At 36.5% G+C, this 288358-nt stretch overlaps 1 protein-coding gene across 1 annotated transcript; it reads right to left on the reverse strand.

Moving 5' to 3' along the window:
* Window positions 1-125636: 125636 nt before the first annotated feature.
* LOC145113762 (inositol-tetrakisphosphate 1-kinase 1-like) lies at window positions 125637-132094 on the reverse strand. The gene is made up of 3 exons (XM_079049820.1): window positions 131950-132094; window positions 131654-131782; window positions 125637-126085 (listed from the first exon to the last, which is right to left on the reverse strand). The coding sequence occupies exons 1-3, from the start codon at window positions 132092-132094 to the stop codon at window positions 125637-125639; spliced, it is 723 nt and encodes a 240-aa protein (XP_078905946.1).
* Window positions 132095-288358: the final 156264 nt, after the last annotated feature.

Below are 288358 nucleotides of genomic sequence, written 5' to 3' on the forward strand. Positions count from 1 at the left end.
TGTTTCTCTTAGCCCCCGCCTGTCTCTGGGCCTCGCTCGCTAAACATATACAAGCAAATAATATCACCCATAACGCATCAACTAGACATACTATACTGTATTTCTGTTCTAAGGCCTCGCCTATCTTGGGCCCCGCCACTGACCTGCTGTTAGTGAGGTAAGGGCCCCCGCCCACACTCACCTCTCTCCTATATCGGGCCTCGCCCTGCTCTACTACTAATGAGATACGGAACTCCGTCCGTCCTCTGCTAGTGGTGAGATACGAGACCTCGCCCACACTCACCTCCATACCAGGCATATACAAGTATCACACAGACAACAAGTATAATCTAACATACAACCATTCCTCGGGCTCCCGCCCGGTATCGGACCTTGGTCCGGAATTTCATACTAGCATACGGTGCCTAGGGCTAACCCCCGGGTCTTCCTACTCATAAACTACATGGGTCGGCATTGTGGCCTTAGACCCATTCACCCAGTGAGGAGACTCACCTTGCACTGAAGAAAGCCTGCTGATACTCCTCTGGATGGTAACTGGCAATTCCCGAACTGCTGATCCTTCGGCTCCCCGAGCTATTAATACCAAAACATCACTTAGTCCAATTCAATAATCCTCCATAGGATAGAATGACCATTCTACCCCTCCTAGTTCACTTGATACATATCCAAAGTCCACTACTATGATACACAAAGCCCAGTACTAGGTGAACTTCCCAAGCCCGCTAGTGGCCCACTAATGGCCCAATTTGCTACATTGGGCCCAACCCCTTTAATGGGCCTTATCTTAAGCCCATAACATATGTTTGGCCCGTAATAACTGACTCCTGATGGCCCACTATGACCTAAAGGCCCAAATTCCAAAGCACAGCCCACACCGAGGCCTAATGACGCAAAGCCCAAACTGGTAGAGTACGCGGGGCGTACCCCTATGTACGCTAAGCGTACTGGCTGGTGGCTTGTACGTCGTGCGTACCTCCTTGTACGCCCAGCGTACAGCCCTGTTAAGCCACTTTTCCATTAAGTTCTTAATACTATGTTCCAGAGGCTACAAACTCAGATCCAGGTCCTCTTCCACGTCTTAATCCATAAAGTTGCTTACTTGATGGCTTGCAACTCATCAAATAAGCCCAAACTCAAAATGTGACAACCTACTTCCATGAAAATGGTCCTATCTCTTGCATGGCTCCATTAAGACCATAAAGGTATCAACTTTCTTTTCTAGGGAGTCATTTAGCACCAAGGGTGGCAACCCTTGGCCTGGAAATCGGATTTAAGCTATAAAGCTTCCACCTTTGGACCAAAAACTAATCCATAACTAAACCACGCTAGATCTAAGCACCCTTAAGTAAATTTGTGAGCTTTATACCTCCAAAGAGTTCCAAAAGATGATGTTATCTCAGATCTATGAGCTCCAGCTTCCAAGGTTCCTCCTTTCCAATCTGCTTCTTTTCCTCTTCCAAGCTTACACCACCAAAATGAGCTTCTGGGAGTCAAAATTACCCAAGGATGGAGAGATGAGGCGTTCTAGGGTTTCTCTGGGGTTGAGGGATAGATAAGGAGGCTAGGGTTTGGGCCATTATGTTCCTTATATAGTGGTTAGCCCTAAAATTAGGGTTTCTAAACACTCGCGACCCTTTTCCCTTTATACGCTGGGCGTAACTCCGCTTACGCTGGGCGTACCCACGCGCCTTCCATTTTGCATGCATGATGCTTTTTGCCAACTTTTCCATTAAGGGACCATTAATGTCAATCACTTCAAAGTACTATAACTCCTTCATTCTAAGTGTGTTTCTGACGAACTTTATATCCATGAAAAGGTGGCGAGAAGCCCTACGCTTCTAGCGACACACCCTGGCCCGAAAACCTGTCGAATAACAACTCAAATCCCATAAAAGACCAAAACGCCCCTAGCCTTGCCCTCTGAAATCCATAAACGAATGCTTTTAGAACAGGGTGTTACAACTCTCCCCCACTTAAACTAGACTTTGTCCTCGAAGTCTGCTACGGCCAACTCTCCTGCACTCTGCTCACCACATTCCTTCCCGATGCATACATCACCTGCTGGGTCCGATCACTGAAGGACCACTTCTATTGACCTTCCGTCCGGTCTTTCTGCTAAATTAATCCTTAGAGATATAGTCCTTGAGAGCACTCTAATCACCAACAATCCTGAGGACACGGCTCTTTCCTAACCGACAATCCTCCCAGTACTCCCCGAGTACTTATGCTGAACATCCTAGGGGTTCACCCCTTTCTCCTTGCGCGCTCACTGGCCTTCCCAAGGCAACTTTCCATAAACAACAACCTCCTATATCTCTGTGAAGGATATATCCTTCGCTGAATCTACACCTCCAGCCACTCCCAGTGCTGGTTAATTCACTGATACCCACTGAATGCTTCCTCTTACTATATCCTGGTGCTGAAAACCCATCCCAGCAAATGGATCAGATAATCCTTCGAGTAAAAGATTCATCCCTACAACGGTTAGACTCATACGAGAGTTGTGCAACAGGGTCATACCCTTCCCTCTGAGGTTATTTAACCCTGCTGTGAGAGGCGTAGCACTCCTCGGTCAACTAGGTGCCCCACACCAAACTTCTCTTATGATTACTACCTCTGATTGAAGTTTCTGCTATCTCCTATCCGCCTTCCGGATAAACCGAGACCACCCTGGTCCCAACTAACCTGCCACTAACTGGGTTACCGGACTCCCACCGGTTATTGAACCCAAGCTCAATCACACAGTCGCTCCCAGCGACTTCCGAGCGAACTTCGGCTATCTAAAATTGTTCTATCTACCTTGCCACTCTAAGTCTATATGCTCTGGGATCCTCGATCCCCTATCCTGATCCTAAGGTATCTACCAGGTCCCACCTGCGCTGCCACCAACATACGAGCCTCGCCCACGGGTCTCACCCAACTATGTCTTGGAGCGGCCTCTTCCAAGGTCTCACCTCTCTAGGGCTATGCAGACCAACCTCATACTAAATCTCAACGAACTATCCTTTCCTGATTTCTATCATGCTGGCTAGGAGATACGGGCCTCGCCCAAACTCTGCTAACTAGGAGATACGGGCCCTCGCCCACACGCCTCTGACTTAGGAGATACGGGCCCTCGCCCATACTTCTCTAACTGGCTACTAACGAGTGTTGCGGATATCCCGCAGTCCTTCCACACTCTCCATGTTTTCTCCACTCCTGACTACTAATCCGAGAGCATCCCATGCCGGTTGTTCATACAATCTACATCCCGACTCACTCGAGTCCTGCTGGTGATCCTCTGACCTGGTTTCCCAACCCATCCACCAGCTAATGTGAACACATGAACTTAGCATTGAGAAGTTTCCCAAACTCCCAACTCATGCACTCTTTTACCCTCACAGCCCCTCGGGTTGCGTTCCTTTCCTCCTCAAAGGTCACGAACACATTCTGGTTTAGCATGCTTCTGCTCCTGAATACTTGGAGGGTTCTCCCCCACTTCGATTCAAATAACTCCTTACAGTTCACTTGCTTGGAAAGGATTCCCAATCCTTCCTATCATCCATTGACCAATCCACTGGTAATCCAACGCTTACTGCTGCTAGTGATCCAAGACTCAATAATACCAATCCGAACCACTATTGAAGATTAACATATCACTTCCTGAGATCCAATCATCCCTACTACAACAACCGCATCCCGAGAACCCGCTCTAAAAGGTAACCTCCCTGAGACACTACTCTAAATTTCCATGGTATGCAGATGGCATATAATTCGAACACAGAACAAAAATAAATCATAGCATACATTCACTTAAAAGAGATGCAGTGCCATAACAATATAATCATGAATAAAAGCTGATAGGAAAGGAAAAGATACACACCTGCAACGTCCGGTGCCGCTCGCGTCTCCACTGTAGACAGCTGGAAAGCCCTGCTCCTCACCGGAGGCCCCTCTGCTCGGCCTTAACGGCCATCAGTGCTCCTCAAAGTCGCAGGGGCAGGTGCTATCACCTGTCCAGCCGGAACCAAACCCAGACTACAATGGAAACAGATCAGGTCTGATCCCTGAGTGGTGGTAGCAGTATAATCCCTGCTAAAATGACCAGTCCGGCCGCACTTGAAACAGCCAGAATCACCACCACTACCACTCCTGCACGCACCCTCGTGCGTCCTGCCACACTTGCCACAACGACTGTGGCCCCGATAATCCCTCGATCTTGAATCTGACCCCGGGCCTCTTGCTCGATACCCCTGTCGTCTGCTCAGTCTCAGCCTTCCTTTTCCCAATGTGCTCCAGGAAAATCTCCCTCTCCCTGGATCGCACAATCATATCCTCCAGCGTCTTGCAGTTGGACCTGCTCACAAACTCCCTGATGTCACTCCTCAGCATCTCGTGATATCGGGCCTTCTTCATCTCCTCATCCGCGACATACTGTGGAACAAGAAGAGCCCTCTCCCTGAACTTGGCGGTGATCTCCGCCACTGTCTCTATAGTCTGTCTCAGATCCTGAAACTCTCATGCTAACTGTTGCACCTCAATCACTGGTGCAAACTCGACCCTGAACCTGGTCGAGAAATCACTCCATGTCACCGCGTCCAACGCGACATCATCCCCAATGGCATGACCAACCTCCTCCGACCAATCCCGTGCTTTGTCCTTCAGAAGACAGGAGGCAAGTCGGACCTTGTCCCCCTCGGGACATCGGCTCGTACGGAAAGCGTTGGCAACATCGGCCAACCACCTGCCGCTAGCGATGGGGTCCTTGGCCCCATGGTAATCCGGAAATCCACAACCTCTAAACTCTCGGAAAGTCAGCGAACGCGCCCCTATCATGGCCATTATCTCAATATGAAAAGCTCCCATTTTCTCATTCAAAAGCTCCAAAACATCCTCCTTGACCGAACCAAAGATCACAGGAGTCTGGTCTAGAATACTGCGTGAAACCTCAGCTGAAATAAACTCTCTCATGCGCTCCTCGAGCTGATCGGCTCCTGAACCTGAGCCTGATCCCTCTCCGGCGCCTGATCCGCCCACTGGTCTCTCACACAAAGTCACCATGCTGAAAACATGCCATAACAACCATCAGAATACACATCACTAACGAGGGATCACACACGCACTACTAGTTTCCTGGTTTTATCTCATCCCTTCTTCAATCGAGTACAGATCCTCTGCTTTCAGTAGTATGGGCCCCTACTACCTTCCACATCTATCCATACCTCCCTCAAGAGTTTCCTCGACTACACCAAGTCCCTTTCACTGCTACTCACACTACTCCCATGACTACTCTCATCCTAGGCTTGCCCTAGGGTAACCTCCAACCCGCACTCAGTCCTCAGCTACTGAAGGTATCTTCATAATGCCAATTAGCCACTAACTGAATACCATCACATTCGACGAGGCTCGGATAATCGTTCGAGTAAAGGACTCATCCCTACAACGGTTAGACTCAGACGAGAGCTGCACAGTAGGGCCAAATCCACCACTCTGAGTTTATTCAACCTTGATCATATGTGACATGACGTATTTGTTGGATAAGGTGTCTAAGTCCATAACTTTATTTGGGGTATATTTGACCCGACCCGGCATGGTCCATTTGGGTTGCACTTCACCCGAACTATTTGTATGGTTAAACCTTTGAGAATTGTATGTTTATGATTTGTTAATGTATTATAAATTATAATATATTAATATGAAATCATATTATTTAATTAGTATTGATCATAAATTAATTTAGAATTAATTTGGTGATCAAAAAGGTGACTAATTAAATATGGGCTCTTGTATTTATATAAGTGTGGGCTAATACTCATTTGGAATGGGCTTGGCATGCATGGGAGTCCATGGATAGTCCATAGAGCTTTTAACCCATGGATCCTTGGAAAGGAAGAGTCATGGGTATTAGGGTTTACATGGATGTAACCCTAATCCTCCACACTATATAAAGGAGCTTATGATGCTTGAAATGGACTAGTTGTGTGTGTGCAAGAAGGTGACCGATTTCTATAAGCTAACATACACTCTCTTAAGGTTTTTCCAAGGTTGTGGTGATTTGTGATTTCCATTTGAGCATCCACATTATTGGTGCTTGGCTCTCAAACTCCAAGGAATCAACTCACTAAAGAAAGGTATATAATTCTTCTAGCCATTATGTTTAATGTTCCACATGCCATGCTAGATAGGTTATGAACCTTGGAAAAACAAAGTTGCATGTATTCATAGTAAAACATAGATCAAAGGTTTCTAGGGTTACATGTACACCATAGGAGTGTTAGGATGCTCAAAACCCGTCAGTAGTATCAGAGCCTAGGATTGTTTTCTTGAATACTTGATGCAAACTGTGTGTAACACCGTAAATTTTTGCACAATTTTTTTTTCATTTTTAAATTCACATAAATGACATCAACACATTTCACAAAATCTCAATCTATCAATTATCAAAACACGTGTTCATAATTATTTGAATAAAATTCCAGGATCCTCGAAACACAACTCCATCTCGTGTGTACAATCAACCTGACGCCTTCCCGTGATCCTGAGAAGTACCTGAAACACATACCACATAACACGGTAAGCACGAAGCATAGTGAGTTCCCCAATATACCACACACATCCCATTAGCCTCTCATGGCTATACTCACAATAAGACCCTCCGGTCAATGTGTCTCAGTCTCTGTCCCACAACTCAGATGGACCCTCTGGTCCCTCAACTCGGTAACCTAATTAATCACGGTATACATATCACAACAACAATAAGCAGGATATCTCAACACACAACATATGCGCATAGAAAATGCATACTATCACACAACTCAGGTAAGCACATAAGATCAATATTTACACAGATTACTATAACAGCATAAGTCACAAAGACAGTATGCACGATAATACATATCACATTATAAACAAACAAGACCCTTCGGTCCATAATGTACTAAGACCCTCCGGTCTACAATGTACAGTGACCCTCCGGTCAATAATATACTAAGACCCTCCAGTCAATTGTGTAAATACGACCCTCCGGTCATCAATGAGAATAAGACCCTCCGGTCACACATAAATTACAACACAGGTAAGTATAGTGAGAAGACTAAGCTCGGATGGCGGATAGATCCTACAAATGTTGATGTTGTACTCCGGACTCTGGCCTCTAACACTGAGCCAAACCCACGATTAACCTCATTAGGATCTAAGACCATACCTTCACATATTAGGTCTAAATATGGTCCACCAACCCAGCCCGTAAATAACCCAAGCCAATTGGGCCCACCAAGGCCCCAATATCACATGGGTCCACAAAAGTCCTCTAATGGCCCAAATATGGCCCAATTTCCCAAATTGGGCCCAAACCCTCATATGGGCCTTACCCTAAAGCCCATCTAAAAATTCTAGTCCACATGATTGCTCTTGGTTAGTCCCTCAATAGCCCAATAAAAAGGCCCAACACAAGGCCCAAGCAAATTTAGGGTTTTCACATAAAATGACGATTAGGGTTAAGTGTTTCTCACTTAACCCATTAAGGACTTAACTCATTAAGTCCATTATTCCACTAAGCCATCGTACAATAGAATCGTTATGAGTTATAACTTCAGTCCACTGGTCCAAACGCGGGTCCCAATAGGCTCAAACTAACAAACCCAAAATTAGGGTTTTCTAGCCCAATAACGATCCAACTAGCCCAGATAAAGCATTTGGGCCGATTAGGGTTTACTATGCCAAGTACCACCCACTACCACCTCAGGTAGTGGTGGTCAGTGGCGGCTCACGGCGGCGGCCGCCACCTCATGGTGGTGGCGGTGGGTTTTCCGGCCACATAAACACACATACAACTTCCAAAACACCGAAAACAGTGGAAACACTCGAGCACACACCCATAAACACACCCACAACCACCTCCCACAGTGGCTGGTGGCAGTGGAGGGCGACAGAAAACAACATTGGGTGGCTGCCACCACCTCCTGGTGGTGGTGGCGGGTTCTTTTGATTTCCAGCCAAATAAACCAACATACATACACACAAATGCAATCTGAATCACACAAACACATCCACTCAGCCTCATAGTGCGGTATACGACGACTGATGGCCTAGAAGCGGCGACCTAAGCCCACCGGCGACCACAGCCGATGTTAACGACGTCGTATTCACTGCGTGAATGAAGATAGAGGAGGTGGGTGGCGTTAGACTTACCGGCAGCTTCCCATTCGCTCACACCCAACACAGCGACACATCAAGGCTCAACACTCGGTCTTGGTGGTTTGTTCGACTGCCCAATTACGTCGCCGACAGTAGGGGTTGTAGTGGCGGCGATCAACGGTGAGATAGCAAGCGGAATAAGGTGGCAGTCGGACTTGGCGAATCGAGCGGCGGAAGAGGAGTCTCACCTTGTTGGCGGCTGAAGAAAAGATACACTAGGGTTAGGTTACTCACCGTACATCTCTTGAAACGGGAAGGAAAGGAGCACCGGGTCTAAACTCGTGCTCATTCAAACATCCAACCATTCTTTACATATTTGGCCCCTACTCCACCAAAACTTCTCAATATAATCCCAATATTTACCATTCAACCCCTAAGCCTTCCGATCCTTTCAATTTAAGTGCAAAACTTACTCTTTTAACCCTCAAAATCCAAAATTATATCAATTAGCTCCCCAACACCAACACCCCGCTAAATATTATTTACTTTAGGATCACTATTCACATTAACCCTTATCTATTTATTTATTTAATACACGGGATGTTACACTGTTAAAAAATCGAAAAATTAAGCTGTCTGGACAGTGGAATCGCCGAGTCCATGGGGGGACAAGACGAGTCCAAGCACAAATTCATCCTACTCGTCGAGTAGGTTCTTGCACTCGACGAGTAGAAGGCTTTCACTGCAGTTTTTCGACTTTTGCTGCTGGAAATGGACTAGAAACATTACCCTAAATTGTTTTGATGTTTTAAAACCTATTTTAGATGGTGTAATGGTTATGCTAATCCATTTACAATGGCCTATATCAAAATTCCATGTTTTATATGTGTTCATATGATTATTTAAATTTTGATATGATATTCATGTTCTTATGAGTTCTTGTTAGATCATAGGAATTACTTGCTAAATTGTTTAATGATTAACTCTTGATCTATTATGTGTTTTAATGGAATCCATAATTTGTCCTCAAGTTATGGATTTCTAAAGGTCACTTTCTTTAATGTACATTTAAAACACATAAGTTACATAAAAATGAAGAGTCTTCACTTTTATGAACCATTAACTCATAAGTTATGAAATGAAAAGTTTTGAATAGTTTCCAAACTTGCCCTTTAGTTTTGGAATTTGTAAAGTTACACACATATTAAAATACTTTAATTCCGACCCTTAGGATTTTAAAAGTTAAAATTCAACCCTTATACTATTAGTTACTTTAGGAAAATGTGAAAATGGTGCTAACCCATGAAATTCACACTTTGTACCTTACCAAGTTGTTGGTGGAGCGTGTGTGGTTAACCGGTATACTAACATGGACTAGTAAGGATAACTAAGGGTGACTTAATGTTTATCATAGATCGGTGGAGCGCGTGTGGCTAACCGGCACATTGTTTAGGTGATAATATTAAGAGTACCAAGTGAATTTGCATAGTTATTCACACCTTATTTTGTGATCCTCGGCATCCCAGTCAAAAAACCTGAAGGGCACAATCCAGATTGAAACATGTCATTGAAAATTTCAATGAATCTCAAAAGAATCTAGGAATTTCAAAACCAATTAAACCTAATAAATTCATTTCGTTTTCATGGTGGAAATTGGTGAATCGTCATTCACCTACCTTCAAATATGTTATAGCTTAGATTACAGCATCCCTCTTCTAAGTTATAATATATTGTGTTGGGTCCTAGCCTTAATATTACATTTGGGTGTCTTATTAAGGACTCTATTTATCTAATCTAAACTTGTCTTTCTTCTTTTCTGATGTCTTCCAACAATGCTTCGGGTTCTAACCCTAACGGCTCCTTCTCTCTCATTAACCTTTGTGGGAGAGTCATCTTCGATGGTTCCAACTTTATGGATTGGATCCGGAACATCAGGATGGTCACTCGTTACGAGGACAAGGAATATTTCCTCGACAAGGAGCTTAAGGAACTCGATGAGACTACTACTACTCCCGAGGAGATCACTGAATACATGATACATGAGAGTGATGCCACCAAAGTGGCATGCATCATGATGGCCACGATGACAGCTGAGCTCCAAAAGTCCTATGAGAACTATTACCCTTTTGAGATGCACCAGGACTTTATGGAAATGTACCATCAGAGTGCTCGTCAAGAGCGGTATGACATAATCTCCTCCAAGATAACAACCCGAATGAAGGATGGTGAACCCATCACAGGCCACATGCAGAAAATGCAAAGGTATGTGGACCGTTTGCAGAAATTGAATGTGAACTTCCCTGAGGAGTTGGCAATTGACATCATTTTGCACTCCTTACCTTCGTGTTATGATCAATTCCGCATGACATACCACATGAACAAGGAGGAAGTTACACTCAGCAAGCTTTAAGGACTTCTGAAGACCACCGAAATTGGTCTTAAAGGTAATTCGGTCGTTACTACTCGTACTCCTACAGCTACCCCTGTTTTGGCTATCGGGCAAGGCAAAGGGAAGAAGAGGAAGACCCGTTCGAAGGGTACCAAAGGAAAGTCTCTTGATGGCTCCTCATCAAGTGGAACCAAAGTTGGTTCTGCTACTCCTTCTGCCATCCCTAAGGATGCTGATTGCTTCTACTGCCAGAATAAGGGGCACTGGAAGCGAAACTGCCCAAAGTACTTGCAGGATATCAAGGATGGGAAAGTGAAACCATCCCTTGCAGGTATTTACACTATATTGTCTAATAACTCATCATATTCTAACTCTTGGGTCCTTGATACAGGTTGTGGTATTCACATATGTTCTGATGTGCAGCGCCTAAGAAGAAGTGAGGATGTGGAGCATGGAAAGATAAACTTAATCATAGGGAATAGGAAGGTTTCATCTGTTACCAAGATTGGAGTTTATACTTTGTTGCTAGATAGTGGGTTAAAGTTAGATTTGAATAAATGTGTTTACTCGTCTGAAATGGCGAGGAATATTATTTCTTTTCATGGTTTGTACAAACAAGGGTTTACCTTTTCTTTTGATAATGAAGTTGGTAGTATTAATGCTTTCTTTAATAATGTTCTTTATTTTAAAGCATTACCTTGTGATGGTGTGTATGAAACTGTGTCGATTGTTGATAACCTAGGAAATAATGTGTTGTGTATTGATTCCTCTACTAGCTTGGATAAAGCATCATTGTGGCATTGTCGTCTTGGACATGTAACCAAGAAACGCATAGGCCAACTCCAAAAGGATGGAGTCTTGGAGTCGTTTGACCTAAAGTCAGATGATAGTTGTGAATCTTGTTTGCTTGGGAAAATAAAAAAAATCACCCTTCACTGGTACTTGTGAAAGGGGTGAGGGTTTGTTGGACCTTATACATACTGATGTATGTGGACCCTTCAAAACTGCCACAAGGGATGCTAATCGCTATTATCTGACTTTTACTGATGATTATAGTAGATATGGTTATGTCTACTTAATCAAGCATAAGTCAGAGACTTTTGAAAGGTTTAAAGAGTTTAAACAGGAAGTAGAAAATCAATTGGGCAGGAACATTAAGATGCTTCGATCCGATCGAGGTGGTGAGTATCTTAGTACAGAGTTCCTCGACTATCTTAAGGAGTGTGGGATTGTCTCACAATTGACAACTCCCAGGACACCACAGTTGAATGGTGTGGCTGAGAGGCGTAATCGGACCTTGTTGGACATGGTTCGCTCCATGATGAGTCGAGCTTCGCTACCAATCTCTTTTTGGGGGTATGCCTTAGAGACTGCCACCCATATCCTTAATCTAGTCCCTACAAAGAAGGTTGCCAAAACACCTCATGAGATGTGGACTGGGAAAGTTCCCAACTTGGACCACATCAAAATTTGGGGTTGCGAGGCTTTTTTGAGGCGCGAGACTCACGATAAGCTCGAACCTCGAAGTGAGAGCTATATTTTCATCGGATACCCACATAAATCCTTTGGTTACCTCTTCTATAGACCCAGTGAGAATGTGGTCTTTGTGGCAAGGAGAGGGGTCTTTCGTGAAAGAGAGTTCATAAGCCAAGGAAACAGTGGGAGGAAAATTGACCTTGAAGAACTTCAAGAGTCAAGTGGTGAAGGAACCTCAAACCCTAGCAATCAACCTGAGGAGGAAACTCCTGTTGATCCAACTGACGAGTCGGTAACTCTGAGGCGTTCCACGAGAGTAAGGAATGCACCTGAGCATTACTATGGTTTCCATATTACTGCGGATGGTGATACACTTATCAGTGATAGTACACTGGTAAATCTGGATGAACCTAACAGCTACACGGAAGCCATGGCAGGCCCTGAGGGTGCTAAATGGAAAGAGGCTATGGACAGCGAGATACAGTCCATGTATGATAATCAAGTTTGGAACTTGGTTGACAATGTACTAGGTCATAAGACAGTCGAGTGCAAATGTATATTCAAGAAGAAGACCGGCATGGATGGTAATGTACACACTTATAAGGCGCGACTGGTTGCAAAGGGCTTTTCTCAAACACCGAGAGTTGATTATGATGAGACCTTTTCACCGGTAGCAAAGATTAAGTCTATTAGGGTTATGTTAGACATTGTTGTGTTTCATGACTATGAAATATGGTAAATGGATGTCAAAACTCTTTCCTTAATGGGAAGTTGGCTGAGGATGTTTACATGAGTCAGCCAGAGGGTTTTGTAAGCACAGAGTACCCCAATAGAGTGTGTAAGCTTGAGAAATCCATCTATGGATTGAAACATGCACCTCGCAGATGGAATCTTTGTTTCGATGAGAAAGTCAAAGAGTTTGGCTTTTCAAGAAGTGAAGATGATTCTTGTGTATATGTCAGAGCTAGTGGGAGTATACTTAGCTTCTTGGTGCTGTATGTGGATGACATATTGCTCATAGGAAACGACATCCCAACCTTGTAGGAGGTGAAGTCCTGGCTTGGGAAGTGTTTTGCTATGAAGGACCTTGGAGAGGCTGCCTATATCCTAGGGATAAGGATATTAAGAGATAGGAGTAAAAGACTAATTGTACTTAGTCAGAGTTGTTGGGTTTTAAGCATTCTAACACTCCTATGGTGTACATGCAACCCTATAAACCTTGGATCTATGTTTTCTTTATTATACATGCAAATATTAACTATTCCAAGGTTTCATCCTAACTAGCATATTATGAAGCACCTATACTACAAAGTTCTAGTTAGATGACATACCTTTTGATGTAGCTTGATGTCTTCAAGCTTTAAGAGCTTAGCCCCAATAGTGTGGAAGCCTCAAATGGAATCACAAATCACCAAAACACCTTGGAAGAACTTGAGAGAATATGTATGCACACTAAAATCGGCCCACTCTTATTTTCACACACTTGTACCAATTTTGTGAGCCAAGGACTCCTTTATATATTATGGAGGATTAGGGTTACATCCATGTAAACCCTAATACCCATGACCTTTCATTTACATAGGATCCATGGGTTAAAAGCTCCATGGACCATCCATGAAAGCTTAGCCCAACCTAAATGAACTTGGCCCATTCCATATATATAAGAGTCCATATTTAATTAGTTCTTTTTGATCAATTAATTAATTCTAAATTAATTCTTGATCAATACTAATTAAATAATATGATTCCATATTAATATATTAGAACTTATAATATATTAATATAAATCATAAATATACTATTCTCAAAAGACTATCCATATAAATTGTGTCGGTGAAGTGCAACCCAAATGGACCATGCCAGGTCGGGTCAAGTACATACCAAATATAGTTATGGACATAGACATTAATCCAACAGTCTCCCACTTGGATAAGTCTAAAGCTATTATTGAGTATGACTTCAAAACCTAACTGGCAATCGTAGCTCTTAAAGCCGCTGTCGAACTCTGACCTTGCCGATGAACTCTGACCATTGTCAATGACTTTTCCATTAGATAAGGGATCATATATTCCTCCATTCTAGATATCATATGGACTGAGACATGGATTATCAATCATTCTCTCTGTCCATTTGTTGTTTCCCGATTTCCGATTTATGATGACTGACTGATTGAACAAATCAAATCAGTCCTGGCTTGGCCAAGCACTCACATGTGTCATCGCTAAATCATCGAGGGGCCCACAGATATCGCTTTTATCCCGAAGGTAAAAGGAATGGATAAACTTCGACTCATATGGCTTGTTCTACTACTTGTTGAATCATACACAAAGGCATGTTTTATAACATTGAGTTACCAATGCGTTTTCGTGCAATCAATGTATAACCAACTCATAGTAACAACTCATATATCTAGGTTTTAAGAATATAAGATATTATCGTCTCATGATCACTCGTGATAAAATCCATGAAGTGATTCAAATGAGCGTGGGTTGAATCCAATACTCAGAACTTATGAGCACTCATGAGTGTTGTAGCACCGCTTTGTCCAACATCTTAGACCTCTACAAGCCAACCCATGACAGTCTTGATTCATATCTACTTCCAACATATGACCGACTGTGGATAGTTTGAATAACTTAATCATTCAGGAAGAGCGACTTAGTTATTCTGGAAGTCAAAACATGCAAAGTGAAACACAAGAATAAATGAATCAATTATGGTATCAAACCCTATGAATATAAATAAACACTTTTATTTATCACCATACTGATTACTCATTATTCATTGTTTCGGTTTTATCAACTTTATACTTGAATTAAAAACACTAGTTGTCCCATGCTCCAAGCATGTACACTATGTTTTTCTTAAACAATAGCTTTGCCATACACCAAGTATGCACTCTATGTTTGTCTATGATCCTTACTTTGTGAAATAAACCGATTGAACATAATTTCAATGATTCTAATTTCACACTCCCAAATCCTTATCGAAAAATGTGAGAATTTCAAATTCCTATCATTTATCGAAATATGTTTAGATTTTAAACTTATATGCACTGACCCTCCTGTAATGAATATGTACAAAGTCACAAAGACTTGTCAACAGTCATTATAAGGTATTCCAATGGAGATCAACTCCATGGAAACTAAGTCTCATATTCAAAGTACATTGCTTTGGACATGCTTCTTGCATTAAGTTTTCTAATCTTACACAGATAACTTCCACCTATGGAGACAACTCCATATTCTCATTTTGACTATCACTTCTAAATAAGAGATGCCTCTTTTCATAATATGTCAATATGGTCCTTCCAAAATTAGCACTATACTTCCAACTGTCCCTGAGCAACCAATCTTTGGTAAACCTCAGATTGTCCTCGACAATTGCTTAATCATTTTAGTCATATCCAATTCTAGACCTTTTCCCTTCTTAATGCCTCTTGGCATTTGGAAAAATTTAGAAATGACAAATATTATAGCACATGCAATCGATCATGTACCCAAAGCAAATGGTACACGATTCATGATGTCTCACATAAAGACATGATTCTAGACCAGTCTTTTGCTACAATATTTTTATTTGCCATGTTTTCAAAATTTGACTATGAAGAGGGATGCCGTAATCATAATCGAATTTTGAGAACGCAATATATAGAATTTCCTTAAGTTGAACCAATCCAACATGAAATTCATATATATATTCTTGACTAAAGATGATTAAGGTCTCAATCTAAGCCTTTAGAACTGAAATGAAGTATATCCTCTCCCTTAATTATAGCAAAACAACTTTTTCAATCCCTGCAGCCTCACGAATTGAAACTTTTGTTTTCTATAATTAACATTGCTAACTTGCAACACTAACAATAATTATCATGCTCCCACTAACATGATGATTATTAGCATAACACTTATGCTCCCACTAGCTTTGACATGTACTCAGAAATCAGCTGGACTTCTAGAAATCAATACTTTATTGACTTTCTTACCAAAGTTCAGATTTCTGATACGAGATGCTTTGATAAAACTTTATCAAAATCATACACCTTTCCTTAGATAGCATGCATGTGTCTCTAAACAATTTCAGAACTATGAAAAGGGATGCCGTAATCATAGTCTCAATTATTTAGACCTTTTGCCATCTGCTTCAAATCTACTTGGTGGAAGTGTTTCCTCACCATCATTTTCATGAATCGGAGAGAAACCTTATGGCCCTTTGATTTTATGGTGTATGTGTTCTTATCCATGTGAATCGTCAAAACCATAGTCACAAGACAAGGATAATAACAAATCCAAACTCATATGGACTGAACTTATGCAATCTTAACTTCTTGCCACCTGGCAGTACATGGCCTGCCATGGCTTCCAAGTTGTTATGCAACCAATTGAGAACTTTCAGAACTCCTATGCAAAGCCAACTTTAATTGGAATGGGCACAGAATATGTCAACACGATAGGTTATAAACCTCAAGTCGTGTGCTAGTGAAGAACCTCAGGTTTTATTCTTGATTAGTTCTTGAAATTCTTTTTAGGATCTTTAAGACTCCCACTATCCTCTTGACATATAAGACTATCTTGCCAAATATTCAAGAGATAGTGCGGATTCTTTATCAAGACAAACACTTCACACAATTGGCCTTAGTTGGTCTTTGTTTTATCCAAAACATCACAACTTACCAATTTCAAATGTAAAAGAGTAGGACACTTTTACTCTTACATTTGACAAGTGTTTTAAACCTTTCTTTAAGATATGTCACTCAAGTTACAATCTTGGAGTATGACTCTAAGAATTGTTTTGGAACGAACTATGACTCATCTTCCTAATCTAACCATTTCAACTATTCATGATTCCTCTTCTTAGTCATAAGAATGCACTAATATGACCTTTAGAGGACTAATTGTGATATGATTTCTAAATCATTAAGATGATCACAAACATGATACTAAAGTACTCTCCCATCTTTTCAGATTTGAGAAACTTTTATCTTTCTGCCTAATTTGATTCTTCCCATTCGTTCTGCCATACATTGAGACTTTTCCAATGTTTCAGAATTATACTTAAACTTGTAAGTATAACCATATTTACTAAACTTTAGTAAATCAAATAGTCTTAACGAGCTTTGTGGTGGACATGACCAGTGCACAAGAATGTGTACTCGATCCCTTTAGTCCTTCACTTGACTCACACATCCATGTGGACAAGTAATTAGTCTTGATTTTCCAATGCTTGAATGTTCTCATTCATCATACTATTCAACTTGCATGATTCCAAGTTTCGGTCCAATTGAAACTTAGGCGATGAGGAACTTTCCTGATTTGGTAAATTTAGACACTACCACAAATGAAAGAATCAAATCCATTTTCCAATATTGCTGTCAGTGGAATCATATAAGCAACAATTTTCCACAAATGCCATTGTAAGGATACTTCAAATAAATAAAATTAAACAATTTTCTTTTATTTTAAAACTTTGCGGAAAAACTTATCCTTACAATCCACATGGAAAATTGTTGTTATCTATTCCTTAGCAATATATCATAACTTCTTAAGCAACTGCTCAAAATTCTGATGCGATCGAAATCCACCTTCGCGATCAGAATCAACATATACTTCCTTTAAGATTTCTCTATATTCTTTGATTCTTAAAACATCAACATGTGACCCAGTCACATCATGTAATGAGGATCTCAGAATAGAACTTAACAGAGTTAGATAATGGGCTCTACCTGATGTAGAGTCAAACTTATTGACTTTAACATCCTTAGGTAAATTTGGCAGCTTTGCAATCAACGCCCCTTCCTTTGGCAAAATAAACATATGGACCCTTTGGTAATGAGACTATCTCAGACTTAGCCTTTCTCTTTACCATTTGGTCAACCGGGTTGACTATGGCCAATCCCTTTCCATTGGGAAGAGAATGCTTTTTCTGGATTTCCAGTGTCACCATTGTCACTGTCCATAAAGTTTTTGGGAAGTTGATCTTCTAATCAAATTTGCTTTACTATCGTTCCAAATCATTGCTGATTCAGCAGCACCAAGCAAATAGATATGATCATTAAGGTTCATGTCATAGTCTGCTTCATAGTAGTCCCAAAGGAACTCACTATGTGACTTAGAAAGTGATTGAACATCCAACTTTCTCAAGACTTTGACACCCAACTCTCCCGGCTTGTCAATATGTGACTTCATCTCTAAGATGTGATCACACATAGACCTTTCTTGCCATTAGGGCTTGAGTGACCTTGAACTTGTGGGTTAGGGAGAGTAATTGGAGGAGGTGGAGGAAGAGAAGTATGACTTCCATGAGCCAAACTCGGGAAGTCATATTCATTAGGAAAGCTTGGTTTGGGAAGATCATTATTGTCTAAACCAGACATCACAATGGGAGAAATTCACGTAAAGTTGATTTAAGTCCTTAATATAACACCCAATATGATATATTAAGGCTAGGACCCAACAAACTATTTTATAACTTGGAAGAGGGATGTCGTAATCCAAGCTATAAAATATTTGAAGGTAGGTGAATGACGATTCACCAATTTCCACCAAGATAAATGAAATGTATTATTAGGTTTTAATTGGTTTTGAAACTCCTAGATTCTTTTGAGATTCATTGAACTTTTCAATGGCATGTTTCAATCTTGAGTGTGCCCTTCAAGTTTTGTGACTGGGATGCCGAGGATCACAAAACAAGGTGTGAAGTAACCATGCAAATATACTTGGTACCCTTAATATTTACCCCTCAATCGATGTACCGGTTAACCACACACGCTCCAACGATACTATGATAAACATTAAGTTACCCTTTGCCTACCTTGTTAAGTCTAGGTTAGTGTGTCGGTTAACCACACACGCTCCACTAACAGCTTAAACAAAGTGCAAAGTGTAATTTCATGGATTAGCACCTTATTCACATTTTCCTAAGTAACTAAGATTGGGAATTTATAAGTGTTTAGTTACTTAGTATTTATCATTATACTTATAATGAAGGGAGAATTATAGTCCTTGTCCTACCTGTTCGGCTAACGACCCTCCACCGGTCAAGGAAGCGGTGAGTGAGAGTGGACACCCATTAAACTGCCATTTTATAGGCAGTAACCTTATACCCCCCTTATAGACCGGCTTCGTGAATGAGGCCTACTAATGGTAAGACGACTTGCTCTTATACATATAATATATTAAACTTTTAATATTATAATAGTATAAGGGTGTATTTTAGACATTTAAAATACTTGGTGGTTTAATCTATTAATTAAACTAGACTTTTAATTTAATTAAACTCAAACCATATATTTATGGATTAATAATACTCTTTTAATTAAACGCTTTAATTAACTATTAATAAAGTCCATAAGAGTTAATTTGAACTATTCAACAAAACATCATAATTCCAATTATTAAACTCAAAATTAAAACCATTTAATTAATTGTTTAAGTTATGAACCCAAGAGTTTTAGAATTCAATTCTTTTTTTCATAAAAAACTTTTCTCAAATTCCAAAACTTGAGGGCAAGTTTTGTAATTCTTGAAAACCTTTGGATTCCATAACTTATGGAATTAATGGTGTTTTATGATGAAACTTTCCATGTTCCATAACTTAAGAACAAGTTATGGAATTCTTTAAAACATTAACACCAAATTTTGTAACTCCATAAAAACGTTGAATCAATTTTTTTTTTTAAAAAAAATAACTTTCATATCCATAACTTATGGAAGTTTCAAAAACCCTTAAGATCACAACTTTAAAAAAAACTTTTGAGCTCCAAAATTTTATGATAAAATATGTAACTCCTTAAAACATTTAAATCAAACTTTTAAAAGTAATAAAATAATCATATAATTTTATCTTTTACTAAATTTGACCTAATTCAACTCATATAACAAATGATTCAAATTTTACAAATAATTCGTTTTTCACAAAACAAGTAATTATCTTAAAATTTGACAAACGTCATGTTTTTTTTCCTTTTTTTTTCAACTTGAAAATAAAACATTTGCATCAATATAACAGAAAACAACCCATGGTTCTGATACCACTGTTGGGTTTTGAGCATTCTAACACTCCTATGGTGTACATGCAACCCTCTAAACCTTGGATCTATGTTTTCTCTATTATACATGCAAATATTAATTATTCCAAGGTTTCATCCTAACTAGCATATTATGAAGCACCTATACTACAAAGTTCTAGTTAGATGACATACCTTTTGATGTAGCTTGATGTCTTCAAGCTTTAAGAGCTTAGCCCCAATAGTGTGGAAGCCTCAAATGGAATCACAAATCACCAAAACACCTTGGAAGAACTTGAGAGAATATGTATGCACACTAAAATCGGCCCACTCTTATTTTCACACACTTGTGCCAATTTTGTGAGCCAAGGACCCCTTTATATATTATGGAGGATTAGGGTTACATCCATGTAAACCCTAATACCCATGACCTTTCATTTACATAGGATCCATGGGTTAAAAGCTCTATGGACCATCCATGAAAGCTTAGCCCAACCTAAATGAACTTGGCCCATTCCATATATATAAGAGTCCATATTTAATTAGTTCTTTTTTATCACTTAATTAATTCTAAATTAATTCTTGATCAATACTAATTAAATAATATGTTTCCATATTAATATATTAGAACTTATAATATATTAATATAAATCATAAATATACTATTCTCAAAAGACTATCCATATAAATTGTGCCGGTGAAGTGCAACCCAAATGGACCATGCTAGGTCGGGTCAAGTACATACCAAATATAGTTATGGACTTAGACATTAATCCAACAAGAGTACCTACTTGGATAAGGTGTTGAAAAGGTTCAACATGTAGAATTCCAAGAAAGGAGAATTACCGATCCAAAGCAATGCCAAATTGAGCAAGGCTCAGAGCCCTAGTACAGAGGCTGAGATAGCTGAGATCAGTCGGTTACCATATGCTTTCGCTGTTGGCTCGATCATGTATGCTATGACTTGTACCCGCCCTGATGTGGCCTTCGCTTTGAGCATGGTCAGCAGATATAAGGGAAACGCTGGCAAGGCTCACTGGACTGAGGTATAGAATATTCTCAAGTACCTGCGGAGGACTAAGGATTGGATCCTTACCCTTGGTGGGAGTGATGACTTAAGAGTAGTAGGGTATAGTGATGCTAGCTTTCAGACTAATAGGGATAATTTCCGCTCTCAGTCAGGCTGGGTCTTTACTCTAAATGGAAGGGCAATCACTTGGAAGAGTTCCAAGTAGGAGACGGTAGCTGATTCGACTTGTGAATCAGAGTACATAGCAACGAGTGAAGCGGAAAAGGAGGCGATATGGCTGAAAAACTTCATCGGAGAGCTTGGATTTATACCAGCTATTAAGGAGCCTATGGAGATTTTCTGTGACAGCAATAGTGCGGTTGCCTTAGCCAGGGAACCGAGAGATCATGGCAGATCCAGACACATTGACAGAAAATATCACTTCATAAGACATAAGATAGAAGAAGGACTCCTCGTAGCAAAGAGGGTATCATCAGAAGAGAATCCTGCAGATCCCCTCACGAAGGGACTGACGAGGGTTAGGCATTTACAGCATGCGAGGCGCATCGGGCTGAAGGATGATATTAGTTTTACAGATTAGATAGCTATTTCTGAAACTTGTAAAATGTAATCGACATTTGATGATGAATAAAAGGTGTGTTTATTTATGAGTAAGGTGTTACTGTCTTTTGTCAATTATTTACTATTGTTTCAGTTTTGCATGTTTTGACTTCCAAAATAAATTACTTTATTCAAACTTCCACAGTCAGTCATACGTCGGAAGTAGGTATGAATTAAGAATGTCATGAATTGGGCTTGTAGATGACTAAAGGTGTTTAGCCATAGCAATGGTTTCTACAACATTCATGAGTGCTCATAAGTTCTGAGTATTGGAATAAACCCATGCTCACTTGCATCACGTCATGGAATTTATCTCGAGTGATCGTGAGACGGTAATAGCATATAAGTCTTCAAACCTAGAGATATGAGTTGTTGCCTATGAGTTGGTTATGCATTGATTGCACGAAAACGCATCACTAACTCGATGTTATAGAATGTACCTTTGTGTATAATTCAACGAGTAGTAGAAACAAGTATATGAGTCGAAGTTTATATGTTCCTTCTAATCCTTGGAGGATTAGAAGCGATATCTGGGCCCCTCGATGATTTTGTTTTGACCTATGTACCGGGCCCGGTCAGAATCTAATTGATGTGTTAAATTTAGTTCTATGTCAAACAAACCGGAAATCCGGAAACAAACTGTTGGACAATAAGTACGACGTTGTTCCATGTATTTGTCCGGCTGATATCTTGAGAACAGAGGATTATATGATCACTTATCTAAAATGGCGCTTCATAGTTCAACAGAGTTTTAAGAGCTACGATTGTCGGTTGGTTCCTGAAGTAATATAGGCAAATATAGTTATTAGACTTATCCAAGTGGGAGACTGTTGGATAAGGTGTCTAAGTCCATAACTTTATTTGGGGTATACTTGACCCGACCCGGCATGGTCCATTTGGGTTGCACTTCACCCGAACTATTTGTATGGTTAAACATTTGAGAACTGTATGTTTATGATTTGTTAATATATTATAAGTTATAATATATTAATATGAAATCATATTATTTAATTAGTATTGATCATAAATTAATTTAGATTTAATTTGGTGATAAAAAAGGTGACTAATTAAATATGTGCTCTTGTATTTATATAAGTGTGAGCTAATACTCATTTGGAATGGGCTTGGCATGCATGGGAGTCCATGGATAGTCCATGGAGCTTTTAACCCATGGATCCTTGGAAAGGAAGAGTCATGGGTATTAGGGTTTACATGGATGTAACCCTAATCCTCAACACTATATAAAGGAGCTTATGATGCTTGAAATGGACTAGTTGTGTGTGTGCAAGAAGGTGACCGATTTCTATAAGCTAACATACACTCCCTTAAGGTTTTTCCAAGTTTGTGGTGATTTGTGATTTCCATTTGAGGCATCCACATTATTGGTGCTTGGCTCTCAAACTCCAAGGAATCAACTCACTAAAGAAAAGGTATGTAATTCTTCTAGCCATTATGTTTAATGTTCCCCATGCCATGCTAGATAGGTTATGAACCTTTGAAAAACAAAGTTGCATGTATTCATAGTAAAACATAGATCCAAGGTTTGTATGGTTGTATGTACACCATATGAGTGTTAGGATGCTCAAAACCCATCAGTATTCACCTAATGGCTAACTCCCATCACTCAGAGTCCCACAAAGCACAAAGCAAGTAGCATTCAGACAATAGAAAATCTAACCACATAATCCAATTATACTGCTCTATCCCCTACTCAGGAGTATGTACTAGCATGCAACACATAAAGCTCATGCACATATAACAGGCACATAAGGCATCCTCCTAGATCCTCAGTCCTAATCTAGCATGCAGTTCTAATAAATATAGCATAACATAAACTTGTATGGATAATTTGGGAGAACTTACTTGAGCTCGGTTGATTGCAAGCACCACACCCTTTTCTCTTTTTCCCAAAATTCTTATCTTTTCTCAAAGTTCCTTTTTCCTTATCCTTTTTCCAAAATTCTTATCTTTTTCTCAATGTTCCTTTTTATAAAACGATTTTCTTTGAAAATTTTCATACCAAGTCCTCAGTTTGAGTTCAGACACACCTGGGAGTGTATCCGAATCCCTCAAACCAAGGCTCTGAGACCAACTTGTAACATCCTAAAAATCAGGTCCAAAAGTTTTATTTAAAATCATTAGGTAAACCATAGTTATCCAAAACACATGTCATAGTATGTCAAACATCATATTAATGTATATGAAATTATCAGAGTAAAATATAACAGGCTGAATAAACAATGGTGTGTGCCATGCGATCACCCCGAGCTCTTCCCTCCGCTACCGGAAGTACCTGAAACCAAAACTGAAAACCGTAAGCACGAACCTTAGTGAGTTCCCCAACCTACCACATACCATATACATAACCAAATACTGGGCCCCCGCCCGCTACATCGGAACTAGCCCGGCATCGGACTCGCTCCGGCATCAGGCCCCGCCTGGCATCGAGCCTCGCTCGGTATATAGATCTGTTTCTCTTAGGTCCCGCCTGTCTCTGGGCCTCGCCCGCTAAACATATACAAGCAAATGATATCACCCATAACGCATCAACTAATCATACTATACTATATTTCTATTCTAAGGCCTCGCCTATCTTGGGCCCCGCCCACACTCACCTCTCTCCTATCTCGGGCCTCACCCCTGCTCTACTACTAACGTGATACGGAACTCCGTCCGTCCTCTGCTAATGGTGAGATACGAGACCTCGCCAACACTCACCTCCCTACCAGTCACATACATGTATCACACAGACAACAAGTATAATCTAACATACAACCATTCCTCGGGCTCCCGCCCGGTATCGGACCTTGGTCCGGAATATCATACTAGCATACGGTGCCTAGGGCTAACCCCCGGGTCTTCCTACTCATAAACTACATGGACCGGCATTGTGGCCTTAGACCCATTCACCCAGTGAGGAGACTCACCTTGCACTGAAGAAACGCTGCTGATACTCCTCTGGCTGCTAACTGGCAATTCCCGAACTGCTGATCCTTCGGCTCCCCGAGCTATTAATACCAAAACATCACTTAGTCCAATTCAATAATCCTCCATAGGGTAGAATGACCATTCTACCCCTCCTAGTTCACTTGATACATATCCAAAGTCCACTACCATGATACACAAAGCCCAATACTAGGTGAGCTTCCCAAGCCCGCTAGTGGCCCACTAATGGCCAAATTTGCTATATTGGGCCCAAACCCTTTAATGGGCCTTACCTTAAGCCCATAACATATGTTTGGCCCATAATAACTGACTCATGATGGCCCACTATGACCTAAAGGCCCAAAGTCCAAAGCACAGCCCACACCGAGGTCCAATGACGCAAAGCCCAAACTGGCAGAGTACGCGGGGCGTACCCCTATGTACGCTAAGCGTACTGGCTGGTGGCTTGTACGCCGTACGTACCTCCTTGTACGCCCAGCGTACAGCCCTGGTAACCCACTTTTCCATTAAGTGCTTAATACTCCGTTCCAGAGGCTACAAACTCAGATCCAGGTCCTCTTCCACGTCCTAATCCATAAAGTTGCTTACTTGATGGCTTGCAACTCATCAAATAAGCCCAAACTCAAAACGTGACAACCTACTTCCATGAAAATGGTCCTATCTCTTTCATGGCTCCATTAAGACCATCAAGGTATCAACTTTCTGTTCTAGGGAGTCATTTAGCACCAAAGGTGGCAACCCTTGTCCTGGAAATCAGATTTAACCTATAAAGCTTCCACCTTTGGACCAAAAAATAATCCATAACTAAACCACACTAGATCTAAGCACCCTTAAGTAAAGTTGTGAGCTTTATACGTCCAAAGAGTTCCAAAAGATGATGGTATCTCAGATCTATGAGCTCCAGCTTCCAAGGTTCCTCCTTGCCAATTGATATGGGCATATTTAGTCATATAATTCATGCATTATCTTAATGTTTTATGTTGTTTTTGTCTCATTTAATGAACCAAATATGCTTAGTTAGCTTAAATATTTCATTTTCAGCAACAAAGACATGCTCGAAAGGAAAAGGAAGCGGAATTGACGATTGGAAGGTTGGATCTTGGATTTTGAAGAAAGAAGGATGTTGTTGGACAGCTTGACCCCTCGTCAGTGTTTTGGCCATATCTCATGAACCGTAACTCCGATTGACGAGATTAAAAATGTTTAGAAAACTAGTCACAATTACGGACGACTTTTGTGTTTTGAGAAAATGCTGATTCCAAACGGAATCGACGAGTTGGGCCTCAACTCGAAGAGTCACGTCGAACTTTCGCGATTCTGGACGCTGACTTGCCGTGCACGGGTTTTAAGTGACATACTCGCCGAGTAGGTCACTGGACTCGACGAGTCACCTCTGTTTTGTGAAAATCTATATAAAGGGCATTCCTGCCCGATACCCTGGATATAGATTAACCCTTGGAGGCCAATTGTCAACTGAAGGTGCTGCTGGAGCGTGGGAAGCTAAGGAATCAACCCTACATTCAATTTTAAGGAGAATCAAGGCAAAATCAAGTTTACTCTTTACCTAATCTCTTGTTTGAACTATGTTTTTACCAATTGATTTCGTTTTTGAGCTTGTTTCTGCTGTAATCATGAGCTAAAACTCATACCTTCTGTTTAGGATAGATGATTTTGTGATTATGGTTTGATTTTGTGGTTGGATTAATTTAATTTGGTGAACTTTGTAGTATTAAGCTAGTTAAAGAACCTTATGCATTAACCATAACTATTTTCTGTTAATTATCAAGTAATTAAGCTGCATGAACGTCTCTTAATTGCTTACCTCATGTGATTTATGTGAAAACATAGTTATGTGCCTAGGATTAGCGAATGTGAAACTAGGATTAACTAGAAAGTGGGTAAATTAATGTGTGAGCTTGTGTGACAAACCATCAACAACAGGTTAATTGAATTAGTAATTTGATTAACTAATTACAAGTCTTATTTAACCCGAATCAATAAACTAGGAAACTCATTGGTTTAATCAACTAATCACTTCTTGAATTAATTTGTTTTTTTAAGGATTAGTAATAGCGAACGTGAACATAATCACACTAAACGGTAGCTAATGCCAATTAATCCATTGCACTTGTCATAAAATCAACCATACGAATAAATGCTTCAAACCGAAACAGAAGTCTCCTTAGTTATTAAATTTAGTTGATTTTTATTTGCTTAGCTCTTAGTCGCTTTGTTTAAGTTTTAGTTAATTGTTTAAGTTTCTAGTCTTGCAAAACTAGAGAAAACCCCTTTTCTATTACTTGTTTTATTTAGCTAATATTAACATCTATTTTAATTGTTTACCGTTCCCTGTGTTCGATACCCTACTTGCTTGAACTATATTATTAATCGATAGGTACACTGCCTTTCGTGTGTATATTTTGTGTCTAAGTTAGTAGGATTAAAACTAGTGCATTCCACACACATCAATGTTTTAGCGCCGTTGCTGGGGAACGGATCTAAATAGTTAATTTTATTTGCTAATTGTTATCATTTTTTTATTTTATTTATTGATTTTTTTATATATAGTTTAATTTTTATTTTTATTTATTATGTATTTTCCAAATCTCGATGCTCTTGATGCTTTTCTTGAGGAAGTAGTACAGAAAATTGAGAAAGAAGATGAGGAATATGACTCAGATGAGGATTTAATGAAATTTGGAAGATGATTAGATAACATCTTGCCCAACGCACAATAACAATATGAGTTACATGAGCTAGAGATAAAAGATGAAGAATTTAATCCAGAAAAAGATTTGGAGGAGCTCGAAAGTTTTCTAGCAGAGAGGTCAGACGAAGAACAAGAACAAGCTGAATTGCAGGAACCAAGCGATGGTTTGACCATTACCACGACATGGCCCCCTGTATTTCCAGTTTGTGTTTCGAAGCATGGGGTGACGATTCCAACTTTGGAGAAAGTTCTGAAGCGTGATCCATTTCTGATTAGTATCCAACCGGTCCCAACCCTTATTAAGATTCTTGGGTGTTATGACTTCAAGTGCGTTTGGCCAATTTTTGAAGTAAAGAGCCAAATTTTACAAATAGGTCCACCAAAGAAGATATTCAATGCAACGGATGGATTGCCATTGAGTTTATTGGAAGTTTATTAAGTTGAGAGTCCAGCTAAAGACTCACACAAAAAGAAGCACTTGCGGGAAGCAACCCGTCATTAGAGTTTGCTTTTCTTTTTCTTTCTAAACTTCTAGTATTTAAGGATAATTTAGGATTTTTATTTTGATTTTTTTTATTACTTGGTATTTGTTTTTGATCTTTTCAGTTTGAGTGTAAGGATGCATGCGGGAGTCTAGAGTCAAGGATAACCAAGGGAAAAATCGAGTCCAGGCGAGAGAGAAAACGAAGTTTTGAGTCTCATTACGAGTCCGATGATGAAGGAGGTTATTAAGAGCTCATTTACTGAAGAAAAAAATGGGGAAAGTATCAATTTAATATTCCCCACACACATCAGAATCGGACTTGGAGCAAAAACATATTTTTCCATACAACGATGGACTCGGCGAGTGCACTTACCTACTCGACGAGTCCCAGTATAAAAACTCGACTTCTGCCAATAGTACGCTACAATTCGGCGAGCAACCCTACAGACTCGACGAGTTGATCCTTATTTTGTCTCTCAAGCTGATGATTTGATTATATTTGATACGGCAATTGGCTACATTTTTTAAGAACATTTCCGAGCGTTTCCGAGAGTTTTTTCCGTCTACATTTGGAGCTATACCACACGAGATTTGACGCCCGAGATATGAATGAGCTGTTCCCATGCCAAAGTCAGCTGAAGTTGGAGATTGAAAAGAAGAATATCAACCTCGCAACTTCTATCCCAGGGGAGTTGGTTCTAATTCTCTCTTTACTTTTATGTTCTTTATCATGCATAACATGCAATGGGGACATTGCATAAATTATGTGTGGGGTAGGGGGTTGATTACATTAGTGACATTAGAATCCTAGGTATAAAATTTTAAAAAATTGAAATTTTTTTTGCTAGGGTTAATTTAGAAAATTATGGTAAAAGCAATTAGGGTTCATGCTAGTGTTTTGTTTGATGATTGCATGAAGACCCAAATGTTTAGTTGAGCCAATATACGTTCTAGTGCATTTGTGGCCTCCTTCATTCTAGTGAAATCATGGGACAAAAACATAACCTCGCTTAGTTTGAGCGATGCAATATGTTTAGCATCGTGTACCAGAAATGTATCCAGGAAAATTTTTATATTTAATCAATAAAGGTTGAAGTTGAGCACCCCTGCTTAAGCATGTAGGTTTTGAGTGAAAAAAAAGTGAGTTACATGTTAAAAAAAAAGAGAGAGAATTACAAGAAAAGTTTGAAGAATTTTGGAGCAATTAAAGTGAAGATCAAAAGATCAAAGTTCAAAAGTGGAAGATACCAAAAACCAAAATTTGGTGAAATCAAAGAAATCAAGATCAAATTATCAAAGAAGTGAAGAATTCCAATAGCTCCATAGTGGTATCGAAAAGTTGTAATTTTCTAGATTATGTATGCCTGGGTTGCTTGATCAAAAATACCATGACGTTAGGAAGTTTTCTGCAGATGGATTCGGAGGGATGCATAAAATAAGCGTTGTTCAAAAGAAGTGGGCGAGTGTTTATGAGGATTGTAAGTATTTAGAATTAGGGGGGTCCTTAAGAAAAAATCTAGACACAAATGCATGCGTTGCGGTCTTGGCATAATGGCTGGGTTCAATTGGGATTGTCTTATGTGATATTAGTGTGCTAAAATTCAGTTTTGCTTGGGGGCAAGCAAAAGTCAAGTGTGGGGTATTTTGATATGGGCATATTTAGTCATATAATTCACGCATTATCTTAATACTTTATGTTGTTTTTGTCTCATTTAATGAACCAAATGTACTTAATTAGCTTAAATATTTCATTTTCAGCAACAAAGACATGCTCGAAAGGAAAAGGAAGCGGAATTGACGATTGGAAGCTTGGATCTTGGATTTTGAAGAAAGAAGGATGTTGATGGACAGCTTGACCCCTCGTCAGTGTTTTGGCCATATCTCATGAACAGTAACTCCGATTGACGAGATTAAAAATGTTCTGAAAACTAGACACAATTTCGGACGACTTTCATATTTTGAGAAAATGCTGATTCCAAACGGACTCGACGATTTGGGCCTCAACTCGAAGAGTCACGTCGAACTTTCGCGATTATGGACGCTGACTTGCCGTGCACGGGTTTTAACTGACGGACTCGCCGAGTCGGTCACTGGACTCGACGAGTCACCTCTGTTTTGTGAAAATCTATATAAAGGGCATTCCTGCCCGATACCCTGGATATAGATTAACCCTTGGACGCTAATTGTCGACTGAAGGTGCTGCTGGAGCGTGGGAAGCTAAGGAATCAACCCTACATTCAATTTTAAGGAGAATCAAGGCAAAATCAAGTTTACTCTTTACCTAATCTCTTGTTTGAACTATGTTTTTACCAATTGATTTCGTTTTTGAGCTTGTTTCTACTGTAATCATGAGCTAAAACTCATACCTTCTGTTTAGGATAGATGATTTTGTGATTATGGTTTGATTTTGTGGTTGGATTAATTTAATTAGGTGAAATTTGTTTTATTAAGCTTGTTAAAGAACCTTATGCATTAACCATAACTATTTTCTATTAATTATCAAGTAATTAAGCTGCATGAACGTCTCTTAATTGCTTACCTCATGTGATTTATGTGAAAACATAGTTATGTGCCTAGGATTAGCGAATGTGAAACTAGGATTAACTAGAAAGTGGGTAAATTAATGTGTGAGCTTGTGTGACAAACCATCAAGAACAGGTTAATTGAATTAGTAATTTGATTAACTAATTACAAGTCTTATTTAACCCAAATCAATAAACTAGGAAACTCATTGGTTTAATCAACTGATCACTGCTTGAATTAATTTGTATTCTAAGGATTAGTAATAGCGAACGTGAACCTAACCACACTAATCGGTAGCTAATGCCAATTAATCCATTGCACATGTCATAAAATCAACCATAAGAATAAATGCTTCAAACCTAAACAGAAGTCTCCTTAGTTATTAAATTTAGTTGATTTTTATTTGCTTAGCTCTTAGTTCCTTAGTTTAAGTTTTAGTTCATTGTTTAAGTTTCTAGTCTTGCAAAACTAGAGAAAACCCTTTTTCTATTACTTGTTTTATTTAGATAATATTAGCATCTATTTTAATTGTTTACCGTTCCCTGTGTTCGATACCCTACTTGCTTGAACTATATTATTAATCGATAGGTACACTGCCTTTCGTGTGTATATTTTGTGTCTAAGTTAGTAGGATTAAAACTAGTGCATTCCACACAGATCAAGTTTTTGGCGCCGTTGTCGGGGAACGGATCTAAATAGTTAATTTTATTTGCTAATTGTTATCATTTTTTTATTTTATTTATTGATTTTTTTTATATATAGTTTAATTTTTATTTTTATTTATTATGTATTTTCCAAATCTCGATGCTCTTGATGCTTTTCTTGAGGAAGTAGTATAGAAAATTGAGAAAGAAGATGAGGAATATGACTCAGATGAGGATTTGATGAAATTTGGAAGATGATTAGATAACATCTTGCCCAACGCACAATAACAATATGAGTTACATGAGCTAGAGATAAAAGATGAAGAATTTAATCCAGAAAAAGATTTGGAGGAGCTCGAAAGTTTTCTAGCAGAGAGGTCAGACGAAGAACAAGAACAAGCTGAATTGCAGGAACCAAGCGATGGTTTGACCATTACCACGATATGGCCCCTTGTATTTCCAGTTTGTGTTTCGAAGCATGGGGTGACGATTCCAACTTTGGAGAAAGTTCTGAAGCGTGATCCATTTCTGATTAGTATCCAACCGGTCCCAACCCTTATTAAGATTCTTGGGTTTTATGACTTCAAGCGCGTTTGGCCAATTTTTGAAGTAAAGAGCCAAATTTTACAAATAGGTCCACCAAAGAAGATATTCAATGAAACGGATGGATTGGCATTGAGTTTATTGGAAGTTTATTAAGTTGAAAGTCCAGCTAAAGACTCGCACAAAAGGAAGCGCTTGCGGGAGGCAACCCGTCATTAGAGTTTGCTTTTCTTTTTCTTTCTAAACTTCTAGTATTTAAGGATAATTTAGGATTTTTATTTTGATGTTTTTTTTATTACGTGGTATTTGTTTTTGATCTTTTCAGTTTGAGTGTAAGGATGCATGTTGGAGTCTAGAGTCAAGGATAACCAAGGGAAAAATCGAGTCCAGACGAGAGAGAAAACGAAGTTTTGAGTCTAATTACGAGTCCGATCATGAAGGAGGTTATGAAGAGCTCATTTACTGAAGAAAAAATGGGGAAAGTATCAACATAATATTCCCCACACACATCAGAATCGGAGCTGGAGCAAAAACATTTTTTTCCATACAACGATGGACTCGGCGAGTGCACTTACCTACTCGACGAGTCCCAGTATAAAAACTCGACTTCTGCCAGTATTACACTACAACTCGGCGAGCCACCCTACAGACTCGACGAGTTGATCCTTATTTTGTCTCTCAAGCTGATGATTTGATAATATTTGATACGACAATTGGCTACATTTTTTAGGAACATTTCCGAGCGTTTCCGAGAGTTTTTTCCGTCTACATTTGGAGCTATACCACACGAGATTTGACGCCCGCGATATGGATGAGTTGTTCCCATGCCAAAGTCAGCTGACGTTGGAGATTAAAAAGAAGAATATCAACCTCACAACTTCTATCCCAGGGGAGTTTGTTCCAATTCTCTCTTTACTTTTATGTTCTTTATCACGCATAACATGCAATGGGGACATTGCATAAATTAAGTGTGGGGTAGGGTGTTGATTATATTAGTGACATTAGAATCCTAGGTATAAAATTTTAAAAAATTGAATTTTTTTTTGCTAGGGTTAATTTAGAAAATTATGGTAAAAGCAAATAGGGTTCATGCTAGTGTTATGTTTGATGATTGCATGAAGACCCAAGTGTTTAGTTGAGCCAATATACGTTCTAGTGCATTTGTGGCCTCCTTTATTCTAGTGAAATCATGGGACAAAAACATAACCTCGCTTAGTTTGACAAATGCAATATGTTTAGCATCGTGTACCACAAATGTATCCAGGAAAATTTTTATCTTTAATCAATAAAGATTGAAGTTGAGCGCCCCTGCTTAAGCATGTAGGTTTTGATTGAAAAAAAAGTGAGTTACATGTTAAAAAAAAGAGAGAGAATTACAAGAAAAGTTTGAAGAATTTTGAAGCAATTAAAGTGAAGATCAAAAAATCAAAGTACAAAAGTGGAAGATACCAAAAACCAAAAGTTGGTGAAATCAAAGAAATCAAGATCAAATTATCAAAGAAGTGAAGAATTCCAATAGCTCCATAGTGGTATCGAAAAGTTGTAATTTTCTAGATTACGTATGCTTGGGTTACTTGATCAAAAATACCTTGAGGTTAGGAAGTTTTCTGCGGATGGATTCGGAGGGATGCATAAAATGAGCGTTGTTCAAAAGAAGTGGGCGAGTGTTTATGAGGATTGTAAGTATTTAGAATTAGAGGAGGGGGGGTCCATAGGAAAAAATCTAGACACAAATGCATGCGTTGCGGTCTTGGCATAATGGCTGGGTTCAATTGGGATTGTCTTATTTTATATTGGTGTGCTAAAATTTAGTTTTGCTTGGGGGCAAGCAAAAGTCAAGTGTGGGGTATTTTGATATGGGCATATTTAGTCATATAATTCATGCATTATCTTAATACTTTATCTTGTTTTTGTCTCATTTAATGAACCAAATGTGCTTAATTAGCTTAAATATTTCATTTTCAGCAACAAAGACATGCTCGAAAGGAAAAGGAAGCGGAATTGACGACTGGAAGCTTGGATCTTGGATTTTGAAGAAAGAAGGATGTTGTTGGACAGCTTGACCCCTCGTCAGTGTTTTGGCCATATCTCATGAACCGTAACTCTGATTCACGAGATTCAAAATGTTCTGACAACTAGACACAATTTCGGACAACTTTCGTATTTTGAGAAAATGCTGATTCCAAACGGACTCGACGATTTGGGCCTCAACTCGACGAGTCACGTCTAACTTTCACGATTCTGGACGCTGACTTGCCGTGCACGGGTTTTAAGTGACGGACTCGCCGAGTCGGTCACTGGACTCGATGAGTCACCTCTGTTTTGTGAAAATCTATATAAAGGGGATTCCTACCCGATACCCTAGATATAGATTAACCCTTGGAGGCCAATTGTCGACTGAAGGTGCTGCTGGAGCGTGGGAAGCTAAGGAATCAACCCTACATTCAATTTTAAGGAGAATCAAGGCAAAATCAAGTTTACTCTTTGTGACATCCCCAAACTCACGGCCAGAAAAGACCGTTTTAATTTATGCTTTTAAAATAGTTTCATATTAAATCCATTTATTTAAAAGAGTTGCGGAATTTGTTCCCAAAACAAAATATGATAAAATAATGTTAATCAAAGCATTTCATCAAGAGATGCATTTTCATTATATAACAATATTCGGGATGTCATGTTCCGATAAACAGACCAAAAGCATAAACAACAAAAGATAGACCATACAACAGTTACATATAACAACTGGTCTAATATCAAAAGATCTTGATAAGTCATCCAACTTATGCTCTCGCGCCACTACCTGTAATAGAACAAAACTGAGTGGGTCAGGCTTGGGAGCCTGGTGAGCATATATGGTATTCAACCCACAATAAATAATTATATTTAATTTCACCAACCAACAATAACCCGATTACCCATTCCCGTTATCCTCACTTTACGTCCCTAAAACATCATCTATCTCAAGGGACCTAATCTAGGATTTTCATCGGGATGGACATTACTGCAAGGGGTTTCCTCAACAATAGATGTCCTAAAGGCAACCATGAGGGGGATAGAGTACACCGGTGAACACATCACAACACCTACAGGTTATGAGCCTGCTAGCGTTCCACTGGACTGTCTAGAAAGAGTCCATGGTCGTTATCCATACTCCGTTGAATAACTAGATCAACAACAACAACATCGAGGCCTCTCATCTGTTTATCACACATCAACTATCTACCCATGTTCTACCCAACATATTAGTAGATAAAAATATATATTTTTATACATAGTTTAAAACCTGTATAGCATTCTCATTCAATACATATTTCAAACAACAGATGAGACACATACACATAAAACGTATTTCATAGATAATAAATCATATCTATGAGATAGAAGAAAGTGAATATACATTCACACATATAACAACAAAATATACACATAACACGTATTTCGTATAAAATACTTCATAATTATGCGTTAGAAGAAAGTAACTACACACTCACTTGATCAGAAGATGATCGGACAGCACTACGGCTTTAAAAGTAGTATTCTTCGGTGAAACCGGGATCACTTCGCACACCAGGCTTCTCGCGGGCAGAGCTTCGTCTCGGAAACTCTTTTTTTCTCGGGATCTTCGGGCTTCGCGACTTGCTTCGGGTCTCGGGATGATACCGGGCTTCGGGGGTACTTCTTTGCACGTAAATCGAGGTAATATGGGTGAGAGAGAAGAGATTTGGCAACCACAAACGGCTGCCCCTTCAAATCTATTTATAGGGTTGTTTTCTCATTTTCCACGTCGTGGGCTTGGTCGTCACTGCATACGTCATCGTCCACTTGCTTTGTCAGGCTCCAGAAGGCGTCAGAAGCCATGCCACGTCGTGGCCACTGTTGCAACGTCGTGATCTCTGACAGTTTTGGGGTTTCGCGCCCCGAACTTCAGAAATTCATAACGTTCGCATACGAACTCCGTTTTCTATGTTCTTTATATCGACGCGTAGGTGAGATTATGCTCTACAACTCTCGTTTAGACTCCGTCGGCTAATTTTGAATTTAATTTTAATATATTATTAATATATTATTTTTAGTAGGCCGGGACAGGAAAACTCCGTTGGAAATCCATAACTTCTTCGTCTGACGTCCGTTTTCGTCTGTCTTTTTATCGTTGGACTACTACCGATGAGATCTTCAATTCTCATTTAGAAAGTTTTGGCTAAATATCAGTCGATCTCTATTTCGAGTATTCGGGCTGCATACCGCTAAGTCGAAACTTCGAAAAATCATAACTTCCTCATACGAAGTCAGATTTAGACGTTCTTTTTATGCACGCTCGCGGTTTAACGTATTCTACGACTTTCGTTTAGATTACGAAGTCTAGATGTCGCTCTATCTTAAATTCATATTTTACGTCATTTAGCGTCGTGCCGGTTCTGTCGCGAAACTTCGACAGGTCATAACTTCTTCGTTATAACTCAGATTTCGGCATTCTTTATATATTCGGAAACCTTGCCACGACCACTACCACATCCTTCATAGATATCGGGTTTATCTAACATTTCATTTTGACGCTTATTTTTATCCTTAATTCATTTAAGCTACATAATTAAGCAATTAAGCATAAAACACATAATACTCAAATAATACATTCTTATTATTTCAAAATGGGTTACAAAGGTTAACCTAGACTATTATATCAACATTAATGACAAGCCCAGAAACACAGGCGTTACAATTCTCTCCACCTTAGAATGATTATGTCCCCGGAATCACACATCAACAAACAAATGCGGGTAGCGACTCATCATGTCACTCTCCGTCTCCCAGGTGAGATTTGGCCCATTCGTGTGTTTACATTGGACAAGCACTAACTCGACCATCTTGCGTCACAACTTCTTAGTCTTTCGGTCAACGATTGCCTCTGGTTCTTCAATCAACCTTTTGTTCTCATCGATTCTCAACTCCGAAAGTGGAATCATGTCGGGAACTTCTCCCGTGAACTTCCTCAAATAACACACATGGAAAGTGTTATGAATTCCATTCAGTTCTTCGGGTAATTCAAGCTTGTAAGCTTGGTTCCCAATCCTCTGAAGAACTTTAAACGGTCTAATAAACCTTAGACTTAACTTTCCCCTTTTTCCAAATCTTATAAGTCCCTTCCACAGCGAGACTTTAAGCAAAACCGAATCTCCAACTTCAAAAGTCATCGGTCTTCGCTTGTTGTCAGCATAGCTCTTTTGACGATCCTGAGCTGCTAACCTTCTTTCCCTAATTATTTTCAACTTTTCAGCAGTTTGATGGACTATCTCCGGTCCCATAAACTGCTTTTCCCCAGCCTCAAGCCAACAAGACGGCGTACGACACTTCTGTCCGTACAAAGCTTGATAAGGTGCCATCTTAATGCTCGAGTGGAAACTATTATTGTAGGAAAATTCTACCAAAGCTAAATGTTCATCCCAATTACCTTGGAATTCCAGGGTACATGCTCTCAGCATATCTTCAAGTGTTTGTATCGTTCGTTCGCTCTGACCATCAGTCTGTGGATGGTAAGCTGTACTTAAACACAACTTGGTACCCAATTCCTCTTGTAGACTTTTCCAAAATCGTGAGGTGAAACGGCTGTCACAATCTGACACAATCGTTAATGGAACACCGTGAAGCCTCATAATTTCCTTCACGTAAGAATTCGCAAGCTTATCCATAGACCATTTCTCCTTGGCTACTATGAAATGCATACTCTTAGTGAATCGATCAACGACCACCCAAATCATGTCGTGACCATTCTTTGTTCTGGGTAGTTTAGTGACAAAATCCATAGCAATGTCTTCCCATTTACCCATAGGCACAGGTAAAGGTTCTAAACTCCCATATGGTTTCTGATGTTGTGTCTTGACTCTCGCACAAGTCACACACTCGGCCACATACTTTGCAATATCAAGCTTCATCGTCGGCCACCAGTAATAGGGTTTCAGGTCCCTATACATCTTAGTGCTGCCGGGATGAATTGAGTACATGGTTTTGTGAGCTTCTTCCATCATAATATCTTTGACTCCTCCTGTCTTAGGTATCCAAATCCGATCTTGGAACACCTTCAGTCCATGACTGTTTACACCGAACACTAACGTTTTGCCCAAACGTTCTCCTTTTCGGTCATTCTTCTCAGAAGCTTCCTCTTGAGCTTTCTTTATACTTTCCACTATTGTCGAGACAACTTCAATTCTCAACGCTCTTGACCTCTTCCTTTCAAGATTGACTTTCCGACTGAGAGCATCAGCAACAACATTTGCTTTACCAGGGTGGTAAAGTATCTCACAGTCGTAGTCCTTAAGTAATTCTAGCCAGCGTCGCTGCCTCATATTCAATTCCTTCTGACTAAAGAGATATTGGAGACTCTTATGATCAGTGAAAATTTTGCACTTCGTGCCATAGAGGTAATGCCTCCATATCTTTAGAGCGAAAACTACCGCTGCCAACTCCAAATCATGAGTGGGGTAGTTCTTTTCATGCTCTTTTAGCTGTCGAGATGCATACGTGATCACCTTATCTCTCTGGGTCAAAACACAACCCAATCCAACTCCATACGCATCGCTATAAACAGCGAAGTCTTCAACTCCATCGGGTAGAGATAAAATCGGTGCCTTACATAGCTTCTTCTTTAACAACTCGAATGCTTCTCTATGCTTATCACTCCAAGCATAAGCAGCTCCTTTGTGGGTCAAAGCTGTTAATGGACTAGCGATCGAAGAAAAGCCTTGGATAAACCTTCGGTAATATCCGGCTAATCCTAAAAAGCTTCGGATCTCCGTGGGACTTTTCGGTTGTTCCCACTTCATCACAGCTTCAGTTTTTGCTGGATCAACCATTATTCCTTCTTGGTTGACCACGTGACCCAAGAATTGGACTTCTCGAATCCAAAAATCACATTTAGAGAACTTAGCATACAGCTTCTCCTTCTTCAAGACTTCTAACACTTCTCGCAAGTGTCTGCCATGCTCCTCTTGGCTTTTCGAATAAATCAGAATGTCATCTATGAACACTATCACAGATTTATCAAGGAACGGATTACAAACCCTGTTCATTAAATCCATGAATGCTGTTGGAGCATTGGTTAGTCCAAACGACATAACCAAAAACTCGTAGTGTCCATATCGTGTTTGAATGCAGTCTTCTCTATATCCTGCTCTCTTACTTTCAGCTGATGATATCCTGACCTAAGATCGATCTTTGAAAAATAACTTGAACCTTGTAGTTGATCGAACAGGTCATCAATCCTCGGCAACGGATATCTATTCTTTATTGTTGCCTTGTTCAGATCTCTGTAATCGATGCACGTTCTCATACTTCCATCTTTCTTCTTCACAAATAACATCGGAGCTCCCCAGGGTGATGAACTAGGTCTAATGAAACCTTTGTCCAATAACTCCTGAAGTTGCATCATCAGCTCCTTCATCTCTGTCGGTGCTAATCGGTAAGGTGCCTTTGCTATTGGTGTCGTCCCTGGTAACAAGTCTATTCTAAACTCCACTTGTCTATCAGGTGGTAATCCCGGAAGATCTTCGGGAAATACTTCCGGATAATCACATACGACAGGAATGCTCCACATCTCCTTTTTCTCCTTCTTAGCATCGATCACGAATGCCAGATACGATGTACATCCTTTGGCCAAACACTTTCTGGTTTTCATTAGCGAAATGATTCCAGAATTTACTCTGCGTTTGTCCCCATACACCATAAATGACTCTTTCCCTGGCGGGTTTACTTTTACTATCTTCTTCTTGCATAAAATCTCGGCATCGTTGGCGCTAAGCCAATCCATTCCCAGCACGATGTCGAAACCGTTAAGTTCGATAGGCAATAATTCCTCGTGGAACTTATTCCCATTCAAATCAATTAAGACATTTTTCATACGATGGCTAACAGGTACAAACTTGCCACTAGCAACTTCGACTAATAAAGCGTTATCTAGTCTATCGGCAGGCAAAGCTAGTTTTCTACCAAATTCATGCGAAATAAAGGAGTAGTTGGCTCCAGAATCAAATAAAATTTGGGCAGGCAATTCGTTTACGAGAAAAGTACCTGAAGCGACATCAGCTTCATCTTTAGCAGCTTCCAGTGTCATCTGGAATGCTCTCGCCTTCGGCTTTGGCGGAATGTTGGGTCTTTCTGCCTCCTTCTTTTTCGGACAATCTCTCGAGATGTGCCCCTCCTCCCCACACCCATAACAAACTTTCTTGGTGAGGGTGCATTCATTGGCATAGTGCCCTGGCTTTCCACATTTGAAGCATGTGGCTTCCCCGTCACATTTTCCATGATGCTTCTTCTTACATTTGTTTCGCTTCGCCTCCTCCTCCTCTCGAACCAGATTTCGAGAATTTACTTTTCTTGTTGGACCCTGAAGGTCCATCGAACTTCCTTTTCTCACCAACCTCTATTCTTTCCAGACCCTTTTCCTTCTGCTGGGCCTCCACATTCTTAGCTGCTCGAACAGCTGTTTTCAGAGTGGTTGCCATCTTGACTGTCGGGCCAAAGTCGGCAGGCAGTCCATTAGCGAACCTCTCAATCTTGGAGAATTCCGTTGGCACTAGGTACGGAAATAACTTCATTTTCTCAGTGAATGCAGTAGCATAGTCGTCTATGCTCATTCTCCCCTTCTTCAAGTTTTGGAACTCATTGTTCAGATCAATCAGATCTATCTCTGAACAATATTGCACCCTTAATTGTTCCAAGAACTCCTCCCATGACATTTTCAGGGCTTCTCCTCGTGGCATAGTATCTACCAACAACTTCCACCAGCTCAAGACTCCGGTCTTCAGTTGTCTAACTGCAAAGACAGTCTTCTGTTTGTTGCTACAGTCGTAACTTTCAAACACCATCTCCATTTCGGAGATCCAGTCCATAATCTCAACAGGCTTTGGGCTTCCAGAAAGACTTGGTGGCTTGGCGCCCAAGAAATTCTTGTACATTCGCCCACCCTTGTTGTTTCCCCTTTCCGGGTCATTCCTTCATTCTTCTTGAGTCCCAACTTGACTCACAATGCGACTATTGTTCCCTTCCTCTGATCGCTCGGGAATCAGTTCGGGTTCCTCAATGGGTATGATAGGTTCGTCCCTATTTCCATGCAATATCTGTCGCATTTCTTCCCTTTGTTCGGCTAACATAGCCCGAATCATGGCTTGCACTCCAGCCATGGTGATTGGTTCTGGTGCAGCAGCTACAACAGGTGCTTGCTCAATCACTGGTGGTTGAGGCTGTTGATTCCTGTTTTCGTTCGCGTTTCCAACTCCGCTTCTTGTTCTTGCCATACTTGATCTATACACCGAATAAGGTGAATTTAGATCCTCATCCATGATAGATAATTAAATCATCCTTATCACTTCGAAACGTTTACATGCTAGTTCTAATACCGTCATCATACGCTTAGAATCCTAAACACATAAGGTCTCCAGATCCGGTTGGCAACAAACCATAGATCCGAACAATTAATATCATATATGGCAACCATATAACATTTAGCACATAAAAGCATTTTAGGCAACTTTCCTAAAATAAACTAGTGCTCGTGTCTTAAATACAACAGACACTCCTCTCACAATCTTTACTTAGCATTCTAAGTTTAAGTCTAGAAATCCTACAAATTCCTAGTTCGCTTAAACTAATGCTTTGATACCAACTGTGACATCCCCAAAATCACGGCCAGAAAAGACCGTTTTAATTTATGTTTTTAAAATAGTTTCAGAGTAAATCCATTGATTTAAAAGAGTTGCGGAATTTGTTCCCAAAAAAAATATGATAAAATAACGTTTATCAAAGCATTTCATCAAGAGATGCATTTTCATTATATAACAATATTCGGGATGTCATGTTCCGATAAACAGACCAAAAGCATAAACAACAAAAGATAGACCATACAACAGTTACATATAACAACTGGTCTAATATCAAAAGATCTTGATAAGTCATCCAACTTATGCTCTCGCGCCACTACCTGTAATATAGGGTATTCAACCCACAATAAATAATTATATTTAATTTCACCAACCAACAATAACCCGATTACCCATTCCCGTTATCCTCACTTTACGTCCCTAAAACAACATTTATCTCAAGGGACCTAATCTAGGATTTTCATCGGGACGGACATTACTGCAAGGGGTTTCCTCAACAATAGATGTCCTAAAGGCAACCATGAGGGGGATAGAGTACACCGGTGAACACATCGTTCACAACACCTACAGGTTATGAGCCTGCTAGCGTTCCACTGGACTGTCTAGAAAGAGTCTGTGGTCGTTATCCATACTCCGCTGAATAACTAGATCAACAACAACAACATCGAGGCCTCTCATCTGTTTATCACACATCAACTATCTACTCATGTTCTACCCAACATATTAGCAGATAAAAATATATATTTTTATACATAGTTTAAAACCTGTATACCATTCTCATTCAATACATATTTCAAACAACATATGAGACACATACACATAACACGTATTTCATAGATAATAAATCATATCTATAAGATAGAAGAAAGTGAATATACATTCACACATATAACAACAAAATATACACATACCACGTATTTCGTATAAAATACTACATAATTATGCGTTAGAAGAAAGTAACTACACACTCACTTGATCAGAAGATGATCGGACAGCACTACGGCTTTAAAAGTAGTATTCTTCGGTGAAACCGGGATCACTTCGCACACCGGGCTTCTCGCGGGCAGAGCTTCGGCTCGGAAACTCTTTTCTTCTCGGGATCTTCGGGCTTCGGGACTTGCTTCGGGTCTCGGGATGATATCGGGGCTTCGGGGGTACTTCTTTGCACGTAAATCGAGGTAATATGGGTGAGAGAGAAGAGATTTGGCAACCACAAACGGCTGCCCCTTCAAATCTATTTATAGGGTTGTTTTCTCATTTTCCACGTCGTGGGCACTTCTTCCACGTCGTGGGCTTGGTCGTCACTGCATGCGTCATCGTCCACTTGCTCTGTCAGGATCCAGAAGGCGTCAGAAGCCATGCCACGTTGTGGCCACTGTTGCCACGTCGTGGTCTCTGACAGTTTTGGGGTTTCGCGCCCCGAACTTCAGAAATTCATAACTTTCGCATACGAACTCCGTTTTCGACGTTCTTTATATCGACGCGTAGGTGAGATTATGATCTACAACTCTCGTTTAGACTCCGTTGGCTAATTTTGAATTTAATTTTAATATATTATTAATATATTATTTTTAGTAGGTCGGGACAGGAAAACTCCGTTAGAAATCCATAACTTCTTCGTCTGACGTCCGTTTTGGTCTGTCTTTTTATCGTTGGACTACTATCGATGAGATCTTCAATTCTAATTTAGAAAGTTTTGGCTAAATATCACTCGATCTCTATTTCGAGTATTCGGGCTGCATACCGCTAAGTCGAAACTTTCCAAAAATCATAACTTCCTCATACGAAGTCAGATTTAGACGTTCTTTTTATGCACGTTCGCGGTTTAACGTATTCTACTACTGTCGTTTAGATTACTAAGTCTAGATGTCGCTCTATATTAAATTCATATTTTACGTCATTCAGCGTCGTGTCGGTTCTGTCGCGAAACTTCGACAGGTCATAACTTCTTCGTTATAACTCGGATTTTGGCATTCTTTATATATTCGGAAACCTTGCCACGACCACTACCACATCCTTCACAGATATTGGGTTTATCTAACATTTCATTTTGACGCTTATTTTTATCCTTAATTCATTTAAGCCACATAATTAAGCAATTAAGCATAAAACACATAATACTCAAATAATACATTCTTATTATTTCAAAATGGGTTACAAAGGTTAACCTAGACTATTATATCAACATTAATGACAAGCCCAGAAACACAGGCGTTACACACTTTACCTAATCTCTTGTTTGAACTATGTTTTTACCAATTGATTTCGTTTTTGAGCTTGTTTCTGCTGTAATCATGAGCTAAAACTCATACCTTCTGTTTAGGATAGATGATTTTGTGATTATGGTTTGATTTTTTGGTTGGGTTAATTTAATTCGGTGAACTTTGTTTTATTAAGCTTTTTAAAGAACCTTATGCATTAACCATAACTATTTTTCTGTTAATTATCAAATAATTAAGCTGCATGAACATCTCTTAATTGCTTACCTCATGTTATTTATGTGAAAACATAGTTATGTGCCTAGGATTAGCGAATGTGAAACTAGGATTAACTAGAAAGTGGGTAAATTAATGTGTGAGCTTGTGTGACAAACCATCAACAACAGGTTAATTGAATTAGTAATTTGATTAACTAATTACAAGTCTTATTTAACCCGAATCAATAATCTAGGAAACTCATTGGTTTAATCAACTGATCACTGCTTGAATTAATTTGTTTTCTAAGGATTAGTAATAGCGAACGTGAACCTAATCACACTAAACGGTAGCTAATACCAATTAACCCATTGCACTTGTCATAAAATCAACCATAGGAATAAATGATTCAAACCTAAACAGAAGTCTCCTTAGTTATGAAATTTAGTTGATTTTTATTTGCTTAGCTCTTAGTTGCTTAGTTTAAGTTTTAGTTAATTGTTTAAGTTTCTAGTCTTGCAAAACTAGAGAAAACCCCCTTTCTATTACTTGTTTTATTTAGATAATATTAGCATTTATTTTAATTGTTTACCGTTCCCTGTGTTCGATACCCTACTTGCTTGAACTATATTATTAATCGATAGGTACACTGCCTTTCGTGTGTATATTTTCTGTCTAAGTTAGTAGGATTAAAACTAGTGCATTCCACACACATCAAGTTTTTGGCGCCGTTATCGCGGAACGGTTCTAAATAGTTAATTTTATTTGCTAATTGTTACCATTTGTTTATTTTATTTATTGATTTTTTTCTATATAGTTTAATTTTTATTTTTATTTATTATGTATTTTCCAAATCTCGATGCTCTTGATGCTTTTCTTGAGGAAGTAGTACAGGAAATTGAGAAAGAATATGAGGAATATGACTCCGACGAGGATTTGATGAAATTTTGAAGATGGTTAGATAACATCTTGCGCAACGCACAAGAACAATCTGAATTACATGAGCTAGAGTTAAAAGATGAAGAATTTAATCCAGAAAAATATTTGGAGGAGCTGGAAAGGTTGCTAGCAGAGAGGTTAGACGAAGAACAAGAACAAGCTTACGTTGGGTGTAACCCAGCTTATGTTGGGCGTACCCACGCGCCTTCCATTTTGCATGCATGATGCTTTTTGCCAACTTTTCCATTAAGGGGCCATTAATGTCAATCACTTCAAAGTACTATAACTCCTTGATTTTAAGTTCGTTTCCGAGGAACTTTATATCCACGAAAAGGTGGCGAGAAGCCCTACGCTTCTAGCGACACACCCTGGCCCGAAAACCTCTCGAATAACAACTTAAATCCCATAAAAGACCAAAACGCCCCTAGCCTTGGCCTCTGAAATCCATAAACGAATGCTTTTAGAACAGGGTGTTACAAAAAGCATGTAAAACAAGGGTCAATTATGAAAATAGTTGGTGAGTTCACAAGTTTACAAAATCAAGATTTGGTATAAAACTTTCCATAAATACAAGTACACTGCAATAATGAGAAACAAAGTTTATTGCTATAATAAATAACAAGCTTGTATGTACATGAGCAAACAATGAGTTCACAACCAAGCCTATGACTGATGCCCTATCAAGATCTATGCTTATCGTTCCATAGATTAATATGGTATCATGCACTCAAGCAATCGGGCAAGTGAGGAGTCGTCAATTCCTAATAGCGCTATTCATAATGACCATTGGCTCAAAGAGTTAATGGTTGGAGTAAAGTGGAAGGGACTTAAGACGATAAGGGCTCATGTTTTAACAATAACATACACATACACAACAAAATATAGCAATCAATTTTGATACAATTCAATATAAATACATCAATCATAATTAATTTGGACATGATTTTCCACCCCAAAACATAAAAACCGAAAATAGGGGGAGGTGTGAATACTCACAATGTTTCATGTAGCTATAAGTGGTGCCTCGGAATACACCAACGCCTTACTACCGGGATCCTACGACATCAAACACACTCTAGTGAGTTTCTATGTTGAAATCTAATGCTAACATACTAAATTCTACATATAGAGAAATGCCAAATTTTTGTTCTAATATTGGTTTTATATTAAATGGGTAACTATTTTTCTGAAATGGTGATATTTTATAACTCATGTGATTAAGATAATTTTAGATATTATTTTCCATATTTTGTAATATTAATTGAGGGTATTTCAACACATTTAAAGGTGTTTTCAAACTCCTAAAATCCAAAAATATTATCAAACAGTTTCCAAAATTCATCAAATTTTACATTTTCATTCCAAATACAGTAGAGGTCTTCCAGAAATTTTCCCTTGAATTTTTGATGTGTTTAACTATTTTTCCAAAATCTTAAGCCTTCATAACAATATTACTGCAATTAAATATAATTAAGATGGGAAAAATATAGAAATGGGTTTCTAAACAGTTATAACCCGATTTTATGATTTTTGTGCATTTATTCTAATAAAAATGGAGATAAATATAAAACAGTTTCCAAAATTGCCCAAACTTTTTGTAACACTGTGATTATATATGTAGAAGTTGGGAAAAATATAAAAGATATTTTTCAATTTGTTTTTTTATTTTTCTTTGTTTTTATTCTCTTGAATAAGCATTAATTGGTGAATAATTACCAAAATTTTTATAAACTTCATTTACAGTGAACATAATCCGAGAAAAATAATAATGGTGATTTTTATATATTATAATCCGATTCTGTGGATTTAAATGTATTTAATCTTAGAAAATAGAAGAAAAATAGTATACTGAATATAAAAATCATCCAAATTTTATTTAGAGTTAGCATATATTATAAGGTCTTCTGGTAAATGTTCATGAATTTTGGATGAGTAGAACTATTTTTTCCATTATTAGTCCACTATAAATACAAAAATCGGGGAAAAATAGGTATTCATTATGAAAGATTCTGAAACTGTTTTTATGATTAATCCACATGTGTAGGATCTGCGAAAAATAATAGATGGCCTTTTCACATTCCCTAAAGTGGTTTTATGATTTATTTGGATTAAACAAAAAAAAAATTCAAAACCATAGAAAACAGTAACAAAAATCAATGAGACTCACTGAGATGTCATAATTTACTTTATGCGTCATCCACAAATTTACCTAGGATTTATAGACCTAAGAAAGTATTTTAAATGATTTATGGCCTTGTTTTCTTGTAATAATTTTATTAAATTAAATAAATGATAAAAACTCTTGGAATTTTCCAGATCCTCATATCATCTTACTGGGAATTTGAGGAAATTTTATTTCGACCATAAAAGGATATCTAGATTTTTTAATGAATAAAACCATTTACATGCACTATTAACAATGTACTTTGATCATCAAGCTCTTTAACTTGATTTTCATCACATGCATCATGGTTTGTAGACCATGAATGAATATATTTTGTTCATACTGATGTTTTCAAATGAAAAACTTGAATGCATAAGGTAGATGAACCTTTAAAACTTGTAAAAATTCGTATTTTAGGGTTTGACATAGGTTTTGGTCCTTGGATTTCACCATTAAACAACATGCATGTTGTTTTTGGGTGAAACCGTACCACCATCATCATCAAACTCGAAATTTCATGGATATGTTCATTTATGCTCATAAAGAATGGTGTAGAAGAAGGAGAAGTGCAAGAAAAACCTTTAAAACAAGAAGGAAAGTGAAGGAAAATGAAGGATTTTCGTGATTACCTTGAAGGACAACCCTAGAAGATGATGATTTGAAGGTTGAGAGGTGTTCTTGGCTGGAGAATTTCGTGGCTTTGAGAGAGAGAAGAGAGTGTTTGAGTGTGGTAAAGAGAAGAGTGTGAGAGAGAGAGTGAAGAGAGGGACATGAAGTGTAAAAATGGACTTAATGATTGAAGTTTTAGGGAAAAGAGAGCATGGGAGAGAGTATGGACAAATTTTATGAGTATAAGAGAGGTCCTCTCTCTCCTAATTCACATTTATATAATTTCCCCTTAATTTTATAAAACCCCAATTTTTATAAAAAAGCTTCTTTATTTAATTCTTGATTTATTAAAAATATTTGTTTTTAACTAATAAATTATGATTAATGTTTGATAATTAAATTTTCATGTCTTTCATTATATCCCATAACTTATTTATCTAAATTTGATATAATGAGGTTCATAACAAATCTTATAGAGTTTTTAGGTTTTAAAGTTTATAAATTTGGATTTTTGGGCTCTTTAGGGCTTTTTGAACTTCGTTAGATATTTACCATCATAATGAAATGAAATTAGAAGATTTTAATTTATTTTTAAGGTTTTATACTCTTTTTCATTTGTAACAAATGTTTGGAGTTCGTTCTAATTCGGGTATTGGCATTTCCTACAGTAGGTAGACAACTTACTAGAATCGTAAGAGTCAAGTATATTAGTCCTAGATTTTTGTTGGATCCTAGTTTCTACAAGATTATGGCCAAATTTATACTACTAGGCCATAGCATGATGTGCATAGATGGTTTATGAAAAAAGATGCATGAGTCCGAGAATGTCCTGAATTTGACAGTTGTCACAGTACATCTGGGGTTTATCTACCCCGATTCAAGGGGATGTACTATCTTCTAACCCAAATACCTTCGATAGTGCCAAACACCTGGCCCAACGACTCATTGACCATGGAGTCCGCCATGACGTGGCAGTCCCTGTTCCCAAGCCAACAATGGGAGGGGACGATAAACGAAACTCGGGGAACAAGAGGAAGGAGCGACCGATACAAGAACCCCCGCAGGAGCAACAAGTGGTTACTGTATACGCCGCCACAACACCTGCCACTCCATCACCTGTAAGTCGATATGCTGGAACTCTCCCGAAGTATGGAAAGTGTAGCTACCACCACACTGGAGCATGCCGAGAAATGCAGTGCATGAACTGCCGTAGGAAGGGGCACACTACCCGTTTATGCCGGGCACCGGCACAACCGATCTCCCAAGTCCCTAGAGTTGAAGTAAGCCAGGCCTGCTATGGTTGTGGTGAGACTGGGTACTACAAGAGGGACTGCCCGATAACAAAGAACTCAGGCGCGGATGGACGAATTCTGATGATCACCACAGGAGAAACTACCCCGGAATCACCAGCGAGCAGCGGTACGTCTTCGAAATAAAACAATTACTTTAAAAATTTTAATTTATATTTCATATTAAGATTAAAAATTGGGGAAAATTTAAAAGTAATTATAAAAATTATTAACTCATCTAAATAAGTCACGACATTCATAAGAGAACTAAAGGTCCGTGCAGGTGAGCTATGATGGATTAGTATGTACATCAGGGTTGTGCATAGCTAAGATTATGCAGACTAAGAGTGAGTGATTTTGCCTTACTTCCTGGTCCTTGTCTGGTTGTGGATTTAGGGCAGAGTCACTCAGTCGACCGTCTTATTCATCTTAATTATACATAACTGGTATATGCCAAGCGATCATAGAGGCACCGAAGAGGATCATAATATAAAGTATCGACACTAGTTATCAAAGCACTTTCACTGTTAGTACTCGCTCATCGCGGTACAATTTGTGGCAGTGGTAATATCAAGGAGAAAACTGAAAGCACTAGGAAGTCTACACCGAATACATTATCGAGCACACTCGGGATACACCATCGTATAACAAACGTTTCTTTCAAATCGGCCTAATATTTGTTTCTGTAAAGAGTCAGTTGTTATCATTCATCATGGATTGGCGTGGTCCTCACCATACCAAGTTCAGGTGTTTCAAAAATCCAACGCCATAACCGACAAACGATACCCTCGTCAGTCGTAACGACAACCCAACCAAGATCTCGGTATTGTCTCTTGTCTTCTAAACCCCAAAGTACTCATGCGAGGAGTACCTTGCCATCCGAAACCTTGCCACTGTATACTCAGCAGACCTTCCCGAACTACCGCTCGTCCAACAGATCAAGTTCATGCACAGAGGCTAAGGACTAATACAGCCCACCTATCACTATTAAGTGTATACGCAAGTGTGGTATATAATTATGATTATGCAGATTTAGTATGTGTGTTTCCGCCCTATCTCCTATTCCTTGTTTGGTTGTGCACCTGGGGCAGAGTCGCACATCCGACCGTCTAACTAATCTTAATTATATACGACTTGTATACACGAGGTGATGATAGATGAACCAAGTATGAATCTTATGATGAGCATCAGGGCAAAATTTCCCAGGTCTACGAGTGGGTATTCTGCCATTCAAAGAAGCACAACCCCAGGAGTACTGCTAAGAAAGCTAATTTCGGGACAAAATTCCATCTAACGGGGGGATGATGTGACAACCCGTAAATTTCTATCTTGTAAGTCAATCCGATCAACCAAAAGTCAGACTTAATTTTATTGCCTTTTAGCCTTGTTAAGGTTCATTCTAATAAGTTCTAAGCCTAGTACACTTTAGGACTACGTATTTTGAAGTATTAGCTCGAGATGAGAAGGCTGCACCCGAACCAAAAAATCCAACACATGAGGTTCACGGCCGTGAACACTCTTCTAGACGTGAACCACCCTCCATATATAAGAGTTTGCTTCATTTTTCATCATTTCTCTAAGTTCCAGCCACAAACACTCCATTCTCTCTCAAGTATCATCCAAGAAAAGCTCTCATTTCACTCCCAAAACGTAAGCATCTCATCCCTTACTTGTTCATGCTTAGCAACCCCTTTGTTATAGCCTTGATTCATCACTCTTTGTCAACATCTTCAAGATCTTCAAGATCTTGAAGGGTTTACGGCCGTAAACCCTTCATAAGGGCCGTAAACCCTCGCAAGGCCGTGAACTCATATAGTTTGGCCATGAACTCCTTATGATCAATCACATGTGATTCTAACACTTCATTACAAGTGTTTCCTAGTTCCTAAGGTTGTTTCCCTTACGTGTTAGTTGTTTTAAACACTAATTATACACATATATGTATCAATATATGTCAATTAGGACTCGTTTGTGCCTCAGGACTTCATTCGTGGAACTTATCATCCTTACTCGAATCTTCAATTGAATCACCCACATAAGGTGAGTTCATACCCCTATAATCAATCTTTTAAATGGTTTTAAATGCTTTTAAGGGGGGGAATACAAGTAAAACACAAGAAATGTTGGATTTTAAAATATAAACTGCTTATTACGTCTTTGTACCAATAAACTGTATGTAGAACATGAAACTGTGAATAGAACATAGAAATAAGCTTATAAACTTTAATAAGTTTAACTTAAGGAAAAAAAGTATCTTTTTATAAACTTATGTAAAAAATATAAAAAGGGTTTTCCACATTATTACTTGTAAAGTCGCTAATCCAGCTTGTGAGACACGCCTTTGAGTACTCATATAAGTACTAGTGAAAGTCTACCCTTACGATCAGAGTCTCCTGGAGGGAGAGCATGAGTTTGTGTATAGATCTATATAGGATTGACAATCCTACACCTCACTGTTAGCTACAGTCAGACCAGCAGGTCTGCGGGTGACAAATGTCATATTCTTTTCGACGTCTACCATACATCGTGTTTAACCGGTCTAATTAGTATGGTCGTAAAACTCACAAATAGATAATAACGATATATTTACGTAGTAATAAACTTTTCATGAATAAATCCCAAAGGACACTAACTATGTGATTACCCAATCTATACTTTAGGGTTAGATATAACTGAAGTCTGATAGACAGTGGAATGTGTGTTTTCCACCTTACTTCATGTTGCTTGTTTGGTTGTGGGCTTAGGGCAGATTCACTCATTCAACTGTCTATTAGATCTCGGTTATATGCAACTCGTATGTATTAGGTAATCATAGGAGGGTAGTAGCGTCGTATCAGGTATCCAGAACAACCAAGTCTTTATTCAGTTTTACATATAACAAAACTATACATCATTGTAGTAAGTATAGGGAGTATACTTGTGCTTTTCAAACTTAGAACAACATGCACATCCAGTCGGTTTTTATAGAAAATATAGGATTTTCAATGGTAAACATCATTCTTTTTAAGGTAAACAGTTTTGATTGTACTTTCTAAAAACAGTAGCGTTTTACCAAAAACAACGTTTCACAATTGAGTTACTGAAACTAGAAACTTATTTATAAAAAGGGGTTTTATACTTCTTATTAAACCAGTATAACTTCATGGACCTTTAGTAGCTAATTCTATAATACCTTAGTTTATACATCAGGGTTATATATAATTAATATCCGACAGGCAATTGGATGTGTGTTTTCCGCCTTACTTCCTGTTCCTTGTTTGGTTGTGGGCTTAGGGCAGATTCACATAATTAACTGTCCGTTCGATATTAGATTATATATAGCTAGTATAAACTAAGTGATTATATAAGGAACTATTGTGGTTACCATTTTTACTAAAGGAAATATATGAATTTCTTAAAGAATGTTTTCACCTAATATAAAGAACTATTACAGTTAACTCCGTAAGTACTAACTAAATACGCCAGGGTTATATACAGTGAAGATCTAACAAACAATGGGATGTGTGACTTCCGCCTCATTTCCCGTTCCTTGTTTGGTTGTGGGCTTAGGGCAGATTCACACAATCGATTGTCTGTTTACTCTAAATTGTATATAACTTGTATCCATTTAGTACTCATAGAAGGAATTGTAGAGTCATTTTTACTTTTATTCAGCACATTAGAAAATATAGGATTTTCTAGAGGAACAAGCGAACTTTTCTAAAAGAACTTACAACTTACTTTTCATCACTTAAATACTTATGAACTCACCAGCTTAAATGTTGATCTACTCTTTCAAAATAACTTGTGTTCTCGGGAGACTAGTAGACAAGTGCGTGCACTGGGATTCAGAAGATGGAGTATAGTAGCTTAATGTCTTGTTTTGTTATTTACTTTTGGAGTTAATCTTTTGTGAATCACATACTTTGTAAACACTTTAATATTAATACAATGGTTGTTTGTTATTTTGATTACTATGATGCATGTGTTGTGATACTACATATGACGTCCTTCGCCCCCGAACGTTTCCGCCGTTCCGGTTTGGTGGTGTGACAAGTATCGAATCCTGTGCAACCTCCATTAACTATAAAGATGAGAAAAAGAGAGGATTTGATCGAAACCAATGTAAATGCTTACCTCGAGGCAAACGGTCTATGGCCTCCTTTGAACTTCAAAAATCAAGGATGTTGGTTCGTTATTTACTTACTGGGTTGAGGGAATATGGTTATTTAGAGAGAGAAATGGGAGGATTCCAATTTCAAAATATGTTCTGGTGTTTGAGGAAGAGAGAAAAGTGATCTGAAATTATGTGGCCTTAGATACATTGTACATATGAAGAGGATATATGACCGAACTTCATCCAGTTGCTCATGGGGGAGATGGCAGTTGCTCATGGAGGAGATGGTTTTGCAGGTTTCAACTATGGTTTATAGAGGTGTTGAAGGTAGTGGCAGGAGGTGGCGTTGATGGTGAAGGTGGGTATCTAAGGTTTAACTAAAGAAAAAGAGGATGAATGGTCAAGGCGTAGGTTTTTGTGAGAGGAGAGTGGTTGTGTGAGAGCATACAACGAAGAGGAGGAATTGTGGGTTTTCTAAAAAAAAGAGCAGCAAGGGTTTTTAAAGGAAGTGACGGAAATGCTAGATATATGGGAAGGTTGGCAAGATTCGAGATATTTTTCGGGATGAGGGGAAAGGTATACTTAAGCGATTGAAGGGGCTAGGTCAAACGATTGAAAGGGCTAGGTCAAACTATTATTTTCCTTTTACTTTTTCAAATCGTTAACCAAACAAGATTCAATGCATAAATCGATTGTAAATAGCATAAAAAAGGTTATACCTCTTAAAATTCATTCTTTGATCAAATTTGCATAATAAGAAAAGTATATATATATATATATATATATATATATATATATATATATATATATATATATATATATATATATATAGAGAGAGAGAGAGAGAGAGAGAGAGAAAGAAAGAAAGAAAAGTTAAATAGAGAACCATAATTATTGGTTCTCCAAAGAACCAATTTTTTTTCAAGTTTTAGAGATTATTGTTTATCGAAAGAAAAAACAAATAATTTCGAAATTAATAACTTCACATTGTAAATGCTAAAAAATAAATTATATATTTTTCGAGTTCACCATCTGAATTTTGACTCACACTGTGAATCTGCACAGATTCATACTGTGAATTTGATGATTTTTTTATCGAATTTGATATCATTGAAAAATGATAAAAAGTTATGAATTTCTATATTTTTATTTTTTTATATAAAAAAACAAGCTCTAAATGTTCAAAAAAAGATTGGTTCTTTGGTTCATTGGTCAATTATGGTTCTCTATAGAAATCACCATATATATATATATATATATATATATATATATATATATATATATATATATATATATATATATATATATATATATATATATATATATATAGAGTTAGGTTAATGTGAGACCACTATATTTTTGTGAGACGAGGAGATGCAATCCTAGCCACTTATTTTGTAGATAAAAAAAATTTAAATGCAAAATAATTGAAAATTTTCGAATTTTTTTTAAAATATTGTTTTCGTCACTCTTTTTATCCAAAAAAAATAATAAATAAAAAATAATTAAAAAAATAAAAAAAGTTATCGTTTTTTTAATATCTGTGAAATATTCTACTAGAATATTGGAATATTCTAGTAGAATATTACAATATCTTAGTATAACATTAAAATATTTTACATATCTGACAAATTTACTAGAATACTAGAATAATCTAACATTCTAAAAATCAGATTGGAATATTACAGTCTAATATTTTATTAGAATATTTCACGTATTTTTCAAAAAAAATGGTAATTTTTTTAGGTAGAGAAAATGACGAAAATAATAATTAAAAAAAGAATTTTTAGATTTTTCCTTTTACTTTGCATTTTAAAATTATTTTTAGATTGCGTCTCACGGTCTCACAAAATTAACATAGTCTGAAATGAACCTAAAGCTATATATATATATATATATATATATATATATATATATATATATATATATATATATATATATATATATATATATATATATAAACATGATCGGGTGAGGACTCTTTTTAAAATGATGACTCGTGACGACACCTTAAAAAAATTGAAAAAAAATATAAATCATAAAATCGAGCATAACACTACATCAGAGAGAAAAAAAAATTGGAAAAAAATGTGGATCATTAAAATTGAAGCATAGATCATTTTTGTGATCCATTATTCAATTTTTATGATCCATGATTAAATTTTAATGATGCAAATTTTTTTCTCCCAAATATAGTACTGTGCTCGATTATATGATTTTTGTTTTTTAAAGATTTTTTTCAATTTTTTTAAGGTGTCCTCACGAGTCCTTATCGAAAAGAGAGTACTCACCAACACAAAACATATATATATATATATATATATATATATATATATATATATATATATATATATATATATATATAACCACTAAAAGTTAAGAACCCTAAGAACGACTAATTTTAACTAATCAGATCCGGTTCTCATTTCTCACCAACACAAAACATAAAGTTCTACAGCCACTTTCTTTCTTCTATACTTCTCACCTTGGATACCACCACCGTCAGCCACCATCGGCCACCGTCGGTTATTATCCTGACCACCACCTCCTCCCTCCTAGTCGATGTCTCTCCCATATCACTTCATTTATGGTTGTTCAGCTCTAGTTCTTTCTCTCTGATTTGTATGAAAACCACCAGATCTGTTCAAATCTGGTCAACTATCACCACCACAAACCTCTGATGAGTTTCCTTCAAACTCCGGCGCATCAGATCTGTTACACGTCCACCGCCTCCGCCGGTGGCACACGACGAAACAACTCCAGACCTGATGTAAACTTGATGTGTTTCAGGTTAGATCTGCATCGTCCTCCTTTGGTCCTTACTATCTTCATCTTCATATGACGAGGATCATCGACCACATCAACTTTATTGATGACGAGGCTTTTAGATCTGAAGTGTTTAGGTCCAGATCTATGTTCTCCTGTGATAGATCTACGATCTCTGGTGGCAAATCTATGATTTTCACCTCTAGATCTACTATTTACGCCTTCAGATCTACGAGTTTCAGTGACATTGAGTGACCAGATCCAAAATCTTCATCAATCTCCACCGTCGTTGTTGCCTTGTTGTTTTAGTGAAACACTACTAACTCGTCTCCATCTCTTTCTCTCTGATCATCGGTGAAACACCAACATATCTATGCATCAGGTATGTTGATTTTTGTATTTTTTTTTTTTTTTGCTTTTGTTAAGCTGTGAATTTAAGGTTTTAATATCTCATTTCTAGTATACTTGTCTTAATATTAGTTTTAACTACTATTAAGTTGTGAATCTATGTTTGCTTTTTAATTTGTTATAATATTTTCATAAAATTGTTACTCACATTTTGTGCTTTAGTGTTATTACGTTGTGAATTGAACTTAAAATGTGTGTTATTATGTTAGTGTTTTCTAAAAAAATGTGTATTTAATTTTTTTTAATTGTGAATTTTGATATTTTAATGTTCCAGTTACTGTTTTATTTTATTAAAGTTAGTTTTGACAATTTTTAATAAGAAAATATAACTTTTAAGCTGTAAATGCATAATTTTATAAGTTTTAAGTTGTGAATCCAAGTTTCTTTTCTTATTTGTTATAATATTTTAATAGAATTATTGTTCATAATTTAGGTTTTTTGGTTGTTATGTTGTGAATTTTATTTAGAATATGTTATGTTTTCTCAAATAATGAGAATTTAGGGTTTTTTTAATTTTTTTTTAAGTTGTGATTTATGATGTTTAAATGTTTCACAAATTCTTTGGTTATATTAATGTAAGTTTTAACTATTATTAATAAGAAAATATACGTTTTATGTTGTGAATACATGACATTTTATTAATTTTAATATGGGAATACATGATTTTTTATAAGTTTTAAGTTGGTTTTTAAATCTATCATAATATATTTTTATAAAGCATATAAGGTGTTTGATTAAACTGTGAATAAGAGTAATGAAATGCTTTATTAAACTATGAACTTTTAAGGTGCACACAAGGTGTTTGATGAAAATATTTCGACAAATCATGTGAATACTATGAATGAGAGTCCTAAAATGTTTTATTAAACTGTGAATGAAATTATTGAAATGAGATCACCTTAAAAAAATTGAAAAAAATTCTATGAGGACTTATTTTAAAGTGACGACTAGTGAGGACACCTTAAAAAAAATTGAAAAAAATTCTAACCAAAATACAATTCATAAAATCGAGCATAGATGTACGTCCGGGAGAAAAAAAAAATTGGAAAAACAATTTGGATCATTAAAATTGAATCATGGATCATAATGATGCAAAATAAAAAATTAAAATTGAATAATGGATCAATTTTAGTGATGCAAAAAAAATTTCCAATTTTTTTTCTCCCGGACATAGATCTATGCTAGATTTTATGATTTATATTTTTTTTTAGATTTTTTTTTCATTTTTTTTAAGGTGTACTCACAAGTCCTCACTTTAAAATGATTCCTTACCCGATCTTGTTTCGATATATATATATATATATATATATATATATATATATATATATATATATATATATATATATATATATATATATATATATATACCCACAAGTCCTCACTAACCTCCGCCGTGCAAAGAATCACCAAAAGCTTGATCTGTCAGCTTCTCCACGACATCACTCGATTCTCCGACATGAATGCATCGGAATTCCTAAAGCATATCGGATTGAGATCTAGATCTCATCTCAGGTTCCCTGCCGAAGTTAGCGAGGCTCCGATCCTTCCGACGAACGTTTTCCTGTATGATTTCATTTGGAGAGGATATGGTGCAGTCACCAATGATGTTAAGAATCATGTACTCCGATTTAAACAATCAGTATCCTTCATCTGGAAATCTAGTAATATTTATTATTGTTAATGTTATCAATTTCCATGATTATCCAATTTTATGGATTTTTGTCCTACATACAGTACAGGGAATGTCCTCTTGACCTGAAAGAGGCGATTTGAAGTCTCTGTTTTGTTGCTCCAAGATCTGGAGATTTTATTGAGCTGATCCAACTGTAGATGACTTTTTTTGGTAAGTATGTCTGATCTTTTTGTTTTTTCCCTTTATTTAAGCCTTATATTCTGGATGTTTTGATGAATTACAATTTTGAAAGTTTTCTTATAATGATTTGAATGCCAAAAACAGTTGATAGGTCAGATTTCTTGATTTGATATCAAGAAATCTTAGTAATATACTTGTTAATCTTATTGAATATTGTACATACATACAGGGAATGTCATATGGACCTGAAATAGGTGATTTCTATCAAGAAATCTTAGTAATATACTTGTTAATTTGATTATTACCAGATAATCATTACATTTTTTTTATTGACAGATTCATCGGCTATTAGTCTAATAATTTAATTGATTGTTGCACTTCAGGTGCAGAAGTTTGTTGCCATGTCTGAAAATATGGTAACACAAGAATAAGTAAAAATAATAGGCTTAAAAAGGGATGAAATGTAGTTGATTTGGTTTTTTTGAATGATAGGATCCTGGAAATCCAGTGATGATTGTGTGTGATGAAAAGCTGAAGGAATTATTTGGTTGTGAGAGCATTTCAGCAATGGGAATACCAGAGTTGTTGGTTAGACACCATTTATTCGAGCAATAGTCTTGTCTTCTAAACTTACATGGACTGGTGTGTCACTTTATTCAGTAAAAAAAAGAATAAAGTTGATTTTGGAGGATGAATATGAAATGTAGTAGTAGTAGTAGTAAAAAAAAGAATAAAGTCTTGTCTTCTCATGTTTGTTTGTTTGTTTGTTTACAGATATTATGCAAACAGGAATTGAGGAATTGAGCATCTGACATATGATGTGAAGAAAGAAAGTAGTAGTAGTAGTAGTAAAAGTTTTTTAAGTTTGTTTTTACGGCTGTGTGGGTGTTGCTGACATGGTAATGGTAGTGTCTAGAATGACGTTGAAAATTGTTTTTATGTAAAACCAAACCCAACAAATGGTTTTCGTGTTGATGTTATGGTGATGTTTAGGTGTTGTTTACCTTTACCCTTTGTAAATGCCTAACCTTGGTTTGGACGCAACTCAAGAATGTAGTAGTCAAAATTTCCAAGTATGTTAATGATCTATTTACTAATGTTTCCACCATAATTAAAGGCGATCTTCAGGTAGGAGGCCTAATTTCTTAATATTGATTTCTATTAACAATCTGGCAGTTTGTTAATATGTATTTTGATTATTGAAATCATTCTATGAGAAAGTTTATTCAGGTTTCATCAACATTAGGACAAAAGCTTGTGAGGTGTTGCAGAGAGAAGATGGCCTAAATGAGATTGTATAGGTATGTTTGTGGTTTTATTATATTATATATGTTTTATTTGATGAGAATTATATGTGTATATGAATATTTGATGGTGGTAGTTTGGTGTTTGTAGCTGGTGGTTAAATAACATGTAATTCACATATGAATTACATGTGATTCACATGTAAATCACATGTAAATCACAAGTGAATCACATATGAATTATATGTGATTCACATGTAAATCACAAGTGTAATTTACATAAAAATCACATGTGATTTACATGTAAATCACAAGTGAATTACATGTGAATTCATATGTGAATAACATGTAAATATCATGTAATTTACATATGAATCACATGTGATTCACATATAAATCACAAGTGAATTACATGTGAATTCATATGTGAATTCACATATGAATTACATGTAATTCACATATATTTCACTTATAATTCACATATGATTCACATGTAAATCACAAATGTATTACATATGAAAAAATGTATTCACATGTAAATCAAATGCAATTCACATGTAAATCATGAGTAAATCACATGTAATTCAGATATGAATCACATGTAATTCATATATAAATCACATGATTTTTTGTGATTGTTTTTGAATTGATCAATTTTTTTTTAATTTTCTTGTAGATTTGGAAGAAATTGTGTTGAATATTGAAGAGGTGAAAAATTGTAAATTGAAGAAAATATGGAAATATTGATGTGAAGATATGAAATCACTTTGAAAATTTATAGCATTTTTTTGTTTTTTATATTTTATTTTGTATCGAATAAAATACTCATTCCTATTATGTATATGAAATATGAATAGATTCATTTGTACCTAAAATGTGATGTGCAAATTGAAGGATTTGTTTTTTTTTTTTTTTTTTTTGCAAATTAATATAATTTGTGTTAGTAAATTTGATGTAATATGTAAAAATATGGATGCATAAATATATGTTTTTTACCTAATAGAATGAGTAAAATATTTATTAATAAATGGATGTTTTTTACCTAAGATGACTCTTTTGCATTTGAGTTCCACTCAGGCATTGAGAAGTAACCAATGAGTACAGCTAGAAATTCAGTTGGCAATATGCATGAAACATTCTGAATACTAAAATCTAGTTCCATTCCATGATTCCTTTTTCTCACTCGAATGTTGATAACTAGAGAAAGATTTAGTACAGCATGGTCCCACAGAGAGTCTTGTAGAGTCTGAGGAAACCATTGTGATGAAAGGCCTAATTTCTTAATATTGATTTCTATTAACAATCTGGCAGTTTGTTAATATGTATTTTGATTATTGAAATCATTCTATGAGAAATTTGATTCAGGTTTCATCAACATTTGGACAAAAGCTTATGAGGTGTTGCAGAGAGAAGATGGCCTAAATGAGATTGTATATGTATGTTGGTGATTTTATTATATTAGATATGTTTTATTTGATGAGAATTATATATGTATATGAATATTTGATGGTGGTAGTTTGGTGTTTGTAGCTGGTGGTTAAATAACATGTAATTCACATATGAATTATATTTGATTCACATGTAAATCAAAAGTGAATCACATATGAATTATATGTGATTCACATGTAAATCACAAGTGTAATTTACATATGAATTACATGTGATTCACATGTAAATCACAAGTGAATTACATGTGAATTCATATGTGAATTACATGTAAATATCAAGTAATTTATATATGAATCACATGTGATTCACATGTAAATCACAAGTGAATTACATGTGAATTCATATGTGAATTCACATATGAATTACATGTAATTCACATATATTTCACTTGTAATTCACATATGATTCACATGTAAATCACAAATGTATTACATATGAAAAAATATATTCACATGTAAATCAAATGTAATTCACTTGTAAATCAACAGTAAATCATATGTAATTCAGATATGAATCACATGTAATTCAGATATAAATCACATGAAATTTTGTGAGTGTTTTTGAATTGATCAATTTTTTTAATATTGACTTCTATTAACAATCTGGCAGTTTGTTAATATGTATTTTGATTATAGAAATCATTCTATGAGAAATTTGATTAAGGTTTCATCAACATTAGGACAAAAGCTTGTGAGGTGTTGCAGAGAGAAGATGGCCTAAATGAGATTGTATAGGTATGTTGGTGGTTTTATTATATTATATATGTTTTATTTTATGAGAATTATATATGTGTATGAATATTTGATGGTGGTAATTTGGTGTTTATAACTGGTGGTTAAATAACATGTAATTCACATATGAATTACATGTGATTCACATGTAAATCACAAGTGAATCACATATGAGTTATAAGTGATTCACATGTAAATCACAAGTGTAATTTACATATGAATTACATGTGATTCACATGTAAATCACAAGTGAATTGCATGTGAATTCATATGTGCATTACATGTAAATATCATGTAATTTACATATAAATCACATGTGTTTTACATGTAAATCACAAGTGAATTACATGTGAATTCATATATGAATTACATGTAATTCACATATATTTCACTTGTAATTCACATATGATTCACATGTAAATGACAAATGTATTACATATGAAAAAATGTATTCACATGTAAATCAAATGTAATGCAAATGTAAATCATGAGTAAATCACATGTAATTCAGATATGATTCACATGTTATTCAGATATAAATCTCATGAATTTTTGTGAGTGTTTTTGAATTGATCATTTTTTTAATATTTATTTCTATTAACAATCTGGCAGTTTGTTAATATGTATTTTAATTATTGAAATCATTCTATGAGAAATTTGATTCAGGTTTCATCAACATTAGGACAAAAGCTTGTGAGGTGTTGCAGAGAGAAGATGGCCTAAACGAGATTGTATAGGTATGTTGGTGGTTTTATTATATTATATATGTTTTATTTGATGAGACATATATATATGTATATGAATATTTGATTGTGGTAGTTTGGAGTTTGTAGATGGTGGTTAAATAACATGTAATTCATATATGAATTACATGTGATTCACATGTAAATCACAAGTGAATCACATATGAATTATATGTGATTCACATGTAAATCACAAGTGTAATTTACATATGAATTACATGTAATTCACATGTAAATCACAAGTGAATAACATGTGAATTCATATGTGAATTACATGTAAATATCATGTGATTCACATGTAAATCACAAGTGAATCACATATGAATTATATGTGATTCACTTGTAAATCAAAAGTGAATCACATATGAATTATATGTGATTTACATGTAAATCACAAGTGTAACTTACATATGAACTACATGTGATTCACATGTAAATCACATGTTAATTACATGTGAATTCATATGTGAATTCACATATGAATTACATGTTATTCACATATATTTCACTTGTAATTCACATATAATTCACATGTAATTTACATATGAATTATATGTGATTCACATGTAAATCACAAGTGAATCACATATGAATTATATGTAATTCACATGTAAATCACAAGTGTAATTTACAAATGAATTACATGTGATTCACATGTAAATCACAAGTGAATTACATGTGAATTCAAATGTGAATTACATGTAAATATCATGTAATTTACTTATGAATCACATGTGATTCACATGTAAATCACAAGTGAATTAGATGTGAATTCATATGTGAATTCACATATGAATTACATGTAATTCACATATATTTTACTTGTAATTCACATATGATTCACATGTAATTTACTAACACAAATTACATCAAATTTAAGAAATTAGGCCTTTCATCACAATGGTTTCCTCAGACTCTACAAGACTCTCTGTGGGGCCCTGCTTTACTAAATCTTTCTATTAATGAATATTTTACTCATTCTATTAGGTAAAAAACACAATTAATGGAGATAACACAATTGTAGTTGTTGTAAAATATTCATTAATAAATGGATGTTTTTTACCGAAGATGTCGATAACACAATGTATATTACCAAAACTTGCATAATTTACCAAAAGTTGTTAAACATAGTCATTATAGTGTTTACAAAATAAAGGGATACTAATAATTTTGCCCAAAAAGCCCATATAATTAATTAAATCCTAATATTCTATTGGATAGCAAGAGGTTTGTTTTTAGACATTCCTATTCCTTTTTTCTATTACAGTTTTTTTTAACATGTTCTTAGTGATCCTTTCAGAAGTTTTTCTAGTTCTGATCATTTTAGAAGTTTTTCTAGATCTTCCTTCCACTGTGTCATGCACCTCCTCTGTGTCATCCACCTCCTCTTTGTTATCCACCACATTATCTTCCTTCTTTTGTTTTTCATCAATTCCTTCTTCTGACATATTCTAATATAGTAAAAAAATAGATGTTAGTTATGTGATTAGAATTTAAAATTTACTCTGAACTTTAAAAATATACCTTTGGAATTTCTTTTGATTTATGAAAGAAGTCATCAAATTCCTTAAGTTGTTCTTTGGTGATATTAAGAAACGAAATGATATCTTGCTCACTGTAATTTGATTGTCTCAAATCATTTAGACTTTTATGAAGTCTTTCTCCTTCAATGATCTGCTCGACCTGAACATATGCTTTTGGAAGATGTTGATTTTCCGAAGTTGTTTGAACTTTTTGAGGAATTTCCAAACTGTGAGGTTCTCCATCTATATTATAAAATTTGTGCTGCACTCCATCTTTTTTAACTAAATCAAATTCATAAAACACCTTTTCCCATTTCTTTAAATCTTCATTTTGCTGAAAATTTTCATTTGCTTCTTCAAATGTTGATATTAACTTACTTTTCTTCTTACAAAGACTTTCAAAAGTTTTTTTCAAAGTTGACAAATAATTATGTGTAAAATAAAAACATGTACATATATGTATATTATTTCACATCTGATTATGAAAACAAATACATATAAGTATTTATATTTTGCATTAATATTTATTTATATCTAACTATTTTTTAATAAATTTTTTATATATTTTTACCTCAATCTTTTTATCTATTGTAAATTGCAATCTTTCAAGAATTTTTCCTGTTCCAAACATTCCAACTTTCATTTTGCTAGTTTCTCGTTTTTTCATCTTAATAGAATCCCAATTTTTTATTGTTGAACGTAATCGTAAATCATTTTTTTCATCGAATTAAACATGGTGAACATATAATAGTTGCATAAAAAGAACATAGTCAAATTTGTATGTTATAGAAAAAATTTTAAAGAAAGAAATATTACTAGCAAGTACGTCGGTGGACCATAGAAGTACCCTTTATAATTGTGTGATACATATGACCTTGTGTTATTAATCAACGATTCAATTAAGTAAGAACACCAGTCAATTTTTGATAAATCTGTGGTTCTTGAAATCCTCTTTAATATATTCTCATTGATTTTACCTGCGGGTGTACTTTCAACTAGGGTGTTGCCAAACAGAACAATGAAATTTAGTTTGAAGTTGAAATCAGCCTCTTGTGATGATATAATTTCATTTGTGATATCATTCAATTTAAGTTTTCTGCTTTTTGAAATTGGGCTATCCATTTACTGTAACATTCATCTTCTGCAGATCGAAAACTAAGGTCTTCCACTTTTTGGTCACCCATTGGAATTCCAAGCATCGCATTCACACTTTGTCTGTCAACCTTAATTTCTCCATTTATAACTTCTAGTACCTTTTTCTTTATATCAAAGCTTTTAACAACAAAGAAACCAAGTGATGAAGGCAACTCATCAATTTCCAATTTCAATAAGCTTTTGAATCCCATTTCTTTAACACAATTCTTCTGCTCCAAACTAAGTTTCCTTATAATTTTAAGCAATGATTTTGGTGATGACCTGTTACGTATTGTTTTGAAATGCTTTTCTTTTTCAGCCAAAACTATCTTTCCATAACTTTTTTTCTCTTTTATTTTGGGTTGTTCTTTTTCAAAAAAAGAGTTTTGTTTATCAATATCACTTCTTTTCCTCTTTCCAACATTAGCATTCAAAGAACATGCAAAAAATATTATTTTTAATAATCAAATTAATAGTATATTTTTTAAATTAAAAACAAAGAAATTATTACACAAGTTATATAATAAAATTATTATACACATAGGATTGTATTTACTAAATTTCATTAACAAATTTTCATATAAGTACATATTCACATGTGATTAAATAAAAAGTATTAACTGTTATTTATTTACATTTTTTTACATAATTAGATAATACCTTATCAATGACATTTATATTTTTGCCAAATAAACAATGTTATTGTTGTAATAAACAAGATATCATTAACAGTATTTTAATTTTACATAATTAGATAATACGTTGTCAATGACATTTAGAGTTATTCAAAATTTTACTTTTTATAGGTCAAATATGTCAAATATATATTATCACAGATTCACAATCTATAATAAACAAAGAGCATTTCAACAAACAAAACATTCTATAGTATTACTACATGGAAAAGTTGATTATTTGACTTAATGTGTCAAATCCTATTCAAAAAAATTTCTTTTCTAAATGAAAAAAACTTATGACATGTTTCGTTTGTTGATTTTGGAGTTATAATTTGAACCAAATGCCCCTTTAAATCCTAAAAGTTAATTTTCTAACTCATGGAGATTAACCATTTGCTTTGGCTGTATAACCTGAAGCGATTGCAGATAATATGACCAATTCCAAAAACTTACTTGGGAAAGGTCTCATCTCCCATGTGTTTTATACTTGTGACAATTTTATCAAAATAACGGAATCGACTGTGTTATCTAAGATCGTAAGTGACCTAATTTAAAAATAGTTACATCATCTAATGTTAACTAAATAAAAGGCAAAATCTTTACAGATCACAGCAATGGCTTGTATTAGAACAAGTAATACTAATTAGGGGTATTACTTCCTGTTCAGAAAACCAAAAACATACACCAAAATTATGTATGAATGCTAAATTACCTTCCATATTTAGAGTATAACGTTTTGAAGAAATATCTTGTTGATCGATTTTCTTTGATCTTATGTAACCCTTTGAAGAATTATAGTGTTGATCGACCTTCTTCGAAGTTATACAATGCTTTGTAGAAGTACAGTGTTGATTGATTTTCTTCGAACTTTTATTTGAAAGAGACAAATCACTTGAATGTTGTTGTGAAGACATGATTTAGGTTGAATCCCTATCTTTTGAAATACGAAGGAAACCCTTTTTGTAATTAAGAATCCTAAATGAAAAAAGAAACGCTTTTATGTGATATGAAAAATCAGTTTCGTTTGCATTTACAGTATTAGCCCCTTGTTTTTTAAATTGTTTTAGATTTGTATTCAGTTTTTTCATTTAATTACAAAAATACCAACCTGCACTTCCATTTCATCTTTTAATATTATTAACATTTGGATATAAAATGATTTAATGCTAGAAATTGTATTTTATTTTTATTTTTTATTTATAGTTCATTATACATTTATTTGTCTTTATACTTATAATTTTGTATGATGTGTTAAGTATTAAGCAAATATATATGTAAAAATTATATAAATAAACATATTTTTAAAAATATATGTCTAATACATATAATTTATATAATGAAAACCATACTAGATGGTATTTGCTAATCAAACACCAATGTTATTTAACTAAATCCAATATGAATATTAAAATTAATGATATATTGTTAGATTTATTTACATAAATCAAAATGTTATTCATGGTTGTTTTTTTTGCGAAATCTCCATAAAAGTCCTAAAATTTTAGTCCAATTTATGAAAAAATCCCAAAGTAAATTTTGTTTACAGAAAAGCACAAAATACCGGTTAAAACTTCGAAAAAACCATTTTCGGCCGGTTTCACAGATTTTGCCGGTATTCTGTCCTTTTTCGTTAGTATAACCAAAATTTTGGGACTTTTCCAAAAATTACATAATAACCAAAATATTGGGACATTTTTGAAAATTACCATGAAATTAAAGGATATTATTATTAACAAATCATTTATAAACATAAAAAATATTTTTATTATAAAAAAAGGAAATACATTTGTTGCTAATTTCTAGGAATAAATTTGAAACATCCCAAAAATATAACCCAAAAATTTCGTTTTTTAAAACATTATCGAAACCATCAACCAACCAAAATCGTAAGAAAAATCATAATCATGTATCATAAAACATCATAGTATCTGTCTCAAATCGAAATCGAATCATGAGAGTGAACTCCCAGGCTGTGACTGTGGTGTGTGCCATGCGATCAACCCGAGCCCTTCCCTTTGCTAGTGGAAGTACCTGAAACCAAAACTGAAAACTGTAAACACAAAGCTTAGTGAGCTCCCCCATACTACCACATACCATACAATAACATGTAAAACACATACTGTATCGGACCGCAGCCCGGAATATCTTGGGCCTTGCCCACTGCATCGGACCACAGCCCGGAACTGACTAGGGCCTTGCCCCCTGCATCGGACCGCAGCCCGGAACTGACTAGGGCCTTGCCCCCTGCATCGGACCGCAGCCCGGAACTGACTAGAATAGCATAACATAATCACAACATTTAACATAAACACATATACTGCATACTGCATCGGACCGCAGTCCGGAACTCACAACACATACACATGCCTGAATCACAAAGACAACAAGCATACTGAACTACTTCTCGGGACCACCCCGGCATCGGACCGAAGTCCGGAAACATATAAACTGCTTTGGGCTAACCCCGGCATCGGACCGAAGTCCGGAACTACTAAATCTAAACGGGCCGACATTGTGGCCGTAGACCCGTTCCTACTTGAAGGAAACTCACCTCGTGAAGCTGACTGCTGGAATGCTAAGCGGGAAATATCTAACTGCTTCTCCGGTAACTCCCCGGCTACAATTCCCATAAAGACACTTAGTCAAACACTGTCACACCCTAAAACCGGAACGGCGGAAACGTTCGGGGGTGGAGGACGTCATGTACAGTATCACAACAAAGCATAGTAGTAAACAAGCAACAACATCATCCTTGCATTAATAATATAATTTAATACAAGCGTGTTCTGTGAAGTTTATAAGACACCAAAAATGTAAATCAAAACAAGAGATGAGTCTTGAACGAGCTCCATCTTCTCAAAACTTGGCCTCGATACCTGTCTACTGATGACCTGAGAATACAAGTTATTTTGAAAGAGTTTATCAGCTTTAAAGCTGATGAGTTCATAAGCATTTTAGTGTCATTGTTTGTATGAAAATGTTTGTAAGTGTTTGATGTATAAGTTTGTAAATGTTTGTAGTAAATGTTTGTATCTCCTAGAAAATCCTATATTTTCTACTAAACGTAGCCTTCTACCAAGGCATCAAATGTTCTGTATGTTTGTTTCTTGTAAGAGTGTGTATTTTCCCAAGTGTGGCTATCATTAACCAAAAATATAGTTTTACATTACCTTTTATGTGAAAAGATCACAATGTGAATGCAATGGGGAAATAATAAAGTACTGTAATGTTGTATTATAGTAACTACTGCTGTACCAACTACCTTAAACCAATTGTTATTTAAGGTATAATGTGATATGATTGTACCATACTATCAACTAAAAACACGACGATGAAAGACGTCGGAAGAAATGACATTTGGCACCTGTAGACTTGCAAGTCCCACTGTAGCGAGCAGCAAGGTGTAGGATAGTCAATCCAGTATAGATCTATACACAAATTCACGCTCTCCTTCTAGGAGACTCTGGATACAAATCGAGCCATGACAGGTGACGCCATGCCCCAAAACCGTGGCTCACATTTATGTTATAGTATTCTTGTATATGTATTGTATGTACTAGTGTAATGTATGTTCTCTCTGTCTAGTATGTAGTATGTTCTCTTTGTTTCTCATCATAGTATGTTCTCTTCTATAGTGTATAGTATGTATTGTTTCTCATAATAGTATGTTCTCTTAGTTTCTCATAATAGTATGTTATCTTAGTTTCTCATAATAGTATGTATTGACTCATGTATGAACTGATTCTTTGTATGATTCATTGTACTAGAAGTTATGAGTAGTATCTTCCTAAACTATACCTATTATAGTTTACTAGTAGAGTTGTTTGTATAATTGAGTGTATTGAACTGAGATAAAAGCTTTTATGTCTATACATATATACATAATATATAACTAAGGATCAAACGACACTCGGACAAACAACAGAGTACTCTAAGTCCACAACCAAACAAGGAACAGGAAATAAAGTGTGTTATCAGTCCTAAGTCCTTCCAACCTTACTTATATATTATACATGCATTAGACATGGTTTTGACAATATATTAGTTTAAAAGAGTTAAACGAAAAGGTTTGGCATGTAATGACAAGTTTGATAAAGAGTTTAACATGTAAAAGAGTTTGATAAACATTTTGAAGTAGTTTGTTTGATAAAACAGCTAAAAGTATAGTAAATCCATTGTTTGATACTTATTAATCACATGTGATTGATATAATAACTATAATGTTTCAACTTGTATCCCCCCCCATAAAAGCATTTAAAATCATTTAAAAGGATAGATTAAGGGGTATGAACTCACCTGTAGTGAGTGGTTCGGATGAACGAGTGGTATAGGATGCTAAGTGCCAAGTGAAGACTTGAGCACACACACGGATCCTATTTATCATATAATGATAATATAAGTATATAATTAGTGTCTATACAACTAATCATGAAAGGAAACACCCTAGGGCATAGGATACACTTAGATTTAAGTGCTACAATCACATGTGATTGCATACCAAGGGTGTATGGCCACCCTATAGAGTTTACGGTCCAAGTGTTCACGGTCCTTGGAGATTACGGTTCTTGGGTTCACGGTCCATTGAGTTCACGGTTCAAATGGTTTTACGGTCCCATGTGTTTATGGTCTTATGACCTTACGGTCATAAGGTTTACGGTCTAATGACCTTACGGTTATGGAGTTCACGGTCTAAGGAGATTCAACCGCAAACTCACCAAATCTTTCACAAATGATGGTTTTCAAGGGCTTCAATCAAAGGCATCGGATTCTAGGGACCATGCTTAGCCTTAGGAAGGGTTTAAGGCCTCTAATGCACCTTTCATTAGAGTTTACGGTCTAAGGAGATACACTTAGACCGTAAACACCTTATTCTTGGCTAATAATGATGTTTTCAAGGTGATTAACTAGTGATTTAATCATATATCAAGCTAAGGGTAGTGTACTTACTTATTAAAAGCTTGTAAGGGTGATTAGGATCCAAGAACACTAGTGTGTGTTCTTGGCGTTCTTGGTGAAATGAAGAACACTTGAAGATCTATCAAAATGAAGAGATTTCATGGATGAAATCATGCATAATCACTAGATAAAGAGATGTAACCACAAATCAAAGGAAAGAATTCTTACATTTTTGGAAGATCAAGATGAATATCTTATGATACTTGAGAGAGAATTCGATTTACTAGGCTTGTAAAGGAGAGAAATGATCAAAATGATCATGTATTATACATATATATGGAGTTTACGGTCACCATGACCGTAAGCTCTAAGCTTCCTGACCGTAAACTCCTTTTGAGGAGGTTTACAGTTTGCTAGATGGTTTGGAACATTAACTGATACATCCAAACACTGATTCTTTTGATGCACTAGTCTCAGAATACTCAGAATAGATCCTAAACAGTGCTAAAAGATAGCAACACCAGTCTAACTTAGATTGAAGTGAATGGTTTGTACAAGATAGAAATTTCAGGTTGTCACAAACACTGATTACTCATCTTAAGGTAAAGTGACTATTTTACCCTTGGCCAAAGTCCACATCCTGGTCAAAGTCAACTTTCAGTTGACCTGACTCGCCGAGTTGGGCCACCAACTCGCCGAGTCCATATCCTTTCTTTTATTCCTCAACTCGACTCTACTCGTAGAGTTTAGCAAAGAGAGTTCTCCTTCTATAATAACATCGAGTCATCCTTCATCTGACTCACCCAGTTGTATGAACAACTCGTCAAGTTTTCCTTCATCTGATGAACATGTCCAGTCTACGACTCGCCGAGTTGTATGAACAACTCGTCGAGTCTGTTCTTGTGGGTAAGAAGATTGCCTTGGACTCGGCGAGTGTGTTCTTACACTCGTCGAGTCCCATGGCTTCCAGGTTATGGCTATGTCTTAATACGTTGAGTCACTCCTCTGAACTTGACTAAGTCCCTGCTTTCGCTCAACTGGGCTTTTTTGAACCACAACAGATTGGGGACTTCAAGCCCCAGACTCGCCGAGTTCCAAGAACAACTCGGCGAGTAGCCTAATGTCCAAGTCTATAACTCGATTTCTGACGTACAACTCTCATCCAAAAGATAGATTTGGGCTTCTAAGGTCGTTCTATCACGTAAAGTTATGAACTTTACGTACATGCATGCATCAATGGAGCTTAAAAGGCCGAAAATGGATGTTTTAGCATGCATAGGATTCTCATGGCCCTAAGGATGGCACCTTTATGCCATGAGGACCCTTCAAGGTCCTAGATTTGAAGGTGACACAATTTGGGACGTCCAAATTTCAAGAGTCAAGCTTCTTAACCCAAAATAACCATAAGAAGATCTAGGAAATCACAAGTCAAGAGGGAAGTTTTATTACCAGAAAGTGAGGGGAAAGTGATGCTGAGTCTGGATCTGAACTCTTTTCTTGAAGTCTTCCCTCTTCCTCTTCTTCACCCAACTTCAACACAAAAGATTTCACAAGAAATGACACTCAAATACTCACAATACTCAAAGGTGGCGATTTAGGGTTTTCTAGGTATGGAAGGAGTGACAAGGGAGGCCAAAGGGGCTTTATGTTCCTTAAATAGGGGAACAAACCCTTGAAATTAGGGTTCTCATCAGACAGCGCCTACTCACCGAGTCGGTCTTCCGACTCGTCGAGTAGGTTACTTATTTCCCTGATCCGGATTCGATCTGACTCGATGAGTCGGACCATCAACTCGTCGAGTCCGAGAGTGAAATTATAAGATTGACATAAGTTAAAAGCATACCTGGAATCCGAGTGTTACAAAGTTGGTGGTCTAAGTACTTATCTATTGCTTCCTGACCACTCAAACTCTCTATGTTCTTTCTATGCATTGTTGTGGGTATGATGGTGACACACATCTATAAAATGTGAAAAGTGAACTGTAAATGATAATTTATATGGAAACAAGTGAAGGGTGATTATCTATTTAAATTGTCGTTCAAAGTTTACTTTTCACTCTCGATAGATGTGTGTAATTTTATGGTTGTCACCAGGTAATGTTTGGAGGTTAGGTGGTAGTTAGGTTAAATAACATAATGAAAGATCTATATGTTCGTGTAATGATATTTTCTAATAACATGTAATCATATTGCATCATGCCTAATAGCAAGTAGACACTTATTGATTGTGTATTAATAAATATCATCAACTCTTGTATTGGTCATGCCTAACAGAGTACTTCTCACTATGACACCCACAACGATACATAGGAAGAACACAGAGACTTTGAAGTGGTCAACAAACAATAGAGAAGTACATAGTCGACCATTCTATTCCTAAAAATTAGCAAAAAATGTATTTCCTTTGTTTATAATAAAAAATATTTTTTATGTTTATAAATGATTAGTTAATAATAATATCCATTAATTTCATAGTAATTTTCAAAAAAGTCCCAATATGTTGGTTATCGGGTAATTTTCAGAAAAGTCCTAATATTTTGAGCAAACTAACGAAAAAGGACAAAATACCGGCTAAATCTATGAAACCGGCCAAAAAGGGTTTTTTCGAAGTTTTAGCCGGTATTATGTGCTTTTCTGTAAACAAAAATTAGTTCGGGACTTTTTCATAAATTAGACTAAAATTTTAGGACTTTTTTGGAGATTTCCCTTTTTTTTATCATCAATCTTCAAGAATATGACCATGTGGTTTTCTTTTAAGAGAAGAATAACCGAAGGTATGTTTAAGTAATTTTTTTACAAAATAATTTTTAATTGGCTTAAAGGTTAATTTTGCATTGAGACCTTGTTTTATTATTATTATTATTATTATTTGAATAAAAATATTAAAGGTCAATTTTGTATTTATAATTCATTATAAATACAATTAAACATATTTTTATATAATCTATATTTTCTGTAAAATTGGTTTGTGAGTTTTGTTTCAAATCTAGTATTAGAGCATGTGTGATCTTGTTTGATAATGTATAAAGAGAGTTTCCTAGAAAATCCTATATGTCAAAATATTTGATGTTATCGTGGAAAAGTTGTCGTTATCCCAAAGTATCGTGAAAATTTCGAGTGTATTAGAATTTTCACTAACGGCCCGATTAACATAAGGTTTGTCACAAAAGGCCCAATTTAAATGAAATTGACACATAAAGCCCCATTTAAATAAGGAATTATCGTAAATGGTCCATTTGCATCAAAATAAGCGTTTTAGACCAAAATTTCAAAAAATGACATAAAATGCCCACTATTATCAAGAATGACTCTTTTGAACCAATAAAATCGATAATGACAATAAAGGGCCATTTATGTTAAAAATAACATTTTTAGCCCAATAAACCGTGAGTTGTCAAATAAGGCACATTTTTTAAGAAAAATGACACTTTTGGCCCATAAAACCGTGAATATTCAATAGAAGTCCATTTTTATGAAAAATGATACTTTTGGCCCATAAAATCGTGAATATTCAATAGAAGTCCATTTTTTTGAAAAATGACACTTTTGGCCCATAAAACTGTGCGTATCCCATAAAAGCCCACTTTTATCCTTATTTGTCAAATATGGCCCCTTTGTACACATTCTTTATTTTTCTAGTAACTTTTAACATGTTTTGATTCTTTCCAACATCATAGAAAGTTACATTAAGTAACTTGTTTACTAAAATCTCCAAAAACTTGGAAGGTATTTCGAGTTTAAGAGTATTTGACATGGTTTCATAACATATCACCCAACAATTCAAGAAAACATATACACATGCAAATTATTTTAACGTTAATCAGATTTTTGCAAATTATAGAATCAAAAGTCAAATATGAAGTTTCATAAGTAATACCAAAAGTTTTAATGAGTTTCTTATTATGACCTCATTAGAGTTACATACTTCATAAATTCTGAAAACAAAACAAAAAAAAAACAAATTACACTTCAAAACATAAAGTTTCATTACTGTTGATATTTCATCATTTTTAATCTCAGACTATCCTTCCATCTGTTTTCTTCCATCCCTTATCCAAAAGATATTTTATTTATTCATCAGATTTCTTTGCAAATACTTCAGACTGTTGTATAATTTTTTTTCCTGTGAATATTTATCTCACACAACAGAATCTTCGTAAGATATTTCACTCTCATGTCATCCAATTGATAATTGTTATAGTTTTTTGATGATTTTTTTATGAATTCCACAATTCCAATTCCCTGTACGATCACCCATATAGACTTCCATATGTCTCATAAGAAAAACACCACAATTAATGTCATTGTTCCTACTCCAATTCATTCTTAATTTTTCTGCCTCAACATTTTGTATTTGTAATGCTGATTTGTGATTTACATTCAATAGGTATCTACTGAAGAGTAATTTCTGTAAAAATAAATAAATGAATTTAAAATTATTTTTCATATTAAATTTAATATATAAATTTATATATTTTTACCAATTCACCAGCTGCATCACCGAAAGAAGTTTGTATCTTTGATGTTGTCAAATTGTTGTCCATGACATCAATTTGTTTTTCGTTTAAATCAACACATATGAGGCACTAGTGTTCATCACATACAATAGGGAAAAATACCTATTTTGATCAAATAATTTTTAGATTTCATTAATATTAAAAGAAAATTTAAAATTTAACTCATTTGTTATTCATATTCACATTTTATTCACATGCGTTTGAAGTATGATTAATATGTGAATTATATGTAATTCAAATGTAATGTGATTCATATGTGAATTACATTTGATTTACATGTGTATGATATGTAATTCATTTTTGATGAATATGAATTACATATGTTTTACATGTGAATTGCATGTGCTTCATATGTGAATTTAAATGTGAATCACACATACACACACACACACACACATATATATATATATATATATATATATATATAATTATTCACTTGTAATTATATCTAATTCACATGTAAGGGAAAAAATAGTATTACCAAATCAAAATCTTCAAATGTGATTAGTTCTTTCTAATATTTCATTGCTTCTTTCATTTTTCTGTAAAATTCTTTAAATCTTTCAATGAAAGGTCTTTTTCGATCATATATGCTTGAAGTCTACAAATATATATATATATATATATATATATATATATATATATATATATATATATATATATATATATATATATATATATATATATATATATATCTTAAAGTTAAAATTAAGATGTTAATTTTGATGAAATGAATAATATTTACTAGAAACTTACCATTATTGTTGTATCAAAGAAGTATCTTTGCATTTGTTTTTTTGGAGAACTTTTTTCTTCAAAGTTTAAAACCTCAATCCATGCATCAATTACATTTTGATGAATATTTAACTTTGGCTGCAAAGTTTCAATCATCCCTCTAAGAACCACAACACCTTTCTTCACCTCAAATACCTTTTCACTGTTTTTTATTATAAAAAATGAATTATTAGATATTAAATAATTATCAACATTTAAATTTTAAATGTTTTAATTAAAATAAATAAAAATTTAATATTTACCTTGCAGATCCAATCCTTACAAATATGCGGTTTGAGACTTTTATTTCAGCATCTTCTATCAATTTGTCCGTTGAAACAAACTTTTTAATATAAGGTGAACATATTAAATAGGATGGTTTTGTCTTTCTTTTTGAAAACTTTCTTCCGACCACTTTATTATTTTCAAGTTTAAAGTTTCTCTGATAATCTTTTTTTTCTTCCGAGTTGTTACCTTCATCCTCATCATCATTTTCCTCATCTTCAATATTGTCTTTTTCATCATCTTTCTTTCCCTTTGTTTTCATTAAATTTTGTGTTAAACCAATTGAAATAAAATGTGGTGACATATTAAATATATTTGTCGATAATTAAAATAAAATTATAAATAATTACTAACCTTTGAATTGCTTAACAAATAATCTTGTTGTGACATAATGAGTTTCAATAGTGGACTTGGTGTTCTTTCATTCTCTGGTTCAGTTGTTCTTTCATCTCCTTTTTCAATTTCAATTTCATCTTCTGTTTTACTTGCATTGTCTTTTCCAACTTCAACTTCATCCAATTTTTCAGCTCTTTTTTCTTTTTCAACTTCATGCTCTACTTCGACTTCATGTTGTCCTTCTTTTTCACTTGTTTGATTACTCTGCTCTTCATGTTGTCCTTTTTTGAATTGGATAGTTCTTCTTCAATTTTATTTTTAATTTCAAGCAACTCATTGCTTTCTTTGAATTTGGAAACAGAAAAACTTAACAATTTTTTAAATGTTCTTTTTCATTTCAACAAAATTCATATACTTCTTTATTAATTTACATTTCAGTTCCTGAAAAGAATATCATCCAACTTTAATGAAAACAATTATATAAAAATTATATTATTGAATATTAAATAAATATTAAAATTAACATGCGAATGTTAATATAATAATTTAAAAATTCCAATTTAAATATAATTTACATATGATTTAGATGTAAATCATATTTTGTGATTCACATGTGATTCTCATCCAAATCATATGACAATAATTATACTTATTTATATGTTTATCTCATGTGTTGCAAATGTGAATCACATGTGAATAACATATAATCAAAAATTTAATCACGTATGAGTTACATGTTAATATATATTTTTAAATCACCATTTAATCACATGTATTTCTGATCTGAAACACATATGATTCACAAGGGAATTACTTTTTTAATTTATTGTGATTATGATATAAATAAAATTTCAATTGAAATTTATACATGGACTCACATATAATTCACATGTAATTCATATATTAATAACATTTGAATCAAATCTTAGTAACAAAATCAATTATGTATGAATTATATGTAATTAAAATCTAAATATTAAGTATGAATTTATATTTAATTGATATGTAATTCTCATATAAATTGCCTCAACGCTCATATCATCTTCATCATCAGAATTAGAATCTTCATTAAAATTAGGAATATTCTCATCAACATCTACGTTTCCAAAAGATCCACTGAGAATTTATGCTCTTTCTCTTTTTGACATTTTATCAATATCCCAGTAATGAATTGGATGTTCTAATCTTTTGATTGAATCTTTCTTCAAGTTTTTCATTAAAATCTAAATAAGCCAACTGTAATAAAAAAATTATTAAATAGATTTATTATGATGATAAAAATTAATTTCTTAATAATATATTTTTATTACCAATAATACAAGTAGTGGTCCACGAAAGTTATCAGTTCTATCTTTTTCATCCCAATGAAGCTTGCAAATCTTTAAGCAATCGATTATATGTCCACACCAATCTACAACTTTTAATGGCAAAGATTCATACAAATGTGGCAAAAGTATGTTCTTGCAAGTTCCTAGTTTGTTTTGTTCACAAAACAAATTTAAAAAGAGAACTGAAAAGTCAAGTTGGAATATTTTTCTTGAATCTGAAGACTTGTAGATATGTTTTTCAATTTGACTAGGTCTCATATTTTTCCCATTATATATATTTCTCCATTCCAAAAGACCAGTCTTAGTTTTTTCATTTAAAACAAATTCATTGATTTTTCTTCCACCTGTTGGGATTCCAATTAAATTGTGAATCAGATCGGATCTGATATCTATTGATCCAACTGGTAGATTGCTCTTCATTTTATTTGGATCAAAGCAGTTAACGACATATCGTGAAAGTTCTCCTGGAATTCCATTACTTGCCATTGTTAATAAAGATCCTAATCACATTTCTCTGACTGCCTTCCTTTGTTGTTTATTAATTGATTTGACTACATCAAAAAAGCATTTTAGGGCACATTCTTGTTCTCAATGATGTTGGCTTTTCTGGATCAATTCGTTCTTTGTCTTTCTTGACAAACTTCTTTTTCTTTTTGAAAGTTTTTGCACTTGAACTTTTTACATCCTTATCAATTTCTTCATCATCTTCAGTACTTTATTTTCGTTTTCTTTTTCCTGATTAAGATGAAATGTAAATTATTAATCTTCGATTAATAAACTAATATATAAATTCTTTTATTAACAAAGTTAAATGTTCTTTATTGTTATTATCCTTCAGAATCATGATATCTAAATGTATTCAACAATTATATTATGAACCAGTATCCTTTTTTTTTGTTTTTCCTGTTTCAAATTCATTTATAAATTTTAATTGTTTGAAAATAACTTTATGAAGTTATTTTTGTAACAATTATATAAATATCATATTAAACAAATCATTAATAAATATATATATATATATATATATATATATATATATATATATATATATATATCTTTATCAACAAACCTTTTTGTTTTCTCTTTTCAGGATACTTCACAACACTGATATCTACGTGGATTGGGCTTTCATTTATTGAAACAATATCCATTGACTTTCTTTTTCCTGTTTCAAATTCATTGGAAGTTGTTAATTGTTTCAAAATATATTTATGAGTTTTTTTCTATATATAGTTAAATAAATATGTTTTATTAACAAACATGTTTGTATTTTAATTTCAACATTCTTCATAACACTGCAATCTAATTCTATTGGGCTATTATTTTTTTGTCCAGTTTCAAATTAATTGCAAAATATATAAAATTAAACAAATTATCATTAAATTAAAAATAAGTAATATTAACCAACCTTTTTGTTTTTGCTTTCCAGGTGTCTTCAGAACAGTGCTGTCTATTTGAATTGGACTAGACTGTTTTGAGCATATAATATCCTTAATTCTTGGACTTTGTCTTGGTACTTTGCTTGGACTGTTCTTTTCAACTTTATTTCTTGATCTTTGATTTTTTTGCTCTTCAATCTCATTTTGAATATTGTAATCTATTTCTGTTTATATAAATGTTCATTTAACTTTTAGACCATAACAATTTTTCAAGTAATTTGAAATAAAATATGTGAATGTTTTAATATAGTTAATTTGAATAACATACTACATATCATATCAACACGACTATAGTTAACTTCAATAGTGACAAATGATAGATTGTTGATGCTATGTATGCTATTAAATTGGGACTTAAACAAAAACATAATAGTTGCACTGAAATGAAATGAAACGAAAACACAATAGTTGCACCAAGGGTTGTATGAAACCTAGATTGTAGAAACGAAACATGTAAATTACTCTAATACTAGTAAATTCATAAAATAGTAAACTGAAACAAAACAATTGATATTTTATCTACTAGAACAGGTCACAAAATTGCCAACCAGCCAAGTAAACCCGAAATTCTTTTATAAAAATTTGGGTTTTAGATTTTTATTTAATCGAAGTTTAGTTTAATATAGTTTACCAACATGTTAGTGTTTGTATTTATAATAAAAATTCGAATCTAATCTTCAAACTTGTTTTAAAATATCTAGTTTTTACTCTTATGATTCACGAACGAATCTATAAAATGTATAAACAAAACGCAGTAAAAGTATCGTTAGAATGAAATACCTTCGACTTCCATGTTTTTTTATCACTTTGATTTGAAATACACGGTTGAAGCTTTAATTATGATCGTCTGCGATTATCGTCTTTGTGAAATGGTAGATGAATTCGGATGTGAAATTAAATTAAATTTCTAGTAATGAAGTGTATATAAATTTTAGATCCGTCCTTTACCATAGTTAAGTTTTCTAACTGAAGTCAAATTGTTTTTACGAAAATAGGTGTTATGGTTACTTTATTTTAATTTATTTTCTATTTAAATTTTTATCTATTTAATATTATATATTCTAAAATTCTTTATCATTTATTGCTTTTACTGTCTTCCATGACAAATCAGTTTTATGTAAACATTCAAAATTATTTTAGTTTATTTTGTATTTAAATTTTTTATATATTTAATATTATATATTATAAAATTCTTTATTATTAGTGGCTTTTATTGTCTTCCATGGCAAATCAATTATATGTAAACATTCAAAATTATTTTTTGTTAAACATAAGTGTTGAATATCCTTCAAAAACATTGAAAACATTTTTTTTTCAACAAAAAAATAATAAATATATAATATATAAAATAGATATTAATCACATATCATTCATATGAATATATAATATATAAAATACATCTTAATATACACTTGGTTTAGTCACATGTATATATAAATGATTTATTGTTTAAAAATGTGTAATTCTCATATAATTAAATGTGATTCACATGTAAATCATATGTTAATTACATGTGAATCACATATGATTTACATGTAATTCACATATAACATATAAATTACAAGTGATTCACATATAACATATAAATCACATTTTCACATATAAATTATATGTAAATGAGTTATATTTTTAATAACGAATTATAAAACCAGTCATTGCAAAACTATATAGGATATCGAAATTATTATTAGTACTCAACACTTAGAATATTTGGTCAATTTTTTTTTCTTGAATTTATATAAGCTTACTCAATTTTCAGCCATCAAAAATCAACACAGATGAACTTAACAATACGGATAACCTAAAATTATCCAGTTAAATTTAGTGCAACTGAGTTAAATTTAGTGCAACTGACATATTAATCATTTTTTGAATCACATGTGAATAACATATTAATCAGAATTAATTATATTTAGAGGAGAATCAGATGTGATCAACATATGAATGAGTTATATTTTAATTTAGAAACACAAATGAGTTATATAAATCAAAATAATTTAGTTTTTATATGTGAATATGAATCAGAAATCTGTTACACTCATTCATGTTGGGATATATGTTCATTCAAATGTGAATCACAATTAATTCATAAAATTGTAGATACATGAATAGGATGAATACAAATTGCAAACTACATGAAATCTAATAACTTTTAATAAAAACCAATAATAATACTAGTTTTAAAATCTCAAATGAATATAAAGTTCAAAGTACATTAAAACTAATAAATATTTTTCAGTCTTTCAAAGAAAGTATCAAATTATTTTTTGAATACATATATTAATAAATATTTTTCAATCTTTCATTAAGAATTGAGACTGCATTCCTAATATCTTCTTTTCTTTCAATATCGGATATTTTTTGGTATTCATTTGCAAGATGAATAATTTTGTCACGGTGTATGTTCAAATCCGACAACAGCATCTTTGCAACATATTTATATCTAAGCTTATTAAGTACAGTCTTTTGCTTAGGACCTTCTTCTAACAAACCAATGTTTCACTTCCTTAATAATTTTCCTTTGTAAGTTTCCATATGACGCATTGCAAAAATTCATTTATCATTAGTTTCTTTTACTGTCTTCCATGGAAAATCAGTTATATGTAGTTTCATACATTTAGAAATACATTTTGTAACAGATGAGTGTTGAATATTCTTCAAAAACATTGTAAACATTTTTTCTGCAAGAAAAAAGTAATAAATATATAATATATAATATGAGAAAATGATTTATTAGAATGACAAAACTTTTATTTAAATTACACTTACAAGATTTTCTACAAGATTATCACAAACGACTTCATGCATAGTTCCATAAACATTATCAATAATCTCGTAAATAGTTGAATTTAGATTGAATACAACTAAAAAAGTATTCTCCTTTCGTATAACAGGGAAGAAAACCTTAAATTATATAAATTGGTTTTTATTTTTTATGTATAAGAAAATTTAAGAATTCATTACTTTAAATATCTTACATAATCAACTTTCTTCAATAGTCTTCTATCTTCATCCTCACCAAGACTATCATGCATATGTGTTTTGAATAATGTGTATATACTTTCATCAGTGTATGAATATAGCTCCAAGTATGAAGACTAAGAAAAAAATGATTAGTTAATATTATATATAATTAATATTTGACTGCAGTAATAATATTTATTTCAGAAATATTATTTTAATATATTCACATGTTATTAAAAATACAAATTTTACAATCATATGTGAATATTGAAATAATTTTATTCAATTTTATGATAAATTTTACACCATAATTTTTTGTTAACTTACATTACTAGCCACTTTACAAAAACTCTTGATGGTGAATTAGCATGCCGAGCATTTTCATCATAATTAACATGATCAGACCAACAATCAAGAACAGCTGCAGTTATTTCAAATGATGGAAGTAAGCTCTCCATTGCTACTCTAATTGTAGTATCACTTCTTTTTGGTTTTATAACTTCATCACTACAATAATAAATATATAGAAATTATAAAGAACATCACTATTAAAAATTATCTAGAAATTAATAAATAGAAATTTACTTACATTGGTTCTCCTTTTCAGCTAAACAACCATCACACATAATATTTTCATCAGATGTAACTCCTTTATGTGTTTCAACCTCTATCAACCTGTATGGTGATCTTGAAGAATGGTTGATGTGATTCTCCATTTCTTCTATCTTCAATTTTGGAACAACGGGAAGCTTGAAACTGATTGTTTGTTTTATTTCAGATTTAACATTTTGTTCATCAGATATATCTTCCTGACTAACACCTAGTCTAAAACTTGGCATTCCGCTAATTTCTTGTTGAACAATATGTTTTTTTGCTTAAACTTTCTTCCAGGAATCTATCTTTTGAACTTTTAGTATTCTCAATATCAGAGTATAACACAGGACTATTCTGAAATTTCTTTTTAGATTCGAATGCTTCAACTGAATAATCAGCCATTTTGTAAAGTTCTGGATTGTTCCAAAAGTCTTCATCATTATCAAAATAATCACATTTTGTGTTGGACATATCTTTTTTAAAATTCTCTGTTTGAATTTTAATACCTCTTTGAAGAGCTTGTTGAATTTCTTTATTGTCCCAAAATTGAGAATCAGATACATCTGTAAAAGAATATATTATTCCAAAAGTAGTTATATAAAATTATATTGTTCATCAGATTAAATTCATATTTTAATCACATGAATCCAATTTGATTCACATGTAAATCATATGTAATTCACATATGAACTACATGTGATTCACATGTAAATCACAAGTAATTCTCATATGAATTACAGGTAATTCACATGTAATTTACATATAAATTACATGTGATTAACATGTAAATTAGATGCAATTTATATACGAATGACATATGATTCACGAGTAATTTACATGTGATTCACTTGTAATTTACATATAAATTACATGTGATTCACACGTAAATCACATATGAATTATGGGTAATTCACATATGAATTACATGTGATTTACATGTAAATCACATATGAATTACATGTGATTCACATGTAATTCACATATAAATTACATGTGATTAACATGTAAATCACATGCAATTTATATACGAATGACATGTGATTCACGAGTAATTTACATGTAATTCACTTGTAAACCACATATTAATTACATGAGATTCACATGTAAATCACATATGAATTACATTAGATTCACATGTAAATCCCACTTTAATTGTTTATCATATTAAATTCACATTTAATGACAGATGAATCTTATTTTATTCAAATGTAAATCACAAGTAAACCACAGATTGTTGCTGACCTTCTTCAACTTTTGATGAAGATCCTTCTTCAATCATTGAAAATGATTTTTCAAAATTATGTTTTTTTTTCAGCATGAGTTGTTTCTTCTTTAACAACTTTATAATGAATAAGGTCACCAACTTCTTTTTTAAACAAAGCATCATCAACTTTATATGTTTATGAAATTTCATTCTTATTATTGACATTCATAGTGGAAACACTCAGTCCCAACAATTCTTCCACTCTACTTTTTAATTCTTGTATACTTTGTATGCCAGGAAACTTTGATATTGCTTTATCAACTAATAAATCAACTTTCTCTTACAATAACTTCCACGATCTAGAAGCTTCAATATTTCTATTTCATAATCCTTCAACAAATGTAATTTATATTATAGTAACAAAAATATTTTATCAGATGAGCATAAGTTAAATAAATAAATTTTTACCTTGAGATTACATCAATTGATTCTTCATTATATTCAAAATCACTTCCAAAATCAACAAAAATTCGTTTACAATCTTCTGTTATAAAAGGAGGATTTATATCTCCAAAACCAAATCTTCCAATAGTCATTTCCAGATTTTCACGATATTTTATCTTTTCTGAGCTCCAATAACAAATGACTGGTCTTGTCCGCTCAACCTTTAATTCATCAGAATCAATACTGTCAAGATACAACAACTGCATATATAGAAATTAGTAAAATCAATAATTTATTAATAAATAAATAATAAAATATTGTATTTAAAGTATAATATAGAATTTTAATTTACCACGAGATATGCAGAAGGTCTGAAAAAGAGTTTTTTATCATTGTAAGGTTCAAATGAACTACTCGTGTTGATGAGGCAGTCCAAAACATATGAGCACCAATCAATACTTTTGATATCAGTTCCACTTGATATGTGCTTTAATATGTTAATGTTACATACACCACTTAAACTTGATTCACAAAGAGTATTCACAAACAGAACTATGAAATTCATATTAGCTAATCATGTAGACACAATTGAATTTCGTAGTCGTGTCATTCTTAAATTTAAAACATCATCAAATTGTATAGCCCAACTATTATACCATGTATTTGAACGATCTCTATAACCAATTTCTTCAATTCTTTTTCCATTCATTGGAATTCCCAGCATTTCATTAACTGATTCTCTTGTTACCATAATCTCTCCTTTCTCCACTTTTATAACCATTTGTGTTCTATCAAAGTTATTCACCATATATAATGATATTCTTGATGGTACATCTGATATTTTCATTTTAAGTAAACTGCCAAAACCCATAGACTTCACACAATCTTGTTGTTCTTTGCTTAAACCTTGAATAACTGAACATAAAGATTATGTTGAACATCTATTTTTCATTCCATAAAGATTTTTATCTAACAGAATTTTCTTCTTCTTTCTCTTTATAACATGACAACAATCCTCATCTTCTCTTTTTGAAACAAGAATTTCAACTGATTTTTTTCTTTTTCTTGAACTTTCATCTATTTTGTTTACTTTTTTGTTCTTCTTTTTTTGTTCTTTTCAATTTTTTGCATTTTGAAGTAGAACATTTCTCTGGTTTATTTTGTTTTTCTAAATTCGATCCTTCTCCAGATGTTCCACCAATTTTTATTACTTTCACTCTGTCTTGGTCTTTCTTTTTTGTTGAATCTTCAATAGCTTTCTTCTTTTTTCCTTTATCTATAAGATAAAATAATTAAAAGTTTAACATGCTGATTTATATTTAAACATAAATATGTACTTCATATGTAAATAACATATAATTCATTTTTTGATTTAGATTTCAATCAAATCGGAATCATATGTAAATAACATATAATTCATATGTAATTTAGTTTTTATTATAATGTTATTCACATGTGATTTACATTTTCGATTAAAATTTTGTTCACATTAGAATCAAATGTAATTAACGAAACTAGCTCATCTGTGATTTACACCTTAATAGCATGTTATTCAGGTGTGAATAAAATATAATTAACAAAAACTGACTAACTTCTTATTGTAAATTATTTCACATTAAATCGCAAGTTATTATGATGTTAATCATATATAATAATTTAATTATTATATATGAATCAGATGCTAATCAAAGATAATAATTTAAATACCTTTTGTATTTGTAATAGTAGCTATTTTTTCGTTGAAATCATCATCTGAAGATGTTGAAAATTCCATTTCGCATGATTTCTAGGGTTTCCAGACTTTTCTAGTTTTGTATATATGTCGATGATTATGTAGATGAAAACTGCAACACAAGTTATAGATAAACGAAAAAATCTATTTAGATTTAATGAACATTAATAACAAGAACAATATAAGGATTTCTAAATATTGATGAAAATAGAAGAACCTGTGATTTCTTCTGGGTGACCTTTGCGTCGAAGAGGAGGTTTATTCCGGGTGGTTGTTCTTCAATGATTTTTGCTATGTAGCGTTGTAGAATTTGATTTTAATATTGGTTGAATTAGGCGATGTTTTGTTTGTGGAAGCAATTGAATTATTGGAGGAATTTTAATATGAAACAAAAATATAGGAATAATATAATTAAATTTTATAATAATCTAATTTTTTACTTATATACATATGACGGAATATGTGAAAGAAATTTTTATATGAGTTCTATAAATTTGGTATATTGTATAATATATATGAAAGAAATGTGTTTTATATAATGTTTAAAAAAACATCTTAATAAGAGATATAATAAAGAAATTTTTTATATTCATAAATATTTTTATAACTAAAATATCATTAAGAATATTTTAATTTAAAATTACAAATTATTTTAATAATCATAATTTAATAAAATAAACTCTGAAAAAATAATTTATTATATAGAAAAATTAAAAATTAAAAATAAATATTATACAGTTATATTAAAATAATAATTTTGTCTTATTCTTTACAAGTCACGAAAAAAATTGGTTTATTAAATCCTAAAAAATTGATATTTTCCATTTAAATTTCATTCTTTATATGTCAGGGTTTATATTTATTCATATTGATCCTCATTTCTCGGATTCTGTTCATTCTTCTTGTAAACCGTAAACAAGGTGTGCTTTCATTCTTCTTGTTAACCGAAGTCAACATTTGCGAAAGAAAAGCACATTTCATCAGTCTTAAAATCGGTAATAAATTCTTTATTTGTATTTTAATAAGTTTATTTTTGAATCACCGATGAAAATCATAAGCCCTAAGTTGTTCTGTTTATTTTATCCCAAATGCGTATTGTTTTTGATTTTAGGGTTTTGAATAAGACATGATTAAAATGTAAATAATCTGTTTCATATTTTATTAACAAACGAATATACATAATCACAAGTAAGCGTAAATACTCGCAAATGAATATACATAATAATGTCTAGTTAATGGTAACCTGTGATTTTCACGTCATTAAATAATTTATTAGATTTGAGTCACATGTTATTTAGAAATATATTTTACATCTAAATCATAACTAGGTTTACATCTGATATACATATTAATCTCATATTATTCATATGTCAATCAAACATAACTCGGGAGAAGTAACTAATTTGATATTCTTTTGTAATTCACATACTATTCAGTATATAATTCAGATAAGAATCAAATGTGATTCAGATGTAATTGACATCCTTATTCATATGTTATTCATTTCTGATTTGCATTAGAATCATATTTTATTCACATGTGAATGAAATATAATTAACTTGTGTTTTGTATGTAATTTATATATTCACATGTTATTTATATATTATCCACATTCAATTCATATCTAATTCACATCTGACTAAAATATGTTATTAAGATGTAAATTCTTTCTTAGATTTGTGTGACATGTTATTTAGAAATCTTCTTTACATGTAAATCATAACTTGGTTTACATATGATTTACATCTTAATCACATATTATTCATATGTTAATCAAACATAACTATGGAGAAGTAACGCATTTCATATTCTTTTCTAATTCACATATTATTCAGTATATAATTCAGATAAGAATCACATGTGATTCAGATGTAAATGACATTGTTATTCACATGTGAATCAAATATAATTAAATACAGTTAAGTAACTCATTTCATATTCTTTTTTAATTATTTTTTTAGGAAAATATTTTTCAAGAAAATGAAGATGGAGAAAAGAAAAAGAGTTGATCTAGATGAATCAAAACACAAGTGCGAAGAAGAGCAAAGTCAATTGAAATTAAAGAAAATAAAGAAAATATCTTCTTCTTTGATACTTTTGAATAATAACAAAATGAATTTCTCTACATTACGTATCAGAGCATCACCAAGTTCAATGTTTAAGATTATTAAGAGGGTTAGTTTGGAGCAGAAGAAATATGTGAAAGAACGTGGATTTAAAAGTTTATTGAAGTTGGAAATTGACGATTTACCTTCAAGACTTAGCTATTATGTTGTTCATAACTTTGATTATGAAAAGATGATACTAAAAGTTATGAATGTGAAATTAAGGTAGACAGTCAAAGTGTAAATGAGATGTTAGGAATTCCAGTTGGTGAAAAAGAAGTGGATCAACTTCCATTTCGACCTAAAGATGATCAATGTTATAATAAGTGGATAAAGCAATTTGCTGATAAAAACAACATTAGATTGAAAGATATCATGAATGCAATTCTTTCAACAAAAGAAGCCGATTTCAATTTCAAATTGAATTTCATTGTGTTGTTTTGTAACACATTGGTTGAAGCTACAGGAATGGGGAAAATAAATGATAAGATATTGAAAAAAATATCAAGTGATACAGATTTTTCGAAGATCAATTGGTATTCTTATATGATTGAATCATTGATAACAAAGAAGAGATCATATTCAGTGTCTAATGACAAAAGCTATTTCAGTGGACCAGTCACATACTTGCTGGTAATATTTGTTATCAACAATGTATATGATGTAAAAAATATTAAATAATTTTTACTTACTATGTAAATAATTTAAATTAATTTTTCTGTATGCAGTTGTTGTATGTTGACCATGTTGATTTTGATGGGAAAAATGGTGCTCGTCTATGGCCAACAATAAAAAGCTGGAATTCTCACAAATTTGAGTCAGAGAGAAAAGCGTGAGATTGAAGTTGGTATGTTTGGAACCGGAAAGGTTCTTCAAAGACTGGAAAATACAAAGGATAAAAAAGTTTAGGTAAAAATCTTATTATTATACATTTATGATTAATTATTCTTAAATTTAGTTAAAAAAACATTTTAATTATAAATCATTATAGTTATAATCACATCTGATTAAATTAAGAAAAATTTAAAATATAACTTATTTTAACTTGTGTTTTGGCATCTGAGGTTGTCAGAATTATAACTTGTGATTCAGATGTATGGCATCGTTATTCATTTGTGATTCAAATCTGATTAGGATGAGAATCATATGTTATTCACATATGAATAAAATATAATTAACTTGTGTTTTGTATGTAATTTATATATTCACATGTTATTTATATATTATCCACATTTAATTCATATCTAATTCACATCTGACTAAAATATGTGATTATGATGTAAATTCTTTATTAGAGTTGAATCACATGTTATATAGAAATATATTTTACATGTAAATCATAACTAGGTTTACATTTGATTTACATCTTAATCACATATTATTCATATGTGAATCAAATATAAATTATTTCAATATATTAATTTTTATATTAATATATTGTATGAAATTTTTCATATGCAAGATTATTTATCAACTTTGGGAGATGTGTTTGAAACAATTACTGTGAAAAAGAGTAAAATGCTGATGAACTTAAGGAGACTCTTATGAAATATCCAAATGATGAAAATTTGAATGAATGGAAAAACATATTATTTGATTTTGTTTTTGTTCCCAAAGATTTTTTTGAGGAAGACATGATGGACAATTTAATTGAGAATTATGAAAAGACTGATGGACAAATTATTCAGCATGTATTGGGAAGAAAGAAAAGTCAACATGAGCAAATGAATGGCGAATTTGATGTTGATCAATTTTTGGTGAAGGCAATAGATTGTAATTTTAAAGAGGGAGGAGAGAAAGAGATTTAGCTTGACCAACTCCTGTAAAAATAAAATAACAAATCAATAACAATTATACAAAAACAAATATATATATATATATATATATATATATATATATATATATATATATATATATAAAGTGTGAATACAAACCATCCCAAATGTTAAGCTTTACAAACTGCATCACTATAACAACACAATTAACCGTGGGGTTATCTTTTAGGTATTGTGACATACGGTATGCTTGAGTTCCAAAGATAGTAACCTTAAGATGTACAGACCTAAATAAACAAAGAAATTAGTTAATACTATTAAATTGTGATTTAATTAAAGATAATAAAGAAATAAAAAAAATATAAGCTCACTCTAGGTTGCTAAGTGTGAGTTTGATATAATAAATGGATGCTACAGGATTGGATGTTTCAAGCGGTCGAAATGAGACAATCTGTCCAATAACATCTACACAAGTATAACACAAATTATACTATTGCATTATTATTAAAACATTAAAATAATAAAATGTATAATAAAGAACACAAGTGATAAAAGTAATTGGAATAAAATTTAATAATTAACCAAAGAATGCGTCTCTTGGGCATGTTTGTTCTATGATATAATTAAAATCAACAAACATAAATCCATTCACCGGACCTGAGAAATCCTCACATTTTTTTAGGATACTTTTCCAATCCAAAGTTATAGTTTGCTTATGACCTGTATAACTAAAACCATTAATAACAGCCGCCATATAGGGTTTTAGAATTATATAAGTTTCATCTTCCTTTAATAGATGACCAAATCTAGAGAAATTCTGATTGAAGACACGAGAATGGTATTTTGTACCTTGTTAAATCAAATAAATAATAATTATTTGTTTGTTGCAACATATGTAATATTGAATGGGCTACAAAAAATATAAGAAATACAACAAACCTCCTCGTCCATCAGGATCATTTCAATTGAACAAACCGTATTATTCTTGGTAAAGTTCCACATTTTCAGCACCCGTATCTTGATATGTGAATTATCATCAATTTGTTCAATGTTTTTTAGGTAAACTTTATTCCCTATATTCATTTCCTGCAAAATGATTGAAAGCGTATAGAAATGTAAGCAAATAGCATTTTTGTAAAGTAATATATGCAGTTATCGAAATTGTACAAATACATACTAAAATGGTTGCTATTTAGTACAAATATAGAAAATAAGATATATGCACCAGAAAAACAGTGTTTGAAAATTTCTTTACACATAGCAGTTTTTTGGAAAAGTTACAGAAATGGTCCCTGGATCAAATGTTTTTAGATAATTGGTCATTTTATTGTAATACAACATTATCAAACGAAAAAACTTAAATAGTTAAAATAATACATACTAAAATGATTTCTATGTAGCACAATTATATCATATCTTAATTAATAGTCTTACATTATTTATCCCTATACAAATTTTTGTAAAAAAATATTTGCATTTTTGTAAAGTAATATATGCAATTATCAAATATATACAAATATATACTAAAATGGTTCCTATTTAGTAGAAATATAGCAAATAAGATAACAAAAAAAAAGTGTTTGAAAATTTCTTCAAACATAGCAGTTTTATGGAAAAGTTACAGTGTTACATTATTGATTAGTATAAAAAATTTTGTAAATAAATATTGGCATTTTTGTAAAGTAAAAACTAAACAGGATTTAAAAGAATATTAGTGTTTGAACTGTAAACGTGAATCAATTGTCCCTATGGGAATAGTTTCAACATAATTGGTCATTTTGGTCTACTAATTGATTGTCAAATGTAAAAAACGTAAACAGTAAAAATAATACATACTAAATTGGTCCGTACGTAGATTTTAATTAGAATCAACCTTAAAAACAATAAATTGATATTTTTTTAAAAGGAAAGAATAGAATACTAACACTGTATAGTTGTTAAAGAGGAAGAATTAAGTACGTAAACATGAAAACTATGAAAAATATATGCAGTTATCGAATTTGTACAAATGCATGAATTCAGATTGTCTTGTAAAAGAAACACCGAAAAGGCTTTTAGATTGCTAACCTTGTGTAGTTGTTCCTGTTGTGGAGGATGAATATGCAGTAAACCATCACAAAATCAAGGAAATTATAACTGCTACAGACAGGAAGGATTGAAGAACTTATGTTAGCAACTTGATTTATTGAATAAATTATGTTAAAAGAAATAAAACTGAGAAGATACAGTAAAGAATAACTGAAGAAGCATACCATTTGTAATGAGTTCTCTAAAGCAGAATCGTGAACAAAATAGAAGCGTAAAGATGGTATAGTGGTATATATTTCGGTATGCATTTATTTGCTGCATATTTTTTGGGATTTAATGACTGGAAATTAATTAGCTTCCAATTAGAATAAACAAACTTCCATATATTATTGGATTGGATATGAATGATTTTGAAATTTGAATTTATGATTTCTGCATATTATTTTCAATTATTATTTGGAAATCTTTCATCTATATTTCCGTTTCTTGAATGTATTTGATTTGATTTGATCGGTGCAGATTTTTTCGGGGGGCAGATACGTAAATGTAGATGAAGAAAAGAAGCGGGAAAACACGATTTAGGGGGGGGGGGGGGGCTGGGAGAGTGACACGTGGCCAAATTCTACTTATTTATTAGGATAGGGGATATATATATATATATATATATATATATATATATATATATATATATATATATATATATATATATATATATATATAGGCCTAGGTTATTCTATTCAAAGTAATTATTGTGTTATTGTATGCATAACTGTGGGCCAATCAATTTTACTTATTTTAAGAAAGTGATTAATATATATTATTGAATTAAATGTAATTGAAAAATATCATCTAATTTAATTACAAGGGTATTTTAGTCAATTAATATAGATTTAATAAAGGAAAATTGCATATTTTAAGGGATAATAGATTCTATTAATTTTAAAAATCCGATTTTACGAATTATAACTATTTTAATTCGGACATTCTGACAGAATATGTTTATTTATTTAATTATTTACTCAAAAATAAAAATATTCTTGAAAAATAAATAATAAAAATATTCTTGAACCTATTTCTTGATCATGACTTTAAGAACTTCTTGTACAATAACAAATTCTTGAACAATTAATTGAAGAATAAAAACAAAAAATACATTATTTATTATAGAATACAGGTAACAATTGTTAAGAATTACATTTATTGTTAAAGAATAAAACTAAAAAACTTTCAAAACGGGAAAGAAAACATCAAATCTATCAACGACTAATACATTCTAAAAGAATAATGTGGTACGTTTCAATTTTGTGTTCCGTTCTTCAAGCATCAACTTCTGTGACTCCAACAGAATTGGAATTCGTGATTCCATTCCAACAGAATTGGAATACGTGATTCCATTCCAATAGAATTGGAATCTCACCAATATCATCCATTGAATCATCTACATAAACATACTTGATACCTTTTCAGAATTCAACATTGTCAAGATCCTGCACTGTCCACATAAATGAAGTGGTAAATCAGAAAAAAAAAACATAAATTGAAATATGAATCAGACCATTTGAATCATTCCCTTTGCTGCATCAATCAGACCATTTGAAAGAAACACAGATGATCTCCATATCACTCAAAACCCCCAAATTCCACTTGAAATGGAATTATAAAGCTGAGTTATCGATTCCTGTAACAAACAAAAACGGAAGGAAAAAACCCTAAGTGAAAATTAACTCGAACAGAGCTTCATGTTACTTCATTATATCAAAAATCGAATCTAACCAAACATCGATTCACTCGAATACGAAGCTCGAAAGAAAAATAATTCAAACAAACAAGTAAAGCAATAAACCTCGTAACCAACAGAGAAACTCGAACTGGACAAAAAATGGATCATCGGAAGAGAAAAAAACGCTGACTAAAGAGAAGAGAGTAAGCTAACTTGATTGGTAGAAGTTGGTTGATTGATTTGAACAGAAATCGATGGATCAAAGGAAGTAAGACGTGTAGATCGGAAGAGGGATTAGGGTTCGTAATCGGAATCTTTTCGTTGGAAGGATGGTGAAAGTCAGGGGCGATGGTGGGGTATTGGTATTGGAGTACGTTGTCGTTTAAAAAAAAAGATATAAAACCTGGAGAAATTAGGGTTAAAAGTCAATACCATGATTATAGGGATTATTTTTGGAAGTTGTTAATCATATTACTAAATTACCCTTATTTATTTATTAAATTATTTATTTATTTTTTAATTTTGATTGGCCCACATTTATGCATACGATAACACAATAATTAATTTAAACACATGAACCTATCTCTCTCTCTCTCTCTCTCTCTATATATATATATATATATATATATATATATATATATATATATATATATATATATATATATTACCGATTAATCAATATACGAAAAGAACTATATCTTTATTGATTTCATTAGATATATAATAGGAAAGGAGACGTAAAGAAGACATCTCCAAAATTAAAGTGAATACACACATTTTTATTTCATAGTAGACAGGGTTAGCATGATGTTTTTCCCCTGTTATTTTATTGTTTCATTTGCTCTTAAAGTTCATCATTTTGCATCACCGCCTTTGCCTGCAACAACACTTCCTCCCACCCTACATCGATCTGTGCTACAACCACGTGATCCTCCATCCGTGTCCCCGGTCTGACCAACTCTATTTACGAGAACTTTTCTTATGTACGCAAAAACATCAAGAATTTTGTTAACTTCTGGCGCCGAAAGTGGAGGTAGATTATCTGTTTGTTGAACTGTATCATTCTCCGCTCCAACAAGCGTATTCCCGTCAACTATGTCGGTTCTGAGAATCAAAAACCCGAAAAAGAAAACAAGAAAAGGGTTAATGGCCATCATATATGGTTTTTATAAATGTTTTACCAATGATTTGAAAAGTGATAACAAAATCACATGTATATATAGTGATTTAAATATGCACTAATCTAATACGACATCTAAGATATAAATACAATAACCAATTTGCGTCCAAAATTATGCTAAATAATTAATGTTTTATTTCATATACAATAAACCTAACCTCGATGATTTTGACTAAACTATCCGGTAGTTTTTCAATTTGTTTTCTTTTACTAAAAATTATTATTATTATTATTATTATTATTATTATTATGCCATGTTAAGACCTCTAGCAGAATCATTTAAAAAATACTATATTTTAAAAGATGAAACAAAAATCTCGCAAGATGCACAAAACAAGAAGAGATAACTACTCATGTTCATCCATGAATGTATCCGGACGGAATGGGAGAAGGGAGGGCTTCGCGAGAATGAGGCGGAGAGGGAACGCAGCTCAGGTTTATTGAATATCAGGCGGAGGGAGAAGGTGTAGAGGGCTAGAGGCTTCTTCTCTTGCCTCCGCAATGGACTGCCATTTCTTCTCTTCCACATGTGAGACTGGACGGAGCCGGGTGCGGGGAGAGGGGCGGGACCTTTCCCGCTCCGATGAACACCGCACCGGCAGTGCGGGAAGGCGAGCGCGGGGAAGGAGGTGGTGGGGTGGGGTTGTCGCGTTCTCACTCCTCCTCCATTGGTTGTCTAATTTTTTTTTGTTCCAACGGCCATATAACTCTAATATATATATATATATATATATATATATATATATATATATATATATATATATATATATATATATATATATATGGAAAATGACAAATACGCCCTATGAAATTTCTAGGGTTTACTTTTTTAGTCACTTAACTTTTTTAGTAGTTTTTTAAGGGAACAAATTTGGTTTTGTCGGTTCCAATAGGTCCTTTTTGAGAAAACGAAGGGGTAACCCGGTTACCCCCTTATGCCACCTCATTTATTTTTATATTTTAATAAATTAAAAAAACTAAAAGGTCTCACGCCATCTCTCTCTCTCTCTCTCTCTCTCTCTCTCTCTCTCTCTCTCTCTCTCTCTCTCTCTCTCTCTCTCAACTTAAATCAACCTTGCTCCACCATTGCCATCACCTTCTTCCTCACTGGAAACCACCATCGTCCGCCATAGAACCACCGCAGCCCCACCCCAAACAACCCTGATATATGAACCTTATTTCCTATTCGATCACCGTTGGATTGGAAAGGCGGAAGCAGAAGATCTGCTGTGGTACCACCACTCGTCGCCGTTGCTGTGGTGGGTGGTACCCATCATCACCGGTGATATTCAACACCCATCACTCCTGCTGTTCTTGGCTCTAATAGGTGACGACCAGAAGAGAGTAATGACGATGAGGAGCTCGCCAGAGGAGACCCGTAGAACTACTCTTTTTAATTTTCGACCTAATTAAACACCTCCAAAACAGAAAAACAACGGAATAAGGAACTACATATATCTGTTTAGGACCGAACCCATCATCGGGACCATCCCGTTGGAACTGTTCATGTCACCGGCCACCATGGCAGGTGTTGACTGTTCTTGGAGATTTTTGAATGAGTTCTGAACAGAAAAGAAAAGGGGTTACCTAAGATTGATGGAGGAGTAAGGAAAAATGATTGGAAGCTACTTGAAGGTCGAAAAGAGATGAAGACAGGAGGGAAAATGGTGATTCTCGCCGGTTCTTCTTCTCCGGTGAACAGTGCTGATGGCCCTCTTTGTGGTCGGAGGCTTGCTTCAACTGGCCATGGCGGTGGTTTGGTGGTGATTGGATCAGTCTGCAATCAAAATAAAATGAAGACGAGAGGCTAGGCTGAAGAAGGCAACATCTTTGGTTGTTGCTGGGTTTTTTTGGAGAGAGAGAGAGAGAGAGAGAGAGAGAGAGAGAGAGAGAGAGAGATGGCCCCAATTTTTGTTTATATGACCTCTAAACCGGCTAAAACAAGTAAAGGGGACTAAAAGAACAGGTTGCCCACAACTTGGTTTCCTCATAAAGCCACGAAAAAACTTAAGTGATTAAAAGGGTCAACCCTAGAAACTTCATAGGGCGTATGTGTCATTTTCCCTTTATTTTTGTTTCCTTGCATTACATGCGTTATATATTAATGTACGTGCAGTTTTTTTCTTATTAAGATTATATATTTTGAAAGAAGTACTCTAAGTATGCCATGGGCTTGTAAAATGATTTCCGTACTAGCATATTTTATCCTAATTTCTATCTACATTATGTTCATATATACAATTGAGTAAATTTTTCAAAACAACAATGATATAATATTGAAGCTATAATTAATAAATAAATCAGGAAAAATAGGTTGTTGTTATCTAATGCATCTAATCTTAATTAAATAGATATATACTTGAGCAATATATAAGAAATTTGTACCAGTCCCAATGTGTCCACCAGTGACATGAACACCGTTTGAATCAGATATGTCAATGCCGTCCGTGTTAGGACTCTCTTTGGGCGCGGTTATGCTGATGTTGGAGATGATGGCTCCATTGCAAGCATTTATAGATATATGATTTTTGGGGCTATTGATAGAGGTTACACTCGTGAGGTGAAGGCCATTGCAATGGTGAAATCCCAGAGCCTAAAAGAAAAAACATAAACCCATTATATGTGATAAAATATAATTTAATTTGTTTGGATGTTGCCAAAGTGGAATATCACTTACCGTGGGGTTATTTTCACAAGTGCTAGTCTGAAATACATAAACAAACAGTCAGTAGTTAAAAAGGTTTAGAACATAAGAAATAGGGGTCAGTTATAATCATTTTTTACTTGTTTCTTTACATTTTCCTTTATTGTTATTACAATACTCCGGTATGACAAATCTATGAAAATATAAGCTGGTACGTAATCTGAATGAAAAACAGTTTCCACGATTATATATAATTGGATTGATTTGTTAAAGTATTTTGTTGTAATAAAAATAAGATCCATGCATATATCTAAATAATAAACAATTGAATGAAAATATATTGTTGTTTTTTGCGTTGTAATATATAATTAAAAAGATGTCATGACCTGTTTGCAAGAGTCCCACCAACCAGACTGCCCTTGACCATCAAATCGTCCAGGTCCAGTTATAACAAGATTATCAATGTGTTGAAAGTTAAGCCAAGTATCGGTGTTATTAATCCACTTGTTCTTCGGTGGTGCTAGAAGAGTCCCTTCGACCTGCAAACATATAATAATTTAGGTTCCCATGAATTCTATAGTAACAAATTGATTAATATTCATTAATTACACTTACAGTGACGACAACAGTTGGAGCTTTGCATGGACCCGAGAAAGACAATGGTTGAACAACAAAGTTTCCAGCTGATAATTTAAATTGTCCAGTCGAACTACATGCTGCATCCCATGCCTTGTTAACTGCCTACAAGATCATGACATACGTACGTACGTACCTTATATAAAATTTATAAAAAGTAAAATGCCTCAAAATCGCACGTGTATATATATACAAGTTGTAGTTTACCAAAGAATTATCCGTGATGCCATCTCCTACAGCTCCAAAGCTCTTAACATCAGTTTCCAGACTAACTACATTTTGAGGTTGAATGATGCATCCAACGATCATGAGACTGCATCTAATCACATTAAGCATCGTACCAATAGCCTGCATTGACAAATAATAATAATAATAATAATAATAATAATAATAATAATAACAGAAGTTGTTAACTATTTTACTCAAGTTTTGGCATAATAGGATGGACTGATCATTCAGTTTTACTGTACTTACCATGACTATACGGAGATAATCAAGATGAAAAGCTCTGAATAAATTAAAATGATACGAATTGGCTCATGCATTTATACATGTGGTTCGAAGAGAAGATAAGATGATAAATGAGGTTAAATTTGTTAATGATTTATTAAATCTTGAATAAAGAATTAATAATATGCACATCAGTCATGAGATCTAGTTTCCTACACACATATATTGTGGAATTAATGAAACAAAACGGATAAGATTTTGAGATACTAACCTAAAAAAACCTAAAAGAAATTTTACGACACAATTGTATTTAACTATTTATTTTTAGTATGCCAAAGAGTTTACAATGAATTGGATAAAGTGAAATGAAAAATATCTTTTACAGATCAGGACAACGGAAATATTAGAACTATGCCTTTTTATATTAATTATCTGTTTGGGTAACAATGAAATTAATTGCAAATGAAATTTATATTTTGTTTATTTAAATAAAGCTTGATTTTCAATTTTGGTGTACAAAATATTGATTCAATTTAACTAAAATTTGATAATAGGTAACACGCTAATTGGATAAGGTTTATATCGGGTAAATCTTGTTTAAACAAAATGGATTTCATAAAAAAAAATCATAATAGTTTCATATATTTATTGTATAAAACAATTTTTTATTTACCAAAATAAACCAAGAACCGCTAACATCTTCGAACCCAACATTAGAGTTTAAATTAATTACCTCTCTACCTCATAAATCATGAATTGTTGATGAATCTAAATGATTCTTAGTTATATGTTTTGGTTTAAGTGAATTATTCTAAAATTGGAGCTCATTTAAATGAACTGAACTTCAATTCCTATGAATCTATCATTTGAGCATGTAAATCTCAATTTGGTCATTAGGTTTGTATTTTATAGTAATTTGAAGTTAAATTGTTTAGATTTCGGGTGAATTAACGAAGATTATTTCCTCTAGGGTCATTCATGGTGTTATATTATCTTCTCTAATAAACATAAACTAGACGTACATTCATCATTAGACTTTAAGTCAAATGATTTCATAATCTCGTGTGTTTGGGAGGAATAGAATAGCGATCGACACTTCCATATAAGGGCTATCAACGACGGAATTGCCAGTAGAAAAAACCGTTCTCCTTAATTGTTATCGACGGATTCAGTAAGGGATTAATCAAAAGATTAGCGATTACACAAATTACTCATAGAACCTCACGATTCCGTTTGTTAATCCATGGCCGATGTCTGTTGCTAATCTCTCGGCGGTTATTAGCAAATGAACATTTTTTTTAACAACGGTCTAGCAGGTTTCGAATATGTCGCTATTCGATAACAAGAATTCAAACTGTTAACATACGCCTACCAAAAAAAAATATTAATATTTTATTAGCAAAATATAAATTCATGTTCAACTTCAAAGTATCTCAAGCAAATCACAAAATAATAATAATAATAATAATAATAAAATAAAAACCAATAATGTTAGAGTATAGTTAGGCGGGTAATCTAGGCAATTTCTTGTTTCTTTTTTTTTTTTAATCTAAAATTCTTCATGTTACTTCTTAACCTCCTCCTTCTGACTTATCAGACTTACGATCAACAACAACCTACAGAGGAACAATTACGAAGTTTATAGACATTAAACATCGAAATTGTAGTGCCTCACTAAGATGCTCGAAGTAACAAATAAATTGAATCATGAGGGACTGTACTCTTGAGGGTTGGGAGAGAATTGATCGGAATTGGCAAGGAATGAATGATGGGGAGCTTGTTATTTATAGGGAGAGAGAATTGATCTGAATTGAGAATGATCCAAATAATTAATATTGATCTGAGAAATTAATTCAACTTATTAATTTGGCAATTAAGATCTATTTGAGTAATTAATAATGATCTGAGTGATTGATTGAAGTATTTGCTTAAAGGTAATAGATCTTCATTAGAGTGATTGATATCGAATAGATTAAGTAACACGAGTGACTGATTTAAGTGATCCGAGTAACTGAATTGAGCGATTTATATTTATATGCGTAATTGATCATTGATCTATATAATCGAGAGATTGATTTGAGAAATTGATCGGAATAATTTAAGTTAATGATTTAAGTGATATGAGTGACTCATAGATATTGAGTAAACTAATCACAATGCGAGTACCACGGAGAGTAATGTGATTGAGTTGATTTAAGTAATTTGTGAATTCGTGAAATTTTAGATAAACGAGTAATGACATTCGAGATATGATTCACTGTGGACCGACTTGAGAATGAGTATTTTACAAGGATTTAGTCCATATTTGATAATAATAATAATAATAATAATAATAATAATAATGATAAAGATAAGGATTATGATTACTATGAGAAATTACACTTGTGACTTGAGAATGAGTTGTAAATCTAGTGCGAAACAAATCATGAGTAAGATGACTTATAACCCTCCTTAAGAAGGATATGATGAGATATATGATATACAAAGAGTTAGTATATCATGTATTAGTAGTACGAGACATCAAGAGATTCCAGGGACGTAATCTTTTAAAGGGGGGGGGGGGGTGGGGGGAGACTTGTAACACCTGGTTTTAGCAGGGTCGGCTCTAGCTTTTATAAAACTAAGCAAGGGCTTAGGGCCCCCAATTCTAAATGGCCCCCAATTTTAAAACTTATTTTATTAATTATATATGTATATATACGTATTTCTTGGGTTACAAAGACAATTTGGAGCTTGGCCTGGTGGTAAAAGCGCTAGTTTATCAAACTAAGGGTCTTAGGTTCGAATCTGTTTACTTACCCGAAGGCCCCCAATTTTTTTGTTTGCTTAGAGCCCCCAAATTGGTTTAGTCGTCCCTGGGTTTGGTTTTAGTAACAGGTATTATTTACGAGATATGATATTTATGAGAAGAATAGATGAAATAAAGCCTTGAGTTTCACTAATTTGATAAATGCTATTTAACAAAAGGTAGCTAAGGAATGTTGTAGATAGAATTTTGTAGATATAAAGATCGTCGAAAACGGAGTTCGTATGAGAACATTGTGACTTTATGAAGTTTAGATGAAAGTACGTTTCCATTTTGAAGAAAGTCAACGGAAGTCAAGATAGCAGTCAACTTTTGAACCTTACGACGTGAGAGAATGTATGTCACGACTTGACAGTAATCGTGTCACAACGAGAGAAGCGATGAGTCACCGGAACGTTTGAGATTCATACATGTCAAAACGAGAGACTACTGATCCTCAAGACATGAGACATGCATGGTCATAACGTGAGATGGGTCAGATCAAGGAGAAACGTCGCAAATAAGTGGTCACGACATGAGGAGATTCTGGCTATAAATACATTACCTCTTGTGTCATTTGAGAGAGCTTTGGCACGTAGGATTAAAAATGCTTCCTAAGAGTTGTTTGTGGGAGACTTTTATCCGTTGGTAATACGAGTAATACGAGGTCCAAGTTACGAGATACATCGAGGTATCTTTTATCCGTTAAATTTTATTTACGATATGTGATAATTATTTGGATTTGATAGACCCAGGTATAGTACTAGTTTTCATGATAAGACATTGTTACTAACCCGTTGGTAAGACTATGAGTAACTCTTATGATTATGGATTTAGATGGGATAGTCAGGGTTATACAGCCTAATATTCGAGAGTTACCCATTATGAGAGATTTAGCTAACAGCTTATGGGTTAAGCCTATTATGATTATATTATGATGTTTGATTATTATTTGATTAGGTGTTACCATGTAACGAACTGATAGGTTGCGAAGGATGGAAACCAAAACTGGAATTAGTCGGTTGATTGACCACGTCAGTAACACTACTATAACATTCATTGATGTGTTAATTGGAATATACATTATATGGTTTATATATGATTAATTATAAACAAGAAATTTACAAATATTGAAAGATTGACTTTGACTAATAAGATAGATTATAACTGAGAAATATATCATATTAAAAGATAGATCATTTCTAAGTAATTGCTTGTGATTGATTTGTGATATATGTGATAGTTATGATATCTATGATATGCAATACCAAGATTTAATTAATTGGTTATTCATGTGTGTTCCTATTGGCGCCCGATTTACGGGTCAAAAACCACTTTACGATCAAAACCATTTTTAACTTTGGGTAAAACAAATAAACCAATTTGATGGGACTTGGAGATAGTAATTAAATACGTTATTTGAACGATTTTCTTCACACCCCCATCCAATAATCACTTTATTAAAGATTAAATCATTTTAACATCTTTACTCCTTCTAGTTAAAAAAAATATTTTAAATTTTGATACTTTTCTATTTTAAAAAATTACTTTCAATCTTTATTACTTCAATTTAGTAATTTAGTATATATTGATATTTCAATTTTGTCATATATATATATATATATATATATATATATATATATATATATATATATATATATATATATATATGCGAAAACATAAATATTTTGTGAAAATGCGAAAACATATTTTATCTTATAAAAATCAAACACATGTACTTTAGAAATTAAATTTATTAGCAATAAATTAAAGATAATAAATTTATATTGGAGGGTGTTATAATAATATAGATTTAAAGGTGGTTTTAACAACCATTTTTTTCACGTCCATAACCACTATTAAATTCAAGTTTTCATAATAAAAATGTTAAAAAACATGTTTTGCTAATGTGAAACAATTTATCATGTACCATTGATTATCATCATGTTGTTCAAAAGTTTGGATGGTTTCTTGTCCAAAATAAAAGGTGGAGTTGCCACAATCTCATAGGTTTTCCTTGTTTTCGTATTTTCGCAAATTATTTGCATTTTCGCATGAACCTTATATTTAAATTAATAATTTAAGTATTTTGTCCAAACTATTCAAAAGTTGTAGCTTTAAACTAATAATGGTTTACATACAACAACATTTTAAATCTAATAATTAAGTATAATATGTTAAAAGTTAAAGACATAAGAGTTTCAAACTAATCATGGGAGTTTAAATAGAATGTGGTGAAAGGAAAAATGCATGAGAGTTTCAAATGAATATGGTGAAAGAAAAATGTTTCCTTTATAAGTATACTAGGCGTATACACGCGCGTTTCAAATGAATGTGGTGAAAGGAAAATGTTTCCTTTATAATTTACTTTAACGATTCAACCACAACATATAACAATTTTATTAACAGAATATTATAACCAAAAAAAAATATTAAAAAAAAATTAACATATAACAAACATATAAATTAAAAGCTCTATCATAATAAAATAAATCAAAAAACGGTCAAAATACTTCAAACCAAAAAAAAATCTTTAAGTTTGTTTTCATTGTCAATTGTATGTGATTTATATTGTTGTCTACACAAAAGATTGGCATTTTTATTGTAATATTTTCATTAAATGCATATTAACCATAATATATATGTCTTAATACTTTTGAGTGTTTAAGTCATTAAGAAGAATTTTGAGTGGTATTAAATAAAAGAAGGGGTCTCAAATGAATATTGCACTAAGATTTTATAAAATATTATAGTTATTTTAAATACACTCTAAGATATATATATATATATATATATATATATATATATATATATATATATATATATATATATATATTAAAGTCAATCATTATAATAGCATCTACTTATGGTCAATCAATTTAAATAGATGTATTTTAGGATCATATCATCTCAATGGTATCCATTCATTTGTTGTGTGTGAATTCAGTTAGTTAAATGTATTTTTTTATTTTTTATATTTTTTAGCTATTGACGTGGTTAAATGGAAAACAATTTATTTAAACATTTTTTTTATTTCGTTTATGATTAATTTCAAACAATAATCATTTACCCAATGTATCATAATCTATATTTTTTTTTTAATTTTACGTTGTTTAAGCTATTATTGTTATCATGTTGTTTTAAGAGAATAGTTATAACAAATTTTATTTAATAATCGTAGAAAAAACAATATTTGTTAATAAAATGAGAATTATAAACATCTTTTGGTGTTTAATTGTTAAGGAAATTAACCATTTGGTTGAAAATAATTCATATACTACAACTGGATGGAATTTTAAGTTATTTATAAATAAGGTTATTAATAATGCTAATTATTTTAAATTTTACTTGTGTTCATTTGTGTCGTACACCAAAGGGCAAAAATAGAAAGGACAATCGCATTCCAATATTAAAAAAAGTACACATCTTAGAATTTCTTTTATATAAGTGGAACAAAGATAAAACTTGGGTACCAAGACGTTTTCAAAACAAAGATAAAGGTACCTAAATAAAACAAATATAATTTTTTTTTACTCTATCATAACATAAACCATAAGGTTTAATCATTATTAAAAAGCATTACATTTTATCACTTTTAACTATTTACAAAATATTTTTTGGTTGGTTTAAGTTAAACTAAAATTTATATTTAGGTTTACCCTTTAATGTTATATTTAAATAAATAATTTAAGTATTTTATACAAATTGTTCCAAAAATGTATCTTTAAAGTGATAATATTTTACATCCAACAATGTATTAAAACTAATAAATTAAGTATAATATGTTAAAAGTTAAAAAACATAACTTTATAAGTAGAAGTAAATATATTATTTTAATATTGAAATTTAGTTTATATATGATTACACTTTAGGTTTGATATTTATTTAACCTTATTAACCAACTTATAATTATTATTATAAAGAAATTGAAAAGTCATGGGAGTTTAAATAGAATGTGGTGAAAGGAAAAATGCATGAGAGTTTCAAATGAATGTGGTGAAAGGAAAATGTTTCCTTTATAAGTATACTAGGCGTATACACGCGCGTTGCTCAAGATTAGTATAACATGATAAGATTTATATATATATATATATATATATATATATATATATATATATATATATATATATATATATATATATATTAAAGCCAATCATTATAATAGCATCTACTTATGGTCCATCTGTGTTTAATGTGGATATGTTGCATACAATAAAAAACGCCAACAATCAACGTCTCGATCATTCTAATATTTTTCTTGCCCGTAAAACACCATAAACACAAACTAAAATAAAATTACGAATATAAAGTACAATTACAACCACCCATAAATGGAAACTAAAATATAATTACAAACACAAAGTTACCACAAAACAACCAACAATGCATAATAATTATCATATAACATAAACAAGGATATTAACATAGAAAAAGAATATTATGAACCAAATCCTAATATTAGACATCCATTCCAATTAAATATACAACATCCGACCACCATTTTTTTTAAATCCATAACACAACAAATCATATTTTGTATTTTCTATATAAAAACACAATGTAATCAACATTCTTCTTACATGAGTGATCGGAGAAGTGTGGTTCAAGGTTGTTAAAAATGTAATGTTCCAAGTTAGTGACATTATAAACTAAGAAGATGCAGAAAGAATTTCACTCAAAGTGAGATGTTTAGGAAACCAAGAACTAAAGAGAGAAACAAAGATTCATAAATCACATGTAACAACTTATATAACATGCTTGATGTATAAGCAATTAATAATCATTATTAAAATACATTTTAAAAGTCACTGGAGAATATGAAAAAACATGGGAGTTTCAAATCAATATGGTTTTGGAAATATGCCTCTTTTATAAGTCATTGAGTGTATTGATTAATTATTTTGAAGTTGAAGAGGTGTGAGAGTTTCAAATGCATGAGGTGCTAGGAAAAAGAGGTGTGGGAGTTTCAAATTTATGAGGTGCTAGAAAATATGTCTCCTTTATAAGTATAGTATGACTGGTCGAATCCCCGCGCGTTGCGTGTAAATATAATTATTGAATTAAAATATTAGCATTTATCAAATTGTGATTTAATATTTATACATGTAAAACCAATGTCAATAGCAAAACAAACTTCATAGTTAACATATTAGTTCTATTAATTTTAATAAATTTATATCATTAGTTATTTCTACTATTAATTCATGATTTTAAAGACCGTTTTATGTTGTGTAAATTATATATCAAACATATATTGATTTCTATGTATAAAAAGACAAAGTAGTGTGAAAAAAATAAATACTAAAACTTTTGATGATTTTATATAACGTTTTAAGTTGTGGAAATTATATATAAAACGTATATCGATTTGTATATAAAACAAATAACAAATAGTATGAAGAACACTATAGCTTTTAATAAAATAAAAACACTACAACATTCTAACATTTACATTAAACAAAACATATTAAACACTCATAAATCATTCAAAATGAATATTTAGAAATCAACATACATTTGATATATAGAAACATTGTTATAAAAAATTTGTGTTGAAATAACCATTAATACGACAAAACTTATTTTTTTTCTAACTCTTTCATTTTGAATCACAAATCTTTTCAAACATATGATTTTTTAATCAAAACTTACTTATAAACTACTAATATAGCTACAGTGTGTATAATAAATAAGTGGAGAATAAAAAAACATTGCACATTAATAACCATTAGTTTAAAAAACTTTTGAATGTAATGGAAAATATAAAGGCAAATTACATTAAAATTGAGATCATAATTACATTTAAATAAAAAAACTATTGAGTTATGGTGAGAGTTTTAAACTCTTCATTTATTCCCAATAATGTAATATAAATATTAACAATTATATGTTATAAAAACAATATTATAAGTATTTATCATTAAAATAATAATTTTTATACTAGGTTGTAACTAGTATTATAATAATTTTAAATATAGGATAAGAAAGATATAAAAAGTTGTGTTTGAATCAAATTGAATTAAGTTTTTAATTTAAAATTATTTTAAACTATAGTTATTTTTAACTAATTTATAAATAATTTATTTGAATATTTTTTATTTCCTATATTATTATTATTATTATTATTATTATTATTATTATTATTATTATTATTGTTTCAAATAACAATATTTTTTTTAATATAATATAATATATTCTTTAGTTTTACATTATTTTAAATAGTTATTACTTTTTACTAATTAAAAACTACTTATTTGAAACCTTTCATTATTATATTTAAAAAAAACTATCATATTATTTTATTGTACTTTAATTTTTCCTTAAAGCTATGAAATATTGGAAGAGAATGAACGGTCCAAATAAAATGATGATTTGAATTTCAGAACTATAGTAATTGTTATTTACTACGACTAATCTTAAAAAAAATATGTTAAGAGTGAGTTAGGGGAGGAGTGCTACACTTGATATATATTTTGATCGCTTATATTTTCTTATGAAAATATTAATATTTTATTTAATTTACTTTTCCTTTACGATAAAGAATGAATAGAAAAAAAGGAAATTGACAAATGTAATAAGATAATTTATTTTTATTACTATAAAAACATTTAAAATTAATTGGGTACATCCATATAAGTTTTGGTAGAACATAAAGAATTCGTTTTTATAACACACATAGTTATTGGTTTTCAACGATAAAGTCATATCATATTAAAAATCATTCGTTCTTATTCGTCATTATCACTAACAATTTGGAATAATAATTGTAAACTCCTTTCATCAAAATCAATTATAAAAACCTTCATCGATGTTATTTACAATAAAATAAGCGATAGAACTAACATAGTACATACATATCATAAAATACATACTATAAAAACATTTAAAATTGGGTATATCCATATATGTTTTGGTAGAACATAAAGAATTAATTTTCATAATACAGATAGTTATTGGTTTTCAACAATAAAGTCATATCATATTAAAAATCATTTGTTCTAATTCGTTATTATCACCAACAATTTGGAATAATAATTGTAAACTCCTTTCATCAAAATCAATTATAAAAAACTCCACCGATGTTATTTACAACAAAATAAGCGATAGAAACTAACATAGTATATACATAACATAAAATACATGTTGAATAATGTTCTCTTGTACATAAAATATATTTTCATAACATAAAAAAGAGAGAGACAACATAAAGATACATACATGTTAACAAAGTTAATTGCTCTAACTTATAAATAGCTTCATGGTTGATTTACCAAAATCTCATGAGAAGTAATTATCAATCCCACTTCATCATCATGTGATTATAGAAAGATGCATAACAGAAAAACTTAAAAAATGATCTCAAGTATACCTTTACAAACATACCTAAATTTGAACCTTGGTTAATATCTAAAACTTTACATGAACCCAATTTGAGTTGACATGAATTTATATTTGGAAAAGTTGCAATTGTTTTCATACATCCATGGAACCACTCATATAAATCTTCAAACCCTACAAATATAATCTATGATTTTGTGTTAACATACATGCAATATGTAATCTACAAATTTCTTATATAGGCTAAATATTTCATTCAACTCATCAGTTAAATAGCATGATTTGAAGAGTTTTAAGAGTTATAAATCATAATATTTCAATTAATCATAAGTTAATTTGTATAAGTTGAATAGTCTTTGGAGTTTCAAATGCATGATGTTCAAGGAAAAATGGTATTGGGAGTTTCAAATGCATGAGGTTCAAGGAAAAATGCTATCTTTATAAGATATATAGATAGATATAGATATAGATAGATAGATAGATATAGATATAGATACAAATTAGGCGAATACCCGTACGTTGCGCAGAATACAAGAAATATATATTTTAATGATGTTATTGTTAGCTCTTATCTAATAAATCTTATAATAAGTTGATAGAAACATTGTTTGTTTTGAATTGTATGATAATGTAGACATCTATTAAAATTCTATAATCTCAATTGTTTCAGTGACCTCTAACTGCAAGTTACTCATAAATAAAATTAAATAAAATATATGGTTTAATGATATTTATAGTTGTTGTTATGATTGATTAATTTTAAAAAGTTTATTTGCTTAAGATTTTAATTTCTATCATTGTAATTATTTAAAACGTCAAACATTGTGTTTGTTTCTAAAGGTAACAATATAATTTTCGTATATAATATTAATTTTAATTATTTTTGTTGTAATTTATTTAAAATAAATTATTTGGAAACTCTTAATTATTTTATTTTGGTTTTATAAATTTAACTTTTTTAAAATTTAATTGATGAATATTATTAGTTTCTTTGATTGTAATTATCTAAAACAACAAAAATTGTTTTTGTTTTTAAAGATAACATTATAATTTTTTATATAATTTTACTTTTAACTATTCTTATTATAAGGTATTTAAGCTACTTATTTGACAATTCTTAATGATTATAAAAATTAGTTTCATGTTTTTTTTTTAATTTAGGTTTATAGTTTAGGTTTAACACTATAATTTATAATTTTTTAACTATTTGTAAAATAGTCTTTCGATTCTTTCAAAGTTTAACTAAATCTTTGATTTAAGTTAACCATTTTAACATTATATTAAAATTAATAATTTAACTATTTTACATAAAATCATAAATTAAACAAAAGTTGTGACTTTAAAATGACAATTGTTCACATAAGACAACATATTTAAACTAATAAGTTAACTATAACATGTTAAAAATTAAAGTCATATATATATATATATATATATATATATATATATATATATATATATATGTCAAATATGATATTTTAATATTGTAGTTTACTTAATTTATGATTAAAATTTAGTTTTTTACATTAATTTAATATTATTAACCAATTTATAATAATTATTAGAAAGAACTTTAAAAATCATAGAGGTTTCAAATGAATGTGGTGCAAGTAAAAATGCCTCCTTTATAAGTATGCTAGGCGAATGCCCGCGCGTTGCGCAGAAACATCTATATAGCTGAAATCTTTACAAATATATTTTTTTTAAATATAACTATATAGCTGATATAATAATTTGTATACTAAGTTGACATAATATATTTGATTATTTTGAATTATATGATAATATATACATCTGTCAAAACTGCATAATCTCAATCTTTTGAATGACCTCTACCTGCGAGTGATTCATGAATAAAATTAAATAAAATATATGGTTTAATGTTATTTATAGTTGTTGTTATTGTTAATTAATTTTTTAAAATTTATTTGCTTAACGTTTTAATTTCTATCATTGTAATTATTTAACACATCAAACAATTTTTTTTTGATTTAAAGGTAATAATATAATCATTTATATAGAGTTAATTTTAACTGTTGTTATTGTAAGTTATTTAAGCTACTTATTTGAAAACTTTTAACGATTATAAAAATATATTAAAGAAATATTTTAGTTAAATTGATATTACAATTTAGTTTTTGCATTTAGCACTATAATTTATCACTTTTAATTAGTCACAAAAGATTCTTTAGGTTTTTTAAGTGGATGATAAATTTATATTGAAGTTGAACCTGTAATGTTATATGTAAATTAACAATTGAAGTATTTTGTCAAAACTGTTCAAAAGTTGTAGCTGTAAACTGATAATGGTTTACATACAACAACATATTAAATCTAATAAATGAAGTATAATATGTTAAAAGTTAAAGATATAACTTTATAAGTAGAAGTAAAATACTATTTTAATATTGAAATTTTGTTTATTTATGATTACACTTTATGTTTGATACTTATTTAACCTTATTAACAAACTTATAATCACTATTAGAAAGACACTACAATTTATCACTTTTAAGTATTTACAAAATATTCTTTGGGTTGTTTAAGTTGAACTAAAATTTATATTTTATTTAATCCTGTAAGGTTATATTTAAATTAACAATTTAAGTATTTTATACAAAATTTTCAAAAGTTGTAGCTTTAAAATGATAATGGTTTGTATACAACAACATATTAGACATAAATAAATAATTATAATATGTTAAAAGTGAACAACATAACTTTATAAGTAGAAGAAAATATATTATTTTAATATTGAAATTTAGTTTATATATGATTACACTTTAGGTTTTATATTTATTTAACCTTATTAACCAACTTATAATCATTATTAGAAAGAAATTGAAAAGTCATGGGAGTTTCAAATGAATGTGGTGAAAGAAAAAATGATTCCTTTATAAGCATATTAGGCGAATCGCCGCGCGTTGCGCGAGAATAGAATTATATAGTTAAAATAATAAGTTTTACAAAATTATTATTTAATATTTCTACTTTGAAACAAAATGTTAGTAGTAAAGCAAACATATAGTTAACATATTATTTTTATTAAACATTATAGTTTAATTTTTAAGTCATTGTGATATATACAATTATTTGATAATTTTATAAACCGTTTAAAATCGTGTAAATTATATATCAAATGAATGATAATATAACGGGTAACAAAACATATGAACAAAAATATGAACTACAACTTTAAGTAACATAAAAATAAAAAAAACATCTATTATAACATTTGTATTAAAAAAGATATATATACAACGAATAATAAAAAATATGAAAAATAAACACTATAACTTTTAATAACATAAAAACACTAAAACATCTATTATAACATTTATATTAACTCTTCATATTTAAATCACAAATCTCTTCAAATACATTAATGTTTTTAATGAGCAAAACTTTACAACCTTATAAAAGAAAGGAAAATAAAAAGTTATTAGTGATTACTAATTAATAATCATAAGTTGAAAACTCTTTAGTTGTAACTAATAAATATACATAAAATAGAAAACTCTTGAGTTGTAGTGTGAGTTTCAAATGAATGCGGTACTTGAAAATCTATATTTATTATTATTATTATTATTATTATTATTATTATTATTATTATTATTATTATTATATTCGTCTAAATAATTGGTTTTGATGCATCATTTTAATCCCTTCAATTATTAAACATAAAGATATTTAATTATAAATTTATAACATACATAGGTGCATATACATGCTAAACAAATCACATATAATATATATATTTTCGCAAATGTCATATGTAATTCTTGTCGTAGTAATATAGATAAATTACTTTCATATACAGAACATATCATGATAACTCTATCATAATTACATATCAAATGTTCAAAATTATGTTATCTTTTAAATATTGTCTTTTAAATATGTTGTGTAGGATAACCCAAAAAAAAATAAAATAAATAAACATAATCAAAATAGAAAAACTACAATAAAATAAATAAGAGCATTGGGTGGTTGAATATATAAATAAAGATGTTACATACACATACATTTAACTCAAAAGAAAAAACTAACATTCATCAACTTTTCTCAAACAAAAAAAACATATATCCATTTTATGAATCTTCTTTCTTCATTTAACATCATTCAACCATAGAAACTTGATGACAATTCTTCACTAACCTTCAATCAAAATATGTTTCTTGAAAAAGAAGAATCAGAAAGATATTCCAAGCAAAACATTGATGTTTGGAGAGTCACATTTAAGATTGAGTAATACACACAAATCACATATAAAGATTAAATGAGAAACTGAATATAAAGAAAGAATAAAAAAGCTTCATTTGTTTTGGTTGAAAGAAAAAATCATATTACAATTACTATCGATGCGACATAACCCATTTCTTCAAATCATCATATTTGGATCGACATAACCCATTTCTTCAAATCATCATATTTGGATCGTGAATGCTTCAACTACATGAAAACTTTTGAATCACAATATCTTCAAATCCTTCTTACATGTAAGATTTTATATAACACAAAAGACACAAAAGATTGGCCTTTTATAGTAAACTTTTCACTAAATGCTAATTAAACATAATATAAGTTGTAAAACTTTTGAGTGTTAAATCATAATTAAGAAAACTTTTGAGTTTCATTAGTTAAAAAATAGGGTTTCAAATGAATGTGGTTTGAGGAAGTTAAAAAAGGGGGTTTCAAATGCATGAGATTCAAGAAAAAATGCTAGCTTTATAAGTATGTATGACTAGGCGAATGCCCGTGCGTTGCGCAGAAACACCTATATAGTTAAAATCTTTAAAAATATATGTTTTTTTTAAATATAACAATAGCGTTGTTAAATTTGATATAATAATTCATATACTAAATTGATATAATATATTTATTTTTTTGAATTATTTGATAATATATACATCAATTATAACCGCATAATCTCAATTGCTTGAATGACTTCTACTCGTGAGTTACTCATGAATAAAATTAAATATAATATATGGTTTAATGTTATTTATAGTTGTTGTTATTGGTAATTAATTTTTTAAAATTTATTTGCTTAACGTTTTAATTTCTATCATTATATTATTTAAAAATGAAACATTGTTTTTTGATTTTAAAGGTAACAATATAATCATTTATATAAAGTTATTTTTAACTATTGTTATTCTAAGTTATTTTAAGCTATTTATTTGAAAACTTTTAACGATTATAAAAATATATTTAAGAAATATTTTAGTTAATTTAAGATTAAAATTTAGTTTTTGCATTTAGAACTACAATATCACTCTTAACTTTTCACAAAATATTATTTGGGTTTTTTAAGTGGAACTAAAATTTATATTTAAGTTGACACTGTAATGTTATATTTAAATTAACAATTTAAGTATTTTGTCTAAACTGTTCAAAAGTTATAGCTTTAAACTGATAATGGTTTATATACAACAACATTAAATCTTATAAATTAAGTATAATATGTTAAAAGTTAAAGACATAACTTTATAAGTAGAAGTAAAGATATTATTTAAATATTGAAATTTAGTTTATTTATGATTACACTTTAGGTTTGATATTTATTTAACCTTATTAATGAACTTATAATCATTATTAGAAAGACACTACAATTTATTACTTTTAACTATTTACAAAATATTCTATGGGTTGTTCAAGTTAAACTAAATTTTATATTTAAGTTGACCCTGTAATGTTATATTTAAATTAATAATTTAAGAATTTTATACAAATTGTTCAAAAGTTGTAGCTTTAAAATGATAATAGTTTACATCCAACAATATATTAAAACTAATAAGTTAAGTATAATATGTTAAAAACTTAAAAAAAACATAACTTATTAAGTAGAAGTAAATATATTCTTTTAATATTGAAATTTAGTTTATATATGATTACACTTTAGGTTTGATATTTATTAACCTTATTAACCAACTTATAATCATTATTAGAAAGAAACAGAAAAGTCATGAAAGTTTCAAATGAATGTGGTGAAAGGAAAAATGCATGGGAGTTTGAAATGAATATGATGAAAGGAAAAATGCTTCATTTATTAGTATACTACGCGATTGCTCACGCGTTGCGCATGGACACCTATATGTTGAAATCTTTACAATTATATGCTTTATATATATATATATATATATATATATATATATATATATATATATATATAACAATAACGTTGTTGTAAAATTTGATATAATAATTCATTACTAAATTGATATAATATATTGATTATTTTGAATTATATGATAATATATGCATCTATTATAACTGCATAATCTTAACCGCTTAAATGACTTCTACCTGCGAGTTACTCATAAATAAAATTTAATATAATATGTAGTTTAATGTTATTTATAGTTGTTGTTATTGTTAATTAAATTTTTAAAGTTTATTTGCTTAATGTTTTAATTTTTATCATTATAATTACTTAAAACATCAAACATTGTTTTTTGATTTTAAAGGTAACAATATAATCATTTATATAAAGTTATTTTTAACTATTGTTATTATAAGTTATTTTAAGCTACTTATTTGAAAACTTTTAACGATTATAAGAATATCTTTAGGAAGTATTTTAGTTAAATTGGGATTATAATTTTGTTTTTGTATTTAGCACTACAATTTATCACTTTTAACTATTCACAAAATATTCATTGGGTTTTTTAAGTGGAACTGAAATTTATATTTAAGTTGACATTGTAATTTGATATTTAAATTAACAATTTAAGTATTTTGTTAAAACTGTTCAAAAGTTGTAGCTTTAAATTGATAATGGTTTACATATAACATATTAAATCTAATAAATTAAGTATAATATGTTAAAAGTTAAAGACATAACTTTATAAGTAGAAGTAAAGATATTTTTTAATATTGAAATTTAGTTTATTTATGATTACACTTTAGGTTTGATATTTATTTAACCTTATTAACCATCTTATAATCATTATTAGCAAAACACTACAATTTATCACTTTCAACTATTTACAAAATATTCTTTAGGCTGTTTAAGTTTAACTAAAATTTATATTTAAGTTGATCCTTTAATATATTTAAATTTATAATTTAAGTATTTTATACAAATTGTTCAAAAGTTGTAGCTTTAAAATGATAATGGTTTACATCCAACAATATATTAAAACTAAAAAATTAAGTATAATATGTTAAATTTTAAAAAACATAACTTTATACATAGAAGTAAAGATATTCTTTTAATATTGAAATTAAGTTTATATATGATTACACTTTAGGTCTGATATTTATTTAGTCTTATTAAGCAACTTATAATCATTATTAGAAAGAAATTGAAAAGTCATGGGAGTTTCGAATGAATGTGGTGAAGGGAAAATTACATTATATAATGTTTCAAATAATAATGTTTATTTAAACACCATATTGATTACTCATTATTCATTGTATAATGTTTCAAATAATCAACTTTATACTTGAATCAAAACTATAGTAATGCCATGCTCCAAGCATGCACACTATGTTTTGTCCAAACAATAGTTATGTCATACTCCAAGTATGCACACTATGTTTGTCTATGATCCTTACTTTGTGAAATATACCAATTGAACATAATTACAATGATTCTCATTTCACAATCCCAAATCCTTATCGTAAATGTAAGAATTCCAAATTCCTACCATTTATTTAAATCTGTTAGATTCTAAACTTATATGCATTGATCCACTTGTAATGACTATGCACAAAGTCACAAAGACTTGTCAACAGACATTTACAAAGTATTCCAATGAAGCGCAATTCCATGGAACCGAAGTCTCAAATTCAAAGTACATTTCTTTGAACATCCTTCTTGCATTAAGTTTTCTAATCTTATATAGATTTAAAGAATAACTTCCACCTATGGAAACATTTCCATATTCCCATTTTGACTATCACTTCTGAACAGGAGTTGCCTCTTTTCAGAACATGTCAATATGGTCCTTTCCAAAAATTTACACTATACTTCCAATTGTCCATGAGCAACCAATCTTTGGTAAACCTCAGATTGTCCTCGACAATTGTTTAATCATTTTAGTCATATCCAATTTTTCCAATTGTCCATAAGCAACCAATCTTTGGTAAACCTCAGATTGTCCTCGACAATTGCTTAATCAGTTTAGTCATATCCAATTCTAGACCTTTTCCCCTCTTAGTGCCCTAAGCATTTGGAAAAATTTAGAAAGGATGAATTTTATAGCACATGCAATTGATCCTATATCCGAAGCATATGGGACACGATTCACGATGTCTCACATAAAGACATGATACTAGACCAGTCTTTTGCTATAATATTTCTATTTGTATTTGCCATGTTCTCAAAATTCAGATTATTAAAAGGGATGTCGTAATCATAATCGAATTTTAGAATGCAAATAATGTTCCCATATATAGAATTTCCTTATGTTGAACCATTCCAACATAACATTCATATATATACTTGACTAAATTTGATTAAAATCTCACGATCTAAGCTTTTAGATTTGAAATGAAGTATAATTTCCTCTCCCTTAATTATAGCAAAACAACTTTTCCCAATTAAACCTCTTGTTTTCTATAATTAACACTCAACATAGTAATCATGCTCCCACTAACATAATAATTATTAGCATAACACTTATGCTCCCACTAGCTTTGACATGTATCCAGAAATCAGCTGAACTTCTAGAAATCAATACTTTATTGACTTTCTTACCAAATTTCAGATTTCTGATACGAGATGCTTTGATAAAACTTTATCAAAGTCATACACCTTTCCTTAGATAGCTCACATGTGTGTCTAAACAATTTTTAGAAATATGAAAAGGGATGTCGTAATCATAGTCTCAATTGTTTACACCTTTTCCATTTCTCACAAGTCCATGTTAGTGTGTCGGTTAACCAGACACGCTCCACTAACGACTTTGAGAATGAAAATATCACAATTGCTATCTACTTAAAATCTACTTAGTGAAAGCGTTTCCTTACCATCATTTTCATGAGTCGAAGAGAAACCTTATGACAGTTAGATTTTATGGTGTATGTGTTCCTATCCATGAGAATTTGTCATAACCATAATCACTAGACAAGGTTAGTGACAAATCCAAACACATATGGAATGAACTTGTGCAATCTTAACTTCTTGCCACCTGGAAGCACAAGGGCCTGCCATTGCTTCCAAGTAGTTATGCAAACAATTGAGAACTTGTATCACTCAGATGCATAGTCAACTTTAACTGGAATGGGCACAGAAATAAGAATATGTCAACACGATAGGTTACAAACCTCAAGTGTGCGCCAGTGATAAACAACAGGTTTTATTCTTGATTAGTTCTTGAAAATTTTCAAGATCTTTAAGACTCCCACTGACCTCTTGACATATAAGATTCTCTTGCCAAGAACCATTCTTTGACAAAGCAAATATTCAAGATTTAGTGCGGATTCTTATCAAGACAAACGCTTCACACTATTGGTATTAGTTGGTCTTTATTTTATCCAAAACATCACAACTTACCAATTTCAAATGTACAAGAGTAGGAAACATTTTACTCTTACACTTGAAAAGTGTTATAAACCTTCTTTAAGATATGTCACTCAAGTTACAATCTTGGAGTATGACTCTAAGAATTGTTTTGGAACGAAGTATGACTCATCTTCTTGATTTAACCATTTCAACAATTCATGATTCCTCTTCTTAGCCAAACAAATGCACTAAGATGTCCTTATAGAATCAATTGTGATATGGTTTCACAATCACTAAGATAATCATAAAACAAGATACTCAAGTACTCTCCCATTTTTTTAGATTGGAGAAACTTTTATCTTTCTGCCCGATTTGATTCTTCTCATTCGTCCTGCCATACATTGAAACTTTACCAATCTTTCAGAATTATACTTAAGCTTGTAAGTATAACCATATTTACTAAACTTTAGTAAATCATGACGAATAGTATTATCGATCTTTTCTGGTGGACTTTAACCAGTGCACAAGAAGGTATACTCGATCCCTTAGTCTTTCACTTGACTCACATGTACATGTGATCAAGCAATTAGTCTTAATTTCCCAAAGATGAAAATTCTCATTCATCACACAATATTGGTTGCATGATTCCAAGTTTCTATCCAACTGAAACTTGGGTGATGAGAAGCTTTCCTTATTTGGTAAATTATGACACTACCATAAACGAAAGAATCAAATCCATTTTTCAATATTGCTATCAATGGAATCATATAAACAACAATTCTTCACAAATGCCACTGTAAGGATATTTTAAAATAAATAAAATTAAAACCTTTTATTTTATTTTAAAACTTTGCGGAAAAACTTATCCTTACAATCCAAATGCATATGAAAAACTTGTTGTTATCTATTCCTAAGCAATATATCATAACTCCTAAGCAACAGCTCAAAATTCTGATCACCGAACCATGCGATCGAAATCCATCTTCGCGATCAGAATCAACATATACTTCCTTTAAGCTTCCTCTCTTTTCTTTGATTCTTAAAACATCAACATGTGACCTAGTCATATCATGTAATAAGAATCTTCAAATAGGAACTTAATAGAGTTAGATAGTGGACTTTACCCGAAGTAGAGTCAAACTTTTTGACTTTACCATCCTTATGATCTTTCAGGTAAATTCGGCAGCTTCACAACCAATGCCCCTTCCTTTGGCAATAGAAACATTTGGACTCTTTGGGAATGGTACACGGGACTATCGCAGACTTAGCCTTTCTCTTTACCATTTGGTCAACCGAGTTGACTATGGCCGATCCCTTTCCATTGGGAAGAGAAAGCTTTTCTGGATTTCCAATGTTACCATTGTCAATGTCCATGGAAGTTTGGGAAGTTGATCTTCCAATCAAATTTGCTTTACCCGTGCTCCAAATCATTGCTGATTTAGCAGCATCAAGCAAATAGGTAAGATCATTAAGGGTCATGTCATGGTCTATCATGTAGTATCCCTAAAGGAACTCACTATGTGACTTAGAAAGTGACTGGAGAACCTAGTTAACAACCAACTTCCTCAAGACCTTGACACCCAAATCTCCCGGCTTTTCAATATGTGACTTTATCTCCAAGATGTGAACATACATAGACTTTGCTTGCCAATAGGGCTTGAGTGACCTTGAACAATTCAAGAACTTGTGGGTTAGGGAGAATAATTGGAGGAGGTGAAGGAAGAGAAGTATGATTTCTATGAAAAAACCACGGGACATCATCTTCATTAGGAAAACTTGTTCCAAGGGATTTGGGAAGATCATAGTTGTCTGAACCAGACATCTACAATGGGAGATATTCAAGTTAGTTGATTTAAGTTCTTAATATAACACCCAATATGAAATATTAATGCTAGGACCCAACACAATATTTTATAACTTGGAAGAGGGATGTCGTAATCCAAGCTATAAAATATTTGAAGGTAGGTAAATGACGATTTACCAATTTCCACCACGAAAAACGAAATAGGAATTAGGTTTTAGTTGGTTTGAAACTCCTAGATCTTTTGAGATTCATTGAACTATTCAATGGCATGTATAAATCTCAATTGTGCCCTCTCAGGTTTGTGGCTGGGATGCCGAGGATCACAAACAAGGTGTGAATAACCATGCAAATTGACTTGGTACCCTTAATATTTATCACCTAATCGATGTGCCGGTTAACCACACACGCTCCACCTATCTATGATAAACCTTAAACCACCCTTTGCCAACCTTGTTAAATCCAGGTTAGTGTGCCGGTTAACCACACACGCTCCACTAACAACTTAAGCAAAGTGCAAAGTGTAATTTCATGGGTTAGCACCAAATGCACATTTTCCTAAGTAACTAAGATTGGGAATTTATAAGTGTTTAGTTACTTAGTACTTATCATTATACTTTTAATGAAGGGATAATTATAGTCCTGTCAAACCTGTTCGGCTAACGACCCTCCACCAGTCAAGGAAGCGGTGGGTGAGAGTGGACACCCATTAAACTGCCATTTTATAGGCAGTAACCTTATACCCCCTTTATAGACCGACTTCGTGAATGAGACCTACTAACGGTAAGACTGACTTTGTTCTTATACATATATATAACTATTAACTATTAATATTATAATAGTATAAGGGTTGAATTTTAACTCTTAAAGTTCTAAGGGTTCAACTTGGAATTAAAGTATTCATGGGGAAACTTTACAAATTCCAAAACTTAAGGGCAAGTTTTGAACAATTCAAAAAACTTTTCAATTCCATAACTTATGAGTTTAAAGTAATTTTAATGAAAAACTCTTCAAGTTCCATAACTTGAGGACAAGTTATGGAAGACTTTAAAACATTTAAAAATGAGACTCTTCATTTTTCATAACTTATGGAAATCTTTTGAGTTTTAAAAATCATAAATGTGACTTTTCATATAACTTGAGGACAAGTTACAAAAACACATTTTATGAACAACTTTTAGATCAATTTGGATTGAAAACACATTATCACATAACTTTTCTATTAATCGAAGCTAACTCATAAGAACAAGATAATTCAAATCAAACAATTTTCATGTAATTAGCCTAACCACTAAACTAATACAAAACATGAATCTATTGACAATTATCTTTTGAATTGGATTAGCATGAACATTAGCACATAAAAAACAGGTTTATAAGTTCAAAAACAGCTTAGGGTAATGTTCCTAGTCCAATTCCAGCCAAAAGACTCAAAGATATGCTGTCAGGGGGTCCAACTCGTCGAGTGCATGAACCAACTCGACGAGTTGGATGATTTTACACATGCACTCGTCGAGTCCCTTAATGGACTCGGCGAGTCAGCAGCCCAGAACAGCAAAAACTTCGTTTTTCAGCAATTTGCTTCAAGTATAAATGAAAACAAGCCTTGGCTTTGATACCACTGATGGGTTTTGGTATAATACAACATCCTATGGTGCACATACAACCCTAAAAGCCTTGGATCTTTGTTTTCAGTAATTATACATGCAAATGGTTTCCAAGGCATTAAACCTATAACTAGCATGAAATTTAACATAAACAATACATGATGCTAGTTAAGATAACATACCACTTTGTTGTAGCTTGATTCCATGGAGCTTAAGAGCCGAGTGCCCCAAGTGTGACACCTCAAATGGTTCACACAACATCAACAACAACTTGGAATAACTTGAGAGAAAAGTCCTTATGCTCAAAATCGACTAGCCCTCTCATATGAACCCTTTAGGTTCCGATTTCTTGAGCCATGGGGTCCTTATATATTGTGGCTACTAGGGTTACACTATGTAACTCATGTCTTTCCATATTCGTCATGCTCCATGGGTTAAAACCTCCATGGCGTATCCATGGGTTACTCCATGGGTTTAGCCCAACGTAAAGAACTATGGATCATAAGCCCACCTATATAAGAATGAATGATTTACACAATCAATCTCCATATATTTAATTAGTGTCTTTTGATCACAGAATTAATTCCAAATTAATTCTTGATCAATACTAATTAAATAATATGATTTCATATTAATATATTAGAACTTATAATATGTTAATAAATCATATATATCCTTTTCTCACAAAAGTCTATCCAAATTGTTCTGATGCCATGCAACCCAAATAGACCATGCCAAGACGGGTCGAATACATACCAATAATAGTTATGGGCTTAGACATCTAATCCAACATTTACGACTCGCATTTACGATGCTTATTTACGACACTAAATGCGTATCAAGGAAGGCCCTGTCATAAAGCAAGACGACACACATTTGCGTGTCGTAACCTTACGGCGCACCTTTAGGACACACATTGCGTATCATTTAATCCCCTGTCATAAATGAAGATGACACGCATTTACGTGTCATAAAATTCAGCAACCATTTACGATATACATATACGATGTGCCTTTACGATACTCTTTTACGCATAATACAAAAATATAGAAACAAATATATACCAAAACAATCAATTTCATCCAATAACATCATGTCAAAAAATTGTAATACATTGATATTAAAGGGATCTGATTGTACATTGTTATTAAGAGGTTTTCCCTAACTATATAACCTAATACTACATTGCTATAAAGGGGCACCTTCTTGTTTCAGTAAAACGTCATTAAGATGTCTGAAGAAGCTCTAAAACCCTTCATATATCCAACCAATCATCATGTCTCTTATCTTCAATATCAATCCCAACTCTTGATCAAGAACAACATGGAAATCCTACACAAATTGTCTACAACAAGTCAAATGGATTATTCAACAAAATTTAATAAATAGTTTTGTACTCATATTTAATATATCACAGCATATCATATATGACGCAAGTGATGCAAAATAAAGAGTCAATCTACCCTCTACAAACTAATTTCTATTGAGGTTTACTAGCTAATAGTTGTGAACAAGCATGTCTTAACCTTAATAATAAGTTGACATTAATAGTAAGAAGAAGATTCTGAGAGATACAAGTACCTTCCCATAACTTGTATAAAATTTCTATTGAGGTTTGCTAGCCCCTAGGTTTTATATATAAAATTTTACTCACATCAAAATCAAATTATTAAGATTTAAAGGTTACATTACATGAATGATTTAACCTTTCCTTGGTCCTTAGTCCTTCCTTACCTGGGTTGATCGTATTGGGAACATCACGTTGGTAATCTCCAACAAATCTAGCCACCTAACCATACTCCTGCACATATCCACATAGAGAAAATAATTAAAACATTTACCATGCTCCTAAATCACATGGTATGTTCTAAAGTATACAAATAATATCTTTAAACTGTAATAAATAAATAAATAAATACCATATATTTTTATGTACAAATTGAGGAGATTATTTTGGCTACACTTGGGAATTTTGCATTTCTTGGAAGAGAAACAAGATTATTCTTGTTAGAAATGAAAATAAAGGATCTTGATGATCATACCAAGGATTTTCTCAGGTCAGTTGGTCAAATTTGCTTTCTTTTTTGCTTCGAAGGTACACCATTAATTTATAAATCTTTAATAAATTTCTTTTCATTTTCTAATTTATATTACATATTTACTGTAACTAAACTATAAAAGTGAAAACTTACCACATGCAATTCACCTTTTTGTCCATAACGAGGTGGACATGGCTTAGGACGAGAACCGCTTTCAATTGATCCAATATAAAATGGAAGCAAGGTGTCAACTATGTAGCTACTACCACATGAAGAAGAAGTGCCAGGTGGGAATGACCCTAGTGGTGGGATGGCTTTTTCACCACATTTATAACCACCCCCACCCCCAATCTGTCCCAGGTGGCAAAGACGTATATAACCTTATCCATATATAATCTTTTGTTCCATTTCCTTTTTCACCAAGTGTGTTGTCGTTTTCTCAAAGTTTTTCAAACATTTAATATTATTGAAATTGTTGAATATTGTGAAACTTGTATTTCTGCCAACCCAAGAATCAAATTAGTTTGTCTGCATATTTTCAGCCAAATATAAGAAATTTGAGGAGTATGTATACATGTCATTTATATATATATATATATATATATATATATATATATATATATATATATATATATATATATATATATATATATATACCTAGAGATGACTCTTTAAGTGGAATAGAGTAAGCCCTTGAATTCCCATTAGCTTCAAAACTGATTTTGTAGTAGCCTCTAACAAAATATAGAAAAATCCATAAGCTTCTTTTTTATTTCATTTCTTATGTTTCATAAACAAAAATTTTAGGAATACACTTACTATTAGCTCCTCCAAGCTGGTTGACTGCTTCTGTGAACCGGTTCATGGAGATCTGGTGTCCATTTGAGATTACCAATACTTAAAACATTTACAATGCTTTCGTTGTGGTAAACTTAGATGCATTGTGTGCAAAGGATGTGTGGGAATCAAGCTTAGGAATCAAAAAACTATGAATTAGAATTAGGAGAGTTTACTATTGATTACCCAACCCAATATATGATCAAATGAATCTTAATTGTGTGTCTGCCGCTGCCAGCATTACCACAAGTACAATCTGACATCATCATTAAACATGCATTTTATAAAGTCAGCTACATACCTACCTACCTAATACTGATTGCTCAAACAAACATTTATTCATTAACCAACGAATGAACTAGTGTAAAAAATATAATTAAGCACTTGGGATTTATAATTCTTGGGTATTGGATGAAGTTTAAGTGCCCACATAATCAAAACCATCATAGTCCCACACCCAAATTGAAACGTGGTCACTGTCATTGGGTATGGAAAAACCTTAAGAACCTGTATCATGTATCATGTATGAAACAAACCAAATTAGTCTCGTCAATTTGTTCTTATTAACACACAAAAGCACAGTTTAATTAATTTTTGACATGTTTGTTGAAGATGTTGAGGTAGATGTTCAAAAGATACCACACTCCAAACATGGCTGCCAGCTATAAATTTCGGCCAAGCTCAGCTGGATTTACTGACTCACCGGAGCTTTCAGCAGCCCTAACCACCACCAAATCTATAAACTCATCTGTAGATTCATTCTATAAACTCAGCATCCCTTATAATTAACATTAAATAGATTTTTAGGGCTTTAACTTTAACCTTAACATTTCTTCTGCTATGATTCCACCAAGTACATCTTTATACTTAACATTAAAAACTGGATCATCAAGTCACACGCATCTAGTCTAAATGGATTAAGCCTTAAAACCTTAAGAAATAGACAATGTAACTATAATCTTTAAGACATTATAACTGGATTTCATTATATCCCATGTGTCTGTATATTACATAAAGAACCCAAGAAAAAGATTAATGCAACCAATTTATAGATTCTTTAACCCATTATTTTATCAAGGACATGCCTTCAAGTAACAAAGTGACTAGTATCATCATTCAAATTCAAAAGGAAAGATTCATTGATCAAAGATGTCAAGGCACACAATTTTAAAGTTTCCCAAAACGTGGAAATATAATATGGGCCTTGTAAAGAAACTTAATCTTCCTACAAACTTTGGGCGAATTTGAAAAGTACCTATCTCTAAAAGCAAACGATGAGATATACATGATATGATCAACAAGAGAACACCAAGTAAATTGTTGTCAGGAGGCCAAACGAAAGAAACCCTATTCATAAACCCCTGTACTAACAACTATCTAGAAGAAAATGACCAAAGAAAAACCTTCCTTTGACCAAAAGACCCCAAGATCAATCAATGATCAGTAATTCAACGTACCTTATGTTTTTTTAGCAGAACTGATCTTCATCTCCTTGAGCATATCATCATATCTTTCTTGGTTCTTCTTTTGTTATGCAAAAGAAACATTATCAGACCCTGCACCATTGTTGTCCACCAACTTCATTAACTCTCTGTCGCTGTTGAAAGACCTAGCTTATTTCTTGTTCAACACATCCCAGAAGAAATCAGTAAGAACAGATTCATAACCAGGCATCTTCGCGTATCCAGGGAAGTAGTTGATGTCAATAACAAGGTATCTGTTCCCAACTTTTGTATCCCTGATGACATCGAAATTGAAGAGGCGAGGTTTCATTGCCTTGCGCAATCCACGAGCAATGTTGGTTATTAGACTCATCAGTGACATCTCTGCATCTTCCAAATCCATCCTCTTATAGTACTTATCATCGTTTCTGTCATGTGAAGTCAGGTTAGAAACCTGAGAGAATGATAAAGAACCATGCAAACTCTCCAATTTCTCTTCTACAATATCCGACAACGATTTCCGTTTAACGCATTTCACATACTTCCCGACGACGTACACTTTGAAGATAACCCCGCTATGGTTCACAAACTCCTGCAGAACAGTAGGGGGTTTCAGTTTAGGGGCAGCGGTGCGTGGGATCTGAGTGGGGACAGAGGGAGTGGTGATGATAAGAGAGGTTTGGAGGAGGCCATTGCTGATAGAAGTAGAACCTCTCCTTTGGGACTTGCACCAATCGAATAATCCTAATCATAGGTCAATTTCGTTTTCGTTTTTGTGAGGGTTAGCGAGTCGGTTTCCTTGAGGATGGGGTGACAGAGCTGCAAACGGTGATGGTGGATGAAGTGTTGGTCGATAAGGCCGGTACATCGTCATCGTGCCGGCTTGAAGAGTCGGTGTGGGTTGGAGGTAGTGGAGGTGGGTGAGAGGCGGAGACGAAGGAGAGGAGATATTAAAGAACAGATCGAAACGAATGTAGGAGAAGTGTTTTCCCTCTAAGAAGAGAGACGCGCGTTTCTTAAAAAAATATAAAACGACATTCATAGAGGACGTACATTTTAGATAAAGTGCCTTCCTTGTTTTTAATTTTTTTACATTAGACACTAATTTAAGGGCACACAATAATGCGTGACCTAAATCCTTAAATTTTTTGAAGAGATGACACTTTTTTAATGTCACTCTCTTTTGCGTAACATAAATCAATGAGTGTTGTGGTTTGCGCGTCGTAAAAGGGTCTTTTTCTTGTAGTGTGAGAAAAAGATTAATAATAAGAATGAAAAGACTGTATGTATTACATCAATAACAAACCTTGTAACAAACGAATCCAAAACTTTATAGCGGCAATACATCCATTAGTATTCTCTCCAAGTAAATAAGATTATGCATACATATAGGTAAAGAGATGTTATGAGGAAACCTTGATAGTGCAATGACCATGAAATACCATGGAGTATATATAAATTAAAAAATAAACATGATTTAATTAATTTGTTTCATAAATATCATAAAGTATATATAAATTACAAAACTTTTGAATGGTTGTTATTAATTATGTGGAAAATGAATAGTTTTAGAGGTTTCAATTGCATTTGCTTCAAGAAAAATTGTCTCATTTATAAGTATACTAGGTGAATGCCCGCACGTTGCGCATGAACACCTATATAGTTGAAATCTTTACAAATATATGTTTTCTTTAATAGAACAATAACGTTGTTGTCAAATTTGATATAATAATTCATATAATAAGTTGATATAATATATTGATTATTTTGAATTATATGATAATATATACATCTATTAAAATTGCATAATCTCAATCGTTTGAATGATTTCTACCCGTAGGTTACTCATGAATTAAAATAAAAAATAATATATGGATTAATGTTATATAGTTGTTGTTATTGTTAATTAATTTTTTAAAATTTATTAGCTTAACGTTTTAATTTCTATCATTGTAATTATTTAAAACATCAAACATTGTTTTTTTGTTTTTAAAGGTAAAAATATAATCTTTTATCAATAGTTATTTTTAACTATTGTTATTGTAAGATATTTTATGCTACTTATTTGGAAACTTCTAATGATTATAAAAATATCTTTAACAAATCTTTTAGTATAATATGTTTAAAGTGAAAGACATAACTTTATAAGTAAAAGTAAATATATTATTTTAATATTAAAATTTAGTTTACATATTATTATACTTTAGGTTAGATATTTAGTTAACCTTATTAACCTACTTATAATCATTATTTGAAAGAAATTAAAAAGTCATGAGAGTTTCAAATGAATGTGGTGAAAGGAAAAATTCTTCCTTTATAAGTATACTAGGCGAATGCCCGCGCGTTGCGCATGTTAAGAAAAAATATTTTATATTAAAAATAACTAAATCATTTTTATTAACAATTAAATAATAATTGCATAAAAAAATATAAAAAATGATTTTTAATATTATCATTATGTTGAACTATATCATAAGAGATAAGGGAACTCGAAGTTGTTGTGAATATATAGAGTTATATAGTTAAAATAGAAAAAAATTATAATTTTTTTTAAAAATAAATAAATCATTATTGTTATCTATTAATTAAAAATTTCATATTAGATTAAAACGTTTACATTAAATATTATCATTATGTAGAACATACGATAATAGAGACATCTTTTTATATATCTTAAATATTATCATTATGTACAACATATGATAATAGATACATCTTTTTATCTTAAATAGTAAATTAAAATTTTTTTGTATCATAAATATTACTATAATTATGTAGAACATATGATAATAGCGACATTTTTTATATTAGAATTTGAAATTGTATTACATACAGGGTTGTAAAACTTGGCTAACACAACCAAATACACGACATGTGTAACGTCCCAAAAATATGGTCCAAAAATTTCATTTTTAAATTCAACAAAACAATATTCCAAACATTAACCATACATCCCATATTAAACAAGTGTATCAAGTAACATAAAAATCAGAGTGGAATCACAAATGCAGAATCCATGTGGTGTGTGCGATGCAGTCAACTGGAGCTCTTCCCTTTGGAACCGGAAGTACCTGAAACATAAATTGAAAACCTTAAGCACAAGATTAGTCAGTTCCCCAAACTACTCCATACCATACATAATAAAACATATATCGGGCCCCCGCCCTACATTGGGCCCCGCCCTCCATCGGGCCCCGCCTGACATTGAGCCCCGCTCGGTATACAGATATGTTATTCTTAGGCACCGTATGACATCGGGCCTCACCCACTATACACATACAATACATATCACATAATAATGCTAACACATACAATATCATAAAACAATAGTATACGTTTCAGGTATCGGGCCTCGCCCGACATCAATCCCCGTCCGGTATACATCGTAAGAAATAACACATGTAAGGGTCACGCAGACTCCTAGCATCCTAACATAACAATAAGGGCCGACATTTGTGCCTTCGACCTGTTCAACCCGGTGAGGGAAACTCACCTCGAATGCTGAAATTTACTGAAGATCCCTGGCTGTTCTCCTGACGACTCCCCGAGCTATCAGTACAAAATAACACCCGATTAACTCTTGGGTTCCAATCTATATACAATAATCCATACTTGGGGTAAATAGACCATTTTACCCCTGGCCTACTTTGATCCATGAATAAGGCCCAAATCTACAATATAAAAGGCCCAAAACCAAATAATCATCCAAGGCCCACTTATGGCCCACTTTTCTAAATTGGGCCCAAACCTCATATATGGGCCTTACCCTAAAGCCCAATAATTTTCGTTAGCCTAAAGGCTTGTTTTCAGATGGCCCATTAAGGCCCAAAACAACAAGGTCCAAAGAAATGGCACAACCGAGGCCCAAATGATGCGAATCCCAATCAGATTGAGTACACGGGGCGTACTCAGTGGTACGATAAGCGTACTCGCTAATTGGCTTGTATGTTGCACGTACAGACTTGTACGCCTAGCATACTCCTCCATTAAGCCAAATTTGCCATTAAGCTCTTAATGCTTAAGTCCAACGGTCCAAACCACAAATCTGAGTCCAAAAGTGCCTAGAACCATAAAGTAACTGACTTGGTGACTTTGCATGCCCCAAAAGCTTCCAACTTCGAAATTTGGCACTCGACTTCCATTAAATGAACTCAAACTCATGTATGGTGAAATCTAAGCCTTAAAGATGTCAACTTTATGAGTCTGGGACCATTGAATCACCAAGAGTGGCAACTCGAAGCTCCTGGAGTGGTATCAAACCACTAGATCTCATCCATGGGACCAAAAAGAGTCCAAAACTCAAAGAAGGAAGATCTAAGCTTCTAAAGAACAAGATCAAAGCTTTATACCTCAAACAAGCTGGAAATGAAGCAATAGGTCGAGATCCACAAGCTCCTTCTTGATCCACCACCTTGCACCAAGCTTCTACTTCTTGAGTAGGGAGCAAAATACAGCAAAATGGACACTATAAGCTCAAAAGGCAAGAGAGAGGCTTACGGTTTCAAATATGATATTTAAGGGACTGGGGAGGCTGAAAAATGACGGTTTCTTAGGCCATGATGATGAATATATAGTGTCCACACCCGAAATTAGGGTTTTCAAAATTGCCACGCACCCCACGTACCTATACGTATGCCCCACGTACATGTCTGAATGCTCAACTAACCCTCGCATGAGTACGCTAAGTGTACCATGTCGTACGCCCTGCGTAATCGCTTTGTAGCTTGTACGCCAAGCGTACCATGTGGTACGCCCCGCATGCAACATAAGGACCAATGTGCAATTTATTAAACACTAAAGGGCCAAAAATAACATATCAGGATTCCAAATGTTACAATTCTCCCCCACTTGAATCAGACTTCGTCCTCGACGTCTGCTGCCCCAAACAACTCCTGATAGTGATTTCTCATCTAATCCTCGGGCACCCAAGTCCATTCCGACCCCTTGCGGTGCTGCCACTACACCTTCACCAGCTCGACTACCTTGTTCCTCAAGGTTTTCGTCTTCCGATCCAAAATCGCCACTGGTCTTTCAATATAATTCATGTAGTCATCTACCTGAATGTCCTCCAAAGGTACCACTGCGGAATCATCCACTAAAGACTTCCGCAACTGAGAGACATGAAACATGTTATGAATCTGACTGAGCTCATCTGGAAGATACAATTGATAAGCAACCCGGCCCACCCAAGGCATAACCCTTAAGAGACCAATATATTTGGGGCCCCAGCTTACCCCGCTTCCTAAACCGGATGACACCTTCAGGAGAACCATATGTCCCACCTGGAACTCTAAGTCAGACCGGCGCCTGTCGGCATAACTCTTCTTGCGACTCTGAGCTGATTGGAGCCTGCTCCGAACCTACTGAATCAGCTTAGTGGTCTTGAGCACCACCTCGGTACTCCCCATAACCCGCTGATCGACCTCGCCCTAATAAATCGAGGTCATGTACTTCCTCTCATAGAGCATCTCAAAAGGAGGTTGATCGATGCTGGCATGATAACAATTGTTATACGAAAATTATGCTAATGGAAGATACATACCCCAACTCCCACCGAAATCCAACACGCACGTATGCAACATATCCTCAAGAGTATGGATAGTCCGCTCACTCTGACCATCTGTCTTTGGATGAAATGATGTTCTAAAATGGAGACGAGTGCCCGACTCGTCATGATACCTCTTCCAAAACCTGGAAGTAAATCGAACATCCCTGTGAGAAACCACTAATAGTTGCACTTCATGACGTGTCACCACCTCCCTGATATAAACCTCGGCCAATTTCTCTGTAAAAATACTCTCCTGAACTGGAATGAAATGAGCGCTCATGGTCAAATGATCCACAATGACCCATATCAAATCCACCCCGCGTGCAGTCCTGGAAAGCTTTGTGATAAAATCCATGGTGATGTCTTCCCATTTCCATACGAGAATCTCTACCGGCTGCATCTTGCCGTGAGGTCGCTGATGCTCGGCCTTGACCTTCCTGCAGGTCAAGCACCACTCCACATACGATGCCACATCCCGCTTCACGCAGGGCCACCAATAATTAGTACGAAGATCCCTATATATCTTCATCGCTCTGGGATGAATGGAGAACCTTTACTTGTGGGCCTGCTCCATCATAACCTAGCGTACACCGCCCCAATACGGCACCCAAACTCGCCGGGTATTAAAGGATCTCACAATTATAATCCTTCACCACATCCAACCATTGACGTTTCCTCATATTCAGATTTGGATGATCCATCAAATACCTCAGGCTCTTGTGGTCCGTTTAGATAGTACAAGGAACCCCATAGAGGTAATGTCGCCAAATCTTGATCGCAAAAACAATGGCCCCCAACTCCAGATCATGCGTCAGATAGTTCGCCTCATGAGGCTTCAGCTGCCATGAAGCGTAAGCGATCAAGTGACCACGCTGCATCAACACCGCCCCTAAACCTGTGATCAACGCATCACAATAAACCACGAAATCATCAACACCCTCAGGCAGAGTCAGAACCGGCGCATCACGGCGTAACCGATAGTAACCAACCAAACCAAGAAAACTCCAAATTTCAGATGGAAACCTCGAAACCTCCCACTGCATCACGGCCTTGACCTTGGTCGGATCAACCAGAATAACCATCTAGTCGACAAGGTGCCTCAAAAACAGCACTTCGCGCAATCAATACTCACACTTGGAGAACTTTGCGAAAAGTCTCTCCCTCCTCAACGTCTCCAACACTTCCCTCAAGTGCTCCTCATGTTGCTCTTAAGTCTTGGAACAAATGAAAATATCATCAATAAATACTATCACAGACCGATCCAACATCAATCTGCACACGTGGTTCATGAGATTCATGAACGCGAATGGAGCATTGGTGAGCCCAAAAGGCATCACCATGAACTTATAATTACCATATCGATCCTGAAAAGCTGTCTTCTGCAAATCCTCACCCCTGAACTGCATCTAATGATAACCCGATCGCAAATCAATCTTGGAGAACCAAGATGCACCCTAAAGCTGGTCCAAAATATTGTCAATCCTTGGGAGTGGATAAAGGTTCTTCACTGTTACCTTTTCAGCACTCGGTAGTCGATAGATGTACTGTAAGACCCATCTTTCTTCTTCACAAAAAGGATCAGTGCTCCCCAAGGCGAACTGCTCAGCCGAATAAACCCCTTGTCTAATAGCTTCTGCAACCTTATAGACAACTCCTTCATCTTGGGTGGAGCCAACCGATACGGTGCTTTCGCTATCGGAGCCGCACCAGGAACCAAGTCAATCCTAAACTCAACCTACCTCTCAGGAGGAACCCCAAGAAAATCCTCTGTTAACATATTCGGGTAATCCTGCACAATCGGCACATCATCCACAGTCGCCTTACCCTTATCCCAGGCATCCATGACATAAGCAACATATCCTGAGCAACGCAGCTCAAATAGAGTCTGGCCCGTGCTGCAGAACAATAAACCGGCCCACGTTGCAGTCTCTCCCCATGGATCACCAACTCTCCCCAACTTAGGGTCCGTACCTGAACCAACTACTTCTCATAGTCGATCACTGCCCCATTAAGGCTCAACCAATCCATGCCCATGATAACCTTGTTCCCACGCAGAGGTATGGGAACCAAATCAACAGGATACTGCTCGCTGAATAACTGAAGAGTGCACCCCCGATGAACCCTCACAACCTGAATAGTCCTATCATCAGCAATCTCAATATCTAGAGGACAATCCAACTCCCCCGGAGCCCTGGCAAATCTCTTGCAAAGCGCAAGCTATAAAAAAGATCAGGTAACCCCCGAATCAAATAATACTAAAGTAGAGATACTGTTCACGAAGAACGAGCCTAAACTAAAACACATAAACATAAGCAGCATTTCAAAATATGTAAAAAGATAAAGATAAGATACATACCATTCACCACATCTGGAGCTGCACGAGCCTCCTCACATGTCAGCTGGAATGCTCTGCTCTTCACCACAGGCGCCTCTGCCCAGCCCTGGTGGCCGTCAGTAATCCTCAGAGTCCCAGGAGGGGGTGCTGATACCGGTCTCGCTGCTGCTAAACATGGGCAATGGTCCTTCTTGTGGCCCCTATGATCGCAATAAAAGCAAATCAGATCTGATCCCTGGGTGGTGGTAGCAGTACAATCCCTGCTATAATGACTCATCCGACCACACTCCTGCACGGTCCCTCGTGCGCCCTACCGCACTTGCCACATCGGCTACGACCCTGATGGCCTTTCGAAATGGAATCCGATACTTTAGGCCTCTTGCCCGAACCACCTTATGTCTGAAGCTCATCCGACTTCCACTTCCTCTCCATCTCCAGATCTATCTCCCACTCTCTAGATCGCACTATCATATCCTTCAGCATCTGCAACTGGATCGTCTCACAAACTGCTGAATGTCACTCCTCAGCATCTCATGATATCGGGCCTTCTTCACCTCCTAGTCTGCCATATACTGTGGAACTAGAAGTTCCCTCTCCCTGAACATCGCGGTGATCTTATCCACATCTTCGTAGTCTAGTGGAGATCCTGGAACTCTCGCGCCAACTGTTGCACATCGATCACTGGTGCAAACTCAGCTCAGAACCTAGTCGAGAAATCATCCCATGTCATCACCTCAACAGCATCATCATCCAGTGCACGTCCTACCTCTTCCCACCAGTCTCGAGCCTTGTCCTTCAGAAGGCAGGAAGCTAGTCTGACCTTGTCCCCCTCGGGACAACGACTTGTGCGGAAAGCATTAGCAACATCTGCTAACCACCGCCTAATCACAATGGGGTCCTTCACCCCATGATAATCTGGAGCTCCACATGCCCGCAACTTCCTGAACGTCAAAGAACGTGCCCCCGCTAGTGCCATCATTTCAGAACGAAACGAGCTAAACCGCTCATCCAGTAACTCCAGAATACCCTCCTTTACCAAGACGAAGATCACAAGAGTCTGATCAAGAATGCAACGAGTAATCTAAGACGAGATAATCTCCTTAGTCTGCTCAACGAGCTGCCCGACTCTAGATCCTAAGCCCGAGCCCTCTCCAGCACCAGAATTGCCAGTAGGTTTGCCTCACAATACCACCATACTGAAAATAGACCAATATAGACCATCCGAATAAAAATCACAACAAATATATCATGGGATCACAAATCTAAAAGTTCCCCGGTCTCATCGCAACCCTCCTGGAGTCGAGTATGGATCCTCTGCTTCTATTAGTATGGGCCCATACTACCTTCCACATCTATCTATACTTTCCTCAACGATTGGTTTGACTCCATCAAGTCGCTTCTCACTAATAAAGCTCCCAACATTAAATCTTATCCTAGGTTTTCCTAAGGCAAACTCCACACTACTCTCCATCATCAGCTGTAGAAGGAACTCCTGCTAACTCCCTCTAACTAGTCCAAGAATACAATTACATACAACTAGAACCATATAATTCTTCAAATGAAAGGTCTCACACTACAACAATTGGACTCAAACACGAGCTGCGTAATAGAGTTAAAACCTAACCTTCTAAAATTATTCAGTTCCCATAGCATGTAAGCTAGCATATTCGGTTACTAGTTAGCTGAAGTTAGTAAGAACTCCTAAAAGCACAAAGCTAGCAACATTCAAGCATGAAGTAACCCGAACCAAGCATAACCTAATCAGACCAACCTATCACTGACCGATCAGTACTAGCATGCAAGTCTACAAGTTCATACAATAGGCATACAACGGCATCTTTCCTACCATTCTATCATGCAATATTGAGTAGATCCTTAGCCCTAAGTAGCATATGATTCACAGATTCACATATCAAATTGTATCAGATAACATATATGGGTAATTTTGGGAAACTTACTTGAGCCCGACTGATTGCATGCACCACACCTCGTCTTATTTTAGAAAAACCATTTTCTAAAGATATATATATATATATATATATATATATATATATATATATATATATATATATATATATATATTCTTTTTAAAAACTTTACCAAATCCTCAGTTTGAGTTCAGACACACCAGAGAGTGTGCCCGAATCCCTCAAACCAAGGCTCTGGTACCAACTTGTAACGTCCCTGAAATATTGTCCAAAAATTTCATTTTTAAATTAATCAAAAGAGTATTCCAAACATTAAGCATACATCCCAAATAAAATAAGTGTATAAAGTAACATAAAAATCAGAGTGAAATCACAAATGCGGAATCCATGTGGTGTGTGCGATGTAGTCAACTCGAGCTCTTCCCCTTGGAACCGGGAGTACCTAAAACATAAACTAAAAGCCGTAAGCATAAAGCTTAGTGATTTCTCCAAACTACCCCATACCATACATAATAAAACATACACTGTGCCCCCACCATACATTGGGTCCTGCCCTCAATCGGGCCCCACCCCACATCGATCCCCACACGGTATACATATCTGTTATTCTTAGGCCCCGCCTGACATCGAGCCTCGCCCACTATAAAACTACAATACATATGACATAATCATGCTAACACATAAAATATCATAAAACAATAGCATACGTTCCAGTCATCGGTCCTCGCCCAGCACCGAGCCCCACCCCTATATACATAACAACACATAACACAAGCAAGGGTCACGAAGACTCCTAGCATCCTAACATAACAATAAGGGTCGACAATAGTGCCTTCGACCCATTAAACCCGATGAGGGAAACTCACCTCGAATGCTAAAACTCACTGAAGATCCCTAGGTGCTGTCTTGATGACCTCCCGAGCTATCAGTACAAAATAACACCCAATTAACACTTAGGTTCCAATCTATATCCAATAATCCATATTTGGGGTAAAATGACCATTTTACCCCTCGCCTAATTTGATCCATGAATAAGGCCCAAATCTACAATCTAAAAGGCCCAAAACAAAAGAAATATCCAAGGCCCACTTATGGCCTAATTTTCCAAATTGGGCCCAAACCTCCTATATGGACCTTACCTTAAAGCCTAATAATTTTCCTTGGCCCAAAGGCTTGTTTTCAGATGACCCATTAAGGCCCTAAACAACAAGGTCGAAAGAAATGGCCCATCCGAGGCCCAAATGATGCGATGCCCAATCAGACTGAGTACGCGGGGCGTACTCGCTAAATGTACTCGCTAATTGGCTTGTACGCTGCGCGTATAGACATGTACACCCAACATACTCCTCCATTAATCCAACTTTTCCATTAAGCTCTTAATACTTAAGATCAAAGGTCCAAACCGCAAATCTGAGTCCCAAAAAGCACCTAGAACCATAAAGTCACTGAACTAGTGATTTTTGTATGTCCCAAAAGGTTCCAACTTCGAAATTTGGAATTCTACTTCCATTAAATGAACTCAAACTCATGCATGGGGGATTCTAAGCCCTAAAGATGTCAACTTTATTAGTCTAGGACCATTGAAACACCAAGAGAGGAAACTCTAAGCTCTTGGAGTGGTATCAAACCACTAGATCTCATCCAAGAGACCATAAAGGGTCCAAAACTCAAACAAGGAAGATCTAAGCTTCTAAAGAACTAGATCAAAGCTTTATACCTCAAAAAATCTTGAAATGAAGCAATAGGTCAAGATCCACAAGCTCCTTCTTGATCCACCACCTTGCACCAAGCTTCTACTTCTTGTGTGTGGAGCAAAGTACACCAACAGGGACACTATAAGCTCAAAATGCAAGAGAGAGGCTTAGGGTTTTGAATATGATGTTTAAGGGTCTGAAGAGGCTGAGAAATGAGGGTTTCTTAGGCCATACTTATGAATATATAGTGTCCACAACCGAAATTAGGGTTTTTAAATTTGCCACGTATGCCTCGCATACCTATACGTACGCCCCGCGTAGCTGCCTGGATGCTCGACTAACCCTCGCATGAGTATGCTAAGTGTACCATGTGGTATGCCCCGCGTACTCGCTTTGCAGCTTGTACGCCAAGCGTACCATGTGGTACGCCCTGCGTAGAATATAAGGACCAATTTGCAATTTATTAAATACTCAAGGGCCAAAACTAACATACCAGGATTCCAAGTGTTACATCATGTTACTTAAACTCGGCCTCTAATGGAAGCGAGTTTTCCTAACTCACACTCGGATATTAATCAAACTCGATGTACATCTAAAAAATCTACTCCAAAATCATTTTTGAAATTCTGAAGCTGAATTGGTCACTTGTCAACAAAGACAATCTCACCAAAGAATACCCTCAACGTCCTACAAAGGTATATGAAAGGAAGATCTCATGGCTTAGTCCCTCTGAAATATTTTACAACCTTTCATATTTATAGAGGAGGAGACATTCTCTTGTTTACTCTCACCATCGATGTGGGATTAAGACATTTTAATTAAACTCCCTTCTTTATTTGCAAATAATTTCATTTTGTTAAATAAAATATTAAATAATAAAAATAAAATGTTATCCATAAAATATATTATCGAGTAGTTCCATTTTTCAGTAATCTTGTAAATTGCTATCTAAAAAAGTAAGTTTTTATTGAATAACTTTTAAAAAAAAAAAAAATCCTAAAATCATAAATTCAGTTAGGTACTTAATATAGAAAGTTTGTTTATATGTATTTTCTTGATTCAAAAGGTCATTATGAAATGAATTCATTTATAAAGTATAATCGAGTATATATTTCGTGCTTTTCAATCAAAGTGATTTTTGAAACAATTATAATTTTATGCTTAGGTAGATTTTTTTATATTTATATAACATTATGTAACTTATTTATAATATTATTAGAAACAATTTGAATAATCATGGGAGTTTCAAATGTATATGGTGAAAGGAAAATGCTTCCTTTATCGGTCCAAATTAATCAAAATCCGACCGATTCAACTCAATATACCAAACTACATAACGTTTTTTCTACCTAAACCCGTTTTGTATATATTTCATGTTTTTGAATCAAATTCATTTTTGAAACATTTATAATTTTATGTTTAGATAACTTATTTATAATATTATTAGAAACAATTTGAAAAATCATGGGAGTTTCAAATGTATGTGGTGAAAGGAAAATGCTTCGTTTATCGGTCCAAATTGATCACATTTAGACTGATTCAACTCAATATACCCAAATACATTATGGTTTTCCAACTGAAACTCAGTATGAACCTGAAAAAATCCTACTCAAAACCGTTTTTAGAATTGTAAAACTTAACTGGGTAGTTGCTAATAAAGATAATATCACCAAAGAATACCCTCAACATCCTAAAAAAGATAGGCGTATGGAAGTTCCCATGGTTTGGTCGCTTTGAAACATTTCACAACCATTCCTATTTATAGAAGAGGAAATGTTCTCATGTTTACTCTCACTATCAATGTGGGATGAAAACATTATAATAAAACACACTTTCTTGTTTATAAAACATTATTGAACTTATTTAATAAAACACCCTTTCTCTTGTTTACCCTTTCTTTATTGTTCAATAGTTCAATTTTTCTATAATCTTGTAAGTTGCAATCCAAAAAAAGTAAGTTTTTATTGAATAACTTTTTGTTAAATTTTAAAATCATAAATTTAGTTAGGTATTTAATATAGAAAGTTTGTTTATATTTATTTTCATGATTCAAAAGTTCATTATAAAGTGAATTCATTTATAAAATATAATCGAGTATATATTTCGTGCTTTTAAATCAGAGTGACTTTTCAAACAATTATAATTTTATGTTCAGATAGATGTTTTTTTATATTTATATAACATTATGTAACTTATTTATAATATCATTGGAAACAATTAGAAAAATCATGGGAGTTTCAAATGTATGTGGTGAAAGGAAAATGCTTCTTCTATCGGTCCAAATTGATCAAACTCGGATCGATTCAACTCAATATACCAAGCTACATAAAAAATTTTTCTAGTGAAACCCGATTTATATATATTTCGTGCTTTTGAATCAAAGTGATTTTTCAAACAATTATAATTTTAGGTTTAGGTAGATGTTTTTTTTATATTTATATAACATTATATAACTTATTTATAATATTATTAGAAATAATTTAAAAAATTATGGGAGTTTCAAATGTATGTGGTGAAAGGAAAATGATTCCTTTATCGGTCCAAAATGATCTAACTTCGATTCAACTCAATATACCCAACTACATAACTTTTTTTCTACTGAAACACGGTTTGAACCTGGAAAAATCAGGTTCAAAACCATTTTTGGAATTCTAAAACTTAACTGGACAGTTTCCAATATAGACAATTTCACCAAATAATACCACCAAAATCCTACAAAGGTAGGCATAAAGAATTTCTCCTGGTTTGTTCTTTTGAAACATTTCACAACCTTTCCTATTTCTAGAAGAGGAAACGTTCTCTCGTTTACTCTCACCTTCGATGTGGGATGAAGACATTGTAATAAAACACCCTTTCTTGTTTATAAAACATTATTTAACTTATTTATAATATTATTGTAAAGAAATTGAAATGTCATGGACGTTTCAAACGAATGTGGTGAAAGGAAAAATGCTTCTTTTATAAGTATACTAGCTGAATACCCGCGCGATGCGCAAAATACAATAATATATTTGAAATATTTACAAATATATGTTTTTTAAATATACTAATTACGTTGTTGTTAGATTTTATATAATAATTCATATAATAAGTTGGTATGAACAATATTTGTTTTGAATTATATGATAATGTAGACATCTTTTAAAATTCTATAATCCCAATTGTCTCAATGACTTCTACCTGTTGGGTACTCGTGAATAAAATTAAATATAATATATGGTTTAATGATATTTATAGTTGTTGTTATGATTAATTATTTTTAAAAATTTTATTTGCTTAAGATTTTAATTTCTATCATTTTAATTATTTAAAACATCAAACATTGTTTTTGCTTTTAAATGTAACAATATAATTTTTGTATATAATGTTAATTTTAACTATTATTCTTGTAAGTTATATACAATAACGTATTTGGAAACTCTTAATTATTTTAATTTGGTTTCAGAAATTTAAATTTTTTTTAAATTTATTTGATGAATATTGTTAGTTTCTTTGATTATAATTATTTAAAACAACAAACATTATTTTTGTTTTTAAAGATAACATTATATTTTTTTTATATCATATTAGTTTTAACTATTCTTATTGTAAGTTATTTTTAAGATACTTATTTGAAAATTCTTAATGATTATAAAAAATATTTTCATGTCTTTTTTGTTAATTTAGGATTACAATTTAGATTTAACACTATAATTTATAACTTTTAACCATTTATAAAATAGTCTCTTGATTTTTTTTTAAGTTTTACTAAAATTTTAATTTAAGTTAACTGTTTAACATTATATTGAAATTAATAATTTAACTATTTTGCAAAAGTCATAAACTATACAAAACTCGTGACATTAAAATGACAATTGTTCATATACTACAACATATTTAAACTAATAAATTAACTATAATATGTTCAAAAATTAAAACCATAATTTTATAAATAGAAGTACAACATGATATTTTAATATTCTAGTTTAGTTAATTTATGATTAGAATTTAGTTTTTCATGAGTTTAACAATATTAACCGACTTATAATAATTATTAGAAAGAAATTGAAAAGTCATGGAGGTTTCAAATGCTTGTAGCGCAAGTAAAAATGTCCCCCTTATAAGTATATACAGATATAGACAGATATGATAATTTATACTTATAAATAATGCAAAATGATTATTTTGTTAAAGTACGTAGGAGCAAAATCAAATGTTCCTTCATGACATGCTCTCAGTTCGCCATCCATAGTTTCATTCGTAGCTACAAAATTTCAGTTATATAAAGTGTATGACATGTGATTAATTACTTTGAAGGTGAAAAGGTGTGGTTGTTTCAAATGCATGAGGTGTTTGGAAATTTGTGTAGGGGTTTCAAATGTATGAGATGATTGGAAAAATGTCTCCTTTATAAGTATATATATATATATATATATATATATATATATATATATATATATATATATATATATATATATATATAGATTTATAGATATAGATATAGATGTGAAATGGGTTTTAATGCCTGTGAGCTCCCGTCTGATATTTGTAGGAAAGTTCCGACCCAATTCCTGTAATATCCAAATACTTAAGCTTTCTGTTAGTACAATAATGAGTAGATAAATAGATTCTAAACTGGAATATGAATCAAAACACGAAAAAACAATTAATGAAGTTGTGCCGAATGATTAATAATCAATGCCTTAGAAGAGCTCAATGAAGAACTTCTACTGTAAAGGCAAAGTGGGGATACTACAATCAATACAATCGATACCCTAATACGGTGCATGGATACACTGTATATAGTCTAACCCTATAAACATTAAAGACCGGATGGACAGGCCCAACCCATTACAAAATGGACTATACTAGCACAAAACATAATTGACACAACATTAAAATATCCCAACAATCACCTCCTTTGTATCAACTAAGAAAGACAGATTCTTCAGTGCTGTTGGCGCTTTTGAACAACAAAAAGTTCCGACATCATTCCCAGTAGAGTTCTACGAACCATGATGTACCAGCTAATCATATCTGAGAAACATCTCTTGTCTGAAGCACTGTTCGCTTTGCACTGATTCATAAACTCCAAAATATATTCCAGGCATGGTGTGGAGTATAGATGCTTGTCAGGCAAAAAGAATCAAACTTTATGAAAGTTAGCATCAGATCTTTCTTTTATTTGAAAAGCCATACTCCAATCATCCTTTCGTATTCTTCCCAGCTTCATTTTGTCAATATCAGTTGGAGCTTCCTTGGGCAATACAGTTGGCTTCTTTCGTAGTTCGATCGCTATCTCCACATCCATATTTCCAACTTCTTAGATGTAAGAGATCAACATCCTTTTGAGATGTGCCATGATAGGTTCGAATTTATTTTCATCCTTTAATAAGAGATGCAACAGAGAAATCCAATCAAATGGGTCCAGGCACGACAAATCAACGAGTGTAAATTCGAACACTGAACTCGCAGCTCCTCGTGCAACCTTGAAACGAGCATTCAGAAAGCTTTCGGTTTCAATAGGGCCAAAAACTTTCACATCAGTTATTTTCTTTGAACTCCATGTTTCGTACTGTGGCTTCATGTGCTTGAGATAAAACGAGACCAACATCTGATCAACACCTATGTCGGAGAGAGGAACATTCACAATTTTATCAAAACAACAAAACTGAAAAGGCGTTCGGAGTCATTGGTAGATCAAGCTGTGAATCAGGAAAGTTCTCTAATTCAAATGATCCAACTGGTTCTATCCAATACACATTTGGATTATTAATGGCTTCATTCAAGATTCGTTCCATTGACCATAAAGGGAAAAGAGTTTTCTGAAACTTCAAAGTTTCCTCAGCATCATGAACTACCTTCTCTCTTTCTCCAGCCTCTCTAGCCACTCGTAGGTTTTCATCAATTTCAGAATCATGAGCTTTACGCTTTAACTTTTCACCTTCATCCTCTTCTTCCTAATCATCATCATTAACAAGCTTATCTTTTCCTTTTGATCCCGAAGCTACATTATCCTTCAACTTATTTAACTTTAACTTTTGTTCGTGCTCATCAAAGCCACCTACTGGTTTTTTAGATCCTTCACCATATACTTTCTTCGCTTCTCCCCCTTGTTTCGGAATAGCAAACGTATAACATACCAAGTTCAGAAGCAAGACGTTGAAGGGTGTTATGTGAAAATTAAGGAAGGAACTCGACGAGTAGGTCTCTTGACTCGTTGAGTCGAAGCGAGTGCCGGGCACGTGATTAAGTGGCCTGACTCGCCGAGTCGGCGGCTGGACTCGACGAGTCAGTGCTGGAAGAGGAAAACCCTAATCTTAGGGTTTGCACCCTATTTAAAGGACTTAATGTCCTCCCCTCAGCCCCCTTAGCACCCTTTGAGATCCAAAAACCCTAAATTCGTGTGTGAGAGTCCTTGGGAAGCAAATTGGATAGGGGTGAGCATAATAACCGAAAAACCGAACCAAAACCAAATTAACCAATATAACCGAACCATAATAACCGAACCATTTTAAAAACCGTTGGTTCGGACTCTAATTTTTGTTAACCAATAAATAACAGTTCGGTTATGGTTTTATAGGTTAACCAAACCATTATTAACCGAACCGCTAAATTTATATTTTATTATATAAAAGTTATAGATTATATACAAAATAATATAGTCAAACTTATTTAAGACTCGTTAAAATTTCAAAATATAATTCATTAATATTCACCTATCAAGAGACGAACGAGCAATCAAACCATCAAAGACTGATCATGCAAACACACACAATCTTCCAATCATGCATTGAGTTAGATTATTGATTAATTTGTAATTCTTAATCGGCTAATTCTACAATTTGTAAACATTATTCACAATTAGTTTAATCTTCACACTCATAATCCTAATCGGAGGCTTGTCACACCGTTAATCCTAATCAAAGATTGTTTTCAGTTTATAGTCCTATTTGAATGATTTTTTGACTTTATAATCAAGACTTCTACGTAAGTTAGGTTTTTGGTTCTTCTTGACTTTGTGATATAGTTAGAATGTTTTTTTTTTTTTGGGCTTTTTTTATTTACTGTTTTTGACTTAATCACATTGAATGTATATGAGTGATTAGCTTTTTTTTATCTACATAACACATAATATGAATGTTTGACTCTTTATTTTATAGTTTTTGATTTAATGGCATTAAACGTGTATGAATGTTTGGCTTTATTTTAATGTTAATATCAATTATCAATATATGAAATTATTAATGTCATTTTTTTCAATGCTTTATATTTTTATTGAATGTTTTTTTATTTTGAATATGACTATGTGTTATTTTACTCTGTGTATCAAAGGTACACATTTTATTCTATTACTATGAGCTTGGTTACAAACATTGGCATCGATGACTTTTCTGTATTCTCTTTTCCTTTTTTATGCCAATATACTATCGTCATTTATATTATTTTGAACATTGTGGTTACCCAATATTAACCATTAACCAAAACCGTTAACAGACAGCAACCATTAACCATAACCAATATTAACCATACCCAATGGCTACCAAAATGAATTAACCAATCATAATGGTTATGGTTCGGTTTTGAATAATAACCGAACCAAACCGCCCCATACACACCCCTAAAATTGGAGCTTGGATAAGTAATTTGTGAAGAGATCTTGAAGAGCAAGGAGCTTGGATCAAGGAGATTTGTGGAGATTCGGTTTATTCTTCAGTGGGAGGTCGTTTTGGAGGTAATGAATCGTTATCCTTGGCCTCTCCTTTCTAGATCCCTCTTTCATGGAGTTTAGGGTTTGTTTGGAGATAATACGATGAGATTTTGATGCATGAGTTAGATCTGGAGTTGAAACTCCAGATCTGAGTTCTATTTGGATCAAATATGCAGAAAGCCCTTCTAATTGCTATGCAAAAGCCATTCCCCATGAGTTAAGTTCCTTTCTAGCTTGGTTTTTGGAATTATGGTACATGAAGCACGTAAAGGTAGCAACTTTATGTTGCTAATGCACTCTAGGGACCCAGATCAATTGTTTGGAGCCAAGGAGTAGCTCTGTATCTCTAGAATATGGGAATGCACGTATGAACTTGGCGAGTCTGGGAGATGACTCGGCGAGTTGGACCAGGGTGTCAGGCATTGAGTCGCGTAGTGACTCGGCGAGTCGCATGGGTGACTTGGCGAGTCATATGATGATGAGCTTGGACTCGACGAGTTGGAAGAACAAATCGGCGAGTCTGATGAAGGTTGCCGTGGACTCGGCGAGTCTGTTCTTGGACTCGGCGAGTCACGACGCAGAACCCCCCAACCTCTTCTGGTTAGACTCAAAGCAGTGAGTTGAGTGGTGACTCAGTGAGTTGGTCAGGTTAGGACTCGGAGATGGTGGAACTCGACGAGTCATGGGGTGACTCGGCGAGTTGAGTCGTGTTATGAGAGTTTCCTGAGTTAGGAACTCGGCGAGTCAATGGGTTGACACGGCGAGTAGGGTCAATCAGGAAGGTGGACTTTGACCAGTTTGACCTTCAGGAGTATTATGGTAATTTTCAGATATTTATGACTTTGGATCATTGATGATGATAGGTGTTGAAGTTGGAGGCAGTGCTTCGGGTTTGTGCTTTCGTGATTCAGTTCGACAGTTGCAAGGTGAGTTATCCTCACTATATCAACAGGGTCTAAGGCACAAAGGTCGGCCCTTTATCGGATGGGAATCTGGGTATTTGTTTGATATGTTTTTGAGTTGCTAGATCTACATCCTGGTTTTAGGATGGTGTTATGTTAGTGACCTGGTTAGGGTCGGTATCCTGGTATGTAGGGTAATGTTATGTTAGTGACCGGTTAGGTCAGTATCCTGGTTAGGATGTTGTTATGCCGCATGATCTGATAGATTCGTTTATTTAGCTGAGGATTGTTATGTGATTAACTGTTTTATGTGCACATGATTGTTTGAATGGGGTTGGGTTGAGGCGGGTCCTGCTTTGTGCTGTAGGCCAACATACCCAGGGCGGACCGGATAGACCGAAGGCCCAGCGAACGGTCCGGATAGGCTGAAGGCCCCAAGAGGGCGGTCCAGACGTGCCGAGGCTCAGAGAGTGGACCAGGCCGACTGAAGTCCCGGTACGGGCGGACCAGTCATACTGTAGACTCAGAGAGTGGACCAGGTGGATTGAAGGCCCGGTGCGGGCGGACCAATCACACTGTAGACTCGATATACATGGCTAGACTCGGAGAGTGGACCAAATGGACTGAAGGCCCGGTGCGGGCGGACCAGTCATACTGTAGACTCGATGTGCATGGCTGTTCTGTTTTGAGATATGATATGAGTATGGTTGTATGTGGTTGGTATTTTGGGGGGTAACTCACTAAGCTTTTGGGCTTACAGTTTCAGTGTATTGTTTTAGGTACTTCAGGAGATCGTGGCAAGGCGAAGGCGTGATCGTACCGCTCCTCATGTTTTATGATTTATGTGATATGGTTCTAGGGATACTCTGATGGTTGAAATATTTTGAAAACAAGATGTATGAACTTAATGGTTTTGAAATGAAATAAAATGTTTTAAATTGGTGCAATTTTTATGGTCGTTACAAGTTGGTATCAGAGCCTTGGTTTGAGTGCATTGGAGGAACATTCGTGTGAATCCAGTCTCAAATCAAGGAGGGATTTTCAAAATGGTTTTCAAAAGGTTTTCGAAATAAGTAAAGGAGGATGCAGAGGGTACGATCAGCCAGAGCCAGTAAGTAGACCCCAAAATACCATACAAGTTATTTGATTATGTGATATGTTATAACAATATGCTAGTGCTAGGCTAGGGAATTTCAGGAATTGCATGACAGAATTGCCTGATTATGTGATGCCTACTAGCCTAGGGTTTTCCTTATATGAGCTATTCAGCTTTCCTCTAGGAGTGAGGATTAAGTGGTGTGTATATATGGTTAGAGTGTTGTGGTGATACTTGAAACAAATATGGGTAGGTGTGGAAGGTAGTATGGGCCCGTACTACTGAAAGCACAGGACCCATACGCGTATCAAGGAAGTCACAACTCTCTAGGGTGTGGGTTATGAGATAGTTCCCCGGGCGGGTATGTCATGTATCTAAGGGTCTTGTTGGTGTATTGCAGTATGGCGATTACGAGACGTTTTGGGGCAGGATCCGGTTCGGGATCGGGATCAGGAGAGGGTGGTCAGGATGGACCAGTACCACCCGAGGTCATTGGTCAGATGAGTTGGATGCCAGGATTCGCGAGATCCTGCATGATGAGGTTGCTGCCATGTTCAGGGCTGAGTTGCCAGAGATGTTTGGGTCGATCAAGACCGCCATGGTTGAGCATTTTGATGAGCGCTATGCAGCTCTTGCAGAGACAGCGGCCGCGACAGCCGCAACGGCTGTGGCAGCGGCAGGGGGAGGAGCCAGTCGGGGCTTTCAGTATCGGGATTTCGACAATATGAAGCCCCCTACCTTTGATGGAGTTCAGGATCCTATCATTTCTATGAGATGGTTGTCAGACGTGGAGGGTTGTTTCTTCACGTGTTCATGCCCTGCGGATCAGAGGGTGAGGTGCGCTCTGAACCTTTTGAGGCTCGGGGCGAAGGATTGGTGGAGGTTGACTACGGGATCTTATTCTGATGCGCAGCAGGCTGCGGTTACTTGGGATCAGTTCCGGGAGATGTTCAGTACTCGTTATGTTCTGCAGGTTGAGAGAGAGAGGTTGGCTTAGGAGTTCCTGGAGCTGAAGCAGGATTCAGAGTCGGTGACAGAGATCACCAGGATGTTTACTGAGAGGGCGATGTTTTGCCTGGAGTTTGCTTCGGAGCAGGCTCAGATGTCCCGATATCTGAGTATGCTCAAGAGGGATATCCGGCAGTTTGTGTCCACGCAGAGATGTGATACCTTATTGGAGTTGCAGGAGGACGCCAGGTGGCGCGAGTTGGAGATCGAGTTGCAGTTGCGAGAGCAGAGGCAGGCCCCGGTGCAGTCACATCAGGAGCCGAAACGGTCCAAAACCGTTGACTCTAGGGTTGGAGGTCAGAGCAGCCACACTTGTGAGAATTGTGGGAAGGGTCATGCCGGAGTTTGCCGATCCGGTGGTGCATGTCGCAAGTGCGGGAGAGAGGGGCATTATCCGAGGGATTGCCGTCAGTCGGCCCCGGTGCAGGATATGAGGATTTGTTATCATTGCCATCAGGTTGGACACTTGAGGGTCAACTGTCCACAGCTTGTTGCAAGACCGGTGCAGGCTCCAGCACCGGCCACTTTGACGATTACTGGCGGGGGTCAAGGTGGAGCGGAGCCTACGAGGGCTCAGGGATGCGCTTTCCAGCTTATAGCCGAGGAGGTGGGTGCAGAGTCGGATGCAGCTGCAGGTAAGTTTCCATCTTGTTATCTTGTTATTTGTGTGGTATTGTAAACCTGTCTTCCTTTTCCGCATGATTCGTAGTATGATTAAGGATCTTAGTAGTTAGGAGTTGTAGTTGGTTAACATCCAAGAGGATGGATGATCGGAAGGTAGGATATATGTTATCTTTGCTGGGTATGGCACCTGCGATGTGAGAAGTGTTCAGCTGAGATTCAACTTCCTTGGAGTTCGGGTGTGCGATGGCGGAAGGGTTATTCGGTGAAGGTTACTCACTCCCTAAGTATTGATCATGATGATGGAGTTAGCTAAAGGCCGTGTATGGGCTTCGTTAGCTGTGTGATCAGATTCGGAGTATATGGGAGTTAGTGAGTAGCAGTTGCTCTACATGGGTGGTGTAAAGTGGAGTTTTAGCACCATGACACTTGTTGACGTGGTAAAGGTCGTTGAGTAGACTTCCTTGAAGAATGGAAGGGAAAGGTATGTGGCTTCGGGAAGGAGTGTTGGTCATCTAAAGGGAAAGCAGTAGTGTGAATGGATAATCGAAAGTATTTCAGTTATTGATAGTGAGCACTGAGATTGTACCAGTTGTATGGAAGCACATCCGGGTTGGGTGTCCGTTGAGGTTGTGAAAGGATTAGCGCTCATGTCGAATTAGAGGAGTTCGGAAGTGATTCAAGGGTAGATCCTTGGGATCCAAGCATGGTTGTAGTCATGAGTTATGTATGTGGTGATATCCCATCCTAGGGATGACTGGACCCATCGTAGGCATGCATGGTTTTCCAGCCCAAGGCTGTTTGGGCCAGGTACGATGTGTATATGCATTATAGATGGGTGTTCATGGGAGTTGCGCGGAAGCCGTAAGATGTATTATCATGTCGGCGCAGTAAGGGATTTGATTCAAGGAGGTAACGGGATGAGTTTCCATCAGTGCAATTTGATAGAAGTAGCGCCAGTTGGACAAGGGATAGCGGGTTAATACTGGGTCAGGACCCGATGGTTTATAATGGTATCCAGTTTCGCAAGTGGCAAATGAATGTGTAAGTCGGGAATATGGTAGTATCATCAGGGGATACTTAGTTTGGTATGTGTTGTCATCAAGGAAAGGAAGCTGGTGGCCGGCTTGAGGCAGTTGTCAGGACCCTGTAGGGGAAGAGATGGATTTTATAGGGATTCGATAGTAGTGTTTGAAGGAATCTGGCCGGTGTGAGATCAGTAGATGCATTGTGGGAGTATCATATAGAATGGTGTGCTGCAGCAGGCTTCGAGGACGAAGCCTAATCTAAGTGGGAGAGAATTTTAACATCCCAAGTTCAGAAGCAAGAAGTTGAAGGGTGTTATGTGAAAATTAAGGAAGGAACTCGACGAGTAGGTCTCTTGACTCATCGAGTCGAAGCGAGTGTCGGGCACGTGATTAAGTGGCCTGACTCGCCGAGTCGGCAGCTGGACTCGACGAGTCAGTGCTGGAAGAGGAAACTCCTAATCTTAGGGTTTGCACCCTATTTAAAGGACTTAATGTCCTCCCCTCAGCCCCCTTAGCACCCTTTGAGATCCAGAAACCCTAAATTCGTGTGTGAGAGTCCATGGAAAGCAAATTGGAGCTTGGATAAGTAATTTGTGAAGAGATCTTGAAGAGCAAGGAGCTTGGATCAAGGAGATTTGTGGAGATTCGGTTTATTCTTCAGTGGGAGGTCGTTTTGGAGGTAATGAATCGTTATCCTTGGCCTCTCCTTTCTAGATCCCTCTTTCATGGAGTTTAGGGTTTGTTTGGAGATAATACGATGAGATTTTGATGCATGAGTTAGATCTGGAGTTGAAACTCCAGATCTGAGTTCTATTTGGATCAAATATGCAGAAAGCCCTTCTAATTGCTATGCAAAAGCCATTCCCCATGAGTTAAGTTCCTTTCTAGCTTGGTTTTTGGAATTATGGTACATGAAGCACGTAAAGGTAGCAACTTTATGTTGCTAATGCACTCTAGGGACCCAGATCAATTGTTTGGAGCCAAGGAGTAGCTCTGTATCTCTAGAATATGGGAATGCACGTATGAACTTGGCGAGTCTGGGAGATGACTCGGCGAGTTGGACCAGGGTGTCAGGCATTGAGTCGCGTAGTGACTCGGCGAGTCGCATGGGTGACTTGGCGAGTCATATGATGATGAGCTTGGACTCGACGAGTTGGAAGAACAAATCGGCGAGTCTGATGAAGGTTGCCGTGGACTCGGCGAGTCTGTTCTTGGACTCGGCGAGTCACGACGCAGAACCCCCCAACCTCTTCTGGTTAGACTCAAAGCAGTGAGTTGAGTGGTGACTCAGTGAGTTGGTCAGGTTAGGACTCGGAGATGGTGGAACTCGACGAGTCATGGGGTGACTCGGCGAGTTGAGTCGTGTTATGAGAGTTTCCTGAGTTAGGAACTCGGCGAGTCAATGGGTTGACACGGCGAGTAGGGTCAATCAGGAAGGTGGACTTTGACCAGTTTGACCTTCAGGAGTATTATGGTAATTTTCAGATATTTATGACTTTGGATCATTGATGATGATAGGTGTTGAAGTTGGAGGCAGTGCTTCGGGTTTGTGCTTTCGTGATTCAGTTCGACAGTTGCAAGGTGAGTTATCCTCACTATATCAACAGGGTCTAAGGCACAAAGGTCGGCCCTTTATCGGATGGGAATCTGGGTATTTGTTTGATATGTTTTTGAGTTGCTAGATCTACATCCTGGTTTTAGGATGGTGTTATGTTAGTGACCTGGTTAGGGTCGGTATCCTGGTATGTAGGGTAATGTTATGTTAGTGACCGGTTAGGTCAGTATCCTGGTTAGGATGTTGTTATGCCGCATGATCTGATAGATTCGTTTATTTAGCTGAGGATTGTTATGTGATTAACTGTTTTATGTGCACATGATTGTTTGAATGGGGTTGGGTTGAGGCGGGTCCTGCTTTGTGCTGTAGGCCAACATACCCAGGGCGGACCGGATAGACCGAAGGCCCAGCGAACGGTCCGGATAGGCTGAAGGCCCCAAGAGGGCGGTCCAGACGTGCCGAGGCTCAGAGAGTGGACCAGGCCGACTGAAGTCCCGGTACGGGCGGACCAGTCATACTGTAGACTCAGAGAGTGGACCAGGTGGATTGAAGGCCCGGTGCGGGCGGACCAATCACACTGTAGACTCGATATACATGGCTAGACTCGGAGAGTGGACCAGATGGACTGAAGGCCCGGTGCGGGCGGACCAGTCATACTGTAGACTCGATGTGCATGGCTGTTCTGTTTTGAGATATGATATGAGTATGGTTGTATGTGGTTGGTATTTTGGGGGGTAACTCACTAAGCTTTTGGGCTTACAGTTTCAGTGTATTGTTTTAGGTACTTCAGGAGATCGTGGCAAGGCGAAGGCGTGATCGTACCGCTCCTCATGTTTTATGATTTATGTGATATGGTTCTAGGGATACTCTGATGGTTGAAATATTTTGAAAACAAGATGTATGAACTTAATGGTTTTGAAATGAAATAAAATGTTTTAAATTGGTGCAATTTTTATGGTCGTTACAAGTTGGTATCAGAGCCTTGGTTTGAGTGCATTGGAGGAACATTCGTGTGAATCCAGTCTCAAATCAAGGAGGGATTTTCAAAATGGTTTTCAAAAGGTTTTCGAAATAAGTAAAGGAGGATGCAGAGGGTACGATCAGCCAGAGCCAGTAAGTAGACCCCAAAATACCATACAAGTTATTTGATTATGTGATATGTTATAACAATATGCTAGTGCTAGGCTAGGGAATTTCAGGAATTGCATGATAGAATTGCCTGATTATGTGATGCCTACTAGCCTAGGGTTTTCCTTATATGAGCTATTCAGCTTTCCTCTAGGAGTGAGGATTAAGTGGTGTGTATATATGGTTAGAGTGTTGTGGTGATACTTGAAACAAATATGGGTAGGTGTGGAAGGTAGTATGGGCCCGTACTACTGAAAGCACAGGACCCATACGCGTATCAAGGAAGTCACAACTCTCTAGGGTGTGGGTTATGAGATAGTTCCCCGGGCGGGTATGTCATGTATCTAAGGGTCTTGTTGGTGTATTGCAGTATGGCGATTACGAGACGTTTTGGGGCAGGATCCGGTTCGGGATCGGGATCAGGAGAGGGTGGTCAGGATGGACCAGTACCACCCGAGGTCATTGGTCAGATGAGTTGGATGCCAGGATTCGCGAGATCCTGCATGATGAGGTTGCTGCCATGTTCAGGGCTGAGTTGCCAGAGATGTTTGGGTCGATCAAGACCGCCATGGTTGAGCATTTTGATGAGCGCTATGCAGCTCTTGCAGAGACAGCGGCCGCGACAGCCGCAACGGCTGTGGCAGCGGCAGGGGGAGGAGCCAGTCGGGGCTTTCAGTATCGGGATTTCGACAATATGAAGCCCCCTACCTTTGATGGAGTTCAGGATCCTATCATTTCTATGAGATGGTTGTCAGACGTGGAGGGTTGTTTCTTCACGTGTTCATGCCCTGCGGATTAGAGGGTGAGGTGCGCTCTGAACCTTTTGAGGCTCGGGGCGAAGGATTGGTGGAGGTTGACTACGGGATCTTATTCTGATGCGCAGCAGGCTGCGGTTACTTGGGATCAGTTCCGGGAGATGTTCAGTACTCGTTATGTTCTGCAGGTTGAGAGAGAGAGGTTGGCTTAGGAGTTCCTGGAGCTGAAGCAGGATTCAGAGTCGGTGACAGAGATCACCAGGATGTTTACTGAGAGGGCGATGTTTTGCCTGGAGTTTGCTTCGGAGCAGGCTCAGATGTCCCGATATCTGAGTATGCTCAAGAGGGATATCCGGCAGTTTGTGTCCACGCAGAGATGTGATACCTTATTGGAGTTGCAGGAGGACGCCAGGTGGCGCGAGTTGGAGATCGAGTTGCAGTTGCGAGAGCAGAGGCAGGCCCCGGTGCAGTCACATCAGGAGCCGAAACGGTCCAAAACCGTTGACTCTAGGGTTGGAGGTCAGAGCAGCCACACTTGTGAGAATTGTGGGAAGGGTCATGCCGGAGTTTGCCGATCCGGTGGTGCATGTCGCAAGTGCGGGAGAGAGGGGCATTATCCGAGGGATTGCCGTCAGTCGGCCCCGGTGCAGGATATGAGGATTTGTTATCATTGCCATCAGGTTGGACACTTGAGGGTCAACTGTCCACAGCTTGTTGCAAGACCGGTGCAGGCTCCAGCACCGGCCACTTTGACGATTACTGGCGGGGGTCAAGGTGGAGCGGAGCCTACGAGGGCTCAGGGATGCGCTTTCCAGCTTATAGCCGAGGAGGTGGGTGCAGAGTCGGATGCAGCTGCAGGTAAGTTTCCATCTTGTTATCTTGTTATTTGTGTGGTATTGTAAACCTGTCTTCCTTTTCCGCATGATTCGTAGTATGATTAAGGATCTTAGTAGTTAGGAGTTGTAGTTGGTTAACATCCAAGAGGATGGATGATCGGAAGGTAGGATATATGTTATCTTTGCTGGGTATGGCACCTGCGATGTGAGAAGTGTTCAGCTGAGATTCAACTTCCTTGGAGTTCGGGTGTGCGATGGCGGAAGGGTTATTCGGTGAAGGTTACTCACTCCCTAAGTATTGATCATGATGATGGAGTTAGCTAAAGGCCGTGTATGGGCTTCGTTAGCTGTGTGATCAGATTCGGAGTATATGGGAGTTAGTGAGTAGCAGTTGCTCTACATGGGTGGTGTAAAGTGGAGTTTTAGCACCATGACACTTGTTGACGTGGTAAAGGTCGTTGAGTAGACTTCCTTGAAGAATGGAAGGGAAAGGTATGTGGCTTCGGGAAGGAGTGTTGGTCATCTAAAGGGAAAGCAGTAGTGTGAATGGATAATCGAAAGTATTTCAGTTATTGATAGTGAGCACTGAGATTGTACCAGTTGTATGGAAGCACATCCGGGTTGGGTGTCCGTTGAGGTTGTGAAAGGATTAGCGCTCATGTCGAATTAGAGGAGTTCGGAAGTGATTCAAGGGTAGATCCTTGGGATCCAAGCATGGTTGTAGTCATGAGTTATGTATGTGGTGATATCCCATCCTAGGGATGACTGGACCCATCGTAGGCATGCATGGTTTTCCAGCCCAAGGCTGTTTGGGCCAGGTACGATGTGTATATGCATTATAGATGGGTGTTCATGGGAGTTGCGCGGAAGCCGTAAGATGTATTATCATGTCGGCGCAGTAAGGGATTTGATTCAAGGAGGTAACGGGATGAGTTTCCATCAGTGCAATTTGATAGAAGTAGCGCCAGTTGGACAAGGGATAGCGGGTTAATACTGGGTCAGGACCCGATGGTTTATAATGGTATCCAGTTTCGCAAGTGGCAAATGAATGTGTAAGTCGGGAATATGGTAGTATCATCAGGGGATACTTAGTTTGGTATGTGTTGTCATCAAGGAAAGGAAGCTGGTGGCCGGCTTGAGGCAGTTGTCAGGACCCTGTAGGGGAAGAGATGGATTTTATAGGGATTCGATAGTAGTGTTTGAAGGAATCTGGCCGGTGTGAGATCAGTAGATGCATTGTGGGAGTATCATATAGAATGGTGTGCTGCAGCAGGCTTCGAGGACGAAGCCTAATCTAAGTGGGAGAGAATTTTAACATCCCAAGTTCAGAAGCAAGAAGTTGAAGGGTGTTATGTGAAAATTAAGGAAGGAACTCGACGAGTAGGTCTCTTGACTCATCGAGTCGAAGCGAGTGTCGGGCACGTGATTAAGTGGCCTGACTCGCCGAGTCGGCAGCTGGACTCGACGAGTCAGTGCTGGAAGAGGAAACTCCTAATCTTAGGGTTTGCACCCTATTTAAAGGACTTAATGTCCTCCCCTCAGCCCCCTTAGCACCCTTTGAGATCCAGAAACCCTAAATTCGTGTGTGAGAGTCCATGGAAAGCAAATTGGAGCTTGGATAAGTAATTTGTGAAGAGATCTTGAAGAGCAAGGAGCTTGGATCAAGGAGATTTGTGGAGATTCGGTTTATTCTTCAGTGGGAGGTCGTTTTGGAGGTAATGAATCGTTATCCTTGGCCTCTCCTTTCTAGATCCCTCTTTCATGGAGTTTAGGGTTTGTTTGGAGATAATACGATGAGATTTTGATGCATGAGTTAGATCTGGAGTTGTAACTCCAGATCTGAGTTCTATTTGGATCAAATATGCAGAAAGCCCTTCTAATTGCTATGCAAAAATCCATTTCCATGAGTTAAGTTCCTTTCTAGCTTGGTTTTTGGAATTATGGGACATGAAGCACGTAAAGGTAGCAACTTTATGTTGCTAATGCACTCTAGGGATCCAGATCTATTGTTTGGAGCAAAGGAGTAGCTCTGTATCTCTCGAATATGGGAATGCACGTATGAACTCGGCGAGTCTGGGAGATGACTCGGCGAGTTGGACCAGGGTGTCAGGCATTGAGTCGCGTAGTGACTCGGCGAGTCGCATGGGTGACTTGGTGAGTCATATGATGATGAGCTTGGACTCGACGAGTTGGAAGAACAACTTGGCGAGTCTGATGAAGGTTGTTGTGGACTCGGCGAGTCTGTTCTTGGACTCAGCGAGTCACGACGCAGAACCCCCAACCTCTTCTGGTTAGACTTAGAGCAGTGAGTTGAGTGGTGACTCAGTGAGTTGGTCAGGTTAGGACTCGGAGATGGTGGAACTCGACGAGTCACGGGGTGACTCGGCGAGTTGAGTCATGTTATGAGAGTTTCCTGAGTTAGGAACTCGGCGAGTCAATGGGTTGACTCGGCGAGTAGGGTCAATCAGGAAGGTGGACTTTAACCAGTTTGACCTTCAGGAGTATTATGGTAATTTTCAGATATTTATGACTTTGGATCATTGATGATGATAGGTGTTGAAGTTGGAGGTAGTGCTTCGGGTTTGTGCTTTCGTGATTCGGTTCGGCAGTTGCAAGGTGAGTTATCCTCACTATATCAACAGGGTCTAAGGCACAAAGGCCGGCCCTTTATCGGATGGGAATCCGGGTATTTGTTTGATATGTTTTTGAGTTGCTAGATCTACATCCTGGTTTTAGGATGGTGTTATGTTAGTGACCTGGTTAGGGTCGATATCCTGGTATGTAGGGTAATGTTATGTTAGTGACCGGTTAGGTCGGTATCCTGGTTAGGATGTTGTTATGCCGCATGATCTGATAGATTCGTTTATTTGGCTGAGGATTGTTATGTGATTAACTGTTTTATGTGCACATGATTGTTTGAATGGGGTTGGGTTGAGGCGGGCCCTGCTTTGTGCTGTAGGCCAACATAATCAGGGCGAACCGGATAGACCGAAGGCCCGACGAGCGGTCCGGATAGGCTGAAGGCCCCAAGAGGGCGGCCCAGACGTGCCGAGGCTCAGAGAGTGGACCAGGCCGACTGAAGGCCCGGTGCGGGCGGACCAGTCATACTGTAGACTCATAGAGTGGACCAGGTGGATTGAAGGCCCGGTGCGGGCGGACCAATCACACTGTAGACTCGATATACATGGCTAGACTCGGAGAGTGGACCAGATGGACTGAAGGCCTGGTGCGGGCGGACTAGTCATACTGTAGACTCGATGTGCATGGCTGTTCTGTTTTGAGATATGATATGAGTATGGTTGTATGTGGTTGGTATTTTGGGGGGTAACTCACTAAGCTTTCGGGCTTACAGTTTCAGTGTATTGTTTCAGGTACTTCAGGAGATCGTGGCAAGGCGAAGGCGTGATTGTACCGCTCCTCATGTTTTATGATTTATGTGATATGGTTCTGGGGATACTCTGATGGTTGAAATATTTTGAAAACAAGATGTATGAACTTAATGGTTTTGAAATGAAATAAAATGTTTTAAATTGGTGCAATTTTTATGGTCGTTACAAAAGGATTCTGAAACACCCTCAATTTAATCTAGCATAAAGAATATTGCCTTCGGTTTCTCAGCCAGATGCTGTCGAACAGAGACCGTGAGAAGAGAATCACGAGTCTCGATGAGATTATGCAAATTAACATTCACATCAGCAACGCAACTCTTTATCACAACTTTTTCAGACTTGAGCTCATCAATATACTTGTTCGCAGTGGATAATTGGATAGAAAGAACCTTCAGCTTTTTAGTTTTTATAGCGAGTTCATCCATTATTTTATTCTCCATAGCAAGATCCTACTGAATCTTTTCGATTTTGGAAGAGATAGATGTTTGAAACTCCCTATTGTCAACCTAGATTTCAGTATGAACCTTCGTAAGAGTTGATTTCTCAGTTTGTAACGTAGTACCAAGGCTGGTGATAACCTTATTTGATGTGGTAGTGTTTCATTCAAAAGAAGTTTTGAAATCACACATGAAGGTTTGAACATCAGAGAGTAGTTTTTCGACTTTTTCGGTCGTTTCATTGCAAGTTATCTCCGAATCCTCGACGGCCCTATTGGATTTTGGAAGGTTCGCAACATGCTCTTTTGTCAATGTCTCAAGTAAAGCCTTGTGAGACTCAAGAGAGTATTCTGAGCTGGAGGAAGACTTGGATGATTCGATCAAAGTATCCAACTTATCTTGAAGTAGCTTGAATTGGCGTTTGGTCATGGGTGCATCATCATCATCCTCACTAGATTGAACATTGAACGGACTATAGTGAAAGTCTGCAAAATCACGCTGATCATCACCAAACATGGTATCCGGATCATCATGGGAATTTAGTGAGATAGGAGTGAACACAGCACCAAAAGAGAAACTAGAAGGACCTGCCCTCGTATCAGATACGCTGACAGTTACTGGTGGTGTACTAGTGGTTGTTGCTGTTGTTGCAGTTGAGTCTGTAAAGAACGGAGCTGATTGTGCAATAGACACCTGTGGTTGCGAAACTCCCATAGAAACTTTCGGACAGGGAGCGATGATAACTGGAGTAGTAGTAGTAGTAGGAGAAGGAGGAGAAAAATCTTGGAAAAAATCATATGTTATGGGAACAGAAGTTGGCACGTAAAAAGTTACCTAAAGATTAGTTATTTAAGGCTCTGAAACCATGGGTTGCGAAGTCGCAGCAGTGTCTTTAGTCTCGTGTTGGACTTGCTCTGGTATACGAACGTCAGAGATGGTGTGTGACTCCGAATCCTCCTCATCATCTGGTGTTGGTGACCGTGGCTTACGAGCGGCTCGCTTGACTTTCTTCTTCGGAGTATGAGCAGGCTCGGAAGGTCCAACCTTCTCTTTTCGTTTTCCCCCTTTCTTAGGCTTGTCTGCTTCTTCTAAAGCCTTTTGCATCTCAGGAGTTAAAGGACGAGGACCGGATGCCGGTTGTCTATGATATTCGGCGATAAGTTCAATGCTTGCTGGAACATTGCGAAGCATGGTCTTTGGAATAGATCCGATGAAAGCAAATCTTGAACTGCCAGATACTATAACATTTGAAGTGTGAAACACAGGAATTGTTGCAATCGCCGAACCCTTGATCACTGGAATGTTGTGACGATCGATTACCTTCTGAACAACGATTGAACAAAAATGAGCACAAGATATCTCTGTGTGCCTTGTTACAGATAGAGTACTCTGAAATAATTGAGCCCAAAGAACTGAACCATAATCCAGATTGATTCCAGAGTAAACACCATAAAGAATAGTAAGAAAAAGCTTACTTGCGTTGTCTGATCCGGTGACCCTCTCTGAAAAACTCTTGAAGATTAGGGTAGACAGACCATTCCACATAGGAGGAATGTTGGGCTTCTTGAACTTGGATAAAATCGCAAGATAATCTTTAAAACCTGTGACAACCGGCAAACTTCTGGTCAAGTCAAAGTCAAGTCAGGGTCAACAGGTCAATTTGGTCAACTCAACTAGTGCTTATATGTCAGGGATTACTTTATGTTTACTAATGTATGACTCTAAATCTTAATGCCAAGTATCACTTGAAAGTTCAAATGTTCAAAAATTCTAGATCCTAATCAGGATAAGGGAAGTACCAACTCTACAAAACACTATTCCGTGCCCTTTGGGAGTGTATAACACTCAAAATAGGGTGTAACTAAGTCTAAGGTCCTTACTCTACAAAGACAAACATTAATAAAGGCCCCCGACAAAATCTCTCTCAGTCTCTCCCACTGTATCTCTCTCTCCCATATCTCTCCAAGAATATCAAGTCTCTCCCAAATCTCTCCAAGAATATCAAGTCTCTCCCAAATCTCTCCAAGTATATGAAATCTCTCCCAAATCTCTCCAAATATATGAAATCTCTCCCAAATCTCTCCAAGTATGTGAAATCTCTCCCAAATCCCTCCAAGTATGTGAAGTCTCTCCCAAATCTCTGTACGTACAATCCTTAGTCGAAAACAGCTCAAAACCGAAGTAGGAAACCCAAAAGGACCCTCTTGGTCTGGAACCCTCTTGGTCCGGAACCCTCCTAGTCCGGAATACCTTCTAAGGAACCAGGAGGAATCGCACCTCGGAACCCTTACTTCGGATCTCCTCGCTTCGCTCCGGAATAGCGCCCAACTTCGCACCTTCGGTCCGGACCTCCAGACCTCACATGTGCCTTCGGATCCGAGGATACACTCCGAACTTTAATAAATGACTCCGGATCTTTGAGAATGGCTCCGGAACTTAGGATTTGACTTCGGACCCTCGCAGGCTCCGGACTCCACTCCCGATTTTTGTCCATTTCGGATTTTTTCTTCATTTTAAGGCATTTTCACTTTGGAAATCACACCAAACTCGTATTTTTCATATCCTAGACCCCTTAAACCCCCATTTTATGCCAAAATTGATTATTTTAAACATATTTATATAAAATAATACCCAAGATTTTTAAAATAATACCCAAGATTTTTAAACAAATTTCAGTAAAACACACATTTTCCATAGATAATAAGGTTTACCCACCAGCCCTCCAAGAAAATGTCAAGTCACCCCTTATCCCCTCCTTCTTTGTACATGAACTTGTCTTTTCTTTCCCATATCCCACTTCTCATTTTTCACATCCAGCAAACTCCTAAGAGTGCTCTCAACTCATTCAAGCTTCAAGTCCTACTCCTTCAAGGAAGATTCCCAGATTGTTGTAAGTATCTCATCTTCTTTAGTGATTCCTCATATTATTCCTAAGACTTCCTTATATTTACACATAGAATTATTCTTAGGATATTCTAAAGTTCAAAGAACCTTTCAAGTGTTGGAACCTGGAAACTCCTTATCATTTCTCCAAATCACCCAGCAAGCTAACCAAGGTGAGCTTCATACCCCACCTTTTTCAAAGTTTTTCTTTGTTTTTGGGGGAGAATACAAGTCAACTCTTGTTCTAAATCCTTGAATAATTGCATGTATTCGTATGTTTGGATGTGTGTTTTGAAATATTATTATTTTAAGATAATATTTCATGAAATTAGGATTTTTTCTTTTAATCTCATGAGGCTGAGGAAATATTTAAACACAACATAAGGAATATTCTGTTTACAAAAGAATCTCCCAAAGTTTTGGGTATGTCCAGCATACCCCATTACTCATGGCTACATTTCTAGAAATTAGAAGTTGCTAATAAATAGATCGTGAAATGTTGACACTATTTCTAGAATTTTCGAAATTTGGAACCTTATGTCCTGTTAATGACTTTTGCAAACTATTAGGAATTATTTTATATAAATAATTGATATAAATAATTTCATCAAGAGAATGTACAAATAGAACCTTTATGACAGACATATTTGCGCGTCATAAAGCTGCAGTCATAAATTTACACAAGTCAAAGTTGTATACAAACCATAACTTGACACCTTCCGAAAAATTGGGTCTCACTTAGTAAATCATAAATGGTAGATCCATTTTGCATACTTTGCTAAAATTGGGTCGATTTGATAAAAATTCAAAGCGGAGTATTTTCACAAACGAAACGAAACGAAACGAAACGAAACGAAACGAAATATCTAGTTAACGAGTACGACTATTATTATTTATTTAGTAAATAATGGATTTCAAGATTTGTTCAAAAATCGGTTAGTATTCTAGTTAGACAAATCTTCACAGTACATATATTTATATATAATAGTGTACGCCTAAAGTCCTGTAAGAGTTATAACCAGAGTCTCCTGGAGGGGGAACGAGAATTTGTGTATAGATCTATACGGGGTTGACATCCCGCACCTTCGCTGTTCGCTACAGCTAGACCGACCAGTCTAGGGTGACAAATGTCTTAAACAAAACCGACGCCTGAAGAACGTCATAATAGGCACTCCGTCATATTAGGTTGGTTAGAACGACTCACTAGAATATATCTGAAATGTATTTATACAGATTTCTCCTTTCGTTTACAATCAACTATGTTTTTATTACCTCAAATGGGAACTTTTCCACACAAGTGTTATGGTTTTTGTTAAAGCTACTATTTTATAAATAAGAAAATATAGGATTTTCTGGACGAAACTAAGACTCACATGCAACTATACTCGATTTGAAACAAGACTTACAATTATTTTGATAATAAAGTATTGGATTTTCTGGATTTCTAAACTATCATCGAAGTTTTTATACGAAAATGCTTATGAACTCACCAACATATTTTATGTTTATGCTTTTCAAACGACTTGTATTCTCAGGAAATCAATAAGCAGGTTATGGATCGTGGACTCAGGATTATTTTGCTGTATTTTGGAATTTACTTACTGATGTCTCTTTTGTGTAAATTTGAGAACATAAACATGATGTAAAAGAATGTAAACTTGTTATATTGATATATGATGTTTGGATTTGCTATGTTTCATTAATATGCAACTGTTATGATACTGCACAATGAAGTCACCCGCCTTCGGGCGTTTCCGCCGTTCTGGTCCGGGGGTGTGACAGATTGGTATCAGAGAATTGTTTATAGTGAACTAGTATATCTAGCCATACAAGATATACAACTATAAATACAATGGGACTAAAACACTCTGACTAAAAGTATACATACTTGCTAGAGCTGTATCATAGAAGAACAAAACAAAAGTTTTTAGAAGAGTTGGACATCATAGTTAAACCCGGGCAGTTATGTAATCGTATTAGGGATAAATATAGCCTGATCAACTATATTTATTCAGAGTACGACTAACATGTGCTTGGGAGTGATCATGGTGGCTAATGAACTAGAAACTTACCAAAGCTAAGTTCACAAGTTTGAAGGAACCAAAACTAAACAATTAAAATACTATAGGAGTATTTGGTATGCTATCTGTTTTCTTGTATTTATAAAATGCTCGTGCAGACGCTATGGATGGATTTCATCATCCTGGAGATCCCTATTTCCCCAACCAGGGGAATGGCGGATGGATTGAGCCAGAGGAAGAACCCGAGGAAGAGCTAGAGGAGGAACCCGAAGAGGAACCAGAAGAGGAACCAGAAGAGGAGCCCGAGGAGGAGGAGCCGATAGGAGGACCGACAGAACCAGTAGCCGACTCGGACGAGGAAGAGGATGACAGCGACACCGATGACTCGGACGCCAAGTCCGAAGTTATCAATCCGCCCGATATGGCAAGGGTGCCCCCATACAGGATGGCTCCCAATGGTCCAACGCCCCCGTGGGCACACGAGATCGGGAGATGGAGTCGTCAACAAGGGGTACGACCTCCATTTGATATGAGCCAGGACTACTTCGACCTACGACACGGTGGACCTGCAGACAGAGCCCTACCCGTGATGTTGAGGAGGACACACGACATTGGCGAGCAGACACAGACAACCGCCGGTCAAATGGTGACCATGAGGGCCGCGGTTGAGCGCGCGAAAAGGATGACACATGAAGTAGTCACGGACTACCAGGCGCGCCAGGCTGCAATGGAAGCCCGTCTTAGGGCCGCCGAGCACCACCTGGCTAGACTTCAGGGCTCATCTACCTCGTCGTCAGCACCACCAGACCCTACTCGTCGCGACTAGTACCCGGTTACTACTGCCATATTGATTTTTCCTTTATGAGCTACCCTATGTATCATCGATTACATGATTAATTGATTACACTACTCATGGAGTTGTAACTCTGTTAGATTTTATTTCACTTCATGTATTGTATGCCTTATGAAGGAAAATTTTCATATACTCAAAAGATTACTATCAATGAAAATCGGATAGATATTTTCTCATGATGTGTTACCTGTTATGTGCTCTATTACGATTATTACATGTTAATTTTGTGCACACACTTGCCTGTATGCAACCGGATCACCAATACTGTTCTATAATCAAGAAGCCATGAAACAAAATATATTGGATACTCATTGTCCTTCTGATCCATGACAGAAAGATGCCGATGAGACCAATCCGTAAGAATAACAACGCAACACCACCACCACCTCCTTCGCCGAAGATGAACTCTGCGGCTTTCCAAGCGGCAGTTTTAGCTGCAGTGACGACAGCTCTAGCCCACATTCAAAACGGAAATAATGGAGGTGGAAATGGCCAAGGTACGGGAAGCTCGCACCAAGGGATGAATCAAGGGCCTGTACCTACAAGGACTTCTCCAATGCAAGACCCCGCACTTTCAACAGGATTGGAGGAGTCATAGCCCTGAAACGATGGATCGAGAAGGTTGATTCGGTGTTCGAGATATGCGAATGTCCGTAAGGGAGTAAAGTGAAATTTGTGGCCTGCACCTTCATCGACCAGGCATTGTCATGGTGGAACGGTCACATCAAAGCCATGACACTCCCCGTTGCCAACACCATGTCCTGGGAAGAACTCAAGGAAATGTTAATCACTGAGTATTGTCCCCGAGGGGATCTACAAAAACTCAAGCAAGAACTATGGAACCTTACGGTGCAGAACTCGGACATTGATGCGTACATCTCGAGGTTTAATGAACTAGCCCTTTTGTGTCCTGGTATGATCACGTCCGAGGGAAAGAAGGTCGAGCGTTTCATCTGGGGGTTGACACCTCCCATTCAAGGTAACGTGATTGCCTCGAAACCCAAAACCTACGACAGTGCAAAGCGCCTGGCCAAGAAACTCTATGATCACGGTGACAAGAAAAGTACCAAAGCAATCAAGGGAGGGAGCAAACAAGAAGGAGAGAACAAGAAGAACCGGGACAACAAGCGTAAAGGGCGACAGAATTCAGGGCCAACCAAGAAATCACAGACAGTAGCGGTCCATTCTGCTACCGCTCCAGCCGCACCAGCCCCAACCGCTCCAGCCTCAACCATAACAGCGCCAACAAAGTCATACGCGGGTTCCAATCCCAAATGTGACAAGTGTAACTATCACCACTATGGGGCATGCAAGGATTTCCAATGCACCAACTGCAATCGAAAAGGACACACTGTCCGGTATTGCAAGATGCCCCCACAACAAAACAAGCAGCCCAATGATAACAACGCCGGAGCTAGTCGTGCATGTTACGGATGCGGAAAAAACGGCCATTTCAAACGCAACTACCCCAAGAACAACAATCAGAACGGTGGAAGGGTTTTAACCATGAGGAAAGGAGAGGCGGTGCAAGATCCAACAGTTTTGACTGGTATGTTTCCCCTCAACAACTCTTATGCGTGCATTTTATTTGATAGTGGTGCTGAACGAAGCTTCGTAAGTCACAGATTCAAACACCTACTAAATCAAAATCCCCACAAATTGAACGAAACTTTTACGATCGAAATGGCCAACGGTAAACTAGAATCAACCAACGATATCTACGTAGGATGCACACTAACATTAAATAATCACTCCTTCCCAATCAGTTTGATATCGGTTAATATTAGGAGCTTTGATGTGATTGTTGTCATGGATTGGTTAATCCCCCACCATGCTGAAATTATGTGTCACGAGAAGGCCGTTTGCCTTCAACTACCCAACAATGAAACCTTAATAGTTTATGGCGATAAACCCGGTGCAAACCTTCGACTCATTTCTTGCATCCAAGCACAAAAGTGTCTACATAAAAAGAATCACGCCTTTCTCGCTCATGTTGTGGATAAAACAAAAGAGGAGAAAAGCATTAACGATATTCCAAAAGTACGTGACTTTCCCGACGTATTTCCCAAGGATTTTCCAGGAATACCCTCCGAGCGTCAGGTCGAGTTCCGAATCGATCTCGTACCTAGAGCCACTCCAATCGCCAAATCACCCTACCGATTAGCTCCTGCCGAGATGCAAGAGCTATCTAGTCAACTAAGCGAAATCCTTGACAAAGGATTCATCAGGCCAAGCTTTTCATCCTGGGGAGCCCCGGTCCTGTTTGTCAAAAAGAAAGACGGATCTTTCAGAATGTGTATAGATTATCGAGAGTTAAACAAGCTCACCGTCAAGAATCGATACCCACTCCCTCGAATCGATGATCTCTTTGATCAGCTCCAAGGAGCCAGCTACTTCTCCAAGATAGACCTGAGGTCCGGATACCACCAACTAAGGGTCCGAGAAGAGGATATTCCAAAGACCGCTTTCCGAACCCATTATAGGCATTTCGAATTCGTAGTCATGCCTTTTGGTCTCATAAATGCACCCGCAACCTTTATGGATCTGATGAACAGAGTTTGTCGGCCATTTATCGACAACTTCGTAATTGTTATCATCGATGATATACTCGTTTACTCTAAGAGTAAGGAAGAGCACAACCAACACTTACGACAGATTTTGAGAACATTGAGAACAGAAAAGCTTTACGCAAAGTTCTCCAAATGTGACGTCTGGATCCGTAGAGTGGAATTTTTGGGACATGTAGTCAGTAAAGAGAGAATACATGTGGACCATACCAAGATCAAAGCTATTGAGGGCTGGGCAACCCCAAGAACCCTAACTGAAATTCGACAGTTCCTAGGCCTCGCTGGTTATTATCGAAGGTTCATCCAGAATTTTTCCAAAATCGCCAAGCCTCTCACCACTCTCACCCATAAGGGTGTACCTTTCCATTAGAGTGACAAACAAGAAGCGGTCTTCCAAACCCCGAAAAACAAGACCTCTGTAGTGCTCCAGTGCTATCCTTACCAGAAGGAACAGAGGACTTTGTAGTATACTGCGATGCTTTTAATCAAGGGTTAGGTTGTGTGCTTATGCAGCGCGGAAATATGATAGCTTATGCATCTAGACAACTAAAGACCCATGAAGTGAACTACACCACCCACGATCTCGAGCTGGAAGCGATGGTCTTCGCCTTAAAGATTTGGAGGCACTACCTATATGGTACAAGGTGCACCATTTTCACAGACCACATGAGACTCCAGCACATTCTGAATCAAAAGGAATTAAACATGAGACAACGAAGATGGGTCGAACTTTTAAACGACTATGAGTGCGAAATCAAGTACCACCCAGGCAAAGCAAATGTGGTAGTCGATGCCTTAAGCCGAAAAGAGTACTCGGGTCACCGAGTAAAGACGTTAACAATGACCGTCCATTCCCATCTTTCCTCACAAATCAAAGGGGCTCAGCAGGAAGCCTTGAAGCCAGAAAACGTCACCAACGAGGCATTGCACGGAATGGAAAAGAATCTGACGATCAAAGAAGACGGAGCCTATTATCTTGTGGACCGAATCTGGACACCGAGGTTCGGTGGGTTCCGGGACGTAATAATGAATGAGGCTCATAAAACAAGGCACTCTATCCATCCGGGTTCCGACAAAATGTACCAGGATATCAAACAACATTATTGGTGGCCGAACATGAAAGTAGAGATTTCCACTTACGTAGGCAAGTGTCTCACTTGTGCCAAAGTTAAAGTGGAGTATCAGAATCCCTCGGGTCTACTTCAGCAACCCGAAATACTCGAGTGGAAATGGGAGAGGATAACAATGGATTTTATAACCAAATTACCCAAGACGGCTGTCACAACTAGCATTCTTGCTAGGAAATTATGTACTCGTGTAAACATTATCTACTATAAACTCGTAAACCCTAATTCATGTTATGCTTGAAATTCAACCCACTTTCATGAAACGTAACTTTTTGGGCCATAATGGGCCTAAAATGGATTGGTTTACCTTAATCGGCCTTGTTGGGCCATAACAAATCCAATAAGCCCTAATGGGCCGTAAAACTCATTCTTTTATGCAATTTGGGCCGTAAACTACCCTAAGGGTCCAATGGGCCGAAAAACCATTAATTTGGGCTCCATATTATGGACTCTAGCACAAAAGGCCCAAGCCTTTCCTTCCCTTCTCTCTCTCTCGGCCCAACTACAAAAAAAGGGGGAGAAGAGTTGACTTTTAATGGTGCCACCTCATAATTGTACATAGGGTATCCATGCATCCTTATCATGTTGCCATGCATGTCAACTCATCTCACTCTCTCCCCTCTCCCCTCTTCTTGTTTCGGCCAAAGACACACAACACACACATTACACAAAAATTCTCTCCATTTCTCTCTAAAGCCATCTCCTTCCTTCCTTCAAGGAAATATCGAAAATTTGGCTTGGATTCAAGGGTTTTCGTCAAGTGTTGTCAATCTTTGGTAAGTCTTTACACATCCAAGCTTCATAACTTCACTCTCTTGTTAGATCATTCCTTTACACAAAGTTTTTGGTGTTTATACTCTTAGAAATCTTCTTGAGTTCGAGATCTACTCAAGGAAGTTGCTAGGACCAAACTCTTCCATTTTTCTTTCTTCAAAACCGAAGAAAAAAACCTAAAGTGAGTTCATACCCCTCTATTTTCGGTTTTCATATGTTTTATGGGGGAGAATGCAAGTAAAATGTGAAGATCTATGTGTATTTGTATGTGATGTGTGATTTCTTGTATTTTTGTGGTATATATATGCTAAAAATGAAAGATATTTCGAGATCTATAGTTCAAGAAGGAAAAATATGTGATCTAGGTCATATTTCACTTAACATGTCAAGATAAACTAATATACAAGCTTTAAAATAACACACTACAACATAAAACTCATTATTGGACTATTTTTGTCAAATAAACAAAAGTTTGGGAAAAAGTTGTCATTTACGGTTTTTACAAGGTTCAAAATGCCAAAACAGTTAAAATGGAAATTTCTATGAACATTATGTTTTTCAAAGGACTAAAAGTGAAATTTGTGGCTTATTGGGCTAAATTTTGGGCTTTTCGGCCCATAGGCCCAAAGTTGCGAAAAATATGGATTTAAGGGGTTGAAATGGTAAATTTCTCAAAACAGTGGGTAGAAAAGTAAATAAATCTATTTCTGGTTTTTAAAATAATCTTATTTGTTAAAAAGGATTGAAAATGCAAAGATTTTGGATTTTGGGTAAAAAGTGTAAAAATTGCGAAAAAGGTGGACTAAAATGCAAATATTTTAACTAAAGGGTTGAAACTTTCTAAAATTTACTTTTGGGCTTAAAACATTATTTAAATAAGTGTTTGGGTCAAAGATGTCAAGAAAAATAGTTCAAGGACCTAATATGTCATTTTTTTTATAAAAAGGGCTAAAATTGCCAACTTTACAAAATAAGAGGCTGAATAGGTCAAACTAATGTTTTTGGCCAATTATGTTGACAATAATAATAATTGGGTCAAACTATACAAAACTTTATAACTTATGGATTTTAAATAGAAAAATAACTATTTTTATAAATCTATAAATCGTTATAAAACAAATTTGTGATTTATACGGCATATCGATTAAACAACTCGCAACATTAATACAATACAAAACAAGTAATCATTCAAATGGTTGGGCTTGAGAGATTCTAATCATGCTTATTGGGCCTTCGTGACTCATTAACATGACTTTTGGGCCCAACGTAAATAAAACATGTTATTGGGCCTCCTGTGACCCTATTACATGCTTAAGGGACCCTCAATGGTTTTTACATGCTATTGGGCCTCAGTGGCCCATTAGCATTACTAGTAATGTCCAAATAAAACATATGCGAAATGGGCCATCGCGCTTTTCGTATACTCGACAGCCTTAAATAACATACGAAATTAGTAGGGCCTAGTAGTCCTCTTCTCCTCGTCTGTTAGGCTTACCTTCTGTTCTAGTAAACTAAAATCAGATCATTAATCAAGGTTAATCAAATTCATGTGGATTGAGTGAGTAATAACGAGTGACACCAATAAGTGTCGGTCGTAGTCTGTAGTTGTAATCAAAGTCTCCTGGAGGGAGAGCGAGAGTTTGTGTATAGATCTATACGGGGGTGACTCCCCCACACCTAAGCTGTTCGCTACAGTTAGACTCGGCCAGTCTAGGGTGACAAAGTCTTAAGATCAAATTACGGTGTTCATTAGAATACCAACATAGACGAACTAGTCATTATCATGCATGGTTATAACGACTCACGTAGAAATCCGACATCATTAATCAAGGGAAATCATATTCATTCAATGTAACAATTCAATAATGCAAAACCATCATAACTTTTTATCGGAAAACATCGGGTTTTCCGGGGAAACCAGTCTTACTTATTTGTACTTTCAAAAACTATAATGCAAATCTTCTCATTTATTCATGTTTTGAAATCATTCACGCATATACTTACAAAGATCATCACCACATTTTCAAGAAAAGTTTTAATACAGAAAATATCGGATTTTCTGGGTTTTACAAATGACATAAACTGCTTTACAACAAACACACTTATGAACTCACCAACATTATATATGTTGACCGTTTTCAAAATAACTTGTATTCTCAGGTAATCGTTAGACAAGGAAGCATCCAGTGTGTTGAAAGTTTCTTTCGTAGTTGCTAATCACCAAACACTTTATATTTTGGAATCATGTAATGTAAACCTTGTACTTGATGTAAACAATGCCAGTTGTACTATGTAATGGTTGGTGATGCATGTGTTATGTTTCATGTATATTCATTGTGATTATATTTTAATTTAAGTCACGCGAGCCCTCGGACGTTTCCGCCGTCTGGTTCGGGGGTGTGACAGGTTGGTATCAGAGCTCTGTTTATAGTGAACAAGCATATCTAACCACACATTGATATGCAACTATAAACCCATAGAGGGACTAAATAACTCTGAACAAAACAAATAAAATATACCAATAAACACTCTTATTTGTGTGACTTATAAAAATGAACACAATAACAAATTGAATAAAACAGTTTGGAGAACCTGTCATCCCGGTTAAGCCAAGACTGTTCACAGTTGTATTAGGGATGAATGTAGCCTGATCAACTACATTTTTCGTAATACAACTATCACATGCCCTGGAACGAATCGCGATGGTCAGTAAACCCGAGGCATACCTTATTGTTAAGCAAGAAGAATGCATCAACCCAATTTTTTTTTAACAACTAAAAATATTTTAGGATTAATAATAGTTTATTGATATACCCCCCCTCTTGCAGACAGTATGGCTGGGTTCCATCTCCCTGGAGATCCGTATTTCCCCCATATGGGAAATAACGGATAGCTAGAGGAATCCGACGAGGAGCCTGAAGAGGATCCCATGGAAGAAGAGGAACCGGAAGAGGAAATCGAAGAAGGACCTGCAGAACCTGTGGCAGACATGGAAGAGGAAGAGTCGGGTGGCGACAGCAGCGATGATTCGGACACTGAGTCTGTAGTCATCAACCCCCCATACCCAGTGAGGGTGCCAGCTCAACGGATGGGCCCTAACGGCCCTACCCCTCCCTGGGGTATCGACATTTGGAGATAGAGCAGACAACATGGACAGCGACCCCCGTTTGGCATGGCTCGCCAGTTCTATGACTTGAGGGAGGGAGGACCGGCTGACCGAGCACTTCCTGTCATGGTGAGACGATTACGGAACACGGGCGACCTGGCTCAGGACACGACCGAGCAACTGAATCAGATGCGAGCCGTAGTGGCCCGGACGGAGCGAGAAACTCAAGAGGTAATCCATAACTTTCAGGTACGCCAAGCGATGTGGGAGGATCGACTACGAGCCATAAAACGTCAGGTGGCGCGTCTTCAGGGCGCATCCACATCATCAGCCCCACCACCCGACGCATCTCAGAGCACTTCGGACCAGTAGACTTCCCTACTAGTGCTATGTTCTCTATGTTCGCTATATTATGTACTACCGACTCCATGTTTAAGTGATTACACTACTCATGGAGTCGTTATGCTGTCGAACTTTGTACCTCTATGTATGCTCTTTTGAGCAAATTTTCATGTATCAAAGTACGGATATTATTAGTGAAAAATATTATGTGTTTTATGGTGATGTTGTGACCTGCTATGTGTTCTATACTATTATTGTTGGTGTGAATATATGGGAACAATTAGATACAAAAATCGATTCACGAAATTCTCAACTTAAAAACAATACATACTCAACATCTTTCTGTTCCGTAACAGCGAGATGCCTTAGAGACCAAACTACGGAAATAACCAACCACCGACGCCACCGGAAGTCAACTCAGCTGCGTTTCAAGCCGCTGTATCTGCTGCGGTCACAGCAGCCATGGCGCAAATCCACCAGGGGAACAATGGCGGAGGAAACGGTCAGGGAGCTGGAAGTTCAAACAACGGAATAAATCAAGGACCTACCAAAACATGCTCTTACAAAGACTTCACCAACGCAAAGCCACGAACCTTTAATGGAACGGGAGGCGTCATAGCCCTAAAGAGGTGGATTGAGAAAATCGAATCCGTCTTTGAAATTTGCGGGTGTCCAGATGGGTGCAAGGTCAAGTTCGCAGCATGTACCTTTGTTGATCAATCTCTTTCATGGTGGAATGGTCACATTGAAGCCATGACCCTTCCAGTGGCAAACGCGATGCCCTGGGAAGAACTGAAGGAAATGATGTTGGCAGAGTACTGCCCTAGGGTCGAGATACAAAAGATGGAACAAGAATTGTGGAACTTGACAGTTCAGAACTCCAACATCAAAGCATACATATCCAGGTTTAGTGAGCTATCCCTTCTGTGTCCGGGTATGATCACCTCAGAAGGGAAAAAGATTGAGAGGTTCATGTGGGGATTGACTGCACCTATCCAAGGGAATGTCATTACGGCAAACCCTGAGACATTTGATAGCGCCAAAAGATTGGCCAAGAAACTGTATGATCATGGCAACAAGAAGAGTGTTAAGATCGTGGAAGCGGATGTTAAGAAGGAAGAAGAGAATAAGAAAGGAAAGAGTAACAAGAGAAGAGGTAAACAGAACTCAGAATCATCTAAGAAGCAACAGACAGTGACTGTCCACGCAGCAACCCAAGCTACCCCAGCACCACATGCTCCAGCCTCATCTACGCCGAATACTCCGAAACAGTACACAGGGAATCTTCCTAAGTGTAACAAATGTAACTACCATCACCTGGGGGAATGCAGAGAGATGATATGCACAAGATGCAACCGGAAGGGCCATACAACAAAATATTGTAGGACCCAGTTTCCACAAAACCAGATGCACAACAACAACAACAACAACACCAAGGATGGAGCCAGTTATACCTGTTATGGGTGCGGGAAGACTGGACATTTCAGACGAAATTGTCCCAATGCGAACACCCAGGCGACAGGAGTAGCAAGAAGAGTGCTGACTATGAGGCAAGGAGAAGCGGTTCAGGATCCCGCTGTCGTCACTGGTACGTTTCTTCTTAACCACTCATATGCATGCATCTTGTTTGATATCGGGGCAGAGCGAAGCTTTGTGAGTAACAAATTCAAACACTTTCTAAAACAACAATCCCAAAAGCTTAATGAAACCTTTACGGTGGAAATGGCTAATGGGAAAACAGAATCAGCCGGGGAAATCTATGTAGGATGTACCCTAACTTTAAATCAGCATACCTTTCAAATAAACTTGATGCCTGTAACTATTAGGAGTTTTGATGTGATTATCGGCATGGACTGGTTAAGCCCCCATCATGCCGAAATTTTGTGTCGCGAGAAGGCCGTTCGCCTTCATCTCCGTAATCACGAAACCCTAATTATATACGGAGACAAACCCAGTACGAACCTTCGTCTTATCTCGTGCATTAAGGCACAAAAGTGTCTACAAAAGAAGGACTTGGCGTTTCTGGCACACATAGTGGATAAGTCCAAGGAAGAGGTCAATATTCGAGACATCCCAGTGGCTTGCGACTTCCCGGACGTCTTTCCCGAAGATCTTCCGGGGATACCCCCAGAAAGACAAGTCGAGTTCCGAATTGACCTGGTACCGGGAGCTATGCCAATGACCAAATCACCCTATAGGCTGGCTCCTGCGGAGATGCAAGAACTGTCAAGCCAACTCAGCGAGCTCTTGAGTAAAGGATTCATCCGACCTAGCTTCTCACCCTGGGGAGCTCCGGTCCTTTTGTTAAGAAGAAGGACGGATCCTTTAGGATGTGTATCGATTATAGAGAGCTGAATAAGCTCACTATCAAAAATCGCTACCCACTTCCACGAATCGACGACCTGTTCGACCAGCTCCAGGGAGCAAAATACTTCTCTAAGATAGATCTACGGTCCGGCTACCACCATCTCAAGGTCCGGGAAGAGGATATTCCCAAAACCGCTTTTCGAACCCGCTATGGACATTATGAATTCGTTGTAATGCCCTTCGGTCTAACGAATGCCCCTGTCACATTCATGGACCTAATGAATCGACCATTCCTCGACAATTTTGTCATCCATTCCTCGACAATTTTGTCATCGTTTTCATCGACGATATTCTAGTCTATTCTCGAAGCGAAGAGGAGCATGACCGAAATCTCCGGCAAATCTTGGAAACCCTACGAACCGAAAAGTTATACGCAAAACTCTCTAAATGAGAGTTCTGGCTCCGAAGCGTAAACTTTTTAGGTCATGTTGTCAGCCAAGAAGGGATACATGTGGACCCTTCTAAGATCAAAGCCATTGAAGGATGGGCAGTCCCAGCGACACCCACATAAATTCGTCAATTTTTAGGTCTCGCAGGCTATTACAGGAGATTCATTCAAAACTTCTCCAAAATAGCCAAGCCACTTACCATGCTTACACAAAAGGGCGTGCCATTTGAATGGACAGAAAAGCAGGAGGTTGCCTTCCGAACTCTGAAGCGAGCTCTCTGTAGTGCATCCGTACTATCACTACCGGAAGGAACAGATGACTTCGTAGTTTACTGCGATGCTTCGAATCAGGATTTAGGTTGTGTACTCATGCAGCGTGGTAAGGTGATAGCTTATGCATCCCGACAACTAAAGACACACGAAGTGAATTATACCACCCATGATCTCGAATTGGGAGCTATGGTCTTTGCCTTGAAAATTTGGAGGCACTACCTTTATGGTACCAAGTGCACCATTTTCACCGACCACAAGAGTCTCTAGCACATTTTAAATCAAAAGGAGTTAAACATGAGGGAGTGAAGATGGGTTGAGCTGCTAAACGATTATGAGTGCGAAATCAAGTACCACCCAGGCAAGGCTAATGTGGTAGCTGATGCCTTGAGTCAGAAAGAATACTCCAATCGTCGTGTGAAGACTCTTTCAATAACCATCCAATCCCATATGTCCTCACAAATCAAAGCAGCCTAGTTCGACGCCATGAAGATAGAAAACAGGACGAGCGAAGCGTTACATGGAATGGAAAAGAACTTCGAAGTCAAGGAGGATGGAGCATATTATTTCATGAATCGAATTTGGGTCCCTAAACTTGGAGGATTCAGAGAAGTAGTCATGAATGAAGCTCATAAGACATGATACTCCATCCATCCAGGGTCAGATAAAATGTACTTGGATGTCAAGAAATGTTATTGGTGGCCTAACATGAAGGCAGAGATTGCCACTTACGTTAGCAAATGCCTCACTTGTGCAAAAGTGAAGGTAGAATATCAAAAGCCCTCGGGACTGTTACAACAGCCGGTAATACCCGAGTGGAAATGGGAAAGGATTACTATGGACTTTGTGACCAAATTACCCAAGACAACAGATGGATTGGATACCATATGGGTGATAGTCGACAGGTTGACAAAATCCGCTCATTTCCTGCCAATAAAGGAGACATACAAGATGGAGCGACTAACAAGAATCTACATCAAGGAAATTATTAGACTCCATGGAGTACCAATATCTATCATCTCAGATCGAGATAGTAGGTTCACTTCACGCTTTTGGCAATCGCTACAGAAGGCTATGGGGACACAACTCGACATGAGCACTACTTACTACCCACAGACGGATGGTCAAAGTGAGCGAACCATTCAAACGATTGAGGATATGCTTCGAGCATGTGTGATAGACTTTGGAAGGTCGTGGGATACCCACTTACCTTTAATTGAGTTTTCATACAACAACAGTTATCACACAAGCATCAAAGTTGCTCCTTTCGAAGCATTATATGGTCATAAATGTAGATCACCGTTGTGTTGGACAGAGGTAGGCGACACTCAGCTGGCAAGAGGGCAGACACCAAGCAATGCATTAACAGGACCAGAAATCATACGCGAAACGACAGAGAAAATAGTTCAAATCAAAGCTCGACTTCAAGCATCACGCGACTGACAGAAGAGCTACGCCGATAAGCGGCGAAAGCCCTTGGAATTTTAAGTCGGGGATCAAGTGTTGTTAAAGGTCTCCCCCTGGAAAGGGGTGATCCGTTTTGGGAAACGGGGAAAACTAAACCCACAGTACATTGGACCCTTCGAGATTCTTGCCCGAATCGGTCCGGTGGCCTGTAGACTGCAACTACCTGCCGAACTCAACAGTGTACACCCCGTGTTTCATGTTTCCAATTTGAAGAAGTGCTTATCCGACGAAAATCTCGTCATTCCGTTAGAAGAAATCGAAATCAACAAGAATCTCCTGTTCATCGAGGAACCCGTCGAGATCATGGACAGGGAGGTGAAGCGTACTAAGCAAAGTCACATTCCAATAGTGAAGGTTCGGTGGAACGCAAAGCATGGACCGGAATTCACTTGGGAACGCGAAGACCAGATGAAGCAAAAGTACCCTCACTTATTCTCGCATTCTCAAATCTAGCTTCAAATAGAATTTCGGGACGAAATTCCCTCTAACGGGGGGATGATGTCACAACTAGCATTCTAGCTAACAAATTCTGTACTCTTGTAAACATTATCTACTGTAACTCGTAAACCCTAATTCATGTTATGCTTGAAATTCAACCCACTTTCATGAAACGTAACTTTTTGGGCCATAATGGGCCTAAAATGGATTGGTTTACCTTAATGGGCCATAACAAATCCAATAAGCCCTAATGGGCCGTAAAACTCATTCTTTTATGCAATTTGGGCCGTAAACTACCCTAAGGGCCAATGGGCCGAAAAACCATTAATTTGGGCTCCATATTATGGACTCTAGCACAAAAGGCCCAAGCCTTTCCTTCCCTTCTCTCTCTCTCGGCCCAACTACAAAAAAAAGGGCGACAAGAGTTGACTTTTGATGGTGCCACCTCATAATTGTACATAGGGTATCCATGCATCCTTCTCATGTTCCCACGCATGTCAACTCATCTCACTCTCTCCCCTCTCCCCTCTTCTTGTTTCGGCCGAAGACACACAACACACACACATTACACAAATATTCTCTCCATTTCTCTCTAAAGTAATCTCCTTCCTTCCTTCAAGGAAATCTCGAAAATTTGGCTTGGATTCAAGGGTTTTCATCAAGTGTTGTCAATCTTTGGTAAGTCTTTACACATCCAAGCTTCATAACTTCACTCTCTTGTTAGATCATTCCTTTACACAAAGTTTTTGGTGTTTATACTCTTAGAAATCTTCTTGAGTTCGAGATCTACTCGAGGAAGTTGCTAGGACCAAACTCTTCCATTTTTCTTTCTTCAAAACCGAAGCAACAAACCTAAAGTGAGTTCATACCCCTCTATTTTCGGTTTTCATATGTTTTATGGGGGAGAATGCAAGTAAAATGTGAAGATCTATGTGTATTTGTATATTATGTGTGATTTCTTGTGTTTTTGTTGTATATATGTGCTAAAAATGAAAGATATTTTGAGATCTATAGTTCAAGAAGGAAAAATATGCGATCTAGGTCATATTTCACTTAACATGTCAAGATAAACTAATATACAAGCTTTAAAATAACACACTACAACATAAAACTCATTATTGGACTATTTTTGTCAAATAAACAAAAGTTTGGGAAAAGTTGTCATTTACGGTTTTTACAAGGTTCAAAATGCCAAAACAGTTAAAATGGAAATTTCTATGAACATTATGTTTTTCAAAGGACTAAAAATGAAATTTGTGGCTTATTGGGCTAAATTTTGGGCTTTTCGGCCCATAGGCCCAAAGTTGCGAAAAACATGGATTTAAGGGGCTGAAATGATAAATTTCTCAAAAAAGTGGGTAGAAAAGTAAATAAATCTATTTCTGGTTTTTAAAATAATCTTATTTGTTAAAAAGGATTGAAAATGCAAAGATTTTGGATTTTGGGTAAAAAGTGTAAAAATTGCAAAAAAGGTGGAGTAAAATGCAAATCTTTTAACTAAAGGGTTGAAACTTTCTAAAATTTACTTTTGGGCTTAAAACATTATTTAAATAAGTGTTTGGGTCAAAGATGTCAAGAAAAATAGTTCAAGGACCTAATATGTCATTTTTTTATAAAAAGCGCTAAAATTGCCAACTTTACAAAATAAGGGGCTGAATAGGTCAAACTAATGTTTTTGGTCAATTATGTTGACAATAATAATAATTGGGTCAAAATATACAAAACTTTATAACTTATGGGTTTTAAATAGAAAAATAACTATTTTTATAAATCTATAAATCGTTATAAAACAAATTCGTGATTTATACGACATATCGATTAAACAACTCGCAACATTAATACAATACAAAACAAGTAATCATTCAAATGGTTGGGTTTGAGAGATTCTAATCATGCTTAGTGGGCCTTCGTGACTCATTAACATGACTTTTGGGCCCAACGTAAATAAAACATGTTATTGGGCCTCCTGTGACCCAATTACATGCTTAAGGGACCCTCAATGGTTTTTACATGCTATTGGGCCTCAGTGGCCCATTAGCATTACTAGTAATGTCCAAATAAAACATATGCGAAATGGGCCATCGCGCTTTTCGTATACTCGACAGCCTTAAATAACATACGAAATTAGTAGGGCCTAGTAGTCCTCTTCTCCTCGTCTGTTAGGCTTACCTTCTGTTCTAGTAAACTAAAATCAGATCATTAGTCAAGGTTAATCAAATTCATGTGGATTGAGTGACTAATAAAGGGTGACACCAATAAGTGTCGGTCGTAGTCTGTAGTTGTAATCAAAGTCTCCTGGAGGGAGAGCGAGAGTTTGTGTATAGATCTATACGGGGGTGACTCCCCCACACCTAAGTTGTTCGCTACAGTTAGACTCGGCCAGTCTAGGGTGACAAAGTCTTAAGATCAAATTACGGTGCTCATTAGAATACCAAGACAGACGAACTAGTCATTATCATGCATGATTATAACGACTCACGTAGAAATCCGACACCATTAATCAAGGGAAATCATATTCATTCGATGTAACGATTCAATAATGCAAAACCATCATAACTTTTTATCGGAAAACATCGGGTTTTCCGGGGAAACCAATCTTACTCATTTGTACTTTCAAAAACTATAATGCAAAACTTCTCATTTATTCACGTTTTGAAATCATTCACGCATATACTTACAAGGATCATCACCACATTTTCAAGAAAAGTTTTAATACAGAAAATATCGGATTTTCTGGGTTTTACAAATGACATAAACTGCTTTACAACAAACACACTTATGAACTCACCAACATTATATATGTTGACCGTTTTCAAAATAACTTGTATTCTCAGGTAATCGTTAGACAAGGAAGCATCCAGTGTGTTGAAAGTTTCTTTCGTAGTTGCTAATCACCAAACACTTTATATTTTGGAATCATGTAATGTAAACCTTGTACTTGATGTAAACAATGCCAGTTGTACTATGTAATGGTTGGTGATGCATGTGTTATGTTTCATGTATATTCATTGTGATGATATTTCAATTTAAGTCACGCGAGCCCTCAGACGTTTCCGCCATCTGCTTCGGGGGTGTGACAACGGCAGATGGTCTGGATGCTATCTGGGTGATCGCTGACCGATTAACAAAATCCGCCCATTTCCTGCCAATAAAGGTGATGTACAAAATGGAAAGGCTAACGCGGATATACCCGAAAGAGGTAGTGAGGCTTCACGGAATCCCCATAACTATTATCTCAGATCGGGATAGTAGATTCACCTTTCGTTTTTGGCAGTCGCTCCAGAAAGCATTGGGAACCCGACTCTATATGAGCACTGCCTACCACCCTCAGAATGATGGCCAAAGCGAGCAAATTATTCAGACTCTAGAAGACATGCTCCAAGCATGTGTGATAGATTTTGGCAAAGCCTGGGATACCCACCTGCCCCTAGTTGAATTGTCATATAACAACAGCTACCACACGAGCATAGGAGTCGCTCCCTTTGAGGCCCTGTATGGCCGGAAGTGCAGATCGCCTCTCTGTTGGGCTGAAGTGGGAGACATACAGCTGGTAAAAGGGAAATCGACGGACAGCACCCTTACGGGACTAGAAATCATCCGAGAAACTACAGAGAAGATAATCCAAATCAAAGCCCGACTCCAAGCATCGCGTGATCGACAAAAGAGTTACGCTGACAAACGACGAAAACCTCTGGAGTTCCAGGTCGGAGATCGGGTGCTATTAAAGGTCTCTCCCTAGAATGGGATGATCCGTTTCGGGAAACGAGGAAAGTTAAACCCGCGATACATCGGACTATTCGAGATTCTTGCCCGAATTGGTCTGGTAGCCTATAAGCTGCAACTACCCTCTGAGCTCTGCAACGTGCACCCCGTGTTCAACGTATCGAATTTAAAAAAGTGCTTATCAGATGAAACCCTTGTTATCTCTCTAGAAGAGATTGAGATAAACGAGAATCTCTTGTTCGTTGAAGAACCAGTCGAAATCATGGAAAAAGAAGTGAGGCGTAGTAAACAAAGTCGCATCCCAGTTCTAAAGGTTCGTTGGATTGCCAAGCGCGGGCCTGAATTCACATGGGAACGCGAAGATCAAATGATACAGAAGTACAACCACCTATTCGCTAACCCTTGAAGGCTACTTCAAAGAAAAAATTTCAGGACGAAATTCCCTCAAGCGGGGAATAATGTGACAACCGGCAAACTTCTGGTCAAGTCAAAGTCAAGTCAGGGTCAACAGGTCAATTTGGTCAACTCAACTAGTGCTTATATGTTAGGGATTACTTTATGTTTACTAATGTATGACTCTAAATCTTAATGCCAAGTATCACTTGAAAGTTCAAATGTTCAAAAATTCTAGATCCTAATCAGGATAAGGGAAGTAACAACTCTACAAAACACTATTCCGTGCCCTTCGGGGGTGTATAACACTCAAAATAGGGTGTAACTAAGTCTAAGGTCCTTACTCTACGAATAAAAACATTAATAAAGTCCCCCGGAAAAGTCTCTCTCAATCTCTCCCACTGTATCTCTCTCCCAAATCTCTCCAAGAATATCAAGTCTCTCCCAAATCTCTCCAAGTATTTGAAATCTCTCCCAAATCTATCCAAGTATATGAAATCTCTCCCAAATCTCTCCAAGTATGTGAAATCTCTCCCAAATCCCTCCAAGTATGTGAAATCTCTCCCAAATCTCTCTACGTACCATCCTCAGTCGAAAACAGCTCAAAACCGAAGTGGAAAACCCAAAAGGACCCTCTTGGTCCGGAACCTCCTAGTCCGGAATACCTTCTAAGGAACCAGGAGGAATCGCACCTCGGAACCCTTACTTCGGATCTCCTCGCTTTGCTCCGGAATAGCGCCCAACTTCGCACCTTCGGTCCGGACCTCCGGACCTCGCATGTGCCTCTGGATCCGAGGATACACTCCGGAATTTAATAAATGACTCCGGATCTTTGAGAATGACTCCGGAACTTAGGATTTGACTTCGGACCCTCGCAGGCTCCGGACTCCACTCCGGATTTTGTCCATTTCAGACTTTTTTTCATTTTAAGGCATTTTGACGTTGGAAATCACACCAAACTCGTATTTTTCACATCCTAGACCCCTTAAACCCCCATTTTATGCCAACATTGATTATTTTAAACATATTTATATAAAATAATACCCAATATTTTTAAAGGGATCCTAAGTAGATAAGGGGTTTGACTTTGTGATGTGATGTAAATCCCTCATTTTCCCATGCAAATCTCAGTAAAACACAAATTATCCATAGATAGTAAGGTTTACCCACCAGCCCTCCAAGCAAATGTCAAGTCACACCTTATCCCCTCCTTCTTGGTACGTGAACTCCTATTTTCCTTCCCATATCCCACTTCTCATTTTTCACAACCAGCAAACTCCTAAGAGTGCTCTCAACTCATTCAAGCTTCAAGTCCCACTCCTTCAAGGAAGATTCCCAGATTGTTGTAAGTATGTCATCTTCTTTAGTGATTCCCCATATTATTCCTAAGACTTCCTTATATTTACACATAGAATTATTCTTAGGATATTCTAAAGTTCAAAGAACCTTTCAAGTGTTGGAACTTGGAAACTCCTTATCATTTCTCCAAATCACACAACAAGCTAACCAAGGTGAGCTTCATACCCCACCTTTTTCAAAGTTTTTATTTGTTTTTGGAGGAGTATACAAGTCAACTCTTGTTCTAAATCCTTGAATAATTGCATGTATTCGTATGTTTGGATGTGTGTGTTGAAATATTATTATTTTAAGATAATATTTCATGAAATTAGGACTTTTCTTTTAATCTCATGAGGCTGAGGAAATATTTAAACACAACATAAGGAATATTTTGTTTACAAAATAATCTCCCAAAGTTTTGGGTATGTCCAGCATACCCCATTACTCATGGCTACATTTCTAGAAATTAGAAGTTGCTAATAAATAGATCGTGAAATGTTGACACTATTTCTAGAATTTTCGAAATTTGGAACCTTATGTCCTGTTAATGACTTTTACAAACTATTAGGAATTATTTTATATAAATAATTGATATAAATAATTTCATCAAGAGAATGTACAAATAGAACCTTTATGACAGACATATTTGCGCGTCATAAAGCTGCAGTCATAAATTTACACAAGTCAAAGTTGTATACAAACCATAACTTGACACCTTCCGAAAAATTGGGTCTCACTTAGTAAATCATAGATGGTAGAGCCATTTTGCCTACTTTGCTAAAATTGGGTCGATTTGATAAAAATTCAAAGCGGAGTATTTTGAACAAACGAAACGAAACGAAACGAAACGAAATATCTAGTTAACGAGTACTACTATTATTATTTATTTCGTAAATAATGGATTTCACGATTTGTTCAAAAATCGGTTAGTATTCTAGTCAGACAAATCTTCACAGTACATATATTTATATATAATAGTGTACGCCTAAAGTCCTGTAAGAGTTATAACTAGAGTCTCCTGGAGGGGGAACGAGAATTTGTGTATAGATCTATACGGGGTTGACATCCCTTACCTTCGCTGTTCGCTACAACTAGACCGCCCAGTCTAGGTTGACAAATGTCTTAAACAAAACCGACGCCTGAAGAATGTCATAACAGGCACTCCGTCATATTAGTATGGTTATAACGAATCACTAGAATATATCAGAAATGTATTTATAGATATTTCTCCTTTGGTTTACAATCAACTATGTTGTTATTACCTCAAATGATACCTTTTCCACTCAAGTGTTATGGCTTTTGTTAAAGATACTACTTTATACATCGGAAAATATTGGATTTTCTAGAGGAAACGATTTTATACGATTTCGAAAGCGACGAACTGAGACACACATGCAACTATACTCGATTTGAAACAAGACTTACAATTATTTTGATAAGAAAATATTGGATTTTCTAGATTTCTAAACTATCATCGAAGTTTTTATACGAAAATGCTTATGAACTCACCAACATATTTTATGTTGACGCTTTTCAAACGACTTGTATTCTCAGGAAATCAATAAGCAGGTTATGGATCGTGGACTCGGGATTATTTTGCTGTATTTTGGAATTTACTTACTGATGTCTCTTTTGTGTAAATTTGAGAACATAATCATGATGTAAAACAATGTAAGCTTGTTATATTGATGTATGATGTTTGGATTTGCTATGTTTCATTTATATGCAACTGTTATGATACTGCACAATGAAGTCACCCGCCTCCGGACGTTTCCACCGTTCTGGTCTGGGGGTGTGACATAACCCATCTGGTAGAACATCTCCATAATTGCAGAAGAGGAAATGGATTCAGGATCGATCAAATCCCTAGCTGAAGATAACCCCAATAATCGACTAAATCTTGACTTGGTGATGGAGGTATTTATAGAACCAACCTCGAAAGTAATAATCGATCCACTTTCCTCATAACGAGTAGAAGAGAAAGCTTTGGATAGAAGAGCCAAAGGAACATTCTCTGACTTGGATAGTGCAGTAACCAAAGGAGAGTATCTCAAGCATTCAATCAGTGGTTGGAGAAAAGAGTCATACATGGATGGATCGAGGTCCAAGATGAGATTTTGATTAGATATGATCCTAGTAGCCCTGATAAAGGAGTTTGATCGGCAACAGATGGAGTTTCTGATGAAACAGCCATGGAAATCGGTGGAGAAGACGATGAACTGTAGAGAGATAGAAAGGGTTTTCTTGCGCCGGAAGTAGGAAATTCTTTGAAAGAGGTAAATGATAATGAAGCGTCGAATTCCTTTTATACGTCATGACTGGTGAGAGAAAACCAGTGTTGGGCGGTTAAAAATCCCTGAAAAAGCGCCAGAAAACGCATGGCAGGTTAGCGTGTGTCAGGCGGCGTGATGTCAGGCTCTATTTGAAATTTTCACGCGCAAAAATCGTAATCTTATCCCCTAAAATCCACCGTGTTAGTTATGTCCATTCGTAATAAAATCGCCATTTCCTGTACTCCGAATCTAAAAGTAATCATTAGAACTACGAACCAGACTATTGGAAAATCACAAGTACTTTCGTGCAAGAGTGTGCCAAAGATAAAGAATTAAAGCAAAATATCTGAGGAATTCTAGTGATGTCAATAATGACATAAAACAGTTGGATCCCGGGCAACGATCTCTTCCTTCAGAGTCAAGAGAGACTCAGAATTGTCTGTGTGGTATCCCGTTGAATTACGATCATCTGTTTGTTGAGAAACAGTGAAAGGTTTCTTTTCATTTAGGCTTAAGGGTGGCTTCGTTTTCAACCAAACTCCTAAACTCAATATAAGTCCGAACGTTCGGAATAAGTACTTGTCTGACCAGTGTAGCCATAATAACAAGTATGCTTTGGAAATATCTGAGTGGCTGGATAATATAAAAATTTCAACAAAAACAAAAACTGGATATCTTTGGTAGAAACGTATTAGGTCTAGAACATTTCATAAAGATCTCACAAAAATAAAAAGAGATTTCAAGGTACGAACCACGAATGTGGAGTTTCGTCGATTCCATGGTGATAAACTAGAACGTGTTAATTGTTCACCGTCAATGCATAAATAGGATTCGTATTGTGGGTTTCACTCAAATTGTGGTGATAATAATTCGAAGATCATAAACATAGAATTTGTGTAATCATAGACCTCAGTGGTAATCTCTGAGAGTCTCAGGGGTTACGAATGTGGAAACGAAAATGATAGAGAAATAGTGGGAGGTGGTTGCGAAGAGTAATGTACCTCTGCTATATGTAAAAGACCAAGCAGTCAACTCTTAACTCAAAATGAGAAGAGTAAGGTAGCTTAAAAGACTTATGTGAATGTTTAGCCTGATTGGGAAGAAACGATTGGTATTATTGATTCATTAAAGCTTCGAACATAGAGTCTGAAAGGCTTCGGACAACATGCAGCCGCATGCTTCTAGGGACACTTAACTAGTGCAAAGATTTAGAATTGTATACCTGCCCCATCATTTGTAATTGAGAGTATCATGATTATATTCCTTCATTCCTGCTCAATTATCTAGTATTTTTGGTATTTTAATGTTTATCACGAAAAGAAATAAAAACAAAAATGAAGAAAATATTTTTGTATTTTTTAGTTTTTCTGAAAAAGAAATAAAAACAGAAATTAAAAGAATGTTTTTGAATTTATGAAAAAGAAATAAAAACATAAAATATTCGTGTATTTTTAAGTTATTCTGAAAAAGAAATAAAAAACAGAAACGAAAATACGCGAAAACATACTATAGAAAGCATACATGAAGTTCCGAACCTCTGAATGAATAGTAGACTCCGAATCACTCCGAGCGTTCGGACCAATTTGCAGTGTGAACAGTGGACTCCGAACTACTCCGAGCATTCATACCCATTCACAGTGAATTCATACGAACTATGAAGGTGGTTTCGGAACCGATTCTGCTTTAATCATTCTTAAGCCTTGAAGTATTCTATTGAAGGTTTGTTTAGGCAATGCTTTCATAAAGATATCAGTCAGTTGATCAACAGCTCTCACAAAACAAATTTAAACATTTCCATCTTCCACGTGAACTTTAATAAAGTGATACCTCAGTGCTATATGTTTAGTCTTCGAATGTTGCAATGGATTGTGGCAAATGTGAATTGGACTTTCAGAATCGCAGTATAAGGGGATTTGCTTCATGTTAATCCCATAGTCTGTAAGCTGACTTTGAATCCAAATTACTTGTGAGGTACAAGAGGCAGCTGCGATGTATTCAGCTTCAGCAGTCGATAGGGAGACGCAAGGTTGTTTCTTTGATTGCCAACTGACAAGCTTGCTATCAAGAAATTGACATCACCCAGTTGTACTTTTTCGATCTAGACCGCAACCTCCAAGATTAGCGTCAGAGAATGCTTGTATAAAGATCCCTGAGTTGTATGGGTACCAAATTCCGAGCGAAGATGTTCGTTTAAGATATCTGAAGATATTCTTTACATCAGTCATGTGGAGTTCTCTACGATTTGCTTAAAACCTGGCATAATAGCAAACAAAAAACATAATATCTGGATGACTAAAGGTTAGATACATCAATGATCCTATCATTTGATGATAGAGATTCATATCAGCTGCTGGTTTGTCCAAAGAATGTGTTAGCTTCGTTCCGAATGCCATTGGTTACCTCACCTTCAAATCTTCCACCATTCTGAACTTCACATGTAAGCTCTTTGTATACACCTCTTGGTTGAGAAATATTCCCTCTTGACTCTGTCTTATATTCAAACCAAGGAAAAAGTTAATCGAACCCATTGAGCTCATCTCAAACTTAGTTTCCATCAACTTTCAGAACTCAGTAGTTAATCTAGGATTAGTAGATCCAAAAATGATATCATCAACATAGATTTGGACGACCATCAATTGGTCACCATCTTTCTTGCCTTGTTTAAATTTATATAGTTTTAAGAATCTAGTATGAGTTTCATACCATGCTCGTGGTGCTTGCTTCAGACCATACACAACTTTATCCAGAATATAGCAGTGGTTCGGATATTTCTCATTTACGAACCCAGGTGGTTGTTCTACATATACTGTATCTTATAATTCTCCGTTCAGAAAGGCACACTTGACGTCCATTTGATAGACTTCAAAGTTCTTGTGGGTTGCGTATGCCAGGAAGATGCGAACAGACTCCAGACTTGCTACTGGTGCAAAAGTTTCATCATAATCGATTCCTTCTTCTTGGCAATACCCTTTAACGACTAACCGAGCCTTGTTTCATATCACCTTCCCCTCTTTTCAAGCTTATTACGGAACACCCATTTTAAACCTACAACAGATACATCCTTCAGAGTGGGAATCAGCCTCCAAACCTTGATGCGTTCAAACTCATTGAGCTCCTCTCGCATTGCTTGCACCCAATTAGAATTATCAAGGGCACTCTTAACATTTTTGGACTCAAATTTGGAGATAAACGAATTAAACATGCAAAATTCTATTTTGGAAAATAATGCAGTCTGCTTCGCTTTTTGTTGTGTTCTCATAAGAACTCCTGAAGATGCTTCTCCGATTACTTGCGTTTTAGGATGATCCTTGATCCATTTGGTTAGAGGAAGATATTTCCGATCATAGGAAGGATCCAGTTCAGCATTTACGTCTTCAAATTCTGACTGAACATCCGAATCGTCATTTTCATTCGTATTCTCCCCCTCGAATGATGGATTTGGCTCTTCATCTGGAATAGGATACTCCCCCTGGATTGGACTGTCGTGATTTTCTGAAGGAGTTAAATTCTCCCCCTGGAATGGCGGTTCTAAACTGACTTCAGGAACTGCATCCTCCCCCTGAACAGGAGCATTCATAGCTTGTGGAGATGGACTGTCAGAGTCTTTTCGAATGGGTGGCTCGTTTTCAAGATTCTTCGTAGCATCATCGATAATCTTTTTTAGTTCATCTTCCTTGTTGTCAGCTGCTTTGGATTCCAAAGAGATAGCCTTATCTGGTTCATCGAACAGGTCAATGAATTCCTCATAAACGTTGGAAAGAGGAATCGTCATTGAATTGGTTGTGGGAAAAATCTCTTCTATTTGAGAGTCAGTCTTTTGATACTTCTTAAGATAATTGTCATCAAAGGTGACATAATAGGTTTCTTTCATCTTTTTGGACATCTTTTTGAGAAACCTATATTCCTTTGAAGTCATAGAGTACCCCAAGAAAATTCTTTCGTCTGCTTTCACATTGAACTTGTTCCTTTGCTCCTTTGAATTGAAAACGAAACACCTGGAACCAAAGACATGAAAGAATTTAACGTTAGGTTTTCTTTTATCAAGAACTTTATAAGGGGTGATGGAGAATATTTTATTAAGGAGAGATCGATTCTGAGTAAAACAAGCAGTGCCGATAGCTTCTGCCCAGAAGTAGAGTGGCAGATTCGCAAATGATAACATGGTCCTTGCTGCTTCGCACAAAGATTGGTTTCGTTTTTCAACGGCTCTGTTCTGCTGAGGAGTGGAAGGAGCTGAGAAGTTGTGAGCAACTCCCTTTTCAATTAGGAATTCTTCAAACACGTGGTTTTTGAACTCCGAACCATTATCGCAGCGAATGTTAAGGACCAACTTTCGCAGTAGAAGCTCAATTTGCGTGATAAAATCCTTAAGCTTGGAAGTAGCTTCAAATTTTTGTTTAAGAAAATAAACCCACATAAATCTGGAAAACTCATCAACAATAACTAAGATGTACTTGTTACCACCAATGCTTTCGTATCGAGAAAGGGCAGAATCATTTTATGAATATTCTTGCCTACTTCATAGTCAATATGCAGCTGAGTAATATTAAAATAAGGACGTTTAGAATTCAAACAGAATATGTTTCTTTGTTTCAAAATCTTCAAACATAATATGTTTCTTTGTTTCAAATTCCCTAAATTGTCTCGTTGCAAATAAATAAAATAATCCCTTGACCTAGATAAATCTGAATCTAACTTCTCAATCCACATCCGCCTCTCTTCACTCTTTGATGTTACGCTGCTGATTTGATTAGTTAAGTTAGTATTACCTAAACGGGTTCTTTTTAGACTCTCACTGAAACTAGAGACTGTAAATCTTAAATCATCTAATTTAGTTTTATATCGAGAGACATGAATATTTAGAGATTCGAAAATAGAATGTACCTTACTGATTACTCACTCACATCCGCTGATTTGCTCATATACAGGTTTCACAAAAAAGCAATTGTCTGAAGTCTTTCCGCTATCAGTGGCGTATCGTCTTTGCTCCGAAACAACATCGCAAACCATCATTCACTTTCCCTCATACTCCGGGATCTCAGCCTTTATGACGAAGCACTCACCATGCGAGGGTCTTCGAATCTCTTCATCCTCCGAATCAGTCGAACAGACTTCAACTCTTCCAAACTCATCATCATTTTCCTGCACAATCAAAGCAGGATTAGCTTTGTCAGCACTTTTTTTCTTTCTGATCTCCTCAATTTTTCTGAGATAGTAAGCTTCATCTTTATCTTCTACATCTTTCTTCTCACTCAATCTTCGCAACATACACTCCTTGGACAAATGATTCTTCCCATGACAATAGTTACAGTCATATCCAGAATCTCCCATCAACTTGTTTTCTTTCTTCAGCTCATCCTTCTGCGAGCATTCATCCTTCGCCTTGTCTGAACTGTAATTCCCTTCCAGTTCCTGTTTTTGGAACATCCATAATTCTTTTTCGCAAACTTTTTGGGGTTTGAGACCATAAGAGCGTATTCTTCTTTTATAAGTTCGCAATCGGAGAGATCGAACTCCGAATCTTCTTCTGCTACAACTTTGCCCTTAGTAATCAGGGCCAAAGATCCCACTCCAGAAACAAATATTTTTTCCTTTGTTACTTCATCTTCGTGGGACCTGAGAATTCCCACTAGCTTTGCCAATGAATAGTTCTTAAATTGTTCGTGAGCTTTAATAGTTGAAACCACTACTTTCCCTCCGAACCGTAACCCGTTCATAAACGTGAACTTTTGTTCTATCAATTCACGTTTTATCTTGTGCTTCATCATCCTACTTAAAAGATGGTTGGAACGTTTGAACGTTTGATCAAGCTTTTCCTCTGGCTTCTGAACAAAGGCATCGAACTCTGAACGAAGCAACGTCCGAATTGAATGCTCAAGATCTGCATCGCTTGAATAGAGCTCTTTCAGCCTATCCCATATCTCTTTAGCTGTTTCACAAGAACTCATCAGATGAAAGGTGTCCGGAGGTAGAGCAAACCTTATTATTATCATAGTTTTGATTGTCACAACTAACATTTTAGCTAGGAAATTCTTTGCTCATGTAATCATTCAACTATTGTAAGATATGTACTCTAAGTGATAATCATACTCTATACTCAATCAAGACCATCCATTTGCATCCCAACTCTTGATTTAAGTTCAATACCTAATGCAAAACATCTCACATGGATTGAAAAACCCTAGAAATCCCGGTCCAAGTATTTATGGACTAGGATGCTCTTATTGGGCCTAATGGACCAATAAACTTTCAATTTGACTATTTGGGCCAAGGAATCCTAATTGGGCTCTAATTGGATCCACATCCATAAGATTTTAGCATTTTGGGCCATGTGAGCCTAGAATAATGCATCTTATCTCTAATGGGCCTTGTTGGGCTGTAAATGATTTCATTTGCTCTAATGGGCCATAAACCCTTTTAATTGGGTGCCATTGGGCCGTGAACTTCCATAAGGGCCCAATGGGCCAGAAAAATATCTCTTTAGCTGTTTCACAAGAACTCATCAGATGAAAGGTGTCCGGAGGTAGAGCAAACCTTATTATTATCATAGTTTTGATTGTCACAACTAACATTTTAGCTAGGAAATTCTTTGCTCATGTAATCATTCAACTATTGTAAGATATGTACTCTAAGTGATAATCATACTCTATACTCAATCAAGACCATCCATTTGCATCCCAACTCTTGATTTAAGTTCAATACCTAATGCAAAACATCTCACATGGATTGAAAAACCCTAGAAATCCCGGTCCAAGTATTTATGGACTAGGATGCTCTTATTGGGCCTAATGGACCAATAAACTTTCAATTTGACTATTTGGGCCAAGGAATCCTAATTGGGCTCTAATTGGATCCACATCCATAAGATTTTAGCATTTTGGGCCATGTGAGCCTAGAATAATGCATCTTATCTCTAATGGGCCTTGTTGGGCTGTAAATGATTTCATTTGCTCTAATGGGCCATAAACCCTTTTAATTGGGTGCCATTGGGCCGTGAACTTCCATAAGGGCCCAATGGGCCAGAAAAATATTGCTAGGCTTCATAAAATTCGAGCAAAGCCAAGAATGGGCCAAAACCATTTCATATTCCTTCCTCTTAGCCCATTCTCGGCCCAATATGTATATAAACAAAAAAAGAGAAAAAGAGAATTAATTTTCACTTGACACGTCATTTTTGCATGGTGGTCCTCCATGCATCCATCACCTCAAACCTCTCTCCTTCCCTCTTCTAATACCCTCGGCCGAACCCTCACCCCTCAACATATCCACTTTCATTCAAAAATATCTCAAGAACTCTCTCAAAAATTCCTTCTTCCTCCTCTAAGTTTTCGAGATTTGTGTGTATTCTCAAGAGGTTTTTCATCAAGATCATCATCCTTGGTAAGTTCTTACTTGAATCTATGGTTTAAGTTCTAGATTTCATCAAAAATCTCTTTTTAACCCATAACATTTCATGATCTATACTCTTAAACTTCATAGAGTTCGAAAACCACCTCAAGGAGCTTGCTAAGGCCGAAATCTTCATCAAAACCGAATCCAAACCTCAAAGTGAGTTCATACCCCCTTGTTTTTGGTTTTATATTGTTTTGGGGGAGAATACAAGTTGCATATGTGTAGATCTATGTATTATTGCATGTTATGTGTGATTTTCTTTGTTTAAGTTGTGATTATGTGGTATAATATTCTAGATCTCGAAAACTCTAACAAAAACGGGTTAGATTTGTAAACCTAAACACTTTAAGTAACATTCTATAAAGATGGAAGTGTTAAACATGTCTAAGTTGTTGAGAGACTAAACAAAAATCATGTATAAGGACCATTTTTGTCAAATAACGAAAAAGTTGAGACTTTTATGGCATTTACAGTTTTACAAGGGCCAAAAGAGTCATTTTATTTTAAAAATGGGTTTTTATGATAATCATGGTTTTAAAGGGGCTAAAAGTGTAATTTTTCGCATAATGGGCCATACTAAGGGCCTTTACGGTTTATTGGGTTCAAATTGAAAAATTATGGTTTTCGTGGACTAAAATGTCATTTAATACAACTTTGAGCCAAAAATGAAAATTTACGGTGTGATGGGCTGAAAGTGACACTTTGTTCGAAATTGGGCCAAAAATGTCATTTTTACAAAACTTGGGCCGAAAATGTCATTTTTATTAAAAATGGGCCGAATATAATATTGCATATATAATTGGGCCAAAGATGTCAATATTCATCATATTGGGCCAAAAATGTCATTTTTAACCAAAGTGGGCTAAAAATATTAATTTAATAGAAATAAGCCATAAATGTAAATTTTTGGGCTTTAAGGGACCTAAAGAGTCAATTTTTCCAAAAATTGGGCCTAATTTGCAAAACTTTCGGTTAGTGGGCCAAAATGTCATTTTAATAAGAAGTGGGCCCTTTATTCCATTTGGAAAACAAAACAATCGAGCTAAATTCAACAAATTGATATCAAACGAACAAAATACATCGATTACATGTTGAATGGGCCTAATACTTACATTACATGTTTATTGGGCCTTAGTGGTCCATGTACATGCTTATTGGGCCTAGACTATACATTTACATGTTTATTGGGCCTTAGTGGTCCATTTACATGTTTATTGGACTTAGACTGCACATTACATGTTTATTGGGCCTTAGTGGACCCTTTTACATGTCTGTTGGGCCTTATACATTAATATACATACTTATTGGTTTTTGCAAACACTAAATGTACACGGAAATAGTACACTCAACGTAATACAATACCCGTTAAGGATCTAGTGAGACATGTCGGTTGACACCCCTCGAGTGTACAATCGTAGCATGTAGTTATAACCAGAGTCTCTTGGAGGGAGAGCGAGAGTTTATGTATAGATCTATACGGGGATGACTCGCGTACACCTGAGCTGTTCGCTACAGTTAGACTCGGCCAATCTAGGGTGACAAACCTTACCTTCAACAAACCGGCATCCGACAAACGTCATGACAAACGAATTAGTCATTATCAAGCATGGTTGTAACGACTCACATAGAGATCGACTCCATTACAATTTTAAGGGATACTTATGACATCTTATCGATACGAAAACATACATACACTGACGTTTGGTTTTTAAGGTTTTGAGACCACTATACTTTTATAAACAGAAAATATTGGATTTTCTGGGAAAATATACAATTAAATAATACCTTTTACATTCAACAGAAAATACAGGATTTTTCCGGATTTTATTTTTATATATTCCAAAAACAAAAAACACACATGCATTAATACTTGATAAATACATCACTTTCAAACTATTCATTAGAAAATATTGGATTTTCTGGTGTGTTACGAACGATACAAAACTTTTCATTCAAATACACTTATGAACTCACCAACATTATATATGTTGACATTTTTAAAATAACTTGTATTCTCAGGGAATCGTTAAGCGGATGGCTCTATAAGAACATGTGGAATTTGTTGAATTTTGTTATCATCATACATTGAATATTTTGGCATGTAACTTATGATGCTATACTTGATGTGAACAATGCTGGTTGTATTTTGATATGTATGATGATGGTGTTGTCTTGTTTCAATTATATACATTGTGATGGTATTTACAAGATTAAGTCACGCACAAGCCCCAAGACGTTTTCCGCCGTCTGGTTCGGGGGTGTGACAGATTGGTATCAGAGCATTGTTTATAGTGAACTGACATATCTAATCATACTTTATATGCAACTATAAATACAATGGGACTAAAATACTCTGAATAAAAATGTATACCTAGGTATACATTAAAACAATAACATTAAAAGTCTCTGAAGGAAATGGAACACTGTGATTAAACCCGGACAGTTATGTGGTCATATTGGGGATAAATATAGCATGATCAACTATATTTATTCATAATATGACCAACATGTGTTTGGGGGTAATCATGGCGGGAAATGAACCAAGAAACTTACCTCGTATCCAAAACCTATAAGGAACCCAAACTCAAATAATTAAAATACTATAGGAGTATTTTGGAAATACTATATGCATACATTTTTTTACAACGTCTTTCACCCGTCGTGCAGACTCCATGGCCGGATTTCACCACCCTGGAGATCCCTATTTCCCCAATCAGGGAAATGGCGGCTGGTTAGAACCCAAGGAAGAACCAGAGGAAGACCCAGAGGAAGAACCAGAAGAAGAGCCTGTAGAGGAGCCTATGGAAGGACCGGGAGAACCGGTGGCCAACTCAGACGAGGAGGAGGCAGAGGGAAGCGACACAGATGACTCGGACACGGGGTCCGAAGTCATCAATCCGCCGTACATGGCCAGGGTGCCCCCATCCAGGATGCGCCCCAATGGTCCTACGCCCCCATAGGCACACAACATTTGGAGATGGAGCCGCCAGCAAGGGATGCGACCCCCATTTGGTATGAACCGGGGCTACTACGACTTGAGTCACGGTGGACCCGCCGACCGAGCCTTGCCTGTGATAGTAAGGAGGACACGCGATATCGGCGATTAGGCTCAGACGACCGCTAGACTGCTTTGGAAGCCCGACTTCGGGCTACCAAGCACCACCTGGCCAGACTTCAGGGCGCATCTACCTCGTCGTCAGCACCACCAGACCCACCCCGTTGCAACGAGTACCCGTCCATGTACTATCATTATGATTTCCTTTTTATGTATTACTCTATGTATTATCGATCATATGTTTATGTGATTACACTACTCATAGGGTCGTCATGCTGTCGGATCATATGTTCCCTATGTACTGTATGCCTTCTAGGAAAAGTTTCCCTGTATTAAAATGGTTATTACTAGTGGAAATGATATATATATATTTTCATTGTAATATTATTATCTGTTATGTGTTCTATTACTTTTACTACATGTTGATTGTATGCATCCAGTCACTTATACACAACCAAAACACTGACACTGTGCTGTAACTAAGAAATCATGAAACAAAATACGTTGGGTACTCAACATTTTTCCCTTCCATGACAGAAAGATGCCTCAAAGACCGAAACTGGGAAACAACACGACACCGACGCCACCAGAAAAAAACTCAGTCGCATTCCAAGCCGTAGTGTCAGCTGCGGTCACTGCAGCACTGGCACAAATTCGCAACGGAAAAAACGGTGCTGGTAACGGGCAGGGAACCGGAAGCACAAATCAGTGAACACACCACGGAACCACAAGAACCTGCACCTACAAGGACTTCACCAACGACAAGCCTCAAACCTTCAACGGGACGGGAGGCGTAATAACCCTGTAAAGATGGATAGAGAGGGTGGAATCAGTGTTTCAAATTTGTGGATGTCTGGATGGGTGCAAGGTCAAGTTTGCGGCCTGCACGTTCGTTGATCAAGCTCTCGCTTGGTGGAATGGTCACGTAGAGGCCTTGACACTCCCGGTGGCGAACGCTATGCCATGGGAGGAGCTAAGGAAATGTTGTTGGCTAAGTACTGTCTAAGGGGTGAAATCCAGAAAATGGAACTAGAGCTGTGGAACCTCACGGTTCAAAACTCTCACATCGATGCTTACATATCAAGGTTTAGTGAGCTGTTTCTCTTGTGTCCAGGAATGATAACGTCTGAAGGGAAGAAGATTGAAAGATTTATCTGGGGATTGACCGCGCCAATCCAGGGGAATGTGATAGCAGCAAACCTGACCACATATGACAGTGCAAAAAGACTAGCCAATAAATTATACGACCATGGCAACAAGAAGGGTGCCAAAGCAGGGGAGGCGGAAGTTAAAAAGGAAGGTGATGACAAGAAGGGGAAAAACAACAAGCGGAAGGGAAGACAAAACTCATAATCATCAAAGAAACAACAAACTGTGGCTGTCCATGCTGCTACTCAAGCTACCACCACACCACATGCTCCAGCCTCATCCGCACCAAATGCTCCCAAACAATACTCAGGGACCCTACTTAAGTGTAACAAGTGCAACTTCCACCACCATGGTGAATGCAGGGTGATGCATTGCACAAATTGCAACCGAAATGGTCACACTACAAGATATTGTAGAACTTATCCACAACAGAACCAACAGTCGAACAACAACAACAACAACAAAAACAACAACAACAACAACAACAACAACAATGTTGGGGCCAGTCACACCTGCTATGGGTGTGGAGGAACCGGCCATTTCCGGCGAAATTGCCCCAAGGCTAATAATCAAGGAGCAGGAGGATCAGGAAGGGTCTTGACCTTGGGTCAAGGTGAAGCAGTCCAAGACCTGATCGTTGTTACTGGTACGTTCCCACTTAACAACACTTACGCATGCATCTTATTCGATAGTGGGGCGGAGAGAAGTTTCGTTAGTAATAAATTCAAACACTTACTAAATCAACAACCCCAGAAGCTCAACGAAGCCTTCACGGTGGAAATGGCTAATGGGAAAACCGAGACAACCAAAGATGTCTATGTAGGATGCACATTAACACTAAACAACCACTCTTTTCAAATAGACTTGATTCTAGTAAATATTAGGAGTTTTGATGTGATAATCGGCATGGATTGGTTAAGCCCCCACCATGCTGATATTATGTGTTGCGAGAAGGCCGTTCGCCTTCATCTCCCCAATCACGAAACCCTAATAATCTATGGTGATAAACCCGACGCCAATCTTCGTCTTATCTCGTGCATCATGGCACAAAAGTGCCTACTTAATAAGAATTATGCATTCCTCGCTCATGTAGTGGATAAGACCAAAGAAGAAGTAAACATTAAGGATATTCCAGTGGCATGCGATTTCCCGGATGTATTTCCAGAAGATCTTCCGGGAATACCCCTAGAAAGACAGGTTGAATTCTGAATCGACCTAATACCAGGAGCCACATCAATTGACAAATCACCCTACAGGTTAGCTCCCGCCGAAATGCAGGAGTTATCCAGCCAACTAAGTGAGCTACTGAGCAAAGGGTTCATCCGACCAAGCTTCACACCCGGGGAGCTCCGGTCTTGTTTGTCAAGAAGAAGGACGGATCCTTTAGGATGTGCATTGACTACAGAGAACTGAATAAACTCACCATCAAAAATCGGTACCCACTTCCACGAATCGATGATCTATTTGACCAACTTCAAGGAGCTAGTTACTTCTCCAAGATAGATCTGAGATCCGGTTATCATCAACTCCGAGTCCGAGAAGAGGACATTCCAAAAACTGCCTTTCGAACTCGTTACGGTCATTACGAATTCGTCGTGATGCCCTTCGGTCTAACAAATGCCCCCGCTGCATTTATGGACCTCATGAACCGAGTCTGCCACCCATTCCTTGATAATTTCGTGATTGTTTTCATTGACGATATTCTTATCTACTCCAGAAGCAAAGAAGAGTATGGTCAACACCTCCGCCAAATGTTAGAAACCCTAAGAGCTGAGAAATTGTATGTGAAACTCTCCAAATGCGAGTTTTGGCTCCGCAATGTGAACTTTTTGGGTCATGTACTCAACTAGGAAGGGATTCATGTAGATTTTTCCAAGATCAAGGCCATTGAAGGCTGGGCGATTCCAAGGACTCCAACAGAAATTCGACAATTCTTGGGTCTCGCAGGCTACTACCGATGGTTTATCCAGAATTTTTCCAAGATAGCCAAACCCCTCACCGCCTTGACACAAAAGGGTGCGTCATTCAATTGGACGGAAAGGCAAGAAGCCGCCTTCCAAACCTTGAAACGAGCCCTTTGTAGTGCACCAGTGCTATCCTTACCGGAGGGAACCGAAGATTTTGTAGTCTACTGCGATGCTTCGAATCAAGGGTTATTTCGTGTCCTCATGCAGCGTGGAAAGGTGATAGCTTACACATCTAGGGAACTAAAGACATATGAAGTAAATTACACCACCCATGATCTCGAGCTGGGAGCTGTGGTCTTCACTCTAAAGATTTGGAGGCACTACCTCTACGATACAAAGTGCACCATCTTCACAGATCAAAAAAGCCTCCAGCACCTTCTAAACCAAAAAGATTTAAACATGAGACAGCGGAGGTGGGTTGAGCTGCTAAATGATTACGAGTGTGAGATCAAGTACCACCCATGCAAGGCTAATGTGGTAGCCGATGCCCTGAGCAGGAAAGAATACTCAGGTCGCCGTGTGAAAACCCAATCGATAACCATTCAATCCCACCTAACCTCGCAGATCAAGGAAGCACAATTGGATGTATTAAAACCCGAGAATGTCGCAAATGAAACACTGCGTGGGATGGACAAGAATCTTGAAGCCAAAGAGGATGGAGCTCATTATTTCATGAATAGGATCTGGATTCCTAAACTTGGGGGATTTCGAGAAATAATCATGAACGAGGCTCATAAGACGCGATACTCCGTTCATCCCGGTTCTGATAAGATGTACCTGGACATTAAGCAACACTATTGGTGGCCAAATATGAAGGCAAAGATCTCCACTTACGTGGGCAAGTGTCTCACTTGCGCCAAGGTGAAAGTGGAATACCAAAAGCCCTCGTGACTATTACAATAGCCAGTAATACCCGAGTGGAAATGGGAAAGGATTACCATGGACTTCGTATCCAAATTACCTAAGATGGCAGACGAATTAGATGCTATCTGGATAATTGTTGACAGGTTAACTAAATCCGCTCATTTCCTGCCAATGAAGGAATCTTACAAGATCGAAAGGTTGACACGAATCTACATCAAGGAGATCGTGAGACTGCATGGGGTACCAGTGTCTATTATCTCGGACCGAGAATGCAGATTTACTTCACAATTTTGGCAATCTCTTCAGAAGGCAATGGGAACACAGCTGGACATGAGCACTGCTTACCACCCTCAAACCGATAGCCAAAGCGAACGAACCATCCAAACACTCGAAGACATGATCTGAGCCTGTGTGATTGACGTCGGCAAGTGATGGGATACCCACTTGCCCTTGGTTGAATTCTCATACAAAAACAGTTATCACACGAGCATCAAGGTTGCTCCTTTCGAGGCTCTTTATGGTCGTAAATGCAGATCGCCTATATATTGGGCTGAGGTGGGTGACACCCAACTAGCAAAAGGACAATCACCATACAACACTCTCACAGGGCCATAAATCATTCCAGAAACGACCGAAAAGATAATCCAAATCAAAGCACGACTTCAAGCATCCCGAGACCGACATAAGAGCTATGTTGACCAAAGGCGAAAGCCTCTAGAATTCCAAGTCGGGGATCGGGTGCTATTGAAAGTCTCTCCCTGGAAAGGAAGGATCTGCTTTGGGAAATGGGGAAAACTGAACCCGCGAGACATCGGACCGTTCGAGATTCTTGCCCGAATTTGTCTGGTAGTCTATAGGCTGCAGCTACCTTCAGAACTCAGCAATGTACACCCCGTGTTCCATGTCTCGAATTTGAAAAAGTGTTTAGCAGATGAAACCCTTGTCATTCCTTTAGAAGGGATCGAATAAACGAGAATCTCCTATTCGTCGAAGAAACAGTCGAGGTTATTGACCAAGAAGTGAAACGTACGAAGCAGAGTCGCATTCCGATTATGAAGGTTCGATGGAATGCTAAGCGTGGACCGTAATTCACATAGGAACGCGAAGACCAAATGAAGCAGAAGTACCCTCACTTATTCTCTCAGTCATGATCCTACCTTTCGGAAGAATTTCGGGACGAAATTCCCCCTAACGGGGGGATGATGTCACAACTAGCATTTTAGCTAGGAAATTCTATTCTCATGTAAACATTCAACTATTGTAAGATATGTATTGTAAGTGATAATCATACTCTATGCTCAATAAAAACAATCCATTTGAATCCCAACTCATGATTTAAGTTCAAAACCTAATGCAAAACATCTCACATGGATTGAAAAACCCTAGAAATCTCGGTCCAAGTATTTATGGACTAGGATGCTCTTATTGGGCCTATTGGACCAATAAACTTTCAATTTGGCTACTTAGGCCAAGGAATCCTAATTGGGCTCTAATTGGATCCACATCCATAAGATTTTAGCATTTTGGGCTATGTGAGCCTAGAATAATGCATCTTATCTCTAATGGGCCTTGTTGGGCCATAAATGATTTCATTTGCCCTAATGGGCCGTAAACCCTTTTAATTGGGTTCCATTGGGCCGTGAACTTCCATAAGGGCCCAATGGGTCGGAAAAATATTGCTAGGCTTCATAAAATTCTAGCAAAGCCAAGAATGGGCCAAAACCATTTCAACTTCCTTCCTCTTAGCCCATTCTTGGCCCTAATATGTATATAAACAAAAAAAAGAGAAAAAGAGAATTAATTTGCACTTGACACATCATTTTTGCATGGTGGTCCTCCATGCAACCATCACCTCAAACCTCTCTCCTTCCCTCTTCTTCTACCCTCGACCGAACCCTCACCCCTCACCATCTCCATTTTCATTCAAAAATCTCTCAGGAACTCTCTCAAAAAATCCTTCTTCCTCCTCTAAGTTTTCAATATTTGTGTGTATTCTCCAGTGGTTTTTCATCAAGATCATCATCCTCGGTAAGTTCTTATTTGGATCTATGGTTTAACTTCTAGATTTCATCAAAATTCTCTTTTTAACCCATAACATTTCATGATCTATACTCTTAAACTTCATAGGGTTCGAAAACCACCTCAAGGAGCTTGCTAGGGCCGAAATCTCCTCTCAAATCTTCATCAAAACCGAATCCAAACCTCAAAGTGATTTCATACCCCCTTGTTTTTGGTTTTATATTGTTTTGGGGGAGAATACAAGTTGCATATGTGTAGATCTATGTATTATTGCATGTTATGTGTGATTTTCTTGGTTTAAGTTGTGATTATGTGGTAAAATATTATAGATCTCGAAAACTCTAACAAAAACGGGTGAGATTTGTAAACCTAAACACTCTAAGTAACATTCTATAAAGATGGAAGTGTTAAACATGTCTAAGTTGTTGTAAGACTAAACAAAAATCGTGTATAAGGACCATTTTTTGTCAAAAAAACAAAAAGTTGAGACTTTTATGGCATTTACGGTTTTAAAAGGGCCAAAAGAGTCATTTTATTTTAAAAATGGGTTTTTATGATAATCATGGTTTTAAAGGGGCCAAAAGTGTAATTTTTCGCATAATGGGTCATACTATGGGCCTTCACGGTTTATTGGGCTCAAATTGAAAAATTATGGTTTTTGTGGACTAAAATGTCATTTAATACAACTTTGAGCCAAAAATGAAAATTTACGGTGTGATGGGCTAAAAGTGACACTTTGTTCGAAATTGGGCCAAAAATGACATTTTTACAAAACTTGGGCCGAAAATGTCATTTTTATAAAAAAAGTGCCGAAAATAATATTGAATTTATAATTGGGCCAAAGATGTCAATATTCATGATATTGGGCCAAAAATGTCATTTTTAACCAAAGTGGGCTAGAAATATTAATTTAATATAAATAAGCCATAGATGTAAACTTTTGGGCCTTAAGGGACCTAAAGAGTCAATTTTTCCAAAAATTGGGCTTAAATTGCAATACTTTCGGTTAGTGGGCCAAAATGTCATTTTAATAAGAAGTGGGCTCTTTATTCCATTTGAAAAAAAACAATCGAGCTAAATTCAACAAACTGATATCAAACGAACAAAATACATCGATTACATGTTGAATGGGCCTAATACTTACATTACATGTTTATTGGACCTTAGTGGTCCATGTACATGCGTATTGGGCCTAGACTATACATTTACATGTTTATTGGGCCTTAGTGGTCCATTTACATGTTTATTTGGCTTAGATAAAACATTACATGGTTATTGGGCCTTAGTGGACCCTTTTACATGTCTGTTGGGCCTTGTACATTCATATACATACTTGTTGGTTTTGGCAAACACTAAACGTACACGGAAATATTACACTCAACGTAATACAATACTCGTTAAGGATCTAGTGAGACATGTCGGTTGACACCCCTCGAGTGTACAGTCGTACCAGAGTATCCTGGAGGGAGAGCGAGAATTTGTGTATAGATCTATACAGAGATGACTCCCTTACACCTGAGTTGTTCCCTACAGTTAGACTTGGCCAGTCTAGGGTGAAGAACCTTACCTTCAACAAACCGGCGTCCGACAGACGTCATGACAGGCGAATTAGTCATTATCAAGCATGGTTGTAACGGCTCACATAGAGATCGACTCCATTACAATTTTAAGGGATACTTATGATATCTTATCGATACGAAAACATACATACATCGACGTTTGGTTTTTAAGGTTTTGAGACCACTATACTTTTATAAACAGAAAATATCGGATTTTCTGAGAAAATATACAGTTAAACAATACCTTTTACATTCAACTGAAAATACAGGATTTTTCCGGATTTCATTTTTATATATTCCAAAAAAAGAAAACACACATGCATTAATACTTGATAAATACATCACTTTAAAACTATTTAGCAAAAAATATCGGATTTTCTGGTGTGTTACGAACGATACAAAACTTTTCATTCAAATACACTTATGAACTCACCAACATTATATATGTTGACATTTTTAAAATAACTTGTATTATCAGGGAATCGTTAAGCGGATGGCTCTACAAGAACATGTGGAATTTGTTGAATTTTGTTATCATCATACATTTAATATTTTGGCATGTAACTTATGATGCTATACTTGATGTGAACAATGCTGGTTGTATTTTGATATGTATGATGATTGTGTTGTCTTGTTTCAATTATATACATTGTGATGATATTTACAAGATGAAGTCACGCACAAGCCCCCAAACGTTTTCCGTCGTCTGGTTCGGGGGTGTGATATTGATGTTGCTCAGCTGTTTATCCTTCTCATCTTGAGGAATGTCTTTAACATCGACAAAAAGAGTATTGTATTCTGTCTGAGTTTTGATGGTTCTCCTGGTTCCCATGTGCATGAATGTTCCTTCTGTTATGGCTTGGCAAATATTCTTTCCATGATCTTCGATACCCGAGACGTAGTCTTCGAAGTTTACATGCCAGACTTCATAGTCATGTGGGAAGAGGATAAGGATCCTGGTTGTAGATCCGATGCTGCTTAAAAGATTGAAAGAAAGAGCGTGTGGATCCTCAGGCTGCATGTTGTTGATTCACTTAAACCTATAAAGAATCAGATGTGTAAAACAATAATCGAGTTTACGGAAGAACAAAGATCACGATCCAACGTCTACAATCAATAACAACGATGAAGACGACAAGAACAGATCCAGTAAAAGCGGAAAACCCTAATAACCCTCGACAGAAGAGTTGCGTATGGTTTACACAATCTCCTGCTCTGATACCAATTGTTAGAACAATAACGAGTAGATCGATAGATTCTAAACTGGAATATAAATCAAAACAAGAAAAACAATGAATGAAGTTGCCGAATGATTAATAATCAATGTGTAACATCCCAAGAATACCAGCTAAAAATTTCATTTTTAAATTAGGTTAATTCATAAAAACATCGTTACAAAACATTCATAATATTAATTTATGTCTGAGAACCGGTAACATCATAGTAAAATATTCAGAGTACATCCCAGAAAATCCATAGTGCGGAAAACATGAGAGTGTGTGATATGCCGCTACCGCGCCGGCTCCTGTCCCCTAGCTCAAGAGGTACCTGAAAACAAAGCTATATAACGTAAGCACGAAGCTTAGTGAGTTCCCCCATAATGCCACATACCATGCAACCATATATTGAACAGCTAAGAGATACGGGCCTCGCCCACACCCATAGAGATACGGGCCTCGCCCACACTCTACTAACTAGGAGATACGGGCCTCGCCCACACTCTGCTATCCATGGAGATACGGGCCTCGCCCACATTCCGCTACTAAACCATAACATACAAGTATCACACAGACAACAAGTATAAGCAATTCTATCATACTGGCATATATCACAATCAAACTCAGCTATGAGATACGGGCTCCGCCCACACTCCGATACTAACATATCGTCTGTACGGGCCGGCCTTGGTGCCTTAGACCCGTCCCCACTGGAAGGAAACTCACCTCGAGAATAGCTGCCGAAAACCTGCTCAGACTACGCCTGGCTGCCGCACCGGTAATCCCTCCGGCTATAAATCCGTAAACAAGGATTAGGTACTCATAAATACCCCTAAGGTCAAATGACCGGTCAAAGTCAACTCCTTGGTCAAAGTCAACCTTCTGATTGACTGGACTCGCCGAGTCCATATGGCGACTCGCCGAGTCCTTCTATGTCTAGCCCGACTTTGACTCATCGGGTCCCTGTTCCCACTCACTGAGTCAACCTGACTCGCTAGACGGGGACAACTAACAAACCCGCGACTGGACTCGCCGAGTCCAAGGGGGTGACTCGCCGAGTCCGACGAACAGATCTCACAAATCGCTCCAATCTCCCATCAGAACATCAACCTTGGAGATTTGGAGATTCTGGGACTATAGGTACACGTTAAATTGCTAATTCCACGTGCGACTATGGAGGGTTGGACCTCCTACACTTAAACCCTTCTTATCCTAGTGACTGATCATATGACTCGCCGAGTTGGAAGAACAACTCGTCGAGTTCAAGGCTATATTCAAGGGACTCGCCGAGTTTGAAGAATGACTCGCCGAGTACCAGGCAATCTTCATAGGACTCGCCGAGTTGTTTATCCAACTCGCCGAGTCTAAGGCCATCTTCTTGGAACTCGCCGAGTGCACTTTGGCACTCGCCGAGTACCCTTCGACTCTTCACCCATTCTGGCCAAAACTGAGACATGCAATGGTTCCAAACCATAAATCTAAGCTCCTTGGGCATAAACACAAGGAGTTTGGGAGGTTTTAAGGTCTTGAAATCCACATATAAGGGACAAAAGGGAATCTATTATACTAAAGATTAAGAAGGAGCTTTCTTACCTGGTTAGGAGCTTCTCCCAGGGTAGATTTCGGATCTACCACACTTCCTTGCACCCTCCAACTTCCTCCTTCTTCTCTTAAGCTTCAAACTTCCTTCACCAAGCCAAAATCACTCTCAAGGATCAAAATGGGCTAGGGTTTCGCTCTCCAGTTCTTCTGGAAGAGAATGGGACGAAATGGGTGTTTTAGAATGGGTAAAATAGGGTGCAATGTCTGAAAATAGAGTTTCATCTAGACAGGTGGACTCGCCGAGTCCATGCATCGACTCGCCGAGTTCACCGCTCAAACCCCGTGTCCACCCTGCTGCTACTCGGCGAGTCGGGACGCAGACTCGCCGAGTTCGTGGCAAAAATTAAAATAGAAACTTAAATAAAATCATACCATGAACCCGGTGTTACACAATGGCTAAGAAGAGCTCGGTGAAGAAATTGGGTTGTAAAGGGAAAGTAGGGATAATACAATCAATACAATCGATAACCTAATACGGTGCATGCATGCACTATATATTGTCTAACCCTATAAACATTAAAGACCGGGTGAACAGGCCCAACCCATTCCAAAATGGACTATACTAGCACAAAACATAATTGACACAACACTAATCTATCCCAACATTTTCTTATTTTAACCTAGCAGGTTTTACATTTGGATGAAAAAAAAGGAACGCCGATTCTCCCAATCCATGGTCGAAGTCTCCTAAAACCACCACTAGCCACTGATAATTTGCCTCACCACACAATCGTTGCTGCGATACACCAACATCACTGGTGATGCATGTCGACGTTGTCTTCATTGCTGGTGTTTCTCCTCGCTGTTTCTGCAACACACATCCATCTAAGCCTGTTCATGCTGACGTTGTCTCGGTCTCCATCACCGGTTACTTCCAAACCACCACTTGCTTCCACCTCTGTTGATTTTAGGTCAGTTTCTTGATACCACCACTGACACTCTCCAACAACCACCTCTAGCCACTGAGGATTTGCCCCACCACACAATCCTTGCTACGTACACCACAATGACAGCCGCCTCAAGCCGGTGTTGTCTCCGTTGCCGACATTTCTCCCCACTAATGCTGTGACACACAGTCGTCGGAGCCTCTTCACGTCGACGTGGTCTCGGTTGTCGTTGTCGGTTACTTCCAGAACACCACGTGTTTCCACCTCCATTGATTTCAGGTCAGTTGCTTGATACCACCTCCGCCCCTCACCCAACTAATTTATAAATGAATATGTATATATATTGTTGAGAGAAAAACTTGAGACACTTGAACAAACGTTAGAACAAGTATAGTTGCGGAATAGTTTATCTCAAAGGATCTAAAAGCTCAACAATAATAATAAGTTAACGAGTTAGATAGTTAGAGAGTTAGTTGTGGAAATGTAAGGAAATAAAAATGACAGCAGATGATATATCAAGTATACACATAAGTTGATTCATAACATGGAATGCATTCAGACCAAGTTTGTAAGTGAGATCAAACATGGTGATTAAGTCATAAGTGACTTGCTCCGAAGAGAGATTGTATTCAGTTATGTTCTAGTGAATTTTGAGAGTAAGGAGATATGCGTAATCAGATAGAGAGATAGAAATGATAGCATCAAAAGTTGTATTGAATAAGTGAGAATGAGCTCTATTTATAGAGTCTCAAGAATTACACTAGATCACGTCTCTAAGAGTAGCCATGCAAGGCATACTGGACAATAGAGAGTATTACAATAAAAGTAGACAAAGTAAAGTAATCTAGTAGCTAAGAGTGACTGCGGTTGATGATGACTTCGGGTGAGGCTGCTGATGAAACCTTGACTGCGGATCCTTGTGGGTTGCGGTAGCTGAAGTTCAAGAGGGTCACTTTTCATGATTCAACAATTTCCCCCTAAGTGGCCTCTTTAACTTTTCTTCAGTTGTGAAGTTTTAGAAACTTGATAAGTATCCACCAAAATTTCCTGATATTTTCCAACCAGGTGATCCTTCTCAAAATCTCGAACTTGACTTTGGCAGTTGTGTGTTTTGACTTTTCAACTACGGTTCGACAAACTTCAATCTGCTTCCTTGTAAGGCGATTCACGGCAGTCAACGGAATGAAGTATTTGGTATCATTGAGTTTCCGTTTGAAGATGACTCCAAGGTCTGGGAAGTTTGTTGCACCTAGGGATCTTTCTTAGAATCCTTCAGTTATCATGGGTGCAGGGTCAAGTGGTGGAAGATCAAATTTTGTGGCTAGGATGGGGTGAATGTCTGCATCAATTTTGGCAAAGTCGCAGACAGTTTCCTTCAAGAAAATACTTGCCCTTTCAAGTGTTACCATCATCTTCGGATTCTTCTCGTACTTGTTCTGGAACACCTTGGCTATCAGAAAGACTTCTTCAGGGTTCATGCATGGGAAGTCAGCTTGGGTGCGGACATAGTCCTGATTCCTCCTTGTGAGAGTGTATTGGATGAAGTCAGCTTTCATGAACTTCCGAAGTTTGTAGTTCTTGATTGCAGATGGCCTATCATTAGACCATATTTCTCTATGGAAGACGCATGTTTGGCATAGAATCGATTAAGTCTTTCGAATTCCATAGGCAATCTCTTGTGGTCAGGTAGGTTGCGGTGAAATGGCTCAAATACTGTGAAGTATTTAGCATTGGGAGAGATTGGGACATCCCAATAACCATCATAGGGGGGTTCAACATAGGTAAGGTATGGTTTGTAGTCATCATCTAGGAGTCTGCGGTGGGGATTGATCCAGGAATTTACTAAGGATTCATCCATAGTAATGTCGAATCCGTTTTCTCTCCAGATGATCTCCGCGAACTTGGCTGCTTTCCAATCTTTTTTCTTTTTTTGTGTTACGGAGGAGTCATCTGAGTGTTCGGATGACATGTTGGATGCAAGATTTTTGAAGTGGGGAGGGGTCTCTGGTCGCTCAGGAGAAGGTGTTTTTTAAGAGATCTCCTTTTGCGGTGGAGACTGATGCGGTGAGGGAACTCTTTCAGTTATGATGGGGGGACTTTGATGTTGAGAAAGGCTGTTGGAATGATGGTCTTTTTCCTTACTTCCCCCTCTTGAGGAATGCAACACTGGAGCATCCTCAAGCCATTGTCTGAGACCATCGACTTTGGCATAAACTTCCTGGAACTGTGCTTTAAGAACATCAGCCAGTTGCTGATTGTTGGGAATGGCGGTGTTGAAGAGCAAGCGGTGAATCTCCTTTGTGAGCTGAAGAATTTCGGGGCGATGGAAGTTTGAAGATAAAGATCGTTGTAGTCTGTTGATGGTAGCTTGAAGGACTACGATAGTGGACTCATATGCAGTGTGAGTCTCATCGATCAGTTGTTGAGATTGAGTTGACTGGTCGGAAATGGCTGCTTGTAAGTCTTTCTTGATTGCGGATACCTCAGAGATGAGGCGCTCGGCAGCAGCCATGAATTGCTTATGATCAGCTTGGCGACTTATATCCAGGGATCGGATTCCCATTTCAACCTTCAGGGAAATACGCTCAGCAGCCAATCTTTCACAGGTTTCGAATCTTTCAATGCGTTCGTTCAAGGACTGCGGTTCGGGATTGTCTTCTGGTTGCGGTTGTGTTGGCTTAACCGCAGCTAGAATCTGATCGACTTTAGCTTGCAGACTTAAAAATTCCTTTCTGGTCACCGCATTCTTCTTCTTCTTCTTTTTGGCTTTTGGCTTGGAGGTTGAGTGGTGAGAACCACTTGATTCTTCTTCTTCATCAAAAATCATCATTAGATCATCATCAGAATGGTGAGGTTGATTTACCTCATTTAGATCAAAATCGTCGAAGCCGAATGTGGGAGCTGAGCTAACTTCGACTGCAGTTCCTTCTTCTTGAGAATCACGAACAGAAGGCGTTGGAGTTTGAACTGGAGGGACCTTGGTTGTACCTTCACCACCGTGAGTGGACTGAGCCTTGCGGATCGTCTCAGCCATTTCGTTCATCCACTCTTGTACTTTCAGAATGGTGGTTACGGTGTTGGCATTGTTGATTGTGTCCGCCCAATACTTAGCTATAGATTGAATTTCCTGTTGCTTTTGTTGCAGTTGCTTGATTTGCTGATCCTTCCTTGCTTGGAATGCCCTACGGAAAGCGGAATACTTCTTGATATCGGACTCAGATACAGGAGTGTAATGTAACCATGAATCATTCGATTTATCTCCGTCAAATCCTTGGAATCGCACCGAAGTGTCCTCCGGGTTCACGGATCCTTGCACATTAGTGCTCACCGTGCCTAAACCACCTGGAACAGATGTAAGCAGAGTAGGATTTCCTGAGCTTCCTCGGTCTCCTTGACCCGTGGTCAAGTCTGGCCTCGGCTCAGTTCTGGCAAGGGCGGAAGAATTGCCCTGCGGTTGGGAAGGTGTTTGCAGTGTTTGGGTGACAATCAAATGTATGGTGTTCAACTCCTCAGGAGAAAAAAAGTGAAGTCGGGAAGCCCTGGAGACCTTAGGGCGAGAACCAGTGTCATCCTCTTGGGAGTGAACTGGGGGTGAGTCTCCACGATGAGGTGAAACAGACTCACTTTCTGAGTCTGAGTCGTATTCGATTGTTGTGTTGAATGGGTCTGCGGCTACCCCAAGGACTACCGGAGCCTTTTGAGAGGCTGAGGTATCAGTTCGGTCACACATTTGGCCAGTGGGATCAGTTTTCCTTTTCTTAAGGATAGCTATAGGTTGTGCATCCTCATCAGAATCACTTTCAGAGGATTTATCATTTGACGGTACAATTTGGGTGATTTTGCGTTTCTTTGAGGGTTCAGTTGGTTTGGGAGCATCTTTCGTTGGGGTTCTTTGTTTTTTTGAGACATTGCGGGGGCCTTGATGGGCTGAGGCTAACTTCTTTCGTCTTTGTGAAAGATTGGAAAGAGTAGTGGAAGATGGGACTGCGGTACTACCAGGAATGGTGAGTGCGGATGTGGCTTGTAGAGGTGGGGTAGAAATGTATGGGCTAATACCTTCCGTAGCCTCTATATGGTCTGTGACATCAGGGGTTTCAAGTCCAAGTTATGTCAGAATGTGGACTGGTAGTCGTCTTATAGGTCCGAAGTTAGATTGATCTTTGGAGGGATTGTACCTTTTGAGGTCTTTGGTGATGAAGAGATTGGTGTCGTCGCCCATGCTAATTCATGCATCCGCATGAAGATCTGAGATGCACAGAGACCATAACCTTGCAAATGTGAGCTCGGTAGGGTTTTCTCTTGGGCTCTCTTTGACGTCGTGGCCAGTGAAAATGCTCCATACCAGCTCAAATAGGTTGAGACCCATATTGTCAGTGCCTCCGGTTCGGCCTGACAGGCTGCGGATGACGAAGTGACAAACAAATTGCCACACCGCAGGCAGTTGATTCTTCTTGAATTCGCCAATTCCTTTAATCTTTTTCTGGTAACCCATTTGGTAGAGAGCTGAGAGAATGTCGGCCATACTTGGAGTGAAAATCTTGGTTGAAGGATGAACCAGCAGATTAATGGCGTTGAGAAATTTTTCTTTGTTCAGAATGACCAAAGAATCGTTCACTAAGTTCAGATGCATCTCTTGAGGATTCTCGAGGAGTCTAAGCAGAGAATGCACACTTAAACAAGGTTGAAAGAGGAACTACGTCTGTGAATGCATCGAAGGGGCCAAACAGAGGGTAATTGGTCAAGAACTTGATCATCAGCTTGATCGGAGCATTGTAGGAGGAATGCTCTTCGAACACAGCCCTAAAATTGCTTGACGCAATCGTAGGCATTTGATTTCTTGTTTCAGAATCAGACCCAGTTGGGTTTGCAGAGGCAGAAGCCTTGGAGATTTTCTTCAAGATTCCTGATTTCACCATTGTTGAGAGTTTGAGAAAGGTTGCAGAAACAGAGTGTAAGAAAGATGGAGAGAAAGTTCAAGGTTCAGAGAGTGTAAACTGTTCGTGGGAAAGAAGAAAGGGTTTTATAGGAATAAATTTGAAAGGTAATTGATTTTAACCTGGGTGAAAGTAAATAAGGTAAAAAACGTTTGGGGGTTTTTCTGCGATTTGGAAGATGAAATCTCAGCCACAAATTATGAAAAGGTTTAAATTATTTTTTTGAGATTTACTAAAAAGGGTTGCAATTAATGAAGTGTCAGACGTAAAACATCACGTCTGTGATCGTGTGGTGAGGGTGGAGTTAATCCGTTGTACAAAAGAGAAGTTGTAACGGATTGGACGTGCTGGTGAAATATGAAGGGACAGGTTAAAAGGATTAGTTTATGGGAAAACGCTCTTTTTGTCATCATACCTAAAATAGGTCTGACACAAGGTTTTTAAAAAGAAGAATGAGACAGTTACTCAAAGAATGTTTTTTGTTAATGATTTTCTTATTTAATGAAGGATCATTAAATAACACACCATGAATCAATAATTAATGAAACAGTTGAGAAATTATCAATGTGGTTGCAGATTGAGACTTCATTGCGGATGGATCAAATGTCATTGCGGATGGATCGGATGTATGACTGCAGTAGAATAACTGAGGAGAACACTTGAACAAAAAATTAGTAGCAACAAACAATAAGGACCATTGAAGGATAACTATGATATATGGTTGCGGTACACAAACTGTGGTACACAGGATATACCAAAACCATCTATCATAAGTAACTTCAGTTAGGACTGCAACAGAGACCAAGGATGGTCTGCGGTACCTATCAATTCAAGAAGAATTGTGGGTCCGGATTCATCATTCCTAACATTTGTAAGAAACTGTTGAGTTTTGTAGAGTCAAGTGCCTTTGTGAACACATCAGCAATCTCTTCATGAGTATGGACAAAGATGAGTTCAATGTTACCTTTCAGGATGTGGTCTTTGATGAAGTGATATCGTAGTTCAATATGCTTTGTCTTGAAGTGTTGAATTGGATTGTGTGAAACAGCTATAGCACTTTCAGAGTCACAGTAAATTGGTATCCGCAACATTCTGTATCCGTAGTCCGGAAGTTGTGTTTTCATCCATAGGACTTGTGAACAACAGCTGACTGCGGCCACATATTCAGCTTCTGCGGTAGACAGTGATACACAACTTTGTTTTCTAGATGACCAGCTGACGAGTCTTCCACCCAGAAATTGACATCCACCTGAGGTGTTTTTCGATCTAGTCTGCATCTTGCATGATCTGCGTCTGTGAATGCTTGAAGGCTGAAGTCATTGCCTACGGGGTACCATAATCCAAGAGACTTTCTTCCTTTCAGGTACTATAGTATTTGTTTGGTTGCGGTCATGTATGACACTTTTGGGTCACCCTGGTACCTTGCGCATACACTTGTTGCAAAGACAACGTCTGGTCGGCTTGCGGTGACGTACATCAATGAACCAATGATACCTCTATAAGTCTTGTGATCCACTGATTTGCCCGAGGGATCAGCAGATATCTTATATCCGAAGGCCATGGGGACCTTAGCCGAAGAGCAGTTGTCCATAGAATATTTCTTTAACAGTTCAGTGGTGTATTTCTCCTGATGAATGAATATCCCTTGCGAAACTTGTTTCACTTGAAGTCCTAAAAAGAAGTTGATCTCTCTATTCATGCTTATTTGGAACTTGTTGGTCATGAGCTTAGCGAATTCATTCACCATTTTTTCATTAGTTGATCCGAAGATGATATCATCCACATATATTTGTACAGGCATAAGGTGATTACCATTTTCTTTTCTAAATAAAGTAGGATCAATCACTCCTCTTTTGTAACCGGACGAGACAAGAAATTCAGAGAGAGTCTCGTACCACGCTCTTGGGGCTTGCTTTAGACCGTAGACTACTTTTTCAAGTTTGTAGCAGTGGTCTGGGAATTCAATACTTTCAAAGCCTGGAGGTTGCTGAACATAAACCTCTTCTTTTAATTCCCCATTGAGAAAGGCACTTTTTACATCCATTTGGTGTACCTTGATGTTCTTGTGGGCTGCGTATGCTAAGAAGATTCGGATGGCTTCCATTCGTGCCACCGGAGCATACATTTCATCATAGTCAATACCTTCAAGTTGACTATAACCCTTTGCAACTAGCCTTGCCTTGTTTCTGACTACCGCACCAGATTCATCCAGTTTGTTTTTGAACACCCATCTAGTACCAACAATGGTATGACCTTGCGGCTTCGGGACGAGCTGCCATACTTTGTTTCTTCTGAATTCTTCTAGCTCTTCTTGCATTGCGGATATCCAATCGGATTCTAGTAATGCTTCTTTAATCGTTCGGGGCTCGACCGAGGACATAAATGCTGCGTAGTGATAATGATCAGATAAGTCCTTGGAAGATCGAGTTTGGATACCTGCGGATGGGTTGCCAAGTAATTGTCCTGGTGGGTGGTCCTTCGTCCATATGTGTAGACGAGGTTGTAGATAATCAGCAGCTGCGGTAGAGGGAATGTCTTCGATATCGGAAGACTCTGCGGTTGGAGATGGCAGTTCCCCCTGGACTTGAGAACATCCTGCTGAATTATCTTGAACTGGGAAGGAGGGATTAAAGTTTTCTTGGGGAGATGGTGCAGGTTCCCCCTGGATTGCAGAAGGGAGTTCCCCTTGACCCTTAGAAGGTTCCCCCTGGATTGCGGATGGGAGATTGATAATTATTGAGTCTGTTCTTGTGTCAATGTTCTCTATGTTTTCATCATCCGAGTCGGAAGAAACGTTGGATGGTAATGATTCTCTGCAGCTGGGAACTTGAGCTTCATTAAGTACTGGAACCTCGATGGTTGTTGCCTGATCCGGAGTAGAGCTTTCCCCCTCAACCGGCGAGGTGGAAGTATTGAGAGATGCTACTTCGGATAGAGATGGACCAGATGCATCAGCATGTTGCTGCTGAGCTTCCTGAGACACAAGAACTTCAGATAGTTTGGTTGTTTCTACAGGGTTGAAGAGATCATCATAGTTTACTTCAACTAGGTTTAATGGACCCGAAGAGGCAGGAATATCACTTTCTAGGATTGTTGTAGTTTCATTCGATGGAGCGGTGTTGCGGATGTGATAGTCATCAAATTTCACATTGAAGCTTTCAATGATTAGCCTCGTACGTCTAGTGAGAACCCTGTAAGCAACTTTGTTTGTGGAATAGCCAAGGAAGATGCCTTCATCATACTTCAGTGCAAACTTGTTAAGATGATCTCTGTTGTTGATCACAAAACATCTACACCCAAAGATGTGAAAGAAGCGGACATTTGGCTTGCGGTTGTTAAGGCCCTCATACGGTGTTTTGCTGAGTCGCTTGCATACAATACTTCGATTCTGCACAAAGCATGCGGTTGCCACTGCTTCGGCCTAGAAGTAGAGAGGAAGGTGTGCGAAGTTGATCATAGATCTGGCTGCTTCTACTAGAGTGCGGTTCCTTCGCTCTACTACCCCATTTTGTTGCGGTGTATAGGGAGCGGAGAAGTTGTGAGTGATACCCTTTGAAACCAAGAAACTGTTTAGGATATGATTAGTAAACTCGGTTCCATTATCACTTCGGATGCGTCGAACGGGCATCTTGATCTGGAGTTCTATCTCCTTGATGAAATTGATGAGAATCTGTGGTGTTTCTGACTTGACTCTAAGAAAGAAGACCCATGTGAAGCGTGTGTTTTCATCTACTATAATCAGTATGTATTTCTTGTGATGGAGACTGGCTATGGTGGACGGACCGCAGAGATCAATGTGCAAGAGCTCCAGTGGTTCAGAAATTGAAGAGTCAATCACCATGGGATGACTTCCTTTGAAGTGCTTTCCACATTCACATGCAGGACAGAGAGTATCATTGCTGAACTTGAGAATAGGGAGTCCTCTGACTAGTTCTCCAGTGACCAAATTGTTGATGTATCAGAAGTTGAGATCAGCTAGCTTGCGGTGCCATAGCCAGCTGACTTCGGATACTGCTTTGGATAGGAAGCATAACTGCATTTTGCCTATGATCAGAGAGACATCAATATGATACATAGTACCTTCGGATCTGGACTTGATCAGACATGTGTTCCTATCACTTGTCATTACATAGCAAAATTGATCATCAAATTCAACTCGATGGCCTGCCTTACATAGTTGGCCAACACTGATGAGATTGTGTTTAAGGCTTTCTACATAAGCAACCTTTTGAATAGAGAAGTTTCCCGTAGTAAGAAGACCATAACCTCGGATTATCCCATTCGCATTGTTGCCGAATGTAACATTTCCACCGTTGCAAATTGGCCTGAAATCCCGAAGGTATTCTAACCTTCCGGTCATGTGCAAGGAGCAGGCACTGTCAATTAACCATTCATCTTCTTATTCCTCCTTGCATAAGGCCTGAAAATTACACGGTTAGTTTAGGCATCCAAACTAGTTTGGAGCCTGGGACAAAAGGTGAATTTCTGATTGGTGCATGAACCGAGGTTGCAGGGGCAGGTTTCGTGTCAATGTTTAATCCTAGTCCTGGGTGTTTGTGAGATTTTGGAGTGTTGTGTCTTTTTGAAAAATTACGAGGTTTCTGAATCCAACTAGATTTGACATGAGATGAACCATTCTGACAACTACATTGACATTGACAAGTTGAAGTTTTGTCTTTTGTTCTGACACCATGTTTGGTCAGCGGTCCAAATGGTGAGTTGGACTTGTGACCGGTCCGAGGTTGGTAATATCTGACAATGGTGCTGTTGGACTTCTGAAAAGTTTGTTTTGGAAAAGGTTTAGCAATGTAGATGTTTGAGACCTTTTTATTGGTTTTGGTAAAATACCCTTCCATTTGTCAAAATTCTGATGTGATTTTACAAGTGTTGGAGTGGGTAAGATACCCTTCCATTTCGGATCATATGAGGAATAGATTTGAAAACCATTGCTTCGAAAAGTTTGTTCTTTCTTTTGGATTGTGTCAGATGACTTTGGAATGACTGATGGAACTGTACATTCCCTTTTGCATGTTTTCTTGATAGAAGAGTTTTTCGAAAAATAGTGTGAGAAAACAAATTTTTCTGGACTCTTAGATTTTGGAAATCTGATATGCCTTTTGTTTTTCGAAAAGTTTTGTCTATTTGTGCCTCGTGATCGAATTTCTTCTTTGAAAGCCTTTTTAGCTAAGGTTTTTGGGGAACCACAGTCAATGGTGTTCAGCTGCGGTTTCCTGGAAACCTTTGAAAATTTATGAAATCGAGGGCTTGAGTCATCCGAACTTGAAGATTCAGGGATTTGAGAGCATTGACCCACTTCAAAGTTTTCTATGGGTAATTCATGATGAATTGGTTGAAGAGTCACATAACCTTTATTTGAGAACTGCGGTAAGGATGATTTGACTACCGCAGAGTAAGTCTGTGTTGGGACTTCAGTGGGACTTTTGTGGGACTTCTGTGGCTCATGACTACAATGAGAGACACTGTGGTCTGAGGGTAGAGGTGGGAAGTCTTGCGAGACTTCAGGACCGTCAATAACAATTTCTTCATCAACTACGGATGAGGTTTGAGAATTTGGGTAGATTGTGCCACAGATAGGAATTTGATCACTTGTGTGACCCGCAACCTCAGGCACAATTTCCTCAATGACACAATTATTGCTTAGATTATGAAGTCTACCGAAGTGTGTTCTGATGTATTCGGGAAAAGTCTTGTCATTGACTGGGAAATGAAATTCTCGGTCCGGAGGGACATACTGTCGATCTTTGTTAAACCGGGGTGAGGAATCCATTGCGGTAGGATATCCATTTGACCAACCCCAATTGTTTGTATTGTCCACGGTTCCATTATTTACCAAATTTTGAATAGCTTCACTTTCATTGAACAATTTTTCTATTAAAAGATTTAAGCGTACAATTTCACTCTGAGCTAAATCTTTCTGGTTCAAAGCTATCTCTAATTGTGTTTCACTCAACATTCTTGCATCTTTTTCTAACTCTAAGTCCTTTTCTAACATAGCCATTTTGAGTCTTTTGTTATCCAATCGTCCACTCACATGGAACATCTCTTGGGACGCAATGTTCTTCTCATCTAAGGCTTTGTTATAGTCTGTAAGGACGACAGCACACGTGTCATTAAGATTATCTATGAAAGGTTGACAGTCATCCATGTTATAGTTTAGAGTTTGGATCATGAGTTTTACCTGTTCGACGATGCTTAGAGTTCCATCCTTAGCCATGTAGCAGTAATTATTTTCCAGCTTTGTAGACCCATCGTCATCCGCAGTTGCCAGCATGCAGATTTTGCCCTTTCCTTTGATACTGCTAATGGTTTCTTCTTCATCTCCAGATGACCAAACTTGGTGGTCTCTTTTGGCATGGGCAACGTATGCCCTTGACTTTTCCTTATCTTCCAATTCTTGAGCCATTCTAAGGTAGAATGCTCTGTCTTTTACTACATTGGCCTTACAATCTCTTGCAAAATGATTCTCCTTGTTGCATTTGTGACAAATCACAACATCAGTTTTGTCTTCTGAGGGAGTACCGGAGTCAGTAGTTTGATTAGACTGCGGTGCCTCCTTTGGTTGAGTATTTTGAGATTGCGGTGGTGGATGAGAACTTTTGGGATAACGAGAATGGTTATTCTATGGGTTGAAGTTACGGTTGAATGGAGGTTTGTTGAACTTCTGATTCTTGCGAAAGGAAGGAGGTGGTAGTCGATTGAACTGTTGGCTAACCAGAGTAATAGCCTTCTGAAATTCTTCTTCATCATCATACTCTGAGTCAGCTTCTTATGACTGCGGATGAGTGTCATACGAGGGAGAGTAAGATTGATTATGTGGAGCTTGTGCTATGAGAGCAAGTGGTCCTCCGAAGTCAGCACAGTCTTTGAGTACGGTGGATTCTTGTGCTTGCAGTTCTCCATAGAGCTTGTAGAGAGACAAAGAGTGAATTTTTCTATCTCCTTGGACTATCATCTTAGCCGTAGTCCAATGTCTTCCCAAACCATTAAGAAACTGAAGATTTGTTTCATGGTTACTGCGGATGGTGCCTGCATTGGATAACTTCGTGACTATTAAGTTAAACCTTTTGAAAGAATCTTCCAAACTTTCTCCAGTAAGAGCTTTGAAATTGTTGAACTCATTGAGTGCGGTTGTAAGCTTCTTATCTTGTGCTTGTTCTGAGCCTTCGTACAAATTCTTGAGAACTTCCCAGATCTCTTTTGCTGATTTGCAATTTATGATAACATGGAAGTTGTTAGGAGCAACTCCACAAGAGATTTCATAAAAAGCAACAACATCATTTTCCATTTTATCGAGATCATCCTTGGTGGGACGGTTCATGACTGGTTGACCTCCTCCTAGTCTGGGTGTGGCGCCGTCAGTTTGGACTGGTGTAAGAACTGGGACATGTGGTCCTTCTTCTACGGATCACCATACATCTCTACCAAGTCTCCTTAAGTATCTTTCCATTCTCTGAGACCAGTGACGATATTCATTTGCCACCAATATTGGGGATCGATTAGAACCACCAACACTGTTGGAGACATTCAGAGATAACGATTGTGCCATATTTCCTTGTTTTTGAAAAAGTTTTTTTTTAATAAATGAGCTTCAGTGGTATAGAAGGCCCTTTGAAAATCAGAGTTATGTTTTTAAAAAAGCAACCACTATGGCTCTGACACCAATTGTTGAGAGAAAAACTTAAGACACTTGAACAAACGTTAGAACAAGTATAGTTGCGGAATAGTTTATCTCAAAGGATCTAAAAGCTCAACAATAATAATAAGTTAACGAGTTAGATAGTTAGAGAGTTAGTTGCGGAAATGTAAGGAAATAAAAATGACAGCAGATGATATATCAAGTATACACATAAGTTGATTCATAACATGGAATGCATTCAGACCAAGTTAGTAAGTGAGATCAAACTTAGTGATTAAGTCATAAGTGACTTGCTCCGAAGAGAGATTGTATTCAGTTATGTTCTAGTGAATTTTGAGAGTAAGGAGAGATGCGTAATCAGATAGAGAGATAGAAATGATAGCATCAAAAGTTGTATTGAATAAGTGAGAATGAGCTCTATTTATAGAGTCTCAAGAATTACACTAGATCACGTCTCTAAGAGTAGCCATGCAAGGCATACTGGACAATAGAGAGTATTACAATAAAAGTAGACAAAGTAAAGTAATCTAGTAGCTAAGAGTGACTGCGGTTGATGATGACTTCGGGTGAGGCTGCTGATGAAACCTTGACTGCGGATCCTTGTGGGCTGTCGTAGCTGAAGTTCAAGAGGCTCACTTTTCATGATTCAACATATATGAATCTGAATTCTTCTTGTATCTACTATGTATCACTATCTTCACCATCTTATTTATACAAATTGTTTCAGCTATATGTATCAATTTATAACTATTTATCAGAATGTATCAATAACTATTTATGTATCAGAATGTGTATATGTATTTTAATGTATCACTATGTGTGGATTTTATCTGAATGTACCTATTTGATGTATCAATTTGTACGTGTTCATTTTCACAATCATGTATGAATCCCGTGTTGATTATTTTGTTGAATTTTTGGCATCTACATTCCATTTCTACATAAATTTCAACACAAATAGGTACTAAAACAAAAAAATGGGACAAATTAAGCTAACCACCTCATAAATTTCAACACAAATTTGTTAATTTGTTACATTATAATGTTTGCAATATCTTAGAATTATATATCGACAATGGTGCCAAATAGAGAATGGATGTACACAATTAGAGTAAAAAATAAGATTTTAAATCAAGAATTTCAATACTATTTCAAGAAATTCTTGTGATTGTTCATATGATATGATCATTATTATTTTATCAATCTTAATATTTTATATTATTTATTTGACAATTGTTGTTCTATGAAACACATGGCACATTCTTATGGTGAATCGTGGAGTCGTCCGTAAACCTAGTAGTCAGGGTTCTACGGGCAGTCATGCATCATCATCAGGAGGTAGTCAACAACATTCTGAAGGCAAACATATTTCACATTATTACAGTTCTCATCGTGCATACCGTAGACATACACCATATGAGTCTGCTCCTTGTCGTGGAGACGCCGGAGCTACATCACATTAATCAAATCCTACTAGTCGTGGAGGCTCCATATCTACATTACATTAGTCGCCTCCTACTAGCCGTGGAGGCATTATATCAGAGCTACATGATTCTTGTCCTACTAGTCATGGAGGCGGTAGACCTATATTAAATGGAGGTGGAACACCTATATCACATGACTTCATTCCTACGATTCCCGAACGTACTACAGCGACACCATCAGCTGATGTTGATATTAGGAGGTTAGCCGTTGGGGATTACGTATATCGTGTTCATGTTGATCGAGTGAGTGGTTATCTAGGGTTACTACAACAGATGAACCAAGATGGGGGACTTTATAGTGATGGAGATATTGATGAGCGGCATGGTCAAGCTACGCCACACAGTTCGAATAGCACAGACGTACATGTACGTGATTATGATACCTCACAGATGACATTTTTCACTAGCGTTGGGAAAAAGTATGTTTTAGATTTTTTAAGGTTTACAATTAAATTTATGTTGATTTTGTATGTTATATTTATACTTACTGGACTATATAGATGGTCCTTGGATAAGTTTCAAAGAAATCCCCAAAGAAGTGATCAAACAAATTCGGGTGAAATTCAAGGTATTATATTAAGTCGAGTATTTTCAATTTAAACATGGATTAATTATTTGTATATCTTATCATCATTCATTTTAAATTTACATTTTTAACTGATGGTTTTATTATTTTTATAGAAACCTTATGATTCGGATCAAAGACATGATGAGAAAATCAATACAAACTTTAAGTTTGGCATTCTGGAGCGATACATAGACATCATGAGTACGTATAGGGAAATATTAGCAAAGATGGCCATAACTACCGGACATGATATCTCAGTGGAACGGATTGACTTTGATATTATGTGGAATTTTGTACCTCGTGGGATGCAATCTCAGAGGAAGGATGATTTTTGCACGGTAAGCGGGTTAATACATTTTTGTTATTGTTTATTTGTTTTTCTATTATTATAAGTATACTACTCTTTAAAATAATGGAACACGGATGCGTGGCTGAAAAGATCTGCGAGCGGGAATAGTAACGGTAATACCACCGATGGTATTACATCATTTATATTTGTAGATAATAGATTTGGTACGGCCACCCACATTCTTGTAGTTGGTCTTGTTTACTCATCTGGATAAAGCTCCAAAGAAGAAGTATTTTGTTGGAGATGTTGAGGGAAAAAACTTTTGTACCAAGAGAGCAAGGGAAGCATATGTAAGATATCTTTACCATTTTTACCTTTTTTTGTCCCAACTTTTAGTATAATAACAATTGTGTTTTATTTTCTTGTATAAGGCGTACTCTCGAGCTTTTCTTGAGAAGTATGGGGATGATTTGCGTGATCACCCGATCGATGTGTTGAACTGTGGGAGAAAACCCAAAGGGAGATAAGTGGAGCATCGAGGACCAGTTATATCTATGGGATTGGATCCTTGGATATATAATTTTGGTTCAATGGGAAATCATCTGCTATTGCGGGGTGTTTATTGTCCTCTTGCGATTCTCAACAAGAGGTATATTTACTTAATAAATAGATTGTCTATATTGTAGATAAACAAAATACACTACTATAATGAAGCACTTTGTGACCCATGAAAACAGTCCCTAATATATTTATTTAAAAAACAGCCATGGAACTTACATGATGTGTGTCACGAAAACAGTTCCCAATAAGCCAAGAAATTACACAAAGTATTATGCTGTAATTATGAATGAAAAATGAAGTATTGCTATTATAAAGTATGTTGCAATTATGAATGAAAAAAATCCCTAAATAAATAATTTTTTGCTATTATTCGATTAAAAATAAAGTGTGTTGCTATTATGGATAAAAAAAATAAGTACAACAACTATATTGGTAGAAAAGTAAAGTATGTTGCTATTATGGAATATGTTTTTTGTATGTTTCTATAATGGATAAAAAATGTTGATATATATATTGTTTGTTTGCTAAATATATATGTTTGTTTTTAGGTTAAGGAGTTATGAACCCAACTTGAAAATGCGGAGAGGGAAAGAGTTTTGATGCAACAAAAACAAGAAGTAATGCCACAACAATTGGCTCAACTATTGAAACAATTTGCTAACCCTCTCGAAGATCGATGTTAGTTTTGTTGTTGAGAGTTTTTTATTAAACATGGTGGCAAAGTACAAAAACCTAATTGTTTTGGTGAAATATTAGAGAGTAACTATCATTTTTGTGAACTATTGGATATTTAGATAGTAGATTTTGTTGAAGTATTGGATATTTAGATCGGAACTACCATTTTGTTGAAGTATTGGATAGTGGTTAACATTTTGGATTTGTATTGAACTGTTTTTATACATGTTTATTATTATTGTGTTTAAAGTGCATATTTGAAGAATTTGTATTTGATTTATAGTTTATTTTATTATTTCTGCAAAAAAAATTGAATATTTATATTTTGTAGATTTTAAAAAACTGTATTATTACCAACAAAATACCTACAGAAAAATGTATGAAATTAAACTATTTTGAAAAACCAAACCGTAGGAAATTTTTTGTAATGGACCGTAGGAATTCCGTAGGAAATAAGGTCTATAAGACTTCTATAGGATAAATTTTGCCAGACAATCTTGTTGGAAATTCGTTGGAAATTTACTATGAAATATTTTGTAGGGAATTTGTTAGACAATTCATCGAAATTTTGTAGGAACCGTGTTTCCCATGACCCTTTTTTCCACAGACGATTTTCGTTGCAACTTTGTGGCTAAACCTTGTTTCCTACTAAATACCAACAAACTTGCTTGTAGGTAACTATCCAATTTTCTAGTAACGACATCCACTTATCTACCAAAAATGTTATTATTCCATACATATACTAAGCTAAATAAAAAAGTGTTATGACATTTTCATAACAAGTCTAACAAAATACAAACTACTCTGACCTGTCATCATCTTGATTGTCTTCATTTCCTATGAAATCACCTATTGGTTTATTCTTAGGAAACCACGCTAGACGTTCCGCGGTACACGTTCATGGAGCATTGATCGAGGATTCTCCAACTACATAATAAATTAAACCATATAAATTTATAAAGTAAACAACATAAACAAAAGTAACAAGTTAACAATTACCAAAATATAAAAAAACTAAAAATTACCAACCTAAACCGATTATCAATTCCCAAACTAGCAAACTATTTAATTATGTAACATCCATAAAAATCATGAAAATTTAAACTTTAAAAACCGACCCAAAGTCATAAATTGTTTACATCATAACTTTCAAAACATGTTCAATATCAGATTTTTCTCAAGACCTTAAGTCCAAAACATGAGGATGTGTACGGTCACACCTTCGCTTTCCCACGATCCTTTGAAGTACTTGAAACATAACCCAAAATTGTAAGCCAACGTGATTTTCCCCCAAAGTACCAACACATAAACAAATAACAGATATATAATAACGGCATGCAATGGGTCCATAGCTAAAAGACTGGATTACCCCTGAGCCCACATCATAAGTTGTTGGATTTAGTGTCTAAGCCCATAACTATAATTGGGATGTGCTTGACTCGATTGTAGCATGGTCCTTTTGGGTTGACTTCATCAGTGCAATTTGATAGGATGGACTTTTGATAATAAGGTTATTTGTGATTTATTAATATATTATAAATTTTAATATATTAATATGAAATCATATTATTTAATTAGTATTGATCAATAATTAATTTGGAATTAATTTAGTGATCAAAAGAGACTAATTAAATATATGGGGATTGATTGTGTAAATCAATCATTCTTATAGTGTGGGCCAATGATTCGTGTTTATTTAGGATGGGCTAAACCATTGATATAATCCATGGATAGTCCATGGAGGTATAACCCATGGAGCCTAAGTAATATGAAAGGTCATTAGGGTTTGCAAAGTGTAACGCTAGCATTTGCCACACTATAAATAGAGTCCCCTAGAGCCAAAATCGGTTTCTCCATCATTCCAAGAGAGTGATACACGCTTTTGAGCTTAATAACCTATTCTCTCAAGCCTTATCTTGGATATGGTGTTTGTGACCCATTAGAGGCATCACACTTGATGTGCTCAAGTTTTCAAAGGTCAAGAACTACAAGTTCTACTAAGAGGTAAGTTATCTAACTAGTTGTATTGTTCAATTGTTCAATTGTATGCTAGTTAGGGACAATGCTTTGGAAAAATGAAAATGCATGTATAATTAGAGAAAACATAGATCAAAAGCATTTAGGGTTGCATGTGCACTTAGGAAGTGTTATAGTGCTCAAAACCCAACATAAGTCTGGCCTGCCCTCGGGGGCCACAACTTATCTCTGGCTTGCTCCCCAACTTGTTCAGTCCTTGGACTGAATACCACCAAGCCCTCAGTTAGAGTCTGGCATGTCCTACCCGGCCCTCAGCTCGTATCAGGAATGCTCATGAGCCCTCAGTATGAGTCTGGTATACCCTTCCTGGCCCTCATCTCAGATCTAGATTTCTCCAGGGTTTGTTGGCTACAACACAGAGCAGTACAACCTCAACCCAAACCACACAATATGTCGATATATGATAGATATTAACATATCCATATAATCATACAGACAGTATTATAGGTAGTCCTATGGATCTACCAGACTAACATATCAAAACTAGCATGTATATTTATTCCATACTCATCATATCAACGAATATCAGGTTATCAAACCAATGGGTTGGCCTTGGTGCCTTTGACCCGTAAATACAGTGAAGAAAACTCACCTCACACTGCGAATCTCACAGAAAGAATATCTTGCTGCTGCCTTGCTAAAATCCCCGCACTACAAAATCACCAAAATAATCATCCATCAATAATCGGATCTGGTCTACACTTAGTGGCCAAACTAGGGTAAAAGTCCTTTTTACCCTTTACTCAACATGAACCAGATGTATGCCCAAACCAACAATGCAAAGGCCCAAAATACAGATAAACACCCAAGGCCCATACATGGCCTAGTATTCCAAATCGGGCCCAAACCCTTACATGGGCCTTTCCCCAAGGCCCAAAAACATTCCTAGTCTAAACAATTGCATTCAGATGGACCTCAAAACCCTAAGCATCAAAGCCCAAAAGAATGGCCCAATTTGAAGCCCAAAACGTCTGAAGCCCACTGACTGAGTATGCGGGGCGTACTCAGCTATACGCTAAGCGTACATGCTTTAGGGCTTGTACGCTGCGTGTACTGGCTTCTACGCCCAACGTACTCCTCACATTCAGCCAACTTCCGCATTTAGCCTTGAATCCCTTAAGACATTGCTCCAAAACATAGATCTGAAATCCTTGAGCTGGATTATCACGTAAAGTTGCTATCCTTGAGCTGGATTATCACGTAAAGTTGCTAACTTTATGTTCATGCAAGGCTAAATGAAGCACTTAAAGCTCAGAAGGATTTAATAGGTGACTTAATGCATGCATGTGACCAACAATCCCATAAAGCTTGCACCTTTATGCTTAAGGAATCCATAATAAGCTCAGATCTAAAAGAATAAGTCCTTAAAACGTCCCGACTCCTCAAACCAACCGAAAAACGGACCAAAATCATAAAAACTAACATATGAATAGATCTAAGCATGGAGAAGACAAGGTTTGAACTTGATACTTCAATAAGCTTGCAACAAGGGTGATGATTCTGGATCTATAAGCTTCCCACCAAGAAAGGCAACTCGAATCTTCTTTACTTCCTTCACAATGGGCAAAATAACCACCAAAATCTTCTCAACAACTTAAGAATACCACAAAGAAGGATTAACGGTCGATTTAGGGTTTTAGGAGGTTTGCAGAATGGTTAAGAGGCCATCCCTAAATATATAAGGTGCTTAAATAGGGTACAACACACTTAAATTAGGGTTTCTTGCACTCCTCGTATGCCCACCGTACGACGACGAGGCTTCGTGATCAATCTACTGACTACGCTCAGCATACGCCAATGTATGACTCACGTAATGGTCCTTGGATAAGTACGCCCTACGTACTCCCCTTGTACGCGCAACGTACAAGGGTTTTCACTTAACCCTAACTTCTTCCGAAGCCCATAACTTCTTTATTATAAATATGATTTTGACGATCCTTATATCCATGAAAAGGTAACGAGAAGCTCTTGACTTTTATCATCTCATAATCGCCTTAAAATATCCCGAAAAAAATCCAATTTCCATAAGAGTCTGAGTTGACACTTTACGAAAATACCCCTTGGCTCCAAAACACAAGTCGAACCTTCGTATCATCTAAATTTACATCTCCCGCATCCAAATAGTTGTAGATCTAATTTACTCAAAGGTACTAAGCCTGATAATACATGATCTTTGGCCACCACCCCGGAATAGGAAACGATTCGGAATAGGGTGTTACAACTATCCCCCACTTAAATTAGATTTCGTCCTCAAAATGATTCCTTACCATCCGTGGCATGCCAGAAAAGCTGAGCAACACGACCACAACCCCGAGCATACGACACCCTTCCTAAGGCAACCAAAACCAACCCTAGCAGGTGTTGGATAAGGTGTCTAAGTCCATAACTATTTCTGGTATGTACTTGACCCGGTTTGGCATGGTCCATTTGGGTTGCATGGCATCATGCATTTGGATAGACTAAAATGAGAGAAATAACGCTTATGGTTTATTAATATATTATAAGTTCTAATATATTAATAATATTATTTAATTAGTATTGATCAAGAATTAATTTAGAATTAATTAAGTGATCAAAAAGGTGACTAATTAAATATATGGGTTGATTGGGTAAATCATCCATACTCGTATAGTGGGCTAAATGCTCCATGGATTATCAAGTTGGGCTAAGACCCATATGATGCTCCATGGATGCTCCATGGAGGTGTAAACCCATGGATCATGGAAATGAAGAGTCATGTTACATTAGGGTTTACATGGTGTAACCCTAATTGTAACACACTATATAAGCAACATAAAGCTCACCAAAATCGGCCACTAGAAAGAAAGAAGAGGGCTAGCCGATTTCCAAGAGTGTGACATTTCTCTCAAGTTTATTCCAAGTGCATTTGGTGTTGTGTGAGACATTTGAGGGATCACACTTGGGTTGCTAGGCTCTCAAGGTTTTCAAGGAATCTAAGCTACTACAAGGTATGTTTTTCTAGCTTACTTTTATGTGAAAAAGTTCCCCATGTATGCTAGATAAGATTATGAACCTTGGAAATCAATTTTGCATGTATCTTAGTAAAACACAGATCCAAGGTTTCTACGGTTGCATGAACACCTTAGGAGTGTTAGAATGCTCAAAATCCTACAACAGAGATCTCCAATCCAAATATGGATGAATCCTTCTCAGCCTCAAGCAATCCCATGCAAAATAACTATGTCTACTAAAATTGAAATCCGAAGTCTCGAATTGGTCTAACTCCCTGACAGACCGCCAATACTGTACTGTTGCTAATTCCATTCTACTTATCCCCCAATCGACTACTTAACTCTGATAACCGGATGTTCCCACTAGAAAATAGATTCCCAGACCAGAAGCTGCTCGCGACAACCTTTCACTTGACAAAAAGGAAAAATATTCCTTCAAGGGAAAGCTCATCCTGATGACAACGATTTCCCAGGAATATAATGAACAATGGGAGACAAACTGGGAGATGAACCTTCTAGTGACACTGCTTCCTTTAACTCCAGAACCAACATATCGCTGCGGAAAATTTGAAATCCCATACTTGCGTGACCCCCACAGAGATAGAACAAAACAAAACCACAGTCACAAGAATCTGATCTGCCATCAAAACAAAAACCATCATTTAACCCTGAACCCTCCAACTGATACCTTTGGCATACATACTAATTAATTCATACCCTAATGAAATGAAGACCTTGCACATAAAGACACGCGGTTCCCAACACGAGTTCCCACCAACAACCAACTCGGTACTTAACTCATAACCTGCGATCCAAGGAGCTACACTTGCATTTCACCCGAAATCTTCCTATTCATGACAACCCTCACTAAACCTGGATATAAAGATTTCCCCCAACCATTGCTAACACTACCAGACTCACACCTGGTCCTGCTACCAGGTTCCTAAGAACCCGAAAGACAAGGATATCCTAACCTAAGCGTCCCTGTGCGCCTTATTGACCACACACTCAATCATGCAACCCAAGATCCAAAACCTCAACCTTACGGTATCTACCTGGTTCCAGCTGAATTGCCATGAACACACGAGCCTCGCCCACGTGTCCCACCCATCTAAAGCTACACAAGCCCGACTCCGCCTCGGAACCGAGTGGCCCTCAAACTGAAACAGAGAAATGATCTCCAACAATCCCGCCCGTCGTGCCCACTACATGAACTAACCCACTTTTATACTCATTACCTGCTTAAACGATTGCATCCCTTAAATTGGTGAATTCTACGATCCCATCACAGTCTTACAGCACTTCCAAACAACCATGGTCTTACTGCACCCAAACCATCACAAACCTATTCACACTGAGTCAAACCCCGCATTCAACTGCATCTGATCAGGTGTTCGGGTCATGCATAGAACCCTAAAGCCTTCATTAAACCATAATAGATACCAAGGCTCCAACACTACCTTCAACTTGGATCTATCCACAAACCTGGTATACATCATAGTGCAAACGCTGACCAACTATTGGAAATTTCCTGAACTCCCAACTTACACAACTTCAATCCAGACATCCACCTGTATCACTTCCCTCTTGACTGGGACGTGAAACTTACCCTAGTTCCACAACCGAGTCAACTCCCGAAGATTCTGATCGATTCTCCCCCACTTAGATTTGCTGAAACTCTCCAATCCCACAAAATTTGTTGGGTTTCCAACCCATCTTATCCTCATGAACCGACTATGACTTGCATCTACCAATAACAATGTTCCATTACTAGTCAATTTCTATGATTGTCCAACTCTTGAATTCCCGAAGAATGCTCCTCGAAATCCTAACAAGTCTGATAATCTCAATCTGTTCTGATGAAACCGCACCAAATCCTTAAGCCCTTCATGTTGGTGACTAAAACCATAACCCTTGCTTTGAATTTGAGAATATTTACCCTAACTTATCATCCTCAAATGAATCTCTGAATTCTAACCATCACAATCCTTGGTGATAATAACATTCCCCTGGCACTTCGAATGACCTAACGACTCATGCGACTGAGACCACCGTCTCCGTGCTACCGCTCCTTCCCTAATAACAATATTGATCGAACCCAAAGGTTCTCTCACGAACAACTGCCGGTCCTACATGAACGAATGCTATCATGCCTAAACTTCGACTTCGCTGATGAACTATTCTTGCTACTTGACCGTAGATCTTCTAATCCATACCCCTGAACTGGATCCACCAAAGGAACCAAAACAATCCACCGAACCACTGAATCCCGCCCAACAAGATACGACTCACCGATGACTCGTGACATGCGAAATGGCATATGAAGATTCAAAATACATAAATCAGGAAAAACAGAGAACTAACCTGAAGATACTACTTTCCAATACCCAACAAGATTCCAAAGCAGATACAACACCATTATAGAACAATTTCACCATAATATCAAAACATAATTGGGGTTCAAATTACATACAAGAGATTACTTGCGCCTCGACCTTGACCTCCTAAGGAACGATGAGTGTTGGGACCTGCACTTCCTCCGCATCCAAAGCAGGATAGCTGAACCTGAAATGACCAGGCTGGTGAAAGCGAAAGCATATTTGATCCTTCTTATAACCCCGTTGCACATGCCCTCTTTCCCCATACTTGAAACACTTGAAATTGTGACAAGTAAATCCGTGAGTTCCCCGACACTTTCCACAAATCTCATGATTCTCCTGACTTCCAATACCAGGGTTAGCAGCCTCAGTCTCCTCGTCCTCTTCTGAAAGAGACCTCCTCCTCTTTTTTATTTATGTCCCCACAACCAAATCTCCCCCAATACTCATCTCATTAGCAACACCTCTCCTAGTCTGCAAAGCTGTCTCGAGCCTAGAAATTACCCTTCTGGTGATCTGATTTATGACACCGGATAATTCTTCTTGTAAAATCTGAAAAAACTCCTTGGAAATCATCTCCTACATCTAATCGACGGAAAACACAAACCTATCTTGGCCACTAGCTCCTAATCCTGATCCGGATCCCTCCTCTAATCGTCTCGTCATCACCATACTGAACATAAACCATGAAGATATCAGATGAAAAGCATATCATACCAGGGGAGCCAACTCCCAACAAAGCCCTAGGGGTTGTGAGGTCCTTGCTACGCATACGGTTCCTGTGCTTTCTGTAGTATGGGCCCATACTACCTTCTACACCTACCTATATTTGTCTCAGATGATCATCACAACAACCCTACCAATACCTGCACACTAGAATAATCATACACTCTATCCTCTCTTCCTAGAGGAAGAATAAACATAAGGGAAACTGGCCACCTGACCCCACATAATTCATCCTACCACTAACTATCACACGACCCTCCATTGGTGCCAAATAACTATCACATGAATACAATCACATGCCACACAACTTAAACAATATTAGACTAAAAGATTCAATCCTACAACGGTTGAACTCAGAGAAGAGCTGTGCAGCAGGACCAAATCCCTTACCCTAAGATTGTTTAACCCATGAAGCATGTGTCTTAGCGTATTCACTAAATATTCAATTCACATGCGAAAGAGTCATACAACAGTCAATCAATTATTCTATAAGAACCAAAGGGCTTCTAGCCCAGCGGTACCGGGTGTTGCCCTCCCTCCTAGAGGTTGAGGGTTCAAGTCTCATTGGAGACATAGGTGGTATAAGGAGTAGTTTACGAGTAGTGTAGATTTTCCGGTCTAAAAAAAATTATTCTATAAGAGATAAGGTTGTTATATTAATCAATTCTATCATACAATTCCTGAAGATCCCTATCCTGTTACTAGAATGTTGTTCTAACATATCATAACATAATCTCAAATAACTGTGTAGTAATTTGGGGTCTACTTACTGGCTCTGACTAATCGTACACATTGCATCCTCCTTAATTATTTTGAAAACCATTGGAAAATTATGTTTTAAAAAAAACTTTTTCTTTAGTCTGAGACTGGATTCACACGAGTGTTCCTCCAATTCACTCAAACCAAGACTCTGATACCAAATTGTAATATCCATAAAAATCATGAAAATTTTAAACTTTTAAAACCGACCTAAAGGTCATAAATTGTTTACATCATAGCTTTCAAAACATGCTTAATGTCAGAGTTTTCCGAATACCATAATTCCAAAACATAAGGATGTGTACGGTCACACCTTCGCCTTCCCACGATCCTATAATGTACCTGAAACAAAACCCAAAACGGTAAGCCAACACTTAGTGAGTTTCCCCCAAAGTACCAACGCATAAACGAATAACACACATATAATAACAGCATGCAATGGGTCCACAACTAAAATACTAGATTACCCTTAAGCCCACAACATAATTATGGCCTTCCCTCGAGGCGCACAACTTATGTCTGGTTTGCTTCCCGGCCAGATCAGTCCTTGGACTAAATTCCAAAAATCCCTCAGTACAAATCTAGCATGTCCTACCCGGCCCTCAGCTCGTATCTAGAATACTCATGAGCCCTCAGTATTAGTCTGGCATGTCTTTCCCGGCCCTTAGCTCATATATGGATTGTTCCAGGGTTTTTTGGCTAGCGCAAGAAGCATTACAACCTCAACCCAACCCATAAAATTTGTCGACATATAACAGATATTAACAAATACAAATAATCATACAAACAATATTACAGGTAGTCCTACTGATCTACCAGACTAGCATATCAATATTAGCTTGCATATCTATTCCGTACTCAGCATATCAACAATTATCAAGTTATCAAACCAATGGGTTGGCCTTGGTGCCTTCGACCCGTAAATAAAATGAGAAAAACTCACCTCGCACTACCGAATCTCATAGAAAGAATCTCTGACCGCTGCCTCTCTAAAATCCCCGCGCTACAAATCACCAAAATAATCAACCATCAATAACTAGATGTGGTCCACACTAAGTGGCCAAACTAGGGTAAAAGATCTTTTTACGCTTTACTCAACATGACCCAAACCTAGGCCCAAACCAACAATCCAAAGGCCGAAAATCAAAATAAACACCCAAGGCCCATGCATGGCCCAGTTTTCCAAATTGCGCCCAAACCCTTACATGGGCCTTGCCCCAAGGTCCAAAACCATTCCTAGTCCAGAATAATTGCATTCAGATGGCCCAGAAAGCCCTAAGCATCAAAGCCCAAAAGAATTGCCCAATCCAAAGCCCAAAATGCCGGAAGCCCACTAACTGAGTACATGGGGCGTACTCAGCTATACGCTAAGCGTACATGCTTTAGAGCTTGTACGCTGCACGTACTTGATTTTACGCCCAACACAGTCCTCCCATTCAGCCAAGTTCTGCATTTATCCCTTAATCCCTTAAGACATTGCTCAAAAACGTAGATCTAACATCCTTGAGTTGGATTACCACGTAAAGTTGCTAACTTTACGTTCCTGCATGGCTAAATGAAGTTCTTAAAGATCAAAAAGACTTAATAGGTAACTTAATGATTGCATGTGACAAAAAATCCCATAAAGTTTGCACCTTTATGCTTAAGGAATCCATAATAAGATCATATCTAAAAGAATAAGTCCTTAAAAGGTCCCAACTCCTCAAACCAACCCAAAAAGGGACCAAAAGCATAAAAACCAAGATATGAAGAGATCTAAGCATGGAGAAGACAGGGTTTGAACTTGATACCTCAATAATCTTGCAACAAGGGTGATGATTCTGGATCTATAACCTTCCTACCAAGCAAGACACCTCCAATCTTCTTTACTTCCTTCACAAAGGGCAAAATAACCACCAAAATCTTCTAAAGAGCTCAAGAATACCACAAGGAAGGATTAAGGGTCAATTTAGGGTTTTAAAAGGTTTGGAGGCTGGTAAAGAGGCCAGCCCTAAAGATTTAAGGTGCTTAAATAGGCTATAACACACATAAATTAGGGTTTCTTGCACTCCTTGTACGACGAACGTACTCCTCGTGCGCCCAACGTATGAGGCCGAGGCTTCGCGATCAATCTGTTGACTACGCTTAGCGTACGCCAATGTACACGTCGTGTAATGGTCCTCGCACAAGTATGACCTGTGTACTCCCCATGTACGCCCCGCATACTAGGGTTTTCCCTAAACCCTAAATTCTTCCGAAGGCCATAAATTCTTCATTATAAATCCGATTTCGACGATCCTTATATCCATGAAAAGGTAATGAGAAGCTCTAAGCTTTTATCAGCTCATAATCAACTTAAAATTTCCCCCAAAAAAATCCAATTTCAGTAAGGGTCCAAGTTGACACTTTACCAAAATACCCCTTGATTCCAAAACACAAACCGAACCCCAGGGTCATCTAAATTTACATCTCCCACATCCATATAGGTTCATATCTCATTTCCTCAAAGGTCCTAAGCCTGATAATACCCGATATTTGGTCACCACCCCGGAATAGGAAACGATTTGGAACAGGGTGTTACAGATTACCTTATAAGTTAAACTAACAAATTAACAAACTAATAGTTACCAATTTCTCAAGTTGTGAACATAAATGTAACGCCAAAGATTTCATACAAATTGCACTCAAAAAAATTATTTCTCATATAAATTTTTACAATATTTATTTTGGTGTGCATTGGTTAACTGGCATAAAAGAAGTTATCACAAGGATCGTACTAGCGACATGTACATGATTGAGCCAGGTGTTACAATAATTTACCTGCAAAATAAATCATCATAACAACATAAGCCTCACGGCTTATTGAATAACAAGTACTAAAACAAAAAAAAAATAAAGCATATAAATCATATAATGATCTATTTTCTTAATTATGTAGTAATTAATTGGGTAAATTGTCAGAAAAATCCCAATATTTTCAGAAAAGTTTCACTTTAGTCCCAATTTTGTTTTTTTAACATAAAAATCCTGATTATTTCATTTTGGCTCAAATTAACAAAAAAGTCATTTTTTTCTTTTAACATGAAATGACATATTATCATCTAAAATCAAATAACCAGGACTTCTCTGTTAAAAAAAATGGGACTAAAGTGTAACTTTTCGAAAATATTGGGACTTTTCTGATAATTTCCCCAATTAATAGTTTATCAATTAATGGTATTCTCATAATCAATTTCTCAATAATAAGCTATCACTCTTACATAATATTTCTTAGTCAATTATCTGTCTCTTAATCATGATAACTCTTTTGATTAAAGATCTCTCTCTCTCTCTCTCTCAATCAATCAATAAATTAAGATAAATCTCTAATTCATAATTAATCTATCAAGTAGGCTTTATCTCTTAGTCAAAATTTGTCTCTCAATGAATGATCTAATTCTTATCAATAATCTATATCTCATTCATAATTATCTCTATCTATCATAATCTATCTCTATGAATGTCAATAAATCTCTTTCTATTAAAGTAAATCAATCTCTCTATCAATGTTTATCTCTTTCAATGTGAATTAATATCTTTATTATAATCTATCCTTCGATCATGAGCAATCCTTCAACCGTGATTTATCCGTTAATTGTAATCAATCTATTAATTATAATATATTGCACGATAATGATCTAAATAATATAAATGATTAAATTCTCAACGATAACCAATTAATTAAATCTCTATATAATTCACATATGGCATATCATAGATATCATAAATATCACGTATATCAAAAATCAATCACAAGCAATTACTCGTAAATTATCTATCTTTTAATATGATCTATTTCTCAGTTATAATCTATCTCATCAATCAAATTCAATGTTTCAATATCAATAATTTTCTCTTTTATAATTAATCATATATAAACCATATAATGTATATCCCAATTAACACATCAATGGACATTAGAGCAGTGTTACTGACCTGGTTATTCGACATACTAATTCCAGCTTCGGTTTCCATCCTTCGCGGCCTATCAGTTTATCACATGGTAACATTTATCATCAGATAACTAGTTCCTTAGATCATGTCTCAACTTACTACTAGGTATACTCTATGACCACTTATCACATTAATAATCAAACATTATAAAATAATCATAATAGGCTTAACCCGTAAGCTGTTTGCTAAATATCTCATAATGAGTAACTCTCGAATATTAGGGTGTATAACCCCGAGAGTCCCGTATAAATCCATAATCATTAGATTTACTCATAGGCTTACCAATGGGTTTGTAACAATGTCTTATCATGAAAACCCATACTATACCTGGGTCTATCAAATCTAAATAGTAATCACATATCGTAAATAATATTTAACAGATAAAAGCTACCTTGATGTATCTTGTAACTCAGCCCTAATATTAACCATAGAACGGTATAACTCCACCGTAGAAATCTCCTGCAAACGACTATCATACAACATTTCTAATCCTACATTCCAAAAACTCTCTAAAATGACACAAGAGCTCTCGTATTTATTGCCAGACGCTCCTCATGTCATGAGCACTTAGGTGTCACATCGTGAAGATCTTACACAATCCGATCTCGACACGTATTTTACTATTTTGCTACGTGTCTTGTTGATCTGATCTAGCTCACGTCGTGACCATGCATGTCTCACGTCATGAGGGTCAATGGACTCTCGTTTTGACATATATGAATCTCAAACGTTCCAGTGAATCATCGCTTCTCACGTCGTGAAACGATTAATGTCACGTCGTGACATACATTCTCTCACATCATGAGGTTCAATAGTTAGTTGACCACTGACTTGACTTCCATTAACTTTCCTCAAAATAGCAACGTACTTTCATCTAAACTTCAAATTGTCATAACTTTCTCATACGAACTCCGTTTTCGACGATCGTTATATCCACGGAATCCTATCAACAAGATCTACAACATTCATCAGTTATTTTTTTTAAATAACACTATCAAATTAAAGCAACTCTAGGCTTTATTTCATCTACTTTTCTCATAAAATTCATATCTAATAAATAATACATGTTACTAAAACGGTAAAACCAGGCGTTACAATTCTCTCTCCCCCCTCCTCAAAAGAATCCATCCTCGAAATCTCTTGAAGTCTCGTACAACCAATACATGATATACTAACTCTTTGTATATCATATATCTCATCATATCCTTCTTAAGGAGGGTTATAACTCATCTTACTCACGATTTGTTTGGCACTCGATTTACAACTCATTCTCATGACACGAGTGTAATTTCTCATAGTAATCATCATCCTCATCTTTATCCTTATTGTTATTATTATTATTATTATTTTATTATTATTATTATTATTATTATTATTATTATTATTATTATTATTATTATCAAATATGGACTAAATTCATGAATAACTTAAATCAACTCAATCAAATTACTCTCTACAGTACTTGCAGTGTGATTAGTTTACTAAATATCTATGAGTTACTCATATCACTCAACTCAATAACTCAAATTATTACAATCAATTTCTCAAATCAGTTTGTCGATTAGTTAGATCAACGATCAATTACTTAAATCATTATAAATCGCTCACTTCATTTACTCGGATCACTTAACGAGTTAATTAATCTATTCGATACCAATCACTCTGATGAAGATCAATTACTCATATCATTCACATTAATCGAATACTTCAATCAGTGACTCTGATCATTATTAATTACTAAAATCGATCTTAATTGCCCAATTAATAACTTTAATTAACTTCTCATATCAATATCAATTATTTGGATCATAATCAAATGGTCAGATAAATATAAGTCGCTCATACTTATTTCTTCGATCAATACAAATCACTCGATTAAATCATTTTAATTATTCTGGTAAATCAAATACTTAATTTAAATGCTCTGCTCAATATTATTCACTCGGTTTAATCTCACCCAATCACTCGATTAATTCACTTAATTTAATCTTACTAATTACTCATATCAATTACTCAAATTATTAATTAATCATTTTAACTTATCATTCTCCAGACTTTTTTCGTACACTCAATTTAGAAATTATTTCTCTCGTAAGTTCGTAATTTCTTAATTTCATGTCAATCACTTCAATCTATTTAATACACCTAATATGATTAATCTATTCAATTTCTCATAAATGACTCAGATCAATTACTCAATTTCAATCACTCATATTACTTAGATTAATCTCTCAAGTTAATTGGGTCAATCAATCAAATCATTCACACAATTCAATCTGACCAATATTAGTTACTCGGACCAATCACTCGAGTCTGTCAATTACCTAAATTAATTATTCATATCAACTAATTTAAACAATTTATATTACTTAGATCTATTAATCAGATAACTCAAACCAATTACGAAATTTAATCAAGCCAGTCACTTAAATTAATTGGATTAATCACTCAGATCAGTATCACTTACTTAAACTAATTACTCAAATTATTTGAATTAATATCATATACTTAGATCAATTTCTCTTATCACTCCAATCGCTCAAATAAATTATTCGATTTAATCACTCTGATCAAATTTAATCGCTCAGATAAATCACTCAGATCGGTTGAATCAATCACCTAATCCAGTTGGATCCATCATTCGGATCAAATTAGATCAATTACTTGGATCAATATCAATTACTCGTATCAGCATCAACTACTAAAGTTAATATCATCTGATTAGATCAATCACTCAGATTTATCAGTTCCTCAATTTAATTTTTCATATTAATCACTCTTGATCAAATTTAGCCATCCAAATCAATTACTCGAATCCCTTAGATCAATATCAACTGCTCAAGTCAATTACATGAATCAATATCATTTACTCAGATCAGTTACTCAATGTATATGAGACTTTGAAATTAAATATTCTTGTTTTACCTGCGATGGATGTGAGTGTGGTGGTGATTATAATGTTTGTGCAGTCGGCGGAAACACAGAAGGTTTTTAACTTTCCTTGTTCTATTAAACATTCAAAATTAAATTATATTTTAAATAAATAACTACATATATTGTAAGTTACCATTTTATAGCAAGCAATGTAATACAGTCTCATCCCCCACACTTTGCAAACATTTTATGAGCACAAACTTTTTTGTTTTTCTCAAAAGCCTTTTTGTGTTCGTTCGTTGGAAATACTCAACTACTTTCTCTTGATTATCATTATCCATATCTTCATAGGGATGGCTAATGCTTCTGATATATCATCATACCCTATAACTGTCAAAAAATATTCATTCTCATCAGATTTATGGTCTCTAAAACGTTTTGTTAAGTCGCATCAGAACTCTCTAACACCATATCACTCTCCTGGTCTAAGGAAACCCGATTCAAACCAAACTTTGTCTAAAAAAAAGTTAGTTAAGTAAATACCAGTCATAATGTAACACCAAACCAAATCAGGAGTTTCTTTCTTAAATCAAAATTTAAATTTGTTGCAGAATGGTCCCTACGTGGGGCGTATGCTACGTGAAAGTCATTAAAAGGTGACACAGTTGTTTATAAGTACACAGGGTGTACTCGGCTGTCATATAAACCCTAAATCTGGGGTTTTGATCCCTATTTAAACACCTTAACCCTCATAAATCCTTTCCACCTTCACCTCCCATCCTCCCATTCGACCCCTTGCAAACCCAAACTGTCATTTTCAGAGTTTTTGAGCTATTTGAGTGTTTTGTGTTCATCTTTGAAGGAAGAAGACCACTGGAGTACACTTGGAAAGCTTCAAGCACTGTAGATCTGGGTTTTGCAGCTCTCAAGCAATCTCCAGAAAGTATAAATTTCTGAACTTGATGAATGCTCCACTAGATCTTGTTAGTTCTTAGGTTCTTTGCATTTTGGTCCAATGATCTGGTTCTAGTTCAGTATGAGCTACTCCAGACAATAGGATTAACCATTTCAGATGTTTTGAAGTGCATGAAGTCATAAAAATGTAATCTTAATCATTTCCATTTAGCCATACATGAGTATTGGGGCTTAGAATCTTCTGATATGTTAGGGTTTTTAGATTTGGACACTTCCTAGTCATGCAAAGTCATAAAGTTGGAAACTTTATGATTTAAGAGATTATTTAGGGTTAGATCTGAGACTTGGATGTGATGACCTAAAGGAATAAGCACTCAATGTGGATTTTGGGAGCTAACCGAGTATGCGAGACGTACTATGGTAGTGCGCATGGCATACTGATTGTGAACCCCATATTTTGGGAAGAGCACTCTCTATGCCATGGATAGAGATGGAGTACGTGGGGCGTACTCAAAATGTGTTGACTTTTTGACTTTTTACTTTGACCTTTGAACTTGGACTTGACTAAGTCTGACTTAAGGGAATTTTGTGTAATTTGAATAGTAGTTTGAGATTAGTTCCCTGTTTATTGTATAGGTGATCTCTAGAGACAATATTTGGAGCAGTGATTTATTCGACTATGTTTCAGACTCTGATGTGTGTTTTCCTCACTGTACTTGTGGGCTGAAGGAACCAATGCCGATGCACTGGTTATGTATCATGTTTTTATGTGGTAGTGATCTGTTAGATATGCATGATTATTTGTTTGGTGCTATATGTTTTATCTGTTACATATGTCGACATAGTGTGGTTTGGTTGAGGCTTTAATGCTATGTGCATAAGCTAACATGCCGAGGCTTTCTAGTCCAATAACTAATTGGGCTAGGGTATTCTAGTCTGATGACTGATTGGACCCGTTGTATGTTGGCATTCTGGTCCGATGACTGATTGGGCCGAGGCACTCCAGTGTGATGACTGAGCGGGACAGGGTATTCCGGTCCGATGATTGATTGGACCCATTACATGTGTTATCTGTCTTAATATGTGTGGTATTTTGGGGGAACTTACTAAGGTTTGGCTTATAGTTTATTTTATTGTTTTAGGTACTTCAGAGGAAAGGGGCAAGGCAAAGGCTTATCACGCACATCAACCTGAAATTTTATATGATTTATGATTTTGGGATACTCTTATATATATGATTGTGACTTTTGGAAACTTTGTTTTTGTAAAAATTATGGATTTGAAATGGTTTTGAAAAATAGGCATTTTGCTTTTATTTTTGGGATGTTAGAAGTTGGTATCAGAGCCCTGGTTTGAGAGAATTGGATGAACATTCATGTGAATCTAGACCCAAACTAAGGATCTGCAAAAGTTTTGTAATTATGTTCAACTTAATTTAAAAAGTAACGAAGGAAGGATGCGATGTGTACGATCAGCCAAACCAAGAAAGTATTCCCCAATATACCTATACTTTTATTGTCTTATGATGATCATGCTAAAATTGCATGCTTGTTTGTTGGCTAGGGATCTTCAAGAATTGCATGTTAGAATTTCCTGATGTATGATGTCTGATAGCCTAGGATAATATCTTATTATGCAATATGGAACTGACATTATGATAGTGGTTGCTCATTGTATGCATCAAAGTTTGACATAAATAAGATTTTATAGCTAGATAATGTTTGATTTCGCCTTATTTCCTTATTTCATTGTTTGGTTGTGGGCTTAGGGTAGAATCAAATATTCAAATGTCTTTCAAATTCAATGTTATGTATGACTAGTATACATGTGCAACTGCAGGGTTAGTGGAAGTTTCATGAGTGAGCACGGGTTGTATTAGGCCAAATTGAGGGATGATTAGTTACTCTTGAGGGAGTGAGTATAGGATGTATTTGAATCCTAGTTGTAAGGTTTTGAATCCAGGTGCGCTGTGACGATCCCTTAGGATAAATACGGGTATGTGTGGAAGGTAGTATGGGTCTATACTACTGGAAGCATAGGACCCGTATGCCTATCAAGGAAGTCCCGAACCCGAGCGATGGGTAGTCTTGAAATGTTATGGCAGTTCGGATTAAGAATCTTTTTCTGATGTTTTCTTGGTTTATTTTCAGTATGTCGATCACTAGGGGCTCAAGATCAGTAGTGGGGGCCGTCAAGGCAAGGATTGACTGATAATGAGAATCAGAATTTTATCTCTACTAAGGTGATTGCGGATGTTCGGGTTGCTATCCCGGAGGTTTTCAGGTCTAATAAGACCATGATGATTGTGCTTTTCGATGAGCATTATGCCTTTGTGACCGAGGCTGCTGCTACTGCAGCTACTGTAACTGTTGTTGTTGCGGGGGTTCATGGGAGAGGCTCATTTCTTTATCTGGACTTCAGTAATACGAAGCCCCCAGAGTTCGATGGGGTCAAGGACTCGATTATTTTTATGAGGTGGTTATTCAATATGGAGGGTTGTTTCTTCACTTGTTCATGTCCGGAGGACTAGAAGGTCAGGTGCGCCTTGAACCTTCTTCGTTTTGGGGCCAAGGACTGGTGGAAGCTGGTGACCGGTGCTTATTGTACTGTAGAGAAAGCCACGATGACTTGGGAGCAGTTATTAGAGATGTTCTATACTAAGTAAGTGTTGCAGGTGTAGAGGAAGAGACTAACCCAAGAGTATCTGTCGCTGAAGCAGACGAAAGAGTATACGAACAATATCACCAAGATGTTTATTAAGAGAGCTCTTTTTTGCCCCCGAGTTTGCTACTTTAGAGCATGTTCGGAGGTCATGTTACTTGAGCCTGCTCAAGATGGATATCCGTGATTTCATTTTGACCCAATGGTTTGGTTCTTTCTCTGAGCTGTAGTCTTTCGCTCGGAAGAGAGAGATTGAGATTAAGACACAAATGAGAGAATGAGACATATCCCAGTTCAATCACACCCTGTAGTAAAGTGGTTTAAGCCCAGTAATTCGAGATATGGAGGACAGAGGGGCCGCACTTGTGCCAAGTGCCGGAAGGCTCATGAGGGTGTTTTTCGATCAACTTCTGAGCGCCACAAATGTGGCAGGGAGGGCCACATTGCTAGGTATTATGGTCAGCAAGCCCCATTATCGAGCACCATGATTTGCTACCATTGTGAGCTGGTTGGGCTTGTGAAGACCAACTGTCCCTTATTCGTCGCCAGACCAGTGCAGACACAAACTCCAATTGCTTAGAGGATTACAGGTGGATGATAGGGGAGAGCTGAGGCCCCTAAAGCCTAGTGTCATGGTTTTTTTGCTCACCGTGAAGGAGGCTGATACGTGTCGAATGTATTAGTTTTAATCCTACTAACTTAAACACAAAAAAAACACACGGAAGGTAGTATACCTATTGATTACCAGTTTAGTTAAGGTAAGTAGGGTCTCGAACACAGGGAACGGTAAACAATTAAAATTAATACTAATGTTATCTAAATAAAACAATTATCAAAAGGGGTTTTTCTCTAGTTTTTCAATTCTAGAAACTTAAGCAATAACATGAATACTTTAGCAAAGAGTAATTAACAACTAAAAGGGAAACAAAAGACAACTACATTTAATAAGATTAAGAGACTTCTGTTTAGATTCGATTCACTTATTCCTATGGTTGATTTCATGGCAGGTGCAATGGATTAATATATAATTAGTTACCAATTTATAATATGATTAGGTTCATGTTCACTATTACTAATCCTGGAGCAAACAAGTTAATTCACAGAGTGATCAGTTGATTAAACTAACATGTTTACTAATGTTCAGTTCGAATAAAGCAAGAGTTGTAATAATAGTTAATCAAATTGGTTGATTCAATTAACTCATATATGGTTGGCCATCATACATGCGCACACATTAATTTACTTATTTTCTAATTAAGACTAGGTTATGTTCAAAACACTAGGCATACAATCTTGTTTTCACAAAACCATAAGATTCAAGTAATGAAGAAGATGTTCATACAACTCAATATACTTACTTATTAAAATAAAATAATTATAATTAACACATAAGGATCTTTTAACAAGCTTAAAAAGATAAATAACCAAATCAATTTAGTCCAAAGCCACTAATCAAACCATATCCATAAGATCATCTAGTCTAAACAAAAGTATGGAGTTTTAGCCCATAACTTCAGCAAATAAAACCACAAAAACGAAATTCAATATAGCAAACATGATTCACACAAAGAATTAAAAGAATAGCAGTGAGTAAATGCCTTTGATCTCTTTAATGGTAGCCTCTAGTTGAATTCTGAACACCACAGCTTCTAAGAGGATCTCTGGCCTCCAAAAGTCGCTAAAATCCTCCAGCAAAAGTTAGGGTTTCGAATGAAAACGATCTATAAATAGATTCTGAAGACAACTTCAACATGTCGAGTTGGAGGATCCCAACTCTCCGAGTTTTTCACTTAAATCACGTTTACGGTAGGACACTATTTTGTCAAGAATCTTAATAGCAACTCGTGGAGTTGTAGGATAGACTCGTCGAGTTCTTCTTCAATTTTTGCCTTGTTTCTTCAAAATCGAAATCCCAATCTTCCAATTGCTAAATCCGCTTCCTTTTCTTCCCGAGCATATATTTATTGCTGAAAATGAAATTTTAAACTAATTAAGCATCTTTTATTCAAGATTTGAGATAAAAACACCGAAAAGTTTTAAGATAATGCATGAATTTTATAACTAAATATGCCCATATCAAAATACCCCACACTTAACTTTTTCTTGCCCCCAAGAAAAATTGAATTTTAACACACTAGTACCACATAAGTCAATCCCAATCGAACCCAACCATTATGCCAAGACGGCAACGCATGCATTTGTGTCTAATTTTTCCTAAGGACCCCCTAACCCTAAACACTCACAATTTTCATAAAAACTCGCACATTTCTTTTGAACAACGCCCATTTTATGCATCCCTCCGAATCTATCCGCATAGAACTTTCTTAACCTCAAGGAATATTTGGTTAAACTCCCAAGCACACATACGGAAAAACAACCTAGAAAAGAAAATTACAAAAAAAATACAACTTTTGCTTTGAATCTTTGATACTTTGTAGCTCTTTTTTATGTCTTCATACTTGTAGATTCTTTCAAACATTCATCACTTTTTTTTCATCATAATTTTTTTTCACTCAAACTAAAAACCTAGTAAAACATATGCGTACACAAGGGGTTTTAACTTCACCCTTTATTGATTAAAGGCATTATTCTTATGTGCAATGACTACTTAAGCTTTCCTGGATACATTTCAAGTACATGATGCTAAACATGTTGCGTCCCTCAAAATAAGCAACGTTGTGTTTTTGTTCCATGATTTCACTATAATAAAGGGGCCACAAATGCATTATAACGTATATAGGCTCAACTAAACATTTAGGTCCTCAATTAATCATCAAACACAATACTAGCATGGAATCCTAATTGCTTTACCATAATTTTCTGAATTAATCCTAGCAATTTTTATGCAAAATTTTTTAATTTTGTGCCTAGGATTCTAATGTAACTAATGTAATCAACTCCCTACCCCACACTAAATTTATGCAATGTCCCCATTGCATGTTAAACAATTAAAGAAAATAAAAGTAAAAAGAGAGAATTGGAACAGACTCCCCTGGGATAGAAGTGGCGAGGTTGATCTTCTTCAGTTTTGCTCCTTCTTCAGCTAACTTTGGCATGGGAACATCTCATCCATGCCTTCGGTATCAAACGTCTCGCGTGGTACAACTCTCTAAATATTCAAGGAAAAATTCTTGGAATTGCCTAAAAATGGACTTCAAAAATATGTACAATGCCCGCCTCAAATGGAATCAAATTGACACTCGAAAAAAATTAATTGGGCAACAATACGCCGAGTTGTAGTTGGAAAACTAGTCGTGTTGGATCATAACTCGGGCATAAATTGCGTATTTCCTCTGGAACTCGCCGAGTTGTGTTATGACCTCGACGAGTTGAAGGCTCTGATCGTAAACTTTTTTCTTCCTTTTACTTCAGTTCCGATATCTTTGTCAAAGAGGGTATTAAGGCAATACACCTCTTTATATTTTGCAGTAACAGAATTCCTTTTAATAATTATAAATATCAGACTCAAAATATCGCTCAAAGTCTTCTAATATTCTAGTTAACGATTCGATCCCTCACTTTAATTCCCTCATTCTTTAATAATCCGTTCAATTCTCACCCTAAATTCTACAAGATCAAAATAAAAAACCTACATAATAAAAAGGAAAAACAACTATTAAATATAAATTCCTACATTACCCCTAAATTTAAAGAAAGAAAAAGGAAAAGAAAAGCAAACTTAAATGCGGGTTGCCTCCCGCAAGCTGTTCTTTTTGTGCGAGTCTTGATCTGGACTCCCAACTTAATGAACTTCCAATAAAGTCAATGTCAATGCATCCATTGCATTGAATATCATTTGTGGACCAATTCCTAAAATTTGACTTTTTGCTTTGACAACTGGCCAAACGAGCTTGAATTCATAAAACCCAAGAATTCTGACAAGGGTTGGGAGCGGTTAGATACTAATCAGAAACGGATCGCACTTCAGAACTTTCTCCAAAGTTGGAATCATCACCCCATGCTTCGGAACACAAACCAAAAATACAGGGGGCCACGTCGTTATAATGGTCAAACTACGGCGTGGTTCCTACAATTCAGCTTGTTCTTGTTCTTCGTCTGACCCCTCTGCCAGCAACCTTTTCGACTCCTCCAAATCTCTTTCTGGATTAAATTCTTCATCATGTAACTTTAGCTCTTGTTAGTAATATTGCTCTTGTTTGTTAGGTAAGATGTTATCTAACCATCTTCTCAATTTCATCAAATCTTCATCTGAGTCATACTCCTCATCTTCTTGCTCAAATTCCTAAACCACTTCCTCAAGAAAAGCATCAAGAGCATCGAGATTTGGAAATTACATAAATAATAAAACTTAAAACAGAAAATACGTAACTTTATATGAGATAAATCTCACACAAAGGATCCATAATAATTCGCAAATAAAATTAACTATTTAGAACCGTTCACTGGCAACGACGCCAAAAACTTGATACATGTGGAATGTACTAGTTTTAATTGTACTAACTTAAACACAAAAGCAAACACACTGAAGGCATTGTACCTATCGATTAGCAGTGTAGTTCAGGTAAGTAGGGTATCGAACACAGGGAACGGTAAACAATTAAAATTAATACTAATATTATCTAAATAAAACAATTATTAAAAAGGGGTTTTCTCTAGTTTTGCAAGACTAGAAACTTAAGCAATACCTTGAATACTTTAGCAAAGAGTAATTAACAACTAAAAGAGAAACAAAAGACAACTAGATTCAATAAGATTAAGAGACTTCTGTTCATATTCGATTCACTTATTCCTATGCTTTATTTTGTGGCACGTGCAATGGATTTATATATCATTAGTTACCGATTTCTAATATGATTAGGTTCATGTTCACTATTACTAATCCTTTAGCAAACAAGTTAATTCAAACAGTGATCAGTTGATTAAACTAACAGGTTTCTATTGTTCAGTTCGAATCAAGCAAGACTTGTAATAATAGTTAATCAAATTGGTTGATTCAATTAACTCATATATGGTTGGTCATCATACATGCTCACACATTAATTTACTTATTTTCTAGTTAACCCAAGGTTATGTTCACAACACTAGGCATACAATCTTGTTTTCAAAAAACAATAAGATTCAAGTAATCAAGCACATGTTCATACAACTCAATATACTTAGTTATTAACAGAAAATAATTATCATTAACACATAAGGATCTTTTAACAAGATTAACAAGATAAACAACCAAATCAATTTAATCGAAAGCTACTAAGCAAACCATATTCATAAGATCATCTAGTCTAAAAGAAAGTATGGAGTTTTAGCCAATAACCTCAACAAATAAAACAACAAAAACGAAATTCATTGTAGCAAACATGATTCATACAAAGAATTAAGAGAAATGTAGTGATTAAATGCCTTTGATCTCTTCAATGGTAGCCTCTAGTTGAATTCGAAAAACCACAACTTCTAAGAACGTCTCTGGCCTCCAAAAGTCGCTAAAATCCTCCAACAAAAGTTAGGGTTTCGAATGAAAATGATCTATAAATAGATTCTGAAAACAGCTTCAACACGTCGAGTTGGAGGATCCCAATTCGCCTAGTTTTTCACTTAAATCTCGTTTATGGCAAGACACTATTTTGTCGGGAAACTTCATAGCAACTCGTCGAGTTGTAGGATAGACTCGCCGAGTTCTTCTTCAATTTTTGCCTTCATTCTTCAAAATCCAAATTCCAAGCTTCCAATTGCTAAATTCGCTTCCTTTTCTTCCAGAGCATATATTTGTTGCTGAAAATGAAATTTCAAACTAATTAAGCATCTTTTGTTCAATATTTGAGATAAAAACAATGAAAAATATTAGGATAGTGGATGAATTTTATAACTAAATATGCTCATACCAGGGTGGCAACTAACATCTTTACTTGTATGTTCTCATTTACTATTCTGTCAATTTATATATATTATATGCTTATGATTGTATTTCTGCTAGGTACGTTCTTAGTGAATTACTTGCTTGCTCTGGTGCTTTTTGACTCGCGTGCGCTTCGGTCGTTTGTGTCTTAGTCCTTTAGTAGGAGTTTTGGTATCTCGGAGAGTTGGAGTGTTCGTTGCGAGTTTCCATTGCCAACGAGGACGAGGTTTCTGCTTTGATCATTTTTTAGGATTGAACCTTGGAGTTATTCGAGGTGTCTCATCCGATCGATTTCATTCCTATCCATATGGGGGGTGTGCATGATAGGATGGATGGAGTGATTGAGCAGATTTGGTGCTATGACTGACTGTCAGACACAATGGATGATAGTTCGAACCCTAAGTGGGGGAGAACTAATTATTTATGGAGATGGTACCAGGGTTGGTACGGCCTTTTTTTCAGCTGCCATGGCTTGACAGTATCTTCAACATGGATGTTTGGGTTATCTCTCTTACATGACTGACACTCGGATCGAAGGGGGAGTTTCAGTTTCGGATGTTCCTGTAGTTAGGGAGTTTCTAGTTGTATTCCCCTAGGATTTACCCGGTATGGCTCCTGTGAGGCATGTTGAGTTCGAGATTGATTTGGTTCCCAATGCGGCCCTGATTGCTAAGGTGTTATACCGATTAGCACCCCCGAGATGCAAGAGTTGTCTTCTCAGCTCCAAGACTTGTTGGGGAAGTAGTTTATCTGACCGATCACTTCTCCATGACGAGCATCGATTTTGTTTGTGAAAAAGAAGGATAGTTCACACCGGATGTGCATTGATTACCGGGAGCTAAAAAGGTTGACGGTGAAGAACCGTTACCCACTTCTAAGGATTGATGACCTTTTCGATCAGCTGTTGGGTGCACCTTGGTTCTTCCAGATCAATTTTAGGTCAGGGTATAGTTAGATGAGAGTAAGATAGGAGGATGTGGAGAAGACATCGATCTGAAATTGTTATGGTATGTATGAGTTCGTGGTGATGCCGTTTGGGCTCACCAATGCACCGCCGACATTTATGGATTTCATGAATCGGGTATATAGGCCGATGCTTGATCATTCGGTTATTGTTTTTATTGATGATATCCTGGTCTATTCCAAGACCAAGGAGAACCTTCGAGAGCTACTAGGACTTTTGAGGAGGGAGAGGCTTTATGCCAAGTTCTTGTAGTGCGAGCTGTGGTTACGGGAGGACCAGTTCATGGGACACCTCGTTAACCAGGATGAGATTTTGGTCGACCTGTCCAAGATAGAGGAAGTTATGCAATGGGAGGCCCCAAAGTCTCCCTCGGAGATTAAGAGTTTTCTAGGTTTGGCAGACAATTATCAAAGGTTTATTCAGGTTTTCTCCAAGGTTGATGTACCTCTCACTCGTTTGACAAGGAAGGGTGTTGATTTCGTCGAGGTCCTGAGCAGCAAGCTGCGTTCGAGACGTTGAGACAAAATTTATGTGAGGCCCCGGTGTTAACCCTTCCGGAGGGTGTGGAGGATTTTATTGTATATTGCGATGCTTCTAACACCAGTTTGGGGGTAGTACATATGTAGTGAGGGAGGGTTATTTTGTATGCTTCTAGGCAGTTGAAGCCACATGAAGTTCGATATCCAAAGCATGATATTGAGTTACGGTCAGTAGTGTTTTCCCTCAAGATTTGTGTGACAACCTGAACCTTTTTCCGTTACCGTTAGTCAATTTCCGTTAATAAAAATTTGAATTTTAGTAAGTTCCGTCAAATTCCTTTGTTTTGGAAAAATCATTTAGTTGTATAATTGAATTTATATATATGAGTCGGGACCAAAACCACGCGAAATTCCGATTTTCCTTCGACAAATCAGCAGTTCACGGCCTGACTGGAGTTCACGGCCGTAAACCCCTTACGGCCGTAAACCCGTTTACGGCCAGTGACAGGTGGGCCCCCACCACCGACCATGAAAACCCCCTATAAATATGAGCCCCTACCCCTCATTTACTCTTTTCTGAACAGAAACACCTCCATTCTCTCTCTAATCTCCCAACCGTAAACACCCAAAACACCTCTTTTCTTCCGAAAATCATCGAGAAACACCTTTGGGTGTTGTTCTGGAGCATCTAAGATGCGTTTTTCATCGAATCCAACATCATTGTTCATAAGTTTACGGCCGTACACCCTTCAAATCTTCAAATCTTCAAAGGTCGTAAACCTTTCAACTCTTCAAAGGTCATAAACCCATCAAGGTGTTGTTCACGGCCGAAAACAGTTTACGGACGTAAACTCTTCACGGCTGCAAACTCCCTCACACCGTGAATCTGGGCCGCGAACACATTTTTCCACCTCGATCGAGTCTCGGATTCCGATAAGTGCCGCGTACTTCAGCTCGAGGATCCTCATTTCCAGTTTCATTGTCTGACATTCACGCAACCAATTGTGAGTTCATACCGCTACGCTTTTACTGTTTTCAAATGTTTTCAGGGGGGAATATTAGCCAAACATAAAGAAACTTTTTGAAATTATACAAAAGGACTTCAACAAGTTTAAAACTTAAGCAATTGATACAATCAAAAGATTCGATGTTTTATAAAATAGTTAGATATTTTATCCCTTTTGTAACATGCTGAGCATAGGGGACGTGTTCAACGTACAACCATAATTGCATAGTTTTCAGATCAATACACGAACCAAGTACACAACATACATGCAAACTGTAATAGGTATAGTTTGGGGCAATACACAGTTTTATGAATTCAGAGTTATACATTGCAAAAATATATAAACTATGACAGATTTAGTTTATGATATACATTGCTACATTCGGACTTCAAGAGTACGACATTTTATTTAAGTATAATTATTACCCTATAAAGTATACACACTGATTCAAATACAAAAGAACCATACAGAACCACACGTACACTAGTTAATACAGGATTGTGACAAAACACTTCAATTGTACCTTTCGGGGTACAGGTTAAATCCTATCATAGTATAACCAGAGTCTCCTGGAGGGAGAGCATGAGATTTGTGAATAGATCTATTCGGGACTGACTATCCCACACCTGAACTGCTAACTACAGTTAGGCAGGCATGCCTGGGGTGACAAATGTCATATATCCGACACTTGAAGAACGTCGTAAAGGTCACTAGGTCATATCAACCATGGTTATGCGACTCACAATAGTATAAACTAACCTTTATTTATGGGAATTCATTCTTCAAAAGTTTTATTTTCATTAATAGAACTATTATACACTACACTGGGGGAATTTCCAAGGATACAAACTGATGGTTTTTTTTAAGTAATAAAACTACCACACATACTGGTGTTAGATAGGGTTTTCATACAAGAACACACTATACATATTGGTATTCGCCAGGATTTTTATACAATACACAACTGTACATTAATGGTGGTATCCAGCGATTTTCATATAAGGGTTTTTCTACATAACAATACTATACAATACAACTGGTGGTAACCAGACATACAAACTACTCTTTCATATACAATTACAGAATACGGTATCGAACATACACTTTGGTCTTAGGGTTTCAGAATACTTTTCACTACTAAAGAAAATATTGGATTTTCTTGAGTAACATACAAACTTTTTCACCGATTCAAAGACAGGTTTTCATTTCAAAAACATGCTTATGAACTCACCAACTTTTATGATAATACTCTTTCAAAACCGCTTGTATTCTCAGGGAATCAGTAGACAGGTACTCTTGCAACTTTTGAGAATACGGAGCGTATATAGTCACGTCTTTATACTTTTTGTTATTTTTGATGTATACAAACTTTGTAACAAACAAATGTATAAACCTATATTTCAATATAATGGTTGTGTTTACTTTGATTACTACGATGCAATTGTTGTGGTACTATACATGACTTCCTCCACCCCAAACATTTCTGCTGTTTCGGTTTGGGGGTGTGACAGATCGGTATCAGAGCATTGTTTATAGTGAACTAAGTATATCAAACCTTACATGATATACAACTATAAACACTAAGGGGCCGAAGCGCTCTGAACTAAAAGTATACTTTTAAAACCTTACATGATATACAACTATACTAACACTACCTACATACTAGAAACTATATCACAAGAAGAACAAAAAAAAAGTATTTAGATGTTGGACGCTACGGTCAAACCTGGGCAGTTATGTAATCATATCTGGGATAAATATAGGCTGATCAACTATATTTATTTGAGATACGAACAACATGTGTTTGGGAGTGATAGTGGTGTTGGAACAAGTCTAAAACTTACCCAAACTCCATACAAATGAGAACAATAGATCAAAGCATACAAACTAAAATACTATAGGAGTATTTATTAGCACTACGATACTAGAGCCAAACAAAATGTACAAATTTCATTCTAAGCGTCGCTATAAATTTCATGGCGATTGTTTACTTGTTCTAAGTAGGCTCCCACTGTAAATCGCTTGATTGAACACTACGACTGTCAGGATAGATATACACTGTTCAGTATCACTTGACTTCTAACCACTGTAGGGGACTTATCTTCGTTTTTCTCTTAATTTATTTTAGAGAAAGATGCCTCCGAAAAAGAGACCCAACAAAAAGAGTAACAACCCTCCGACCGATCCTCAGCCACCACCTCCTCAGTTCGATCCTGCCATGTTACAGCCGTTGTGGCTGCCGCGATGGTGCAAATAAATCCTGGTGGCTCTAGCGGATCAGGAAGTGGTACCCATCCCCAAAATCTTGAGGGTGGTCAGGGACACCCGAAAGAGTGTTCCTATAAAGATTTAATGAATGCGAAGCCTAAATCCTTCGACGGTAATGGAGGAGTCATTGGCCTAACCCGGTGGTTCGAGAAGATCGAATCAATTTCCGAGATCTGTGCGTGCCCTTAGGCGAGTAAGGTGAAATTTGCCGCATGCACCTTCACCAACAGAGCATTGACTTAGTGGAATAGCCGGGTCAAATCCCTAACTCTGCCAGTAGCAAATGTCATCGGTTGGGAAAGTTAAAAGGAACTCATGCTTGCTGAATACTACCCAAGGGGCGAGATGCAGAAATTGGAGCACGAGCTTTGGAACCTGAAGATGAAGGGTTCCGACATTACTACTTATACAACTAGATTCTGCGATCTGGCTCTTCTCTGTCCGGGGATGGTCACCCCGAAAAGCAAGAAAATAGAGAGATACATTTGGGGATTGACGCCCCCAACTCAGGGAAATGTCTTGGCTGCTAAACCTTCTACTTTTGACAGCGCCAAGTGCCTGGCGCAGACCCTGATAGATCACGGGGTCGATCTTGATGAAGTGACAGCCACTCCTGAACCGCGAAAGGCGAGTGGTGGGAAGAAGAAGTTTTGGAACAAGCGAAAGGGCCAGTCTTCGTAGGAGCGCTCCAAGAAACAACAAGTACTGGCAGTTCACGCTGCCACCACTACTGTCGCTATTCCTGCAGCTCAAGCACCTGCGAGTAGATATGCTAGTACCCTTCCAAGGTGCGACAAGTGAAACTTCAATCACTACGGACCCTGTCGTGATTTGCAATGTAACAACTATGGCAAGAAGGGGCACACAACCTGATTTTGCAAGACACCAGCCCAACCAACTAATCAGGCTCCTAGAGCGGGCGTTGGTCAAGCATTTTATGACTGTGGGGAGATCGGGCATTTCAAGAGGAATTTCCCCAAGGCAACAACATTGGTAACAAGGGGAAAGTACTAGCCATGTGGCAGGAGGAAGCAGTTGTTGATCCCACCGTTGTCACGGGTACGTTCCTCCTTGACAACTCTTATGCATGCATTCTCTTTGATAGCAGTGCGGAGAGAAGTTTTGTTAGTTATAAATTCAAACACTTAGTCAAACACAAATCCCAACCACTAAACGAAACATTCACTGTCCAGATGGCTAACGGAAAGAAAGAGAGCACTAGTGACATATACATAGGATGCACTCTCACTTTAAACCACTATACCTTTCCCATTGACCTTATGCTTGTCTTTATAAAAAGCTTTGATGTCATCATCGGCATGGATTGGTTGAGCTCCAATCATGTTGACATTCTTTGCTACGAAAAATCCTTTCGCCTCAATCTGCCATCGGGCGGAGCCCTCATAGTCTACGGTGACAAACTCAGCACGAACCTTCGTATCATTTCGTGCATTAAAGCTCAAAAATACCTGCGAAAGGAGTGCCAAGCATTCCTAGCTCATGTGATTAACGAGAAACAAGAAGTTAAGGACCTCGAGATCATCCCCGAAGTCTGTAACTTCCCCGATATTTTTCTCGAGGATCTCTCAGGAGTTCCTCCTGAACGTCAAGTTGAGTTCCGAATCGACTTGATACCTGGAGCTACCCCTGTAGCCAAATCCCCTTACCGTCTTGCACCGGCAGAAATGCAAGAGTTATCCAGCCAGCTCAATGAACTACGTAGCAAGGGATTCATCAGACCAAGTTCCTCACCCTGGGGAGCCTCGGTCTTGTTTTTGAAAAAGAAAGATGGATCCTTTCGGATGTGCATAGATTATCGTGAATTGAACAAGCTTACCATCAAAAGCCTTTATCCCCTACCCAGAATCAAAGACCTCTTCGTCTAACTACAGGGAGCAAGCTACTTTTCAAAGATAGACCTACGATCAGGGTACGACCAGTTGCGAGTCCATGAGAGTGATGTTTCCAAGACAGCATTCCGAACTCGCTATGGTCACTACGAGTTTGTAGTAATGCCCTTTGGTCTAACCAACGCACCCGCGATATTCATGGATCTGATGAATCGGGTGTGCCGCCCTTACCTAGACAAGTTCGTGATAGTATTCATTGATGATATACTTGTCTACTCTCGGAGTGAGGAAGATCACAGACAACACTTGAGGCTAGTGTTAGAAACTTTAAGGGTGGAGAAACTGTATGCAAAATTCTCTAAGTGTGAATTCTGGATCAGGAAAGTAACTTTCCTCGGTCACATGGTTAGCAAGAAAGGCATATACGTGGACCCTTCCAAGATCAAGGCGATTGAGAATTGGTCAGCACCGAAGACGCCCACGGAAATTCGTCAATTCTTGGGCCTCGCTGGCTACTATCGCATACTCATACAGAACTTCTCCAGGATTGCTAAACCTTTAACCACCCTGACTCTGAAAGGCGTACCCTTTTGTTGGGGAAAAAAGCAAGACACTGTATTTCAAACATTGAAGCAGGCCCTATGCAGCGCACCTATCTTGTCTCTGCCTGAAGGGACGGAGGACTTCGTTGTCTACTGCGATGCATCCAATCAGGGCTTAGGCTGTGTGCTCATGCAGCGAGGAAAGGTTATTGCCTATGCCTCGAGACAGCTGAAAGAACACGAAGTCAATTATACAACTTACGATTTAGAGTTGGGAGGAGTAGTCTTTGCGTTAAAGATTTGGAGACATTACCTCTACAGAACCAAGTGTACTATCTTCACCGACCATAAGAGCCTACAACATATCTTTGATCAGAAAGAATTGAACATGAGGCAACGGTGATGGGTAGAGCTACTCAGTGATTACGAGTGCGAAATACGCTATCATCCCGACAAAGCCAATATGATAGTGGATGCCCTCAGCCAGCAAGAATACTTAGGTCGTAAAGCGAAGGCACTGACAATAACCATTCATTCCCATTTATCCACTCAAATTAGAGAGGCTCAGCTGGAAGCCTTGAAACCAGAGAACATATCGGATGAAGCCTTGAGGGGAATGGAAAAGAGCTTAGAGATCAAGTGAGATGGAGTTTACTATTTCATGAGCCGGATCTGGACCCCATAGTTCGGCGGTTACAGGGAGGTTGTCATGAACGAAGCTCACAAGACTAAATACTCCGTTCACCCAGGTTCGGATAAGATGTACCAGGATCTCAAAAATCTTTATTGGTGGCCAAACATGAAAGTAGAGATCGCTACCTTCGTGGGCAAGTGCCTGACTTGCGCCATGGTGAAGGTGGAATATCAAAAGCCCTCAGGTCTACTTCAGCAGCCGGAAGTATCTGAGTGGAAGTAGGAAATGATTACGATGGATTTCATAACTAAGTTACCCAAGTCTCCGAGTGGGTACGATACCATCCGGGTAATTATCGATCGATTGACCAAATCCGCCCACTTTTTGCCAATCAAAGAAACATTCAAGATGGAAAGTCATACATGAATCTACATCCAAGAGATAGTTTGCCTGCATGGTGTGCCTGTGTCCATTAGCTCCGATCGGGATAGCAGGTTGACCTCGAGAGTTTGGCAGTCACTGCAGAAGGTTCTTGGAACCAAGCTGGATATGAGCACGACTTATCATCCACAGACTGATGGGTAGAGTGAGAGGACCATTCGGACATTGGAATACATGTTGAGAGCATGCGTTATTGACTTTGGTAAATCATGGGATACCCATTTGCCATTGGTCGAATTCTCCTACAACAACAGCTATCAAAGTAGTATCAAGGCTGCGCCGTTTGAAGCCCTCTATGGTCGTAAGTGCAGATCCCCTCTGTGATGGGTTGAGGTGGGTGACACACAGCTAGCTAAGGGTCAAGTCCCTGATAGCACTCTCACAGGCACAGAAATCATCCGTGAATCCACAGAAAAGATCGTAAAAATCCGGGAACGACTAAAAGCATCAATAGATAGACAAAAGAGTTACGCCGATAAGAGACAAAAACCCTTGGAGTTCCAGGTTGGTGACCGTGTTCTTTTGAAAGTCTCAACCTGGAAAGGCATGATACATTTTGGAAAGCGTGGAAAGCTGAATCCGAGATACATAGGACCATTCAAGATCCTCTCTAGGATCGGTCTCGTAGCATACAAACTTCGTTTACCCCAAGAACTTAGCAACATTCATCCTGTCTTCCACGTGTCGAACCTTAAAAAGTGTCTATCCGACGAAGCCCTTGTGATCCCTCTTGATGAGATCAAGATCAATGAGAACCTTAATTTCGTGGAAGACCCAGTCGAAATCATGGACCGAGAAGACAATTGAACAAAACAAAGTCGCATACCGATAGTGAAGGTCCGCTGGAATGCCAAGCGAGGACCTGAATTCACTTGGGAGCGCGAAGATCAAATGAAACAGAAGTATCCTCATCTTTTTCTGAGTCCATGATTTGTACTCTATGTTTGAATTTCGGGACGAAATTCCCTCTAACGGGGGGATGAGGTGTCAACACGAACCTTTTTCCGTTACCGTTAGTCAATTTCCGTTAATAAAAATTTGAATTTTATTAAGTTTCGTCAATTTCCTTTGGTTTGGAAAAATCATTTAGTTATATAATTGAATTCATATATATGAGTCGGGACCAAAACCACGCGAAATTCTGAGTTTCCTTCGACAAATCAGCAGTTCACGGCCTGACTGGAGTTCACGGCCGTAAACCCCTTTACGGTCGTAAACCCGTTTACGGCCAGTGACAGGTGGACCCCCACCACCGACCATGAAAACCCCTATAAATATGAGCCCCTACCCCTCATTTACTCTTTTCTGGCCGGAAACACCTCCATTCTCTCTCTAATCTCCCAACCGTAAACACCCAAAACACCTCTTTTCTTCCGAAAATCATCAAGAAACACCTTTAGGTGTTGTTCTGGAGCATCTAAGACGCGTTTTTCATCGAATCCAACATCATTGTTCTTGAGTTTATGGTCGTACACCCTTTAAATCTTCAAATCTTTAAAGGCTGTAAACCTTTCAAATCTTCAAAGGCCGTAAACCCTTCAAGGGGCTGTTCACGGCCGAAAACAGTTTACGGTCGTAAACTCTTCACGGCCGCAAACTCCCTCACACCATGAATCTGGGCCGCAATCATATTTTTCCACCTCGATCGAGTCTCAGATTCCGATAAGTGTCACGTACTTCAGCCCGAGGATCCTTATTTCCAGTTTCATTGTCCGACATTCACGCAACCAACTGTGAGTTCATACCCCTACGCTTTTACTGTTTTCAAACGTTTTCAGCGGGAATACAAGCCAAACATAAAGAAACTTTGTGAAATTATACAAAAGGACTTCAACAAGTTTAAAACTTATGTAATTGATACAATCAAAAGATTTCCATGTTTTATAAAACAATTTGATATTTTATCCCTTTTGTAACATGCTGAGCATAAGGGACGTGTTCGACGTACAACCATAATTGCATAGTTTTCAGATCAATACACGAACCAAGTACACAACATACATGCAAACTATAATATGTATAGTTTGGGGTTTTCTGTTGGATTAGGTGTCTAAGCCCATAACTATTATTGGTATGTATTCGACCTGAGAGTAGCATGGTCCATTTGGGTTTCATATCATTAGGACAATTTGTTAGGATGGACTTTTGAGAGAAGAGGTTATATATGATTTATTAATATATTATAAGTTCTAATATATTAATATGAAATCATATGTTTTAATTAGTATTGATCAAGAATTAATTTGGAATTAATTTAGTGATCAAAATAGACTAATTAAAACTATGGGGACTAATTATGGTAATTAGTTATATTTATGTGTGTTGGGCTTATGATCCATGTTGGACCAAGTTTATGTATGGATACATAAAGAGCTGGACCACATGAATCATGGATTATAAAACCCATGGATATGGGTTTGGGTTATACCCATGACTCTTAGAATTCAACACATATAAATACATATGTTATGACCTAAAACCGCCACCCTAGCCACCCTAGTGTGTGTGTGTGCATGTTCTTGGAGTTCATGAAGGTTTTAGAGTGCATGGAGAATCTCTCTCAAGTCCTACCTTTGTCCTTGATGTGTTGTGACTTCATTTGAGGCTTCCACACTATTGGGGCTAAGTTCTTAAGGCCAAATACATCAAGACTTCCAGCCACACAAAAAAGGTATGTTACACTATCTAGTATTTTATGTAGTTTGTATGACAATTGCATGCTAGCTATAGGTTCAATACCTTGGAAATCATTTGCATGTATAATTAGTGAAAACATAGATCCAAGGTATTTAGGGTTGTATGTGCACAATAGGATGTTGTATTATACCAAAACCCAACAGTGGTATCAGAGCCTAGGCTTGTTTTCACTTATACTTGATGCAAACTTGTTTTTTCAAAGCTAAAACTGTCCAGACCATAAAACTCGACGAGTTTATGCAAAAAACTCGACGAGTTCATCATTTTGGGCATGAACTCGACGAGTTCCTCAAGGAACTCGACGCGTTTTGGGTGCTGACAGCTTGCTGTTTGATGTTTTTGGCTGGAATTGGACTAGGAACATTACCATAAGCTGTTTTTGAACTTGTAAACCTGTTTTGATGTGGTAATGTTCATGCTAATCCAATTTCAAAGATAATTGTAAATAGATTCATGTTTTGTATTAGTTTAATGGTTAGGCTAATTTCATGAAAAAGTTTGATTTGAATTGTCTTGTTCTTATGAGTTAGTCTAGATTAATAGAAAAGTTATGTGATAATTTGTTTTCAATCCATATTAATCTTAAAGTTGCTCATAAAATGTGTTTTTGTAACTTGTCCTCAAATTATATGAAAAGTCACAATTATGATTCTTTAAAACTCATAATATTTCCATAAGTTAGGAAAAATGAAGAGTCTTATTTTCTTGAATGGTTTTAAAGTCTTCCATAACTTGTCCTCAAGTTATGGAACTTGAAGAGTTTATTCATTAAACTACTTTAAACTCATGGGTTATGAAAATCAAGAGTTTATTTTTCCTTAAATGTTTTTTTAAAGTCTTCCATAACTTGTCCTCAAGTTATGGAACTTGAAGAGTTTTTATTAAAACTACTTTAAATTCATAAGTTATGGAATTGAAAAGGTTTTTGAATTGTTCAAAACTTGCCCTCAAGTTTTGGAATTTGTAAAGTTTCCCCCCATGAATACTTTAGTTCCAAGTTAAACCCTTAGAATTTTAATAGTTTAAAATTCAACCCTTATACTATTATAATATTATAGGTTTAATATTTATATATATGTATAAGAGTAAAAGTCAGTCTTACCGTTAGTAGGCCTCATTCATGAAGCCGGTCTATAAGGGGGGTATAAGGTTACTGCCTATAAAATGGCAGTTTAATGGGTGTCCACTCTCACCCACCGCTTCCTTGACTGGTGGAGGGTCGTTAGCCGAACGGGTTTGACAGGACTATAATTCTCCTTTCATTAAAAGTATTAATGATAAATACTAAGTAACTAAACACTTATTAATTCCCAATCTTAGTTACTTAGGAAAATGTGAATTTGGTGCTAACCCATGAAATTTACACTTTGTACCTTACCAAGTCGTTAGTGGAGCGTGTATGGTTAACCGGCACACTAACATGGACTAGTAAGAGTGGCGAAGGGTAACTTAATGTTTATCATAGATCGGTGGAGCGTGTGTGGTTAACCGGCACATTGATTAGGTGATAATATTAAGGGTACCAAGTGAATTTGCATGGTTATTCACACCTTGTTTTGTGATCCTCGGCATCCCAGTCACAAAATTTGAGAGGACACAATCGAGATTGAAACATGCCATTGAAAAGTTCAATGAATCTCAAAAGATCTAGGAGTTTCAAAACCAATTAAAACCTAATAAATTATTTCGTTTTTCATGGTGGAAATTGGTGAATCGTCATTCGCCTACCTTCAAATATTTTATAGCTTGGATTACGACATCCCTCTTCCAAGTTGTAAAATATTGTGTTGGATCCTAGCCTTAATATTTCATATTGGGTGTTATATTAAGGACTTAAAAATCAACTAACTTGAATATCTCCCATTGTAGATGTCTAGTTTAGGCATCTATGATCTTCCCAAATCTCTTGGAATTTCACTTCCTCCACCCCCTTCAATTAATTTCCCTAACCCACAAGTTCAAGGTCACTCAAGCCCTATTGGCAAGCAAGGTTTATGTGTGATCACATCTTGGAGATGAAGTCACATATTGACAAATCGGGAGAGTTGGGTGTCAAAGTCTTGAGAAAGTTGGATCTTCAATCACTTTCTAAGTCACATAGTGAGTTCCTTTAGAGCTACTATATGACAGAACATGACATGACCCTTAATGATATTACCCATTTGCTTGATGCTGCTGAATCAGCAATGATTTGGAGCACTGGTAAAGCAAATTTTATTGGAAGATCAACTTCCCAAACTTCCAAGGACATTGATAATGGTAACACTGGAAATCCAGAAAAAGTTTCTCTTCCCAATGGAAAGGGATCGACCATTGTCAACTCAGTTGACCAAATGGTAAAGAGAAAGGCTAAATCTGAGATAGTCCCATGTACCATTCCCCAAGAGTCCATAGGTTTCTATTGCCAAAGGAAGGGGCATTGGTTGCGAAGCTGGCCAAATTTACCTGATAGTCTGTAAGGATGGTAAAGTCAAAAGTTTTGACTCTACTTCAGGTAAAGTCCACTATCTAACTCTATTAAGTTCCTATTTGGAGATTCTTATTACATGATGTGACTAGATCACATTTTGATGTTTTAAGAATCAAAGTGAAGAGGAAGCTTAAAGAAAGAATTTTGAGTTGTTACTTAAAGAGTTGTGATAGATTGCTTAGGAATACATAACAACATAGTTTTTCACATGCATTTGCATTCTAAGGATAAGTTTTTCCGCAAAGTTCTAAAATAAAAGAAAAGTTTTTTATTTTAAAATATCCTTACAGTGGCATTTGTGAGAAATTATTGTCTATATGTTTCCATTGATAGCAATATTGGAAAATGGATTTGATTCTTTCAACTGTGGTAGTGTCATAATTTACCAAATAAGGAAAGATTCTCATCACCCAAGTTTCAGTTTGGGTAGAAACTTGGAATCATGCAAGATGTATGATGAATGAGAATTTTCATCTTTGGGAAATTAAGACTAATTCATTGTTCACATGTATATGTGAGTCAAGTGAAAGCATCAGGGGGTCGGGTACACTTGAGTGTGCACTGGTCAGGTCCACCACAAAGAATGATGAGACTATTCGTCATGATTTACTAAAGCTTAGTAAATATGGTTATACTTACATGTTCAAGTATAATTCTGAAACATTGAAAAAGTATCAATGTTAGGCAGAACGAATAAGAAGAATCAAATAAGGCAGGAAGATAAAAGTTTCTCCAATCTGAAAAGATGGGAGAGTACTTGAGTATCTTATTTATGATTTTATTAGTGATTATGAAACCATATCACAATTGATTCTCTAAGGACATCTTAGTGCCTTTGTTTGGCTAAGAAGAGAAGTCGTGGATTGTTGAAATGGTTAAAATCAAAAAGATGAATCATACTTCATTCCATAACAAGTCTTAGAGTCATACTCCAAGATTGCAACTCGAGTGACATATCTTAAGGAAGGTTTGTAACACTTGTCAAGTGTAAGAGTAAAATATGTCTCTACTCTTGTACATTTGAAATTGGTAAGTTGTGATGTTTTGGGTTAAACAGAGACCAACTAAGGCCAATTATGTGAAGTGCTAGTCTTGATAAGAATCCGCACTAACCCTTGATAAGAAATGGTTCTTGACAAGAGAGTCTTATATGTCAAGAGGACAGTGGGAGTCTTAAAGCTCTTGAAAGTTCCAAGAACTAATCAAGAATAAAAACCTGAAGTTCTTCACTGGCACACGACTTGAGGTTTATAACCTATCGTGTTGACATATTTCTATTTCTGTACCCATTCCAGCTAAAGTTGGTTTTGCATTGGGTGCATAACAACTTGGAAGAAATGGCAGGCCCTTGTGTTGCCAAGTGTCAAGAAATTAAGATTGCACAAGTTCGATCCATATGAGGTTGGATTTGTCACTAACCTTGTCTTGTGATTATGGTTTTGACAAATTCACATGGATAGGAACTCATTCACCATAAAATCTAAGTGTCATAAGGTTTCTCTCCGATTCATGAAAATGATGGTGAGGAAACGCTTTCACTAAGTAGATTTTAAGTAGATAGCAATTGTGTTATTTGCATTCTCAAAGTCGTTAATGGAGCGTGTGTGGTTAACCGGCACACTAACATGGACTTGTGAGAAATGGAAAAGGTCTAAACAATTGAGACTATGATTACGGCATCCCTTTTCATAGTTCTGAAATTGTTTAGACACTCATATGAGATATCTAAGGAAAGGTGTATGTTTTTTGATAAAGTTTTATCAAAGCATCTTGTATCAGAAGTCTGATCTTTGGTAAGAAAGTCAATAAAGTATTGATTTCTAGAAGTCCAACTGATTTCTGGATACATGTCAAAGCTAGTGGGAGCATAAGTGTTATGCTAATAATTATCATGTAAGCGGGAGCATGATCATTATGTTAAGTATTAATTATAGAAAACAAAAGGTTTCAATTGGGAAAAGTTGTTTTGCTATAATTAAGGGAGAGAAATTATACTTCATTTCAATTCTAAAAGCTTAGATTGAGTTTTTGATCATCTTTAGTCAAGGATATATATATATATATATATATATATATATATATATATATATATATATATGAATTTTATGTTGGAATGGCCAAACATAAGGAAACTCTATATATATTGCGTTTTTAAAATTCGATTATGATTACGGCATCCCTCTTCATAGTCAAATTTTGAAAACATGGCAAATAAAAAATATTGTAGCAAAAGACTGGTCTATGATCACGTCTTTATGTGAGACATCATGAATCGTGTCCCATATGCTTCGGATATAGGATCGATTGCATGTGCTGTAATATTTATACTTTCTAAATTTTCCGAATGCCTAAGGCATTAAGAGGAGAGAAGATCTAGACTTGGATATGACTAAAATGATTAAGCAATTGTCAAGGACAATCTGAGGTTTACCAAAGATTGATTGCTCATGGACAGTTGGAAGTATAAGTGTTAATTTTGGAAGGACCATATTGACATATTCTGAAAAGAGGTAACTCTTGTTCAGAAGTGATAGTCAAAATGGGAATCTGGAAAGGTTTCCATAGGTGGAAGTTGTTCTTCAAATCTGTGTAAGATTAGGAAACTTAATGCCAGAAGGTTGTTCAAAGCAATGTACTTTGAATTTGAGACTTCGTTTCCATGGAATGCTCTCCATTGGAATACTCTGTAATGTCTGTTGACAAGTCTTTGTGACTTTGTGCATAGTCATTACGAGAGGATCAATGCATATAAGTTTAGAATCTAACAGATTTCGTTAAATGGTAGGAATTTGGAATTCTTACATTTACGATAAAGATTTGGGATTGTGAAATGAGCATCATTGGAATCATGTTCAATTGATCTATTTCACAAAGTAAAGATCATAGATAAACATAGTGTGCATACTTGGTGTATGGCATGACTAGTGTTTAGAAAACATAGTTTACATGCTTGGAGCATGGGACAACTATTGTTTTAATTCAAGTATAAAGTTGATTATTTGAAACATTATACAATGAATAATGAGTAATCAATATGGTGTTTAAATAAAAGGTGTTTTATTTACTCTCAAAGGTGCTTGGGACCATAGAGTGATTAGTATTATTCTTGTGTTTCACTTTGCATGTTTTGACTTCCAGAATTGCTAAGTTATTCTTTCCGAATGACTAAGTTATTCAAACCATCCACAGTCGATAATACGTTGGAAGTAGGTATTAAGGCAAGACTGTCATGAATCGGGTTTGTAGATGTCCAAGGTAGTGGACATAGTAAGAGTTACTACAACATTCATGAGTACTCCTGGAATAAGGATTCGAGTATTGGATTAAACCCACGCTTATTTGACTCACTTCATGGATTTTATCACGAGTGATCATGAGACGATAATATCTTATATTCTTCAAACCTAGAGATATGACTTGTTGCCTATGAGTTGGCCATACATTGATTGCACGTAAACGCATTTGGTAACTCGATGTTATAAAACGTGCCTTTGTGTATGATTCAACAAGTAGTAGAACAAGCATATGAGTCGAAGTTTATCCATTCCTTTTACCCTTAAAGGGATAAAAGCAATATATGTGGGCCCCTCGATGATTTGGTGATGACAAACGTAAGTGCTCGGCCGGGCCTGGACTGATTTGATTTGTTCAATTAGTCAGTCGTCATATATCGGGAATCGGGAAACAACAAATGGACAGAGAGAATGATTATAATCCATGTCTTAGTCCATATGATATCTAGAATGGAGGAATATATGATCCCTTATCTAATGGACGCGTCATTGATTTGTTCAGAGTTCGGCAGCGGCTTTAAGAGCTACGATTGCTAGTCGGGTTTTAGAGTCATATGCAATAATAGTTTTATACTTATCCAAGTGGGAGACTGTTGGATTAGGTGTCTAAGCCCATAACTATTATTGGTATGTATTCGACCTGAGAGTAGCATGGTCCATTTGGGTTGCATATCATCAGGACAATTTGTTAGGATGGACTTTTGAGAGAAGAGGTTATATATGATTTATTAGGATGGACTTTTGAGAGAAGAGGTTATATATGATTTATTAATATATTATAAGTTCTAATATATTAATATGAAATCATATGTTTTAATTAGTATTGATCAAGAATTAATTTGGAATTAATTTAGTGATCAAAATAGACTAATTAAAACTATGGGGACTAATTATGGTAATTAGTTATATTTATATGTGTTGGGCTTATGATCCATGTGATGGGTTTTGAGCATTCTAACACTCCTATGGTGTACATGCAACTCTAATATACATGCAAATTTGATTTTTCAAGGTTTACTTCCTAACTAGCATGGCATGGGGAATATGTAATATAAAACTAGTAGAAGTACATACCTTTCTTGTTGCTTGGATTCCTTGAAGACTTTGTGAGCCTAACACCCCAAATGTTGTGCCTCAAATGCTTCACACAACACCACAAGACTTGGAATAACTTGAGAGAATTTCACTAACACTCAAAATCGGTTATGCCCTCTTAGAATCAACTAGTGGCCGATTTTGCTAGCTATAGGGTTCCTTGTATAGTGTTGTCACAATTAGGGTTTACACATGAATGCCCTTAATTGTCATGACTCTTGATTTCTAACGATCCATGGGTTTGTAACTCCCATATCCATGGAGCTCCAAATCACAATAAACCATGGATCATGAATCCACCATAAAAGATTAGATGATTGTCATAATCAACCCTATGTATTTAATTAGTCTCATTTTGATCACCAAATTAATTCTAAATTAATACTTGATCAATACTAATTAAATAATACTATTATTAATATATTAGAACTTATAATATATTAATAATCACAACTGTCCTTTCTCTCATTTAGTCTATCCAAGCATTGCAATGCCATGCAACCCAAATGGACCATGCCGGGTCGGGTCAAGTACATACCAAATAAAGTTATGGACTTAGACACTATATCCAACAGTCTCCCACTTGGATAAGTCTAATAACTATATTTGCAGATATGACTTCAGGATCCGACTAGCAATCGTAGCTCTTTCAAAGTCTCTCAGAACTGAGATAATAATGATACGCCATTTAAGATAAGTGATCATATAATCCTCTGCTCTCAAGATATCAGCCGGACAAACACATGGAACATGGTCTTACTTATTGTCCAACATTTGTTTCTCGATCTCTGATTTGTTTCGACATAGAACTAAATTGAACACATCAATTAGGTTCTGACCGGGCCCGGTACATAAGTCAAAACCAAATCATCGAGGGGCCCAGATATCGCTTCTATTTCTAAAAGGAACAGATAAACTTCGACTCATATGCTTGTACTGACTACTTGTTGAATTATGCACAAAAGCACGTTTTATAACATCGAGTTACCGATGCGTTTTCGTACAATCAATGGATAACCAACTCAGAGTCAACAACTCATATCTCTAGGTTTAAAGATTTATATGATATTACCGTCTCACGATCACTCGAGATAAATTCCATGAAGTGATGCAAGTGAGCGTGGGTTGAATCCAATACTCAGAACTTATGAGCACTCATGAATGTTGCAGCAACTATTGCTATGTCTAATACCCTTTAGACATATCATACAAACCAAATTCATGACAGTCTTGATTCATATCTACTTCCAACATATGACCGACTGTGGAAAGTTCGAATAAAATAATTATTCTGGAAGTCAAAACATGCAAAATTGAAACCAGAGTAAACGATTAACATAAGATAGTAACACTTTACCCATAAATAAATAACAACTTTTATTTAATCATCAAAATGTCAATTACATTTTACAAGTTTCAGAAATCTAATTATTGAAACTAATATCATCCTTCAGCCTGATGCGCCTCGCATGCTGTAAATGCTTAACCCTACTCAGTCCCTTCGTGAGGGGATCTGCTGGGTTCTCATCTGATGATACCCTCTTAGCCACGAGGAGTCCTTCTTCTATTCGATGTCTAATGAAATGGTATTTTCTGTCAATGTGCCTAGATCTCCCGTGATCTCTTGGTTCCTTAGCCAAAGCAACCGCACTTTCGCTGTCACAGAAAATCTCCATTGGCTCCTTTATAGCTGGTACAACTTCAAGGTCTCCGATGAAGTTCTTTAGCCATATCGCCTCCTTTGCTGCTTCACTCGCTGCTATGTACTCTGATTCACAAGTAGAATCAGCTACTGTCTCCTACTTGGAACTTTTCCAAGTAATTGCCCCTCCATTTAGGATAAAGACCCAGCCTGACTGAGAGCGGAAATTATCCCTATCAGTCTGAAAGCTAGCATCGCTATATCCTTCCACTCTCAAGTCATCACTGCCTCCGAGGGTAAGGACCCAGTCCTTAGTCCTCCGCAGATACTTGAGAATGTTCTTTACCGCAGTCCAGTGAGCCTTGCCAGGGTTCCCTTGATATCTACTGACCATGCTCAAAGCAAAGGCCACATCAGGGCGAGTACAAGTCATAGCATACATAATAGAGCCCACAGCGGAAGCATATGGTATATGACTCATCTCAGCTATCTTAGCCTCTATACTCGGACTCTGAGTCTTGCTTAGCTTGGCATTACTCTGGATGGGTAATTCCCCTTTCTTGGATTCTTGCATGCCGAACCTCTTCAGCACCTTATCCAAGTAAGTACTTTGACTAAGTCCAATTAGTCTCTTACTCCTATCTCTTAATATCCTTATCCCTAGGATATAGGCAGCTTCTCCAAGGTCCTTCATAGCGAAACACTTCCCAAGCCAGGACTTCACTTCCTGCAAGGTTGGGACGTCATTCCCTATGAGTAGTATGCCATCCACATACAACACCAAAAAGCTGACTATACTCCCACTAGCCCTGACATATACACAGGACTCATCTTCGCTCCTCGAGAAACCAAACTCTTTGACTTTCTCGTCGAAGCAAAGATTCCATCTACGAGATGCTTGTTTCAATCCATAAATGGATTTCTCAAGCTTACACACTCTATTAGGGTACTTTGCATCGACAAAACTCTCTGGCTGAGCCATGTAAACATCCTCAGCCAACTTTCCATTAAGGAAAGCGGTTTTGACATCCATTTGCCATATTTCATAATCATGAAATGCAGCTATGGCCAGCAAAACTCTAATAGACTTAATTTTTGCTACTGGTGAAAAGGTCTCATCATAGTCAACTCCCAGAGTTTGAGTAAAGCCCTTTGCCACCAGTCTTGCTTTGTAGGTGTGTACCTTCCCATCCATGTCGGTCTTCTTTTTGAAGATCCATTTGCACCCAACTGTCTTACGACCCGGTACATTGTCAACCAAGTTCCACACTTGATTGTCATACATGGACTGAATCTCGCTGTCCATAGCCTCCTTCCATTTAGCAGACTCAGGGCCTGCCATGGCTTCCTTGTAATTATTAGGTTCATCCAAATCTATCAGTGTACTATCACTGATAAATGTATCACCTTCAGTAGTGATGTGATAACCATAATAAAAATCAGGTGTGTTCCTCACCCTAGTGGAACGCCTCGGAGGTACAGACTCATCTATCGGCTCAACAGGAGTTTCCCCCTCAGGTTGATCGGTAGTATTTGAGGTTCCTTCACCACTTGACTCTTGAAGCTCTTCATGGTCAATTTGCCTCCCACTGTCCCCTTGGCTTATAAATTCTCTCTCACGAAAGACTCCTCTTCTTGCTACAAAGACCACATTATCATTGGGTCTGTAGAAGAGGTAACCAAAGGATCTCTGTGGGTAGCCGATGAAAATACACCTCTCACTTCGAGGTTCAAGCTTATCATGAGTCTCACGCCTCACGAAAGCTTCACAACCCCAAATCTTGATGTGGTCTAAATTGGGAACTTTCCCAGTCCACATCTCGTGAGGTGTTTTGGCAACCTTTTTAGTAGGGACTAGATTAAGGATATGGGCGGCAGTCTCTAAGGCATACCCCCAGAAAGAGATTGGTAACGAAGCTCGACTCATCATGGAATGAACCATATCCAATAAGGTTCGATTGCGCCTCTCAGCTACACCATTCAACTGTGGTGTCCTGGGAGGTGTCAATTGTGAGACAATCCCACATTCCTTAAGATAGTCAAGGAACTCAATGCTAAGATACTCTCCTCCCCGATCGGATCGGAGCATCTTGATGTTCCTGCCCAATTGATTCTCAACTTCCTGCTTAAACTCTTTGAAATTTTCAAAGGTTTCTGACTTATGCTTGATTAAGTAGATATATCCATATCTGCTATAATCATCTGTAAAAGTCACATAATAGTGATTAGCATCTCTTGTAGCAACTCTGAAGGGCCCACACACATCTGTGTGTACCAGGTCCAACAACCTTCACCCCTATCACAAGTACCTATGAAGGGTGACTTCGTCATTTTTCCAAGTAAACAAGACTCACAACTATCATCCGACTTTAGGTCAAATGATTCCAAGACTCCAGCCTTTTGGAGTTGGCCTATGCGCTTCTTGTTGACATGTCCAAGACGACAATGCCACAAGGATGCTTTATCCAAGCTATTCGAAGAATCAATATACATCACATTATTTCCTAGATTGTCTACAACATTCACAGCTTCATATACACCATCACAAGGTAATGCTTTAAAGTAAAATACATCATTATAGTAAACATTAATAGCACCATTATTATTATCAAATAAAAATGTAAACCCTTGTTTGTACAAGCCATGAAAGGAAATAATATTTCTCGCCACTTCAGGCGAGTAACAACATTTATTCAAATCTAACATTAACCCATTATTTAGCAATAAAGAATAAACTCCTATCTTGGTGACAGGTGATGCTTTCCTGTTGCCCATGACTAAGTTTATCTTCCCGTGCTCCACTTGCTCACTTCTTCTTAGGCCCTGCAAATCAGTACAAATGTGAATACCACAACCTGTATCAAGCACCCAAGAATTAGCATTAGATGAGTTATTAGACAATATTGTATAAATACCTGCATGGGTGGGTTTAACTTTCCCATCCTTTACATCTTGCAAGTATTTGGGGCAGCTTCGCTTCCAGTGCCCCTTTTCTTGACAATAGAAGCATTGCGCTTCCTTTGGGTTTAAGGAAGGAGTAATGGGACCTTTCTTTGTCCCACTAGAAGAGGAACCATCAAGGGGCTTACCCTTGGTACCCTTTGAAGGGGTTTTCCTCTTCTTACCCTTTCCCTGCCCAATCGCAAGAACAGGGGCTGCTGAAGGAGTAGAAGTAGAAGTAACAACCGATTTACTCTTAAGGCCATTTTCAGCTGTCCTTAAAAGTCCTTGAAGTTTACTCAGTGTGACTTCCTCCTTGTTCATATGATAAGTCATACGAAACTGATCATAACTTGGAGGTAAGGAATGGAGAATGATATCAATCGCCATTTCTTCAGGAAAGTCCACATTAAGCTTCAATAACTGGTCAACGAACCTTTGCATTTTATGCATGTGACCGGTGATGGGTTCACCATCTTTCATTCTGGTTGTTATCATGGAGGAGATGATTTCATACCTCTCCTGACGCGCGCTCTGATGGTACCTTTCCATCAGATCCAGGTGCATCTCATAGGGGTAGAAATCTTCATAGGATTTTTGAAGTTCAGGAGTCATGGTAGCCATCATGATGCATGCTACTTTAGTAGCATCCTTTTCATGTGCAACAAACTCCGCAAACTCTTCAGGGGTAGCAGTGGCTTCATTTACAACCTTAAGCTCCCTATCGAGGACATACTCCTTGTCCTCATAGCGGGTAATCATCCTGATGTTTCCGATCCATTCATTGAAGTTGGATCCATCAAAAGTAACTTTCCCACACAAGTTCATAAGGGAAAAGGAGCATGTTGGGTTTGAGCCAGAAGCATTGTTGGAAGACATCTGAAAGAAAAGAAAAAACAAGTTTCATTAGATTAAGAGTCCTTAATAAGTCACCCAAATGAGATACTAAGGCTAGGATCCAACAAACTATTTATAGTTGGAATAGGGATGCCGTAATCCAAGCTATAAAATATTTGAAGGTAGGTAAATGACGATTTACCAATTTCCACCATAAGAACGAAATATTTTATTATTAGGTTTTATTGGATTTGAAACTCCTAGATCTTTTGAGATACATTGAACTTTTCAATGGCATGTTGGAATCTCGATTGTGCCCTCTCAAGTTTGTGACTGGGATGCCGAGGATCACAAACAAGGTGTAAATAACCATACAAATTGACTTGGTACCCTTAACTATATTACCTAATCGATGTGCCGGTTAACCACACATGCTCCACCGATCTATATTAAAGTCAAGTTACCCTTTGCCACACTTACTAGTCCTTGTTAGTGTGCCGGTTAACCACACACGCTCCACTAACGACTTGGTAAGGTACAAAGTGTAATTTTATGGGCTAGCACCTATTTCACATTTTCCTAAAGTAACTAAGATTGGGAATTAATAATGTATAGTTACTATATAATTCATTATACTTTTAATGAGAGTTGAAGTCTTATCCTACCCATTCGGCTAACGACCCTCCACCAGTCAAGGAAGCGGTGGGTGAGAGTGGACACCCATAAAGCTGCCATTTTATAGGCAACAACCTTATACCCCCCTTATAGACCGGCTTCGTGAATGAGGCCTACTTGCGGTAAGAATGACTTATTCTTATACATATCTATATAAATAAGATTATAATGATAGTATAAGTGTTGATTTTTAAACTTTTAGAAATCTAAGGTTTAATTTGGAATTAAAGTATTAAAGTGTAAGACTTTACAAATTCCAAAACTTGAGGGCAAGTTTTGAAACTATTTCAAGACTCTTCAAATTTGTAACTTATGAGTTTTAATGGTTCATAAAGTTGAAGACTCTTCATTTTATGAAACCTACTATTCTTTAATGACAACTTTTAAAGAAGTGACTTTTGGTTATCCATAACTTTAGGACAAGTTATGAACACCATCATAAGCATTAAGATCATGAATTAATCTAGCATGTATGTTACACACAATTCCTATGATCTTCTAAAACTCATAAGAACAAATATTCATATCAAGCAATTTCAAGAAATCACATATAAAACTTGAAAATTGATAATAGTCATTTGAAATGGGTTAACATAATCATTACCACTTTTAAAAACAGATTTTACAAGTCCAAAACAGTTTGGGATAATGATTCTAGCCCATTTCCAGCAACAAAACTCGGAAAACTGCCCAGCACGCACCTACTCGTCGAGTGCATGATCCTACTCGACGAGTAGGATGAATTTTGTCTTGGACTCGTCGAGTTTTCCCCTTGCACTCGGCGAGTCCAGTAGAACAGTGAACAGTTTTTCGATTTTTCAAGCAGTTTGCATCAAATATACAGAAAATAACCCTAGTCTCTGATACCACTGATGGGTTTTGAGCATTCTAACACTCCTATGGTGTACATGCAACCCTATAAACCTTGAATCTATGTTTTCTCTAATATACATGCAAATTTGATTTTTCAAGGTTTACTTCCTAACTAGCATGGCATGGGGAATATGTAATATAAAACTAGTAGAAGTACATACCTTTCTTGTTGCTTGGATTCCTTGAAGACTTTGTGAGCCTAGCACCCCAAATGTTGTGCCTCAAATGCTTCACACAACACCACAAGACTTGGAATAACTTGAGAGAATTTCACTAACACTCAAAATCGGTTATGCCCTCTTAGAATCAACTAGTGGTCGATTTTGCTAGCTATAGGGTTCCTTTTATAGTGTTGTCACAATTAGGGTTTACACATGAATGCCCTTAATTTTCATGACTCTTGATTTCTAATGATCCATGGGTTTGTAACTCCCATATCCATGGAGCTCCAAATCACAATAAACCATGGATCATGAATCCACCATAAAAGATTAGATGATTGTCATAATCAACCCTATGTATTTAATTAGTCTCATTTTGATCACCAAATTAATTCTAAATTAATACTTGATCAATACTAATTAAATAATACTATTATTAATATATTAGAACTTATAATATATTAATAATCACAAGTGTCCTTTCTCTCATTTAGTCTATCCAAGTATTGCAATGCCATGCAACCCAAATGGACCATGCCGGGTCGGGTCAAGTACATACCAAATAAAGTTATGGACTTAGACACTATATCCAACACCATGTTGGACCAAGTTTATGTATGGATACATAAAGAGTTGGACCACATGAATCATGAATCATAAAACCCATGGATATAGGTTTGGGTTATACCCATGACTCTTAGAATTCAACACATATAAATACATATGTTATTACCTAAAACCGCCACCCTAGCCACCCGTGTGTGTGTGTGCATGTTCTTGGAGTTCATGAAGGTTTTAGAGTGCATGGAGATTCTCTCTCAAGTCCTACCTTTGTCCTTGATGTGTTGTGACTTCATTTGAGGCTTCCACACTATTGGGGCTAAGTTCTTAAGGCCAAATACATCAAGACTTCCAGCCACACAAAAAAGGTATGTTACACTATCTAGTATTTTATGTAGTTTGTATGACAATTGCATGCTAGCTATAGGTTCAATACCTTGGAAATCATTTGCATGTATAATTAGTGAAAACATAGATCCAAGGTATTTAGGGTTGTATGTGCACCATAGGATGTTGTATTCTACCAAAACCCAACATTTTCAATACACAGTTTTATGAATTCAGAGTTATACATTGCAAAAATATATAAACTATGATAGATTTAGTTTATGATATACATTGCTACATTCGGACTTCAAGAGTACAACATTTAATAATTATTTAAGTATAATTATTACCCTATAAAGTATACACACAGATTCAAATACAAAAGAACCATAAAGAACCACGCGTAAACTAGTTAATAGAGGATTGTGAAACAACACTTCAATTGTACCTTTCGGGGTACAAGTTAAATCCTATCATAGTATAATCAGAGTCTCCTGGAGGGAGAGCGTGAGATTTGTGAATAAATCTATTCGGGACTGACTATCCCACTCCTGAACTGCTAGCTACAGTTAGGAAGGCTTGCCTGGGGTGACAAATGTCATATATCCGACACTTGAATAACATCGTAAAGGTCACTAGGTCATATCAAGCATGGTTATGCGACTGACAATAGTATTAACTAACCTTTATTTATGTGAATTCGTTCTTCAAAAGTTTTATTTTCATTAATAGAACTATTATACACTACACTGGAGGAATTTACAGGGATACAAACTTATGGTTCTATTTTAAGTAATAAAACTACCATACATATTGGTGTTAGCTAGGGTTTTCATACAAGAACACACTATACATACTGGTATTAGCCAGGATTTTTATACAATACACAACTGTACATTACTGGTGGTATCCATGGGTTTTCATATAAGGGTTTTTCTAAAGAACAATACTATACAATACAACTGGTGGTAACCAGACATACAAACTACTCTTTCATATACAATTACAGAATGTAGTATCGAACATACACTTTGTACTTTTTGTTATTTTTGATGTATACAAAATTTGTAACAAACTGATGTATAAACCTATATTTCAATGTAATGGTTGTGTTTACGTTGATTACTATGATGCAATTGTTCTGGTACTATACATGACATCCTCCACCCCGAACATTTTCGTCGTTTCGGTTTGGGGGTGTGACAATTTAGCAACAATATCTATATGGGGTTTGATGTACCATCTACACGGATCACAAGAGTCTGAGATATCTCATGGATCAGCCGAATCTAAATAGGAGACAATGTTGATGGCTTAACGTGTTCAAGGATTATGACTGCGGGTTTCTTTACCATCCCGCGAAAGCGCATGTTGTCCTTGATGCTCTGAGCTGCAAGAAGGCTAGTACTTCTGATGGGGTTTATGTATGAGTATTTATATCGATTCGCCACTTCTGGGGTTGATCAAGGAGGCTCAAGCCAAGGGAATCAAGAGTGATCACTAGAAGAAGGAGAGGATCAGGGGTCAAATTAGTAGGCTTGGCATCGATAGCCGTGGTTTGCTGACGCAGTGTGGTCGGGTTTGGGTTCCAGGTTTTCGTGGGGTCAGGCAAACCATGATGGAGGAGGCACATCAGTGTTGATTTTTGATACACCCTTGAGCCACAAAGATGTATTAGATTTGAGACTTAGTTACTAGCGGTCGTGTCTGAAGAAGGAGATAGCATGGTATGTGTAACACCAGCAAATTTGTGTTAGGCAATAAACTTATTATTAGCCATAATAATGAATTTTAAAGAGGGATTATTTAGGATAAATAATGTTAATCAAATTATAGTATATGTGATAAGGATTTCGTACATATAAAGAACGCCCAAATTCGACTTCGAGTGAAGAAGTAACGACCTTCCGAAGTTTCACGCTCAAATGGTATGTCGTAAATAGTGAGTTGGAGATATGTTGCTTATTAGCCTTAGTAATCTAAACAAAAGTCATAGGTATTGTAAAAGAGAATTCGTGCAGATAGATATCGTCTAGATCTAACTTCATAAGAGGAAGTTAGGATTTTTGAGAAGTTTCAACGTAGCAGTATACGGCTCAGAAAACGAATTAGAAATCGGTATATTGCTAGGAAAAGCAATCTAAATAAGGGTTGAAGATCTCATCCATATGGTTCTGTCGATGCAAAGATAATCGAGAATGGATATCATATGAGGAAGTTATGAATTTTTAATGGAGTGTAAATGAAAGTTGTAGATCTCACTGAGAGATTTTCGGGGATATAAAGAACGTAAAAAACAGAGCTCATATGAAGAAGATATGATTTTCTGAAGTTTTCCATGAAGCACCACACGCAGGTGGGTTGCACAGCGCACACCTTTTAGAAGGTGGGGTGTGTACCACCATATTTGTGACACGTGGCAGAAAATGGGAGGAGCTTTTTCTCAGGTTTGCACAGTGCACACACTAGGCGCGGCACGCGGTTGTGCTATAAATAGACTTCGACTGCTCATTTTCTTCCGCACTCCCCATCCTCCTATCTCTCGAAATTCTCTCGATTTTATCCCATTTCCCATAGTTTTAGCCTTCGAGGAAGCCCTGCGATCAATCAAGAGGTAGTAGTGTAACATCACAAAAAGTTTCATGTCCTTATAGATATATTGGCAATATCTTGAAAGGGATCAAGACACAAGATTCTTTTGGAGAATTATTGGCATTGTCATATGGTGCCATTTTGAGCTAGCAACGAAAGTAAATAGCTCATAAGCCTGAACTAAATAAAATGATTTATATTCTATTTGCTTGGCAAATGAATTTACCATTTACGCCATATTATGCATAAGACATTGTGACAACTCGAAATTTCTATCTTGTAAAGCCATTCAATTCAATCAAAGTTAGACTTGTATCTGTTACCTTTTAGCCGTGCTAAGGGTTATTCTAGAAGTTTTTATGCCTCATACACTTAGGACTTGATGCTATGATGTGTGAGTAACGAATCTATGAGTTTCAAATTGAGCCAAGATCATCCACCAAGGGATGTTTACGGCCCAAAGTGGGTTTACAGCCATAAACCCAAGCTTGGCCGTAAACCCCTTTCTACTAGTATAGATTTCCTTCATTATTCTTCATCCCTCAATTCTTCAAGTCAAGAAAACTCATTTCTCTATGAAGTATCATCAAGAACACTTCCATTTCTCTTCTAAGTTATCTTCAAATCACCAAGAACACCAAGAACACACACTTGTTCTTTGGGCCGTAATCACCCTATAAGATTCCAAAACGTAAGTATCTCTTCTATATACTTGTTATTCATAAGAAGCTCTTGATTTCCAACCAAGAATCAACCATTTTATGCATGAACTTCAAGAGTTTACGGCCATAAACCCTTCATGTGGCCGTAAACCCTTCTTAGTTCATGACGTGGTCGTGAACCCTTCAACCCATGGCTGTAAACCCTTCATAGGATCTTGATGTGGCCGTAAACCCTTCAACCCATGGCCGTAAACCCTTCATGTGTGGCCGTAAACTCTCCTATGGCCGTAAACACTCATTGTGTGGCCGTGAACACCCTTTCATACAATCATATGTGATTGTAACACTTCATTCCAAGTGTTTCCTAGTACCTAAGGTTGTTCCCTTACATGATTAGTTGTTATATACACTAATTGTATGCCTATATATGTGATTGTATATCTAATAGGATCCAATTGTGCTTCGGGACTTCATTTGTGATCTCAAGCATCCTATATCTATCTTTCATTCGAATCACTCACTACAGGTGAGTTCATACCCCTAACTTATCTTTTAATGATTTTAAATGCTTTCATGGGGGGGGATACAAGTAGAAAACAATATAGTTGTATAATCAATCACATGTGATTTATAACTAGCAAGCAAGAAGATTTCTTATACTTCAGAACTGTGTTATCAAACAAACTATTTCAAATCATTTTATAAACTGACATCAAGTCATTCATAACCATTCAAATGGTTAAAACTCTTTTCAAATGATAAACTCTTTAAATGTTTTACAAAACTCTTTTAAACTTATATATTGTCAAAATCATGTCTATATAGATATAGTTATATAAACAAGGTTGAAAGGGCTTAGGACTGATAACTCGCTTTATTTCTTATTCCTTGTTTGGTTGTGGACTTAGGGTATCGGTTGTGTGTCTGAATGTCATTTGAATCTTAGTTATATATTATGTATATGTATATAGATATAAAAGTACCTTTAATCAGTTCAATACCTTTGGGTAGCAAAGGTGTACAAACATGATCAGTCCATCAATAACAGAGCTTACTAGTAAACTATAATAGGTATAGTTTAGGAAGTTACTACTTACTATTTCTAGAACAATGAAACTTACATGAGTCAGTTCATACATAATTCAGTTCAAACATACAATAACTAGAACAGGAAGGAACATACAATAACTAGAACATGAAGAAACATACAATAACTAGAACAGGAAGAAACATACAATAACCAGAATAGGAAGGAACATACAATAACAAGAACAAAAAGGAACATACATCCTTTTACAAGAACAAGATAACATTAATGTGAAACCACTACTTCACAGCTTAGCAATATACTTGTTAGGTCGCGTTTTGTAACCAGTGTCTCCTGGAGGGAGAGCGGGCATTGTGTGTATAGATCTATACGGGACTGACAATCCCGCATCCCGACTGTTCGCTACAGTTTGGCCAGCAGGCTAAGGGGTGACAAAGGTCACATCAGTTTCGACGCTAGTAGGTCGTCGTGTTAAACACTCGTTAATCAGTATGGTTATAACCACATCACATTTTAACCTTAATTAAACAAATTGGTTTTAAGGTAGTGTCACACCCCAAAACCGGAACGGCGGAATCGTTCGGGGGTGGAGGACGTCATGTACAGTATCACAACAATGCAAAGTAGTAAACAAGCAACAACATCATCCATTGCATTAATAATATAATTTCATACAAGTGTGTTCTGTCAAGTTATATAGACACCAAAAATATACATCAAAAATAAAGATGAGTCTTGAACGAGCTCCATCTTCTCAAAACCTGGCTCCGGTACCTGTCTACTGGCGACCTGAGAATACAAGTTATTTTGAAAGAGTTTATCAGCTTTAAAGCTGGTGAGATCATAAGTATATTAGTGTCTGTAGTTGTATGAAAGTGTTTGTAAGTCTGTAATTGTATATGTTTGTAAAAGTTTGTATTTGTTTGAACTCTCCTAGAAAACCCTATGTTTCCTACTAAAAGTAGCCTTCTACCAAGGCATCTAGTATCTGTGTGTGTGTCTCTTGTAAGAATGTGCAATTTCCCAAATCTGAGTATCATTAACCAAAAATATAGTTTCTACATTATTGTTTATTGTGTGAATATCACAAAGTAAAATGTAATGGGAAAATGAACTAGTACTGTAGTGTTGTATTAAGTAACTACTGTTGTACTAACTACTTTAAACCAATTGTTATTTAAAGTACCATGTGATCGGCCTGTATCCTGCTACCGACTCAATAGAAAAACGACGATGTAAGACGTCGTAAGAAATGACATTTGGCACCCATAGACTTGCAAGTCCCACTGTAGCGAGCAGCAAGGTGTAGGATAGTCAATCCAGTATAGATATATACACAAACTCATACGCTCCCCAATTAAGGAGATTCTGGATACAAAAACGGTCATGGCAGGTAGTGCCATGCCCCGTTAGGTGGCTCACATAACTGTAATAATGTATATGTAATGAATGTGCTAGCTGTATTGTATGTTCTCCCTCTATCTAGCCTGTATGTTCTCTCTGTATGGTATTGTTTGTTATCTCTTTCTCTGTATGGTATTGTTTGTTATCTCTTTCTTTGTATGGTATTGTTTGTTATCTACTCTGTATGGTATTATTTGTTATCTCTTTCTCTGTATGGTATTGTTTGTTATCTACTCTGTATGGTATTGTTTGTTATCTACTCTGTATGGTATTGTTTGTTATCTCTTTCTGTGTATGGTATTGTTTCATGTATGAACTGACTCTTTGTATGTTTCATTGTTCTAGTAATAGTTTTAGTATCTTCCTAAACTACTCCTATAGTAGCTTACTAGTAATGTATGAACATGTTTGTATACCCTTGCTACCCAAAGGTATGGAGCTGAATGAAAGAAGGAACCTTTGTATCTATATACATATACATAATATATAACTAGGATTCAAACGACTTTCGGACAAATAACCCTAATACCCTAAGTCCACAACCAAACAAGGAACAAGAAGTAAGGTGAGCTATCAGTCCTAAGTCCTTTCAATCCGACTTATATAACTATATCTATATAGATACACATTTAACAGAATATAAGTTTAAAAGAGCTTAAGTAAAAGTATTTGACATAAAAAGGAGTTTGTAAAACAGTTCGAAGTAAAACAGTTTGGTAACACAGTTTGAAAGGTAAGAAATCCACTTGTTTGGTAGTTATTAATCACATGTGATTGATATAATAACTATAATAGTTCAACTTGTATTCCCCCCATAAAAGCATTTAAAAACATTTAAAAGGTTAATTAAGGGGTATGAACTCACCTGTAGTGAGTGGTTTGGATGAACGGAATGTATAGGATGCTAGGTGTCAAGTGAAGACTTGTACACACTCAATGATCCTAGTTAACATATAATATCACATATATGTATTCAATTAGTCTTTAAACAACTAATTAACAAAGTTAAGACAGCCTAGGGCATGTTAAACACCTTATTTAAGTGTTATAAGTGCTAAGGATTGCATATAAGTGTTGTAGGACATTGCTATTGAGTTTAGGGTTCAAGGGAACCCCTTACATGAGTTTACGGTTTTATGACCATAACTCATTGAGTTTACGGTCGTAAACCCATGAGTTTACGGCCGTAAACTCATGATTCTTTGTCCATGTGTTGTTTTGAAGCTCTACTAGACCTTAGAAGCATTTCCACTTGAAGTATAAGCCTATGGAAGTGATTAGGGCACCATTTCACTCCTAAATGGAGTTTACGGTCCTTAGACCATTTTCCTTTGGGTTTACGGTCGTAAACCCATATGGTTTATGGTCTTTTGATTTTTTCATGTACTTAACTCATTAAGGAAGGGATCTATGCAAGTTTCCAAGGCTTAGAAGGGAGTAGGGCACACTTTGGCATCCTTTTTAGGGTTTACGGTCCAAGGTGTTCTTGGACCGTAAACACCTTTGATCCTTGGTTTCCTTGGTGTTTTCTTGATGTATAGAAGTGTAACAAGCCTTATTATACTCTAGGATAGAAGTACTTACAAGATAGAAGCTTGAAAAGGTGTAAAAAGTCCAAGAACACTAGTGTGTGTTCTTGGTGAAACTTGAAGATCTAACCTTTTGGAATGATTTCACGGATGGAAGTGTGTTAAATCACTAGATTAAGTAATATATCAACTTAATAGGGCTAGAAACACTTACAAGTTGAAGATCTTGAAGAATTGTTGGATGATACTTGAGAGAGAATTGAGTTTGGATCTTGAATTTGTGAAAAATGGTAAATAATGACTAAGTGTCATATATATACCCCCAATTTAGGGTTTACGGCCGTAAACACCTTTGTTTAGGTCGTAAACTCCAAACTCTTGGAGTTTTGGAATAATATTGTTGCACAATAAACCCTAGGGCATCCTCTCTCCTGATATCTCCTGAAGTACTAACTTAAAAAGACTCAAACTTATTCCAAAAAGCTTGAAAGTTAGCAGAAACTGTTCTGACTTCTATTGAATTGAAATGTTGTACAGAATAGAAATTTCGGGTTGTCACAGGTAGTTAGTGCTTCAGTAGTTAATTTTTATAACATTACTGTACACTGTCATTTTCCCATTACATTCATATAGTGATCTTCTCACATAAAAGGTAATTTAAACTATTTTCTGGTAATAATAGTCATATACTTGGGAAAAAACTCACTTTTACAAAAGAACAAACATACAAAACAGTCGGGTCTTGGTAGAAGACTACTCTCCATTTCAGTAGAAAATATAGGATTTTCTAGGAAGTATATAAACATTTACATCAAAACACTTACAATCATTTACAGCAAACATTTACAAACTTTACATCAAACACTTACAAACATTTTCTTCAAACTTATACAAACATTTGACACTAAAATACTTATGAACTCACTAGCATAAATGCTGATCTACTCTTTCAAAATAACTTGTATTCTCAGCTCACTAGTAGACAGGTACACTGGACCAGGTTTTGAGAAGACGGTGCGTGTTCAAGACTCGTCTTTCATTTTGATATTTATATTTTTGGTGTCTTACAAATACATTCAGAACACACTTGTATTAACTATATTATTAATGCAATGGATGATGGTGTTTCTTGTTTTACTATTGTGCATTGTTATGATACTGAACATGACGTCCTCCGCCCCCGAACGTTTTCCGCCGTTCTGGTTTGGGGTGTGACAAATTGGTATCAGAGCTTTGTTTATAGTGAATTGAGTATATCAACCCATAAAAGATATACAACTATAAACACATCGGGATTAAAACACTCTGAACAAGAGTTAATACTTTTAAAATAATAAAACATTTTAATAAAGTATTCATACAATCATTCATACTAGGATCAGTGTCATACTAGAACAGAACAAAAGTATTACGGTTGTTGGACAACACAAGTAGACTTGGGGACATATAATCAGATTTGGGAGTGATATAGACTGATCAACTATATCTTTCCGAGAAGTGATTAGCATGTGCCTAGGAATGGTTGTGGTGTTGCAGCAATTCTAAAAACTTACCAATACTACTACAATGAGAACTTTAGAACAGAACATAAACTTAAAATACTATAGGAGTATTTTGTGTTACTATAATTACTTATTTGAGAACTAAAAGGTCTTTATTAGTAGGTCAATAGTTGTTGAGTGGATACGCTAAGGTTATATGTAACTAAGGTATCATAGACTTAGAATCTGTGATCTTTGCTTTACTTCCTGTTCCTTGTTTGGTTGTGGACTTAGAGCTGGGGTCACTTATTCGAAGGTCTATTCTATCTTGGTTACATATGATTGGTATGCACTATGCAAATATTGGAGTAACTAGTAAGGATCATCCTATAATTATCTTAAGTAGTACATCTATTAACTATCTCTTTTACCCCTATTCTCACGTAGATAACATGGCTGGATTCTATCTCCCTGACGACCTGTACTTTCCCAACCAAGGAAATGGTGGACAGATCGATGCAGATCCAGAAGAGAATCATGAAATTCCATTAGATCATGACTTTGCAGAAAACTTCCCAGAGGATTCTGACCCCGAGCCAGAAGTCAATGATTTACCCCTAGTGGCTCCAATCCTAAATCCTAACCCTCGTCCGGCTATTCAAGGCTCGACGCCTTTGTGGGCTGAGAACTTGGGCAGATGGAGTCAAGATCAGGGACAACCCTTACCCTACAATGGAGACCGAAGCTTCTATAATCTGAGCGAGGGAGGCTCAGCAGACAGAATCCTGCCTATTCTGGTTCGCAGGGTGGCTCGAAATGCTGAGCTAGGAATGGCAACCATTCAACAAACCATGGAGCTTGATGCGGTCACAAAAGCCAATATGGATCGTATTCACAACCTTGAAGTTGTTCATGGGAGAGCTATGAGAGACAATGAGGCTCTGCAGCAAGAGCTAGCTGCAACTCGAGCTGAAGTCATAGAGCTCCGAGCACGCCAGTCAGTGTATGAGAGACACCTGCTTAATGTGGAGCGTCAGCTGGCCGAATTAAGGGTTCATCCGAGTGGTGCCTGTCGCTAGTAGGAGATGCTCTACTCATCCTTTCTTTTGGTTTAAGGAATAGCCTTCTTATCTATGCTCTAAGTAGCACTTTTCCCTGAAAATTTCCTGTTCATTTTAAGACCTTGAATTTTAAGCCTGTTAGGTCTTAGTGCTGTCAAAATTTTCTAAATTCTGGTGCGATGTAAGACATACTCCAAGGTCATTTTTTCCGAACTTGTTACATCTTTAATACCAATGTTATTTACATACATCTAATCTCAAGGGAAAACCATGCGTGTCCATACGATGTGTTAGAGTGCCTTTTCTTAGTCATAGCAATAACTAATAAACTAATGCAACCTAGTGAGTTACTGATTACATTACTCGCATTAGGTTTTAAGCTTATCGTCTTTTCTGTTACGACTAACAACAATAAATCGGATCACTAAATCTCAATTGAGAGTGATTATTTCTCAAATTCATACGTCTATTTTATGTAGACTCTATTATGAACTACTTTCAAATCTTTTCGAAAGCTAGAACATGATATCCTCCAACCAAAGATAATTTAGTTAGGATGACACCCACCTTATGACCATTCTAGAAACTTACTTCTACTCATTACCAGGACTACGTCATGGGGATGTAGGTCGAATCATCGAGACATAATAGCAAAACGAAAAAGTTACATTCACATAAATGATTAGGATACACCTAGATCCAACCATAAACGCTCACGAACTCATTTTATTATCATATAACATAATCATGCCTCCGAAGAAACAAAACCAACCCGCTGGCAAAACGCCAATCCTTCAGATATATACGGCTACCTTTCAAGCTGCGGTCTCAGTTGCCGTAACAGCTGTCATGACTCACCTTAACGCTAACAACGCAATTGGTAATGGAATTTTTATCGGAAATCCCAATCAAGGTAATAACCAAGTACAACAACGAGTGCCTACTCGCAACAACACTCCGAACCTTAAATTTAAGAACAAGAAACGGATGTTCTGGGATCAAAAGAAGGGCAAATCACCTCAAAAGTTAGCCAGGAGGCAACAACCTATGGCAGCCTCTTCGGCCACGACATCTGTTACTCCTACTGTCGTTTCTACTAGTATCCCTGTTACCCCTATCCCAGCGAGGCAGTATGCGGGAAATCTACCGAAGTGCAAAGAGTGCATCTTCCATCACCTGGGAGCCTGCCGAGTGATGCATTGCAGGAACTGCAATAGGAATGGGCACACTACCCGTTTCTGCAGAGTCTCGATCCGGCACATTACTTCGACCACCAATGTTGGAATCATTCCATTATGCCACTTTTGTGGTGAAATAGGACATTTCAAAAGGGACTGTCCAACAGAGAATAATAGCGGGGGAGCGGGAGGAGTTTGACCCCAGAATATGGGGAAAGCATCAAAGAACCCTGCTATAATTTTGGTACTCTTCCAAACCCCTTTAATTAATTATAATTATAATAACTCTTTCGTTCGAACCAAATCACAGCACTCATATAACACTCGGAACCCTAACAGGTAAAGCAATGATGGCTTAGTGTATGCATTAGGGTCATCTATAATTAAGATTTGTAGACTTAGAGTGAGTGATTTCGCCTCATTTACTGTTCCTTGTTTGGTTGTGGATTTAGGACAGGGTTACTCAGTCAACTGTCTTTCTAATCTTAATTATACATGACTGGTGTACACCAAACGATTATAGAGAGACCTAGTAGGGGTCATTTCATGAAAGTTCATTGTTTCAAATTATCATAACCCTCGTTTGGTTGTATTTGTTAATTTTGATAAAATAGGGTTCGTAGTAATCATTCTTCTTCCAATTAACATAACATCTGAGTCGTCAAAAAGTTCCGACATCATCATCCGACATGGTTTGGCTTGGTCCTTACCATGCAAAATTTCTATGTTGTGTAAAAAGAACTTTTCCCTTAATCAACCGTCAGATGAAATTCTTCCAATCCATAACGCAAACCCTTATATATCATCTCTCACTTCAGAACTTCAGAAGTACCCATGCGAGGGGTACAACGCCCTTCTAACCTACCCATTAGTTAATAGACTTGAAGAAAAAAAACACCAAAGAAGGCTCAGAAGTCAGTAACCACCCGAAGTATACCCAATAGATCTCAGAGAAAGACCACTCGTACCGCTGGCCAAGTTCAAGAATAGAGACTAAGAACTCATTAGGTTAATCAATTGCTGCTAAGTATATACGCAAGAGTGGTATATAATTTAGACTTAAAAAGATTTAGGATGTGTGATTCCGTCCTATCTCCTGTTTCCTTGTCTGGTTGTGGACTTGGGGCAGAGCCACCCATCCAAACGTTTTGTCAATCTAAATTATATACGACTTGTATACACGAGGTGATGGTGGATAACCTAAGTATGAGTCTTATCATGAACTGCAGAGCAAAAGCCGCAGGCTTACTGCAAACAACCGGAGATACCTGAGTGGAGGTTGTAGCGGATTACAAAGAGCTTCATAATCAAGTTAACTAAGGCAACAGGTGGACTTGATTGCCATTTTGGGTGATCGTGGTCAGATCAGCCAAATCTGCACCCTTCCTACAATTTTAAGGAATCGGGCAAAATAGAGAAGTTAACTAGGACGTGAGTCCGAGAAATTAGTTAGACTGCACGGTGTTCGAATATCTATTATCCCCGTTTGAGATAGTAGAATCATCTCCCAGAGTCAGGCAGAAAAGCTAAACGCCCTCGATAAGAGAAAACCCTTGGAAATTCCAGGTTGGTGACCTCGTCAGGTGAAGGTCTCACCAGGAGGGGCAGAATACGCTTCAGAAAGCATGGAATACTAAACCCAAGGTACGTAAGATCATTTGAGATTCTTACTAGAGTTGATCCAGTAGCTTATAGACCCCGACTACCTCGGAAATCCAATAGCATACACCCAACTTTCCACGTCTCTAACTTGAAAACTAGTCGTCCGGCAAAACTTTTGTTACCCCACTCGCTTTGATCGAGGTAAGCGAGAACCTCAACTTTGTGGAAGAATCCATAGAAATCCTAGACAGCGAAGCCGTTAGGACTAATTAGATCCCTATCCCGATAGTGAAAGTCCACTTAAAATGCATAGCGATGACCTGAATTCACTTAGGAGCGCTAGGATCAGATGAAACTGAATTATCCTCATATTTTCCCTTAGTTTATCTATAATTGCTTAAACTCTAATTTCGGGACGAAATTCCCTTTAATGGGGGGATGATGTGACAACCCGAAATTTCTATCTTGTAAAGCCATTCAATTCAATCAAAGTTTACCTTTTAGCCGTGATAAGGGTTATTCTAGAAGTTTTTAACCCTCGTACACTTAGGACTTGATGCTATGATGTGTAAGTAACGAATCAATGAGTTTCAAATTGAGCCAAGATAATCCACCAAGGGATGTTTACGGCCCAAAGTGGGTTTATGGCCGTAAACCCAAGCTTGTCCGTAAACCCCTTTTTACTAGTATAGATTTCCTTCATTATTCTTCATTCCTCACATCTTCAAGTCAAGAAAACTCATTTCTCTCTCAAGTATCATCAACAACACTTCCATTTCTCTTCTAAGTTATCTTCAAATCACCGAGCACACCAAGAACACCGAGAACACATACTTGTTCTTTGGGTCGTAATCACCCTATAAACTTCCAAAACGTAAGCATCTCTTTCATACACTTGTTATACATTAGAAGCTCTTGATTTCCAACCAAGAATCAACCATTTTATGCATGAAATTCAAGAGTTTACGGCCGTAAACCCTTCATGTGGTTGTAAACCCTTCTTAGTTCATGAGGTGGTCGTGACCCCTTCAACCCATGGTCGTAAACCCTTCATAGGATCTGGATGTGGCCGTAAACCCTTCAACCCATGGCCGTAAGCCCTTCATGTGTGGTCGTAATCTCTCCTATGGCCGTAAACACTCATTGTGTGGCCGTGAACACCCTTTCATACAATCATATGTGATTGTAACACTTCATTCCAAGTGTTTCCTAGTACCTAAGGTTGTTCCCTTACATGATTAGTTGTTATATACACTAATTGTATGCCTATATATGTGATTATATATCTAATAGGATCCAATTGTGCTTCGGGACTTCATTTGTGATCTCAAGCATCCTATATCTATCTTTCATTCGAATCACTCACTACAGGTGAGTTCATACCCCTAACTTATCTTTTAATGATTTTAAATGCTTTTATGGGGGGAATACAAGTAGAAAACAATATAGTTGTATAATCAATCACATGTGATTTATAACTAGCAAGCAAGAAGATTTCTTATACTTCAAAACTGTGTTATCAAACAAACTGTTTCATATCATTTTATAAACTGACATCAAGTCATTCATAACCATTCAAATGGTTAAAACTCTTTTCAAATGATAAACTCTTTAAATGTTTTACAAAACTATTTTAAACTTATATATTGTCAAAATCATGTCTATATATATATAGTTATATAAACAAGGTTGAAAGGGCATAGTGTCACACCCCCAAACCAGACGGCGGAAACGTCCGGGGGTGGATGACTTCATTTATAGTATCACAACACATGCATTTATAGAAATCAAAGTACGAACAACCACTGCATTAATAAGTAAAAGTTTATACATGGGTTCAATCATAGTATATTAATGCTAAAATAGTTGATACAAAATATTGAAGACATGACTCAAAACAGCTCCATCTTCTCAAAAGCGTGGGGAGTACCTGACAACTGATTTCCTGAGAATACAAGTAATTTGAAAAGAGAGTATCAACATAAAGTTGAGTGAGTGCATAAGTATTTATGTTTGAAAGCTTGTTTTCTATTCCTTGAATATGTAAAACTGTTCCAGAAAATCCTATATTTTCTGTTGTATATGAAAAGTAGTTTTAATCTTATAAAATCGTTCCGTTTGTAAACCGGTATTCTGTATTTGAATTCCTTTGTAAAACATGTAAGGGTAATTGTACCTGGTTCCACCAGCTGTTATGGTAAACTGTAATGTAATATTGTAAATTGTATCTTTGTAAAGTTAGTATTTTGAAATGTACTCAAGTTTAGTTAATTATACACTAACCGTATTGTTTAATATCTTTTTCATGAGTTTATTATAACCATACTATGACTAGATGGCCTGATACGACGCTTTGGAGGCGTCAGAAATGTTGATAACAATTGTCACCCTAGACCTACCGGTCTAACTGTAGCTAATAGTTTAGGTGCGGGATTGTCAATCCCATATTGATCTATACACATTTGTTTCGATCCCTATGATGGGGATTTTGGTTATAATATCAGGACTTTAACTATGTTGTTTAAATGTACTAACAACCTGAACATATCAACTCCTAGAAAAGTATATAGATGTTACGTGTATAATAACGATGAGAACTTAATCATTCTGAAATAAATGATTGTTAGTAAGTTTCTTGTTTAGTATTCTTGAAATGTGTTTGTAAACTGTTCACACTTGTGTGGTTTTAAAACCAACCCTTGTTATTGTAAAACAATGTACTAGCATCTACTTGACTCGTGTATTAGTATTCTTGAATCATAAATTATACCTATTATAATTTATATGTATTTTCTGTATTGATACTAACTGTTCATGAATGCAACCCCTTGCTCAGCAAGTTACAAAGAGTATTGAAACTGAATGAAATAACCTATATATTTTTATGTACATATACAATTATATAAATACAATTTTTGGGAAAAATATAAGTTGGTATAACCTTTTAAATAATTTAAACACTTTAAAATATTTGTGATGACTTGATGTCATTTTAATGCTATATGAAATCATTTGTAACACAAAATCTTTGTGTTAGACTTGTATTCCCCCCCCCCTTTAAAACTGTAAAAAAAAATATGAAAAATGTGGGGGTATGAACTCACTTGATAAGTGGTGAATCGGGCACCGTTTCGTTTCTAGTAATGATCTTTTTGGACGTAATCGTGGGGTTTCTGGTGAAAAACCGGGCTTCACAAGGGCAGAGTTTCGGCTCGGGAACTCTGTTTCTCGGGATCTTCGGGGCTTCGGGACTCGCTTCGGGTCTCGGGATGAT

This window comes from Lactuca virosa, chromosome 5 (assembly GCF_052849685.1).
Source record: "Lactuca virosa cultivar CGN04683 chromosome 5, Lactuca_virosa_CGN04683_v6, whole genome shotgun sequence".
NCBI classification, from domain to species: Eukaryota; Viridiplantae; Streptophyta; class Magnoliopsida; order Asterales; family Asteraceae; genus Lactuca; species Lactuca virosa.

What these genes read in the sequence shown, in the direction of transcription:
- LOC145113762 (XM_079049820.1), bottom strand. Translation starts at nt 132,094, where the DNA reads ATGGTTATTCTGGTTGATCCGACCAAGGTCAAGGCCGTGATGCAGTGG. An exon ending in GGTTCTGACTCTGCCTGAGG is followed by an intron (nt 131,783 to 131,949) that starts GTGTTGATGATT and finishes TTTGCGATCAAG; the next exon opens with ATTTGGCGACATTACCTCTA. An exon ending in TGGATGTGGTGAAGGATTAT is followed by an intron (nt 126,086 to 131,653) that starts AATTGTGAGATC and finishes GCACCGCTGCCC; the next exon opens with CTAAACTGAAACCCCCTACT.